This window comes from Megalobrama amblycephala, linkage group LG5 (genome assembly GCF_018812025.1).
Source record: "Megalobrama amblycephala isolate DHTTF-2021 linkage group LG5, ASM1881202v1, whole genome shotgun sequence".
NCBI classification, from domain to species: domain Eukaryota; kingdom Metazoa; phylum Chordata; class Actinopteri; order Cypriniformes; family Xenocyprididae; genus Megalobrama; species Megalobrama amblycephala.
This window is the reverse complement of record NC_063048.1, coordinates 36,556,412-36,844,769: the sequence shown is the minus strand read 5'-3', so window position 1 is coordinate 36,844,769 and position 288,358 is coordinate 36,556,412. Positions and strand designations below refer to the sequence as shown.

The 288,358-nt window shown below is 36.9% G+C and overlaps 12 protein-coding genes and 1 long non-coding RNA gene across 17 annotated transcripts in view; 2 read left to right on the top strand and 11 right to left on the bottom strand.

The window, feature by feature from the left end:
• dnajc17 (DnaJ (Hsp40) homolog, subfamily C, member 17) overlaps nucleotides 1-30,916 on the top strand; it is an 80,161-nt gene extending 49,245 nt beyond the window's left edge. Inside the window, exon 11 of the mRNA XM_048192127.1 lies at nucleotides 30,470-30,916. Within this exon, the coding sequence (XP_048048084.1) occupies nucleotides 30,470-30,589 (120 nt within the window). The 3' untranslated portion in view covers nucleotides 30,590-30,916. The remainder of the gene's footprint in view (nucleotides 1-30,469) is intronic.
• LOC125269253 (cdc42 effector protein 3) lies at nucleotides 5,330-11,547 on the bottom strand. Its single transcript, XM_048192128.1, has 3 exons — nucleotides 11,021-11,547; nucleotides 10,746-10,805; nucleotides 5,330-6,577 (listed from the first exon to the last, which is right to left on the bottom strand). Exon 3 carries the CDS (start codon nucleotides 6,512-6,514, stop codon nucleotides 5,939-5,941), a length of 576 nt encoding a protein of 191 aa, XP_048048085.1. The 5' UTR covers nucleotides 6,515-6,577; nucleotides 10,746-10,805; nucleotides 11,021-11,547; the 3' UTR covers nucleotides 5,330-5,938.
• A 1,100-nt stretch (nucleotides 30,917-32,016) lies between the features above and the next one.
• gchfr (GTP cyclohydrolase I feedback regulator) lies at nucleotides 32,017-34,871 on the bottom strand. Of its 2 annotated transcripts, none has more exons than XM_048192129.1 (3): nucleotides 34,688-34,871; nucleotides 32,881-32,975; nucleotides 32,017-32,663 (listed from the first exon to the last, which is right to left on the bottom strand). In XM_048192129.1, the coding sequence occupies exons 1-3, from the start codon at nucleotides 34,721-34,723 to the stop codon at nucleotides 32,525-32,527; spliced, it is 270 nt and encodes an 89-aa protein (XP_048048086.1). In that variant the 5' UTR covers nucleotides 34,724-34,871; the 3' UTR covers nucleotides 32,017-32,524. The 2 variants fall into 2 exon arrangements, with proteins under 2 accessions (XP_048048086.1, XP_048048087.1); XM_048192130.1 differs by having other exon boundaries at nucleotides 32,881-32,972; nucleotides 34,688-34,851.
• Nucleotides 34,872-73,945: 39,074 nt separating this feature from the next.
• On the bottom strand, nucleotides 73,946-76,186 carry LOC125269250 (cytochrome P450 1B1). Its single transcript, XM_048192126.1, has one exon. The coding sequence runs from the start codon at nucleotides 75,974-75,976 to the stop codon at nucleotides 74,402-74,404; it is 1,575 nt and encodes a 524-aa protein (XP_048048083.1). The 5' UTR covers nucleotides 75,977-76,186; the 3' UTR covers nucleotides 73,946-74,401.
• A 1,277-nt stretch (nucleotides 76,187-77,463) lies between these two features.
• Nucleotides 77,464-80,265, bottom strand: LOC125269249 (cytochrome P450 1B1-like). Its single transcript, XM_048192125.1, has one exon. The coding sequence runs from the start codon at nucleotides 79,902-79,904 to the stop codon at nucleotides 78,267-78,269; it is 1,638 nt and encodes a 545-aa protein (XP_048048082.1). The 5' UTR covers nucleotides 79,905-80,265; the 3' UTR covers nucleotides 77,464-78,266.
• A 2,918-nt stretch (nucleotides 80,266-83,183) lies between these two features.
• On the top strand, nucleotides 83,184-94,250 carry LOC125269251. Its single transcript, XR_007185063.1, has 4 exons — nucleotides 83,184-83,617; nucleotides 87,010-87,282; nucleotides 88,917-88,965; nucleotides 93,244-94,250. It is a non-coding gene; the product is annotated as an uncharacterized LOC125269251 (long non-coding RNA).
• Nucleotides 94,251-112,122: 17,872 nt separating this feature from the next.
• Nucleotides 112,123-141,548, bottom strand: LOC125269236 (adhesion G-protein coupled receptor G4-like). 2 transcript variants are annotated; one of them, XM_048192111.1, is made up of 20 exons: nucleotides 140,480-141,548; nucleotides 140,322-140,401; nucleotides 139,030-139,116; nucleotides 138,843-138,914; nucleotides 138,605-138,745; nucleotides 138,194-138,235; nucleotides 132,209-132,259; nucleotides 128,372-128,422; nucleotides 127,929-127,997; nucleotides 125,882-126,032; nucleotides 125,649-125,811; nucleotides 125,434-125,574; nucleotides 125,008-125,121; nucleotides 124,852-124,888; nucleotides 121,456-121,556; nucleotides 121,238-121,356; nucleotides 116,414-116,679; nucleotides 116,206-116,296; nucleotides 113,388-113,671; nucleotides 112,124-113,221 (listed from the first exon to the last, which is right to left on the bottom strand). In XM_048192111.1, coding segments are annotated over exons 1-20 (2,208 nt in total). In that variant the 5' UTR covers nucleotides 140,482-141,548; the 3' UTR covers nucleotides 112,124-113,075. The 2 variants fall into 2 exon arrangements, with proteins under 2 accessions (XP_048048069.1, XP_048048068.1); XM_048192112.1 differs by lacking the exon at nucleotides 140,480-141,548 and having other exon boundaries at nucleotides 112,123-113,221; nucleotides 140,322-140,417.
• A 2,310-nt stretch (nucleotides 141,549-143,858) lies between these two features.
• On the bottom strand, nucleotides 143,859-156,405 carry LOC125269239 (adhesion G-protein coupled receptor G2-like). The gene is made up of 18 exons (XM_048192116.1): nucleotides 156,333-156,405; nucleotides 156,178-156,257; nucleotides 155,666-155,734; nucleotides 155,496-155,582; nucleotides 155,238-155,393; nucleotides 154,842-154,943; nucleotides 154,300-154,371; nucleotides 150,557-150,662; nucleotides 150,323-150,485; nucleotides 150,118-150,255; nucleotides 148,770-148,883; nucleotides 148,648-148,684; nucleotides 148,452-148,552; nucleotides 148,156-148,289; nucleotides 146,217-146,482; nucleotides 146,014-146,104; nucleotides 144,948-145,231; nucleotides 143,859-144,780 (listed from the first exon to the last, which is right to left on the bottom strand). Exons 2-18 carry the CDS (start codon nucleotides 156,239-156,241, stop codon nucleotides 144,635-144,637), a joined length of 2,130 nt encoding a protein of 709 aa, XP_048048073.1. The 5' UTR covers nucleotides 156,242-156,257; nucleotides 156,333-156,405; the 3' UTR covers nucleotides 143,859-144,634.
• A 3,232-nt stretch (nucleotides 156,406-159,637) lies between these two features.
• Nucleotides 159,638-227,681, bottom strand: LOC125269237 (adhesion G-protein coupled receptor G1-like). Its single transcript, XM_048192113.1, has 17 exons — nucleotides 227,339-227,681; nucleotides 227,082-227,150; nucleotides 226,876-226,962; nucleotides 226,625-226,777; nucleotides 226,263-226,331; nucleotides 224,580-224,654; nucleotides 218,422-218,611; nucleotides 218,170-218,332; nucleotides 217,955-218,095; nucleotides 217,390-217,503; nucleotides 217,267-217,303; nucleotides 217,080-217,177; nucleotides 216,765-216,886; nucleotides 216,364-216,629; nucleotides 197,017-197,107; nucleotides 165,828-166,111; nucleotides 159,638-161,422 (listed from the first exon to the last, which is right to left on the bottom strand). Exons 1-17 carry the CDS (start codon nucleotides 227,400-227,402, stop codon nucleotides 161,277-161,279), a joined length of 2,169 nt encoding a protein of 722 aa, XP_048048070.1. The 5' UTR covers nucleotides 227,403-227,681; the 3' UTR covers nucleotides 159,638-161,276.
• Nucleotides 175,029-178,456, bottom strand: LOC125269241 (zinc finger BED domain-containing protein 4-like). Its single transcript, XM_048192117.1, has 2 exons — nucleotides 176,564-178,456; nucleotides 175,029-176,031 (listed from the first exon to the last, which is right to left on the bottom strand). The coding sequence occupies exons 1-2, from the start codon at nucleotides 178,276-178,278 to the stop codon at nucleotides 175,878-175,880; spliced, it is 1,869 nt and encodes a 622-aa protein (XP_048048074.1). The 5' UTR covers nucleotides 178,279-178,456; the 3' UTR covers nucleotides 175,029-175,877.
• A 2,073-nt stretch (nucleotides 227,682-229,754) lies between the features above and the next one.
• LOC125269238 (adhesion G-protein coupled receptor G2-like) lies at nucleotides 229,755-246,256 on the bottom strand. 2 transcript variants are annotated; one of them, XM_048192114.1, is made up of 18 exons: nucleotides 246,161-246,256; nucleotides 246,003-246,082; nucleotides 245,001-245,081; nucleotides 243,742-243,825; nucleotides 243,501-243,641; nucleotides 243,092-243,133; nucleotides 238,982-239,056; nucleotides 238,511-238,700; nucleotides 238,276-238,438; nucleotides 238,067-238,201; nucleotides 236,860-236,955; nucleotides 236,732-236,768; nucleotides 236,548-236,648; nucleotides 235,259-235,386; nucleotides 234,446-234,711; nucleotides 233,007-233,097; nucleotides 231,751-232,034; nucleotides 229,755-231,483 (listed from the first exon to the last, which is right to left on the bottom strand). In XM_048192114.1, coding segments are annotated over exons 1-18 (2,142 nt in total). In that variant the 5' UTR covers nucleotides 246,163-246,256; the 3' UTR covers nucleotides 229,755-231,337. The 2 variants fall into 2 exon arrangements, with proteins under 2 accessions (XP_048048071.1, XP_048048072.1); XM_048192115.1 differs by having other exon boundaries at nucleotides 238,511-238,697.
• Nucleotides 246,257-246,443: 187 nt separating this feature from the next.
• Nucleotides 246,444-262,659, bottom strand: LOC125269235 (adhesion G-protein coupled receptor G2-like). Of its 2 annotated transcripts, XM_048192109.1 has the most exons (18): nucleotides 262,484-262,659; nucleotides 262,323-262,402; nucleotides 261,226-261,294; nucleotides 261,017-261,103; nucleotides 260,746-260,892; nucleotides 259,109-259,171; nucleotides 258,439-258,513; nucleotides 255,011-255,344; nucleotides 254,780-254,933; nucleotides 254,572-254,709; nucleotides 254,094-254,207; nucleotides 253,972-254,008; nucleotides 253,776-253,876; nucleotides 252,999-253,120; nucleotides 252,590-252,855; nucleotides 250,196-250,286; nucleotides 249,829-250,112; nucleotides 246,444-247,439 (listed from the first exon to the last, which is right to left on the bottom strand). In XM_048192109.1, coding segments are annotated over exons 1-18 (2,310 nt in total). In that variant the 5' UTR covers nucleotides 262,486-262,659; the 3' UTR covers nucleotides 246,444-247,293. The 2 variants fall into 2 exon arrangements, with proteins under 2 accessions (XP_048048066.1, XP_048048067.1); XM_048192110.1 differs by having other exon boundaries at nucleotides 262,323-262,659.
• An 8,024-nt stretch (nucleotides 262,660-270,683) lies between these two features.
• LOC125269246 (adhesion G protein-coupled receptor E5-like) lies at nucleotides 270,684-272,309 on the bottom strand. Its single transcript, XM_048192123.1, has 4 exons — nucleotides 271,368-272,309; nucleotides 271,246-271,282; nucleotides 271,050-271,150; nucleotides 270,684-270,887 (listed from the first exon to the last, which is right to left on the bottom strand). Exons 1-4 carry the CDS (start codon nucleotides 271,428-271,430, stop codon nucleotides 270,855-270,857), a joined length of 234 nt encoding a protein of 77 aa, XP_048048080.1. The 5' UTR covers nucleotides 271,431-272,309; the 3' UTR covers nucleotides 270,684-270,854.
• Between the last annotated feature and the right edge of the window lie 16,049 nt (nucleotides 272,310-288,358).

Sequence of the window (288,358 nt, the reverse complement as noted above, 5' to 3'; positions counted from 1 at the left end):
TATATATATATAATATACGCTGCCCTCCAAAAGTTTGGAAACGCCCTAGAAAAGTGGGGTTTTGGACAATATTAGCATGAATCCTTTTTAATTTGTGATAATTTTGCACTGATAAGGGACAACACAAACTACGAAAACATATTTTATTACATAAACAGTTTATACATAGAAAAAAATTAAATATCCAGCATTAGCAGCTATCTGACCTAAACTGGGTTCTGATTGGTTCATTGTATTCTAAACTTAATTGGCAATCAATTGTTGAAGCTATTAAGGTGTGCTGACCCAAAGATCTTTTACAAACCTGGGCCAAGATTAATCCAGTAACCAGCATCACAGCTGGCAAAGGGGCATGTCTGATTTTGACATGCATATATTGCCATTATTATGTAATTAAAATTAAAATTATTATTGCTGGTGTTCAATGATAATGTCAAGTTACTTTAATGTATTTGCACTAAAAAATGATAATGATTTATGCTGATATCATCCAAAACCACACTTTGTTTTGGAGGGCAGTGTGTGTGTGTGTGTGTGTATGTATATATATATAATATATATCAGAGGTCGCGTTAACCGAAAATTTTCCGTCATTGACTGAATTTTTTTAACATTGACGGAAAAATCTGAAGGCCGTCCGTCACGTTAACAGATTACACTGAGGGTGATCTATTGTAAATTGTAACTGTAATTCACACCCCTGTCCAGTTGGTGGCGAGTTCGCTCCAATGTAGCAGCAGAGCACTGGATCCAGAACAAAAATTAAACTGGCACGAATCTTTTGCTATGCGTTTGATAACGCACAGGCGAGTGCCACATTAAAGAGCGCCAAAACGGTATTTATTGCTTGAATTTCTTAATGAAATGGACAGAATTTGAAATCTGAGACTTTGTTCCATATCAAAAGCAACACAAAGCTTTAAGCCTATTGCGATTTATTGGATGGGAGGCGCACTATGTACTGTTTATTCATCAACTGAAAACTGCATATAGCCTACCCAAAGAGCGACTGGGATTTACGAATCGATATTGGTCTTATGAATGTGACCAAAACAGCAAGGAGACATTTTAATTGTTTATTAATAAAGTAATGTTTTCTGAATCAGTGTCGGCTACAAAGATGAAGCTGCTCATCATCTGCTCATAGTGGACGCGCCTAGAGACAGAATTCACATTTCATTCGGTTTCTTCTACATAATCAGAGTAGCCTCTTTCTTTTTGTTTTGAATTATTTCGTTTTTGTTAAAGTAGATATTTCATGCTTTCTATAGAGATATTTCTCATGTCTGTGAGTCAAGCAGCCTATACGTTGAGTTTCGGTTCATTTAGCCTATAAGACGCGCTCCAGTTCACGCGCAAGTGATCGCGCCGGCGCCTCCGTGTCATGATTATATTGTCTGCTATATTTGCTTCTTATTTATTAAATCCAGGCGTTTGGTTGATGAAACATTGATTAAAATTAAGATACAATTTTTACAAAATGAAATTCACTTTAAAGAAAGGCTTTCTACAAAACAAAACTTAATGAAGTGGTCAAAATCATGCCTGACACACTCAATGTCTCCCGATATATTGCGCATCTTATGATGCATCTTACTCATGCTGTTCACTTTTCATAATCAAATAGATGAATTTAAAACATAACATAGGACTATTTAAACATAAATATGAAACCACGTTTTCTTTAATGGCTACCAACACGTATCCTACAGTACAGAGAAATTTCACGTGTGAATTATCCGTCATTTTAATTTTCATATTTTAATTATAATAACACATTTAATTGCTTTTATTTTTGTTCAAATGTTATAATAACACATGTAATTGCTTTTATTTTTGTTCAAATGTGAACAAAAATAAAAGCAATTAAATGTGTTGTTATAATTAAAATATGAAAATTAAAATGACGGGTAATAATAGATTATGATATATATATATATTATGTCTTTATTGTGGATTTCAGTGTCAACGTTCTAATAGGTTGCAGTTCATATTGTCGGTCTGAACTTGAACTTCAGCGAATGAGGCAGAATCTGTGAGTATTTTAGACTGATAATTCATTCTGACAGAAGCCAGTGTTTCATCAGCGCTGTCAGATTGATCTGAAATTATGGTGTGTGTGTGTTCAGTAGCGTTTGGAGAGACTGTCAGCAGTAATTATGATGGAATTGTCAAAACAATATATATATATATATTAAAAAAACAGCTTTGTTTATATTTCTCATGATACTCTTCTGATATTCAGGTAGGATTCTGTTGTAAGTGCTTCCAGATGTGATGGAGATGCTCTATGGGTCAGTCGTACACTAGCGAGATGATTTCTCTCATCTTTTCTAGCGCTTGTTTTTGTGTAGGTTTGCCATCATTGGACGTGACAAAGTATCTTTCATGTTTGCAGTCCGTTGTGTTTCTGCTGGAAACGGACTGGTTTTGATGATGAACGGCACATAGCGTGCGTTACGCTTCTGAGAAGCGGGGTGAAGCTCAGTAATAGGAGTTTCTGCTTATGACTTATTGGACGTTGTCCATCGTTTTAATGTCAATAATAAAATAACGAGGATCTCCCCCGTCTAATGTCTGCAGTGCGTTTTCATCATTCCTCCCGATTTCTCCATGCTTTTAAAATCCTTCCAAGGTTTATTTTTCTTTCATTCTCCTTTCGCAGTGATTGATTGAGCATTTTATGGTCTAAATGCTTTCTTCACTAACTTAAGACAAAGTATAACTCATGTTTTGAAAGTACATCCAGTTCCCGTGCGATATTAATGCATGTTATTCTTGAACTCTGTACACTTTAACTTTTATTTCTGTTAGGAGACATTTAGTTTGTGCCTCTTCAGTGCAGTGAAGAAACTGGGTTATTATCGTTCACTAAAACTAAAACCATAAAAACATTTTAGTTACTTGAAATAAAATAAAGAGGAATTGAAGAACTCCTTTAATTGATCACTATCTTTAAGAGTAATTGTTGGTAAAACTAAGTTATATAAAGCGTATCTAATCCTAGATGCTAATACAAAAGTTATCGCACATGCTTTAGACATTCCTCGTTATATATCTTGTCATTTTCCACCGTATATCAGGCATGAATCCCAGCAGACGAGCGGGTGTGTGTTTCGATGGCCTCCTGTGGCGTGAGGCGTGTTTGTTCAGCAGCTAGTGTTTAAAGCCTCGTGTTAATGGATGGAAGTATCACGTTCCCTCACTTCTCCAGCTGTCAGGAGAACACTGCACTTGTTCTGATACAGAAATAGCACCAGTTTGGACGTGTAACCGGGCTCCAGCTATGTGTGTCTGTACGTATCAGGGCGCTCAAACACGCAGCATTCAGTTCAGCTGCTGAAAATGCAGCCGTTAGTGTTAATTAATTGTTTTAAAGCTAATTTGTGCTTAAAACGGAGTCAACAGGAGTGAGTCGTCTCATTAGACCTGTAGTTAGGCTGTGAACTTATGTATCACCTCAGGCTGGTTGATTAATTGAGATTATCAGCATTGACTGTGCTCACACACACACACACACACTTACTTTTATATGTGTTTTACGGAGACTCTTCATAGACATAATGGTGTTTATACTGTACAAACTGTATATTCTCTCATCCTACATTACCATTACCCCTAAACCTGCATCACAGAAAACTGTCTGCATTTTTGAAATTCAAAAAAACACTGTTTAGTATGTTTTTCAAGCCATTTGGTTTACGAGGACACAGGAAATGTCCCCATAAACCATGTTTGCGTTGTAATACACATGTTATTATACACATTTGTGACCATGTATACAAGAACACACACATGCTCACTCTCATGCAAACACAAACTCACACACAAACATAAATATGCTAATCATAGTTTTTGTTTTATTTTTAATATTTTAATTATATTTGGTATATTTTGGAATTTAGAATATATATTTTTTCTTATTTAATATAGTAAATATTTACTAATTTTTATATTTTGTTTTCTTAATTGTTGTACGCCTTATTAATTTTAATAATATTAAACATTTGAAAATTAATATTAAATATTGAATATTATTTTCTTTTCGTAATTGCTATATGCCTTATTGATTTATTAGATAGCTAATGATTTTTATTAATAGTAATATTTTTGTAATATTTTTACATTTCAAATAAATATTTTTTTTTTTAAAGGTGCCATAGAATGGAAAATTGAATTTAACGTGGCATAGTTGAATAACAAGAGTTCAGTACATGGAAATGACATACAGTGAGTCTCAAACTCCATTGCTTCCTCCTTCTTATATAAATCTCATTTGTTTAAAAGACCTCCGAAGAACAGGAGAATCTCAACATAACACCGACTGTTACGGTAACAGTCGGGATCATTAATATGTACGCCCCCAATATTTGCATATGCCAGCTCATGTTCAAGGCATTACACAAGGGCAGCCAGTATTAACATCTGGATCTGTGCACAGCTGAATCATCAGACTAGGTAAGCAAGCAAGAACAATAGCGAAAAATGACAGATGGAGCAATAATAACTGACATGATCCACGATATCATGATATTTTTAGTGATATTTGTAAATTGTCTTTCTAAATGTTTCATTAGCATGTTGCTAATGTACTGTTAAATGTGGTTAAAGTTACCATCGTTTATTACTGTATTCACGGAGACAAGAGCCGCCGCTATTTTCATTTTTAAACACTTGCACTCTGTATAATGCATAAACACAACTTCATTCTTTATAAATCTCTCCAACAGTGTAGCATTAGCCGCTAGTCACGGAGCATAGCCTCAAACTCATTCGGAATCAAATGTAAACATCCAAATAAATACCATACTCACATGATCCAATGCATGCATGCAGTATGCATGACGAACACTTTGTAAAGATCCATTTTGAGGGTTATATTAGCTGTGTGAACTTTGTTTATGCAATGTATATAGAGTCGAGAGCTCAGGGGGCGGGGAGTGCAAGCATTTAAAGGGGAAGCACGCTGAATCGGCGCATTTATAATGATGCCCCAAAATAGGCAATTAAAAGAAATCTATGGGGTATTTTGAGCTGAAACTTCACAGACACATTCAGGGGACACCTTAGACTTATATTACATCTTGTGAAAGAACGTTCTAGGGCACCTTTAATGGCTAATTGTAAATATTGAAACATCTTTTTTCTTAATTGCTATAAACCTTAATGATCTATTAGCCTGTACATCATAAATTGAATTAGCAGGCTTGATAGTGTTTTGTTGCACTTTATTTAAGCAATTAAGCGTTTATATGATTACTGCATTTAAAAAATTTAATATATATATATATATCTTTAATATGCACAATTATTAAAATATTTACACAAGTACATACATGCATTTTTATTAAAAATAAACATTATTTTATTAAGGAATTACTGTTGTTCCCTTCCACTTGTGAACTAGTTGGCATATTGTTATTTAATCTGGCTAGTTGTCACTGAATTGACTTTATAGGTTGTCCTTATAGAAAGAATATAGCTTGATATAATTAATCATACAGTGTTTTTAACCATTCCAGTGCAGACAGAAGGAAATCTTCTCACAAGGTTAATTTCATCTGTGAATGCAGTGTACTAAAGCAAAGGAGTGGGGCTCAGAGAGCAAACGAGGAAATCACAGTTTAAGTGGTGAAATAAAAGCCGCTTAATCATTAACTAGACTTCGGCACACATTGACTAACGCTGCCTTAAAATATCTGATTGTGGACGGTCAGCAACCGTTACACAACGTTACATAATAAGAGCACATCCAGACTTCACTGGAAGGGGGATATTTCTTAATAAAGGGTGTGGAGTTTGGACACAAAAACAGTTTGAGACGTTTCCTAATCGTACAGTTCCAAGAAGAAATATTTTGTTGAGCAATATGAAGCAGTTTTGTTATTGTCCAGAGTTCAGATGTTGATCAAAAACAGTTCACGGCTCCCGTTGCGACCTATTGCTGGACTTTATCCATCACCTGCAGGACGGCGTCCAGTATGGAGGGTCCCAGATCCAGACTGAACGTGAAGGCGGTGTCGGTTTGGTCTGGCTGTGTTTCTTCTGGGTTTGTTTGTGTTGAATCTCGTCCAGAACTCAGGCTGCCACGAGCCGGACTCCTGCTGATGCTTCTGGGCTCCACGTGCGAACACTCTTCCTCCTCTTCCTCGGCTTCCAGGAGGGGAAGCGAGCTGCATTTCTGCCTCTGATTGGCCGGCGCGCGTTCCCAGATCGGGCTGCATCGGCCCGGTTCGTCCAGGTTGACGCGGGGCGGCTTCGGCGGTGGCGCGCACGCGAGGAACAGGTTCTGCTCGCTCTTGGAGCTCTGAAGCAGGAGACTCTGGCCCTCCTTCAAGAACGAGAGGTCGCCGAAACTCTCCGAGTGTCCGTCTATTCCGATGTGAGAGACGTGCCGGAAGTCACCGAGAGGAAGGCTGATCATGTTGACTGACACAACCTCCTTTCGGTTTGTTAATCTCCTCTGCCATCTTCCAGATGTTGGTTTGCGGTAAAGCGACGTCCTTAGAGGCATCGTAATCCTTGAGCTGTTTCTTCAGCACTGTGACAACATGTGATGAGCGGAGAAATCTAGATTCTGAAACAGATTACAGGAAAATAGTCATCAAACCTGACAGATACATATTTACTACCATTCAATAGTTTTATTCAGCAAGGATGCATTAAAGTGATAAAATGTACCTTATAGTAAACTTATAATCAGGGCCTAAAACTACTGCCACATCTACCAACGGCCAGTGACTTACGAACATTTACTGGTTATAAAACTATTGGTTATGACACCAAAATTATAGATACCAGTGAAAATTCTTATAAATACTTATTTAAAACATTATTAAAGACAAATAAACAGTCAGTAATAGCACAAACTAATACAGCAGAACAAAGCTTTTCAGGTGCATTTTTCAGGTAGGTCTAACAATAGGTTTTAATAAAGCAATCAACTGTAAAATAATCACTGCATAGTCTTTACTGTGTAAATTAAACATATATTCAAAAATGCTGGGATAAAAACAACCCAATTTTGGTTGAAAATGGACAAAACCAGCGATCGGGTTGTTTTAACCCAGCGAATGCTTCACTTTAACCCAATGGATGCGTTGTTTTAACCCAGCGGTTGGGTTAAATGTTTGCACAACCTGCTGGGTAGTTTATTTAACTCAACTATTGTTTAAAAATTACTGTATTTCTAGCATAAAATGAACCTAAAGTATGTTGGAAATTAACATTTATTAATATGTTTAATAAACAAACATTATTAGATTTCTTATTAATAAATGTTTCCTCTAGTAATTATGTGTCTGATTTTTAATTTCCAGCCTATTATATCATTTTAAGCCAGACATGTAGTCATTTTTAAACAATAGTTGGGTTAAATAAAATTGCAAAAATTTAACCCAACCGCTGGGTTAAAACAACCCAATTATTTCTTGATTAACATTAATGACATGGACAGCAGCAGAAATATTAGGCTGCTGTCACTTTAAGAGGTGCACGGATCTAATATACTGATGCTGTTACACGTGAGAATTTTCTTTCTCAGCTGTTTACGTTCACTTAAGACTTAACCGACTATGTTTACTAGGATACTTTGGTTTTTTTAAGTACAAGAAGACCTAAAAGAGCTCATTTCAGTATTCACGCACTATCTGAGACGCGGCTTTCTGTGTGCACGCTTTGGATGTTTGCACACAGAAAACTTCTCACAGTACGCGAGAAACTAATTGAGTTCCCTTTCGCGTCTTCTTGTGCATGAATATTTACATTGGTGTGGCTTAAACTTTCATATATGATTTTATATATATATATATATATATATATATATATATATATATATATATATATATATATATATATACACACAAAACCTTATTGGTCCAAAATCATGTTCCACATTAAGTATGTTCTGATTGGCTGTGATTGTCTTGTGTTGCATGACATTTTAACATTCAGTGTTGACTTTCACTTTGTTGGCTTAACTTCACATGGAGACACAGTATTACTTTAAACAAAGGTGCACATGGAATTGGTGTTGAATTTCTGCTTGTAATTCCCTTACATGGATGTTTAATTGTTTCTCTTTTTAATAATGGCGTTTTTGAAGAGTTTAAAATGAATGCTTTTCTACTACCAAAACAAATAACAAATTTTACTATATTTATATTCATTTTCCCTGACAATCAGCTCAAAGAATGTGGAAAAAGTGCTTTGGGACTTTATAACTAGAAAAAAACTCAGTTTTTATTCATTTTTTTTTATTTGTTCCCTTGATAAATGTATAATTATGTCTAATATTTGAAATATATACTGTATATCCGGTATGAAATGTGTTATAAAGCGTCTGATCCAGCACATGTACCATAACAATCACTGATATAGCTGTTCATTTTAATCAGTATTTGATTAAGATTAGTTCTTGTTACAGATTAACAGTTGATATTGCAACATCTTTACAGCCGCTGGCATGTTTCGTCCTCGCTCACTATGAATGACTTGTGATTCTTTCATGGGAACTTTAATGAAATCACATTTACACATATTTTAATTGTGCAAGATTCTTGTGTAACTGCTGACCTGCATTCTCAGAGCATGTTTTCACAGCGCTCTATGATTCAGTACAGGTTAAATTAGTTTGTAATAAAGAGTAATAAGTCTCATTTGTTGTGATAATGTACATAGGAAGCGTTTTACTCTAGTTGGCATTCACAGCCCTGTTTTGCGGTTTACAGTTCACTCACACATTAGATCAGTGTTCGTGACTCGCAACACTCACTCTTTAAATTTGTATGGCACTACAGAAAACATGTTTTGTTGGCCAATAAAGGTTTTATCGGCACTTTAGTAGCAGCGGGAGATGGCGAGCGTGGACATAACGGCATTCCTTTTCAAACATGCAACGAGAGGGAGGGAGGATCAATTGTCAGAAAGTCAATTGTTCTGAAAGGAAATGCACGAATTTGAAGGTTTAAACCAATAAATCCCCAAAACAACCTACATTTTGAACAAATATTAATACACGCTTTCTTTTCAGAGCACCTTACTGGGGGAAAAAAAACGTTCTGCTCCAAAAATATATATATATATAACTCCAAGATTTGTAATAATACACTGGGTTAAAATGCGGGGTTAAAAACAACCCAAATTCAGTTTAAAATGGACAAACCCAGTGAATGGGATGTTTTAACCCTGCGAATGGGTTGATTTAACCTAGAGATTGGGTTGTTTTAACCCAGTGGTTGGGTTAAATGTTTGTCCAGCGTGCTGGGCAGTTTTATTTAACCCAACTATTGTTTAAAAATGACTATATGGCTGGCTTAAAATTAACCCAAAATAGGTTGGAAATTAAAAATCAATAAAAAACAACCCAGTCGCTGGGTTAAAACAATCCAATTTCTGGTTTAAAACAATCCAATTGCTGGGTTAAAACAGTCCAATCCCTGGGTTAAAACAGTCCAATCGCTGGGTTAAAACATCCCAGTTGGTAAATTAAAACAATCCAGTCGCAGGGTTAAAACAACCCAGTCCCGAGTTAAAACAATCCAATTTCTGAGTTAAAACAGCCCAATCGGTGGGTTAAAACAACCCAGTCGCTGGGTTAAAACAATCCAATTTCTGAGTTAAAACAGCCCAATCGGTGGGTTAAAACAACCCAGTCGCTGGGTTAAAACAATCCAATTTCTGAGTTAAAACAGCCCAATCGGTGGGTTAAAACAGCCCAATCGGTGGGTTAAAACAATCCAGTTGCTGGGTTAAAACAACCCAATCGGTGGGTTAAAAACAACCCAATCGCTGGGTTAAAACGGTCCAATTTCTGGGTTAAAACAACCCAGTCGCTGGGTTAAAACGGTCCAATTTCTGGGTTAAAACAACCCAGTCGCTGGGTTAAAACAGTCCAATTGCTGGGTTAAAATGGTCCAATCACTGGGTTACAACAACCCAATCACTGAGTTTGTCCATTTTCAACCCAACTTGGGTTGTTTTTAACCCACTATTTTTTAGAGTGTACTAGTGTAGTGTTAATTAATTTAGGAAATATGAATGCTGCCATATGATGGTTGTCTAATGAAAAAATGCAATTTTTATAGATAGTGGCATCAATTATATTCTTGCGTCTATTCATTTATACGGAAGCGCTAACTGTGATACAATTGCATTTATGCATAAATATCACTATTATTATTATTATCTGTGTTTCTTCTTTTCAGACAAAATTGAACATTTTATGCTTCTTTTTTGTTACGCTTTTAGGAACAACATTGAAGATCCCATGACAGTGATTGACTGAGGCTTTAGTCTGTACGCTGTAAAAAAGAATTGTTGGTTTAACTTAAACTAAGTTACCTGGTTGCCTTAATTTTGAGTTCATTGAAATTAAAATTTGAGTTAATACAATGAAGGTGATTGATTTAATCAAAAGCAACTCAAAATATGATGTTATCTGAACCATATTACACCATAAGTTGATTTGACAAAAGAAAAATGTTGTGATAAATCATATAATCAAATAATTTTTTACAGTGTAGAAGTTCCAAGTCAATTCATTGAATAAATTTTGATTTAATTCAATCATTTATAAGAAAGTGTTGATATTTTTGGGGGCCATTTCTCATTGTGGTACAGTTACCAAACGCAGCATTTTCCTTTCTTCTTTAAACATCCAACAATTACGAATCAGTAAAAATCCAAACAATCATTCTGGTCAGTGTTTAAAACCTTTAAAAGTAGGTTTATTGTCCGAGACATACCTGGAAAGGTGCGCAGGTATTCACACCCACGTCTGAAGCCAACAAACGTTAGAGGTGTTTCTGTGAACATGACAAGACTTGTTAGGCTATAGAACAGGTTGCACAGACACAGGCATTTCCTCAAAAATCCTAATTAATCATCACATTTTATTAGTATTAATGTCAAATTGATGTAAATCTTTCAATGGTTGTATAAACTTGTTTAATGTAAAAGCAATGCCATATAATGATGGTGGAAGTGAAATAGTGGAAGTGACATGAGTAACTCCTCTTACCGTAACCTCTTTACCGCCAAGATATTTGTAGTTAGCCTTGATTTTAAGATCTTCTTCTACAGTTCAGAGTCCTTCATAGATCCCAAGTGTTAAAGTCCAGAGATTGAGGAACAGGTGAGGCTGACGTCGTTCAGGTGCAGATAGAGCCGCGTCTCCACCCTCCTCTCGGCTAAACCTCGCCGTTTGTTTGGTCTGCGCTGATGTCACGCCTGGCAACGTAACTCTTGTGAAGCACAATCTCAGTTACAGAGGAAGTTCACCTGAGCGATGTTTGTCGTGTTCCCGGGAACGCTGGGAAGGGCACGGCTCAGTTCTGTGGTGCTGCAGGGGCTTTGATGATTACTAATCTCCATGTCATTGTGCTGGTTTCCTGTAGGCTTTACTGAAGCGCCGGTGCTTTGTAATGACAGCGGTCTCTCGCTCTGGGACGTGTGTGTACAGGCGGACCCGCGTTACACAAGTTCTGTTGACATGTAGTAATTCCTGCTTGCACTCCCATGACTGAACACACATGGATGCAACCTGTTTCTTTTGTCTGCTGACTTTGAGTCAAGTCGAGGCAAGACTGGTTGTTGTTGTTTTTATAGTAATATTGTAATTTATTCAGTGACTTCAGTGAGATGAAGCACTTTCTGTACTAGTTTCGAAAGTTTGGCGCTCTAAATGAAGCACATTACTGACTAAGAATTGCCCAGTTAGATTGTATCTGACCAGCCTGTAAAATCACCAGCCGTTGTTTGGTTTTGCTTGAATGCTTTTATTGGCAGGTAAATCTGAAATTGGTTATAATAGCCCTTGTTTTATAGCAAAATATGCAGGTGTGCTCTAGGATATTTTGTTAGTGTGCCAATGCATTTCTCAGAACCTTTAACCCTGTATTATTTGCTTTCACTTTCTCAGCTTTCAGAAAAAAAAATTGCTACATGCATAATTGGAAATAAAAGGCTGTTTCCTGCATCTCTGATGTCATTAAGACATGCATTACATAGTTTTATAGAAAATTTTGAAAATATTAATTTTGCAGTATGACAGCGATGCACCACAGTGGAATTGCACTAATGCATTTTATTATGAAAAATCGCATCTTTATATATTTTGGCATCAAATATATTATAGCATTTATTCATTTATTTGGAAGTGTTTACTGTGTATGATTGCATTTATGCATAAATAACACTATTATTATCTACATTTCTTCTTTTCAGACTAATTTTATCACTGTATGTTTTATGCAGAGAATATTTTGTAATGCTTTTAGGAAGGAAACTGAAGATCCCATAATAATGATTTAATCAGTTTTTATTTTATTTTTTAAAAAATCTAGTTATTTTTTTTTTTTTTTTAATTAATTATTTTATTTATTTTTTGTTTATTTTATATATATATATATATATATATATATATATATATATATATATATATTTATTTATTTTTTTATGTATTATGTATCTATTTTAATATATATTTAAAATTTATTATATATTTATTTATATTTATATACATTTTATTTAATTTATTTTAAATTTTATTTTGATGTTTTTTATTATATATTTATTTATTTTTATTTATTCAAAATATTTATTTACATTTTAATTTATTATATATATAATAAATTAAAATGTAAATAAATATTTTGAATAAATAAAAAAATATAAAAAATATAAAAATAAAATGTAAAATAAATTAAACAAAAAATATATAAATATAAATAAATATAAATAATTAAAGATAAAAATTAAATAAGTAAAATTAATAAATATATAATACATTTAAAATATATATATATATATATATATATATATATATATATATATATATATATATATATATATATATATATATATATATATATATTTATTTATTTATTTTTATTTTTTTTATAAATTATATATATATAATACATATATATTTGTTGTTGTTGTTTATCCAAAGGATACATTTCTCCATTATAACATGACAGCTTTGAAATATTCAATATTAAGATCCTCACAGTCTTTGGTAAATCTAGTAAGAAGTTGTTCCTCATTATCAGCCGGTTTCCCAGCAGACAGATAAAAACCTGTTCACCCTGTCTGCTTGTGTAAAGACAGTCATATCTACAGCAGGTTATTTCCAAACACTACAACATCCATTCACAGATTCTGACCCGTAGACAACAGCATAATACAGTTACTGGGAAAGACCGGCTTTGATGTACCGTACAACATTATACTTCAGGACGGATGAATTATGGAAACACTCCAGCCTGCTACATTAAGTTATTGAATATCTTGTTTCTTCCTTTGAAAACGCCTTGAACAGAGTGTTTTTTTTCTTCCAAACAACATAAAAAGTTCATCAAGTGTTCCTTCTGCCTGCTGGGATCCCGGATGGACGCCAGATTCGGAGGGGAATCTTGCGGAGCTCAAGAACTGGGTTTTCTCCATGATTGCTTTCCGTCAGACTCCTTTCAAACACGTCCAATAAACAAAGGGCCGCCCTTCCTTCATCTGCTTCAAAGAAGCAGGTCTTCCTCCACACATGCAATCATTCACACAACCCAAACATCAGCTCTTCATCAGAAGGTTTATCCAGCGCTGGAACTGTGAACTTCAGCAGCTCTCATTCCTCTCTGACGAGAGACGCTTTCATGCAAACAGATAATCAAGACGGCTTTCTCTGTCTGAGGCCAAACGGCCACACCAACGGACTTTCACCATATTCCTGATGTGCGTTTTGAAGTTTGAAGCTTGATTGCTTTGGCCTTATTTGTAGAGTTGGATCCAGACTCTGTTTTTGGGAAATTCTTCTGTTAGAGCTCTTTCAGCTGATATATTGGTGTTCATCTTTTGTTTTCACTCTTAATCGCTCAACTAAACAATCATATAAGCGATTCTGATGAAATATAACCTGCTCGACACTCACTTAAACTTCATAGGCAGCACATGTGACTGATTTGCAGCAAGTTTAACTGTGCATTTAATTAGACTATTGTAGTGCTATGTTGCAGTGCATTCTGGGATTGCCTTCTCTATTAAGTGATGCCTTAACATGCTGTCTAGGTAGGCAGCACACTAGGTTTAGCAACAAAGGCGTCTCTTCTGCTCACCAAGATCAAAAATACAGTAAAAACAGTGAAATATTTTTACAATTTAAAATATCTGTTTTCTATGTGAATATATAGTAAAGTGTAATTTATATCCTGTGTTCAAAGCTGAATTTTCAGCATCATTACTCCAGTCTTCAGTGTCACATGATCCTTCAGAAATCATTCTAATATGATGGTTTGCTGCTCTAGAAACATTTATGATTATTATCAATGTTGAAAACAGTTTCATATTTTGGTGGAAACTGATACATTTATTTTTCAAAAGTTCTAAAAGAACAGCATTTATTTGGAATAGAATCTTTTGTAACATTATAAATGTCTTTACTGTCATTTTTGATCAATTTAATGCGTCCTTGCTGAATACATTTATTTAAAAAAAAAAATCATACTGACACCAAACTTTTCAACGGTAGTGTTTTAAAATAAAATATAAAACAAAAATAAAGATAAAATATAGTATAAATGAATAAATAAATGAATAAATAAATATTGCAGCAATTAATTAGTGGTGAAATGGTAAGAAATAGTGGTAAAATACTAAAAAAACAAAATGATGTGCCAAAACATAACTTCCAAGTATTGTAAAATAAAATGGAAAATATATAAATAAATAAAATTTAGTATAAATAAATCAAATATATCAAATAAAAATAAGTAAATAAATTAATATTGCAGGACTATTTAAGTGATTTTTTTTTTAAATCAAAGGTGATTAAAAGAGAAATAGTAAATAAAATACTAAAAGAACTTCCAAGTATTGTAAAATAAAATAGAAAATGAATAAAACATAGTATAAGTGAATTTAAAAAAAAAAAAAGTTAAAAGATGATACAAAATCATGGAAAAAGAAATGGTAAATAAAAAAATGTGGCACAAAAGATTTTCCAAGTATTGTAAAATAAAATATAAAGTAAATAAATAAAACATAGTATAAATAAATAAATGAATGAATACATAAATACAGTTTTTAGTATGAAAAATATAAAAATAAGTAAAATCAATATTGCCGGATTATTTAAGTGAATTTAAAGAAAAAAAAAAGTGATTAAAAATTGTGGGGAAAGAAATGGTAAATAAAATACAAAAAAAATGTGTCACTAAAGATCTTCCAAGTATTGTAAAATAAAATATAAAATAAATAAATAAAACATAGTATAAATAAATAAATTAAATACAAATTGTGGGAAAAGAAATAGTGAATAAAATACTAAAAAAAAAAAAATAAAGCACAAAAGAACTTTCAAGTATTGTAAAATAAAATATTAAATTAAATATTAAATAAATAAATAAAACATAGTATAAACAAATGAATAAAAACATTTAAAGTATTTGAAGAATAAATTTGAAGAAACATCTAGTATAAAAATATAAAAAGTGAAATCAGTAGGACAATTTCAGGATTATTTAAGCGAATTTCAAACAAAAAATTAAAAGGTGGGAAAAAATTGTGGAAAAAGAAATAAAATACTAAAAAAACAATAAAGCACAAAAGAACTTCTGTATGTGATGGTATATATATATATATATATATATATATATATATATATATATATATATATATATATATATATATATATATATATATATATATATATATATTAGTGCATTATTCTAGAACTCCATATAAGAACAATAATTCATACCATTCTAACATACTTTTTTTGTATTTTTATTGTCAGTATGTATGTGTGTGTGTGTGTGTGTGTGTGTGTGTGTGTGTGTGTGTGTGTGTGTGTGTGTGTGTGTGTGTGTGTGTGTTCACCTCCTCATGTCTCCTGCCACCACATCATGTGTGATGATTAAATCAGGGAAGTTCTGTTTGGATTTTCTTGGAGAGTTTTAAAGCAGTATTTGGTCTCCTCACTCCTCATTTTGCTCATTAATGAGATCAGATGGGATCGCTCACACCAGTGGCAGCTTTACTGTAAATACAGCACGCTTTTTAATGGATAATAATGGGTGTGTGTTGCCATTCTGATGTTATATTGAAGATCAGCTGCTCCGTTAATGAGGTTTCACTCCGATAATCACTCGAAAACATCTGTGTTCTGGAGCTGTTGGCTGGTGTCTGGCATGATCTGGAGTTATCACAGCCTGATTAAAGTTAAACGCACCGAAACGCTCTTAACTCTTTCAGCCAAGTGTAAGTTAGTTTAAACGTTTATTTTAACATTTGAGTTCTGAGAGTGACACTAATGCATCTGCTGTTTGTAAAAGCCGGTTTTAAACGCTGTCGTCTTTTCCCACACGAGCAGAAAAGCTCCATGTGATCAAAAGCATCCTTGATGTGTTCAGACTGCTTTATCTGCTCTAGACGTCTGTCTGATTGTGTAACCAGGTGTTCTGGGAGACAGGAAGTTGCCGGACGGTCACACAATATTTGGAGGATCTTTTGTGTTATTTATTACCTATTTTTCCACTATTTTTAATGCCCTTTTAACCTTTTTTTATTTTTTTTATTTGCTTAAATAGTCCTGCAATATTGATTTTAATATTTTTATAGTATATTTTATTTATTTATACACTGTATTTATTTATTTTACATTTTATTTTATAATACATGAAAGGACTTTTGTGCCACATTATTTTTTAGTATTTTATTTACCATTTATTTTTCCACGATTTTTCATCATCTTATAACTTTTTTTTAAATAGTCCTGAAATATTTATTTACTTATTTTTATTTTTTAATCCTATATTTTATTAATTTATACTATATTTTATTTATTTTATATTTTATTTTACAATACTTGTAAGTTCTTTTGTGCCACATTATTTTTAGTATTTTATTTATTATTTCTTTTTCCACAATTTTTAATAACCTTTTAAAATAATCCTGCAATATTGATTTGACTTATTTTATATTTTTATACTAAATTTTATTTTTTTATTTTTTCATTTATTTATACTATGATTTTATATTTTGTTACAATACAATAATTTAAGTTCTTTTGTGCCATATTATTTTTTTGTATTTTATTTACCATTTATTTTTCCACGATTTTTCATCATCTTATAACTTTTTTTGAAATACACTTAAATAGTCCTGAAATATTTATTTACTTATTTTTATTTTTTTATACGATATTTTATTCATTTATACTATGTTTTATTTATTTTATATTTTATTTTACAATACTTGGAAGTTCTTTTTTGCCACATTATTTTTTTGTATTTTATTTTTTATTTCTTTTTCCACAGTTTTTAATGCCCTTTTAACTTTTTAAATAGTCCTGCAATATTGATTTTACTTATTTTTATATTTTTATACTTTTTTTCATTTATTTATACTATGATTTATTTATCTATTTTATATTTTATGTTACAAAACAATAATTTAAGTTCTTTTGTGCCATATTATTTTGTAGTATTTTGTTTACTATTTTTTTTATCACAATTATTTCTCTGTCTCTCTCTGTAGATCTTGATTTGGTGGTGTTATAGTTGCACTTTTGAGTCTCTTACTATCTCAAAATGATCTCTAATCACGTGTCTGACACACATTTATCAAGCTGACCGCTCCTGATGACAGATATGGACCAGGATAAATGACGTTCCCCCTCTAAAGCTCTGGGTTTTCAGCACTCGTACCTGAACGCGCTTGAGAATAGCCATGCGTCCAGAGATCAGAGCGAGTGTGAAGAGGAGAGATGTTCTGCTTGTCATCTTCTCAACATCCTCCCGTTATCTACAGTCGTCATTCTGAAGTGTGTGTGTTTATCTGGCCGTGGGGAGGAAAGCGAGATGACGTCTGCCAGACGCAGAACTAATGTGAGCGCCGTGTCTGTCTGAAGATGTTCAGTTCATCTCATATGTTTGTGTGGTACAGAAGTCGAAGCTGTGGCTGAGTTTAATAGTGGTTTACAGATCAAGATTTTACTCTGTTAGATTGGAGGTGATCTAATGTTAACTAAAACTGTTTTGTTAACTGGTGGGCATGCCGAAGTAGAAAGAAAATGGAAAATATTCAGCGTAGCTGCTGTTAATAATTTAATGGAATGGAACTTAATAGGGAACCATGTGTAGAGATAATAAAATTGATGTTATAAAATCATTTGTTCTTGACCTAAGAACTGCATTTTGGACTAATGCATGAACTTTTCTGCGTCAGATTCAGATAACATGTTCTGCAGCTTCGCGATGTTTCTGAGGTGGAAGAAGTAACTGTTTTTGTAACATATGACGTATGATATGAACTGAGTATCATCGGCATAACAGTGGAAACTAATTCTAATAATATAACCAAGAGTAGCATGTGTATTGAAAATGGCAGAGGGCCTAAAACAGAGCCTTGAGGCACTCCATAATTTACTGACATTAACTTGGATAATCCCCTGTAAACAAAATGGCAACGTCTGATAGGTACGATCTTAAAGGTGTGGTTGATTTTTAACTTTAGTTAGTGTGTAATGTTGCTGTTTGATCATAAACAACATCTGCAAAGTTACGACACTCAAAGTTCAATGAAAAGGAGATATTTTCTTTTACAGAAATCACTTTTTAAATGGCTGGTAGAGACTACAACGAGCTTCTTCCTGGGTTAGTGACATCACAAACCCTAAAATTTGCATAAACCCCGCCCCCGAGAACACACAACAAAGGGGGCGGGGCCATGTTGGGCTGCTTTAGAGAAGAGGAAGAGTTGTTGTAGTCGAGTGTTGTTGTCATGCCGTCATTTTACGCCGGACTGCTTCACAAATGAGGGTCAATTCAACACAAAAGATGAACATGACGGCACATGCTAGTGGATGAGTTGAATCAACTCTACAGCAACTACATCAATTTATCCACTAACCATTCAGAAACGTCTAAAAGTTGTAACTTCTTCCTGAGTCTCTCCATCAGTGTCGACTCCGGTTTGAACAATGTAAGGCTGAACACTTTCGTCATTTTGGCTGCGTGAGATTCTCCAGCTTTGTTGTTGTTGAGCTGTTAAAGCTCCGCCCTCTTCTGGAAAGGGGGCGGGAGCAGCAGCTCATTTGCATTTAAAGGGACACACACAAAAATGGCATGTTTTTGCTCACACCCAAATAGGGGCAAATTTGACAAGCTATAATAAATGATCTGTGGGGGATTTTGAGCTGAAACTTCACAAACACATTCTGGAGACACCAGAGACTGATATTACATCTTGTGAAAGAGGCATTATAGGCAATGAATACCAGTGTAATTTTGTGGGTCTAAGAGTATGTCATGATTTATACGTCAAACATGTCGAACGCAGCACTGAGATTAAGTAACACTAGTATTGAGATACAGCCTTGGACAGAAGTGGCTAGAAGTTAGTCATTTGTAATTTTAATGAGTGCAGTTTCTGTGCTATGATGAGGCCTGAATACAGACTAAAATGTTTCATATTTTTTCCAGGAAGGAGCACAATTGAGCAGACACATCAAAATGACAAAATAACCTAATGAAATGAAATGAAAACTGAAAATATAGAGACAGAAACTATAAAAATTCAAAATATTAATATATACTATAATAGTATATATAACACTGGATTTATATTGTAGTGTACAGCTGTGAATATGCTTCTGAAATATACAATTTTAGTTTGAACTACAATGAAAAATATGTAATGTAAGATTTAGTTTGAAACAATTTTCACTCAGAAATCACTAGTAAAATTAACAAAAAAAGAAATGGCAAGAAACACATTTAATTAAATGTGAAATTTTGAAGTAGAAAGTCTGAAATAGTATTTTTTTTTTGTAAACGGGGTTAAAACTGAAACTAAAAAAACATTTTTGTTACTTGAATAACTGAAATAAATATTTTTTATTTAGTTTAACTTGAGGTACTAAAATAACCAAAACTAAAATGAAAATAAAAAATATATAGACATATTTACAAAAACTATTAAACATGACAAAAATCAAAAAACTTTTTTTTACAGTAATGTTATTTAAAAAAAATATATATATAATTTTTAATAGACAAAACATCAGTATACCGTGTTGTCAAATTCCATACACGTTATTTAACAGATGCATCTGTCTTGTGGTCTCATGGTGACGTCCAGATGAGCCACATTCACACTCACTCAGAACCGCCTGAGAGTTTCGCTGAAGACATCACAGGCAGACGAGCGATGACATCATTAGCCGCTGATGTCACCTGCGCGGCTCCTGCTGTAGCATGTGTTGTTTATGCGCTGTGGTTTGGTCCCGTCGTGTCTTACGGGTCTGTGCATGTCGACACGCCACGGTATCCTTCTCTGATGCATGAACCGCAAACAAACACTGCATGCTGGGAAGCCTCCGATTATGAGTTTGGAAGGTGTAATTATGTGATGTTGTCGAGTGATTTTGGTGAGACAAACATGAGCACTTTGGGATCTTTTCACTTACTGGTAAACAAGAACCAAATGAAGAGCAAATGAGGAGAATTAGTGAATTAACTCAAGCTTTTATTATATAAAAAAATAGAAATAAATACTATAATAGTATATAAATTATATTATCCTAAAGTAACTGTTCTTGTGTTACCTTGTAAAATAAAAATACTATAATATTATTCCAATGTAAAACAGCTGTTTTCAATATGAATATGTAGTAAAGTGTAATTTATTCCTGTGATCAAAGCTGAATTTTCAGCATCATTACTCCAGTCTTCAGTGTCACATGATCCTTCAGAAATCATTCTAATTGCTGCTCAAAAAACAATTCTGATTATTATTTGGAAACCGTTTCATATTTATGTGGAAACCGTGATACATTGTTTCAGGATTCTTTGATGAAAAGAACGGCGTTCATTTGAAATAGAATCTTTTGTAACATTACAAATGTCAGTTGAATGCGTCATTGCTGAAGTAACGTTTGAACGCTAGTGTACAGTCAGACCTGTGACCCATTTTTGTGTCACGACCCGCTGGAAATCTGGGACACTTGGTCTCCTCCAGGGCCTGGATGCAACAGCGTTCCCGTCCAGAGAGCGCTTCGGAAAGTTTGTATGTGTAAAGTGATGCCTCTGTCTTTTTTTCTGCGCTTTTGTTTAGTTTATTGAAGATGCAGCAGTTGTTTATTTACTTAATTGAGCTTGCGTGATATTTGGTGGTTAGGTGGGAGACGGAGGCCTGAGCTCATGGAGCTGGAATGCTAATGGCAGCCGTCCTTCCGGAATGCCGTGCTTCCCCTCCGTCTCTCTCTCTCTCTCTCCTGTGGTTGATGCGAGAGACCCCAGTCATCTCTTCCAGATGCTTCTAACCCTGCAGAATCACTTTCTCCTCATCCGTACTGCTTGTCTTAGTTTTCACAGACACGCACACGCTCTCAAACTCCGTGAGGATTCATCTCTGCCTGTTCCTGTTTCTGTTCACTCGTTATATTTAGACATTTTTTTTTTATATATTTATTTAGCGGAATATTTTTGTATTTAGAGATTTTATTTTTTCTGAAATTTATTTAGAGAAATTAATTTTACAAATTTATTTACAAATGTACCCTAACCCTGGCAGAGGTTTATTAGGCTGCTGTCACTTTAAGGGCTGCACGGATCCAATATACTGTTACACCAGTGCTTCCCACAGCACAATATACTTGTGGTGGTAAAAATCCTCCTGTATCCACGGCACAAAAATGGTCTGTAGTGACAAACAACAAATAATTTGTGATTTTTAACAGTATTTTTATTTATTGAAATTAATTTGAATTACATAGCATACTATTACATTTACAGGGAGTGCAGAATTATTAGGCAAGTTGATTTTCTGATCATATTTTTTTCCCAAGCACATTTTACCAATTCCAATCCACATCAATCTTAATAACTACTATTAATATTGTTTTTAATCATTTATAAGTGATATATAATTGTTCATGAAGGCTGGAAATGAAAAATGCCTTATATTCAGGTGTGCAGAATTATTAGGCAAGTTTTCTTTTACAGGCAAAATGAGCCAAAAAAGAGATTTAACTCAGACTGAAAAGTCAAAAATGATTAAATACTCATGAGAAGGACGCAATACTAATGCAATACTAGAAATTGCAAAGTTAAAGCATGACCAAGGGACAGCAAAATGCTCATTGGGTCAGCGGGGTCAGACAAAAACAGGTGGAAAAGAAAAGACACATGTTAACTGCAAAATAATTAAGAATTAAGGTGAAGAATTAAGTGTGAAACCATCAGGAACCCTTTAGTCTCCAGCGCCACCATTTTCCAGAGCTGCAACCTACCTGGAGTCTCCAGAAGTGCAAGGTCTCAGGATCTCAGAGACTTAGGTTAGCTAAAGAATCCTAAAAAATGACCCGCACTTGATAAGAATCACAAGCTGAAGTGTTATAAAATACATGAAGACTGGGTTTTAATAGGGCTTATAGACAGACAGCTTGAGAATGACTCCTGATGGACCAGCACCACATCCTCTTGTACCACTGTTTGAAGAATTTATCCAGAATCTGGCAGTAAGGTGTTTGAGTTCACTTTTAGTCCATCTCTTATCCTGAAATGTCTGTCTTGCAGAGATGGACTAAAAATGATCTTCCAAAACTTACTGCCAGATTCTGGAAGATAAATTCTTCAAACAGTGGTACAAGAGGATGTGGTGCTGGTCCTTCAGGAGTCATTCTCAATCTGTCTGTCTATAAAGCCTATAAAAACCCAGTCTTCATGTATTTCACAACATTTCAGCTTGTGATTCTTATTAAGAGCGGGTAATTTTTTAGGATTCTTTAGCTAACCTAAGTCTCTGAGATCCTGAGACCTTGCACTTCTGGAGACTCCAGGTAGGTTGCAGTTCTGGAAAATGGTGGCGCTGGAGACTAAAGGGTTCCTGATGGTTTCACACATAATTCTTAATTATTTTGCAGTTAACATGTGTCTTTTCTTTTCCACCTGTTTTTGTCTGACCCCGCTGACCCAATGAGCATTTTGCTGTCCCTTGGTCATGCTTTAACTTTGCAATTTCTAGTATTGCATTAGTATTGCGTCCTTCTCATGAGTATTTAATCATTTTTGACTTTTCAGTCTGAGTTAAATCTCTTTTTTGGCTCATTTTGCCTGTAAAAGAAAACTTGCCTAATAATTCTGCACACCTGAATATAAGGCATTTTTCATTTCCAGCCTTCATGAACAATTATATATCACTTATAAATGATTAAAAACAATATTAATAGTAGTTATTAAGATTGATGTGGATTGGAATTGGTAAAATGTGCTTGGGAAAAAAATATGATCAGAAAATCAACTTGCCTAATAATTCTGCACTCCCTGTATAATCATTATTATGCATTATTATGCATTGTAAATTATGCAAAATTACAGCATTTAAATGGTTATCCTTTTCCTATGTTCTTCTTGCTGTCATATAGTGTCTCTCTCAGTGAACTAGTACTACTACTACTAGAAACTAGAATAATTTACTTTGAATTAAATTATCAAATTAAAAGAGATCAAATTAAATACAATTTATTTTGCAACCAAAATACCAGTAATGCCCAGAAGAAGAAAAAAAAATTAGCATGTGACTTTTAATTATAAACAAGTCTGAAATACACCTGGACTCTTATTTTGAAATGTTGGCTGATCCTTCAGATTCTTATGACCGTCTAAAAAAACAGCGCCACCTTGTGACTTTGCATCATGCAGCGCTCTCTGCAGCGCACGTGGAAGTGTTAGCGGGAGTAAACAGTTGTCTCGCACGTAACAAGCAGGTACGAAACGCGTAGGGCCAGGGGAGATTTTCCACTAGTTAATCGATCACGGATGGTTTCATTATCTTTGGCGGATACAGAAGTATAAGAGCCCAAGTAAAGTCTATGTGTGGGAAGCACTGGTTACACGCACGCTTTCTTTCTCAACTGTTTACTCCACTTAAGACTGTATTTGGCCATATAATCTGCAGAAGAGAACTGAAATCAGGATTACACGCTGCCTGAGAGTTGGCTTTCTGTGCGCTCGAGTACTTCACTTATTGCATCGAATAACATTAAGCATTTCACACATATGTCTACTCTCTTCTGCCTGCAACAACCTAAAACTTGGACTTTCTGTAATCTTTTGGAGTATTAAAATCATGCAGTTATCACAAGCCGTTGTGATATGCATATTGATATATAGATAATTTCAATATATCGTGCAGCTCTGACATGTATTGACATATCAAATGACATATATTGTCCACTCTTAAACAGTTTAACAAAGAGTTAATCGAGAGTCGTGCCATAATATCTATACCTGAGATCTTCACTCCTACAGCTGTTGAATTCTTGATTCTGATTGACCGACATTCCAGTGTGACGATTAATCATCTTTAATTGCTGTGAAGTCATTCCAGGTTTGTTGAGCACATCATAGTTGCTTATCACTCCTTTCTGAACCAGTAATGAGTTAATCTGAGTCACAAACGAGCGTTTAGAGATGGAAACCTGTTATGTGTTACATGCTGAGGTTTCATGCTTGGGGTTTAGGGGTTTTAACATTGAAGCACATAATTATACACTGACAAATATTTGTGTTGAACAATTTTCACTCAGAAATTGCTTGTAAATTTCATAAGTAATTACAAAGAAATGGCAAGTGAAGTAAATGTAGAAAAACTGAAACAGTGTTTACCACATTACGTTTTCATTCTCTCTATGATCTAATGCTGAATCAGACAGCAGTGACCCAAAACACAACAGGAACTCAACAAATGACTGAATCAAACACAACAAGTTCCACATTCTAGAAGGTCTGAGTCAGATTTCTGAGCTCAGCTGCTCTGAATGTTCTGATCTAAAACAGGCCATTCATGAGGACAAAAGGTGTGTATGTAGTACAATCTACTTTACCTGCGTACAAACAGTACAGTCATGTAAAACAGTATATACTCTTAAAAATAAAGATTGCAAAAGGAACTTTGCATGGCACAGCGATGCAATAGAAGAACCAGTTTTGGTTTTCCAAAGAACCCCTTCAGGGAACAGTTCTTAAAAGAACCATTTTTTCTAAGTGTGAAGAATCTTTTAAAACATTTTTAAAAAATGTTTTTATTATCGCAAGCATGTAAACTACACTCTAAAAAATGCTGGGTTAACAACAACCTAAGTTGGGTTGAAAGTGGACAAACCCAGTGATTGGGTTGTTTTAACCCAGCGAATGGGTTGTTTTAACCCAGCGAATGGGCTGTTTTAACCCAGCGAATGGGCTGTTTTAACCCAGCAGTTGGGTTGTTTTAACCCACCGAATGGGTTGTTTTAACTCAGCAACTGGGTTGTTTTAACTCAGAGAATGGGTTGTTTTAACCCAGCGATTGGGCTGTTTTAACCAAGAGAATGGGCTGTTTTAACCCAGAGAATGGGCTGTTTTAACCCAGCGATTGGGTTGTTTTAACTTAGCAATTGGGCTGTTTTAACCCAGAGAATGGGCTGTTTTAACCCAGAGAATAGGCTGTTTTAACCCAGCGATTGGGCTGTTTTAACCCAGCGAATGGGTTGTTTTAACCCAGTGATTGGGTTGCTTTAACTCAGCGATTGGGCTGTTTTAACCCAGCGATTGGGTTGTTTTAACTTAGCGATTGGGCTGTTTTAACCCAGAGATTGTGCTGTTTTAACCCAGAGAATAGGCTGTTTTAACCCAGCGATTGGGCTGTTTTAACCCAGCGAATGGGTTGTTTTAACCCAGAGAATGGGCTGTTTTAACCCAGAGAATAGGCTGTTTTAACCCAGTGATTGGGTTGCTTTAACTCAGCGATTGGGTTGTTTTAACCCAGAGAATGGGCTGTTTTAACCCAGCGATTGGGCTGTTTTAACCCAGAGAATGGGCTGTTTTAACCCAGCGAATGGGTTGTTTTAACCCAGCGAATGGGCTGTTTTAACCCAGCGATTGGGCTGTTTTAACCCAGCGAATGGGTTGTTTTAACCCAGTGATTGGGTTGCTTTAACTCAGCGATTGGGCTGTTTTAACCCAGAGAAGGGGCTGTTTTAACCCAGCGATTGGGTTGTTTTAACTTAGCGATTGGGCTGTTTTAACCCAGAGATTGGGCTGTTTTAACCCAGAGAATAGGCTGTTTTAACCCAGCGATTGGGCTGTTTTAACCCAGAGAATGGGCTGTTTTAACCCAGCGATTGGGCTGTTTTAACCCAGAGAATGAGCTGTTTTAACCCAGCAATTGGGCTGTTTTAACCCAGAGAATGGGCTGTTTTAACCCAGCGATTGGGCTGTTTTAACCCAGAGAATGGGCTGTTTTAACCCAGCGATTGGGTTGTTTTAACTTAGCGATTGGGCTGTTTTAACCCAGAGATTGGGCTGTTTTAACCCAGAGAATAGGCTGTTTTAACCCAGCGATTGGGCTGTTTTAACCCGGCAAATGGGTTGTTTTAACCCAGCGAATGGGTTGTTTTAACCCAGTGATTGGGTTGCTTTAACTCAGCGATTGGGCTGTTTTAACCCAGAGAAGGGGCTGTTTTAACCCAGAGATTGGGCTGTTTTAACCCAGAGAATAGGCTGTTTTAACCCAGCGATTGGGCTGTTTTAACCCAGAGAAGGGGCTGTTTTAACCCAGAGATTGGGCTGTTTTAACCCAGAGAATAGGCTGTTTTAACCCAGCGATTGGGCTGTTTTAACCCAGCGAATGGGTTGTTTTAACCCAGCGAATGGGCTGTTTTAACCCAGCGATTGGGCTGTTTTAACCCAGCGAATGGGTTGTTTTAACCCAGTGATTGGGTTGCTTTAACTCAGCGATTGGGCTGTTTTAACCCAGAGAAGGGGCTGTTTTAACCCAGCGATTGGGTTGTTTTAACTTAGCGATTGGGCTGTTTTAACCCAGAGATTGGGCTGTTTTAACCCAGAGAATAGGCTGTTTTAACCCAGCGATTGGGCTGTTTTAACCCAGAGAATGGGCTGTTTTAACCCAGCGATTGGGTTGTTTTAACTTAGCGATTGGGCTGTTTTAACCCAGAGATTGGGCTGTTTTAACCCAGAGAATGAGCTGTTTTAACCCAGCAATTGGGCTGTTTTAACCCAGAGAATGGGCTGTTTTAACCCAGCGATTGGGCTGTTTTAACCCAGAGAATGGGCTGTTTTAACCCAGCGATTGGGTTGTTTTAACTTAGCGATTGGGCTGTTTTAACCCAGAGATTGGGCTGTTTTAACCCAGAGAATAGGCTGTTTTAACCCAGCGATTGGGCTGTTTTAACCCAGCGAATGGGTTGTTTTAACCCAGCGAATGGGTTGTTTTAACCCAGTGATTGGGTTGCTTTAACTCAGCGATTGGGCTGTTTTAACCCAGAGAAGGGGCTGTTTTAACCCAGAGATTGGGCTGTTTTAACCCAGAGAATAGGCTGTTTTAACCCAGCGATTGGGCTGTTTTAACCCAGAGAAGAGGCTGTTTTAACCCAGAGATTGGGCTGTTTTAACCCAGAGAATAGGCTGTTTTAACCCAGCGATTGGGCTGTTTTAACCCAGCGAATGGGTTGTTTTAACCAGAGAATGGGCTGTTTTAACCCAGAGAATAGGCTGTTTTAACCCAGTGATTGGGTTGCTTTAACTCAGCGATTGGGTTGTTTTAACCCAGAGAATGGGCTGTTTTAACCCAGCGATTGGGCTGTTTTAACCCAGCGATTGGGCTGTTTTAACCCAGCGAATGGGTTGTTTTAACCCAGTGATTGGGTTGCTTTAACTCAGCGATTGGGCTGTTTTAACCCAGAGAAGGGGCTGTTTTAACCCAGCGATTGGGTTGTTTTAACTTAGCGATTGGGCTGTTTTAACCCAGAGATTGTGCTGTTTTAACCCAGAGAATAGGCTGTTTTAACCCAGCGATTGGGCTGTTTTAACCCAGCGAATGGGTTGTTTTAACCCAGTGATTGGGTTGCTTTAACTCAGCGATTGGGCTGTTTTAACCCAGAGAATGGGCTGTTTTAACCCAGCGATTGGGTTGTTTTAACTTAGCGATTGGGCTGTTTTAACCCAGAGATTATGCTGTTTTAACCCAGAGAATAGGCTGTTTTAACCCAGCGATTGGGCTGTTTTAACCCAGCGAATGGGTTGTTTTAACCCAGAGAATGGGCTGTTTTAACCCAGAGAATAGGCTGTTTTAACCCAGTGATTGGGTTGCTTTAACTCAGCGATTGGGTTGTTTTAACCCAGAGAATGGGCTGTTTTAACCCAGCGATTGGGCTGTTTTAACCCAGAGAATGGGCAGTTTTAACCCAGCGATTGGGCTGTTTTAACCCAGAGAATGGGCTGTTTTAACCCAGCGATTGGGTTGTTTTAACCCAGAGAATGGGCTGTTTTAACCCAGCGATTGGGTTGTTTTAACTCAGCGAATGGGCTGTTTTAACCCAGCGAATGGGTTGTTTTAACCCAGCGAATGGGCTGTTTTAACCCAGCGATTGGGCTGTTTTAACCCAGCGAATGGGTTGTTTTAACCCAGTGATTGGGTTGCTTTAACTCAGCGATTGGGCTGTTTTAACCCAGAGAAGGGGCTGTTTTAACCCAGCGATTGGGTTGTTTTAACTTAGCGATTGGGCTGTTTTAACCCAGAGATTGGGCTGTTTTAACCCAGAGAATAGGCTGTTTTAACCCAGCGATTGGGCTATTTTAACCCAGAGAATGGGCTGTTTTAACCCAGCGATTGGGTTGTTTTAACTTAGCGATTGGGCTGTTTTAACCCAGAGATTGGGCTGTTTTAACCCAGAGAATGAGCTGTTTTAACCCAGCAATTGGGCTGTTTTAACCCAGAGAATGGGCTGTTTTAACCCAGCGATTGGGCTGTTTTAACCCAGAGAATGGGCTGTTTTAACCCAGCGATTGGGTTGTTTTAACTTAGCGATTGGGCTGTTTTAACCCAGAGATTGGGCTGTTTTAACCCAGAGAATAGGCTGTTTTAACACAGCGATTGGGCTGTTTTAACCCAGCGAATGGGTTGTTTTAACCCAGTGATTGGGTTGCTTTAACTCAGCGATTGGGCTGTTTTAACCCAGAGAAGGGGCTGTTTTAACCCAGAGATTGGGCTGTTTTAACCCAGAGAATAGGCTGTTTTAACCCAGCGATTGGGCTGTTTTAACCCAGAGAAGGGGCTGTTTTAACCCAGAGATTGGGCTGTTTTAACCCAGAGAATAGGCTGTTTTAACCCAGCGATTGGGCTGTTTTAACCCAGCGAATGGGTTGTTTTAACCCAGAGAATGGGCTGTTTTAACCCAGAGAATAGGCTGTTTTAACCCAGTGATTGGGTTGCTTTAACTCAGCGATTGGGTTGTTTTAACCCAGAGAATGGGCTGTTTTAACCCAGCGATGGGCTGTTTTAACCCAGAGAATGGGCTGTTTTAACCCAGCGATTGGGCTGTTTTAACCCAGAGAATGGGCTGTTTTAACCCAGCGATTGGGCTGTTTTAACCCAGAGATTGGGCTGTTTTAACCCAGCGATTGGGTTGTTTTAACTCAGCGATTGGGCTGTTTTAACCCAGAGAATGGGCTGTTTTAACCCAGCGATTGGGCTGTTTTAACCCAGAGAATAGGCTGTTTTAACCCAGCGATTGGGTTGTAGTGATTGGGTTAAATGTTTGCCCAACCTGCTGGGTAGTTTAATTTAACTCAACTATTGTTTAAAAATTACTGTATTTCTTGTTTACAATGAACCCAAAGTATGTTGGAAAATTAACATTTATTAATGTTTAATAAATTAACATTTATTAATAAGTTTAATGAATAATAATTAAACAATTAACATTTATTAAATTGCTTATTAATAAATGTTCATATTTTGATTATTACTGTTGCCTCTAGTAATTATGTGTCTGATTTTGGGTTCTGATTAGTGATGTTCGGTGCTTTAAGCCGATAACCAGTCGAGTCGGTTCACAGAATTGAATTGAACTAAATTGAACTTTAGTTCCAGGTTGATAATGCAAGATGCACTGAAGCAGCACCGAATGAGCCAATGAGCCTGTCCAACTGGGTCACTGAACCAGTTCACAATTAATAAATCAAAAAGAACCGACTCAAAGAGAACTCTGGAAAACTTTGACCGTTAGAACCTGAGTCTGATGTGACCAAAAAGCTGACTTTCAACTCTGTCTTTAGGATTTATTTATTAATGTTCGGTTCAGTTCGATTCTGTGAACCGGCTCAACTGGTTATCGACTTAAAAGATTAATTCAAGAATTGAACATCACTAACACACACTTTTCACTCACATACAGCAAATCTCAACTGCTTGAGTGTTTATATCATCTCAAAATCTAACTTAATTATCGCCCAGTTCTAATCTGATGAATGCAACTACAAGGAATGAAGATATTAAGATAAACACTAACTTCATGATTTTCTGTTAAGCTGTTTTGAATCAAATACCAGGTTTCCTGACTGCATGTGTGTGAATGAAGCACTCAACCAGCAGCTCAAGCAAATGTCAAAAACACTGTTTTGTGTGTGTTTCTCAGAGTTGTCTACGTAGTGAGCGTGACTACGAGAGCGTGGTGCTGATGAGACTGAGACAAGCTGAAGAGAGGAAGAGGCTGATCGAGGAGATGAAGAGGGAGGAAGAGCAGGAGACGCCGTGACCTCACAGGAATTACACACCCGAACATCAATAAAGCCTTTTTGGAATAAACTTTTTTGCCTTGAATATTTATATGGTGCTTTTCTATGGCAGGAGTATCATGACTAAAACACAATACAGATTGACAGAAATGAACAATGTTTATGTTGCAAAATTCTATTTTAGATTCAATTCTGCTGCAAAGCAGCTCCACAGAAGATGATAGTGTCATTATTATATTAATTCTACTATTATTATCTATTATAAGTATTCTGATACAACAAGAACATGATGAAATATGGAAATGAAAATGGTTTCGTCAAATAAAGACTCTGGCCTGAAGCATCAATGCAGACTGAATGTCTTTCTTTAAAATATTATATTTCATCTATTGCAGTGACATTGTCAATTTAATGTGCTTTAACTGACTCAAATCTCTCTGTAGTAGCTGGTATTTAATGTATTTTAAGACTTCCAGAACCTTTATTTTGAGGCCTTCAAATGCAGATACGCGCAGACTTCAATAATCGACATGTGTGCTTATTTACATCCATCAGAAAAGTAGTTGTGAAGAAACATCAATGGAGCTGTAATGTGACACACAAGTTGCTTTTTCCGGATTAGGATGCTTGAAGATTTCATGCATTACATTTTTTGGTTTATCAGAGCATATTTCTCAATGCATGTGACAGAATGGACTTAAACACTTCCTCTCTGCTGACTTTAGTGAAGGTTTGAGACGGCGTGTTTTTTGGTATCATCAGCCAATCCTGCGGCTGGAGAATCCTAAGTCACATGGCATTTACAGCGCAGGTGATTGGCTCAGAAAGTTCAGTGATGGCAGTAAGACTTCCAAATCTGCATGCAAGCGACTGCCTTTGAGATGAATGTGAGCAGATATAACTCCAGGTAATGTAGACATCCTTGGTGACGGCCAAAATGAAATTAAGCAGTGCATTTTCATAAATGTGCCAAAAAAAAAATTCACATGCACCAATTAATCATTTACAAATGCATTCTGTGTTTCTGCTTCTGGTTGTGTTTTGCATGCATGTCCGGTCCACATTCGGTCTCATGTCATCTACACACCATCAGACCGCAGCGATCGGATTCATCTCCAGATTTCCAGTTAGTCACTTTTCTTAGAACACTTTTCTTTTGCTCCTTCCATCCATCATCCTCGCGGCCGTCACATGTTTCTGTTTACTTCTGTGGGCTTTTCTTTTATATTCCTGGAAAGAAGAGGAACACACAGAGTCTCGTTCACATTACAACACAGGAAACACAATTACAGCCGTCCTCAGGAGAACCGAGCAGGAACCGCAGTCCGCTCCGTCTTCAGCCGACCTGCCACGCCGGATCACAAGAGGTGGAAACAACATGCAAATGTGGCATAACTGCATTTCTAATTTATCTTTTTGTTTGCCACAAAAAAATCAAAGTGACACATTTCAGAGAAAAAATGCAGCAATTTAAACCAGAAACTTTATTCTACTTCATTTTTAATTACAGAGTCTCACACAATCATACAGAAACAATATTAACACACACAAAATACATATTCTGCAAACAATTTTAAGACTGTTTAAAACTATATATAACAAATAAAGCTAAAACAAATTTTAAAAACTGTTTCATTGCAAAGCATTTCTTTAAGATAAAACCAAGCTGATAAAGAATATCGAGATGCTATAGATGCAACGTCGTCCCTTTTGCACATAAACATTTATGTTATTACAGTCACAAAAAGAACTTTCCTTCCATATAAAAGTGTCCAAATGAATCAAAGCACATTCTGATGGTATAATTGATAATATTGCTAATTCAGACAGATTTCAAATACATTTTTTGAGATAATTTCATCTCACATGTAGCTTCATTTCTTATATAAATGTCGATACCGTGATCTAAATCACCTCGTTTACCATGTTTACCTGGAATACAAGACACACTGGAGTCACAGCGTGTTACTGGTCTCTTTATGAAGACACCAAACCAGCGTCTGTCCGACCCCCGTCATGCTAACAACTCTGTATCCGATCTTGTCGAGTTTGTCCAAGACGAGTCTCGGCGGTTCATCCACGTGATACTCTGAGCTGTTAGACACACGGATATCATATAAGTATGATTTAATTTGTGGTTTAGTTAAAGATATCATGCTGTCTACGCCTGTGATGTTCATCTGTGTGTCGAGAACTTAAACGCGTCGACTCTGATCTATATGCTCGTGCATTTAAAGATATTTCTACGAACACTTACAAACTGACTGATTGATTGGCTGATTTAGTGCTTGATAGATCGACAGACACTTACAAGTTGTTTCCCAGCATTGTGGTTTTCCGGGCTCCGAGGTAGTTCATGATAGACGGATCTGAATATTCATCTCCGACCATGGTGGGCCCCGTCTCCTGAAACAAACACAAACATGGTTTCTCCACTTAAAGGATTCGTTCACTTTCAAATGAAAATGAGCTCAAGCTTTACAGAACGAACGCGGAGCTAGTTCCAATTTTTCCGTAAGTTGAATAGGGAAGGCGTAGGACATACAGCGTCAGCTTTTTGAAGAATACGAAAGTGCGGTTTTGGTGGAAGCACTTGGAAGGGGATAATTTGTGTTTATAAAGCATATATACATTTAAAAAAAATTCTGAAAATCGATGGTTTCGCTAGATAAGACTCTTATTCTTCGTCTGGTATCATTTAAAGTTGCACTGAAACTGTAATTTTGACCTTCAACCGTTTGGAGGACACTGAAGTCCACTATAAGAAGAATAATCCTACACTTATGAAGTTGCACTTTCCGTCTAAGTTGAATGTGGAAGGCGGAAGCTAGATATTTTACTTCATAACTTGTTAAATATGTATATTTTAACTCACACAAACGCATCGCTTCTCTTCAGAAGGCCTTTATTAACCCCTGGAGCCGTGTGGAGTACGTTTATGATGGATGGATGTGGATGGAGACAGCTCATATTCGTTGGTCCCGCTCACTGCCATTATAAAGCTCAGATGCGTCAGGATATTTATTAATATTTTTCTGATTGTGTTCATCAGAAAGAAGAAAGTCATATACACCTAAGATGGCTTGAGGGTGAGTAAAGCTAGGGCTCAATTTCATTTGAAAGTGAACTAATCCTTTAAAGGCGACACAAAATGGAAGTTGCACTCGTCTTTTCTTCTCTATTGTGTCGTATATCTGAGTGAAACGCTTTGCAAACAAGAACAAATGTAGGGCGGGGCTTGATTTTGTCTGTGGGGAATTGATTGGATGGTTGTGGTTTGCTATTGGTGGATCTCATGTGAGTGACAGGTTGCCCCGCCCTCGTCATCAGAAAAGAGATGTCGCTGCGAGAGAGAGGGGAAGTTATTCTGATTAAAGATTACGAGGAATTTAAAAATAATGATGTGCACAATTAAATCATGTATAATAAATACTGCAAAAAAAAAAAAAAAAAGAATTGTCCATTTTGATTTCATGGTGGAGGTATGTGTATCTGTACCAATTTTTTTCTCCAATTTTTTTTTTAAATTTTATTACTTATTATTCTTTATTTATTGATTTTATATGTGTGTTTTTCATTGTACAGCACTTTGGGCAGTTTGCGCTGTGTGTAAATGTGCTTTATAAATTAAAATTACTTACTTACTTACTTACTGTACACTATTTTATCAATGCAAATGTCTTTTGTCGTTTTTTTTTTTTTTTCTTGTAAAATGTGTTTCCATCTTTGATTTATGCATGATCTAATGCAATACACATGCAATCACACATTTTAATAATAAATCACGTGCATTGAAATATTTGTCAACAACACCAAATGATTCACTTTCATTTTATGTTTCAGAGGTCAGGTGCACGAGCTGCACATGCAATGCAACATTAAACGTTTTAATTTGAATATAATGATTCAGAACGCATCATGCAATAAAACATCGCGCAAGACTCACAGCTTCTCTTGTGCACATGCAGGTTACTTATATAACAACAACTCCAGTGCAACGCACCTGTAATCCTCTAATATCATAATCGCTGCTGTCATTAATGCTCATGTACGCCTTGTCGCGCGCTGCTCAGTAGTGCTCGCGTATGTGTCGCGCGCTGCTCGTGTTTTATACGCACCAGTCTTATCTGTGTGCTGATGAGGATGTACGGCATCCCGGCGTCAGGTCGGGCAACTTTCCAGCGGAATATCGAGGAGGGTCTCGGATGCGTCGCGTCTGTCTCCGCGCTGAGCTCGACTCGTGTGCGCGCTCGCAGCGGAATGCGGAAACACCCACCGCGCTCCACCAATCAGCGCCTTCGGGCTGTTAGTGGAATGCGGAAACACCCATCGCGCTCCTCCAATCAGCGTCCTCCGAATCAGAAGGCGCTTTGGATACAAACACTCCATGATTTGGGATATTATTCATTAATGTTGTAGATAATTTAAGATGATCTGGTTTATTAATCATCTGCCTGGACAAAATCCTGACTAGACCATCCCAAATGAATGCTATTTCATTCATGCATAGAGAAAAGTTGATATTAGGTGTCATTCTGTGATGTTATTGGAGTTTTGTAAAGATCTGAACACACACACACACACACACACACACACACACACACACACAGCCTGAGCTTGTTAATTGCAAGGTTCTTTTTCATATTACAGCATTTCAAGCTTATTTCTTTGATTTCTTTTCAACCTTGGTGGTTGGACTTTTCATTTCCTTTTGGCAGAATTGCTAATTTCCTTCTAAAAGCAGTTGTAATCACTGTAATATGAGGTTCTAGTCTCTTAGAGCACTGAGGAAATGAAGCGATCCCATCTGAACAACAGCACGAGCTCGATAACATCAGTAATAAGGCACACAGTTCAACACAGATCACAAAGCCTTCATCTGTGCTGCATTTACATCTGCTCTGATCAGTGTGAGCAACACGACACTGTAACACGTTAATACTGAAACACCGTTAACACTCGCAGGCGTGTCTGCATTAGTGAATTAGGAGATAGTGGAATGGAACAGTAGTTACTGAGAACTGTACTGTACTCACTGTATAATATTGTTGAAGAATAATTCTGTCATGACAACTCTCAGAGTGTTTGGCATGGTAATGGATATGATAATGTTTATATGTTTGGACTTGGTGGAATAGATCTGCTATGTTGCTGCTGCTGCTGCTGTTGGTTATTGCTACTGCTGTTATTGCTGATACTGCAGTTATTGCTGCTGCTGATACTGCTGATAGCAATAATCGACAGCAGCGGCAGCAATAACTGCCGATTGATTATTGTTGATTACTGCTGCTGCAGTTATTGCTGCCACTGCTGTCGATTATTGCTGCTGCTGCTGTTGGTTATTGCTGCTGTCATTGCTGCTGTTGGTTATTGCTGCTGCTGCTGTTGGTTATTGCTGCTGTTATTGATGCTGCTGCTGATGGTTATTGCTGCTGCTGTTGGTTATTGCTGCTGTTATTGAAGCTGCTGCTGCTGTTGATTATTGCTGCTGTTAGTTATTGCTGCTGCTGCTGTTATTGCTGCTGTTATTGATGCTGCTGCTGTTGGTTATTGCTGCTGCTGATGCTGTTATTGCTGCTGCTGCTGCTGTTGGTTATTGCTGCTGTTGGTTATTGCTTCTGCTGCTGTTGGTTATTGCTGCTGTTATTGATGCTGCTGTTGGTTATTGCTGCTGCTGCTGTTGATTATTGCTGCTGTTATTGCTGCTGCTGTTGGTTTTTTCTGCTGTTATTGCTGCTGCTGCTGCTGCTGTTATTGATGCTGCTGCTGCTGTTGGTTATTGCTGCTGTTGGTTATTGCTGCTTCTGCTGCTGCTGTTATTGCTGCTGCTGTTGTTGGTTATTGCTGCTGCTGCTGCTGCTGTTGGTTATTGCTTCTGCTGCTGCTGTTGGTTATTGCTGCTGCTGCTGCTGTTGGTTATTGCTTCTGCTGCTGCTGTTGGTTATTGCTGCTGCTGCTGCTGCTGCTGTTATTGCTGCTGTTGCTGTTATTGCTGCTGCTGCTGTTGGTTATTGCTGCTGCTGTTGGTTATTGCTGCTGCTGTTATTGCTGCTGCTGCTGCTGTTGTTGGTTATTGCTGCTGCTGCTGTTAGTGCTGCTGCTGCTGCTGTCGTTGGTTATTGCTGCTGCTGCTGCTGCTGCTGTTATTGCTGCTGCTGCTGCTGTTGGTTATTGCTTCTGCTGCTGCTGTTGGTTATTGCTGCTGCTGCTGCTGCTGTTGGTTATTGCTGCTGCTGTTATTGCTGCTGCTGCTGCTGTTGTTGGTTATTGCTGCTGCTGCTGTTATTGCTGCTGCTGCTGCTGTCGTTGGTTATTGCTGCTGCTGCTGCTGCTGCTGTTGGTTATTGCTGCTGTTGGTTATTGCTGCTGTTATTGATGCTGCTGCTGCTGTTGGTTATTGCTGCTGTTATTGCTGCTGCTGCTGTTGGTTATTGCTGCTGCTGCTGCTGCTGCTGTTATTGCTGCTGCTGCTGCTGCTGCTGCTGTTATTGCTGCTGCTGCTGTTGGTTATTGCTGCTGTTATTGCTGCTGCTGCTGTTGGTTATTGCTGCTGCTGCTGCTGTTATTGCTGCTGCAGCTGTTGGTTATTGCTGCTGCTGCTGCTGCTGTTATTGCTGCTGCTGCTGCTGCTGCTGCTGTTATTGCTGCTGCTGCTGTTGGTTATTGCTGCTGTTATTGCTGCTGCTGCTGTTGGTTATTGCTGCTGCTGCTGCTGCTGCTGTTGGTTATTGCTGCTGCTGCTGCTGTTATTGCTGCTGCTGCTGTTGGTTATTTCTTCTGCTGCTGCTGTTGGTTATTGCTGCTGCTGCTGCTGCTGTTATTGCTGCTGTTGCTGTTATTGCTGCTGCTGTTGTTGGTTATTGCTGCTGCTGCTGCTGTTGGTTATTGCTGCTGCTGTTGGTTGTTGTTGCTGTTGGTTTTTTCTGCTGTTATTGCTGCTGCTGATGCTGTTATTGATGCTGTTGCTGCTGTTGGTTATTGCTGCTGTTGGTTATTGCTGCTGCTGCTGCTGTTATTGCTGCTGTTGCTGTTATTGATGCTGCTGCTGTTGGTTATTGCTGCTGCTGCTGCTGCTGCTGCTGCTGTTGGTTATTGCTGCTGCTGCTGTTATTGCTGCTGCTGCTGCTGTTGTTGGTTATTGCTGCTGCTTCTGTTAGTGCTGCTACTGCTGTTGTTGGTTATTGCTGCTGCTGCTGCTGCTGTTGGTTATTGCTGCTGTTGGTTATTGCTTCTGCTGCTGCTGTTGGTTATTGCTGCTGTTATTGATGCTGCTGTTGGTTATTGCTGCTGCTGCTGCTGCTGCTGTTGATTATTGCTGCTGCTGCTGCTGCTGTTGATTATTGCTGCTGTTATTGCTGCTGCTGCTGCTGTTATTGATGCTGCTGCTGCTGTTGGTTATTGCTGCTGTTGGTTATTGCTGCTGCTGCTGCTGCTGCTGCTGTTGGTTATTGCTGCTGTTGGTTATTGCTTCTGCTGCTGCTGCTGTTGGTTATTGCTGCTGTTATTGATGCTGCTGCTGTTGGTTATTGCTGCTGCTGCTGCTGTTATTGCTGCTGCTGCTGTTAGTGCTGCTGCTGCTGCTGCTGCTGTTGGTTATTGCTGCTGCTGATGCTGCTGTTATTGATGCTGCTGCTGTTATTGCTGCTGCTGCTGCTGCTGCTGCTGCTGTTGGTTATTGCTGCTGCTGCTGCTGCTGTTATTGCTGCTGTTGCTGTTATTGCTGCTGTTGAACAATTCCATGGATGATAAAGGTTCTTTAGAACCATCAATCACAGTAAAGAACCTTGATTTTTAAGAGTGTAAAAACATTCTAGACATTCTAGACAAACTGTATGTTTTGTAACAAACATATGCTAGATATGGAGCAGTTTTATCTTTACAATTGATAGACATTCATCAACATTTGAGACTCAGTATACAAAATATGAGCTAGATGAACACAAGATCCTGGACATACTTTTTGCAGCTGCACATCAAAACATTTCTTGTGTTTAGTGGATTATTCTCTAAATATGTTTCAGAAATATTTAAGCTGTGTATTGGTACTGCGGACCAGAAGAGCTTTGTTTCTTTTAAGCAAAGAAAACAGGAAACCACAGATCGTGAATCTTAAGAGTCCAAAACTCTTTTTTTGTTATTACCGACAGTAATGCCAAAACATGTTCCTGGAGTTCTACCAACTTCCTGTGTCTCCTGCAGTGACTTCCTGCCCGTATCTCTGGGTTATTTTATTAAGTGAGGGTCACTATTGCCATAGTTCAGGTGATAGATTGGTTTCCTCGGCCTGGGGGAAACAGTTTAGAGCCAGAGCAAAGGTCGTTTCCGGACTTTCACACCACCGTTTCTTTTTTCAAGCCTTTTTTTTGTGATTTATTTTTAACATGCATTTATTTTTATTCCAAGAACCTGTCCAGGCTATTGTGATTACTAAAACTAGAACTGTTTGTATACTTTCAATGAATGTTCAAGCTCATTGTTTCTCATTTTTTTCCATTTACAAAATTAAAGCCAAACCTATATATTGTGCATGTCAGTTTTTGTATTCTCTGATGTGTATCGAGATTATGTGTATTGGCTCAGAATCAGTTGGCAAGATGAGGAATGTCAGCTTTCTATTTTAAAGGTTCTCTCCTGAATTGAGAGGAAAACCTGTTTCACACATTCTGAAGAAGGAAAGAAGCCTCGTTTTCCCGTGTTGACTGATTTATGTACTGCATGTACAGTTATAAAACACACACCCTTAAAAAACTGTTACTTATTTTTGCTATTTTGAGAAGTTTTTGTGAGCAAAAGGTTAATTGTTGCACACCTTTTATGTGCACAGTATTGTAAAGTTGTAAACAAAACGTCTTACAAGAAAATCTATTTCAGTCTTTCTACTTCAAAATGTCATGCTTCATTCATTGCCATTTCATTGTATGTATTTGTGAAATTTACTGGCCATTTCCAATTGAAAATGGTTTCAAAGCCATTTTTTGGTGCAGATTTAGATAATTAGATTGCTCTAATCTAGGGGCCGTTTACATGACGCCGATTTCAACTAAAAACTTTTAATGTGTTTTGACAGTTCATTTATACAACAGTGTTTTGGAGGCATGAAAATGCAAATTTTTTAAAATGGGATTCAAAGTGTAAGTTTTAAAGCTAAAAAATGCTCATTTGTGGAAACGGTGACGTCATGTGTCTATAGTCACGTAGTGTTTCTTTACAGAGTCACATTGCCATTTACTGGCCTGGCAGCAGAATACAGCATTTTAAGATGTTTTTGCAGATCCGTGTGAACATCACTTAAGTTGAGCTTTTGTTTGTTACACTGATGACAAGTCGTTATTTTACTCTAATTAACACTCAGCAGTCTGTTTGCTGTAAGACTGTGGAGGAGGAGGAACGTGTCGTATCTCATGCATCTGAAACTCTTCTCAGGCCAGAATGCCGTGACAACTTCATTACTTTTATATGTTCCTCAAGAGAGAACGAAGATAGAGCTGCTATTCAGTGCCAAATATCACGTCAGACATGACATGTATATTATAAAAAGTCTGAAGCTCTTTTCAAAAGAGCAGATATGTGTGCTGCATAATGCATGTCATGAATATCCATTTATTCCTTTATAATAGCGTGTTATGGAAAAACACACATCGCTGGTCTATATTACTCAAGACTTCATTCTGTTTGGAGAAGGAATCAGTTATCATGCTTCTTAAATGAACATTCTGAACATTATATATGTTGATGGTTTTTGGGAATCTTAAAACATGAACATCACTCTCCAGTGTGTTTAATTTACAATGAGGAAAGAAACTACGGTGAAAGACTTTATGTGTGTTGAACAACCATCAGCTTAAGAGTTTCTAATACAGGACAGTAACAGACAGAATACTTTGTTTTTTAACAAAAACTACTTTTATATGCACCATCATAATACAATTAGAGGCAATATTGTGATTAAACTTTACCTCAAAATGATGCAATTAAGCTCATAATCATAGCAACCATATGCCGATTTTAATTGCAATAAACAGGCACAATGTAAAAAAAATATTTTCATGATTTGTTATCACAACATTTTGTCTTTTGTCAAATCAACTTAGATAATTAATGTGGTTCAGATAGCATAATATTTTGAGTTTCTGTTGATTAAATCAGTTGCCTTCATTGTATTAACTCAAATTTTTATTAAATAACTCAATTTCAATGAAGTCAAAATTTTTAGGCAACCAGGTAACTTACTTTTTTAAGTTAAACCGACAATTCTTTATTACAGTGCATGTAAACACTTTAATCGTATCTCTGATCAAAGTGCGCATGTGCATTTTAGAAACTGACTTCTTGTTGTCAAAATGAATATATTGTATATTGACGGTTGAAACATCGAAATGCAGACATTTAGGCGCGTCACTGAAAATTGACTGAAGCCGGATACCAAAGAACTGTCAAACTGGAAGTAGTAACACACCAAATGTTTGTGAGTTTTGTGCTTTGTGCATGTTTAAAATGGCGGATAATTTATAATTAGCGAATAATCAGAATACTGAAAATTGCATGTAAGAGGTTTGTTCTTGTCATGCTTAATTAATTGCATGCTGCAATTAATGCCGCCTTCGCATTGGAAATTGGACATGAACGCCTTCTCAAGTCGTATTTACTACTGGGAAACTCTTAGTTCCCGAGTTGGGCAGGCCATACACTTTAAACATAGCGGAGATGTGAACAACTGCTGCTGTGACTGACTGGTGTTAGTCTTTATTAGTTTTTCTAGGGATGCACCGATACCGATAACCGATAATTCTTTATTTTTGAAAGCCGATAACCGATATATAGGCAGATAAATCTAAATCCAAATTTTTATATAATTTTTGAGAGCCTGATTACAAAAACAAAAGTCTCTCCATTAAAAGCCATGTTCCAAACACACAATTATAATGTTCTCATTATAATATTATGTAACCTATATGACAGACTTGTGCTGTACTTAACTGTATTTCTGTATTTCAAGAAATGCAAAACCATCACGGTGAGCAGTGTGCATCTGAAGTGTCTCAGCTAAAGGAAATAATCCATCATTTATCGGCTTTAATATATCGGCCAATAACGATAGCATTAAAAATTAACATATATCGGCCGATACCGATATGGTGGCCGATATATCCCTAGTTTTTTTCCACAACAGCTATATTTACATATAACCATTTGATGCATATTGTATGTTTTATTCACAGCAAAAATAGCGTGTTTGACCGAAATTCCAGAATTGTCACCAAGCTACCTAGATAGCGTGGTAAAACTATGGTCGCCGTGATTTTGCCAAGTAAAACATGTTCCTGGATCAACGTATTTTGTTGATCCTGGAACAACATTCCTGTCCGAAAATTTAGTCTTAACCCTATTCCTACCCCTAAACCTAATCCTACCCTTAACTTATCCCTAAAATCAGAGGGGAAAGATATGCGAATAACACTGATGTAGAAGCACCTAACCCTGGTTGCAAGCCTAAACTTGACATAAATGGTAAAGTTGTCCCTCAAATCTGATTGGTTGATTTGGAATGTTGTTCCAGGAACATGTCGTACTTTGTGAAATCACATTCACCGTAAAACTATACAGCAGGATGTATGATTGACAACTATTGGGTTATGGTGCTGAAATAACATTTCTCCAAGAAACATGCAAGTATGAACCTGGCGTTCTTCTTGATTCCTTCCAACAACAAATCACTTGAATGTGACAAACTCGTAATTACGATGTGGGAAGTAGGATACCATGTGAAGGCAGCATAAGTCCTTACTCTGATCACATTATTGGTGCACATGTAAACATATTCACTAGCTATGATTTCATCCAAAGTTGTGAATTTAAATTGTGCAAAACTGGAATATTGCATAAAATATTTGCGAATAAAGCAGCATGATCAAGTGAACAAAATAGTCACTTCCTGGGAAATTGGTGCAAAATATCAGTAATCAAAGTGTAAGTTTCTTCAATCAGGCTCTTTTCTCCTCCATCATAAATGAGTTGGTCTCAGAGCGTCAGACGAAACACAATAAACGCTGTCATGTGATCTTGCGTTCGGATGCACGATGCAACACAATCGTGTGAGACGCTTCTGGAGGAATTAAACCAAATCATTCTGATGACAGACTTTGGCGTTTCAGAACCACCGAACCAACATTTGAGATGCTGCGATGCCATTGGTCCACTGGTTAGTCCAGTTATCCAATCACAGCCTCTGCTGAGGCAAAGTCACATGAGGTTTTGAGGGATTTATTCGATAAATGTGTTTTCATCGTAGCATGGAAACGTGGCATATTGCTATACTAACACAGCACGCACAAATATTGGGTAAAACAGCCCATTTTTGTTAAAACAAAACATGCATGTTGCATTATGGTGGCGATTTTGCATAGGAAGAAACTAATTTTCTTTGTAAAATGTTAAATTGTTTGACACACTGAGAATCTGTGAGGTGATTTTCCCAGTAAACTCTGTTTATATTTGATTTAAATCTGTCAAAACGTCTTCTGCCTAATATGATGAAATGCACTTAAAGTGGGTCATTTATCTTGTTTTTAAACAACTGTTCTCTTGATCTCATGGCTTTTTTGGATGTAGAAACAGGAAGCCTCCCGTCTCTGAACACGGGTCACGGTTCCTGACGCGTATCTCTCACGTGCAGCTCGTGAAGTAAAGCAGACAGATAAGATGGCGTTGGCTTAAGTGACAATGATGTAATTGTACTACTGCTTTGAGAAGAACCATATGTCTGTAGGGTCCTGTGAATTTCTTGCTCTCTCATGCTCGTAAATCAAAACCAGAGGAGGGAGTCGGAGAACGTGACTGTAGGGACCCGCGAGCGATCCGCCGTCCCCAGACTCGCGGCGTGATGCGTATCTTTACAGGATTAGCGACTGTGGGAGGTCACGGTTGGCGGGAGACCAGATGTGGATTCGTTGTTGCAGTTCTTTTTAAAGCAAGTGTCAAATAAGTGAGTGAGCGAGTAAATCTTTGTCTTTAATGGTGCTTGATGACAAATGTATGAACACTTCGCTCACTTCACATTGTTTGGCACGTGCAAAAATATTAACATTTTGCATTTTCTGTGAAGTTATGCAAATAAACTTGTATACCGTATGGTCAGCTTGCATGTTTTGGAAGGCACTATGAATGCTGAAAGGTATATAAAGGATTTAGAGCAACATATGCTCCCCTCCAGACGACGCCTATTTTTGTGTATTTCAGCAGGACAATGCAAAACCACATACTACAGCTTTTACAACAGCATGGCTTCGTCGTAGAAGAGTCCAGTGCTGAATTGGCCTGACTGCAGTCCAGATCTTTCACCTATAGAGAACATTTGGTGCATCATTAAACAAAAAAATTCAGCAGCTGGAAACCTATATCAGGCAAGAATGGGACCAAATTCCAGCACCAAAGCTCCAGAAACTCATAACCTCGATGCCCAGATGTCTTCAAACTGTTTTGAAAAGAAGAGGAGATGCAACACCATGCCCCCGTCCCAACTATTCTGAGATCTGTAGCAGGCATCAAGTTTTAAATGAGCTCATTTTGTGCATAATTTCTCAATTTAAACATGTATTATGTTATCTATGTTCTATTGTGAATAAAATATTGGCTCATGTGATTTGAAAGTCTTTCAGTTTTCATTTTATTAAAATTTCAAAAAATGTCCCAACTTTTCCAGAATTCGGGTTGTACTTGTCTTGAAAATATCGTTTTTTGTCTAGGGAATCAGGGTGATGCTGACTACAGCGCTCCATACACTGTAAAAAAAATCCCAGTAAAATTTACGGTAAAAAAACAGCAGCTGTGGTTGCCAGAACTTTACCGTAAAAAATACAGTAGCAACGTAAAAAAAAAATCTGTTAAATTTACGGTAAAATAACGTATTTCATTAACTGATATAATGTTAATTTACCAACCTAATGAAGTACTAATATCTGTTTTGTACCTTTATAATACACTGACAGTCACCAAACACAGTGGTGATGAGAGTCACATGATGAATCAAAGTTCATCACAAGCAGATTTTCCACAAACTGAGAAGCACAATACCAATATATGGAAGGTGCACACAGTGTCATTCACACACACACTAAACACCATCATGGTAACATGCATGAAATTTTAAAAATGCAATAAACATTAATTTAACAACATTAGATGTAACATAAAACCCTAATGTACATAACTGATTAGGAAAAAAATGAGAAAAACAGAGTTATTTCAACGAAAATATATCAAATGTGAAGTGTCACGCAGGGAATTGTGGGAATGTCAACTTACGGTTTTTCACTGTAAATTTTACAATGAATTGTTATTTTTCACTTCCAAAAACTGTGAATTTAACGGTATTTTACCGTAAAATTACATTAAATGTACCGTTAGATCTATTACAGTTATTCACCGTATATAGTACGGAAACTTTCTGTAAACCAATTGACAGTTTTTCACCGCAGCATTTTTACAGTCTTTTACTGTTAAAATCACGGTCATTTTTTACAGTGTAGTTCTTGTCTTTTTAGTTTAGAAAAACCCTAAAACCATGTTAGACTTTAGTGTGGTCTCTCTTCAACACAGATCTGGAACAAAATTCCTGTTTATCCCACCCCACAACAGCCTTTCTCTGCAAATAAACAAGAGAAAGTATTTTACCATCCAAAAAACTGCATGCATCAACCAGAATTTTAGTCCAAAATATGTCCATCTGAATTGCATCTGTATTTTTATTGGAATTGAATATCTCCTGTTTCTGTGTCAGACCACACACAGTATGCTAAAAGATGCAGTTTCAGAGCTAATGTTTTGTCTCCTGTAGCCTGTTTGAGTCTTTTGAGTCCCAGAGGTCTCATCTGATCTCGCTTTATATTTATTCTGTGTTTCTCTCTGTACAAAATGTCACCGGTGCAAGAGTCCCTCCTAAACGCAGTGTATGAACATGAACAGAAACTCTTGAGCTACACAAGCTCTTATTTCCTGTTCTGAAATGTGTCAGAACGATATTGATAAAACAATAAGTATGTTTACGTGCACCGAAAGCATCACTCTTCAGGAATCAAACTTACGCACAGAAAGTTGGACTGATACCAGGCGGAAAAACATCCTAAATAATGTTAATGGCCAATAAATCATGTTAATCTGTGGTAAATGAGTGGAAGATGATGACTTCACTTCCAGGAAGATGTGTAGTTCACCCGAGAGGAGGATCTGTATTTGACAGAAAGAGATGATGTTGAGGTCAGCTCTGAAGGAGGTTTCACCCATCGCTCATATTTATTAGTATGTTCTCCGTCCTGATGAAGTGCACTAGGAAGAGGAATGTGTTTAAATCACACAAAGCAAACACACATGAGGATTTATGGCTCACAGATCCACGATCACCTTTATTTTTAAGTCTGTGTTCACCAATGACATCCACTATATTCCTGCTTCAGTCAGTTCTTGAATTTGAGGAAGCAGATTTGTTTAATGTTTAGTGTAGTTTTCAATAATACTTTTAATTTCTTTGTGTGAATTTGTGTCCATAAACATCAGTATATCTCTCTTTTTTTCACTTTTGAAGGGTGCAAATCATTTTGGAGCTGACATTTATCATCTCAGTTACAATATAGCAAATCTCAGCTGTGTGATTGTTTATATCATCGCAAAGTGTATAACTGTATTATATCCAACTTTATCTGCATGCATGCAGTAAAAGCAATATATACACTCTAAAAAATGGTGCTATATATAGTACTAAAAGTGGTTCTTTTAATCGATAAATAATCGATATTACAAAAAAACAACGCAAATGTTACAAAATTGGACATTAAAAAGTGTAAAAGTCACTCGTTTTTCTAAAGAAACACTGTCAAACAGCGACACCCGCAGGTGAAGTCTCTGCGCCTCCCTTCAGCTCATAGAAACAAAGCAGAGCCCCCAAGCGTGCGGTGGGTTTAGTGGGGGGTAATTGAGAATGAATGGGGCGAAAGTCACGTGAGAGGAGGCAGTGCCTCCGTCGCGCTATGATTGGATACGATCGGTTACGATTGGATACGATTGGTTCGTGCAATAAATCCCGCCTCTTGTTTTCATGCATGTTCTAGTTGAATCGGCCTGAATGAAGACATTGATGGCGTTAATGGGAAGACTAATTAAAAAGTAAGTTACTGTCACTTAGATATCACCGCTTTATGTCACGTCAAAATCGAACTCGAAATGGCCTGAAAACATGATGACTGCAAGGGTTTTTAGAGAGCGATCGCCGATCAATGTATTGAAATTAAAGATTCATCTTCGTGTTAAAAAGAAAAGCTGAATATATAATATATATTGTTTAAATCGTTACTGCCTTTAGTTATTATAAATGTAAAAATGTTTAAATACACTAACTTGATGAAATTTATCAAAGACTATCCACAAGTTTCCTACGCCCCATGAGGCTTTGCGTCAAACGTGGGAGTGTCTTCCGGTTCGAAGTAAACAAGCTGGATGTGACACTCATTCATTCAACAGTTGACAGTCATTCAAGATTTAACGATCCAAACTTGCGAACGTTTGTTTTTTACTTATAGTTTTAAGATTTCAGCATCAATATTTGAACAATGTTTTACAATAAAAAAAGTTAAAGTAATAGTAATTTATTAATTTATGTCGGGGTGCACATCAATCATGCTAAATCTAACTCATATTTATATTGACATGAAAAGAAAACACATGCCTATTCAATTGCTCCTGCTTCAATTTATTTACGATCACAAGAATGCACAAAACAACTCCACTAAGGCTTTTAAATTCAAAGGCTTAAACATTTAGAAATATATTGATAACATACCCTATGTTTACGTCACTTTTCTGAGCCTTTCTATTGATTTTCCTCTAAATTATGCGATGACTGCAATCCGAGGATGTTAGCGCGATCTCTCCGTCGATCTATCCTGATCCTTTCAGCCAGAGCAACAGAGGGAGCTCATGAGAAGACAACAGGAGTTATGAGTTGAGTTAACCGGAGTGTGTGAATCTGTGAAAGATACGCATTTGTCAGGAATCAACAGGCACAGAGAAGAGACAGATAAAACATTAAACCAAATAAATACACGATTATAATCATATAAGAATTGTCTTCGTTCCTAAAGCAGTCTCTGATATTTTCCATAAACGTGTGTATTTATTGCAATAGTTAACATAGGTAGCCTTTAGCATCGCATACAGTGGAAACGCGACTGGCTCTTGCACGCAACAACACATTAGGAGTAAAATATAACATCATATGGCTTTGTTGCATCAGTGACAGGTGAAGAAAAGACAGCGGGTTGATCATGTATTGCAGGGTCAGGATGCTCTAGTCATGCAGCAGCACTTTTGTGGAAGGTCAGTAAAGTAAAGGGCAATTAAGGGCAGGAAAACTGTTTATTGTATTGTGATACTATTTACTAATAATGTAGTAAACTGAGATGTTGTCCCTGAGCGCCGTAACGACATCTCTCATAAAGATTTGCAACTTTGCAAAGTAAACAATGATCCAAAAAACACTTAGCCTCTTCGCTAATTAGCACACTAAATACCATTGTTATGCTACTTCCGCCGCCTCACCGGAAGTTGTACCCACGTTCTCTTTTACAGTAGCGCCCCGCGGAAACAGGTGGATAGAATAACACAAGACGTGTCACTCGTATTGTTTTGAATGGGAGAAAGTGTAACGCGCAATATGGAGGAATAAGTCCCGCCTTGAGCCAATCGCTGACTGGTAAAGTCATCGCGTCACTGCAGCAGCCGTTAGAAGCACCGGTTTCTATAGAAACAGTCAGACGCGCGCCTCTGAAACATGGCAGAAGAGACGCGCATTTAGGTCTGCGCATGCGCATTAGATTGATCCAGCCTAAAAAATAAAAATTTTTGTCATGATTCGAGCGTTTGGATAAAACATTTATAAGACAGCTGTTGTCAGATTTCATTGGTGATTTCAAATATGAAATGTAATCGTAAGGTTGGCGAACAGTTTTGGAGAATTTGATGTTTCCCCATTCAAAGAGATAGGACATGATGCCCATGAGGATGCCCGAGAGGCGTTTCAAAGATGGCCGCCGAGTGAAAGGTTCTTTGAATTTATTCATTACATAGTGTAAAAATACAAAATAGATTTGTATTTGGTCTCTCTTTTTATGTAACGTTAACTTAACCAGGGAAATTGTGTAACGGGCATAAATGAGGATGTTTCCTCCTCATTTTAAAACACCACCGCACACCACTGGTGTGTGTGTGTGTGTGTGTGTGTGTGTGTATGAGAGAGTGTGTGTTCGTGTGCACAGGTTTATCTATACTTGTGAGAACCAAATGTCCTTCCTCACTTACATAGTGAAATATTATGACAACAGAATAGTAATGGCATGTTTAACTGGTCCTCGCTATAAAAAGGTTTATAAATCAGCCAAAACATGTTTATTTTAATCTAGTGCGTCGCATGTTTCTGTGATGGCCAGGTTTAGAGGTAGAGGTTGGATTCGGCCATAGGAAATACCATTAACCTGATGAAAAATCAATGCACTGTCCTCACTAATATAATGAAACAAACGAGTGTGTGTGTGTGTGTGTTGTCTGCTGAAGTGCTGTTCTGTTGCTCAATCTCAGTTTGCAGTAACTCTCGGTCTCCTCGACACTAGTGTTCTCACTAACGCCCATCGCCGCGGCTCCATGCGCTCAGTCACGTATCCCTCCAGCCCTCGAGGGAAACCTCCGGACCTCCATGTTGCTAAAACTGTATATATCTTGGCAGTAAACCCAAACAGCAAAGCACTACGGGCGACTGACTGCATGTGTGTGTTTTGGAGAAGCAGATCTCACAGGTGTCAGTATGAGGACGTACTGTAACTCAAACTCTTTTCCCTCTCAGTATTCCCAACTCCAGCTCGTTATCCCGCGGTGATGAAGCGTACGGGGAGTCCCAGTGGCCGAGGCTTTGACCTTTGAACTGGGACTGTTTGATTTGGCTCTGATTTGTGACGGGTTGCCTTGAGCAACAGCCTGTTTTCCTGATGCTTGTGTAGGATGTGTAAGAAAATTAGACATTCAAGAGACGAGAACAGAAATAGAAACAGTGCATACAGTTAAAAATAAAGCTTCCAAAAGAAGGTTTTCACAGCGATGCCATAGAACAGCATATCAGAATGATTTCTGAAGGATCATGTGTAATTATGCTGAAAATTCAGATTTGATCACAGGAATAAATGACACTTTACTATATATTCACAGTTATTTTAATTTGTAATAATATTTTAATATACTTTTTCCTTATTTTTCATCAAATAAAAGCCTTGGTGAGCAGAAGAGACCTCTTTTAAAAATATTAAATATTACCGGCATCAAACTTTTGAACGGTTGTGCACCTACAGTCCAGTTTTGTTGTGGTTCAGTGGGAAAATTGTCTTGAAAATTGGCTCGTTAGATGATTGTTGATCTACTCACTTGTGTAAATAACCAGACAGAAACTCTTAACTCTGTTTTTGCTGACATACAACAAATTGTGCCCTAAACTTTTGTACACCAGTTGAAGAATACAATGCAATACAATTTTATTTATATAGCACATTTAAAAACAACTGGTGTTACAATAATCTATAAAAGCATGCATAATAGTCTCAAAGTTCTTAGCAGACAAAAAGGGCTTAACCTTGGCTAAAAGATGTTAAAAACGACAGCACTTGTCTGCTTATCATATTTAAGGATGTTATCAAGCAAAACCCCCAGATTCTGAACACAGTATGGTTACAATGTATGTAGATCAAAATCATGAGTACTGCGATCATTTGAACCAAACAAGATCATTTTGATCTTGCTCTCATTAAGACTCAAGAAATTACTAGCACACCAGGGTTTTAGTTCGTCCAAACAGTCCAATATCGGCTTTAAAGCAAGCTTATCATTACGCTTTAAAGGTGTGGTTGATTATGACTTTTTAAACTTTAGTTAGTGTGTAATGTTGCTGTTTGATCATAAACAACATCTGCAAAGTTACGACACTCAAAGTTCAATGCAAAGGGAGATATTTTCTGTTTAAGGACTACAACAAACGGCTGGTAGGGACCCCAGGTGAAAAAAAGTACATTTCAATAATGTTCACTGAACTCATGTGGTACTTCAATTTAACAGCAGAACTGCTGAAATTACAGTCCAAATCAGATATTCTTGTTCTACTTAAGGTTTAAATGTCCGTATGAGAGCACAGAGATGTTTTAAGATGAATTAATGTGCCAAAATCTTTCCCAAATACATCGGAATCAGTCTTTTACTGCCCTACTTCACCCTTTATGTTCAAATAAAATGAGATTAAGTAAAGGCTTTTCAAAATGCATCATTAGCTATTTTTCCATCCACCTATTTTTATGTGCATTTTGGAATATCGCATTTTTAAAAAACACTGGATCGAAACACCAAGATGTGCATAAATTCTAAAAATGTGCATAAAAATCATTTGAGGTGGATCATTTTTTAATCTGATTATAAAACATGGGTACAAACTATGATGGAAACACATTTACCAAACAAATCCCTCAAAACCTCATGTGACTTTGGCTCAGCAGAGGCTGTGATTGGATAACTGCACTAACCAGTGGACCAATGGCATCGCAGCATCTCAAATGTTGGTTTGGTGGTTCTCAAACGTCTGAGTCAAAGTCTGTCATCAGAATGATTTGGTTTAATTCCTCCAGAAGCGTCTCACATGATTGTGTTCCCAAACACCAGCATCCCAACGCAAGATCACATGACAGCGTTGATTGTGTTTCGTCAGACGCTCTGAGACCAACTCATTTATGATGGAGGAGAAAAGAGCCTGATTGAAGAAACTTACCGTTTTATTACTGATATTTTGCTCCAGAAAGTGAGGATTTTATTCTCACTTTCACATGGGATGGAAACGCTGCTTTATTTACAAATGTTTTATTTAAGTTAAATTCACAACTTTAGGGTGGAAACATAATTATTGCTAAAGTGTTTGAATAATTCATTCATTAATTTCCAATGGTACTTTCTAAGGAGAAGACCAACAGTCTCATATGAGTCACATTTAAATAAAACCCAAAATTGTCATAAAATGTTTTATTGTGACATTAGCTATTAAGCATATGCACTAAACCTGAGCAATATTCCCAGTTATTATGTGGATGTATGATCATATCCAGAATAGTTCATTGTAATTTCTCCAGGGGAACGAGGTCACACTGGAAAGCAAAGACACACTGTGGCGGCTTAAAGAGCGGCTGCTGTTGAGTAATCGGTGCATGAGCTGATCTCCACTGACGCAGGCCGTCAGATCAGTACGTTTCTCCTGTGGTTTGACTCACTCGGATTGTTTTAACAGCTGCTCAATGAGAGCGAGTCTGTGATCCAGAGAGGTTCTGCGTAAGTACCAGTGACCCTTTCTACACAAACATACAGAGACTGAGCCGGTACGGACACATGTCAACCACAGCCATCAGGCACTAAATCTAATCATTATTCTGTACTGGTAAATCTACTACAAGGAGAAAGACAAATGTTAATAAAAAAAAATCTACTATCACAGCTAATAAAAATCTGTCCCATTAAGTTATAAAAAGGTTATTTTAGAATGTTCTTTGAAAACGTTCTTGCTTGTGGGAACATTCCATTTTATCATTCTTCAAACATTCTGGAAATGTTACTTTTGAATGTTCATTGAACATTCTGAAACTAGTAACATTTAAAAAATGTTAGACAAAACATTCCATGAATGATGTATAAATGTTTTTGTGCTAATGTTTTGAGAACATTATTAAAGGGGTGTAATGTTTCTGTTTGATCATAAACAACATCTGCAAAGTTACAATGCTCAAAGTTCAATGCAAAGAGAGATATTTTCTTTTTACAGAAATCGCTTTTTAAGGACTACAAATAGCTGGTAGGGACTACAACGAGCTTCTTCTCAGGTTGGTGACATCACTAACCCTAAAATTTACATAAATCCCGCCCCCGAGAACACGCAACAAAGGGGGCGGGGCCATGTTGGGCTGCTTTAGAGAAGAGGAAGAGTTGTTTACGCCTTACTGCTTCACAAACGAGGGTCAATTCAACACAAAAGATGAACATGACGGCACATGCTAGTGGATGAGTTGAATCAACTCCACAGCAACTACATCAATTTCTCCACTAACCATTCAGAAACGTCTAAAAGTTGTAACTTCCTCCTGAGTCTCTCCATCAGTGTCGACTCCGGTTTGAACAATGTAAGGCTGAACACTTTCGTCATTTTGGCTGCGTGAGATTCTCCAGCTTTGTTGTTGTTGAGCTGTTAAAGCTCCGCCCTCTTCTGGAAAGGGGGTGGGGAGCAGCAGCTCATTTGCATTTAAAGGGACACACACAAAAACGGCATGTTTTTGCTCACACCCAAATTTGACATGCTATAATAAATGATCTGTGGGGTATTTTGAGCTGAAACTTCACAGACACATTCTGGAGACAGCAGAGACTTATATTACATCTTGTGAAAGGGGCATTATAGGTCCACTTTAAAGACCAGATAACTTTGAACAGACTTCATATTAATGTTACTGAAAGAACGTTTGTTCATGACTTTGAGAGAACCTTGCCACAATGTTAACAAGAGTTATAATTCCCTGTTGACCAAAAATAACATGATTTAATATGAGTCTCCTTCAAACAGTACACGATATACATTACACGTATGCATATGCGTCATATAAATCTCTAAATCATTTGTGCTTAAAATGTAACTGTATGTATAATGTATGTATAATATTCATACTCAAAATGTCAGAGATGTACCAATGTATCGGCGACCGATTTTTGATTAATTTAAAACCATTGCATTTCAGCTATATCATGACACTGGGTAAAATAATAAATGTTGTTTATAAGAAATATTATATGATAGCAAAACATCATCTGAAGGTTGTCATGTTGTCTTATTTGTATATTTTGTTTCGTGCCTCTCTTATAATGTTGTCCTGTTGAATGTTAAACAGATCCAATCCATATTCGATGAAAATGATTTGATAAACTAGTTATATATCTTAATGTATGCGTTTTTGAACATTGCTAATTTAAAACATTATCAAAACAGAAATCTATTTTAATGGCAAAACTTCAAATATCTGAGCAAGTGACAAATATCGGTATCAGAATCGGCCAGTATTTGTTGATACCAATATATCGGCCAAAAAATTCCTAGTTCAGGCCTTTCCTGAGCACATAACTTACAACTTATGATTATATCCTTACCTGTAAATGTTCGAAAGTCAACATGCTTTTATATACATTCAGAAAGAGTTTTTTTTTTTGTGGACAATTGCTGCATCAAAACAGCTGATTTAAGAACAAATTTACTCTAAATGAATGCAGTTAATTGTCCAGTTCTGTGATGTTGCCTGCACTCCATCAACCGTGTACATTTCCCAGTAAATGTGCCATGCACACAGCACGTTTTCATCTGGCACTATAGAACAAGAACAACGTTCACCGCAACAAAACACAGTGTAGCTATTGCCAGCGTTCCCGGGAGCTTTCAGAGAGCGAGCCGACACTGTTTATTTATACTGGCAGCTTGACCGCGCACTACCTAGGGGGTGGAGTACCGCTGTGGCCCGTAGACCTCACCCCCCAGAAACCCATTTGGATGGAGCCTTGATGGGGCCTTGACTGTTGGGGAGTCAGCCAGAGTGCAGGCCTCTTTTAATGGTCTCACCACGGAGGCACATTCCCAGCTCGGAGAATTGGAGCAGACACGCCGGCTCCTGTCTTAGCAGCTTTCACTCCGTGTGGCGGGTTTGATATGAAGGAGAGCGTCTCATTAGCTCGTCTCAGCCACCTGCCCTCATCACGAGCTTCACATCCAAACCACAACTCAATGAAATCAGATCAAATGTGATTAATACAAAACAACCCCTCGTCATCAAGGGAATGACCTAATACTGGAATTGATTGGTGAAGTTCCAGGGTAAAATTGCATGGTTTAATGGAATTCTGACTAAAAATAGACACAAATAAGTTTGTATTGTAGATATGTATGAGTACTGAGCTATAAAATTAATGCAGACATTAATAGCTCAAATCATTTAATGAGATCTCTGATCTCTTCAGTATTTTGGCAAACAGTTCAATAACAGCTAGTCTTCTGTAGAGATTTATAGCGGAATTGAACTTGTTTCATAACTGATGAACTTAACACATTAACAACTGAATTGATGTGAATAATGAAACTATTGTCTTTTTAGAGCTGCTTTACAGCAGAATTTGAATTTATCTAATATATGATGACATTTGCACCATTGATTCTGTTATTTTCCTGTTTATTTCTGTGAGGCTGCTTTAAAACAATCTGTATAAAGTGCATTAGTGCCGCCCATTTTTTCAGCGGCGTTGGTTCCGGAAGTATTTTTTCCATTAATTTCTCCCATAGGGATTTCAAAAAAGTCTTTGTTAAAGCATTATAAGTCATGAACCAAACCAAGCAGCTACAAGGAGAATCATACACTCTAAAAATACTGGGTTAAAAATAGCCCAGGTTGGGTTGAAAATGGACAAACCCAGCGAATGGGTTGTTTTAACCCAAACCTGCTGAGTAGTTTTATTTAACTCAACTATTGTTGAAAAATCATTGTATTGCTTGCTTAAAATGAACCCAAAGTATGTTGGAAATTAACATTTATTAATATGATTAATAAAGTAACATTTATTGATAAGTTTAATTAATAAAAATTAAACAATAAACATGTACTAAATTGCTTATTAATAAATGTTCACCTTTGATTATTGTTGTCTCTAGTAATTATGTGTCTGATTTTTAATTTCCAATCACAACCCAGTCGCTGGGTTAAAACAAACAACCCAATCAATCACTGGGTTAAAACAAACAACCCAACCACTGGATTAAAACAAACAACCCAATCAATCGCTGGGTTAAAACAAGCAACCCAACCACTGTGTTAAAACAACCCAATCGCTGGGTTAAAACAAACAACCCAACCACTGGGTTAAAACAACCCAACTGCTGGGTTAAAATGAACAACCCAACTGCTGGCTTAAAAAAAAAAAAAAAAAAAAAATTGCTGGGTTAAAACAAACAACCCAATCGCTGGGTTAAAACAACCCAATCGCTAGGTTAAAACAAGCAACCCAACCACTGTGTTAAAACAACCCAATCGCTGGGTTAAAACAAACAACCCAACCACTGGGTTAAAACAACCCAACTGCTGGGTTAAAATGAACAACCCAACTGCTGGCTTAAAAAAAAAAAAAAAAAAACAATTGCTGGGTTAAAACAAACAACCCAATCGCTGGGTTAAAACAACCCAATCGCTAGGTTAAAACAAGCAACCCAACCACTGTGTTAAAACAACCCAATCGCTGGGTTAAAACAAACAACCCAACCACTGGGTTAAAACAACCCAACTGCTGGGTTAAAACGAACAACCCAACTGCTGGCTTAAAAAAAAAAAAAAAAACAATTGCTGGGTTAAAACAAACAACCCAATCGCTGGGTTAAAACAACCCAATCGCTAGGTTAAAACAAGCAACCCAACCACTGTGTTAAAACAACCCAATCGCTGGGTTAAAACAAACAACCCAACCACTGGGTTAAAACAACCCAACTGCTGGGTTAAAATGAACAACCCAGCTGCTGGCTTAAAAAAAACAAAAACAATTGCTGGGTTAAAACAAACAACCCAATTGCTGGGTTAAAACAAACAACTCAACTGCTGGCTTAAAAAAAAAAAAAAAAAAAAAAAAACAATTGCTGGGTTAAAACAAACAACCCAACCACTGTGTTAAAACAACCCAATCGCTGGGTTAAAACAAACAACCCAACCACTGGGTTAAAACAACCCAACTGCTGGGTTAAAATGAACAACCCAGCTGCTGGCTTAAAAAAAACAAAAACAATTGCTGGGTTAAAACAAACAACCCAATCGCTGGGTTAAAACAAACAACTCAACTGCTGGCTTAAAAAAAAAAAAAAAAAAAAAAAACAATTGCTGGGTTAAAACAAACAACCCAATCGCTGTGTTAAAACAATCCAATCGCTGCGCTAAAACAACCCAAATGCTGGGGTAAAAACAACCGAAATTTGGTTGAAAATTGACAAACCCAGCATTTGGGTTGTTTTAACGCAGCGATTGGGTTGTTTGTTTTATCCCAGCAATTGTTTTGTTTTTTAAGCCAGCTGTTAGGTTGTTCGTTTTAACCCAGCGATTGGGTTGTTTTAAGCCAGCAGTTGGGTTGTTTGTTTTAACCCAGTGATTGATTGGGTTATTTGTTTTAACCCAGCGACTGGGTTGTTTGTTTTAACCCAGCAATTGGGTTGTTTTAACCCAGTGATTGGGTAGTTCTAACGCAGCGGTTGGGTTGTTTTTTAGAGTGTAACATTTTGAACTTTGATTTAAAATAAAAGAGTATTTGAAAAATGTAATTAGTGAGGGAACGAACTACAATCCCATGAAGCATTGCGAACAGCATAATCGAATTAAAAATGATGGGGAAATATAAAACTACGCATTTAAAATGTTGATATAAAAATAACATATTTTAGGTTTATTGCAAAAAAAAAATATATATATATATATATATGCATAATGTAAGCAATAAGGTACGAGAGGCTGTGCTATATCATGAATAAGTCACGGCTGAGGGGTGTTGTTAGGCACAACGTGAAGTGGAGTAACCCCTACAGCCGTGATTTATTCACGATACAGCACTAGCCTCAAGTACCTTGTTGCTTTTATAAAATGGTTACAACACAATACAAATATTAAAGCCAAAAAATATGTATCAATGCAACTTTCATGAAGTAAACTTTCACTAAAGCCTTCCTTCCGCCGGAAAAAATAGTCCCTGACCGTGAACAGCAACAGAAGTTACATTATTACGCCATTAGATGGCGGCAAAGAGTGTGTGTCTTTATGAGTGTGTCAGTCAGTAGTGAAGACTTTTACATCGAAAAGACTGAATTGTTGTGAACACGGACCAAGACGCAACTGACAAATGCTTTGATTAGCGCTGTCAGTCACGGGAAAACCCCTTAACTGTTAAAAGGACAAGATATCGCAGTATACATTTAAACTTATTTTTTATTATGACTATAGGACTGACCTGAAGGAAAATACTAAATCTGAATGCAGGTAATAAACTCACTCACTCGATCTCTTTCTCACAATACTCTTCTACATGATACAGTAAGATTCAATGAACAATATAATTTAGAACTAACAGTTTACGTTGCTAAGAGTGGTTGCTAAGGGTGTTGTGTAGTGATACACAGAACCATTGGGTGAAGCAATCATAGTCGTGTTTTATTGTGAATAAAACAGATATTGACCAATCAGAATCAAGGACAGGAACTAACCGTTTTATAAATTGAAATATTTTGACAGTGTAGGGATTCACAGTGCATGCTCCATGGGACTTGGCGGTGCTAAAGAAATTTTTTGGCGTGTTTTGCTTGTTTCAGCTTTCTGATTGGTGGAATTTTCTGACAGCATCATGGGTAATGGTGCTTTTTCACCACGAATTCAGCTGTTAAACACAATTATTTTAAAACTAAGTTGAAATAATGCAGGCTGACAGCTTCAGCAGAAGCAAATACTTGTAGCTCACAGTAAGGCTGTCTTTAGAGGTTGGTTAGTTATTATTAAAAATAATTTTACAGAAAATACAGTTTTTACTTCTGGAACCCAACTGTTGCAGAACACTATAGAAATAAGAATAAGCGCTATAGAAATAAGAAAAGAAAAAAAAACACAGTTTGAGACTTTTCTGAAAGAAGACCCTTTTTTTACTTTTTTTCCTCAGGAGAATCATCTTAGAATTTGATCTCCATTTGACATTGGGATATCAATGATTTCATTTATAACTTCTGTCCTCTGGGATGTTAGTGTTTCTGTGCGAGGGGTAATAATTCACAGCCCTACATCAGAACTGAAACCTCACAAATCCTTCTCAAACAATCTGCTCTTTGGCAGGTAGCAGATCCCAGTCTCTGCCAGATATCGCATTTCCCTCAACTGGCAGCTTCTTTGAGTGAAATATCGCTCTCCATTTCTAAAACCTAAACATTACCATTTACGCCGCTCGTCCGTTAGAGTAATGATGGTAGCTTTGTAATTAACTTCAAATCACATTCCAAAACGAGTAGGTTGAGCTATTTGGGGTTCATCTGAACTTTCTCAGTTCACGAGGAACATTTGAAACCATTTGACAGCTTCTAATTATGCAACACTTTCCGTCCGTATGAAGAGAACTACAAATTTGCATTTCATTTTCATTTACGCTGAATTTCCAAATGAGACTAGATTTTAAGGATGATCATTTTCTTTGCTGGACTCTGCTTAATGTATTTTACCTGCTCAGAAACTAACTTAATTTAGTATCACATGATAAACCGTAACAACAGGAGAGCCTTGCACTGCCGGTCGGTGTCGGACTGGTGTAGGAAGCACCAGCAAAGGCCTATGATGCTTTCAGGCTGTGTAAACATGTCTCCGGAACATTGTGTTTGTTAGGTCATTCCCTTAAGCACCCTTCATCCTCACTCTGTTATTCTTTACTATCCCCTCCTCCGTTTGGGATCTACGGATCTTCTGCAACCTTTCACAAATTTCCTGGGCCTCTTTGTAACGGGTCGAGTCCTGCCACTGCGTGTGATGAGGACTGTTTGTTAAAATTGCAGATTGAGTCCAATTTATGCATTTGTTTATTTTCAAATAAATCGTTTAATTGTTAGCCTCATAATGCGTGAGCAATGTGGTCATAAATGTCACTCTTAAATACAGTGTCAGAAAGATCAAAGCATCATAATTGGTCACTAAACATTAATCTGTTAGTTTGAGCAGCCTGACATGTCAACTTCTGACACAACCAATGAAAAGGGTGGGAAAAATAAGGTCTTTTATCTTTTCAGAGTTTGTGTGTAACTCTGCTGTCAGTACATGCTAAATAAAATATTAGGCCAATACGATTGGTAAGATGCAAACTATGCATAACTTACGCATAAAATTAAATTTACAATTAAGTGAATAATTTAATTATTTTCAACTTATGTTGCTTTATAAATTGCTTTATTCAATTAATTTTTTTCTTGAGACACACGTGACAAGCAATTCAAGTTGCTGTGCAGGTGCAGACGCCAATGGTGTCTCTACAATAAGAGCTTTGAAACGCCATCTTAAGGTGTTATGAGTTATGAAATTTAAGGAAAAACATTAGGGTGAATTCAGGTTGATTGGGACACTTTTTCCAATTCATATCAATGGCAAAAATTGTTCCAATTACCCTGATTTCACCATAATTCAATAAAGTAAAACCAACTACAGTTAAAGGAAAATAATCACATTTAAATGATATTTAAAGACACATAATTGAATGCTCAAATTTACATTAAAATGACCATTAATGTCTTTTAAATTACATGGTTCATATACTAGTATATAACTAAAGCTTTAGGTTGTAAAATAAAACATTTCTTGTTCTTACTGTTTTTTAGTTAGCTTATTGTCACGGAAGGGGGGAATCAAAGATTCGGCAGGCAGAGGTGAAGATCCAAATGCAGGAAGATTTTAATGAAAATAAACAATCATAGCATGAATCAGGAACAAAATAATACTAAGAAAAACAAAGATAACACGGGGAACAGCAGACACCTGCATGACATCAAACAACGACCGACAGAGAACCAGAGAATACAAGGGCTATTTATACATAGGGGTTAACGAGCTAAACAAGGGAAACTGACACAGCAGGAGCAAACTAATGAAAACGGAAAAAAAATACAAAACTACAACCTGGACACAGGAAAGAACACAGAAACTAGGCACAGAGAAACTTCAACATAAAAGTCCCACAGAGCGCAAGACACAAAAGCAGATCTGACATTACCAAAGGAGCAGCTTCCAGATGCTCCACAAATGGTCCTGTAGGGAGGTGAAGTGGCAGCGGAACAGGGGGACTGATGGAGGGTTAGGAACGCATGTTGGCGGCTACGACATGAAGAGGCTTAGGCTTGGCGGCCATGATGGCTGGAGACTCTGGCATGGCGGCCATGATGGCTGGAGACTCTGGCGTGGCGGCCATGATGGCTGGAGACTCTGGAGTGGCGGCCATGATGGCTGGAGACTCTGGAGTGGCGGCCATGACAGCTGGAGACTCTGGCGTGGCGACCATGATGGCTGGAGACTCTGGCGTGGCGGCCATGATGGCTGGAGACTCTGGCGTGGCGGCCATGATGGCTGGAGACTCTGGAGTGGCGGCCATGATGGCTGGAGACTCTGGCGTGGCGACCATGACGGCTGGAGACTCTGGCGTGGCGGCCATGATGGCTGGAGACTCTGGAGTGGCGGCCATGATGGCTGGAGACTCTGGAGTGGCGGCCATGACGGCTGGAGACTCTAGTGTGGCGGCCTGGATGGCTGGAGACTCTGGCGTGGCGACCATGACGGCTGGAGACTCTGGCGTGGCGGCCATGATGGCTGGAGACTCTGGCATGGTGGCCATGATGGCTGGAGACTCTGGCATGGTGGCCATGATGGCTGGAGACTCTGGAGTGGCGGCCATGACAGCTAGAGACTCTAGTGTGGCGGCCTGGATGGCTGGAGACTCTGGCATGGTGGCTATGTTGGCTGGAGACTCTGGAGTGGCGGCCATGACAGCTAGAGACTCTAGTGTGGCGGCCTGGATGGCTGGAGACTCTGGCATGGCGGCCATGATGGCTGGAGACTCTGGAGTGGCGGCCATGATGGCTGGAGACTCTGGAGTGGCGGCCATGACAGCTGGAGACTCTAGTGTGGCGGCCTGGATGGCTGGAGACTCTGGCGTGGCGACCATGACGGCTGGAGACTCTGGCATGGTGGCCATGATGGCTGGAGACTCTGGCATGGTGGCCATGATGGCTGGAGACTCTGGAGTGGCGGCCATGACAGCTAGAGACTCTAGTGTGGCGGCCTGGATGGCTGGAGACTCTGGCATGGTGGCTATGTTGGCTGGAGACTCTGGCATGGCGGCCATGATGGCGGAAGACTCTGGCATGGTGGCTATGTTGGCTGGAGACTCTGGCATGGCGGCCATGACAGCTGGAGACTCAGGCCTGGCAGCCAACTTGGCTTAAGACTCAGGCCTAGCGGCCATGACGGGACGAGACTCTGGAATGGCGGCCATGACAGCTGGAGACTCTGGTGTTGCGGCCATCCTGGCTGAAGACTCAGGTGTGGCGACCATTTTGGCGCAAGACACAGAAGCAGATCTGACACTTATGTACCAGCATAGCATACATTTACCTGATTAGCCTGCTAGCTTAGCTTATACTATATTAAACAGTAGGTAGCCAACCAGAATAATACTTTACCAAAACTGGGGATGCGTGTTTGCTGCCTTTTATCACTAAGTGGCACTATAATCGCAGACTTTTAAAAAATTTGAAAGTAAATGTGTCAGTTCATTCTCTCAAGCATTAATCTGCCGTGGCTCTGTTGAGAGCTGTGGTAGCAGATGAACTACAATTCAACATTGTAGTTAAACAAATTCATAATCACAGTGATGAAATTACAGAACAAATGTAGAACTGAAAATAAACGTAGCTGTTTATTATTTGCATTGAATTTAAGCAAAGTGAATGTTAACACTGAGAGCTCAGTTTTTTGTTTTTTGCTTCCAATATCTGTTTCCAGTTTGTTTTACTATGCAATACATACACATTCATTTGATATTTCAAGCATGTTGTTTGTGTACTTAATGTAATAAACAGGGGTTATATTTAGGTAACTAGTATATATTTAGTCAAGACATCATGATAACCACTTTTGATTACTGCCTGGATCCTAAAGGAGACCCGATTCCTTTCATGAGACGCACGTTACAAGCAGATGAAGTAGGCCTAAGCATAACTGTGCAAGTACAGACGCTAATGGTGATGTTAATATTAATATTAATAAATGTCATTGTGATAAGAGCTTTGAAACGGCATCTGAAGGCGTTACGAGTTATGAAACGCCGTCTGAAATGTTTATTAATACACTAAGGCATTAATTACATAAAGTAATTTAAAAAAACAACTTTCTACGGTGAAAGGGAAAGTGAAGTTAAACTGTCACTTTTGATGGTTTTTGGCTATAGTTCGGTCTGGTATATAGCTTCAGGCCATGCAAATATACCTCTTTTTTTATTGCAATAAAAAATAAGAAACAACGCTGCATTGCAATATAAAGAACCTAAAATGAAACGGAGAAAAAATACAGGGAGGTAAACAAAGGACACCTCAATCAGTAAAAAAGATAATATCATATTCTTATTATTATTCATAAGTTTAAGAGACATTACAGTTTGGGAAATCTTATCAGGAAAGACTTCAAATATAGGCAAAATTTGTTCTTGTGACAAATTGTTGCAATGCAAAACAAAGCAACTACCCATGCAATTATTTACAAGAAATCAGATCATGCAGTGACATTATGTTCTGGCAGACCTACTTTCTAAAACTGTCTATATTGGTTTCAGTTGTGATGATGCAGGTACCTGCATGTTACCATGGGACTTTTTAGGTTCATTTGAGGGTCACACATCACAAATGCAGGCAGTTGCAGTCAGGTATAAAAAATCTGTTAAATTAGTTAATTCCTATTTACACGTACTCTAGGTGACCAACCTACGCAAAGGTGAAGATTACATTCATATTCTTTGTTGTTGATGAATGTAATGCAAGATGAAAATGTTGACCGTTTCCAACTCATCATTTCTTAGATCACATAACATACAGACATCAAATACAATCATATTAAAGTAAACAGACAAACATTTTAGAATTGGGAACACAATTTTGGTTGTTCAAAGCAAGTCATCTTAATCTTTCCCAGCTTAATCTTTAGTTTGCACAGTCAGTAACTGGCTTTCAAAGTGCTTTACTGTTGCGAGAGTATTATCTTCCACAGCTGTGTGCAGGAATTGCGAGCGATGACAGATACTGGTGGTTTGTGTGTGTTAAATCACCTATAAAAGTATCAGGTAGGAACTGAATTTTCTAGTTCTCCACTGGCTCCGTCCCTCACAAGGCCCCGTCAAATGGTGCGTGTGGTCTTCATGTTTGCCAGATCAACAGAAAAGCCACATCAAACGCAGCTTAAGTTCTTATTTGGAAGATAGAGGCACATTTTCAAAGATGCTATAAAGACAAATGGGTCATGGAAAAGAAAAGAAGCCATAATTGCTGACATAAAAGAGGTAAAAGATAAATCACAATGAACGTGACATTTATGACAACAGTAAATAGTTTCTTTGTATATATGGCTTGAAGACTACAACATCATCTTTTCTTTTTATTTTAGGGGTCATTTACAGGCAAAATCTGCACCTGCAGAACTCCCTTCTGCGTGACCCACACCCGTTGCGTGTTTAATAAATATTTTGGCTGATTTTGATACAAATGCAAGAAAAATATCTGCATATTCCGTCTGGGTTGAAATGAATCCACGTTACTGAACACACCCATTATAACTGTAATAAAATACATTCTCATTTTTGTTTTACGAGGTGGGATTGATTGTTGGATATTGATGTCAGTCCTGAGACAAATCCGGTTATTTCCCATTTCCATGTTTCCTATTCCCAGACACATTTTCTTGTATTTAATTGGCATGTTTTCTTGTTTGTCACTTGCTGATGTAATACTGTGGAGAGGAATTATATTTATGTTCCATGTGAATCAAGCTATCATTCGCCTATTACTTTTCCAGATGAGCTTAACCACAATTCCAGGACTGGCCCCAGTCGGAGGAACATCCCCGTGCTTGGATAGTTGTGTTGTGTTCTTGTTTACTGTGTGTGTATGTGTGTTTCTCTCATGAATGAAAGGCTTTGAATTTCTGTGGTAATGGAATCCCATTGCCTGGTTGTTCCAGCGTGTAGCGTGTGAGTTTGAGCAGGACTGCGTAGTTGGCTACAACAAATTTTGTCTCACTTTCTCCTCCATACTTTCCCTAGTTCAGTGGTTCTTGACTAGTTTAGCAGATACTTCGGACAGCAACTGTTTATTGTACAAAAATAGTGTCTTTAGAATCAAACAATGAAGTTTATTAATATTACCATAAACTGCATTGGCCCTGCAATATGCCAAATTATTAGGCTAACATGTTTGGTCTTGAAGTTTTCATTTAAGATGCTTTTCCACTGCAGAAACATTCCCCAGGAACTAGTTCCAGGTAAAAAATTCCCCTCTCAGAAAGTCCCTGCTCACGAGGTAGTACTTTTTCAAAGTTCAGGAACTTTCGGGGGTGGGACTTGATTGGTTGACTCCACGTAGTATTTTATTTCAACCACCATTTTTAAAAGTATGTAGCGGTGTGTGCAGTAAGAGTTATGCTATTGCTATTTGAATCAACAATGGAGAATAAAAAATATGATCGATGAGGCTTTATTTAGCTTATATGTGGAGGACGAATTCCAGCGGGAACTGAAAAGTTGCACGTAGTCCTACATCACTTGCCTTATCTTCACGGGACTTTAGACCGCGATGGAAACACAGACAGCAACAGGTCTGGGGGGAAAAATTTATTGGGACCAATTGTTCTGGGTAATTTAGATGGAAAAGCAGCTTTAGACACCATTTTCAACTAAAAATGGAAAACTATTTATGCGTTTTGGCCATCATTTACACGACAATGGCGTTTTGGTGGCCTTCAAAGTGGAAGTTTTTGAAAACAATACCGTTACCATCTCCATGTAAACTGCAAAAATATGTGAATCTGTGAAAACAGTGACGTCATGCACATGCGTATTACGTGTTTAGTCTATTCACCTTATTTTTCAACCCGAAGGCAAGTTGTTTTCTGTGAATGTGTGAGACTTCAGATTTATTAGCAACTATAGGGAAATGAGAAGAATATCAAACTTTAAAAATAAGGTGGATAGTCATGCACGAGGTGAGTGCTTTGTAAAAGAATGCGTATGCGCAGACGCGTAGTCTTTATTTACAAAGTGACATCGCGCATGCATTTTAAGTCTTTTTTGTGTATCCGTGTGAATGGGGATAGTTTCGATAATGTTGTCATCTGTACAAAGAAAAAAACACTTCTGTTTTTAGTACATCCCTGTCGTGTAAACGCACCCTCACCATGTCTTTTAAAGACCTTTTCAGCAACTTTTTTTTGCAACTAACAATCATTGCTGTTGTCAGGCAAAACATCAAGCATGACCAGATTAAAAAGAAAGAGCAAATAATTTAAATGATTTTGCTGCCAAATAAGTTAAACCTACCTGTTTGAGTTATGATTCCAAAACATGGCATTTTAAATAATGGTAATTTATGATAACATGATTGTTTAATGACAACATTAGAGTTTACAGTGACTTTTTGGACAGCTGATGTCTTTATCTTATGCGAATAGTGATTTAGTCAGATGTTGTTGTAGCAATAAATCTGAATTGTAGTGAATCCTGCTTAACCTGTGTTAAGGTTTAACCACTATTTCATACTTGTTTTTTGGCTGACAAAAGAGACGCAAAATTATGTAAAGCTTTTCTGATTTATCGGGAATTCGGTGGTAGAATCAAACCGATGTATGTGTCACGGTGCACACAAGAACAAGATGGTAAGATCCAAGTGCAGCGATGTTTATTACAGGAAACTCCAAGCACGTAATCCAGAACACAGGCAAAGGTTAAAGTCCACAAAACAGTCCAATAACCGAAAGCCAGAGAAACAAAAGTGCACGTAACAAACATAACAAACCACAAACAAAGGTAGAAACTACTGAGACTAAATAGACAGAACTAATGAGCAAACACAAAACAGCTGGGTGCAATGACATGGGATAACGAGTCCAGGAGGTGAGTATGGGAAATGAAGTCCAAAACAGTGAAACAAGCGTCCATGTTGGAGTGCCCTCTGGTGGCTAAATGGGGCACTCCAACTCATGATCATGACAGTACCCCCTCCTTACGGAGCGGCTACCAGACGCTCCATGAAAAAAAACAAAAAAACAAAAACACAACTCAGGAGGGAGGTGGACTGGAGGAGGACCAGGGGGAGGGACGGCGGGCCAGGACCAGAGCCCCCAACCGAAGGCCAGGGGGGAGCCAGAGGAACAGACCACGGGGGCTCTAAGAAGGTCGGGGTCCTGGCTGAATGCCAGGGCGGCACTGAAGGAACTGACCAGGCGGGTTCCCTAGGGTCTGGAGTCCTGGCTGATTGCCAGGGCGGCGCTGGAGGAACTGACCAGGCGGGTTCCAGCGGTTCAGACGGCCGGGACAGTAGCAGCAGGGCAGGCGGCCTGGGCGGCGGCGGCAGGGCTGGCCAAGGACGCTCCGTGGTCGTATCAGGGAGAGCGGGCAGCTCGGTGATGGTAGCGGGCTCAGGCTGGGGCTGCTCTGGGACGACAGCGGGCTCAGGCTGCTCGGGCTGCTCTGGGACGACAGCGGGCTCAGGCTGCTCGGGCTGCTCTGGGACGGCAGCGGGCTCAGGCTGCTCTGGGACGGCAGCGGGCTCAGGCTGCTCTGGGACGGCAGCGGGCTCAGGCTGCTCTGGGACGGCAGCGGGCTCAGGCTGCTCTGGGACGGCAGCGGGCTCAGGCTGCTCTGGGACGGCAGCGGGCTCAGGCTGCTCTGGGACGGCAGCGGGCTCGGGCTGGCAGACTGCTCCAAAGTCCATAGAGCTCAAGTTCATCCTCAGCGCACGCAGGACAGCCAAAACATAAAAAGTGAGCACAGCCCTCTGGGCCAAGACAGGACTGACCAGGAGAGCAGGCTGCTCTGGAGCGGACTCACTGGCTGGAGCAGGCGCTGGAGCGGACTCGCTGGCTGGGGCGGACTCGCTGGCTGGGGCGGACTCGCTGGCTGGGGCGGACTCGCTGGCTGGGGCGGACTCCAGGTCTTGAGGGATGGAAGCCTTCCTCCTCCTCTTCCTCTTCTTACGTGTGGGAAGCGGAGACTCAGTACCCACCTCCTCTGTGGCCTCTGGTGCGGATTCACGGGCTGGAGCGGGCTCTGGAATGGACTCACTGGCTGGAGCGGACTCACTGGCAGGAGCAGGCTCTGGAGCGGACTCACTGGCAGGAGCAGGCTCTGGAGCGGATTCACTGACTGGAGCGGACTCACTGGCTGGAGCAGGCTCTGAAGTGGACTCACTGGCTGGAGCGGACTCACTGGCAGGAGCAGGCTCTGGAGCAGATTCACTGACTGGAGCGGACTCACTGGCTGGAGCAGGCTCTGAAGTGGACTCACTGGCTGGAGAGGATCCACAGACTTGAGCGGACTGATGGACTGGAGCGGGCTCTGCAGTGGAATGATGGGCTGGAGCGGTTGCTGGAGGTAATCGAATCTGCCCATTCTTACGCAGATACAGGTAATTGATGAAATTCCAAAAGATTTAACCTCCCCACCAGCTCCATCTCCCACTTCGGCAGAGGGTCATCCTAAACTATTATTGAACATATCCTTAAGGACCACATCAGGGAGATTTAGCCTCTCTGCCCGCAACCAAAATCTTTGGGTGAAGGCCCTCACCTCTATACCCCTCTGGCGAAGTGTAGTCAGACCCTGGGGACCACTCTGACTTCCCCGGGTGTTGGCTGGCCGGACTCTCCTGCTGCTGGATCTGATCATGGTGGTTTGTTCTGTCACGGTGCACACAAGAACAAGATGGTAAGATCCAAGTGCAGCAATGTTTATTACAGGAAACTCCAAGCACGTAATCCAGAACACAGGCAAAGGTTAAAGTCCACAAAACAGTCCAATAACAGAAAACCAGAGAAACAAAAGTGCACGTAACATAAACATAACAAACCACAAACAAAGGCAGAAACAACTGAGTATAAATAGACAGAACTAATGAGCAAACACAAAACAGCTGGGTGCAATGACATGGGATAACGAGTCCAGGAGGTGAGTATGGGTAATGAAGTCCAAAACAGTGAAACAAGAGTCCATGTTGGAGTGCCCTCTGGTGGCTAAATGGGGCACTCCAACTCATGATCATGACAATATGGCTGACACTAGGAAGAATGCAAATATGTTGCAATAATGTTATGAATATGATAATTAGAACATGATGCCATTTAGCGACATTTACAGACTTTTCATTGAGAGTATTTGGCAAATGTAGTCAACGCAAACCAAATTTATTTAATGTTTTTTGAGACACATGACCTTTGACATCAACAACAAAAAATATGAGAATATCACATTAACCCATCCCAGTTGCATCTTATTTGCATTTAACATTGTTTTTTCCTGTTGTCTATGATCATCAGAATTGAACTGAGATGTTTTTTGGGTTGTGACCAACCACATATCTAACAAATCCAACTGTCTGAGAGTTGTTGCTGTTTTTTTGTTAGAGCTGAGCGTTCTGGAGAGGGTTTCATAAGAGATGTACAAAAGTACATAATAATTGTGTTGTTTTAGGGTCAGGTCCAACTAAACTAAATCTAGATAAGTGCACAAATCGACTAGTTAGTTGATGGACAATCATCTTGAGCCATTCCTATACTGACACTGCTTGTGTTTGTATAAGCAGAAATGGCTTTCGCTGTAGACGTCCATCAAATGTGTTTGGAGTTTCTGGATATCTCTGACAGATCAGACTGGTCTGCTTATAAAATTGATGGGAAACAAACAAGCATTACTGAAGCAATGTGCAGTTGATTTGTTTGTAGTCTGTGATTTTTATTTGTCTAGCTGTCTCTCTCCCCCACATAAACCCTGTTTGCTCGAGGGTCTACAGGTAAAGGATGCGTGTGAACGGACACTTTTCATGCCTGTATGTTTGTTTATGAGTGTGTGTTTGTGCATTTATGGGCTGCTGCTCTCTTATGTCAAGGAAAACATTTAAACTGAAATCTTGCCAACATTTAGATTAGAGACTCAGTGTTTAGTGACAGTCTGCTATCAACTGGATGTAGATTTGAAAACGTCATTAAGTGAACCTCAAGGAACATAATAAAATAATTAAGAAAAATGACGTTTTAGCTAAAAACAAGAAAAAATATCTCCCAATAGAGAATAAACTTCTGGCAGATATTGATATATTTAGCAGAAAACAAGGACTTAAATATCTTACGTATCTTGATTTTTTTTCACTCTACACACGTTTAATCCTTAATGTTTGAGGTTCTGATCACATCCGAGCGCTAGTACTAGCGATGATTGACTTAACAAGCAAATGTTCACACATTTTCCAGAAGTCACCCAGGTCTTGCGCCATCTCTGCTCTGGTTTGCATGTTTATAAGTGTGTATTTTGGCTTTCTAAATCAGGAAAACTCTAAAATGTAGATGTGTTCACTTCCCAGAAAGCTGGTTTATCTGCCTCCTGCAGCTGCAAAATAATTGTATACTCACAATAGCACATCTATCTATTAAGTTGTCAGACTCATTGGCTAAAATCTCTTGGACTTCACTTCAAGTCCAAAAGCCACTTCCCATGGGAATTGCCTCACCATCTGTAAGCACAGTGAGTGATTTAGGGCAACATGGATGTGTGATAATTCTCAGAACAGAAGTGTTGAGTCACTGCATTTTGGCACTGCTTTCCTGCTGTTTTTGGCAACTGTTTGCGTGACTGGCTTTGGTTCACAATACCAAAGATGACTTTCAGGCTTGTCATATGACGCCTTAAAGTTCTCTTTGGATGTCCAGAAATTTTAATTAAGATGCGATGTTTACAAGATTTTGGACGGATTATACTGGATGTGGTGGGACATTTCATGTTTCTAGTGTAACAAAATTAAGATCAAAGTTTGTCAGAATTCTGACTTTTTATCATGCAATTCTGACTTTATATCTCGCAATTCTGACTTTATATCTCGCAATTCTGACTTTATATCTCGCAATTCTGACTTTATAACTCGCAATTCTGACTTTATATCTCGCAATTCTGACTTTATATCTCACAATTCTGACTTTATAACTCGCAATTCTGACTTTATATCTCGCAATTCTGACTTTATAACTCGCAATTCTGACTTTATATCTCGCAATTCTGACTTTATATCTCGCAGTTCTGACTTTATATCTCGCAATTCTGACTTTATAACTCGCAATTCTGACTTTATATCTCGCAATTCTGACTTTATATCTCGCAATTCTGACTTTATAACTCGCAATTCTGACTTTATAACTCGCAATTCTGACTTTATAACTCGCAATTTTGACTTTATATCTCGCAATTCTGACTTTATATCTCACAATTCTGATTTTATAACTCGCAATTCTGACTTTATATCTCGCAATTCTGACTTTATAACTCGCAATTCTGACTTTATAACTCGCAATTCTGACTTTATATCTCACAATTCTGACTTTATCTCACAATTCCGACTTTATAACTCACAATTCTGACTTTATATCTCGCAACTCTGACTTTATATCTCACAATTCTGACTTTATAACTCACAATTCTGACTTTATATCTCACAATTCTGACTTTATATCTCACAATTCTGATTTTATAACTCGCAATTCTGACTTTATAACTCGCAATTCTGACTTTATAACTCGCAATTCTGACTTTATAACTCGCAATTCTGACTTTATATCTCACAATTCTGATTTTATAACTCGCAATTCTGACTTTATAACTCGCAATTCTGACTTTATAACTCGCAATTCTGACTTTATAACTCGCAATTCTGACTTTATATCTCGCAATTCTGACTTTATATCTCGCAATTCTGATTTTATAACTCGCAATTCTGACTTTTTATCATGCAATTCTGACTTTATATCTCGCAATTCTGACTTTATATCTCGCAATTCTGACTTTATAACTCGCAATTCTGACTTTATAGTTCGCAATTCTGACTTTATATCTCGCAATTCTGACTTTATATCTCGCAATTCTGACTTTATAACTCGCAATTCTGACTTTATATCTCGCAATTCTGACTTTATATCTCGCAATTCTGACTTTATAACTCGCAATTCTGACTTTATATCTCGCAATTCTGATTTTATAACTCGCAATTCTGACTTTATATCTCGCAATTCTGACTTTATATCTCGCAATTCTGACTTTATAGTTCGCAATTCTGACTTTATATCTCGCAATTCTGACTTTATATCTCGCAATTCTGACTTTATAACTCGCAATTCTGACTTTATATCTCGCAATTCTGACTTTATATCTCGCAATTCTGACTTTATAACTCGCAATTCTGACTTTATATCTCGCAATTCTGATTTTATAACTCGCAATTCTGACTTTATATCTCGCAATTCTGACTTTATAACTCGCAATTCTGACTTTATATCTCGCAATTCTGACTTTATATCTCGCAATTCTGACTTTATATCTCGCAATTCTGACTTTATATCTCACAATTCCGACTTTATAACTCACAATTCTGACTTTTTATCATGCAATTCCGACTTTATATCTCACAATTCCGACTTTATATCACGCAATTCTGACTTTATAACTCGCAATTCTGACTTTATAACTCACAATTCTGACTTTATATCTCGCAATTCCGACTTTATAACTCACAATTCTGACTTTTTATCATGCAATTCCGACTTTATATCACGCAATTCTGACTTTATAACTCGCAATTCTGACTTTATAACTCACAATTCTGACTTTATATCTCACAATTCCGACTTTATAACTCACAATTCTGACTTTATATCATGCAATTCTGACTTTATATCTCACAATTCCGACTTTATATCACGCAATTCTGACTTTATAACTCGCAATTCTGACTTTATAACTCGCAATTCTGACTTTATATCTCGCAATTCTGACTTTATAACTCGCAATTCTGACTTTATAACTCACAATTCTGATTTTATAACTCGCAATTCTGACTTTATAACTCACAATTCTGACTTTATATCTCACAATTCTGACTTTATAACTCGCAATTCTGACTTTATAACTCACAAATTCTTGTTCATCCATCGACCAGTAAAATGTTCTGTGAGGTTTGGAAATTCAACTCATTGTATTCCTACTTGCTGTTCAACTGATTTGGCTCTTTTTTCACATCATCAAAACACATTTCAATCTATCAAACTCTCCATTGGCTTTCTCTAGTGTACAATATAAGCACTGTAAGGTTTTATTTGAGCTTTAATAATGATTCTTGGCTCTGCAAGTGCAATAAATAATCCATGTATACATTACAGATTACTTGAATTTGCAATTATAATTTAAATACGATAGATTTATATAGTCTATTTTTGTTACTGGTTCTTATTAGTTGTGATTTCCACTTGCAAACAAGTAAGTGTGTACGGGAAGGGAAGACATGCTCTGATTGATGGTTTAAGATGCAGTCATCAGTACTTATGTCCAAAACACAAAACAAATGTAAGCTTAATATCACTGCAAGTTTCACTCATGAAATGTCACATTTAACCCCAAAACGTTATCTACATCATAGTAATTGTTGTACTTCCTTTGATATCCACTGGTTTAAATACAAAGTACTTTAATGCAATGTTTTTCTTCTGTATTGCACATGCACAATGGACAATCATATGGAAGCTTGTTTCCGCCATGGAATAAAAAAGGTAATTACGACTTTTCATCTCACAATTCTTACTTTTTTTCTCGCAATTGCGAGTTTATATCTGAGCAAAAAAGTCATATATTGTTCTCAGATACTCGCAATTGCTTGAAAAAGTCACAAATTAGCGTTTTTTAATTCCGCGGTGGAAACAAGCTTCTATGCAATCACCAACAATAATGACAAACATAAACTGTCCAGCTATAAATGTCATGAATTTCTTTATTTTGAGGTGAAATATGACGTTTTTCACGTGTGTGAGGTCAGCGGTGGTAAAAACAGAGGTGAAAACATCTGATGGCATAGACTGAACCCTCGGCAAATCCAGAGGCCACTGAAGGAGGCACCCTGGAGAAAGGCCGTTTTTCAGTTGGGAGGTTTATCAAAAAGACATGTCCCGTGTGAGTGCGATTGCGTGTGTGGTTCGCAGTAAATCAGGGGCATGTACTGTGGCTACCCTGCATGGCCCATAACACCCCTGGCCCCCCTCCAGAGCGCTGCGGTGTCATGACAGGAAGCGAGAGAGGAAAGCAGCGTGTGTCTGCTATGAATTAACCAGTGTAAATGTAAGACTCCCTCTGAGACTCCCCTCGCGCATGTGGGCCGCAAAGCAGCTTTGCACGTTCACGCATGTGGTTACGTTGTGAGGAGAAAAGATGCTTTTAGACGCCATCACCTCTGCTACGGAAAAGTCAATTAGCAAATACATTTAGACGCCTAATTTACATGCTCTACAAACTGTGTTTTATTAATATATGGGTGTTTTTGTAAAACTGGAAAACTACCATATCTGGCAAAGGATGACTGTTTTGGAGCAACCTAGTAAGCATGAATGGAAATATTTACTGTAATGAAATACACAATGTTATAGTCAACAGTGCATTTTATTTACAAGCATTTTTAGCCACACTTTTGAATCATTTTTCAGCATTTTGATAAAAGTTACAAGTTTATGTAGAACTTCTACACACATATTGAGTTTTTTGCAGCTAGAAAAAATACTCGAATATATTTGTCGTTTTCAATGTTCAAAAGTGTTTTCAAAGGAAGCACATAGTATAGCTAATAATTTTTTGTGCACTTCTGTACAAACATTGTCTTAAAGAAGTATAAAACCCTGATGATACCATTTTTTTTTTCCTTTTGCTTTTCAAAACATTCATTCATACTATTATCTACACTTGTTCTTTAAGTATATAGGGAACTATTTATAATCTAAAGTTCCATATTGCTCTTAGAACATGTTAAATATAAAGCACATACCTGATTCTGCAAAGTGTATTATATAAGAGACAGTGGGTTTGAAAGCACACACACTAATTTATGCTCCATTAAATACACTTCCTCTGGGTTTGGCAGAGATTTTATAGTCAAATGGCTTCAGCGTTAAACCATAAGAGCAGTTTAAACTCAAGTCCTGTGATGGGTCTTTCTCAAAAGTCAGTTGGTGGAGCAACATGGCAGCGATGAGGAAAACTTCGACTTTTGCAATCTGATCTCCAATGCATCTTCTCTTCCCAATGGAGAAGATCATCACGCTGTTGGTCAGGTCTTTATCCAGAGCGCCGGTGTCGTCCAGGAATCTCGACGGGTTGAAGACGTGAGGATCGTGCCACTTTTGAGGGTCGTGGTTGACGGACCACTGGTTGATGAACACCACGGTGTCTTTGGGGATGTGGAGACCTTCGATGGTGACGTCTGCGGTGGTGGAGTGCGGTATGGTGACGGGGACGAAGCTGGTGAAGCGCATGGTTTCGTAGATGAAGGCGTCCAGGTATGCAAGGTTGCTCCTGTCTTCTATTGATGGGAGTCTGTCACGACCCACAACTTTATCAATCTGCTCTTGAAGTTTGGTTTGAATCGATGGGTGTTTGACCAGTAGAAGCAGCATCCAGTTCAAGGCAGTAGAAACCGTGTCCAGACCTGCTCCGAGGAGATCAGACACCGTACCTTCAGCATGAGCCTCAGTCAATCCCGTTTCCGTGTCGGCGTGATCAATAACGCCAATAAAGGCGTCGCTCATGTCTCTGGTGACCTCAGGATCGTAGCTTTGCCTGTGCTCCACCACTTTACCTTTCACAAACACAAAGAAGTCATTATTGAGAGCTTTGAAGCTCTGAAAAACACTCCTGACTGGGTTGGGGAAAGACTGCAACCAAGGCATGACGTCCACCAAACTTCCAGCCCCTACGGTTTCTCCAAACTTGCTGACATTGCCCAAGAGAGTCCTGAACTCTAGGTCGTCGTGTCCGTAGCGTTTCCCAAAGCAAAGAGCGCAGATGATATTAGCAGCCGCGACCGTCAGCTCGTGAGATGGATTGAAGTATTGGTCGTTTGAACTCAATCTCAAAAACGTTTCAATCATTTCCTCTGCCTCTGCCACGATGTGCTTCTCGAAGGATTTCTTCGTTTGGCTGTTCGCAGAAGAGAAGGCACGAATGGTGGATTGAGCGATCTTCCGGTGCACTTTCCATTGCTTGCTGTAGCTGGTGAACGCCATGCCTGTCCCGCCGGAAACTGACTGGAAAGACACAAAGTTTGGCCTGCCTGCAAACTCGATGCTGTGTTGAAGCAATGCCTTGCGTATGGCCGCGTCTCCATTCAGAACCACTATGTCGCTGCTGCCCAGTCTGATTTGGTAGACGTTTCCGTACCTCTTTGCCAACTTGGCGAAGGTGATGTGGGGCATTTGGCCGAGCTGCATGGCGTTGCCCACAAGCGGCCAAGCAAAGGGCCCTGGAAGCCTCTTTTTCAGAGCGAGGTTCCTGACCCAAAAACAAGCCTCCAGACAGCAGAGGAAGACGAAGGATGCAATGAGGGCCGGTTGTATTTGTCCGCTCCATTCCTTGAGGATTCCACTGCCCTTCATTCCGAACTCTGTGTCTGACAGCGCCATGATATTCTCAAGCTCTAAAGGTTGTTTTTTGTATAAACTCTGACTATATTAGTAACTCTCCATCTTGAATGGCGAGTAAAGAATTTGAGAACCTCAACGCCCTGCTGTTTTCTGCCCTCCTCGGCTTATGGGGTTACAGGAAGACAGGTCAGGGTTTGCGGAGCTGCAACGTCTGTCCAGAGATGACCAAATTAGAAGAATGCAGATTTCAGGCTTGACACTGTGTTATATATATATCTCTAGAGTAGGAGGAGTTTGGGCCACAGGTTCATTTTCTTTCCCCCGACTCTCTCGGACTCTCCACCCATTACGGCCGGAGTGCAAACGCCTGGACACACACATGGGATTCCCAACATCTACAGATGTATAACACTTCTGACAGTGTTCATAACATATACTGGACATTAGATAACGAAATATCATTTTTGCAGTACATGTGAAGTTTGAACTGAGATTGTTTCAGAACAGGAAAATCAATTCTGAGACAAATTCAAGCTCTGCTGAAGATAATGGTGTCATTATTCGGCTCAGTTCAGTGTTGCAAAGTTCATCAGTTCAGCTATGAGACATTATTCAGTCAGTATTGCATTTGTTTGTCATTAATGGATGGTGTTGATAGTTACCTTTGTGAACTTGAGGAGAACTGACTTTATACATCCACTAAAGATCAGCAAAACACCAATTCAAACACACTGAGACTTTAAACATGATGAGGAAAAGTGAAAAGATCCTGCAGTGTTTGAGATACGCAGATACAGACGTTTGCTTTGTTATCTAAAAGCATTTTGGGGCATTATATCTGTTTTTGTTTGTTGACAGAGTAAAAGAATAGCATATAGTTATGCCAACTGGATGTCAAACTTCGTTTAATGATGGCTCTTGCTTTCTATATATTTTTTATTTGTCTTGCTGTAAAGTGCTGAAATGTCTGATTAGGATGAATAAAAGCATAAGCCAGAGAAATGCTGTCATTATCTTTTTTTTTTTTTACAGAATGCATTGTCTGACATAGTAAATGAGCTCTGTAAATGTGCTCTAATTGGTGGGATTTCGTTTTGTTTGGAATCCACAATGCGATGCCAACTGAATACAAGTGAAATCGAGTCACTAGAGGAATTCAGTCTGTAACTCATGAAAGATTTGAGGGTTTTTTAATGCTTCAGACAAAGAACAGATACAAACAATGGAGTTAAATATGGACCGTAGCAGAGTGTATTTATCATGAGCTGTAGTTAGAATAATGACTGTTATATAAATTTAATAAGATAATTTGACTTTAAAGATGTGGTTTTACAGAAATATCTGAATGCAAACAGAAATATTGGCCAATAAGGATATGCACTGAAGTGAAGACAGATGCAGACTGTTAATATAATAAGACCGTCAGAGATTTGGTTTGACGTGTATGATTTATTTATTTTTTTTTCTTGCATGTGTTAAAATGTGAATCATTTTGAGCATCATAAAAGAAAGAGGCCGAATGCATCTTCACAGGTTGTAAAACAGCACTTTATTTATTCCACTTGTAGCTTATTTTCCAATAGTAAAAAGAAAACAATACCTGGACATTACAAGCATAGGCTTTCTACTTTTTCTTCAAAAAGCTGCATTCCTGAATACATGCACTTCAGTTACAGAGCTTTCAAAACATTCAGTGTAAACATTTATCACAATGTAATATGCAATTTGATATAGGAATATCTGATTGTGTTTTGTACATGATTGTGAGGATCTGTGCATGTGAGAGAACCTTCAAAATGACATAATGAGGAAGTTCATCCAGCGTGAGACTGAAGTCTTTGAGACTCAACAATGAATAAATTGCTATGCATTTTATAGAGAATATAATTTATAGAACCAGTATAATGTGTATAAATAAATGCCTAATACTTAAAATACCTGAAGTACATCATCACATCGTTATACAGTTTTATGCAAGCATAATTAAATGCACTGCTATGCCAAATCTGAGTCACGTTCTTACAGCCCTCCAACAGCTGCTGTTAATGACTCAATACTAACAATTGCATAATATTACATAATAATTGATGCGTCTACAGTGACAGTGGCTTAGCGTTTGACCACGCCATATTGCAATCTGCAAAACATTATTTTGATGCATAGATGATCTCTTCGATTACCTGACAACGTTTTCTATGGATGTGATTGAATCAATTCATGAAATCATATCAAACATATATTCATTAAATATTAAATATACAATTATTAGACAGCATTCAGTGCAGCTTTACTAATACTCATTGTTATGTGGAATACATTTGCATTACGTTCAGTCTTTGCTGGCCTTTAGTCGCAAGAACAAGCCGGTTGTTTTTGTTTTTTTACTCATGCCGGCGATACCAAGCCCAAAAAGTTTTCCTCTGAGCTTCGCCGAGACTGTGTAATGGAGCGGCTTCAGTGTTAAACCGTAAGAGCAGTCCATGGAGAGATCCTGAGAAGGGTTGCTCTCAAATGAGCACTGGTGCAACAAGATGGCAGAGAACAGAAAAACCTCCACCTTGGCGATCTGCGCACCAATGCATCTCCTCTTACCTGTCGAGAAGATCATCACGCTGTTGGTCAGGTCTTTATCCAGAGCGCCGGTGTCGTCCAGGAATCTCGACGGGTTGAAGACGTGAGGATCGTGCCACTTTTGAGGGTCGTGGTTGACGGACCACTGGTTGATGAACACCACGGTGTCTTTGGGGATGTGGAGACCTTCGATGGTGACGTCTGCGGTGGTGGAGTGCGGTATGGTGACGGGGACGAAGCTGGTGAAGCGCATGGTTTCGTAGATGAAGGCGTCCAGGTATGCAAGGTTGCTCCTGTCTTCTATTGATGGGAGTCTGTCACGACCCACAACTTTATCAATCTGCTCTTGAAGTTTGGTTTGAATCGATGGGTGTTTGACTAAAAGCAGAAGCATCCATTGCATCACTGTTGACACTGTGTCCTGTCCCGCACCAATTAGATCAGTGACCGTAGCCTCAACGAAGTCTTTAGTCAGCATGCTCTCCTTCCCATGCTCGATGGCACCAATGATGGCGTCGCTCATGTCACGGGTGACGTCGGGGTCGTACGTGTCTCTATGCTGGACCACTTTGTCCTTCACGTAAGCAAAGAACTCCTCATTAATGGTCTTGAAGTTTTGGTAGACGCTCCTCACAGGATTCGGAAACGACTGCAGCCAAGGCATGACGTCCACCAGGCTCCCGGCGCCGACGGTTTCTCCGAACTTATCCACTCTTTTTAGGAGAGTCCTGAACTCGGGGTCATCGTGGCCGTAGCGTTTCCCAAAGCAGAGCGCGCAGATGACGTTTGCAGCGGCGACGGTGAAGTCGTGCGAAGGATTGAAGTGGCGTCCATCAGCGCTGAGCCTCAGAAACTTCTGGACTAGATCCATCGCTTCGCCGATTACATGTTGTTCAAATGTTCGTTTGGTTTGACTGTTCGCCATTGAGAAAGCTCTTAGAGTCGACTGGGCGATTTTTCGATGCATCCTCCACTGTTTGCTGTAATTGGTGAACGTCAGGCTCCGACCGCCGGAAATCATCTGAAAAGACACAAAATTTGGCCTGCCGGCAAACTCAGTGCTGTGTTGAATGAGCGCCTTACGTATGGCCGCGTCTCCGTTCAGGACCACGATGTCGTTGCGGCCGAGTCGGATCTGGTAGACGTTTCCGTACTTCTTTGCCAGCTTTGAGAAGGTGATGTGCGGCATTTGGCCGAGCTGCATGGCGTTGCCCACCAAAGGCCAGGCGAACGGGCCTGGAAGCCTTTTCTTGAACGTGAGATTTCTGACCCACAGACAGGCCTCGAGGAAGAAGAGGATGATGAAGGATGTGATCAGAGCTGGCTGAACCTGTCCGCTCCATTCCTTCATGATGCTGCTGCCCTTGAGTCCAAACTCGGCTTCGGTCAGAGCCATTCTTCTTCTTTTTTTTCCTGCTCAAATGATGTTCATGTTCAATGTTGCATTCAGAGAAATTTCTGCAGGCAAAATGTTGTCAATTAAATCTAGTTTTACACGCTTGCTTTACTTTTCCAGGTGAAGCTCTCTGTGTTTTCTGTGCTGGTTGGTGGGATCCATGTCTTTTATATATGTTTGCAGCACAGGGGGCCGGACCCGAGGATAGTCTCACTCCTCCCATTGTGGAAGCCGCGGAGACTCCGTCAGAAGATCTGAACGTCTGGCTGCAGCCGCGCGCGGAGATCCAAGTGTGTTCATCGGGAAACATCTGAGCGTGCTTTGAAAATCACCTTTGTTTGGTTTGCACACGCTCTCTCTGGGGTATTTCTGACAATCATTGCGGAGATGCAGAGAACTTCACTGTGCAAAACTCTTTACGGTTTGTTCAGATCGCCTTATTGTAGTTATAAATTCCACTTGCATCTCCTTATTTGACGCGCGCGCGCGCTCGTGTTTCTAGTCGTCGTGCACTGAAGTGTTCAAATAGCTGTAATCGTTATTTCTGCTCTGGTTTGCACAGGATTACGAAAATGTTATTTTAAGCTTGATGCAGTCACCGACGGCATCCCAGACTTCAAACTTCTGTCTTGGGGAATGTTTCATAATAAATTGGTGCTCTGTTTTGCAGAGCCACTTTACATAAACCCTTAAAATGGAAAAGTGTGCATGCATGAGTTATGCAACACGACTAGACATTGAAATTCCAGGTTATCCCTGTGCTGTTTGTGGGTATGTGTCCCTTTATATTATATATGTCTTTAGGTCCGTTATAGCATAAATGAGTATGAATTTCAGTAATGGAGTTGTGCATAATAAACAATATATGGACAAATTAATGTATAGATTGTAAATAAATGGGTAACAGTTTACTTAAATCCTTCTTATATATATATATTCAATTCACATTTATTTGTATAGTGCTTTTCACAATACATATTGTTTCAAAGCAGCTTTACAGAGAATGCATGTCAACATTGCAATTTAGAGAATGCAGTATAATAAAAGTACTTTTAATGCACCCAATAATGCATTGTATGATCTCACGAATAATTGTAGAAATAATTGTAGAAATTATACCTTTAGAAAGTATAATGTATTAAAACACATGACAAACCAATTTCAGATGTAACAAGGAATCTGCAAATATTATGTAATGCATTTTAACTTTGGTTACAGTTATTTCTTATAACGTGCATTATTAATACCTTTTATATGCATTACAAATACAGGCTTTAAGCAAAAAAAAAAAAAAAAAAATGCATTGCACATATTGATTTCATGATGCACAATCACACACAAATAATTCATTATGCCATAAGTACAAACAATTGATTTTTAGTGCAAATGTCAACATTGTACAACAGAAGGATAGAAATGAAGATTATAAATGTTCTTTAAGAGCATAATTTGACGTTGTGTTCACATGTCGGCGGTGCATCGTGTTCTGGGGTCTCTCTCTGATCTCATCGAAAAGCACGCCAGGGTCTCTTTTGGCTATTTTCCTCTCACAATTTCTGGATAAATTTTCACATGTGTTTTGGGGTATGCAGTCATTGAGAGATTGCTTAATTGCAAGCATGCCTTTAAAACGTGCAGTAAAGCAGATCCACCTACAGAATACATCATTACAGATACTTTATTCAGTGAGAAAGGACATAAAATTGAATATCCTGATATGTCATGATAGGCAAGTGCATTTGTTTTTCATTTGCTGCGTTTTCTCTTTGTGCATCATAGCAGGGTTAAATAGAAGTTTAATGGAAAATTGAATTTTATATTCTCTCATGGTTGTGCACTTGTATTTGCAGTTCCAGTGAGCGATATTTCATTAAAGAGTATGGCTTTCTCAGCAATCGAGAACTGAATGTTCTTGATGTAAAACGTTTCTCTTCCGAGAGCCAAGCAGGAGATAAATGTTCCTTGTTTCCTCACCGTGAGGAGTTTATTTTTGCAGGGATCTAATGAGTCTAATTGCAGCGCTGCAGAGTTTCTAGTGTCAGAGAGACAGTAGCATTGATTTCTTGCTGATAGTACACTTTCCTGGATGCAAACCACCTCTAAAATGAGATGTGCCTTCCCAGAGAAGAGAGGAAGGAGAAGCTGCCAAATACAATCAGTTCCAATCCGCTTGGATTTAAGGAGCCCACTGTTTCTGCTCCCTAGGAGAGAATAAACATCTTCACAGAAACAAGATTAGATTTCATTCTGCGCTGTCCAGGGAAAAGACGAGAAACTAGTGAGAGTTATTTGCACATTTATATATCGTGTATTGCGTGATATTAGTTCATATTCTGTGTCTCTAAGCAGTTAGAAAGAATAATGCATTAATACACAACAAAAAACTAATTCAGACGTAACAAATATTATAATGCATTATAACTTTGGTTACAATTACTTATGAAAATATATAATGTACCTTGACTTCAAGTAAAGTCTTCCACATTATATTCTTAAATCTAATAAAGTAAGTCAAAATTGTTCTCATAAATCTTACAAATTATATTTTAATATATGGTTTTTAAAAGATTTTGATTGATTTTTAATACTGTATTTGCAACATAAATCACTGCAACAAAAGCTTAAGTAATATTTTAATTAAATATAGTATAATCTTTTATATTATGACTTGAAAAATGTAACAATATTGTGATTATTAGTGTGATATTTGTTAATATGTAAGCAGTACATATATAATCTTTTGTAATATCTCTTTTTAAATGAAAAATGTTCTCATATATCATACAAATGACATTTTAATATATGGTTTTTAAAAGCTCAAGATTTTGATTGACTGTAATATTTGCAACAAATAAATAATATTTTTATTTAACATACCATAATCCTCTAAAATCAAAAATCAGGGATTGGTGTAACAATATTGTGATATTCATATTAATATTGTGTTATGTAAGCATTATATAATAAAACTATTTTATATCATTATCTTTTTAAATCTCTCATTTCTCAGTTCTCATTTTAATATATTGACAAGATTTAGATTTTGACATAATATTTGCAATGTAAACCACAGCAGCCAAAGCTTTTAAAGTATTTTTTAAAAGTATTTATACTCTAAACTTTTATATCATAACATCAAAAATCAAAGATTGCTGTAACAGTATTGAATTACTGAGTAATTGTTATTTTCATGACTCAGATATCGGTTTTCCATTGTTTCTAGCACTGCCAAAATCACATCCCGCCTCTCCTTACAGGAGAATCCCGTGATTCACATATGGTCTCTCACATCAGCGTCCGCACTAATAAGAGCCAGCTTTGCGGTGGAGCGTGTGTGTGTTGCGTGAGGCTGTCGTGTTTGCCTGCGATTACTCTCCTTAACCTGGCTGTGAAAGGCTGGCCGTGACCCCGTGGGGTCGGGAAGGTCAAGGACTTGGCAGCCGCGAGCGTGTGGATGTGGGTCTCACGGTGGACGGGGGCCGATCCTGGTCTGGAGCTAATCACTGTTTACTAGAATCACTTCCATTTTTCAGCGAGCTACTGTCACGCACGGCCTCGGGAGGGAGGAGGGAAGCTCGGGGGTCTGACGGCCCGTGTGGGATTCAGGGAAAAGGGATGGGCTGAAATGAACTGCAGGAACGTGAATGCGGATTAAACACCAGCGGTGATCCAGAACTGAGAATGACTGCAGTGCCAGAAACGACTGACACACAGTGAGAGGAAATGAACTGCTCTGTAACACACTCGCGCTCGCTGCAGGACGCTAACTAATGCTTTATGAGCGTGACTCACCTGTGCCATCTTGACCTTGTTAGCGGTCGGTGGAGTCTATTAACGCCTGTGACATGATTCAGTTTAGTTGACTATTTTTGTGCACAAAAAAATTTGAATGATTTAAACTATAGATTTTTCAAGGGTTTTTTTTTTGCAGAAAAAAATGTGAGAAATGCCATTCCAGGAACATGATTGGGAACCACTGCTCTAAACTATATTGTAAAGGGAGAAATGCCAATCATGAGTCTAGGGTGTTGCTATGCAGTTGCTAAGGTGTTCAGAGTGTTTTTAACATGTTGCTTTGCTGTTGCTAGGGAGTTACCACAGTAGGTTGTAGCTGTAAGCTAAATTTTAAAAGGAGAAATACCAATCATGAGTCTAGGGTGTTGCTATGCAGTTGCTAAGGTGTTCTGAGTGTTTTTAGCACGTTGCTATGCCGTTGCTAGGGAGTTACCACAGTAGGTTGTTGCTGTAAGCTAAATTTTAAAAGGAGAAATACCAATCATGAGTCTAGGGTGTTGCTATGCAGTTGCTAAGGTGTTCTGAGTGTTTTTAGCACGTTGCTATGCCGTTGCTAGGGAGTTACCACAGTAGGTTGTTGCTGTAAGCTAAATTTTAAAAGGAGAAATACCAATCATGAGTCTAGGGTGTTGCTATGCAGTTGCTAAGGTGTTCTGAGTGTTTTTAGCACGTTACTATGCCGTTGCTAGGTAGTTACCACAGTAGGTTGTTGCTGTAAGCTAAATTTTAAAAGGAGAACTACCAGTCATGATTCTAGGGTGTTGCTATGCAGTTGCTAAGGTGTTCTGAGTGTTTTTAGCACGTTACTATGCCGTTGCTAGGTAGTTACCACAGTAGGTTGTTGCTGTAAGCTAAATTTTAAAAGGAGAAATACCAGTCACGATTCTAGGGTGTTGCTATGCAGTTGCTAAGGTGTTCTGAGTGTTTTTAGCACGTTACTATGCCGTTGCTAGGTAGTTACCACAGTAGGTTGTTGCTGTAAGCTAAATTTTAAAAGGAGAAATACCAATCATGAGTCTAGGGTGTTGCTATGCAGTTGCTAAGGTGTTCTGAGTGTTTTTAGCACGTTGCTATGCCGTTGCTAGGGAGTTACCACAATAGGTTGTTGCTGTAAGCTAAATTTTAAAATGAGAAATACCAATCATGAGTCTAGGGTGTTGCTATGCAGTTGCTAAGGTGTTCTGAGTGTTTTTAGCACGTTACTATGCCGTTGCTAGGTAGTTACCACAGTAGGTTGTTGCTGTAAGCTAAATTTTAAAAGGAGAAATACCAGTCACGATTCTAGGGTGTTGCTATGCAGTTGCTAAGGTGTTCTGAGTGTTTTTAGCACGTTACTATGCCGTTGCTAGGTAGTTACCACAGTAGGTTGTTGCTGTAAGCTAAATTTTAAAAGGAGAAATACCAATCATGAGTCTAGGGTGTTGCTATGCAGTTGCTAAGGTGTTCTGAGTGTTTTTAGCACGTTACTATGCCGTTGCTAGGTAGTTACCACAGTAGGTTGTTGCTGTAAGCTAAATTTTAAAAGGAGAAATACCAATCATGAGTCTAGGGTGTTGCTATGCAGTTTGCTAAGGTGTTCTGAGTGTTTTTATCATATTGCTATGCTGTTGCTGGAGAATGCTGTTATTGGAGAAATGTCAGTCAAGATTCTAGGGTGTTGCTATGCAGTTGCTAAGGTGCTCTGTGTGTTTTTAGCACATTGCTATGCTGTTGCTAGGGAGTTACGAAAGTAGGTTGTTGCTATAAACAATATTTTAAATGGAGAAATACTAATCATGATTCTAGGGTGTTGCTATGCAGTTGCTAAGGTGCTCTGTGTCTCTGTTTAGCACGTTGCTATGCTGTTGCTAGGGAGTTACCAAAGTAGGTTGTTGCTAAGGTAAACTGGGTGGTTGTATTTAATTATAGTATGGAGATTTAAAAAACGTTATTAGAAATTTTACGATAGATTTTCACGTTTTTTTGAAGAAAATGTAAATGTAGAAATTGCGTGGTTGCCAGTGCATTGCTATGCAGTTGCTAAGGTGTTCTTTAGTATGTTGCTAAGGAGTAAATCATTGCTAAGGTAATCTGGGTGGTTGCTAGGCAACTCACTAAGGTGATGAACATCTGTGCTCCATTTGTTAATTTGACATTGTTAGTGACAATTTATTCTCTCTGAATATGCATAAAACGCAGAAAACTGCTGTCAAGTACAATATTTTTATGATGTACATTTAGTTTTTATTAAATAGCATCAGAAAAAATATCCAAGATTCCAAAACTCAGGCTATCTTTAACTAAGTCCATTAATTTTATTGAATTATTGCAGTTGCCCGAGGAAACGCGAGTGCACAAACGTCTCACTGACCAAATGCAGCAGCCTGTTTGTGCTTTCGCCAGGTACATCAAACCACAAACCTCCTCATACTCTGACCTCGGCTTGACTTTGGGTCCAAGACCCCATCAGCCAATCGGACTTGAGAAGCGTGTGTTTGCTCCAATCAGAACTGACCGTGTGGGCGTTAGTGATTTGATGTGGCTTGACATCTAAGTGATATCAGTTACTATAATATGATATTGTCAATGATGAGCGGTTTGAGCATTTCCCATGTGCTAATAATGTGAGTTGGCAGAGGAGCGCTGATGGAAACTGTCGAGTCGAGTTATCAGACACACCCGGACAGATGATTTCATCTCAACATATGCAGCGTTGCACATTGCGTATTTTAATGTCTTTTTGATCAAATAAACGCAGCCTTTGTGAGCAGAAGAGACTTCTTTTAAAAACTGTGTGTGTGTGTGTGTGTGTGTGTGTGTGTGTGTGTGTGTGTGTGTATGTAGCATTGCAGTAATATAATCTTAAAGACCAAAACCATCAGAGTATGTGTATGAGAGAACGAGTATGTTCATTTATAGTGTGTATATAAACACAAACTAAATGCTAAGATTGGCCACTATTTTTCTTGTTCTGTCTTAAAATAATTTAAAGACAAAATTTAGCCAGAACTGAGTTCTCTGAAATATTTGCCCTGCACATTAGAAAACATTCCCTCCCTTTCTGTCTTGGCATGAAGAGCAGTTTGTTCTTCTGCAGAAGTTTTGAGGCATGTTGTTATTTTTAAGTTTGTAGGGCCTGTATAAACTTAGGAAGGCCAAAAAAAAAGCTGGAATCTTCTGCATCTATATTTCTGTTTCAGACCGTTAGACGGTGCATTTCATACTAGATTTTAGTCTTTCAGCACATTTTGCTTTATTGTCACAATGAAATCTATTAAATCACTACTGTAGAGTGATAATTGCCTTTGCATTCTCCTCCATCTCTCTGTAGGTGTGTTCTGATGTCTTCTGCAGAGTTTTTTCGCGTGCGAGGATGAGTTTGCGTGCCACACCGGCCTAGCGTGCGCAGATCCCGGTCACCGGCCCCGACCTCCCCTGGGAGGAGGAGGAGATTAAAATGAGATGGAGAAGGAAAAAAATACGGCGAGAAATGGCTTCCAGATGACCCCGATTTGAGTTGCTTAGCTCATTTGTAGCTGGCAGACAGACTTTGACAGGAACGATTACAGCAGCCTGAAGCTCTGCAGCAGAAGCACTTCTCCAGGTTAATGAAGGATTACTCACACATACACGCTCTTTATTTAAATATCTGGCATTTTAAAAATTAAGTAAACTTCATTTTGACCTGTATTGTGGGCTTAAGTAATACAACTTTTTAACGTTTTTGTAAGGTTTAAATGAATTGATAAATGGCTTTATATTACAAAATCTCAACTGTTTAAAACTCAAAATGGGTGGTTTATTACTTTTCACTATAAAAACAAGTTTATATAAGAATTATTCAGTAAACTTCATTTTGACTTGTTTTGAATTTTCTTTTACATTTTTTAAGGTTTACATTAATTGATAAATGTTTTATACTCAAAAAACAGTGTATAAATTAAAAAAAATGTGTGGTTTATTTCATATTCTGACTATGACTGTTATAAAAAAAAACATTAGTTGCCGTAAGAATTAAGTAAGCTTCAGTTTGACCTGTATTGTGGGATTTTGTAGTAACATTCTTTTTAAACATTTTAAGGTGTTTAAATTAATTTTTATATCGAAGCCCATTTCTGCCACATAAGAAAAAAAATCATGCCCTGGTAAGTCATAATAATGAAGAAAAAAAGTCAAATTAATGACATAAAAAGTTAAAATTATGACAAAAACTCAAAATTATGACAAAAACTCAAAACAATGACTTGAGTTGAAATTATGACTTAAAAAGTCAAAATTGACAAAAAGTCAAAATTATGACTTAAAAAGTCGAAACTAACAAAAAATCTAAATTGTGACAGGCATACTAAGTAAAACTTATGATATACCGAGTTGAAATTATGACAAAAAGCAAAACTATGATTTAAAAAGTCAAATTTGTGAAAAAAGTCCAAATTGACATAAGTCAAAATTATGACTTCAAAAGTTAAAATTGACAAAAAGTCGAAATTATGACATACTAAGTGAAAATTTACAAATTGTCAAAATTAACAAGTCAAAATTATGACAAGTCGAAATTATGACTTTAAAATTGATTCAAAAAGTCAAAAATATGACATACTAAGTCAAAATAATGAATTAAAAAGTCGAAATTAGTTAAAAAAGTAAAGATTATGACAAAAAGTAAAAATTATGACAAAAAGTAAAAACTGAACAAAAAATGTAAAAAAAAGTCAATGTTATGAAATAAAAAGTTAAAATCATGACAAGTCAAAAAATTTCTTTTTATGTCATAATTTTGACATTTTAAGTTATAATTTCGACATAGCATCTCATAATTATGACTTAGTAATTCATAATTTTTACTTTTTGTGTCATAGTTATGACTTACAGAGCATGATTGTCATTTTTTCTTATGTGTCAGAAATAGGCTTCCATATTTATAAATGGTTTTATACTACAAAACAGTGTTTAAAACTCAGAATAGGCGGTTTTATTACTTTTACGACTATGATTATTATTATAAAAATAAGTTACCGTAAGAAAGTAAACTTCAATTTGACCTGTAGTGTGAGCTTATGTAATAAAATTTGAAAGGTTATGAATTGATGAATGGTTTTAGACTACAAAAACAGTGTTTAAAACTCATAATGGGCAGTTTATTACTTTTACGACTGTTATTATAATAAAGATCATTGCCATCAAGTTACTCTTCACATGTTTCTCTGTGTTTTATTTGAGCTTTTATCTGCTCTTCAGGATGCTGAAAATGAAAGCCGTCAGCTGCTGGTCATGATGGGCTTGGCTGGTTAGTATTTTTTTCTGTCAGTTTATTCTGTAGCAGGTTTTTCTCTCTCTTTGTCAGGTTATTTTAGAGCACTGATAGCAGTCGTACATGTTGTCGCAGCAGGACTGGTGTGTGGCGCAGCTGGGACAGTAAATGCGGGTGGTCTTTGTGGTGTTGTAGTCGTGTTTGTTCTTAATGCAGAATATCACGCTGACAAACCACAGTCATTTACATGCAATCGTGTAAATGGAGAGGTGCAATTAGAGTCAAAGCCTGCTCCAAAAGTGGCCCCGTTTCATTCTACCCTACTCCACTGTCTTTCTCAAGGGATCATGGGAAGAGATCTGATCTCTGTTCTCACTCTAGTCTGGGAGAAGATTGTGTGGTAAGTGGCTGCTCAACCTTCAAGCAGCACGTTTCGCCTGTTCTGAATCTTGTTTACAGTCTATAAATCTGGTGCTTATGTACGACATCCAGTGACATGATGTGGCGGGACAGTAACAGCTCATAAGGATGCTCGTTATCAGTTACACATTTTCTCAGCTGCGCATTCCAGACGCTCTGGAGGGAAAATCGCAGTGGAAAGCCAGAGTTGGTCTTTCTATCCCAAAAAGAGAAAAAACTTAACCTTTCAGCACTCTGTACACTCAAAAAAATAACTTGTTGGTCTAACTTAATTCAATTATGACACCTATTTCCACACAGTTGAACTGATTTATTTGAACTTAAGATAGGTTAATTGTACTGATGAGTAAAATTCATGCTAATTGAATGAGATCACACCAGTTTCATTTGACATATTCTGTGAATGTTTCCTGAACATAATTCATTCTTGTTGATCCAACCAGTGCTATTGCAATTCAGACTGGTGCCCTTGTGCAGTGTTGCTCAAGTTTTCTGCACTTTTAAGGAAATGGAAAGACCTGTTAGTGTTTAAGTGTTTAATGTTTAGTTATTTTGAACATTTAAAAGAGTTTGTAGCATATATATATAAAAAAAATTTTGTTACCATCATGGTGAAGATGTGCGCTTGTGCTTAGGTTGTGAATAGCTGTTGTACACAGACATACATGTTTCATGACCATTGAGAGGGATAAAGCTGATGACCATATGTAGACTGTGTAAATTATGTGCTGGCCCTCAAACTAATTTATTTATATTTCTATAAAAACTAAACTAAAATATCACTTTTTCATATGCTAAGTAACATTTATAGCATGCAAGTAATGATCAGGTAAAGAACTTCTCATCACTGGCTTTAGCACAGTTAAAGCTTGTTGAGAACAACATAGATTTATTTCATGCAGCCACCCATAGCCTAACCACAAGGTCTACACTTCAGCATAATGGTAACCTCAAAAAAATCGACATAACAAACTCTTTTAAATGTCAAATATAACTGAACATCAAACTTTAAAAGGTATTTCCCTTTACTAAAAACACATTAAACAGCACTTAAGTTCAACATTTACTGTCCTGATCTTTCCCTACGCAAAGCATGCTGGGAACTAGAAATCCACTGCCCAGTTTCAATCAATGCAACATAAATGATTCATGTCATCCCAACACAAATGGTTTAGGTTAACCTAACATTTTGCAAATTTAATTTCATTTAACATAATACAATTGAGTGCAAATGCCAATTAAGTAAAAAACTAAAGATTTGTGTTGGTTCATCTTATTTTATTTAAATAAACTGAACAAGCAGCTAGAATCATTTTTTTGAGTGTAAGACAAGACCAACGGAAACTCATTTCAGCCACATGAGGGGAAAAAAATCATTCTTTGGTAAATCATAATAATTATGATATACTAAGTCATATTTATGAGATAAATAGTTGACATTGTCAAAAAGTTATTATAGAAAGTCATAATTTTGACTTTTATCTCATAATTTAGACTTTTTAATTTCATAATTATGATTTAGGACATTTCATAAATCCAACTTTTTATCATAATTATGACATAAAAAGTCATTTTTTAGTATGTCCTAATTTTGACTTTTTACATGTATGTCATAATTGGCTTTTTAAGTCATAATTTCGACTTTTCATTTCATATGACAGCATGTTATAATTTTGATTTTTTTTATCTCATAATTATGACATACTAATTTAAACTTTTTGTCATAATTTCAACTATTTAATGTCATAATTGCTACTTAAGTCAAAATTATCTCATAAATATCTTAGTATATCATAATTTAGACTTTTCATCTCATAAATGATTTAGTATGTCATAAATTCGACTTCTCATCTCAATTATAACTTACAATTTCGACTTTATCTCATATGACTTAATGTCATAATTTTGACTTCATTTCATAAATATCTTAGTAATTTCGACTTTTTATCTCATAAATATGACATCATAATTTCGAATTTATCTCATAAATATCTTATGTCATAATTTCGACTTTTCATCTCATAAATGTCTTAATATATCATAATTTTGACTTTTTATGTCATAATTGTCTTGCTATGTCATAATATTGACTTTTCATCTCATAAATATTTTAGTATTTTGTAATTTTGACTTGTCATTTCAGAAATATCTTAGTGTGTCATAATTTTGACTTTTTATCTCACAATTATGTCTTAGTATATCATAATTTCGATTTTCATCTCATAAATGTCTTAATATATCATAATTTCAACTTTTCACCTCATAAATACCTTACTATGTCATAATTTCGACTTTTCGACTAATGTCTTGCCTTGAAATCAGTGGTAATAAAATAAAGAGATGCAATGTAGTTTTTTTTTAAAAAACTAGAATGATTGTTTAACAAAGAAGTTCTTTAAAATCATCCTAGAAGAAGAAAGAAAGTTCCTCCAGTTATAGGATGATGCCGTGAAGCTGCTCTCAGTCTGAACTCAGACCCGTCAGAATCAACTTTCTCCACACACGTCTCCCGAGCGTCTCCGGCTCCAGCTCTGATTTCCACAAACACTGTGTTGGTTTTGATTCCTGTCTAGTTAGTGGGGTTCCCTTCCTTTGTCTCGTTGAGCTGCTAGTCATTCCTAAGGCAGTGCCTGATCCAGCCATTATTACTCTGCATGACTTAAATGACTCTCTGGGACACTTCACATAATGAACCATTTCCTCGAGCTGAAATGATTCTCCAGCATTGCCCGACATGTGGTTGCCCAGCATGTCACCATCGGCACGCTGCTTCTCCTGTTTATAAGCTCACTGGAGTCAGTTCAGATTCAATTTACATTCATTTTCAGATGTCATTGCTTTCTTTTCATTCATTATTTGCTGAATCTACTGTTTCAGTTCTGGAGATCTATGAGACGTCCTTGATTGGAAATGTTTTGGTCTGGTGAAGAGATTCAGCTCTTATGACTCTTGCAGAGACTCACTGAACGAGATGAACAGCAGCACTCGATTCACTTGTTTTCTTTCCAAGAAAGTGGCAGTGAAGAATATGTGTTTTCTTTGTAAATAAATTCGACGTCCGTCATTTTGGGGGAAACTTTGTGATGTTCCTCATTTGTGAGTCACTTTTGATAAAAGCATCTGTTAAATGGAAAAATATTAATGTAAATATCTATAACAGATCATTGTTTTCTAGACACCTGACTGGTTTGAAGAGCAAACCAACATTATTGCTTCTAGGCTATTGTTTCCATCCACCTATTTTTATGCGCGTTTTTGCACATGTGCCCAATTTTTTATCCAATAAGAAGACATACGCATAAACTACGATGGAAACACCTTTACCGAATAAATCCCTCATGTGACTTTGCCTCAGCAGAAGCTGTGATTGGATAACTGGACTAACCAGTGGACCAATCACATCGCAGCATCTCAAATGTTGGTTTGGTGGTTCTGAAACATCTGAGTCAAAGTCTGTCATCAGAATGATTTGGTTTAATTCCTCCAGAAGCGTCTCACACGATTGTGTTTCCAAACACCAGCATCCGAACGCAAGATCACATGACAGCGTTTATTGTGTTTCGTCTGACGCTCTGAGACCAACTCATTTATGATGGAGGAGAAAAGAGCCTGATTGCAGCAACTTACATTTTTATTACTGATACTTTGCTCCAATTTCACAGGAAATGATGATTTTGATCACATGGGATGGAAACGCTGCTTTATTCGCAAATGTTTTATGCCACAGTCCAAGTTAAATTCACAACTTTGGAAGAAACAAAGCTACTGTCATATGCTGTGAACCAACATAATCTCATGGCAGTTCATCACTATTTTATGTTTTGGCGAATTATAATGAATTTATGAAATCTAATCTAATCTAATTCTGCTGTGATTTTTCCTTCTCCTCATCAGGGTCACTGAGAACCCCGTCCTGAACTGACAGTGAAAGTCTCTGCTTCAGCACAAATATAAATAGAGATCTGTCACTCCATCACATCCATCAGATCAGAGGAACTCATACGGCACGCTTAATAGTGGACGGTCAATGTTTGCTGTGCTGCTCACACTAGTTTAAATATCACCATTCAAACTGAATTACATCTACATTGTGTGGTCTTAACATCCCTTACTTCTTGAAAGAAAAAGACGTGTTCTTTATTATATTTCAGTCAATATTTAAGTGCATCTAAAACCATAAATATGTAGACACGTTTCATGTCACCACTCAGGATAGTCACTAGTTTAGTATGATGACAATTGTTGGCTCTATAACAACTTGCTTGTGACATTTCTCAATTTTAATTTGCTTTGGATAAAAGCCTGATGAATGAATGTATTTCGATTTGATTTTCATTTTGATATAACACCATTGTATCAGGTTTCACGTTCATGTTAAATTGACTTAAAAACTGTTACTCTTTGGCTTAACTCAAAGTTTTCATTTTGAAACAATGTCAGAAATTGCATACTTCCCAACTATATAGTATGCAAAAAATCAACGCTATCTCATGACCAATTCGTACGTATTTTTTACAAGGTGGCTAATTCATACAAATTCGTACGACCTCACTTGTGCGAATTCAAACGTTTTGTCTAAATCCCAGTGATGGGTAGGTTTAGGGGCGGGGTTAGGGGTAGGTCATTCCTACGAATTCACTCGTAAAATACATACAATTTAGCAAAAAACGTACAGATTTGTATGAGTGAGGTCGTACAAATTTGTACAAATTAGCCACCTTGTAAAATACGTACAAATTGCAGTGAGATCGGGTTGGATTTGATTTTCATTTTGATTTAACACAATTGAATTGGGTTTCTCGTTCGTGTTAAATTGACTTAAAAACTGTTACTCTTTGGCTTAACTCAAAGTTTTAATTTTGAAATAATGGCTGTGTCCGAAATCGCATACTTTTCTACTATATACACTCTAAAAAATGCTGGGTTAAAAACAACCCAAGTTGGGTTGAAAATGGACAAACCTAGCGATTGGGTTGTTTTAACCCAGCGGTTGGGTTAAATGTTTGCCCAACCTGCTGGGTAGTTTTATTTAAACCAACTATTATTTAAAAATTGCTATATGGCTAGCTTAAAATGAACCCAAAATAGTTGGGAAATTAAAAACCAGATGCAATTAGAGACAACAATAATAGACAAAAGGTGAATGTTTATTAATAAGCTTTAATATTTTATTAATATAAATTTAATAGTTTAATAGTTTATTAATATAAATTTATTAATAAGCAATTTAATAAATGTTTATTGTTTAATAATTATTCATTGAACATTAATAAATGTTCATTTCCAACATACTTTGGGTTAATTTTAATTAAGCAATACAGTCATTTTTAAACAATAGTTGAGTTAAATAAAACTACCCAGCAGGTTGGGCAAACATTTAACCCAACCACTGGGTTAAAACAACCCAATTGCTGGGTTTGTCCATTTTCAAACCAACTTGGGTTGTTTTTAACCCAGCATTTTTTAGAGTGTAGTTGGTTAAAAACAGTATGTGACAAAAAGAAGTATGTCCGAAAACACAGTACTCATAAAAAAGTAGGTGAAAATGAGATTCTGAAGTGTGCACACGATGGACAGGGGAGAGGATTTGTGAATGGCAGTGAAGCAACACAACTGACGCTGGTAGGTCACATGATAATGACATCATGGCGAATGTAGTCAGTCTGGATTACATTCATACTATATAGAACATACTTTTTATTAGCACTCGCTAAATTACTCATTCAAAATGCCTACTCAAGAGAGTATGTGATTTCGGACATGTTTGATGAAATATGTATGTATATATTGGTTTGTTCGTTTTCTCACATGAACATGCATTGTCTATTTTGCTATGTGTTAAGTATTCAATATGCATCAAAAACAAATAGAATTTGTTAAAAAATAAAATAATACAAATATACTCATAAATGTGAATATATGTTCATACACACTGTAAAATGTGGCAACCTGCAATTGTTACCTTACAGAGCATTTTTTTATTATTATTATTGCATAAAAAATTTTGTTGGTATAAATTAATATATTTAGGTTGATTCAGTGATGTTAAATAATATTTAATTTAATTTAATAAATATTTAAATGTATAAATAAATATTTATAAATAACACAATGTTAGTTAATTTAGCTCTTGGAACAAACACTTTCCGCCCAGATAGTCTCACACAGTCACGTGGGTTTTATTATTAGATGTGTTCCGGATCGTCCTGTGCTCTCCATCTGTGCTCAGCGCAGCCTGCGTGACAAGAGCGGCTCCTGTTTTCTGTGCGTGACCGTGTTGTTCTCGTCTGACACCCCCGGTTCGCTGCCGAACCCCCTCCGGGCCGCTTTCACACCTTCGTTAGGCGGCACACTGCTTGTTTTGGCGAGCCGCCCATGTGAATGGCACATTGAGCGCGGGCAATGGCTGGAAGTGAACCCGAGGCTGCGGAGGGTGAGCTGGAGGACAGCGGCGTGTGGGAGTTTTTGTGCGTGCTCCCGCGCATTTGAACCCGCTGCCAGGTCACGGGGAAATGCACAGGACATGCAGAGTTCATCAGATGATAGATTCTGTCTTTCTGATGCATGTTGACCGGGGCTAGTTGTCACACTTGTTTTTGTTTATATTTTTTCAGGAAAAGTTATTTGTTTGTCTATTTGTTTCATTAATACTTTATTTGTTTTAGAACTTTGCAAATTAAATGTGTCTTTCTCATGCATGTTGTAGAGGAGACTGGGGCAAGTTCTCACTTTTTTGTATATAATTTCAGGATCATTTATTTATTTATTTGTCACTTTTTTGTACTTGACCTTTTCACGATAAGTTTATGTTTGTTTAATAAATTTATTTATTTATGTATTTTAGTACTTATTTTAGGGAAAAAAATAATTTGAAAAATTTTAACTAATTTGTTTGTTTAATCAATTATTTCTTTCTTTATTTAAGAACTTTGCAAAAAAAAAAGTTGTCACGTTTTTTTTATATTTTCAAGATAAATTTTATTCATTTATTAAAATAAAATATCTGCAAAACATCCAACTAATGATATCAAGTAGAAATTCAATGCCTGAAAGTTTATTTTTTAAAGTCATTTTCTTTATAAACACAAAATTAAAATCTTGATGACAAATACAAAACATTCAATCATTGTTGCAGAGGAAAGAAGTTCTTTTAACACTTTGAGCTCTACAGCGGGGCATGTTGTCACAATAGAAACCTGCTGTATTGACAGTGATTTAAGAAGAATATCTTATGACATTTTGAATAAATAAATAAAGCTGAAAACCTATTTAATTGACAAAAAAATATACATAATTGTATTAATTTACAACATATAAAACACATGTGACAACTTTCCCCACCTTGCCTTTTAAAATAAATAAAATTCATTAAAACCTAATAATTTTTTCCATGTCTAATTTGAACTAGCCATTTCTGACCAACATGTAAAGCTAGAGTTTTGACTGAAAAAATCTCAAGGTTACTCGAAGGAACAGAAACTTGACTTTAAAGAATACCATGGTATCATCAGCATGCTGTATTTCACTACAATCTGTGATGTTTGTTGTGTTCAAATGGCGACTCATTCAAGGATTCAGAGTGTTTTTACGACCCAAACTCAACTGATTGTTCAGGTCGTTTGCCAAACTCTAAAACAGATGATTTTTTGTGTAGCATAATGTCAAGAATCAAGAAAATAACAGGGTAGATTGTTCTGAATTGCTCAGTGATTGTCTAAAAGCCTCATTATCAGCAGGAAGATGTTAGAAGCTTAATTTCAGTTTTCCGACTTTATTTGGACCCGGTTTTCAGCCTTTTGCCATGTTTAAACAGCATCCTTACGCTTTGTCTTCGGCCAGATCCAGTGAAATACGAACTGAATCTGATCCAGTGGAAAATGAGCCAGTCAGTGATGTTTCTTGGCACGATGGAGCAATAAATATTGATTACAGGAAGGTCAGTTTGGTCACTAACTCTTGGACTCACTTTAGCAAAAGTGCATTAGATTCACTGAAATTGGTAGGTCCAGTTTGAAACATAATTTAATCTTTAGAAATCCTCATAATGAAGAGATATCCTCCTCCTGAAGCACATGCAGGGGATTTTATGATTTTATGATTGTTGGTTTAACTTAAAAAAGTACCTGTTACCTGGTTGCCCTACAATTTTGAGTTCATTAAAGTTAATACAATGAAGGTGATTGGTTTAATCAACAGAAACTCCAAAAATTTTGTTATCTGAACCACATTACTACTGAAGTTGATTTGACATTTGTTAACAAATCATAAAAATAATTTTTTTACAGTGCAGAAAACTTTTCACTTTTGTCTATGACAAAAACGTATGCAATGCTTTTCCAGGCCTTGAATCCACATAAGGACATTATTGCAAGCACTTCCAGCCATGCAATATCAATTTTTATATATGCAGTTCATTATAACGACACACATGTACGTCTTGCATTCTCACTGTTGCCAGAAGAGGCGCTATAACTGAAGACAATCACAGAGCAAGTTAGTTAAAGTTCATTAAACTGTAGTAATGTTTATAGCAGCTACCTAAATAACATTACAGCAACACAAAACAGCGTGTAATTTTAATGGGACCACACACACATATAGTGCACTCGCCAAGCATTCGCATCTGTGTTTGTGTAATTGCGCAAAGTGTTTCTGGCAATAATGCTCTTGATATTTAAGTTCTACAAACGGCAGCTGTCTGCATATAATTGCCTATCTAAACATCTATTTTATTCATGTTCATATAGGCCTATGTTATCAAATATTCATGCTTATATCTTGAGGATGAACATCTAAGTTTTCTTGCATATAATGTCTATGCATGTCATATTGTATGTTATGTTCATTCCTGTAGCTGAAACTAGTAAATGCATGAACTGATGTAATGCATACCTTGAATGCACTTTGGATAAAAGTGTCAGCCAAATGCATACATTTTCAGTTTGAAAACAATAGCATTTGTTATTGTTAATAGTTGCCACACGTTAAGAGAGATGAAGCAGATGTGTGTGTGTGTGTGCTGTAATCCAATCCTTTAAATTGGACAGGATGACACTGGAAACCAGGAGCTGAGTGTAATAAATCACAGGATTTGTGACAGATGAAACGTCTGGCACTTTGAGCAGTGTGCTGTATGTTGACCTTTGACCCCACCTCTTTTCACTCATTTCTTCCTCTTTATGCCACGGCTTTACGAAGCGCACGCCAACAGGAACCGTATCCTAATAATGGACGATGCACATTATTCCTTCAATTATGCAAGTTATGATTGCATGCATATGTTGTCTACTAGGAGAATAACACTTTATTTTGATTCTCCCAACAGACATTCTACTGACTATAAGTAACTGTGTAAGTACATGTCAACTTATTCTACTAACCTATACTCTAATGAGAGTTAGTTAAGATGTAGTTGTAAAGTTACTTATTATAGTTAGTAGAATGTCTAAAGTGGGCCATCGAATGTTGAAGTAGGTGATTGTCTGAATGCAGGGCACAGGCTGACCCATCGGCGAACACAGATGCGGTTTGTCTAACAATAGTTTCAATGGAAACACATTTTGTTTTGCCATGATGCCCCACGGCCCACTTCAACCACATCCGAAAGACAAATAAGAATTGTTCTTAAAAACTCCTGATTCGTCTTTGCTCCCAGGAGAAAGCGGGTGGTCTTATAATGACGACTGAATAGAAGCGCTAATGTAAAAAGATGTTTATTAGAACCTGAATGCACGCACTCTATGAGACAGACGTGGTATTATGTTTCTAAGATGTTTATGTATTGCATTGTGTGAGAATTCTGCGTGGATGAGAGACAGAAATATGACCGCATATGTACAGACATACAACACTGTTAAACTAGGAACAGATTTGTCCTGTTGGGAGATACTGACCTCAAGATAAAACCTTATTCTATCTGACACAAACATACACAAAATACAAAATAAATAAATAAATAATGATTATATGAATAATAATAAATACAAGAAAAAAAAAATAAATTATCATACTGTAATAAATTTATATTAAATATACATATATATAAATGTAATAATATATGTATAGATATAATAACATATTAATATATAATTATTATTATATAATAATAATAATATAATAATAAAATATTTAAAAAAATATAAAACAATAAAAAATAAAATATAAAACCATTTAAAATGAAAATAAAATAGATAATATAAAATATAAAAATGATGTTTAAAATAAAAAGTAGTATATAAAATATGAAAAAAACCAAATATAATAAAAAATTAAATATACATTAAAATAATAAAATAAATAAATTATATATATATATATATATATATATGTATATATAAATTATAATATAAATTATACTGTAATAAATATATATATATATATATATATGTAATAATATATGTATAGATATACTATGGGAACATATTAATATAGAATTATTGTTATTATTATTATTATTATTATTATATAATGTAATAAAATATTTTTTAAAAAATATTTAAAATAAAAAAACAAAATATAAAACCATTTAAAATAAAATAAAATAGATAAAAATATAAAAATAACTGTTTAAAATAAAAATAGATCATATAAAATATAAAAAAGTTGCAATATATAAATTATGAAAAAAAAATATAATAAAAAATTAAATATAAATGAAAATAATTAAATAAATAATTATATATATATATATATATATATATATATATATATATATATAATTTATTTATTTTATTATTTATATTTTATAAATATATAATTAATATAATAATATAATTAATTTTATTATATATATTTTATTATATATATATATATATATATATATATATATATAATTTAAAATGTACAATATTTATTATTATTACGTATAAATAATATAAAGTTCAAATGAAGAGAAATATGGGTTCTGTGGTACACGGGTCGTGTCGTGTTGAGGGTGACAGTCGGGCGTCTCGAGCTGTCGTGAGAAGAGCAGCAGCAGAAGATCACAGGCATGAAACTGGCGTCACGCTCACCGTCTGAACGCTTTCACAGCTTCCTGCCGAACACAGACGTGACATCAGGAGACGACGGCAAGGAGCATCAGATCTCTGGCTTATATTAGCTCACTTTGACCTTTCACCCTGAAGCACCTCTGACCCCGCTGGTGTTCAATGAGCCGTTCGCACGGGACGCTCAATAACCAGGAAAAGGTTACTTTAAAAAGTAATTTTTCACGACTAGCGTGACTCTGAACATTAAACTTGATTCAAATGTTCAATAGGGATTTTAAAGGCACTAAAGAATGACTTTCTGTTAGCTTTGTGTAAAACTGCTTTGAAAAAGTTACATTTAAAGGCACTTTAAATGTTTGAGATTGAAACAAATTGGATTTATTGATGATATTTAAACCTGGTTATTGTGTATTTATTAGTGCAATTACATAAATCTGATTTTTTCAATTATATATGACTGACAAATATGCATCACATTAAGTTTATTAGTTTATGTTAAAACTGTGTAATCCAAACAAATGGATTTTATGTGCAATTAAAATTAATGTAGGCCTAAAAACTGTCCGTCTGCCACACATGCACACAGAACAACAATGAAAGAAAAGCACAGAACGTGTCCTGAACTCTTAATCTCTGCTCTGCGTTCAGTCACGAGCAGTAAAGCGCCTCTCGAATCAGTCTTTCATTTAACTCACCCCTGTTACGAGCTCCACGTCATTAGGGTAATATAAAAATGAATGATGGCTTCCCAGATGCCCCTGTGTGGTGGATTTCCACTCGCACACACACACACGTCAGGATCTGCAGTCACGCAAGCGCTGCCCTGAGCGCAGACCTCGGCACAACTACAGGAAAACCAGACACTAGAAAGAGTTTCACAAGTTACAGGGGAATAAATCATTTCAAGGACGCATGAGGAGGAGTGCGTTTGTGAGGGGACAGAACGGCCGAACATGTGTTTAAGAAAGATTACATACATTTGAGATACCAAATTTCATGTGTAATTAAATGATTAGTTCAGTTCGGAATTAAAATTTAATTAATTTAATTTATTTTAATTTAATTTAATTTACTCACCCCCATGTCATCCAAGATGTTCATGTCTTTCTTTCTTCAGTGGAAAAGAAATGAAGGTTTTTGAGGAAAACATTCCAGGATTTTTCTCCATATAGTGGACTTCACTGGGGTTCAACGGGTTGAAGGTCCAAATGTCAGTTTCAGTGCAGCTTCAAAGAGCTCTACATGATCCCAGACGAGGAATAAGAGTCTTATCTAGAGAAACCTTCTGTTATTTTCTAAAAAAAAAAAAAAAATTATATATTTTTTAACCACAAATGCTTGTCTTGCACTGCTCTGTGATGCTCTGCTCTGTAACATTTCTGCTTGTTTGCAATGCAATTGTAAATAAAGATCTGGTGTTTGAATAAGTACAGCGTTTTCTGTGACGCTCCACGCATGACGTAATAACGTTGGAAAGGTCACGCGTGACGTAGGCAGAAGTACTGATCCAGTGTTTACAAAGTGAGCGATCAAAGATTAAGTCAAACTGCCTTTACAAAAAAAGGTAAAACAACGATGTCGAACGATTTTGAAGTTGGAGGAGAAAATGAAATGGAGTTTTTCACCCTACCGTGGTACGTGTGACTGTGACCTTTCCAACATGATTACGTAATGCGTGGAGCATCACAGAGCAGAGCAAGACGAGCATTTGTGGTTAAAAAGTATATAATGATTATTTTTTTTAGAAAATGGCCAATGGTTTCTCTAGATAAGACTCTTATTCCTCGTCTGGGATCATGTAGAGCTCTTTGAAGCTGCACTGAAACTGACATTTGGACCTTCAACCCGTTGAACCCCAGTGAAGTCCACTATATGGAGAAAAATCCTGGAATGTTTTCCTTAAAAACCTTCTAATCTTTTAAGCTAAACTTGTAGTTAACTAATTAGTGATGATTCAGTACTACTGCATGTGTTTTAGTTTTAAAGTTGAGTGTAAAGAAAACTCACAAGCAAATACCGACAACATTTGTGCATAGTAGCTTTGAGTTTAACAACTTTTTCATCAGAAGTCTAGTTATGAAAAAATCCTATAGTAATTTATAGTAAATACTATAGTGTTTTTGAACCATACTATAGTAAAGTACTTTAATTTGTTGTGGTAATTCTATAGTGGTAATACAACAACTATAGTAATATAAACAAATTACTTTACCCAATACTCTACTAAGTTTTCTACAACTATATTATACTACAATACACTACAATTTACTGTAGTAAAAACTAAAATATACTACAGTTTATCAGTTCACTATAGTTAATACTACAGTATGCTGCTGTAGCATTCATGAACGAAGTGTTGTAAATACTATAATGTATACTACAATTTACTAAAGTATATTATTGAAAAAACTATAGTATTTTTTTCATGTGAGAATATTTTGCAAATATTTGTTGTTTTAAATCTATGTCACGCACTGTATAGGCCTACTACTAAAATTAGTAGTATACAGTGCGCGACATAGATTTGCAACAACAATTTAACAATTTTACGCCCAGGGGGACGAATTGAGGGAATGAGGGAATTAATTTTTAATTCGTGGCCACGATAAATATAAATATTTTTGTCATGTGCAGTAATTTCTTGTGTACATTATTTTTTGCACCCCGCGGCTGCCGTAGAAGTACGCCGTTATTTTTTAAATGCTGTATTGCCGCGCAAAATTAAAAAAAGAAAACACTGTGAGAGGTTAGGCTAACGTTAGCTAAGTGAACAGGACGGACAGATCCAAACATAAAAGTAGGGCTTTAAAGAGGAAAGAGAGGTTGGAGAAATTAGTCGTGACACAAAAACGACGCTCATTTTCAAAACTGAAGCTATAAAGAAATTATTTGTCGAGCACCATGTCGCAGAACAGACTATCGGATTCGGGACTGGCAGTTCTTCCCATTGAGAAGCACGAAGCCGTGAATTAAACATCAAGGACAATCGTGGATGAATTTGCCGAAAGAAAGGCCCGGAGAATGCAACCAAAATGAGTGAGTAGTTTGGTGTTTTTTACATTTTGGGCCGCCGTGCCAAGATCGTTTGTGTTTGCATGCTGTAGTGTAGACTTTTTTGAGTTCCGTTTTGGTTTTGAAATGTTGTTGGGTAGAGTGTGGTAATTTTATGGTATTGTTTGTTATGGTATTTTCTTGATAAGCTACAGTTAATGTTTATATAAACGTCAACGAAATTTTCACAAATTAACAGTGCATAGCATCACAAACATTGCATATGGTTTCTGTTGTTTTTGGAAGTTTTTATCATTTAAGCTGACATTAGTTAAAATGTTCGTTATTTAAAAAAAGTTTGTTTTGGTTAGTTATTTTATGCTATAAAAACGCGGGGTTTGACGTCATGATTGACAGCTTCAGTAGTCACTGAAGCACCAACGGTTTTTTTCTGGATCTTCGGGAGGAGATTGGAGCTTAAACTTTAATTTCTACATTTCCAGAACTGTTTATTTCACACCAACATAATACATTGTTATGCAGTATTAACAAAGACTTTATATGTAGAAAGACGCACTTTGTTTTATTATGAATGGGAGAAAGTGCAACCGTGATATGGCGGAATAAGTCCCGCCTTCTAAATAACTGCCAATCGCCGACTGGTAAAGTCATCGCGTCACTGCAGTGGCCGTTAGAAACTCCGGTTACTATAGAAACAGACTGGGCATGAGATCACTAGCTTGAGTCAGCCTTAAAGGTCCCGTTCTTCGTGAACCCATGTTTCAAACTTTAGTTAGTGTGTAATGTTGTTGTTAGAGTATAAATAAAATCTGTAAAATTTTAAAGCTCAAAGTTCAATGCCAAGCGAGATATTTTATTTAACAGAAGTCGCCTACATCGAACGGCCAGTTTGGACTACATCCCTCTACTTCCTTCTTTAATGACGTCACTAAAACAGTTTTTTGACTAACCTCCGCCCACAGGAATACACAAGAGTTGCGTTTGTAGAGTGTGTTTGTCGCCATGTCGTTGAAACGCTGTTATTTTCATCCCGCAGTCCAATCACCGGGTCTGATTCCGGCTCAAATTGATAGGGTAAAATTAAAGACATGTTTACAATAACACTGAGCGCGTGCATCTCCACGTTATGGTAAGAGGCGTGACCTTTCCGGGCAAGATGCGCTAAACTGCTGTCAAATCACAACACAGGAACCGCTGGCACAATCAGAACTCGTTACGTATTTCTGAAGGAGGGACTTCATAGAACAAGGAAGTCATCAGCCCGTTTTTATGACAGTGGAAACAGCGGTATACAGATGAGTAAATTATGTGAAAAATACTGTGTTTTTTTACACGCGAAACATGAACGCATGTTATATTGCACACTATAAACACTAGGGCTGCACGATTAATCGCATGCTATTCTCACGCGCATTTCGTCAGTAAAGCCGGTTCCCTGATTACCGCTAAATCACCATCACCTGCTTTCAAATGAAGCGGCATTTAATAGACGGAGCCGTAGGTCACTGAAAAGCCACGCAATATCGCGTTCATATCGCAGATGAATCGCCTGCGATAATGAACGCGATATTGCGTGGCTTGTCCGTGAACTACGGCTCCGTCTATTAAAAGGCGCTCCGTTTAAAAACAGGTGATGGCGATTTAGCGGTAATCAGGGAACCGGCTTTACTGACGAAATGCGCGTGAGAATAGCATGCGATTAATCGTGCAGCCCTAGCTGCATCACAAACCGCTTTGTCTATAAATGACAGTTTTTCCACATATATATATATATATTTTTTTTTTACTAACATGATCAGTGAACCGCAAGGAACATATTAAAATAATTTAGAAATGTCTTTAAATTTTATATTTCAGTTTATTTCAATATTATAATATTTGTTTTTACAGTATTTTTGATCAAATAAATGTAGTATTTTAGTAGTAAATGTAGTAAAAAGAGACTTCTTTCAAAAACAAAAAAATCTTACTAATCTAATTAATCGTGCAGCCCTAATAAACACAATCAAAGCTTCAAAAAACCACGAAAAACTGGACCTTTAATGCCGTTTTTTTGTCATGATTCGAGCGTTTCCAAACAAAATTTATGAGACAGTTGTCAGATTTCATTGGTGATTTCAAATATAAAATTTAATAGAAAGCTTGGTGAACAGCTTTGGAGAATTTGATGTTTCCCCATTCAAAGAGATAGGAGCTGCACTTTGCATGTCCGAGAGGCGTTTCCAACATGGCCGCTGAGTACAATGACTTGTCTTAAAGGGATAGTTCACCCAAAAATGAAAATTTGATGTTTATCTGCTTACCCCCAGCGTATCCAAGATGTAGGTGACTTTGTTTCTTCAGTAGAACACAAATGATGATTTTTAACTCAAACCGTTGCCGTCTGTCAGTCAAATAATGTGCGTCAATGGGAACTCTATAAATAAGAGTCAAAAAAACACAACAGACAAATCCAAATTAAACCCTGCGGCTCGTGACGACACATTGATGTCCCAAGACACGAAACGATCGGTTTGTGCGAGAAACCGAACAGTATTTATATCATTTTTTAACCTCTAATACACCACTATGTCCAACTGCGTTCAGCATTCGCCTAGTGAGGTCTGATCGCGCTCTGACAACGGCAGTGATGTCTCGCTCTTATACTTCAATGAGTGCTAGGCATTACTTCCGTTGTCAGAGCGCAATCAGACCTCACTAAGTGAATGCTGAACGCAGTTGGACTAAAAACCTCTTGGGTGCGTGCAAATTTTCATTTTTGGGTGAACTATCCCTTTAAAGAGACTTTGCTAATACAGACATAAATGGTCATTATGATGTAGTTCGAAAAGAACAGCATTTATTTGAAATAGAATCTTTTGTAACATTATGAGTGTCTATTCTGTCACTTTGCATACTTTGAAAAGTATTAATATCTTATAAAAGCCACATTTACTTACACACAAAACAGTCTGTAATATGATCGGAGGTCGGATCACATGATATTTTATTGTTTAAATTTGTTAATCACATCATTAACGCATGAAAACTGGAAAGACAAACAAATAGACTCATGATTCTGTAAGTTCAAAGTCTGTTCAAATTGAAATTTGAAGGCAAATTAGGGCTATCAAAGGCAGCCTTTTAAAAATGAGATACATTTTCCAGTGTTTGGGAGGAACTAAGTACAAGTAGCAACACTCAGGCCTATAAATGAACTCTTCTAATGAGCATTTGAAGAAATGTGGAAGTGTCTGCCAGCACTGAGATACTGTTTGGACGTCCTCCAGACCACAGATGCACATTTGCGGTTGTGCAGCGTAACAGGCCCATCGGGGAACCCGGTCAATCAGTCCTGGCAACTAACATTTAATCACAAACTTCTCTGCTATTTAGATTTTGGAGCAAATCACAGTTTCATGTAGCTCTCTGCCAAAACTGGGAAACCTAAAATCGGATGCACAGTTTTAGGCTTTGTGATCAAAGTACAACAAGAGTGAATGAGTTTGAAACCAAAGTGCATCTAATGGAAACACAGATATCTGATGCTTTCATTCTCATCTGGAAGAAACTTTACGATCACATAACCAGCATCCTCAACTCAAAACTAGTTCTATTGAACGTATCCGTGACATACTGTTGAATGAAAATAATTTCATTGATTTTTTTTTTTTATAAAATGAGCAATTATGTTTACACTAAAGCACTTACACAATACACATTCTGGATGGTTTGAATGCTTAAATTTAAAGCTCATATTGTTGTTAATGTGCTTATTTTAATTATTTCGGGCAAAAAAAACAAATGTTATTTGAGCTATAAATTGTCTATATTGGCCTAGTGGTCACATTTGCATCCAAATGATAATGGATCAAAGTGCATTTTTAAACATAAATTTTATTGCATTTTAACATTTACTTGAAGCAACACTATGGAACCCTCTAGTGGTTGAACCATAAAACTACACAAATCTTGCGGAGGAACATTGTTTTGGTCATTACGTGAGTTGTGCTTCGGCTCCGCTGTTCTGGGCGTACGAATCTGAAGCGCTGCACAGATTATTGCCTCACCAGAGCAAATGTCACTAACGACTGACCCAATAGCAAAATAAAGATGGATATCTGAAATATGAGCAGGTAAGTGACTTAAGTTATTATATGCTGCGGTTGTTTTGACTTGTAAGAACAAATGTTTTGAATTGAATATGAATTGTATTGAATTACGGTTTGGCAATGCTGACAGACAATGATTGTTGTTCATGTCGGATAACGGTTGGAACTATAACTTGGCTAGGCTATTCATAAGCAAATGACCAAAGCAGTAGCTGGTTTACAGTTTGGCATTGTTACCAACATTTTGCTCTGTGAAGATGTCAAATGTCACTAACGACATGATAAATGCCCCAGTAACGAAAGAAAGACGGATATCCGAGCAGGTAAGTGGTTTAAGTTATTATATGCTGCTGTTGTTTTGACTTGTAAAAACAATTATTTTGAATTGAATATGGCATTACACACGTTTTGCAATACTGACATTGTTGTTCATGTCGGATAACGGTTGGAACTATAAATGGCAAGGCTATTCATAGGCAAATGTTCAAAGCAGTAGCTGGTTTACAGTTTGGCATTGTTACCAACATTTTGCTCTGTGAAAAAGTTTCTATGTGAAGATGTTAAATGTCCCAATGACGAAAGAAAGATGTATATCGTAAATACGAGCAGGTAAGTGGCTTAAGTTATATGCTGCTGTTGTTTTGACTTGTGAAAACAATTGTTTTGAATGTAATATGGCATTACAAAAGTTTGGCAACACTGACAGACATATCGATTGTTGTTCATATTGGATAAAGGTGGGAGCTAGAACTTGGCAAGACCAAGCAGTAACTGCAGGTTTATAGTTTGGCATTGTTACCAGCATTGCTCTGTGAACCTTTTCGATGCTAATGTGATGCTATGCAATGTTGATTCGTGTTTTATTATGGACACTTTAGGTTTTGCTTGCAAACTGCTTTTGGTTTGAGGTTCTTTTGTTTTTGTTTCAAGCTGCTAGATCTTCAACTGACTGCAGTTCTTTCCTACATTTCCACAACAATTATACTCTAACAGAGTCCACTGACTACATCATAACTTCAGGTTAAACGATTCTGATTGGCTAAGAAAAATAGAGAAAATTCGTAATCTTCCACACATGGACAGACAGTCCAGCTCAAAATACCTCACAGATCATTTATTATAGCTTGTCAAATTTGCCCCTATTTGGGTGTGAGCAAAAACACACCGTTTTTGTGTGTGTCCCTTTAAATGCAAATGAGCTGCTGCTCCCGCCCCCTTTCCAGAAGAGGGCGGAGCTTTAACAGCTCAACAACAACGAAGCTGGAGAATCTCATGCAGCCAAAATGATGACGGTGTTCATCCTTACATTGTTCAGACCGGAGTCGACACTGATGGAGAGACTCAGGAAGAAGTTACAACTTTTAGAATGAAACTGGACGTTTCTGAATGGTTAGTGGATAAATTGATGTAGTTGCTGTGGAGTTGATTCAACTCATCCACTAACGTGCCGTCATGTTCATCTTTGGTGCAAATCCAGCATTGAATTGACCCTTTGATGTGTGTTCTCGGGGGCGGGTTTATATAAATTTTGGGGTGAGGTCACCAACCCAGGAAGAAGCTCATTGTCGTCCCTACCAGCCGTTTGTTGTAGTCCTTAAAAAGCGATTTCTGTAAAAGAAAATATCTCCCTTTGCATTGAACTTTTAGCATCGTAACTGTGCAGATGTTGTTTATGCTCAAACAGCAACACTAACTAAAGTTAAAAAAGCTAAATCATAATCAAGGACCCCTTTAATTTCGAACAAAAAAGTTACATACCTTTATAAACATAAAAAGTCAGAAACAGGGTACATTTCGTTAAGCACTGATTTGCTACTACTATTTTATCAAACACACTGTGCTCTTGACAAAATAATAAAACCATGAGACATTTATGTATGGCAGTAATTACCCACTTGCGGTTTGGCACCAGGAATAATTCAGACTATTAATCATCTGCAGATAAACAAACAGAGCTCATTCTGTGTGTATCACTCCGCCAGACTCCTGTTTAATCCTCGACACTGAGGCCTTCAGCAGCTTTCAGACCGAATCATGTCTCATATTAAAAAAATTCACTGCATGTTGCTCAATAGACACGCCACGGACAATGTCTTTCACCAACTATTTCCTGATACTATTACACTCCTGCCACATCAGACTGAAAATCTGATCCATGTAAACATTTTTGAGAGTCTCACCGACCGCAGTCCTTTTCCTGGTCTTTCCCTGTCTCCAGTGAGATGATTTGGAGAAGAACTCAAGCCACACAGGCAGAATCCTGCCATATCTTGACCAGGCAGATGAGCGTTTAGAATCTGAGGAAACAAACATCTCTGACCGGACAATGTGGTCTCTAACTCATCAGTATAAGGTTTTGTTGAATGCACGAAACTTCTGTTCTTGATGCTTTATACTAAGAATCAACAGTTGTTTTTTTGCCAGTAAACATATTATCTAGGCTGACTGTGTATGTCAATGTAGTATAAATTATTAAGAGTCCTCTGTGATCTTCAGGTCTCTAGACTCAGGGTTGGTAAGATTTTTTTGTTTTTGAAAGAAGTCTCTTTTTACTACGTTTACTACTATAATACTACATTTATTTGATCAAAAATACTGTAAAAACAAATATTATAATATTGAAATAAACTGAAATATAAAATTTAAAGACATTTCTAAATGATTTTAATATGTTCCTTGCGGTTCACTGATCATGTTAGTAAAAAAAAAAAATATATATATATGTGGAAAAACTGTCATTTATAGACAAAGCGGTTTGTGATGCAGCTGCTGTCAGATCGAAAACAGTTGCTGCTTCATCTTTCAACACAAGTTTCTTTCTGTTACACTGTGTAGGGCCCTATAAAATCCGTTTTATTTTTTCCCAAATTCCGTTTTTTCCGTTTTAATTTTTCTGGATTCCTTTTTTTCCCCATTTTATTTATTTTTTGACTCCATTTTAATTGTTAAATTAAATTTTAGTAATCAAAAAGCATGTCTAATTTATTGAAATAATGAATCTTGTCCAATTTACCAACAATTTAATAAAAGTTTTATTCTTTCCCCTCAAATTTTATTTTTTACCAAATTCTGTTTTCTGGATTCCATTTTATTGGTTTAATTCCATTTTAATAATCATAAAGCATGTCTAATTAATTGAATTCTTAAAAACAACAATATTAATTAATTAAAAAAAATATTTTTATGATTTTTTTTTTATTCAGAAGTTCTGTTGTGTATTTAAATTTTTCTGGCAATCAAATGAACGCACATCATTTAATTTATCTTTTAATCATGAAATTAAACTTTTGTAAAACAATGTGCTGCACAAAAGAGCTTTACTGTTAAAATTAAAACATGGAAGAAACACTGAGATTATTGTTTAAAATATATTTTAATTTATTATTAAATTAATAAATTAATTAGAATTCTAATTAATTTATCTAATTTCTAAATCGAACTTTTATTTTGACGGTTTGCCTAGAGCTTTAAGTTTCTCTGTGTTTATGACGGTAGTTTTCTCAAATGAAGCGGTTAAATGCTGATGAAGTGACTTTCAGAGCAGCTCTGGAGATGAATTTCGTGCGTTCATATAGTGAGGCGACAGAGGACGAAAACACCGCGAGCGTCACACGTGCTTCAGCGTGCGTGCGCCCGCGCGATTGTGTGTGAGGCGGTGTAAGTGAAAATGTGCTTCCACATCATTCATTTCAGAGGCACACAGGCATGCAGGATTCATGTTTAAATAGTCTTTTTGCTGTTTAATATTCAGTCACTAGTCTATATCGCGATTTAATTTACGTGTACTGACCTGCTTTTAATTCATTCATCAAAAATTTGACAAATTCCGTGACATTCCGCGTTATATAGTAAATTCCGTTATTATGACTGGATTCTGCGATTCTGTCCGCGATTCCGTGATCGCGGAAATTATAGGGCCCTAACTGTGGCTCACTGACAAAACAAAATTCTCAGAACAAGCATATAATCATCCGATGTGATCTGGGACGCCATTAAAATGAACCATCCACTTGTTTCTGATGCTGGTAATTTTCTGAAGTCTCTACAGAGACGCAAACCAGGTGTTTAAACTGGACGATCAAAGCGAATGTTCTTTCACTTTTCCATTTGTCCTGTTGTCGACAGACTCAATCGCGTGGGGTTTGTCGGAAACTGAGCACTCATTTGTATACTGTATCCAGTGTAGACAGTATCAGTGATTGTAATGAATTCTGTTTGCTTTTGATGTGAAGCGACTGAACGCCAGTGGGCGGGGCCTATAGTGTGAGGATTTATAACTATTCCTTGATGTCTTGCTCTGGAGGCAGTCATATGCAAAAGTATGTGCAATGTCACAAATCCCTCAATATCAAAACGCGCCATTTTTGGAGCTTGATTAAATAAATGCATTGTTTATACTGAGGACATTTTAAACTATAGCAGAATGTTTTAATGTACAAATACCTCTTGTATGTCAAGGCAAATTTTATTTTTCATGCCATGACCCCTTTAAAATGTTTTCAATGTGAATATATATTGTAAAATGTAGTTTATTCCTGTGATCATTTTCAGCATCATTACTCCAGTCTTTAGTGTCACATGATCCTTCAGAAATCATTCTAATATGATGATTTGCTGCTCAAGAACATTTCTGATTATTATTATCAATGTAGAAAACAGTTGTACTGCATCATATTTTTGTAGAAAGTTCAAAAGAACAGCATTTATTAGCAGCGTGAGTTTTTTGCAAGTTATTTGTGTTCCTCAGTGAACATAAAAAACAAAACAAAACATGCACAACATTAAAGCCAGTAAATCTGAATTCAACAGGTGAAATGCACAACTGGATAGAGGAAGTTTATTAGTCACTGTGATTCACAAGTATTGAGACAATGGGTGGTTTTAACTACAACTACTTGTGTTGCACTGAGTCTGTGTTCAATTATCTCATTCACATCTCCAACTCCAGCCTCAGACTCAATTATGAGTTACACTGAACAATCTCACAGCGCCCTCTAGTGTTACACAAGCATATATTACTCTATCGTAAATGCATATCAAAAACATTACTGTAAACAAACCTGCAATAAGAAACATAACTATTAATATATTTATATGTAGAAAGACTAAATCAAGATATTGAATATAATGCACAAATTCATGCTGTTATGATAATTTTTACTATAGCTCTCATTAATGCACTGTATATAAGAAACAATGTAATTTTTGTTTAGTATAAAGTATAAAAGTCTAGCGGAAAAAATAATGCATAATTATTTGAAACAAAACCCTTTTTACTTGACATCTTTTCAACTAATAGCTACATTTAAGAAATGTTCACTGCACAATTTAAACATTCAAAAGTCAGTCAATATATTTCATAACTAGGGTTACAGTTACTCTAAACGTACAATATGAGAAATTTTAAAGTATCTTCCAGTGATGATGTTCATGTATGTGTTAAATTAACTTTTTGTTTAGTGAATGATTCCACTTATAATCCCATTATGAGTTATATCACCTCACCATACAGCATATTAGACAGATTATTACTGAACACATAAACTGTACAGCGTATTTAAACACGACTAGTATATTCAGACACTGAACTGTTGACTTATCAGCTGTCTAAGAGAGAACATGGGTTTCTGTCTTAATTAGGCTCATTATTAACATTTTCCACAGCATTATTTCTGGATTGAATGATGGTTGTGGTGGAGTCGGACACTTCTGGATCATCAGAGAAATGACCTTCGATGTCATTGTGAATGTGGTAGTAATACAGGAAGAGGAAAAACCCTGGGGAAAAAATCAGACAATTATTTCTTCTAATTCTAACTCCCATTATAATTAATTCAATATTTAAAAAACAAAAAAACAAGAACAATTAAAAATCTTTAATGAATGAATTCAAATAATTTGCTGAAATCTGTTGGAAAAGTAGAAATTTGTGTTTGTTTCTCACCCTGAAACGAGTTCAGCACGGTGAAGATGTAATATGAGGGAATGAGCATCTCTCCATAACTGAAGAACGCCACAGCCCACGTCAGGCCGAAGAGCAGGAACAAACTCAACACCATCATGAGCTGCTTTCTGAACGTCTTTCTCTTGCCATCAGGCGCTCTTATGTGTCGGGCTTGGACAATCCTAGTGACGATCATGATAAGGATTCCTGCCGTGAAGATGAAGACAAAGGTGTAGTAGCCAATGTTCACTATGTAGTGAATTAAAGGATCTGTAATCCAGCACCTATAATTAGAAGAGAATGAAATATAATTAAGAAGGCACTTAAAATGGCACTATTATGCTTTTTTTTGGCATATTACTTTTCATGTAGTTTGTAATAAAGCTGTTTGTGAATGTAAAAGATCTGCAAAGTTTCAAAGATTAAAGATACATTTTTTTTTGTCTTCTAAAATAAGTGATTCTGAACTGCCTGAAACGAGTCGTCAGTAATTCCAGTCTCACTTCCTGCTGAACCTATATAGGTTTGTAAATAATTTGCATAATTCCAGCCCATTTCTGGCCAACAGCGTCTACTTTGCCCCACTCTCAAACACTGTATTTATATCTGAGACTGGAAGAGTTTGGTTTGTGTTGTTCATGTCAAGAAGATGCTGTTTTGTGCTGCCAAAGCAAATCCATTTTGAGATCGATACAAACAGTAACAGTTTACTAGGGCTGCAACAACGAATCGATAAAATCGATAAAATTCGATTATTAAAAGAGTTGGCAACGAATTTCATTATCGATTCGTTGTGTCGCGCGACTATTACGCCTCTCAATAAGACGCGGAGATGTTTGAGTATAAAAAAGCGCGGTTGAGCACGAAGCAGAGCGGAGCAAAAATAAATAAACAGCAGAGCGGAGGTAGAGGAAAGACCATCGGAGAGTAAGCAAGTTTGTGAATATTTTAAATAAACAAGGAAAAACAAAATAATAGCGATCCATCTGTCATACAGTGTTATTGTGGCTGCGTTCAGCGCTCGTGACACGCAAGACGCGTCGCTATGGAAACATTAAAGGCAAACGTTCTAAAATAACGTCGCCTTAAACTCACTCTGGGGGGACAGTTAGAATATTTTAAACTCACGCTCGAAAGGGTTAGAGAAAATCACTCACTGCTCTTTAGCTTTAATAAGGATTTATTATATAGGCTATTAATTATATTTAATCCATAAGGAATGTTGTATGCAAGTTGTTATAAAGAATGCATATATAATTTGTTATCACTAGTTTTGTGTTAAAAACACATGAGACGGTTATACATTCATTGAAAAGAAGACATTGTGTTCTTCTTTGGGAGGAGTGGTTTTATTTAATTATAAGATAATTTTTTTTTTTATGTCACAGCAGTTAAATCTGTGTCTGTATTGCATGTTCAAATTTTAATATTATTCATATTAATAGGTTAATACAGTAGATGTTTTCTCCAGGAGTATATAATGGGTTTGGAAAATTTAGAGAAATTCTTAATGCATTACAATTTAACTAAACCCGTTAGATTTAGTCAACTAAAATCTTGTGATATTTAGTCAACTAAAACAATTCAAATGACTAAAACATGATTAAAACTGAATGGCATTTTAGTCAAAAGACTGTGACTAAAACTAAATAAAAATTTGCTGTCAGAATTAACACTGATCTGTTGTTATTTATTCTGTTCTTTGTCCCATATCGGTTATTGTTGACAAATATATTTGGGAGGGAGGGAGTGTAGTGTAGAGAAGAAGTTCTACCATATAAACAAATCCTGTTAAGTTTTCTGATTTGTATTTTTCTTTATTTAAAAAAAAAAAAAAAAGATGTATTGTTCTGACAGCTCAGGTCCCTTTCAACAAAAATATACATCTTTTTGTGCACTTTATTTAAAAAAAAACTATATATTTGGCAGATGTAAAGCATTAGTTCATTTGTTTTTTGTTTTTTATTACTTTATCAGCTCAGGGATGTTAAAAGAGCAACCTGTTTTTGCATGTTCTGAGGATTTTTTGCACTGTGAATTTGCACTGTCAGTTCTGTTTTTGAATAAAAGGTTGGAAATGAATGCCCCCCCCCCCCGATTCATCGATTAATCGTAAAAATAATCGACAGATTAATCGATTATTGAAATAATCGTTAGTTGCAGCCCTACAGTTTACCGTATCACTGTATATCAAGTGATGAAATTCAGATATGATAATGAGGGTTGGGTTTCTGACCAATCACAACAGACTGGGCCATCTGACCAATCACAGCAGAGCACAGCACTCAGAAAGGCGGGGTTTAGAGTAGAGATCGACCGATATATCAATTTACCATTATTTTCCCCCATATTTAAGCATTTTACCATAATTGGATATCGGTTTTGTAATATCAGATTTACCGATAAACGCCACCATCTTGTGGGGGTTTTGAGAATTGTGCGCAAGATTGTCATTACAGCGCATCTGAGGGGAGACGAGACAACGGCGTGCACAGGTCAAGTATTCTTACCTGCTTTGCTGTAATTAGTAAACTTTATTTAACATAACAGCCATTAATGCACAAATTAGATGTTACATAAATGCCTGAAATGTTGCTAGTTTATGCAGCTTGTCTCTAAGAAATAGAGACAAGCTCACAGAGTCACGTAAGATAATCCGTCATGTCCTGTCCAAATAAAGATGTAACTTTGCATAAATGAAATAATACAGCCATGAATGAGCACGTTGCAAATAAAAGCGCTGAATTTAATTCTTTCTCTGTTGTCTATGCTCATCATCTTCATTAATTCATGCATTTGTGACATCAGAGCAACTTACATTTGTGCTGTATTTCCAGACGTTGTGTTTATAATCAATACTTTATATCCTCCTACAGAAACAACAGCTACGACTATAGGAGATGGAAGTGCTGAAAACATGGAGATCAGGGTTATTGTGGTTCACTGAAACCAAAAACATTAAAAGAAGCATTTTCATTACTTGAAATAAAATAAACTATAACAGGTGGTTTCTCCATATAACTCACTCCAGCCGAACACGGTGATCTTCCTCATGTAGTTTGTGATGGTGACGTTCTTTCTGATGAGCCATAAGTACATATGAAGAGCTTGAATGAAGAACCAGGTGAATGTAGTCAGCATGGAGTAATGCATGAGCAGCGCTATGAAGACACACGCAGCCTTGACTTCTGTGTTGGCGATGCTCTCGTTTGACAAAAAGGATAAATCCAGGAGAAATAAAGCCACAAACATGTTGATCAAGATCTTCGTGGCCTGATTTGATTTGGCTTTCCTGTTCAAATATAAAAACAACCTGTATTTGTAACATGTATTTACGCATTTAGCAGACGCTTTTATCCAAAAGATGAACAAACGCAATTGACCCTTCGCAAAGAGTTACCCTTAGTCACTGTAGCTACGTCTGACAAAACCATGGCGCGCTCATGCCACACATCATGTTCTCACGCAGTGAAAAATACATCGCGGAGCAAAGAGGACACTGACAATGCGTCGACAGACAAGACAGAGCAGGTTACTTTTGATATAGACAAAGTCTCAGCTTTCAAGTTTTGTAATTTTTATAAAAAGAAATTTAAATAATAAATACTGTACTCTTTGTGTCGTGACAGATCGCTGTAGCGCCTCAGTTCAAGCTGCACATGAACTGATCATCTCTTCCTACTAGTTATAGCATCAAATAAACATGAATGAACATCAGAATTAATGTTGTCTCAACTACGGAAAGACGTCAGTACACACCATACACAAGTTCAAGTCCAACCGACATTAATCTACTAAGTCTCCTGTCTGCTTTGTTTGTCGGACAAAATGGTGGATTCTGTGTTATGATTGGTCAGATTGCCTGTTAATCAAACTCCCGGCGAAGGGTGAATTGGTCAAAGAACTTAAAGAGATGGTTCACCCAAAAATGATTTACTCACCATCAAGCCATCCCAGGTATATATCTTCTTTCAGTCAAACACAATCGGAGTTATGTTTAAAAAAAATATCCTGGCTCTTCCAAGCTTTATAATGCCAATGATTTTTTTTGAGGCCCAAAAAAGAGCACCCATCCATCATAAAAGTAATCCGGCTCCAGAGGGTTAATAAAGGCCTTCTGAAGCGAAGCGATGGATTTTTGTAAGATAAATATCCATATTCACAACCTTATGAACTATAATAACTGGCTTCCAGTAATGGCCGTATACGAGTTCTGGTCGAATAGTGACCTCTGACTCAACGCAAGATGTATTGATGAATGCAGAAGTGCAGAGGATAAAGCAAAACAAAACACCGGTCTTAGAATGAGAATTTTTAAAGAGAATTGTTGGAGGAGCTTGAGTTTGTTGCACAGCCCTATTTGTTTGAACTGCGAGAGGTGTCTACTCTCACCTAAGCTTACGCTACTTCTATGTCATACGCCAGAATTCGAATCTCTCATGAACGCATACATGAAAATCCCTCACCTTTCGGCGAAATTCGCCGTTTTAAACCAAAATGGCGAATTTCGGCGGGGGGCATTCATATTCAGTAAACTGCGAACAGGTGCACGTGCCAGAAGGGAGCGCGAGTGCATGGAAATATTAACGCGAAGGGCCTTGCATCACCAGTGCAGACCACCATCAGAAGCTGAAAGCATGCCTGGCCTCGGCGATTTACCTGACTGAATTTCGTGAGTGATAATAGACTTAGCTAACGTTAGCTTGGTGAATTGAGTCATTGAACACAGCAGGAGAGAATGCAACGTTAGCCAGCTAGCTAAAGCTCTGGTGGAAAATTATTAGCTAACGCTACCATTTTTGAGGGTGTAGATTTTGTTCTATCAATAAGCAGACCTGCCAACTTGTACGCAATTTGCATAGCGGATACGCATTTTGACTTCAAAGTACACTGGTACGATTTGTCACTCTAAACTACGCAAAAACCTGGTGACGCCTCTGTGCATGAGCAGTCCTCAAATCAAGAAACAGCAAAAGAAGAAGAGTTCGACCAATCATAGCGCTAGGTTCTTCCCCCAAATAGCAAGTGGGGATGATTGACAGATGCGTAAAGCCTATCATTAAAAAGGGACTGAAAATCGACACCAATAAAGATTCCCGCTCGATCCCCCTTCTACTCCCGCCGTTTGACTGATGAACAGTAGGCTACTAGTCTGGCTATCACCAGACCAAGCTCAATTTAAAATTGAACATTGGTCTGGGGAGTTTGCTATGTATTTCCTACTGCACAAGAGGCGTGATCAACGAGCATTAGTCACGCAATTGGATAGTCCTTCAACCAATCAGATCAACGATCCGGGTGACGTACTTTGCAGAGCGATGCGAAAACTCCAGACAGGTCTACCGTGTCTCAATCAGCAGCTCCCTAGTTCAGTAGTCAGGGCACTGATCAGGGAATCAGCCACATTCACTTTCATGATATACTGATTCACGACCTAGGGAACTAGGGAGCTGATTGAGACGCAGGTTTAGTTTGTATTGGTTTGTAGCATTGATCCGCGGTTTGCAGAAGCAGCAATGGCATTGAGCGATTTTTGCAGGTTGTGCAAAAAAACATGAAAGTGATCAGTATTTACACCCACTCGAGCAATTTGTTTGCTAACTAAAGAAGTCATTCAGCATCGTCGAGAGGTTAAAAGGCGACTCTGATACTGTTCTGGTTCAGTGTAAATGAACGCGGAATATAGCCGCCCTAAACTACATCATTGTCATGACAACCAAAAAGAATTCCAGTCAGCTCAGGCGGCGCGAGATTCAAGAAGCAGGGAGATGAAACATATAGAGCAAATAATACAAATATTGTCTACCAACAAGGGGCATTGAAGTAAAAGAGTCCTGTACTCACATCATGAAGCAAACCACCAAAATAACAGCAGAGAATCATTGTGTGTCATTAATCGCTGTTTGTAATCTTCCTATGAAGAGACTGTCGGATCAACGCTCTGCTACATTTCTCTCAGATAAGGTAAATGCTTAACACAATCGGCGTCACTGTGATTGTGCATTGTTATTTTGGAGAGACGGGTAGATCAGATAGAGTTTGAAAGCTGCTTGCCGTCGCTTCTCTATCGTCATCGTGTTATACCCGCCAATAGCGAGCAAGGTGGATAAGCCAGTCTGTGATTGGTTCCCGCAAAAGTGTAACAGCGCAGCAGAAATGAATGCACGGGTTTCCAGACTGAGTTGCCGAGCGAAATCAAATCGCCGGCAGATCAGGCTGGTTTTACCCAGACTAGTAGGCTACAGTAATCGCGGTACTTCTGACTCCTGAAGGTAAATGGCCTGGGCTTAATGTGGAAAGGTGAAATATTGTATTGAGTTAACTTAATCCTCTGGATTCGATGATCACACGGATCGTGTGGGTTATCTTAAAATACTCTGTCATTTATGTTCCCTCAGATTAGAGGAAGACATCATTCAGCCATGCAAATTATAAAATGCTCAAGTAATGCTGAACAATAAATCTTAATAAATTTGAAAACGCTATGGCTTAGTGATTATGAAAGTGCTGTGATTTGTGGATGACTGATCAGCTTATCGATAAGCGCGAGTCTGGAGAAACAGGGGTACATTTATTAATTCTCAGTATTGAGCAACGTAGCCTGCATGTGTTACGTTATTGTGTTAATAATAACTAAAGTACCTAATTATGTTACATATTTATTTTGTATGAAAACTAGCGCATTAGTTACTTGTGGATTAAAAAGTACCGTTAACAGAATGCTGAAGAAGAGAAAAGGGTGAGGCTGAGACATGTGGCAAAACAGCGAAAGCAGGCCATGGAGACACTGGTGGTTCAGGCAAAGAAGAAAAAACGAGATCTGGTTCTGAGAGTATTACGAACTGTAATGTAAATTGTTATCTTTGCCAATAAAATGTATTAAAATCTGAATTACATAACATTGTATTGGCTGTCAATCATGATGGAAGAGTAGGCAAGTTAAGTTACAGCATGTCCACCATCTCTTGTGGGGGTTATGCATTAAGCCATTTGTGGTGCCCTTACCACATTATGCCTCATATACTGTAAATGTTAGACCCAGTGACAGGCTGGCATGAAATGGCTTGCATAATACTTAGTAAGGAGGCCATAATAAGTTTTGACTCATGGCTGAAGTTAAGTTTCTCCAGCTCTCCCCAGGTTGGCAAAAAAGCATCTCAAAATGCATCAGATTGATGCTTTAAAATATGGAATATTTAAATTTTTCTTACAGGGGAGCATGCCCCCGGACACCCCTAGAGGGGTAATATCCTTCTCCACCTTTTTCACCTTTTTCATGTTTATGATTGATGGATGTGGATGGAGGCACTTTCTTCAGCTCATACTCGTTGGCACTTTTTTGGGCTTAAAAAATGGCACCATTCATTCCCATTAGAAAGCTTGGAAGAGGATATTTTTTAACACATCTCAGTGTGCCGAGTAGGGCGGGGCGAGAGCTGTGAGGAAACTGTGCATTGCACCGGTCTCGTATCTCTCATGGAAGAGCTCCAGAAGCATAAAAGAAGGAGCGATGTCAGTGAAGGATGAGAGAGGACCAGGCCTGGATTTTACTTTGTTTTGTTATGTTTGTGTGGCCGGCAGTTGTCCGTGAGGAACTTGCGGCATTTTACTCTCGTTTTGTTGTTTGTTTATTTGATAATTATATTAAAGTTGTGTTTAACGTTCACTGGTTCCCGCCTCCTTCTTCCCATATCAGCTAACCTTTATTACACTCCAATTGTGTTTGGCTGAAAGAAAAAAGTCATATACACCTAGAACGGCTTGAGGGTGAGTAAATTATGGGATAATTTTCATTGTTGGGTGAACTATCCCTTTAAAGTGTCAAGATATTAAACTTTAAGATACTCTACCTTAACAGGAAATGCATGAACAGAGCGACGGACAGAAAAAACATGGAGATGCCGCAGCCGATAGAAGTGATGAAGCTCAATGATTTCACATATGGTGCTGTGATGTTTTCTGGGGGAGACTGAGAAATCAGAGATATGTGAACTAATAGACTGATTGATCCGATTGATATAGTTTGATTTCATGGGGTCTTTTAAGGAAACTCTGAGAAGCTTCTCACCATCAGCACTGCAAAGAACGTCAGATGTGAACATGAGCACTTTATGAATATATTGTCGTTTTTTACTGTCGCACAGCCAGATGTCGACCATGTAAGATTTCCTTCAAAGAAAGACAGTGAGGAATTAAATGAATTATATAAAATACATTAGCAATGTTTCCCACTGGATTTTGTGAGACTGTGGTGGGTGGACATTGGTCCCTCTCGGGGGGGGTCCATGGGCATGGCCCCCCGGAGAAAAATTTAAATTTAAATGCATAAATCTGGTGCATTCTGAAAAAATTTTAAAGAAATTTGTTGTTACCTTTGTTGAATTAATTTATTTCTAGAATAATGAGTGGGGGCCTGTATCTATACATCTGTATTTGTGGAACTAATGGTCACTCTTTGATTTGTTAAACACAATCCAGAATGCACTAAACACACTACTTCATTATAGAGAAAAAAAAAAAAACAAATGAATAAAAATATATAAACATAAGCTGACCAAAAAATAAATATATAAATAAATAAAAACTAGTAGGGATGTAAGAAAATATCGATGCACGTAGGCCATGTTAAAATCCAAATACTCGGGAAACGCATTGAATCTGAGAGTTTGGTTAACTTCCCGATGTCATCCACGCTGCTTAGAAGCGTTTCGATAGAATATGTAATATGTTCTGCATGTCTCACATTTTAACAAGAGTATAAACAATCATTTTAAGGCATCTTTTATGTTTTGTGGATTGAAAAACAAATCGCGATACTCCCTAATGTGATTATTATTAATTTCATTAAATAAATTTGAGCGCTGGATGTTTTTATAGTCAAAAGATGGCGCTGTTGCACGTTGTTCAGATCAGCTCGCATTAGCGCAGATTTGTCAACCGATTGCTTATGAACTAATGCTGATCAATTATCACAAAGTTTACTTTATATTATTTATATTATATTGTGTTGTAAACGGTTGTAGCAACATAATTTTTTAATCCTTTTCTGAACTTGAATGAGCAGCAAAATAAAGTCAGGCATTTCAAAATAAGAGTTCCGCTGTATTTCAAAGTAATCAAAATCAAGCAGTATGTATATCAATTGCCCCGGTTGTTATTTGGTTACACAAACCAAATTTAATATATTTCATATATTTTCATATATTTATATTTATTTTTATTTGATTTAAAGTAAACTGTTGTAGCTTCAGGAAGGAAGGACTAAGAACATTATTTTACACATTATTCAATATAAAGATTTTACTAGCAACAGTTATTATAGTTTACTAAAACCGTTAAAAACATTTTTTATTGCATGAAATAAATGTTAATACTAAAATAAAAATCTATACAAACTGATGTTTAAAAACAACAACAACAAAAAAATAAATAAAACTTTACAAAAAATGAAAGCAGAAAATATAAAAATCTAATCGGATTCAAAATATTAACAAAAATTATAATAGTATTAAGTGAAAATAGTAACATTAATTTCCCAGAAAAGTCGCAAGATGAAAAAGCTGAAACTTTGCGATCAAAATGACTGATTTTGTGGTGGTAATTTCCAGAAATTTGCGATGTTTTTACATTTTACATTTACCATGTGTTATGTTAGATGCACAATAGTCATACATGACAATAGAACAAACAAAATGCACAAATCTTGTTTATTGTGGTGTTTTGCCCAAAACGGCTAGTCCAGTGGTGTACTAGGCTATCTAGCTTTAATAACATGATCACTTACGGTGGGAAATGTGACCAAATCAGCAATAAAATAAGAATAAACAAATTACAATAGGACAAATAAATACAACATAATGCAGATACAAACAGTGCTTTAAGTTTAAGTACTGTTTGTTTTTCCCCTGTTGTTGTTTGATTAATATTAACGACAGACAGGAGCGGGTATATATTAGGCTGCTTCCATTCTAAGCCCTATTGTAATGAGCAGATCCAACACTGAGACACGTCCCAAAATTGTTCACTCAAGACATAACCGCCAAGATGGACATTAAGGCATAATTATGTGTGTATTTGACCGTTCAAGGGCAATAAGCTAAGAAATATAATAACACATTTCGGTATGCACGCGCGAGTGCTGACAGGCGGCAAACGCATGCACAGAATCCGCAGCCAGTCGATCAGTGTGTCAGAGCCGAATTGAGTTTGTGTAGCCTATACAGCGTTTTTTTTTTCAACTCTTTTTTTAGTGCTATCAGGCATATCATACTTTTTATTTGTCATTCATCCATGTCGCGTAACCGCTTCGCCGCTCCTTGGCACGGATGTGAGACGACCGGTGAGAAACATTCACTTTTGCTTATGCACAGACCACATAGCCTACTGTGGATGCACATTGCAAAACGGTCTCGTGAAAATAATGCATTACAGCTTTTAGAGATTAGGAATTAGGGATAATTCAATTAAATAATATTATTTATTTTTATGATTAAAATAATTTTTTGCGATTATTTTGCAGTGAAATTACGAATTATGCAGGATCGCAAAAAAATCTGACATTTTGTTGATTTTGCGTTGTATTAAGCAATCGTGGAATCGCGAAAAACTGGAGGGACTGAAATATTGTTGCCATCCATGAATTTTCAGTTCTATTGTTTCAGTTCTAAGAAAAGCAGAAAAAAAGTAAAGCACTTTATAGTTGTTTTTTTTTTTTTTTCAGATGCCCAATTACTGTCAATAAAAACAAAGACTGTTATTAATGACTATTCTGTTTTTTCAGTTTGTTATTTGCCTAATAAATGGCAATAACATTTTAAACACGTTTTTGATAGATTCCTAAAATATTTGTGTTCTCTCTTTATTATGACAGGTAGTACTGTATGTTTTCATAGCATTCAATTGGCACATTTGTTTGAAGTATATTGGGCAGGGTGTGAAATAGTATGTTTTTTGTCAAAAAAAAAAAAAAAAAAAATCAAAATAATAGTTAGTTGCAGCCCTAATATCAAGTATTAGAATAGGAATATATCATATTGGAGAGTTTTACTATGCTGACTGTCGTTACCAAACACGACGCGCTGTTTGAGTGCTGAACAGAGAAATTGTTGACAGCTGCAGCGGAGGGAAGACGAGTTTCCTTGAACTTAAATTTAATGAAGTACATAGTTTTCTGTCCCTCATGTGAAGCTATGGAATGCCTTTAGATGACTTTGAATATAGTGCACGAATACTTAATTGAAGCTAGTCTATTTTTTGCTCTATGAATCCCATTTTTGCCGTATAAAAGAGTGCAATTATCAATTGGATATTTAAATATCATGACAGGCCTAATTTACCTTTAATTTTGAGACTGTGGTGGGACAAATTAGAATGTGGCGAGCCGCCACAGTCTAGTTAATGTATGGGAAACACTGCTTTAGGTTTGTTGACTGGAACTGATCAAAACAGACATAAATGAATTTACCTTTTCCCTCCCAAGAACCGCAGGATGGCTCGCCGACCTGTAAGAAAATGTTTAATTTTTATTTAGGTTTCACAGTGTCTGGTCATTATAATAATAATAATAATAATAATAATAATAATAATAATAATGATAATAATAAAAAAAAACCTTCATTACCAGATCTTTTTGTGAAAAGAACATTTCTATATTGTTGGTAAGGTTGGAGATATTGGCTCTCATCGTTACTCCATAAACCTCATTGTTCAAAACACTCTGATTTTTAGTTTGATTCTAAATCAGAAAACATACATGAAGCAAATCAAACAGAAAAGTGTGAATACAATAGATTGCTTTGGTTAAAAGAATAGTTAACTGAAAAAAATGTCTCATATGCTGTTATATATTTTCATTGGACATCACATTATACATTATACTCATTACACACATATTTGTCACGATGGAAAAGAGCTGTGTAAATACATTACAAAAATTCTACTTATAATAAATATAACAGAGTATAATTAAGACAGAATTGTAATTTTTGGGTGAATTATCCCTTAAACATTCCTTAAAATGCTCAAAGAAAGAATTTTTACATTTTACCTTGTTTCCCATATTATTGAACCGTAGAACTCCAAGAAATGCATTTCCTTTGTTTTCTAAACGTGATTTACTAAAGGCCTCCTTGGAAATCTTTACAGACCAAAAAAAGTTTCTATTCGGGACACTTTGACAATCAACAACCTGTGAAAAGAAGAATTAACATTGATTAATGAAGAATCCTAGCCCAGGTGACACTAAACTTTTTCAGGCCTTACGTTGATAATCTTTGTATCTGAAGCGTAGCATATGTCTTTGGTTTCTGTGGTGTTGTCTTGTATTTGGAGAATACCAATAGCGTTCCCTATGACAAGCCCTGCATCCCTTGTGTTGTTGTTTTTCATCTGCTCCATCAGATTATCCAAATCCTCCAAGGCATCCCTGCAAAACCAGTTTAATCACTTGGCATTCTGTAATAGTTTCTTGAAGTCACTGGCAACCGCATACTTACGATGCTTTAGAGGGATCAACAACTCCATCCTCGTCTTCTAAACCAGCTTTATTGTACGTTATCTCATGTGGTTCCAGAGCAGCACTGTTTTTGCAGGTCACACACATCCAATTATTGTCTTTTAAACTCAGAATGTATGTGCTTCTTTCTTCTTCAACACAGAAATAAATAATGGATTTTAATTTAATTGTGCAATAATTAAATCTCAAAGATAATTTCACATATCAGGTGTTATTTAGATATCTATAAACATCGTAGTTTCAGCATTATACAATTTAGATGCTTATTCATCATAGTTCACATTTATCAATAACATATAAATTGCTTTTTCACTAAAGAAATATGCTGTCAGTTTATATGTTCAGTGTTTCCCACAGGATTTTGTGAGACTGTGGTGGCTGGACATCGGTCCCTGTAGGGGGGTCCGGGGGAATGCCCCCCCCCACCCCCCCACCCCCGGAGGAAAATTATTGTACATTTTAATTTTAATTGCATGAATCTGGTGTATTCTGAGACCAAAATTTAAGTTATTAGATCAATGAAGAAACTTGTTCTCTTGTAAACAACAGTTTTGTGCTTTAAAAGTAATTTATTTATTGGTGATGGTAGGGCACATTAGTCACGTACACAACATATAGTAGGCTAAATGATAGATCATAAGTGGTCAAACATGTAGAGTATACATTTAAACCATTAAAAATATGTAGCAAAAGAGGTTACCTTTGTTGAATTAATTTATTAGTGGGGGCCTTTATCTATACATCTGTGTTTGTGCAACTAATGGTAACTCTTTGACAATCCAGAATGCACTAAACACAATACTTTATTATAGAGAAAAACAACAAATGATTAAAAATATATAATCATAAGCTGACCAATAAATAAATAAAAACTAGGTGACTATATAATTCAGCAGCAAAAATTATGCTGGCCTAATTCTTGAAAAAAACTCTGCACAGTAATTTTATAAAATCCAAATGTTAATAAAAAGTTTAAAATTACTATTTGTATTACGAAATGAAAAAAATATATATTTATATTAGATTTATATTTATGTGTAAAAATTATACGTATTTATATTAATGTAAGATTAAAAGACATTTATTTTAAATGTATTGTGCAGATTTTTAATGGGGCAACAAGCTATAGATACGACAGAACAAAATAGGCTATTAATAATCTTTCAGTGTGCAAAACCATGATAATGTGAAACGCTTCAAAACAGCAGCACAAACCGCTTATGCGCATCCCGGGTGCAGAATGATGTGCTTGAAGCAATATCGTGTCAGAGCGCGCAGTTGCGCTGCGCATTGAAAAGTTCATGGCACAAAGAGATTCGCCTGTGTATATCTACGTCTAAGTTAACAGTTTATTAATCATATGTTTCTTCTCACTTTTATATTCCAGTTATCGTGCGTGTGACGCGAATTCATAGTCCTTGTGTTGTGTGATCTAACAGACACCCTGTAGCCAGTATGATGACATCATTCAGAAACGGCAATAAACTCCAGCAAGAAGTAATTTTATGCAAATCCACAGTCCTTCATCTACATATCAAGTATTATAATGGGAATATATCATATTGGACAGTTTTACCGTGCGTGCTGCTGACTGCCGTTACCGAACACGACGCGCTGTGAGAATGATTGACAGCTGCAGCGGAGGGAAGACGAGTTTCCGTGAACTTAAATTTAACGATGCACATATTCTTCAGACCCTCACATGAAGCTATGAAATGGCTTCAGGTGAGTTTGAATATAGTGCACGAAAACTTAATTGGTGCTGGTCTATTTCTTTTGCTCTATGACTCCCACTTTTGCCATAAGAAAGAGCACAATTATCAGACGGCTATTTAAATATCGCGACAAGCCTAATTTCCGTTTCATTTTGAGACTGTGGCGGGACAAATTAGAATGTGGCGTGCCGCCACAGTCTCGTCAATGTATGGGAAACACTGCATGTTGTACTAAATTTATTTAGATATTGAAATCAAACTTTAATGGGTGTGAAACTGAAAGGTAGTTTATAAATCTTGAGTCACACTTACCTCTGCATGTATGATTGTCATATATAGCATTTCTACATCTCTCTTCAGGATCAACAGGAGGGAAACAATCTCAAGAGACCAGGATACATAATTGAACATAATTATCGAATCCAGGGCCGTGCACACTGCACAGCCATTTTGTGGGGCAGTGGCCCAAACCAAAACAAATTACCCAGTTACAAATATCCAGTTAAATGAGAAGACAGCACATGCTAGACCTTCACTTTGACTCTTTTGAGTTGACTCTGTATTTGTATTATCTTAATATAGAAAATGAATAACAAACCTTTTACAATAATATTGTGAATACAATTGTTAAGCTTAGTGCTAATTCAATTAATGTTGTTGTAATTACTCTTTCATTTAAATTTAATGTCTATCTATCTTCTTATCACACTCTAGCATACGTACTCCTTTACTGTCAGACAGTTTAACAGTCTTACCTGACTCATGCTCAGTGGGCTCCCCATCACTCTCTGAGTCTTCCTCTGGCTCTGAATGGAAATATTCGACATTTAATTTAATATACAGCATAAATCTATATTATAAACTAAGATACAACTCATTTAGAACTTTTATAAATATGACCTTTTTTTAAATTATGCATATTATTATTATGGTCTTAATAAAATATTTTAAATATGATATATGTTGTACATTACTAGTATCAACTTAGACCGGTGGTCTCAAACTGCCAGCCCGCGGGCCATTTACGGCCCGCCCTCCCCCTCCACCCGGCCCACAACTGATCTCTAAAATAAAACATGATCCGTCCCACTAAATAATAATAATAATTATTATTATTATTATTCTCTAGTTGTCTCATACCATATTCCATATTCAAAAGAATGACATAATTCTATTAAAAAAAGCAAAAAAAAAAAAAAGCGCGCAGGCAGATTTGATGAGAGCTGGTTCGGGGCTTTCGTAATTTATTTGTTGTTTGGCTGTGCGAATTAAATATTTTTTTTTCCAAACCAAAAAGGAAAGTGGATGAGGAACATAGACAGTTTCAAGAAAGTTGGATATTGCAGTATTTTTTCGTGAAGTTTAATGGAAACGCTACCTGTCTGATATGCAAAGAAAAGTCGCCGTTCTAAGGGGCCATTTACATATCGTAGGGCTGCACGATTTGGAGAAAAAATCTAATTGTGATTTTTCTGGTTAAAATTGTGATTTGTGATTTAAAATGCGATTTTATAAAACAAATGAAAAAAAAAAATTATAAACTTGTTTTGCTTGTTTGTAGGGATGGACAATTTGGCCCGAAATTTTGTGCTAATATATTATTTTGACTAATTATTTTTATTATTATTATTATCATTATTGCTAAATAAAAATATTAAACCAAATAAGAAATATTACTGTTGTAATAACTTTCATTATTAAAGTATTTGACATTTAGTATTTAATTATAAATATAACTATAATAACTAGAAAATAATATTTAAAACTTGTATGACAAAATGTGGGGTAACCTGTTAACATGCAAGCAGTATGTCTATAAATCATTAGAAAGGTCTAAGGATTTATTATCAAATATTATATTATTATGATAAAAATCTTAATTATTTCTTTATTTTTGTCAGGAGGTATGCAAAATCAAAAATGGAGTCCATGTATTTAATATGAACTACATGCCTCTTATGCATCCACTGTGGAAAAAAACCCTGTACACTTATGTACGCTGGAGAAAAACATATTGATTATATGTTTCCCACAAAGTTCTTTAGAGAGAGGAATTATTTTTCCTATTTTTACCCTGAATAGGATTGAGTGAGCTTTACTTGGTGCTAAACATGTCTGTTTCATACTGGACACCAGAGGGTGCCCTTAAGCAGATACTCCAAATATAAAATATAAATATAATAAACGCTATTCCAGGAATCCTCAATGGGCATCATGCTATTGCTGTGACTGAATAAAAAGAAGGTAGAAATGCTTTGATTGATTAAACATGATAAAATAAACAGACGACTACAACAATACATGGTTTATATTTTTCTTCAAGCCTTCCTGGGTATTTCCATAATAATATAGTATATTTATAATCCAATGCTAATCAAAATGCTATTTCAAACACTCAACTGACGTTATGAAGTGAGTTTGGAGTAAAAGCACATTAAATGTTGTCTTTTGTTAGAAAAGAAGTTCATAAAGTTTGTATATTTGACGTGTGTTGCTTTTATCTAATGCAGTGCTCTCAGATGGAGCGTCATTTACTACTGATCACAGAGCAGCTCTTGACTAACACGCTGTGTACATATTTATATAATTAAAAATTGCAGCCTTTGCAATGTCATAATCGCACTAAGCCAAATCGCGATTTCGATTACGTTTAATCATGCAGCCCTAATATATCGCGTCCAAAGCGCTTGCGCTTCCGTGGCGTCTGTCGTTGCTATGCAATAATGAACTGCCTTCTCCACAATGAGGAAGTTTCAGCAAAAGAATAATTGATTTCTAGTCCTTGCATTAGCTCTACTACTAGTTATATTTATGGAGATGAGAAATAAAAACCCGCCCTGTACAGCTTGGATCAGCTGAGCTTTCGATGTCGGTAAGGAAAGGCCGAAGCTCATCGGTTGGTTCTTGTCACATGACCTGCGGTGCGCTTGCGGCATTCTGAAAAGTTGAGATGTTTTCATCTCGCCGCAGCATAAAACGAGCGCGCCGCACCGCATGCTAATGTTGTTCCGCATGCATCGCTTCTGAGCGTGCTTGCCTAAATTTCAGTAAAAGCACTCGTGCAAGTCACGAGCGTCGATTTAAATCACCGAAACGCATCCGATGCTACCAATAAACGTGTGTGTGAGCAGATGCTGCCAGGTGTCTGGCAAGGAATAGAATAGTGTACAAATGTATTCAGGGATTGTATTTGTTCAGTACAGTGTTATTCAGTGCAAGATTTTGATGTTATTTAAGCTAAAATAAAGTAAGGGAAAATATTTGCACAAACTGTTAAAAACTAATACTGTATGTAACAATGATAGAGACACTGCTGTTTATATTTTTTAAGTATGGCAAAATATTTTAGTAATGAAATTTGAAGTAAATGAGAAATAATGGGACATTCTAAAACGCTTAACGTGAAAAAGGCTTAACGTGGCTTAATGTACTAAGACAGTGATTTTAACAGACCAAACTTACTAAATATCATTATAATAAAGTATACTATGTGCAAAAAAATCATATGAGCCCAAAATATGATCTTAACACGTTTTTGCACATAGTATACTTTATTAGCATGATATTTAGTAAGTTTGGTCTGTTAAAATCACTGTCTTAGTACATTAAGCCACGTTAAGCCTTTTCTTATAACGGTTTTCTATGGGAGAAAAAAGCTTAACGTGTTACACAACGCGTTAAGATCATATTTTGGGCTCATATGATTTTTTGCACATAGTATACTTTATTATAATGATATTTAGTGAGTTTGGTCTGTTAAAATCACTGTCTTAGTACATTAACGTTAAGCCTTTTCTTAACGGTTTTCTAGGAAAAAAAGCTTAACATGTTATAAAACGCGTTAAGATCATATTTTGGGCTCATCTGATTTTTTGCACATAGTATACTTTATTAGCATGATATTTAGTAAGTTTGGTCTGTTAAAATCACTGTCTTAGTACATTAAGCCACGTTAAGCCTTTTCTTATAACGGTTTTCTATGGGAGAAAAAAGCTTAACGTGTTATAAAACGTGTTAAGATCATATTTTGGGCTCATCTGATTTTTTGCACATAATAATCTTTATTAGCATGATATTTAGTGAGTTTGGTCTGTTAAAATCACTGTCTTAGTACATTAAGCCACGTTAAGCCTTTTCTTATAACGGTTTTCTATGGGAGAAAAAAGCTTAACGTGTTATAAAACGCGTTAAGATTATATTTTGGGCTCATATGATTTTTTGCACATAGTATACTTTATTATAATGATATTTAGTAAGTTTGGTCTGTTAAAATCACTGTCTTAGTACATTAAGCCACGTTAAGCCTTTTTCACATTAAGCGTTTTAGAATGTCCCGAAATAATGCAAAGGAAAGGAAATTTTCAGAAATGTTGCACTTTCTTGTGCTTGAATGTTAAAATGGCCCTCCTATGAGGTGTCAATCACAGCAACGGCCCCCAGCCAATTTGAGTTTGAGACCCCTGACTTAGACAATTGATTATAATGGGAAATATATAATAATTACTCTTTCATTTAAATTTAATGTCTATCTATCTTCTTATCACACTCTAGCATACGTACTCCTTTACTGTCAGACAGTTTAACAGTCTTACCTGACTCATGCTCAGTGGGCTCCCCATCACTCTCTGAGTCTTCCTCTGGCTCTGAATGGAAATATTCGACATTTAATTTAATATACAGCATAAATCTATATTATAAACTAAGATACAACTCATTTAGAACTTTTATAAATATGACCTTTTTTTAAATTATGCATATTATTATTATGGTCTTAATAAAATATTTTAAATATGATATATGTTGTACATTACTAGTATCAACTTAGACCGATGGTCTCAAACTGCCAGCCCGCGGGCCATTTACGGCCCGCCCTCCCCCTCCACCCGGCCCGCAACTGATCTCTAAAATAAAACATGATCCGTCCCACTAAATAATAATAATAATTATTATTATTATTATTCTCTAGTTGTCTCATACCATATTCAAAAGAATGACATAATTCTATTAAAAAAAGCAAAAAAAAAAAAAAAAAGCGCGCAGGCAGATTTGATGAGAGCTGGTTCGGGGCTTTCGTAATTTATTTGTTGTTTGGCTGTGCGAATTAAATTTTTTTTTTTCCAAACCAAAAAGGAAAGTGGATGAGGAACATAGACAGTTTCAAGAAAGTTGGATATTGCAGTATTTTTTCGTGAAGTTTAATGGAAACGCTACCTGTCTGATATGCAAAGAAAAGTCGCCGTTCTAAGGGGCCATTTACATATCGTAGGGCTGCACAATTTGGAGAAAAAATCTAATTGTGATTTTTCTGGTTAAAATTGTGATTTGTGATTTAAAATGCGATTTTATAAAACAAATGAAAAAAAAAAATTATAAACTTGTTTTGCTTGTTTGTAGGGATGGACAATTTGGCCCGAAATTTTGTGCTAATATATTATTTTGACTAATTATTTTTATTATTATTATTATTATCATTATTGCTAAATAAAAATATTAAACCAAATAAGAAATATTACTGTTGTAATAACTTTCATTATTAAAGTATTTGACATTAGTATTTAATTATAAATATAACTATAATAACTAGAAAATAATATTTAAAACTTGTATGACAAAATGTGGGGTAACCTGTTAACATGCAAGCAGTATGTCTATAAATCATTAGAAAGGTCTAAGGATTTATTATCAAATATTATATTATTATGATAAAAATCTCAATTATTTCTTTATTTTTGTCAGGAGGTATGCAAAATCAAAAATGGAGTCCATGTATTTAATATGAACTACATGCCTCTTATGCATCCACTGTGGAAAAAAACCCTGTACACTTATGTACGCTGGAGAAAAACATATTGATTATATGTTTCCCACAAAGTTCTTTAGAGAGAGGAATTATTTTTCCTATTTTTACCCTGAATAGGATTGAGTGAGCTTTACTTGGTGCTAAACATGTCTGTTTCATACTGGACACCAGAGGGTGCCCTTAAGCAGATACTCCAAATATAAAATATAAATATAATAAACGCTGTTCCAGGAATCCTCAATGGGCATCATGCTATTGCTGTGACTGAATAAAAAGAAGGTAGAAATGCTTTGATTGATTAAACATGATAAAATAAACAGACGACTACAACAATACATGGTTTATATTTTTCTTCAAGCCTTCTCGGGTATTTCCGTAATAATATAGTATATTTATAATCCAATGCTAATCAAAATGCTATTTCAAACACTCAACTGACGTTATGAAGTGAGTTTGGAGTAAAAGCACATTAAATGTTGTCTTTTGTTAGAAAAGAAGTTCATAAAGTTTGTATATTTGACGTGTGTTGCTTTTATCTAATGCAGTGCTCTCAGATGGAGCGTCATTTACTACTGATCACAGAGCAGCTCTTGACTAACACGCTGTGTACATATTTATATAATTAAAAATTGCAGCCTTTGCAATGTCATAATCGCACTAAGCCAAATCGCGATTTCGATTACGTTTAATCATGCAGCCCTAATATATCGCGTCCAAAGCGCTTGCGCTTCCGTGGCGTCTGTCGTTGCTATGCAATAATGAACTGCCTTCTCTACAATGAGGAAGTTTCAGCAAAAGAATAATTGATTTCTAGTCCTTGCATTAGCTCTACTACTAGTTATATTTATGGAGATGAGAAATAAAAACCCGCCCTGTACAGCTTGGATCAGCTGAGCTTTCGATGTCGGTAAGGAAAGGCCGAAGCTCATCGGTTGGTTCTTGTCACATGACCTGCGGTGCGCTTGCGGCATTCTGAAAAGTTGAGATGTTTTCATCTCGCCGCAGCATAAAACGAGCGCGCCGCACCGCATGCTAATGTTGTTCCGCATGCATCGCTTCTGAGCGTGCTTGCCTAAATTTCAGTAAAAGCACTCGTGCAAGTCACGAGCGTCGATTTAAATCACCGAAACGCATCCGATGCTACCAATAAACGTGTGTGTGAGCAGATGCTGCCAGGTGTCTGGCAAGGAATAGAATAGTGTACAAATGTATTCAGGGATTGTATTTGTTCAGTACAGTGTTATTCAGTGCAAGATTTTGATGTTATTTAAGCTAAAATAAAGTAAGGGAAAATATTTGCACAAACTGTTAAAAACTAATACTGTATGTAACAATGATAGAGACACTGCTGTTTATATTTTTTAAGTATGGCAAAAATATTTTAGTAATGAAATTTGAAGTAAATGAGAAATAATGCAAAGGAAAGGAAATTTTCAGAAATGTTGCACTTTCTTGTGCTTGAATGTTAAAATGGCCCTCCTATGAGGTGTCAATCGCAGCAACGGCCCCCAGCCAATTTGAGTTTGAGACCCCTGACTTAGACAATTGATTATAATGGGAAATATATAATAAAAATCTACATTTGACACCAAAAACGGTGCATTTGAATTTTAGGTGTGTGTCAGGCAGCCTTATCAGTGATGCACGAGATGCAATGATGTAAGAGGCGCTTTAATGTTTTTCTTAGCCTATCCAGTTGAATCCATTAGATGCGGCGCTTCTGCATTGCAGAAATAGAGAAGCTCAATGCAGAGAAGATCTAGGTTGCGTCAGAATGCATTTTCTGCACTGCTTTTCCATTGTAAACAAGCACTAGACGGACATCTTTGACCATTGCACTCTTGTCTCAAGAGAGCTGCATGTTTAGAAAGCCATGTAAAGTTAAAGTTTAACTTTTTAAAAGTTTTTTCTATTCTACTGCATCTCATGTTTTTAAACTCATAGTACTCTGTGTAATCGGCACTTTGGCTCTTTGTATTAAGCTATGGATTAATTCATGATGCTGTTTTGTTCATCAACTGTTTAGGCAATTTACGAAATTATATATGATTTATAAACTTGTTTAAACGATATGCGCATTTTTTGTACAGACAGTCATGTTATTTCATTGCTTTGAATAAACCATTTAATGCATTGTGGGAGGGGCTCTAGCCAGGTGCACTTAGGGCACTCCAAATCCTCTTTTGCTTGTTTAATGAAGAAAAAAATGGTCTGCGTGCCAGTGTGAGGCGGTTATATGTGTGCGCGCTTTGAGTGTGCCTGAGTGTCTTAGAGAGCGAGCAAGTGCTGAATGTTTTAAAAACACTTGAATGTTTAAACTGGCAAGACTTAAAAAGATGTGCAAATTATAATCTTTAATGACAATGCGATTCTGCCCCGCAAGTGTGACCATTTTGACAAGCCGTCTGTGAATTCACTTCTCACAGAAAGTTCTCAAATGACTGATTTGTAAAAAGTTATTTGATATTTAAAGATGTATGAAGTAGGGGTGTCCTCGACTATGGATTTACATAGTCGAATCCGATTCGAATCAGATTGCCTATATTCGACTGATAGTCGAATCATATATGTTTGGGGGGGTGGGGGTGATTTGAGCTTGAAAAACAGCAGTCCACTAGAGAGTGCGCACGGACTTTGAAAGGGCCGCGCGCTGAACTGTGCACGAGATGGAGCGGGACACGGAAAATGAAGTAGGCCTAAGGCCTATAGCCTACCCGCGGGCGTGGCTTAAGACAACTTTTATTTTCTTTCACACACAGCACAGAAAAACGTCTTTCTAATAAACCGACCAAACTGCCTGTCAAGTGATAGACGAAACTGACAATGATTTTATTTTTTTTAAACAAATGAAAGGCAATGTGGATAAACATTCACAGCCACGATGTATAGAACACTCTCAAAGATATAGAAGAAAACAAATAAAAACATTTTGGATCAATAAACCTTAAAATATATATAAAAATAACTGCAGATATACATTTCATATGTCGGCAAATCAAATTACATCGGCTAAACTGTCTGTGCAAGCAAGCTTTAACTCTACAGCGCAACATTGATGCACCAAAAAATTAAATTCATTTAATAAAAAAAAGTTATCTTTTTTTTTTATCAAACATTAATTTACAGAATTGAATTAGAACAGAAATATGATCGAGTCAAACTGCAAAATGCCTGAAGTGCAGGGGAACATATATTCAAAACACAAGCCACAAATAATTAAATTAGATAACCCGGAGTGATCAATAAATAAATTAAAATTAAAGAAATTATTAAAATAATGAAAGTATAGTCAGAATTGTCAACTTTGTCTTTTTAACTGCAGAGACAATAAACGCTGAACTGGAGTGGCAGTCTTTTTAGCTAAACATTCAAAAATCAAATTACATCCGTCTAAAATAGTTTGAAATCATTTGTAGCTAACCTACCTGCTTGAGAGAGAAAAATCCAGTCTTTCACGCGACCTGCCTGTGTCCGTCTTTTCAAATAGCGCGCTATAGTCAGCTCGTTGGCCGGCAGAAGTGCGCCGCAGTGTTTGTCGTTGAGTTGTATAGGACATGAGCTGTTGGCACAACTTGCATCATACGTTTTTTGGATCATCTTTTACCATTTCAAAGTGCATCCAATTGTACACTTTATCCAAGACATTGTTAAAGATTTAATCCCTGCCGCAAAGATGCTCCTCTGTCGGTCACGGATCATGGAAGTGAAACTTAAATCGGTCACAGGTTGGATTTATTCACGCACATTAAAAATATTTATTAAAAGCTTCTTTCTTTTCACGTTTTTATTTATAGTATTAACATAATAGGCTGTATATTAACCTATTGGGAAAGAACCAGTATGTCTATGTAAAATCAATATTGAGCGCGCCCATATCTCTTCTCATAACACCTTTGCGAAGATTCGACTGTGAGATTGGTAGTCGAATCAGGCTCCTCCTATCGAAGATTCGAATCGTCGACTATTCAGGGTCACCCCTAGTATGAAGTGTATCTTGCCTTCAGCATTATAATTATTTTACCCGCGCCAACAGAGATTGAGATGGCTCCGTTGCAAGCATGTCATACCAAACCTTTCTCGACAGGTGCGCAACTTTTTGCTTCAGCAGCATGAGATCAATTTCTGAGATCTGCAAATTGAGAGAACGCCGATTATTGGCCAATAGCGATCGGTAGCTGATCAATCGGAGCACCCCAAAGAAAACTACATTAAGTGATTATCATGTTACTTGCTTTTAATTTGACAAAGAACAAGTGTGGGATGAGGTCAGAAAAACTTCTGATGACAACACGGCTTACTGCGCACTGTGTTTTTACAATATTCAAACAACTGCAGTTTTTCATTCAGTGCAGTCAGATTTTCTAAAATTCTAATCATATTGTTGTTGAAAAAGGAAATTGATTCGAAAAATGAATTGAATAATATTAACATAAAATAGCCTAGTCTTATGCTTTCTTTTTGCCTCCACACACTGTTTTCTCTGCTTGTGTTCATCTGGCCGGTTTGCTCTTGCATGACAAGCTGCACATTCATCAGCGCAAACTCTGGGACGATAAACTTCTGGTCACTTCTTTTCTTTCGTATTTATTGCCAGGAGAATATAACACAGGAAAATTATATAAATAAATGTAATCACATCAAAAAAGGAAAAAAAGGAAGCACAGGCTCATTCCTATAGTGGCCTGTTACACCTGTCCTGTTAAATAACAAACTGTTCTGCCCTATTTGAAGAGATAAACAGAAATAGAAAACACTGTGAAAAAGGACAAAATCTTACCTTGATCGCTGCTGCTGCTGCCAATCTGACGGCAAATCATACCTAATGCCAATCCCACAGAAGTGAAGTGATTTGAATTATTACAACCCTCAGTAAATATAATTGACATTTGTCTAAAATAGTCTGTTATTGTTCAATGATCTGCTCTTCCAAACTCAGAGACTCGATGCTCACTCGAACAGCATTACCCCGAACAACTGAACATGCAAACTTCATCCAAACTTTGTGTTGTGTGTGTGTGTGTGTGAGTGTGTTAGGGTCATGAAAAACATGAATTTGTGAAAAGTGCATTTGTACTTATGTGGTGTGTGTGACGGTTATTGTAGATTTGGACCTTGGAAAGAAAAAAAAAAAGCAACAAAACTAAAATCTTCAACACTAACACTGTGTCTGTTTTAGGATGACACACACCTGATGGATTCGACTCAAACGTTGTTAGACAATTATCCTTTGGGAATATCCACAGCTTTATGCCTGCAAACGTCTCATTCATTCTGACTTCACATTGATCCCCATTGTTTGTTATGTTGAAACTGTATGTTTCGCACTGTCCTGAAATCATACATTTTTACATTTGTTGAAAAAAATACTCTTTAAAGAGCTTTGAACTCAAGAATGGTTTATAAATAAAAAAAATCACAGGTTTTACCCTGAGATGAGATGTTTAGTGTGACGTTCATGTGAGAATTCTTTTCAAGTGTACAATAAGATGATAGATATTCTGGATTTATATCGGGAAGAAAAACAGAAATTAAGTTTGTCACTCGTCACAAGTGCTTTCAGACAGTAAATATGTCGTATTCACACCTAGTCATAGTTAACAGTTTTACATCTACCTTGATCTTCTGGGGTACTTGTGTTCCAGAAGCATTTATCTGTCAAATTGACTTCAATTTTCAGCATTTGAGGTTCGTCTGAGCAGGCTGCACAAAAACAACATTTAAAGCCATTATGCAATAATGTATAACATGGCATAACACTCTATTTTAGATTTCAAAATTGATATGCCCACAGTCATGTTTTTTTTTTTAATCATGTTATTTTCTAATGTGCACCAAACAACATATTCACTGGCATTTATACCATGGTCTGTCTGAATACTTGATTTGAAGTAATGAACCTGACAGCTTAACCCTAAAAGGGGTGACGTGACATGGGTTATACAAACATTTGAGGGGCTGTGGGGCGAGGCAGGGAAAGTTTACGTCTCATTTCTTGGTTTCATGTTGAAAGGGTGTTTGTTGTCAGTTTAGATATATTATTGACTTTGTTCATAAATTTTTTGTTTCACTTACGGGCAGCATTTAAAACCAACATGACTACCTGTAGTGGGAAATCTACTAACCTTCTGATAAAAATTGATATATTTCACATATTTGCAATATTTGGAGGGGACTTGCATGTTTAAAAAGTTGTTGTTCAGTGTTAGCTTATTACGTTTATGTTGAAATTTTATGAATTAAATTTTTACATTTTTCATAATTCGTCTGTAAATGTTTGTATCACCCATGTCATGTAGCCCGTTTGGGGGTTTAAGTCAACTGAAAACAGAATGCTTGTTTGGCAATGCATATTACAACATTATAGCCAGATTTTTTAAACATTTATTCTCTCATAACTTAAACTAAACATTCTTTGTAAAATTCTGTTGAACAATAAGTATAATGCCTATTTATGAATATATTGTATAATGCTGTATAATATTTAATACGCAAATTTCTAGGCCCTATAAATTATTATTACGACCAAAACTTTGCTGAAAAACCTTTTTTTACATAATCTACTTCATGCCTTCTGCCCTCTGTTTGATAATTCATACTTTTTTTTTAATCAAGTAAAGTCTTTTTTGCTCAGAAATCTTTAATGATTTTTATAAAGTAAATGTAAGAAACATTTTATTGTATGGTGCTGCCCATTGTCCAAAATATTTATAAAACGATGTGGATTTTTTAAATAACGTATATCTTTCATGGGTTTTCTACTACATATTTCAGTAAGAGACATCATTTACGTTATGTTAAGCCACACAAGTCTTAATACCAGGGGTTCCCTTTAAAATTGTGAACTGCGTGGATTATTCCTTACATTTCTCTTTAGTTTGATAAATTTATTTTTTAAAGCAACATACTTATCTGGTGTGAAGCACAACAGACGATCATCAGCCACAGCAAATTCTGCTTTTGTCGAGACATAATTCCCAAAAACACCCTGATAGAGACACAAGAGTTTGATTTTGTTTTCTTCAGGCACTGACAATAAATCTAAAATCTTGAACCATTTTCTTACATTCTTGAGATGAAAAGTCCACAGTCCAAGAGAAGAGAGAGAGAGTTTCATCCGTTCACATGAAGCTGTACAATTATGATCTACAGTTCAGAGACACTGGAAAACTGACATACTGTTGATTTGCATACATGAAAATCATGTTTATTTGGGTTTTAATGGTCATTTACATTCAGGTCCAATTTATCAAGTCATATTTGTTCAGAGAACAATGTAAGTGTACAATTATATTTAATATTGTCAACAAGATTCCAATGAAAGTATAACCTTTATTAGTGGTTATTCAATATTTAGATTATTTTGCAACTGTTAGATTACAGAAGATGTCAAGTTTAACCACTATTCATAGAACAAAACTTAATCTGTATGAAGTTTGTCTTTCCTTTCAATAAAGGGCACTTGCTGTGATATTTTGTCACTTAATGAATGATATTCACATTTTTACACGTTTGACTAATTTCAAATGTTTTTGCAGCCACTGAAAGTCTGTCATGATTAAGACATTTTATAAGCTTCATTACAATCACATGACATGAGAGGCTCTCAGAGATAAAACACATTAAAGTCATGTAAAATAACGCAGAAGTTGTTAGCTGATTTTGACTGTTTTTGTGTTTTGCATTTTCAGTAAGTAAATATGTTTTACATCCGTGTGCTACGCAGTTATATGAAATGATCATGCAAATATCTGAATCCACAGGTGTGTGGACATTTGTTTCATCCTGAAGATGTAAATTTGTTTTCTAAAAGAGGTTCAGTATAGTTTGTGTCACTGACACACATATGCTCAAAGATGGATTTTAATGCTCAATAAATCTAACATCACTAATATCCAGCACAATTCAGTCCTCCCACAATAACAGGCGGTTTTCATAATTTTATGTACATACACAGAGCCGTTGCCAGAGGGGAGAAAAATTATGATTTTCGGGGATCTTGAGATTTTAATCCCTCCAACTAGGGCTGTGTGATTAATCATAATTTTGATTTTGTCTTCCATCGTTTAGGAAAACAAGATAATGGAGGTAAAACGATTATTGTGCCTCTGCCCCATTCTTAAAGTGACAGCAGCCTAATAAATCTGCTGCGGTCTGTCATTAATGATAAATAACCAGTGACAAAGGAAAATCACTCACTGATATTGACTGAATAACTTTAGTTTCTTTAATAAGAATTAATATTTAATGTGTACAGTAAGAATATGCTGTTATTTTACATTTGATTATTCGTTTTTTGTTTTGTTTTATCTGCTGCATCCCAATTCGCTTACTTATACTATGCCCTAAAAGTATGTACTGTTTTTGTAAAGAAAAAGTAGATACTTTTGAGTGTGTATTAGAAGTGCAAGCTTTGAGACATACTGTACTACTTTGTCATAATTGTGTCTTTAACAGACGCTCTGTCGCTTACATTCAACCTGTAAATGTTTAAACTGCCCTGTCAATCATCTTGTCACAGTTAAAATCCTCAACATACAATTAAATTTAATTTCCTACCGTCTCGGAGAGAAATGTAGTTGCACGTTGATCTGCCAGTCATGGGTCTTTCATGCAGAGAACTCTCCTCATGTTTGCATAATGATGCATTTAAAAGTTAATGATCAAACACATAGTTATAAAAGTTCACCATGCTGTTGCAGATGAAATATAATGTGGATAACATTTTAATAATTTTTTTTTTTCATCAGGTTAGATACTGATTATTATCACTCAAACCCCTTTATCTTAACCACTCTGCTTAACCGTCAGTCTCGCAAATCTGTCATGTTTGAAGTTTAACATTTTTTATTTAGTGTTTGTAGTTCTAATCGAATCCTCGTCCACAGCGCAATGGGTTGTGGGCAATATTAGCCGTTGGAGTGTGCACGGATCCGCACTTCGGATTCTAACCGGAAAAAGTAGACAATCCGGGTATCTTTGGAATACTCATTTCAACAGACTACGATTTGGGACACTAATTCTATTTTCAAATACTATTTAGGACGGATAGTATGCGAATTGGGACGCAGCACTAGACTATTATTTATCTGAATACCACTGAATAGATCTTTCTGAAAACACTATTTATCTTAAATTAAAAATATCTTAACTCTCTTTATTTAATTTGTATTTTGGTTCTATTGTTTTTTTTTTTTTGGTCAGTTTTTTTTGTAATTAGTTTCTTTGTTCTTACTGCATTACTATTATTAAAGGTCCCGTTCTTCGTGATCCCATGTTTCAAACTTTAGTTAGTGTGTAATGTTGTTGTTAGAGTATAAATAAAATCTGTAAAATTTTAAAGCTCAAAGTTCAATGCCAAGCGAGATATTTTATTTAACAGAAGTCGCCTACATCGAACGGCCAGTTTGGACTACATCCCTCTACTTCCTTCTTTAATGACGTCACTAAAACAGTTTTTTGACTAACCTCCGCCCACAGGAATACACAAGAGTTGCGTTTGTAGAGTGTGTTTGTCGCCATGTCGTCGAAACGCTGTTATGTTCATCCCGCAGTCCAATCACCGGGTCTGATTCCGGCTCAAATTGATAGGGTAAAATTAAAGACATGTTTACAATAACACTGAGCGCGTGCATCTCCACGTTATGGTAAGAGGCGTGACCTTTCCGGGCAAGGAGCGCTAAACTGCTGTCGAATCACAACACAGGAACCGCTGGCACAATCAGAACTCGTTACGTATTTCTGAAGGAGGGACTTCATAGAACAAGGAAGTCATCAGCCTGTTTTTATGACAGTGGAAACAGCGGTATACAGATGAGTAAATTATGTGAAAAATACTGTGTTTTTTTACACGCGAAACATGAACGCATGTTATATTGCACACTATAAACACAATCAAAGCTTCAAAAAAACACGTAAAACGGGACCTTTAACTAGTTTTTGCTGAAGTGTTGATAATTGTGAAATTTCACTGATATTGAATCATCATGAAATAAGATCATATCGCCCAATAATCGTGTTAAATAATCATGATTTTATTATTGACCAAAAATAATCGTGATTATGATTTTTCCCAAAATCAAGTAGCCTTCCCTCCAAAACCAGAAAGTGATTTAAATTGAAGAAATGTATTCCTGCAATCAAAGCTGAATTTTCAGCATCATTACTCCAATCTTCAGTGTCACATGATCCTTCAGAAATATTCCAAGGTGATGATTTGCTGCTCATGAACATTTCTGATTGTTATTATCAATGTTGAAAAACAGTTGTGCTGCATCATATTTTTGTGGAAACTATGATGCATTTTTTTTTCAGGATTCTTTGATGAATAGAAAGCTCAAAAGAACAGCATTTATTAGCAGTGTGAGTTTGACTGGAAGTTATTACTCTTTTGCTTTCCACAGTGAACATAATCATCCACAACATTAAAGCTAATAAATCTGAAATCAACTGGATAGAGGAAGTTTATTAGTCACTGATTCACAAGTATTGAGTCAATAGGTGGTTTTAACTACAACTACATGTGTTGCACTGAGTCTGTGTTCAATTATCTCATTCACATCTCCAACTCCAGCCTCAGACTCAATTATGAGTTACACTGAACAATCTCACAGCGCCCTCTAGTGTTACACAAGCATATATCCCTCTATCATAAATGCATATCAAATACATTACTGTAAACAAACCTGCAATAAGAAACATAACCATTAATATATTTATATGTAGAAAGACTAAATCAAAATATTGAATCTAATGCACAAATTCATGCTGTTATGAGAGCAATAGTAAAAATTATCATTAATGCACTGTATATAAGAAACAATATAATTTTTGTTTAGCTATCAGAAATATGACTTAAAGTATAAGAGTTTCATAAAACTGCATAATTATTTGAAATAAAACCCTTTTACTTGACATCTTTTCAACTAATAGCTAAATTTAAGAAATGTTCAATGCACAATTTAAATGTTCAAAAAGCAATCAAACAATATATTTCATAACTAGGGTTACAGTTACCCTAAACTTACAATATGAGAAAATTGTTTAGTGAATGATTCCACTTATAATCCCATTATGAGTTATATCCCCTCACCATACAGCATATTAGACACAGATTATTACTGAACACATAAACTGTACAGCGTATTTAAACACGACTAGTATATTCAGACACTGAACTGTTGACTTATCAGCTGTCTAAGAGAGAACATGGGTTTCTGTCTTAATTAGGCTCGTTATAAACATTTTCCACAGCATTATTTCTGGATTGAATGATGGTTGTGGAGGAGTCGGACACTTCTGGATCATCAGAGAAATGACCTTCGATGTCATTGTGAATGTGGTAGTAATACAGGAAGAGGAAAAACCCTGGGGAAAAAATCAGAGACAATTATTTCTTCTAATTCTAACTCCCATTATAATTAATTCAATATTTAAAAAACAAAAAAACAAGAACAATTAAAAATCTTTAATGAATGAATTCAAATAATTTGCTGAAATCTGTTGGAAAAGTAGAGTTTGTGTTTGTTTCTCACCCTGAAACGAGTTCAGCACGGTGAAGATGTAATATGAGGGAATGAGCATCTCTCCATAACTGAAGAACGCCACAGCCCACGTCAGGCCGAAGAGCAGGAACAAACTCAACACCATCATGAGCTGCTTTCTGAACGTCTTTCTCTTGCCATCAGGCGCTCTTATGTGTCGGGCTTGGACAATCTTAGTGACGATCATGATGAATATTCCTGTCGTGAAGATGAAGACAAAGGTGTAGTAGCCAATGTTCACTATGTAGTGAATTAAAGGATCTGTAATCCAGCACCTGTAATTAGAAGAGGGTGAAATATAATTAAGAAGACACTTAAAGTGGCACTATTATGCTTTTTTTGGGATATTGCTTTTCATGTAGTGTGTAATAAAGCTGTTTGTGAATGTAAAAGATCTGCAAAGTTACAAATATCAAAGATAAATGTTTTTTGTCTTCTAAAATAAAGTGATTCTGAACTGCCTGAAACGAGTCGTCAGTAATTCCAATCTCACTTCCTGCTGAACCTACATAGGTTTGTTAATAATTTGCATAATTCCAGCCCATTTCTGGCCAACAGCGTCTACTTTGCCCCACTCTCAAACACTGTATTTATATCTGAGACTGGAAGAGTTTGGTTTGTGTTGTTCATGTCAAGAAGATGCTGTTTTGTGCTGCCAAAGCAAATCCACTTTGATGAGATTGATACAAACAGTAACAGTTTACCGTATCACTGTATATCAAGTGATGAAATTCAGATATGATAATGAGGGTTGGGTTTCTGACCAGTCACAATAGACTGGGCCATCTGACCAATCACTGCAGAGCACAGCACTCAGAAAGGCGGGGTTTAGAGAGGCCGAATCCTTGATTTAACCGTTTCAGACACTGTGAGAAAAGAGCTGAAAGAGCTGATGCTGCAGTGGATATTATGGGAAAATTAAGTGTTTTTTGACCTTGGATGCATGTGAACCTGTTGTAGGAGACTCCAAAATAACATTAGGAACTTTTAAAACAATGAAATAGGGGATCTTTAAATCTTCATTAATTCATGCATTTGTGACATCAGAGCAACTTACATTTGTGCTGTATTTCCAGACGTTGTGTTTATAATCAATACTTTATATCCTCCTACAGAAACAACAGCTACGACTATAGGAGATGAAAGTGCTGAAAACATGGAGATCAGGGTTATTGTGGTTCACTGAAACCAAAAACATTAAAAGAAGCATTTTCATTACTTGAAATAAAATAAACTATAACAGGTGGTCATATAACTCACTCCAGCCGAACACGGTGATCTTCCTCATGTAGTTTGTGATGGTGACGTTCTGTCTGATGAGCCATAAGTACATATGAAGAGCTTGAATGAAGAACCAGGTGAATGTAGTCAGCATGGAGTAATGCATGAGCAGTGCTATGAAGACACACGCAGCCTTGACTTCTGTGTTGGCGACGCTCTCGTTTGACAAAAAGGATAAATTCAGGAGAAACAAAGCCACACACATGTTGATCAAGATCTTTGTGGCCTGATTTGATTTGGCTTTCCTGTTCAAATATAAAAACAACCTGTATTTGTAACATTTAGCAGACGCTTTAATCCAAAAGATGAACAAAAGCAACTGTTTAAGGAACTTTGGGCTGTCGCGATAACCGCAATATCGTAAGAACGCGCTATTTACGAGGCAACCGCAGAGGACTGCATATACCGCAGCAACCGCGATATTTGCATGTTTTTTTATTTTTTGAAAGGTATGTCCTTCTCATTTTACACTGCATGCATGTGTACTAAATATTAAAGGTCCCGTTCTTCGTGATCCCATGTTTCAAACTTTAGTTAGTGTGTAATGTTGTTGTTAGAGTATAAATAAAATCTGTAAAATTTTAAAGCTCAAAGTTCAATGCCAAGCGAGATATTTTATTTAACAGAAGTCGCCTACATCGAACGGCCAGTTTGGACTACATCCCTCTACTTCCTTCTTTAATGACGTCACTAAAACAGTTTTTTGACTAACCTCCGCCCACAGGAATACACAAGAGTTGCGTTTGTAGAGTGTGTTTGTCGCCATGTCGTCGGAACGCTGTTATTTTCATCCCGCAGTCCAATCACCGGGTCTGATTCCGGCTCAAATTGATAGGGTAAAATTAAAGACATGTTTACAATAACACTGAGCGCGTGCATCTCCCCGTTATGGTAAGAGGCGTGACCTTTCCGGGCAAGATGCGCTAAACTGCTGTCGAATCACAACACAGGAACCGCTGGCACAATCAGAACTCGTTACGTATTTCTGAAGGAGGGACTTCATAGAACAAGGAAGTCATCAGCCCGTTTTTATGACAGTGGAAACAGCGGTATACAGATGAGTAAATTATGTGAAAAATACTGTGTTTTTTTACACGCGAAACATGAACACATGTTATATTGCACACTATAAACACAATCAAAGCTTCAAAAAAAACACGAAAAACGGGACCTTTAAATAAGTTATTAAATGTGTACCATGGTAATTTGTACAGAGGCTCCGTAGATTTGCACTAAACAAGCCTAAACAGACACTGAATGTGAGCAAGATTGACTGAGTGTGTGCGATTACCTGCGTCTGTCCTTCAAGCTGAGACATATATTCCTGAAAAAAGGTTGTCATGTCCAAGGATAGAAATCTCTCCCTTAGCATCAACACATTACTGGTCAGCTGAGCCTTATAAAGTGGCGCTCAAAGTTAAAATGATTTCAACATCTTGTTTCATTACATCTCTCTTTAAATGAATCAGCGTTTTTGAACATGCAGTTGAATGAATGGTTTAAAGACTCAAAGACCCTTGTGGCGCAACAATGTAACTGCACTGACTGACAGCCTGTCTGGAACACGCAGAGATGAGTAGTTCTGCTTATACTCGTGAAATATCAGCAGAAAGTCTCTCGTTTAGTCAGATTTGAGGATCGGAACTAACTATTATACATATAACAATAGCCCTACGATCTTACTGTCTTATTTATGTTCTGTTATGTAGACCCTTATTTATTTTGACATTCTCTTCTGTTACTTGCTTCCTGTTTCAATACTCTGTTTTCGTTATTGAATATGACATGTTACACAGATTTTATATATATATATATATATATATATATTAGCCACTCAAAAATACCGCAAGGGAAAATCCTTAACCGCGACAGCCCTACTACTTACAGTAACTATATGCTATAGTTTAACATACTTTACCGTAACAGGAAATGCATGAACAGAGCGACGGACAGAAAAAACATGGAGATGCCACAGCCGATAGAAGTGATGAAGCTCAATGAATCCACATACGCCTCTGTGATTGAATATTGAATATATATATCTGGAGGAGACTGAGAGATCAGAGAAACACAACAGAAACAATCCTTTTGAAACCTTTTGTTGTTTGTTAGCAGTAATCAGATCTTTACATTTTAAATGCATATTATTAGTTTTGACTTCTTTAGTCATCTTTTACAAGTTCACTAGCTAAAAGACTCTGAGAAGCTTCTCACCATCAGCACTGCAAAGAACGTCAGATGTGAACACGAGCACTTTATGGTGTTGTTGTTGATTTTTTCTGTCTTGCAGCCAGACGTTGTCCAACCAAGATTTCCTTTGAAGAAAAGAGTGCGAGGAATGACATTAATTATAAAAAATACATTGGGTTTGTTGATGGGAACTGATCAATTCAGTCATAAATTAAATTACCTTTTCCATCCCAAGATGTGCAGGACGCCTCACCATCCTGTAAGAACATGTTTGATTTTTATTTTGTTTTCACAGTGTCTGATTATTATAACAAAAATATTTCGGAAGAAAACCTTCATTACCAGGTTATTATTTGTAAAGTTCATTTCTATATTGTTGGTAAGGTTGGAGATTTTGGCCCACATTGTTATTCCATAAACCTCATTGTTCAAAACTGTGTTAATTTTAGTTTCATCCTAAATAAGAAATTCAGTAAGAATACAAGAATAAACCAACCATTAGTCAAATATACTGTATACTTATGTGAATACAATAGATCAAGAAAGATTTGTTAAAAGAACAGTTCACCCAAAAATGTCTCATACAGTTATATTTCACTAGAACACAAAAGTTGAAGTCGCAAAGTGGATTAAAAATACACCTAAACTATTAACCGACGAGATTTGTTTTCCAGGGCTTTAGTTTTACAGGCATGAACAACATAACATGAGGATTCACACATCGTCACATTACTGCAGCGCTTCTGTGAATGGAGAGAAACATATCAATAACAAAATCATATATTGGCCTATATGTGAAATATATTTCATTTTATAAATATGAAAATAATTAACAGATTAACAAAACAAAGGAAAACTGTGCGACAAGTAGTATTTGCTGAGTTTTGGTTTATTTTTTTGACGCGCTCCATAAAGTTCACGGAATCCGAGATGGCAGAAATAAGTGGCATCCCATTTGTTTTCTTTATTTTACGCAAATTACATGAACGTTTTTTTACACGCAAGTTTTTCTGCTATTATAAAGAAAAAATTAAAGTGATTATACAGGCGCCTCACGCACACACACAAAACATATCAGTTATAGCATTGCTAACTGCCCAACGGCAGTTCCTGTTTCAGTCAATTCGTTTTGGCTTTGCGTTTATACAGTATAGCTTGTCTACTTATATTTTTTATTCTTGTTTCGTTCTGAATACCGTTAAATTTAAAGGATTTGTTGTGGAGAGGGGAACTAAATTATAATTGTTTCACTTTATTTAACGGTATTTTACATTAGGCTATTTCTGAATGTAATATTAAACTGCAACTTATATGGAACTTGTGTGTTTTATTTTTTTATTCTTTCAAAAAATGCAATTTTATGTGTAGAATATTTATTATTTATTTAAAAAAATATCTCTTGAAAAATTACTTTAAAAATGACTTAAACTAGTTTTTAAAACATTTAACTGAAAGCATTAATCTTCAAAATTCTTCCTGTTGGTTAATGGTTAACTATTTAATTATGAGCATCCCTAGTTATGACAGTGTACTGAAGTCCAGCTCTTCTGAAGTCACCATGGAAAAGAGATGTTATAAAAATTTTGCTTTGTGTTCCACAATATAATAATGACAAGTATAATTGTTTTGGGTGAACTATCTTATAAACATTCCTTAAAATGTTCAAAGATGGAATTTTTAAATTGAGTACCTTTCCAAAGTTTTTGTACCGTACAGCTACAAAAAATGCACTTCCATTGTTTTCCAAACGTGATTTATTAAAGGCCTCACTGGGAATCTTTATAGACCAGGGAATGTCTGTCATCAGGTCACTTTGACAGTCAACAACCTGTGAAAAAAGAATTAGCATTTTAAATGAGGAACATTAGAACATGGTATAATTCCTCAAGTCTTACTTTTATTTTGTCTTGATCTGAAGAGTAGCATGATTCTTTGGTTTCTGTGTTTTTGGGTTGTATGTGAAGAAGACCAATAACATCCCCAATGACAATCCGTGCACTGCTTATATTGTTTTTTTCCATTTCTAACATCTTAGTCTTCAGTGTGTCTGAGGTGTCTCTGCAAAATGTTCTTAATCACTTTGTATTCTGTAATAGTTATTTGTAATGCACTGGTAAATGCACACTTACAGTATTGAGGGATCAACTGTTAGATTGTAGGTTGGTGTCTTATCACAGTTCACACACTTCCAGTTACTCCCATTCAAACTCAGAATGTATGTGCTTTTTTCATTCCCTTTAGCACACAGAAATAAGTAAAGGATGGAATATATTTATATATCTGCATATTTATGTATTATAATCTCAAAGATTAAAGTGTTCCAAAACACTGTGTTGTTTATTTATAAATGTAGCCTAGTGTACATCTATTTGTTCTGTTTATGGTCAAGGAACAGAAATAATAGAATAGAATCTATTATTCCACTATCAGGCCAGTGTGAGCCAGGGTTAACCGTGAGCCGGGCGGAGCCAATAGCCTCTGATCTCGAGCCACGATGCCAAAATCAAGATGTGTTTTCACTGACGGGCCAGCACTAATTCTAAAACTTGCCATTAAAGGGTTAGTTCACCCAAAAATGAAAATTCTGTCCTTAATTTCTCACCCTCATGCCGTTGTAATGACTGAGGCAAATCAGACACAATTATTGGTTAGTTAACCAATAGTTTTAAGCTCACTCTGGAGTCTGTCCCCATCCCCCGGGAAGTTTTCAGTTACAAGTTTATTGCGCTGAGGAATGTGGTTGCCGCATGGAGAACAGAGTAGAGACACAGAAAATCTGCATCTTCCCTGCATTTTCCACACAGAACACAGACTCTATGGCATTAATGTATAGACAGACTGTGCTATAAATGATTCCTTCTCAGGAAATGGTATCCATTATTACTGATGTTGTATTGTACTCATTGTATTTACATGTTTGATGATTGTTAAATGTTATGACCTGCACGGTAACTTCAATCATGCCATGTTTAGTGTCTATACGTTCGTAGCGGGAAGATTTAAATGTTTGTGTATGCGGTACATCCATACCTGTGCAACACATCGGTATTAAAAGAATATTTAATAGTTCTGATTCAAGAACTCAGCTTGTTAATCTTTCTGGGTTGTAAAAGCCCTGACAGGAGGGGTGTTGCCACCCAGAATTACAACATCTTCATTGGTCCGGTCAACAACTGAGAGGTGTGACTTTGACCAGAGGTTAAAAACCAGCGAACAGTGCCACTCCCTTTTCTTTTTTTTCCTTGCTCCTGAACGACCGAATCGATCTCCTTGCGGCCGGCCTAGGCCAGGCCTGCAAGGCCTGTAGGCCTCGGCCTACAAACGAGCCATGTGCTCCTCATCCCACATGGAAAAGACTGGCAACAACTTCGGACTGAATCACCCAAGATCTCTCCTCAGATGGCAGAGCCGATGCTCCTCAGCCTAAGGGCATCTTGCAAGTATCGTACATTTTAACACTAAACAGCAAGTTAGTATTAATTTGTAAGACTTACCTTGCTATTGCTGAAGAAACTGATGATTCCTTTCCAGATTGCCTTTTACATTTCATGTAGCTCTAGTAACAGCATCTCTTCCGGTTCAACACTATCATTACTCATTCTGACTTGCGTGTGTGTGTGTGTGTGTGTGACCCTTTATGTGTGTTATGTTATGTGTTTGTTAGTTTAGTTATGTGTTTGTGAGTTAGTTAATAAAGATTGTGCACAATACACGTTTGGTTCTGACTCCGTCTGCTAATGAATTGCCTCTTAAGTGATAGATCCGGACTACGTGAGTAGTACAGTACAATAAGAAATATTATTTTTCCATAACTTGAAATTGACATTTCTTAGAATTAATAAACAATCAACACTGAGCGTTCACTGGACGAACAGGTTAACTGATTGTAATGTTAATTTTAATGTAGCTACGTCCAGTTAATCTGATTAACGGATTTTCATATTCATAATTAATCATAATTAATAATCATAATGAGTTAATAATAATTATTAATATTTCCCCTTTGAGTTAATTTTCGCTACACCGTCAAGACTTTCGTTAATCTTCAGACCACAAATTAAGATATTTTTGTTGAAATCCGATGGCTCAGTGAGGCCTGCATAGGGAGCAATGACATTTTCTCTCTCAAGATCCATTAATGTACTAAAAACATATTTAAATTAGTTCATGTGAGTACAGTGGTTCAATATTAATATTATAAAGCCACGAGAATATTTTTGGTGCACCAAAAAAAACAAAATAACGACTTATATAGTGATGGCCGATTTCAAAACACTGCTTCAGGAAGCTTCGGAGCATAATGAATCAGCGTATCGAATCATGATTCGGATTGCGTGTCAAACAGCCAAACTACTGAAATCACGTGACTTTGGCGCTCCGAACAGCTGATTCGACACACTGATTGTTATTTTGGCTTTTTTTGGCGCACCAAAAATATTCTTGTCACTTTATAATATTAATATTGAACCACTGTACTCACATGAACTGATTTAAATGTGTTGTTAGTACATTAATGGATCTTGAGAGAGGAAATGCCATTGCTCCCCATGGAGGCCTCAAGGAGCCATATGATTTCAACTAAAATATCTTAATTTGTGTTCCGAAGATTAACGAAGGTCTTATGGGTGTGGAACGACATGAGGGTGATTAATAAATGACAGAATTTTCATTTTTGGGTGAACTAACCCGTCTGATTAGCAAAGAATTTAACAATATTCCATTAGTTATTCCACAGAACATGGGATCTCTGTTTTTTATATTGCAAATCTTCACTCAAGCACAAATTATAAATGTTTCTTTCTTTCGTTCGCATTGAGGCCTATTATAGGCTATTCGCATTCTTTACTGTAGTAAAGTAGAAGAAACACCGTAGGACAGAAACCTTTTTGCTTGCACGTTAATTTCTATTTAACACAGTTTGTGCTTGTTATTAGACTATATAAGGTGCGTCAAGTTGCGCTTTTCACACACGCTGGTGATTTTTACTTTAGCTTTGCCTGGCAGCGCAAAATCAAACATAGCCTGAATGTCTTGCCCTTGTGGAGGATACAACTCTCTCTTCAGGCCTTTTACAACAAGTGTCAGTTGCTCGTAACATCAGGAGATAACATGAAGATATTATTAAAGAGAAATGGTCTCTTTCCTGCTTGTGTCCTTCATCCCTCTCAAAGTGCAGAGCGGTAGGCTATATCAAAGACTATAATAACGGGACTTTGGCTATATGATGCATCTTTGTGTGGAAATTAAAAAACTAATGTTTTTTTAAAATAATATTTAACTTTCTTATTATTTAGGTTACCATTATTTACCGATATATATTTCATAGTTTTACAGGCTGTTGTGTGTTGTTTCACTGACGGAATAGCTAAAATAAACACGCACATCTGTTACCCCTGTTAAAGAAACCAGCATATGCTGTTAAGGTAGTTTTGAAGCTGGTATGCTGGTTTGAGCTGGTTTATGCTGGTCCTGTGCTGGTCCATGCTGGTAAAATAGTTCCAACAGATTTTGGTGTGGTACCGATAATCGTAAAATTTTAATGGTATTGGTACCGAATACTGGAATTTTGGTACCGTGACAACACTAGTCCGAAACGTCTTTCAAGCTGAAATGCTCAGCTGCATCCACCATCCACCAAGTAGCTGCTTTTACTTTTGTTTTTTGTGTTTATTTTATATTAAAGTGTGTTAAACGTTTGCTGGTTCCCACCTCTTCCTTCCCTGATCAACTAATCTCGTTTGTCCAGCTGGAATACATGGATCAGCACTTTTAATGTTTTAATTACTTAGCCCAGTTTATTAAACACGTTTTAAAACCACATGAGTGCCTTGGAATTTTCTTATTTCATCTAATGAAAAATTTGTTTACTTACTGTTGCATGTATCATCGTCATATTCAGCTTTTTCACATGTCTTATCATCAACAGGAGGGATTTTCAGACAATCTCAAGAGAACATAACACATAATTCAACATAATTATCAAATCATAATGTAGCTGTTAAAATCAATAAAACTTCTGCATTGATTAATTCCCATCAGAGATGGTCAGGAAGGTAATAAAAGAACAACAGAGGAATAAAACCCAAAAGAGTGATTGCGTTGTGTAGCCTAATATCATTTACATGTCTGACTACAGATATCAGATTAATGTTTAGAGTCAGTTACAGGTAGTTTGACTTCCTGAACAGTGAAACACTGATCAATATTTTAAAAATGTTTTAAAAAGATCAGTTTATTTGAGCAGCTCGACCCATTTGTCCGACAAATGACAGACAAAGGGAAAATTATAAAAATATAAATTAAATAATGCACATAAAAATTAGATGAAGTATATCAGCACAGGCCTGTTACACCTGTGCTGTTAAATAACTAACTGCCCTAATCAAAGAGAGAAACTGACATGAAAAAACTTACCTGGGTGAGATTGACCAGGTGGTTTGCAGTTGGGAGTGGTGGTGGTGGTGATGCTACTGTTGCTTTCCTTTATCTGGCAAGTAACAATATTTTTTGATGATCCTGCAGAAGGGAAAAGAATGACTACAAAACTCGCTTAATATAACTAGTTTAAAATAGTCTGTGGTTTTGCCATGATCTGCTTTTCCAAACCCAGAAACACACTACAGTGCTTAGGAAAAAAATAACATACAGACTCAATTCAATTTGTCTTAGGTGTGTTAGGATCTATTTTTGATTTGCATTGATTGACAAACAGTCATCGTCATCACTGACAGCCATGATCAATCATGAAAAAATAAAAAAAAGCTTTGTACTTATGTGTTAAAATTTCATTTAATTTAGGACCACACGCACCTGATTGATTGACAGTTGACTGTTGACATTTTGATTCATTTGGCAAAAACCACAGCTGTATGTCTTTATCCGTCTCATTCATTCTTACTTCATATTTCCCCTTATCATTTGTTATGTTGAAACAGTGTTTTCTGTTTGTAGTGTCTTTGCAGGGTCCTGGAAACATCAGAGAGAACTTTTTTTTTTTAATTGTTGGGAAAAAAAACATTCTAAATAGTTTTGAACTTGAGTTTATAAATTAAATATACATATTTTTACCTAGAGAAGATGTGTTTATTCTGACATTCATTGTGCAAACATCCTTTATTTCTGTATCACAAGCTGATAGACATGTCAGTTTAATATCTGGAATAAAAAGAACTCAATGAATTTGTAACTTGATCTGTCAGTCATCACAGTCATGTTATCAGTGTATATTTCACATCTACCTGTTTTACTCGAGTCCCTGAAACATGTATCTGTCAAATTGTCACCAACTATTATTTTTTTTGAGCAGCCTGCACAAAGATAACATTAAGAAGCTATTATGTAATGACATAATGATATAAAACTCTATTTTAGATGCCTAAATTTAGACTCACACATTTATAGTCATTATGATGTTTTATTTTTATTATTTTTTAAAATTGTTATTATGCAAACAGACAAAGTAGTTACAGGTGACAGATCAAATACAAAATAACCAAGAATAACAAAACATACATAACAGCCAATATGATGTGTGTGTGTGTGTGTGTTTGTGTGTGTGTGTGTGTGTGTGTGTAACTGGGTGTGGGAGTGGAAAAATATAAAGGAACATGTAGAGAAGTTTACAGACATAACAATAGTAAAAAAAATTAAAAACTAAAAATGTATGACAATAAAAATGATGGTAATAATAGTATTAACAAAATACTATCAAATCTATCAAATACTATCAAAATACTTGAAATCAGCATACTTATCTGGTGTGACGCACAACAGACGATCGTCAGCCACAGAAAATTCTGCTTTTGCAGAGACATAATTCCCAAAAACAGCCTGATAGAAACACAAGAGTTTGATTTTGATTTCTACAGATATTAGAAATTAATCTTAAAGCATTTTTCTTATTACGTTCTTGTAAGTCCACAGTCCAAGAGGAGAGAGAGAGTTTCATCCGTTCACATATGAAGCCGTACGATTATGATTCACAGTTCAGAGACACTGGAACAATGACATACTGTTCATTTGCATACATGAAAATCATGATTATTTTGTGCTTTACCTGTGAATTTCAGTGTTCATTTACATTCAGGTCCAGTATATCAAATTCACACTTGTTCAGAGAGCAATGTGAGAATAGCAAATAAATAATTATATTTAATAATGGTAGCAACACAATGCCAATGAGAGCATAACATTTATTAGTGGTTATTAGACAATGAAAGTCCATCATGATTAAAGAATTTTATTAGCTTCATTAATCACACGAGATATAACGCATTAAATAACCACATTAAATAATTCAAAAGTTATTAGCTGATTTTGGCACCGTGTTTTTGTGTTTTGCATTTTTAGTAACCAAATATGTTCTACATCTGTGTGTGTGATCAAGGAAATATTTGTTTCATCCTGAAGATGCAAATTTGTTTTCTAAAAGAGGTTCAGTATAGTTTTTTTTTTTCTCTCTGATATGCACATTCAAATATGGATTATTACGCTCAATAAATCTAACATCACTAATATTCAGCTCAGTTCAATCCTCTGACAATAACAGATGGTTTCAGTAATGATCATCACAGATATTTGTCATTTGTTTTGAATGATTTCAGTAAAAATAGCGTTTTTTACAGTCATAATTTTATGTACATACACAGGGACGTTGCCAGAAGGGAGAAAGATGGTGACAATTCATGGGGACTCTGGGATTTCAATTCCTCCAAGTAACCCTGGAAAGTGATTTCAATCAAGGGTCCAAACAAAACAAGATTTTATTCTCGGCGGAAGAACGGTATTTCAACTGAGGAGGGCCCACAGGACCAGGGCCTTGGATACCCTAGCCACGGCCCTCCTGGGTTCTACTTTTTTTTTGTAGGTGTAGGCGAATGTCGGTTAAGCGACTGAGCGTCAGTGGGCAGGGCTTATAGTGTGATGTAAAACTATTCGTCAGTGTCTTGCTCTGGGCATCACAAATCCCATATCAAAACTGGCCATTTTTGGAGCTTGATGAAATATAATGAGGAGGACATTTCAAGCTATATAAAACTGGCAGGATGTTTTAATGGTTCAAAGAGCTCTTATATGTCAAAAGACAAAAGGCAAGATATATGGATATATGGCTTAACCCTCTGGAGTCTGAGGCTGATTTGGGGCCTGGAGAAGTTTTGACATGCCCTGACATTTGTGCTTTTTTCAGTTGTTCATAAACATATAAATGACAAAAGTGTCATTACACTGTATTCAGCACAAACTAGGCTACAATAATATGTGAGGAACATGTATGTACATGTTTGTGTTTTTGAAGGAATAACATTTATGCGTGGTTATTGCAAAAACAAAAAACTTAAGTCACTGAAATAAGGCCAAAAAAAGTATAGTAAATCTGTGTTTACAATACTTTAGGGTATTGGAGGTTGTAGACTAGAGTTTTTGCTTCAAAATTATGTAAAAATTATGCTGCCTACTCCTTCATATAAAACAATATATTGATTTAGTTTTTGTAAGACACTTTTTGCCAAGAAACACAGTATGCATGGAGGCGTGAATCACCACTGAAAAATGGGCCATTCTCACCTGAGAAGACAAAAGAATTGGATAGTAATGAGCTGAAATGACTTGCATATTAATGAGGCATTTCAGTCAGGTAGGCTTTTAAAAAAGCCTTCTGTGATGTCTCAAGCTCATCATGATATATGAAACATACAGAAAAATATTATTACAATATAAAGTAATGGTTTTATATTATACTTTAAAATATTATGTATTTCTGTGATGCAAAGAGTCTGAATATAGGCTTTTAGTTTAAAAGCATGCACATTTGGAGAAATATTGGATTCTCATATGCTTATGTCAATTTTCTATACAGAGGAGTTATATTTATTTAATATTCATTGTCATTACTATGAGCGCTGGTGTTTTCAATTCATCCTTGAAGTCGGAGGGCGCTCTCTGTGCATTTTTAGTCCACAAATTCATCTAAAAGAAGAAGAGGCTATTCCATGAATGGAGTTTCCAATTCATACTGCAGCCGGAGGGCGCTAAAGAAACAAAAACTCATCTAAAATTCATCTATAGAAGAAAAGAAAACAGGAACTAACTGCATGTCTTCTAGAGCTCCCTAACCATGACTTTTACATCCAGATAAACACTTTTCAAGACAATAAATACACGATTGAGACGATGAATGCATGTATTGCCTCTGAATTTGCGTCTGAATAGCGCTGGCTCCATGGGCGTGGCCGCATTAGCGGATAATGAGCTGAATCACGGACTTCTGACATGGCTCTCTTTTCATACAGATTACATAAACACAGAAGGTTTGTTTTCGATTTGACTTGCATGATTTAAAACCTGACATCTTAATGTTTTTTTAGACATAAGTTTAATTTTTCTGTGATTAGTATTCACTAAGTTACAGTTCATTTTCTGAGAACTATCAGATTGGACTTCGTTCAGAGGGAGAGGAGAAATCACGCATCATGTTAGTTTTCTTTATTTTACAAAAAGCACAACATTGTGTTTTTACTCTGAGTGTATACAAATAAAAGAAGATATTCTATAGTTTCAATTGATATATTACTTATGTCTCTATGACAAAAAATGACGGAGTATTTTAAGTCTGTTTTGCTGCAATGTGAAAAAAAACCTGCAAAACGCGCCGGCGCGTTTTCAGACCTCAGAGTGTTAAAACAAAAGTCTAGAGCAGCAGTTCCCAAACTTTTTTTCCTGCGCACCCCCTTCTATGTCCCAACCGGGTTGGTGCACCCCAATCCCCACTAAAAAAAAAAAAAAAAAAAAACGCAACAAAGCTTTGTTTTATTGCCATATAAAGACTCATGTTTAAAGGTGCTAAAGAGGATGTTTTGTTTTATACATTTTTGCAATATTACTTGAAACTGTCTTTACTAACTGATAAAAGACTATTTATTAGGTGCACTGAAAGGAATAATATTAATATACATCATCTGTGCACGAGGTAGGACCTTAAAAACATCAGCCAATCGTTTACGCGATCATCGCGTAATACGATTAAGACAATACTCTGATTAAGAAAGGACCATGTAAACAGCGATGTTTTATTACCTTAATCCAACTAAAGTCATACTCGAAGTAAACACAAATCGAATTAAGACAGGTGGAGTATTCCTATTTTAGTCGCATTATTGGAGTGCATTGTAGACATGTACACACCTTAATCGCACTATTAATGTCATGTGGGAGTTTTCGCCACATTTTGCCACAGGACACATAATACACACACGGCAGTGGTCAACCGTTTTGACGGCAAACAAGAGAGCAAGCGTCAAGCAAGAAGCCACAAATCAAATTCCTCTCACCTCATCTCTCATCCAGTACCTGTCTTCTTCTATGTTTCTATCAAAAACTAATAAATTATAGTTTTTTATTTAAAATAAAAGCGATTACAAAGGAAATGTTACTGTTCATGATTTTTTTATTGTATGGAAAAATCCCACTTAAAAAAACAGGCCACCATTACATTTTTCCTCTCACGCACCCCCTGGTGGCAGCTCGCGTACCCCTGGGGGTGCGCGCACCACACTTTGGGAATCCCTTGTCTAGAGGAAAACTGCATTATAATTATTAAAAAAAACCTTTTTACTTGACATCTTTACAAGTAATATCCCACATTTAAGAAATTATGTGCACAATTCAAACATTTAAAAGTCAAACAACAGGCTATATATTTCATAACTAGGGCTACAGTTACCCTCAACTTACAATGTGAGAAACTTTTACGACTTGTAAAGTATCTTGATGATGTTCATGTTCATGTTAAACTAAGTTGTTTAAATTAGGGCTGAACGATTTTTGAAAATAATCTAATTGCGATTTATTTTTACCAATATTGTGATTGTGATTTAATATATGATTATTTTTTAAGCTCTTTATCTTCTGTGTTATTCAACAAAGGCATGCAATAAATCATTGTAGGGGTGGGAATCTTTAGGCACCTCATGATTCGATTCCAATTCTAGGAGTCTCAGTCCAATTCCAAAATGATTCTTGATCTTTTTTTCTTATTGATTAGACTTATTAAGAAAACTTTCTTATTTAATTACATATGTAATTATGAGTACTTTTAAAAATAATTACACATTAAAAACGTAATTAAAACAATTGTGTGTTAATAATTTTAAATAAACTAATATAAGACAGAGCTTAGATTGAGCCAGGATTAGGCCTTTGTTTAATAAGGACATCCAAGAGATGACACACTGCAAGCATAAGCAAAGCACGCGTTTCTCACAGCACATCCTGTGCAATATAGCACACAAATATCCTTGAAATTCACTTCCGAACTTTATTAAAGATTATTTTGTGGATGGTTCGAGTGCTGTGTGTGTGTGTGTGAGAGAGAGAGAGCGAATAAGCACACGCAGCGCCATCGCGCATCTGTGGTTAAAATCTAAGCTCAGAATCGTTAGAGAATCTTTTCTCCCATCTCTATTGTATAGTATGAACAATGAAAAATATTAGATAGATTAAACATAAACTGTGTGTTTCTGTAGGCCAGGCATATGCGTAGTGTGCCAAGTTGATGCTTCCTCCTGCAGACTGCTTACTCTCGAGTGTCACGTGACGAGCGTGTAATTGCAGCCTTTGCGTTTAAAAAAAATCAAGTTTTGTCATACTGCGATATTATTGCATATGCGATTAATCATTCAGCCCTAGTTTAAATTTATCTTGAAAGCCAATGATCCCATTATGAGTTATATCCCCTCAGTACAGCATATTAGACACAGATTATTGAATACACATATTAAACTGCACAGCATAGCATTCAGACACTCTACTGTTGACTGTTAAGCTGTCTAAGAGAGAACATGGGTTTCTGTCTTAATTAGGCTCGTCATAAACGTTTTTCACAGTATTATTTCTGGATTGAACGATGGTTGTGGTGGAGTTGGACCTTTCTGGATCATCAGAGAAACGACCTTCTATGTCTTTGTGAATGTGGTAGTAATACAGGAAGAGGAAAAACCCTGAAAAAAATCAGAGAAAATTACTGCTACTTTTATATTTTAAAAAATTATGTACAAAATAATAAAAAATAGATCAATTAAAAATGAATTTAATTTGAAAAATAAAAGCATTCTGTTAAACCAATGGGTCATTCTCACGAAACCATTAAAACACCACGGCACTAATGATTTTAAATATTAAACATGCATTTTACTAATATATAAAAACATCATAATAAAGACAATATTGTTCTCTACACTGAACAAAGAGTAATTTCAACATATAAAGGAATTTTTTTTTGTATTTTACTATAGTTTCAGCTGAAATTCTCATTACCGCAATGCATCCAGGTATGTCTGAATGTATATTTTGTTCTAATTTAAACAGAAAAAAATGAAAATATTCTAAAATAAATTATATACTAATGTTCTAATAGATGTTTTCAAATGACAGAAAAAAATATGAATGTATAATATACAATAATAATGAAATAATAGTTGAAAAATGAAGTGTCCATGACTGATTTTCTCATTCTCCACAACATTTTTTAAGGACTCTTTACACACATACACAAAAGTTTAAAAAAAAAAATCTTGATTTTTGAATTAAGCAACACATGTGCTAGAACCTCAAAGATGGCTACCAAGTAGGAAGATCTCTTTATATTTATCCAGTTAAAAGTTAAAAAGACTCTTATCAGACCATGTACACAACATTTTGATTATCATTACCGTAACAGGAAATTTTCCTCATTTGGAAAAACTTTAAATTAATAATTTTCTGTGAAATAATTAATGTCTAATTATGTACATTAAATAAAAATTGTCTAAAATCATCATGGCTTCTCTGAATTTAATAAAATATGCTAAGGTACCTCATCCTCCGCAACACCATTGTCACTTACCGCAACAATTTAAGGCCAGTTGCAGTAGAGAGAACTTCTGTTTTGGTAATGATAATTTGATCATACAGGCTATTTTTAAATATATATTATGAGGTATTAAGTTAAATAATATTTACTAACTGTTGGAAAACTTTTGCAAGGCTAGGGTGAGAAATTTCAGAGAAAAGGTTTAGAAAAAAAACCCCCAAGTCAGACAGCAAGTCAAAACACATCTTACAGACTTCCAGTGTTTTTATATCAGGTTAGTGATATTTTGTCCTAAGCTGACACCTAACCCTCACAGAAAGCTGTGCAAATCATTAGATTTAAATATAAACATGATTTGGCCAATTTATGAGCATTTTAAAGTAGCGAGCAGGTGTGGACTTTAACCAATAAGTGACGTAAGCGGCTGCTTAGAGCCCCGGAGAATCAGGGGGGCCTTATGATGGCAAAACATTTTTAGCAAATGCTCCAGTGGGTATTTATGTTTGAGCATTGGAGAGTATGGCCCTTTCAAGGCCTTTTCACACAGGATGCGACAACGGCACCACTGCGCTATGAAACCCATTTATTTCATTGGCTTGCGCCGCGGTCAAAGTTCCGCTGCGCTATGTGATGATTACCCACGCGGCCAATAGAAACAGGGCATCAAATAACTAGAAGGACTGAATTACATGCTGCAAAGTGTTGGTAATGACATCCCCATATTAATGCAGAATGTTTGAGCTCTTTAAATTTGGTCAAATCTGATTGGTTATCAATGTTTGTTGTTCATCAGCTGGAAGAAAATTGTTTCGAAAGTGATTCCAGCAATATTGTTTTTCTTTGCCATTATTGTTGTGGTGTGGACTCTACCATTCTCTTAAAATGTGAGTATTTTTTAAAACTAATCTGGTAAATGGGTGGTGTATGTGGTATTGTTAAATGCACATTTTTAGCCTATGTAAGCCTATATTTTGAAGCACTGCAAAATCAAACTGATTGAACTTAAATCCATGATTGTGCCAATATTATCTAATTTACTTTCTACATTAAAGTTTATTTTTAAACTATTTAAACTATATTTAAACCTCATTCTTAGCATAATTATTATCATTACCGAAATCAGCAACCTCATTTCCGTAAGCTATATCATTACCGCAACAAGTGTTTCTATAATATTTATTTAATAGATGGAAAAATAGTAGTTCGCTTTTAAATGCATGTGCAGAATATATACAATATGTTCTTTCAGGTTTGCCACGTCATTTTGAAAATACGTCAGGCTTCATTGAAATATATATAAAAAAAATAGGTTGTAAATTGTGGAAGGTGTTGCGGTAATGAGTAGGGCTGTAACGATATGCGATATGAAACCGAAATCGCGATACGCAGGTCCACGAACCTGTATCGCGATGTGAGAAGGCAGAATCGCGACACACCCCTTCCAACTCTTAGGGTGCTTCTCAATTCTTATTTGTGCATCCTCGTTTCCTTTCCTTGCTTCCTTTCCTCACGTCTTAGCTCCACCCCTTCAGGATGCCAGGGAAGGACGCAAGGAAAAGACGAGAGGATGGAGGAATTGAATCAAGTGAAATGATAAATCCTCGCTCCCTTTAGCGTCACTTCAAAGCGTCATCAGCTGCGCTCGAGGGATCTATCCACATGTTGTTAAAGTTTGGTTATTTAAAAAATATAATAAATATTAATAAAGCAAGATGCCTAGTTGAAATATATGAGATATAAAGTTTATTTAATCTGTAAAAGTAAAGCATACATTTATATTATTGTGACAGATATGAAGGGGGAGGAGAATTTATACGTGCGTCACGTTTCTCGACGAGAAAGACTTCCGCAAAGGATGCACCTGTGTATCCTCGCTCATAACTCCTCAGGAAGCCTCCTCACTCCTCGATCCTCGCCTCCTCGCGGTGCAATTAGAGAATTGAGATATCCTTAAAGATGGCTGAGCTCTATTGTTTTCCGGGTCATAGGATGGAGGACGGAGGAGCGAGGAGACGAGGAGGGATATTGAGAAGCACCCCAGAGTTATCCTTCCTGTCCAGGGGTGCGTTTCCCAAAGCGAACTATGGTCGCAAGTTCCGTCGTTACCAATAGAGTTCAATGGGACTTACGACCATAGTTGGCTAACGATGCTTTCGGGAAACTCACCCCAGATCCAATGCTACCACATTTTTAAATTACTATAAGTATTAGGGGTGTAACGATTTATCGTAGATGGTGTGTCTCAATCAGCTCTCTAGTTCAGTAAGTGTTTCGGGCACACATTGAATCTTGCAAGCAGGTTTAAACGTTTCTCATGTCAGTCTCTTGCATGGTCGCGTGAGAAAAGTCGTGGCTTTCTTTCACCGCAGTGCACAGCAACAGCTGTGCTCACAGAAAAGCAAAAGACGCTTGCGATGCTTTGCTTTAAGTTAGGGGCCGTTCACATATTGCGTCTTTTCCGCGTGCAAGTCAGTTATTATTTTCAAATGTAGCCGGGCGGCAGGCGCGCTCATAATGGGATCAACGCGGTCGCGACGCGCATGCAATTCTCAACTTCTCAGAATGCCGCAAGCGCACCGTGTGACAAGAATCAACCGATCAACTATGGCCTTTCCGTAACAAAACATCAAAAGCTCAGCCGAACAGCTGATCATAGCTGTTCATGGTGGTTTTTATATCTTATCTCCATCAATATATCTCGTAGTAAAACTAATGCAAGGGCTAGAAATCATTTATCCTTTGCAGAAACATCCTGATCCTCTTGGAGAGCTCAGTTCATGGTTGCATAGCAACGACCGACGCCACAGTAGCGCAAGCGCTTTGGAAAGAAGGAGAAGCGGTGCAGCCGCGCCTTCCACGCGTTTTTAGACGCGATATGTGAACGGCCCCTATTCATAATTCTAAGTTCATGTTAAATTTAACATTTTTTTTCAGTGACAGACAGCCCTATTCAACTGTTAATTTGAATACAGAAGGTTTTTATTAAAATTGTATATTCATTTATTTTATTGAAATGTGATCTTGTATGTACAACAAGGAAAATTATTGAAATTTGTTCATGTTTTTTTAATAAATCTTGTTTGAATTTCAGTTTCATTTTGTTCAAAATATCGTGATACGTATCGTATCGTGAACTCTGTATCGAGATACGTACCGTATCGTGACCTGAGCGTATCGTTACACCCCTAGTAATGAGAGAAATCAATCAAAATAAAAAAAATAAACTGTTAATTTAAAAATAAATATTATTTCAGAATTTCAAGTAACTCTCCATGACAATAATCCATGTTTAAAAATGTGAAAATATATTTGCTTTTCTAACAGTGTTGATGTTTTCAGACTGTTGCGGTAATGAGATTTTTTTAGGACTTGTTTTGGAAATTGTGTTCAAAAAGGTCTTAAATTGTAAGTATTGTAAGTTTTTAAATTTATTTTCACAAATACTCCAGAATATGTTTCTGTCTAAAAAAAAATTAAAGCATTTTTTAATTTTCATGTTTGAAATTTTTAAAACCAAGTTTTCGTGAGAATCACCATATATAATTGTTTCTCACCCTGAAATGAGTTCAGCACAGTGAAGATGTAATATGAGGGAATGAGCATCTCTCCATAACTGAAGAACGCCACAGCCCACGTCAGGCCGAAGAGCAGGAACAAACTCAACACCATCATGAGCTGCTTTCTGAACGTTTTTTTCTTGCCATCAGCTGCTCTTCTGCGTCGGGTTTGGACAATCCTAGTGCAGATGGTGATGAAAATTCCTGTCGTGAAGATGAAGACTAAGGTGTAGTAGCCAATGTTCACTATGTAGTGAATGACAAGATCTGTAATCCAGCACCTATAATCAGAAGAGGGTATAATATATTTAAGACAATCAGAAGACACTTAAAGTGCCACTATTATGCTTTTTGGAATATTACTTTTATTGTAGTGTGTAATAGAGCTGTTTGTGAATTGGGGCCGCACAATTAATAAAATTTTTAATCATGATTACGCATGCCACGATTTTGTAATTGTTCAAAGGTGCGATTACAAAAAAAAATTGCTAGACAATCCTTTAATAATACATCACAATATCTAACTATGGAAACAAAATGCCTGTGAAAAGGTTAAGTGCAGGTTTTGTCTTCATTTAAGCCCAAACTGTTAGAAAACAGCACAAAAAGTTCCTTAAATGCTGATGATAGCGGACCCACTTTATATTAAGTGGCCTTAACTACTATGTACTTACATTTAAATTAATCATTTGATACAATGCACTTATTGTGTACATACATGTTTTTACATTGTACTTATATTTTTAAAACACCTGCATGTAATTACATCTTTAATTAATTTCTGTAATTACATTAATAATTACACTGTTGACCCATCCCTTAACCCTTACCCCTACCCTTAACCCTACCCATACCACCAAAGCTTCCCCTAATCTTACCCGTACCCCACCTCAATAGCTGCAAATGTGTTTAGCAATTCAATATGAACCCAATAAGTACATTGTACTTATTTTTTGATGTAAGTACATAGTAGTTAAGGCCACTTAATATAAAGTGGGACCATGATAGCTGTTCAGTGCGGGTGTTTTAGTGCTCATCTTCATAAATTGCAGCGCTGTTTTCCGCACGTTTTTAGACACTGGGCAAAGGGAAATCTATTTAGAGCGCTTCATTTTATTAGTTAAAATATCTATATTTGGCACCAGCGTATCGATTCTCATTCTCATTTTTTTTCTGCTGCCAAAGCAAATCCACTTTGATAAGATTGATACGATAAAACTGATGCCATCGTTACGGTTCATATCACTGTGAATCAAATGCTGAGGAAGAGCTGAAATTCAGATATGATAATGAGATTTTGGTTTCTGACACGTTCTGTAAGCGGTCAGACCAACAGACTGAGCCATCTGACCAATCAGAGCAGAGCATGCTCTCAGAAAGGCGGGGTTTAGAGAGAGCGAATCCTTGAATGAACCGTTTCAGACACTGAGAGAAAAGAGCTGATGCTGCAGTAGATATTATGAGAAAATTAAAATGTTTTTGTCTTTGGATGAATGTGAACCTATTGTAGGAGATCTTTATAAACAAAATTAGGAACTTTTAAAATAGTACAATAGGGACACTTTAAAGCGGCATTATTTCATGCATTTGTGACATCAGAACAACTTACATTTGTGTGGTTTTTTCAGACGTTGTTTTTATAATCACTGCTTTATATCCTCCTACAGAAACAACAGCTATGACTATAGGAGCCGAAAACGCTGAAAACACATGGAGATCAGGGTTATTATAGTCCACTTAAACGAAAACTATAAAATAAACATTAAAAAACACAAATAAACATATTTCATTACTTGAAATGAAATAAACTTCAGGTGAGAATAAAAAAAAAAAAAACTTATTAGTAAGTAACAAATAATCAAATTATGAGTAATGGTACAAATAAATACAACAGAACAAACATAAATGAAATAAACGGTGCTTTTCAAGTTTTTCATGTAGGTTTAAACAGGAGATTTTCAGGTACAGAAATTGTAATTTAATGTATAACTATAGATTAAACTTTAGTAAAGTTAATCAGTCAAGAGCAGTTACAGATGTATAAATGTTCTTAATGTTGAAAATATAAAATGTTAAATACTGTTAATTGAAATTATTTTAAAAATGAACAGACACTTTAAATGTGAAATTAAACCTGCCGGTAGGTGGCAGCGAATCACTGTTAATGAGCGAATCATTGAGATTCAACCGATTCATTCAGGAAGTGTTGCTCAGAGACGCAAAACAACTCTGCTGACTTTGGAAATATTTTCGTTAGCGAAATGCACCGAAACAGAAGATTTGGTGTCTTAAATGTAAGTCACTTGATATTAAGTTCTTGTTCATTAAACTGTACGCTAAATAAAATCAATATCACATTTGTAATCATGCTAATATTTGGAGAAAATAATATCAGATCATTAAACCAACAATTACGATATCATAGATGATATATAACGCACACCCTACAGCACCCTGGCCCGATCGGGCAAATAACCGTTCCGTCTGCTGTCCTGAGCGTCGTTCACACTGGCCCTGGGCCATCGGGCAGTCCTTATTGTCGAGCCCTGACATTAAAAGTCGAAAAAACAACTTGTGTGCAATTTTCTTTTTCGAGTGAACTCGAGTTTACAATCTGCTGGTTTTGTTTTAAACAATGTTATTTTCTTAAGTGAACACTATAACAGGTGGTTTCTCCATATAACTCACTCCAGCCGAACACGGTGATCTTCCTCATGTAGTTTGTGATGGTGACGTTCTGTCTGATGAGCCATAAGTACATATGAAGAGCTTGAATGAAGAACCAGGTGAATGTAGTCAGCATGGAGTAATGCATGAGCAGCGCTATGAAGACACACGCAGCCTTGACTTCTGTGTTGGCGATGCTCTCGTTTGACAAAAAGGATAAATTCAGGAGAAACAAAGCCACACACATGTTGATCAAGATTTTTGTGGCCTGATTTGATTTGGCTTTCCTGTTCAAATATAAAAACAACCTGTATTTGTAACACACACTTAGCAGATGCTTTCATCAAGAGGAACAAAAGCAACTGGTCAAAGAACTTTTAATGTTAATAATTACAGTAACTATAAGTTGTACTTTAAGATACTCTACCGTAACAGGAAATGCATGAACAGAGCGACGGACAGAAAAAACATGGACATGCCGCAGCCGATAGAAGTGATGAAGCTCAATGAATCCACATACGGTGCTGTGATGTTTGCATTTACATCTGGAGGAGACTGAGAGATCAGAGAAACACAACAGAAACAACCCTTTAAAAATCCTTAGTTGTTTGTTAGCAAGAATCAGATCTTTACATTTTAAATGTATACATGTAAGTTTCTTTTAGGGCTGCAACTAACGATTATTTTGATAATTGGTTAGTTGGCTGATTATTTTATCGATTAATCGATTTATAGGATAAAAATCCCAATTTTCTTTTCTATTGCACATCCTGCCCAATGTCCTTCAAAAAATGCTTAATTTATTAGACTACCTGTCACACATATTTTAGGAATCTATGAAAAACTTGTTTAAAACTTAAAATGTTACAAACTGAATAGTTTGTAAAAATGAAAACAACTAAATAGTCATTATTCACACATAATGTCCAAAAAAAATATTTTTTTATGGCCTCCTTTGGCTTTGATAACAGCTTGCATTCTTGCCGGCATTGTTTTCATGTACTTTTCCACAATTTGTGTGGGTGCAGTCAGTTTTGACAACGAAAGATGAGGTCATTTGATTGAATGCCGTGTATTTATGACATTTACCTGCTAGAAATACATGCTCAGTTTTAACGTTATTTTAAGGTGGAGTAGAATTAAATGAACGGCAAAACATTTTGTTTACATATTTCAGTTTAAGAGCCACTGCTGGATATCAGCCTACACTTTGGTCACAGATTTAGTCAGCAAACAAGCAGAGCAATATAGACCGACTGAATGACACTTCAATTTAAGGAGAAAATCTCAAATCAAGATCGCTGAAGTCCAGCTTACTTGTCTGTTTGCAGATCATCCACACTTTTTCCTCAGTTTAGAGAGAGCTCATGTGGACCAGCATAGGACCAGCATAAACCAGCTCAAACCAGCATACCAGCTTCAAAACCTACCTTACCAGCATATGCTGATTTTTTTCAACATTCCGTCAGTGAAACAACACACTACAGCCTGTAAAACTATGAAATAAATATCGGTAAATAATGGTAACCTTAATTATAAGAAAGTTAAATATTATTTTTAAAAAAAACATTCGTTTTTTATTTCCACACAAATTCCAAAGTCCCGTTATAATAGTCTATCAAATAGACTGCTCTGCGCTTTGAGAGGGATGTGGGACACAAGCAGGAAAGAGACCATTTCTCTTTAATAATATCTTCATGTTATCTCTTGATGTTACAAGCAACTGATTTAGCACTGTCGAGAAAGCGAAAGTAAAAATCACCAGCGCCTTATAAAAACTTGATGCGCCTTATAAAGTCTAATAACAAGCACAAACTGTGATAACTCTCTGGAGTCAGGTAACGCGCCAGCGCATTTTGCAGGATTTTTTTTGACATTGCAGCAAAACAGACTTAAAATACTCCATCATTTCTTGTCATAGAGACATAAGTAATGTATCAATTGAAACTATAGAATGTCTTCTTTTATTTGTGTACACTCAGAGTAAAAACACAATGTTGTGCTTTTTGTAAAATAAAGAAAACTAACATGATGCGTGATCTCTCCTCTCCCTCTGAACGAAGTCCAATCTGATAGTTCTCAGAAAATGAACTGTAACTTATGAATACTAATGACAAAAAAAATGACACTTATGTCTAAAGAAATGTTGAAATGTCAGGTTTTAAATCATGCAAGTCAAATCGAAAACAAACATTCTGTGTTTGTAATCTGTATGAAAAGAGAGCCATGTCAGAAGTCCGAGATTCAGCTCATTATCCGCTAATGCGGCCACGCCCACGGAGCCAGCGCTATTCAGATGCAAATTCAGAGGCAATACTTGTATGCATTGTCTCAATCGTGTATTTATTGTCTAAAAGTGTTTATCTGGATGTTAAAGCCATGGTTAGCGATCTCTAGAAGACATGCTGTTAGTTCCTGGTTCCTTTTCTTCTTTATATGAATTTGTGGCCTAAAGGTGTACAGAGCGCCCTCCGGCTGCAAGTATGAATTGAAAACCGTATCCAGCACTCATAGTGATGACAATAAATATTGAATAAATATTACTCCTCAGTATAGAAAATGGACATAAACATATAAGAATCCATCAATATTTCTCCAAATGTGCATGCTTTTAACCCTCAGGGGTCTGAGGATTTTTGGGACCCTGGAGAAGTTTTGACATGCCCTGGCATTTGTGCTTTTTTCAGTTGTTCGTAAACATATTAATGGAAAAAGTGTCATTACACTGTATTCAGCACAAACTAGGCTACAATAATATGTGAGGAACATGTATGTACATGTTTGTGTTTTTGAAGGAATAACGTTTATGCGTGGTTATTGAAAAAACAAAAAAACTTAAGTCACTGAAATAAAGCCAAAAAATATATATTAAATCTTTGTTCACAAGACTTCTGGGTATTTGAGGTTGTAGACTAGAGTTTTTGCTTCAGAATTATGTAAAAATTATGCTGCCTGCTTGTTCATATAAAACAATAGAGAGATTTAAATGTTCTAAAACATCTTTGGTCAAGAAACACAGTATGCATGGAGGCGTGACTCCTCATGTATAATGGGTGATTCTCACCTGAGAAGACAAAAGAATCACATAATAATGACCTGAAATGACTTGCATATTAATGAGGCCTTTCAGTCAGGTAGACTGTGAAAAAACCCTCTGTGATCATGATTCAAATCTCATCATGGTGTAAATCAAACATACAGAAAAAACAGCAATACTGTGAAATATTATTACAATTTAAAATAATGGTATTCTATTATATTCTTTAAAATATAATGTATTTCTGTGATGCAAAGTGTCTGAACAATGTTACCTCTATGGCATTTCATATAGGCTTTTAGCTTAAAAGCATGCACATTTGGAGAAATATTGATGGATTCTCATGTTTGTCAATTTTCTATACAGAGGAGTAATATTTATTCATTAGTTATTGTCGTCACTGTGAACGCTGGATACTGTGTTTACAATTCATACTTGCAGCCGGAGGGCGCTCTGTGCACTTTTAGTCCACAAATGCCAATGCTAAAGAAGAATAGGCAATCCAGGAAATAACTGAAATAACAGAGGCCAGAGATCGCTAACTATGGCTATTCAAAACACTTTTCAAGACAATAAATACACGATTGAGACGATGTATGCATGTATTGACTCAGAATTTGCGTCTGAATAGCGCTGACTCCGTGGGCGTGGCCGCATTAGCGGATAATGAGCTGAATCACGGATTTCTGACATGGCTCTCTTTTCATACAGATTACATAAACACAGAAGGATTGTTTTCGATTTGACTTAAACGATTTAAAACCTGACATTTCAACGTTTTTCCAGACATAAGTATAATTTTTTTGTGATTAGTATTCACTAAGTTACAGTTCATTTTCTGAGAACTATCAGATTGGACTTCCTGCAGAGGGAGACGAGAGATCATGCATCATGTTAGTTTTCTTTATTTTACAAAAAGCACAACATTTTGTTTTTACTCTGAGTGTACACAAATAAAAGAAGATATTCCACAGATTAAAATGGTGTATAACTTAATTGTATGTGCAACATTAACGGAGTATTTTGAGTCTCTTTCACACTGGTAAGAAAAAAAACGCGGTGGTATCGCCGGCGATACCCTCAGACCTCAGAGTGTTAAGCTAAAAGCCTATATGAAATGCCATAGAGGTAACATAATTGTTCAGACACTTTGCATCACAGAAATACATTATATTTTAAAGAATATAATAGAATACCATTATTTTAAATTGTAATAATATTTCACAGTATTGCTGTTTATGATGAGCTGAGACATGACTACAGAGGGTTTTTTCACAGCCTACCTGACTGAAAGGCCTCATTAATATGCAAGTCATTTCAGGTCATTATTATGTGATTATTTTGTCTTCTCAGGTGAGAATCACCCATTATTCATGATGATTCATTATTCATGATGATTCACACCTCCACGCATACTGCGTTTCTTGACAAAAAGTGTCTTACAAAAACTAAATCAATATATTGTTTTATATGAAGTTGTAGGCAGGATACTTTTTACATAATTCTGAAGCAAAAACTCTAGTCTACAATCTCCAATACCCAGAAGTCTTGTGAACACAGATTTAATATACTTTTTTTGGCCTTATTTCAGTGACTTAAGTTTTTTTGTTTTTTCAACCATAAACGTTATTCCTTCAAAAACACAAACATGTACATACATGTTCCTCACATATTACGGTAGACTAGTTTGTGCTGAATACAGTGTAATGACACTTGTGTCATTAATATGTTTATGAACAACTGAAAAAAGCACAAATGTCAGGGCATGTCAAAACTTCTCCAGGCCCCAAATCAGCCTCAGACTCCAGAGGGTTAAATAGAAATTGACATGCAAGCAAAAAGGTTTCTATCCTACCTGTTTTTTCTACTTTACCACAGTAAAGAATGCAAATAGCCTAATAGGCCTAAATGTGAACAAAAGTAATGTTTATAATCCCCTGCGTGGGTGAAGATTTGGGAAAAGAAACAGATTTCGCAAAACAGAATTTAAGCTTAAATGTATTGATTTAAACTCACGTACCTCTCAATGTTTCCATGGCTGCGATGTCACATTTAATTGCTAACCTATTATTTATTTTGTAAACAAAGCTTTGTGCTTCACTCGTGTCATATTCAAGCAGGGCCGGCGCTACCTATAGGCAGAGCAGGCAGTTGCCTAGGGCCTCGGGCACGGAGGAGGGGCCTCCTGCCTCCACTACCGTGACATCCCCCTAGCAAAATACTAGGCTCTTTTTCCATTGGATATAAATGAATTCACTGTGACTCTCACCTGTATTGAAACCAACTATTGTAACTGTATCAAAGTGGGTCCCACCTTCTAAATAGATGAAAAAAAAAAAGTTATGAAAATGCAACTTTTCTGCAGCTGACTGGCTTTAATTCATTGAATTATGATTGCGCCGAAACGAACATCCTTCATGTGGTGCAAAGCGAAAGGCTAAACAGGCACTCAAAGAAGTGCAGGTGTGCGAGTTGTCATCATCTTTTTTGGACTGATTGTAATGTATTCTAAAAATAAACGTGTTCTGTCGATCGGCGTTATTTCTGGATATATAATTTGCCAAGTTTAAAAGAACGCGAGCGCCGTCGACGCGTCCAGACACTTTAAATTTGTACGTAATGAATGACATCGAGTCAGGAGCGGAATATATAGCCTACTGAAGTAAAAGCAAAGTTCATTCAAAGTAAAAAAAAAAGCTAGAGTATGCTTTTAGAGAGTAGGCTACTTTTTTAATGTTCGAAAACAGTATCTCAACTGTCTGTACCTTTTAAATTCTGCTGTTTACATTATACCGCAATACATACTTTCAGTTTTCAAAGCATAAATATTGTTGTTATATTTATTGAAAAATCAACGTACAATTTTATAAAGTAGGCCTAATTAAGTCCTATTTATGCTTAAGTTTGTCACTTTCAGTTTTACGATATAGTTGATTTGTGTAGATTTGTGTAGGTTGTGTAGGTTTGTGAAAAAGTTCCATTACATTGTTTTAGAATGTTCTTCACACTAAAAAAAAAAAAATGGTTCCACACTCTAAAAAAAAAAAAAATGCTGGGTTGAAAATGGACAAACCTAGTGGTTGGGTTAAATGTTTGCCCAAGGTGCTGGGCAGTTTTTTTTTTTGTTTGTTTGTTTTTTTTTTTTACCCAGCTGTTTAAAAATGACTATATGGCTGTCTTAAAATGAACCAAAAATAGGTCTGAAATTAAAATAATTACTAGAGGCAACAATAACAATCAAAAGGTGAACATTTATTAATAAGCAACTTAAATGTTTATTGTTTAATTATTATTCATTAAACTTGTTAATAAATGTTCATTTATTAAACATATATTTTAATAAATGTTCATTTATTAAACATATAACTGTTAATTTCCAGGATACTTTGGGTTCATTTTAAGCAAGCAATACAGTCATTTTCAAACAATAGTTGAGTTAAAAACACCCCAATTGCTGGGTTTGTCCCTTTTCAACCCAACTTTTTTTTTTTTTTAACCCAGCATTTTTAGAGTGCACTACCATTAACTGAAAGGTTCTTTGGGGAACCAAAAGTGGTTCTTTTATGGCATCACTGTAGAGCTTTGATCGGGCCCAACAAATCAAGCCCGACCCTACCCGAGCCCGAGCACGTTGTGTCCGAGCCCGGCCCGGCCCGACACGTTCACTGTAATTATGAGCCCGAGCCCGATTTAAACCCGACCATTTTTAATATGTGGGCCGTTATAACCAGGGGCGGCGCCAGATTTTTTTTTTTTAACGCAGGTGCTGGTGTGCTAGATCATTTAGGCTACAGGGGGGGAGCTGCGCAGTTATATATATTATATATAGGGATGCACCGAAATGAAATTCTTGGCCGAAGCCGAAGCCGAATAATAATGAAATGCTTGGCCGAAGGCCGAAGGCCGAATACCGAACGCGGTGTTTCGCATTTTTTCCATTTATTTTGCCAATTTTTTCACCATTACAATAATTAAATAGTAAAAATTTGCTTTTTACTATTTTGTGTTGCTTTTCAGATAAATAAATCAAATAACAAAAATACAATTTCAAAATATTTATTTAACACTGAACATTTTTGAACATTCCAGCAAATATTATACAAACAAAGCACAATATAACTTAAAATAAATAAATTAGTAAAAAAAAAAAAAAAAAAAAAAAAAAAAAAAATTGGCTATCTTTGAAGCCCCCCTTCTTGAATAGCCTATGTTAGGCCTATAACTGACTGCTGAAAGAATGTAACTCTGTATGTCTACAACAACAAATGTGCATTGAATAGTGCAAAAAATGTGGATGAACCCACAACAAATGAATAACTGTCCTAGACATAAGCCTACTTAGCCTACTTCTTCAGGAAAAGTGGCAGGTTCTTCTTTATGAAAAGTAGCTTCTCTGCTTTCTCACATGAAAGTCGGTTCCTCTTCTCATCGATGACATGAGATGCAGCACTAAACAGTCTCTCACTGTCGGTGCTTGTGCATGGAGCAGACAAGTACCTGCAGAATAGTTGAAAATTTTATTGCAGTTTTCTGACAGTTGCTCATTTCAAAATGAACAATGTCTTCAAGATAATGAAATGGTTGAAACCCAGTGTAGGCCTACTATTTTACTACACTGAAAATAGTTAAATTTTCACAAAATACTTAATATGAAATATAGGTAGTAACACTTTACAATGTTTGTTAACATTATTGCATTAACTAACAATGAGCAATACATTTGTTATGGTATTTATTAATCTTCGTTAATGTAAGATAATAAAAAATATTTAGTTCATGTTAGTATAAGTGCATTAACAATTTTAACAAATAGGCCTACCACTTTTGATACTTTTTAATTCAAAAATTACAAATGTGATACTTAATTTTAATACTGTATTAGTAAATGTTAACATTAAGATTAATAAATGCTTTTAATAAGGGTTTTTCATTGTTAGTTAATGTTAAAAATAGAAACTACTTATAAAGTGTTACCATAATCCAAAATATAAATAAAATCTTAAATTAATTTAGCATACAAGTAGCCTACCTGCGTGCCATCTGCGCCAGGTCGGGAAAGCGGCCTTGATTGGTCCTCCAAAATTCGAGAGGGTTATTGCTCCTGGGGATGGGGACTTCTGAGAGATACCCATCTAACTGTTGAGCGGTCGAGCTTGTCCTCTGTCTTGCAAATGGGTTATTCTCTTGGAGGATCTCATCGAACATGTCAGACAGCGAGACTGTGCGCGGCTCATCTGTAGTACGAGCCCGTTTACTCTCTGCGCTGTTTTCATCTCCTGCGCTGTGCATCACCTGACCGTCTCCATCACCTAGCGGCTTTCCCAAATCCAACTCGGCCTGGATCATTTCTCGTGTGCGCATCTTTTTCCCCACATCCAAGTAATGATCTTTATATCTTGGATCAAGCACAGTCGCGATGCAGTACAGGGGTTCTGAGTCCGCCTGACTAAATCGTGTGCTGACAGCTTCTAAGAGCGCACTTTTAGCTGTTTTCACTCCGTGGTCTGTTTCAGCCTCTTTGTTTAAAAGACGCTTTAGTGCTGCAAGTAAGGGTATGACGTCTGCCACAGATGCATCAGATGAGCTTATCTCTTTTGTTATCTGCTCAAAGGGGGCGAGAAGAGAGAGAACGTTCTCGATTAACACCCACTGGTATGCGGTGAATGTCGCGGGCAGGTCATGATCTGCTATGTATGTAGCCAAGACTCGCTTTTGCGCAAAAAGGCTTTCCAGCATATAATATGTACTGTTCCACCTTGTGCTCACATCTTGTTGGAAACGTTTTTGCGGCATTCCGAACTGTTCTTGGATAGATTGTAGGCGCGCATAGGCAAGCGGTGAATGTTTAAAATGGCCAACAATTTTCCTGCCTATCGCTATCACATCTGCTATACTGCGCTGACTCAACAATCCCTCGTTGACCGCCAGTTGAATTGTGTGTGCCATACACCGTATGCCTTTCAGATTGCTATCTTCCATGGCTTTAGCCATATTTCTTGCGTTGTCACTGACTACCGCATGCACTTTAGATCGGTCGATACGCCAAGTGTCAAACATGTTGGCGAACGCCTCAGATATGGCTACAGCTGTATGGGACCCTCTAAACTCTTGTGAGTGAAGCACAATCTTTTGTAGCTTGAAATCTTTGTCGATCCACTGCGCCGTTAAACTCAGCATACTAGTGGGGCTCACATCCGAGCTCCAAATATCAGTCGTGAAGCTGAGGGCTGGAATATCTGTAGCCAAAAGCTCATGGACGTTAGTTGAAACGACGTTATACATCTCAGGTAAGCACACGTCTGAGAAATGCCGTCTACTAGGGATGGTGTAACGGGGCTCAATATGGTCTATAAGCCTGCGAAATCCAACATCCTCTACAACAGAGAATGGTTGATCATCCAATGCGATGAATTCCATTATCCTTTTAGTAATACCTTTAGCTTTGGCACTGTCATTGGCAAACTTTTTTGCCTTTTCTAAGAAGTCAGCCACAGATGGAGTGGGTGTCCTAGGACTGGGAGCTACTTTTCTTTTCGCTGCTGCTGTTGCCGTTGCCGCCGCCGTGTCTTTCTCGTACTCTGCATGATGTTCAGGGTGTCTTGATTTTAAGTGATAAATTAAACTTGAAGTGCTGTACGTTTTTGCAGATGCACCCCCTCTGGATAATTCAGCAGAACAATGTCTGCAAACGGCCGTTTTTGCCTCTTTCTCTGACACTTTAAAGTGCTTCCACACTGCTGACATGTTTGCTGCATAAAGCGCGCGCCTCTCACTCTACGCGGGTTATTTGATTGCGTCATTAACGTCATTGTTCGGCAAAATTTATTCGGCCTTTTTACTTATTCGGCCGAACACCGAAAGTGCTTTTTTTGGCTATTTTCGGCCGAATAATTTCGGTTGCCGAACATTCGGTGCATCCCTAATTATATATAAATATTATTAATAAATGAGCAAAAATTGGCCATGCACTCAATATTAAATATTCAATTATTTTAATTATCATAATTAAAGTTTTAATTTTATTAAATTGAACAAGCACAACATTCAGCATTCAATCAAATATTCTTAAAGATTAATTATTATTAATAATGTTACTTCAACATATTGTTATTTCAACATAATATGTGTGTGAGCAACAAGCAAGATGTGCATTTGTAAATTCGGTGACAGCGTGTGTTACGAGTTTCAAATGGTGTAAGTGTGACCGCGGTGCGCCGGCGCCTCCTGTCATTATTATATTGTCTGCTATATTGCTTTTTATGTATTAAATCCAGGCAACTGGTTGATGAAAAATGTATTAAAATTAAGATACAATTTATACTAAACGAAATTCACTTTAAAGAAAATCTTTCTTCAAAAAAACCCTTAACAAACTTGAAACTAAATGTGCTTAGGCCTATTTAATGGCTAAAACACGTAGGCTACTACAGACTCTCTTTTTGTACAAATTGCAGCACATTCATTTAATTCTGAATTTTGCACATGTAAGTTGAAAGGCATTTGTTTGTGCATAGTAAAACATATCTGTAACATTTATCAAGTTCATAATTGTGCGTGCATTTATTAATTATTATCTTAATGAATAATACGACAAGGAAGAAGCATGTAAATTGCGTTGTTTGTTTATTCAGAAGTCCCCGTTTTTTTGCTGTCATAGGCGAGCAGCGTGCTGCATTTAATGCACGAGACAAAGCCAACACATATGTTGTCACTCCCCACGACTAGTTTAAAATGTTTCCATACCTCCGATTTTCCTCCAAACTTGCTCAAAGTTAATTCTCCTGTTTTAATTTTTTCTTTGCTTCAAGCTCCATTTTGCATTTAAGCTACTGAATAGTATGCTACAGCACGCACAGCAGGTCACGCGTGCGAGACTGCAAGTGCAAGTGGACAAGACGCTGCGCATGACACGTGACGTGTTTTATCAAGGGCCCGACCCGGCCCGAGGACGGTGGCGTGAAATATCGGCTCGACCCGGCCCGCGGGTCGGGTCGGGTCGAGTCCGGGCTCGGGCTCGGGCAGAGAATAAGCTCTACATCACTGTGTAAAAACTCCCTTTTGGAACCTTTATTTTTAAGAGTGTATAGTGCATATTTGAAGTATTGCATTGCAATACATATGACAATATATTTTAAATTGGTTCAAAAGGAGGGAAAAATCCTGTCCAAAAATGATTAAGGCACGTTAGTGTTAGTAATTAACAAATTTAACAAATTTAGTAACAAATTACTACCCCAAAAAAAAAAAAAAAAAGAGATTACCTAAAAAATAAAACTATATTATATAGTAAATAATAATATATATATATATATATATATATATATATATATATATATATATATATATATTAAAAAATATAAAAATGTTAATAACAGATGTCAAATAAAAAGGTAAGGAGTAATAATATTTGTTTTATTAGGAGGGGTGTGGAGCAGGGGGCCTCCAACATAAAGTTTGCCTAGGGCCTCCAAATGTCTAGAACCGGCCCTGTATTCAAGTAAATATCAGTGGGTACCGAATATATCCGGATTCTCGTTACTACCGGTACTACAGAAATGCGGGTATCGTCACATTTTCAAAATTTCAGTACCGACTTGATACCGAAGTACTGATACTTTTGACAACACTATTTTGTCGACAAAAACAAAAAGTGATTTCAAAAGAGTGATTTTGGTAAAGTTTAGTCTTTTAGCCACTTTTCTGTCTCGTCAATGGTATTGCACATGCTGATTTAGTCACAAATATCGTTAAGTGACATTGGTGTCATCTCTCATCGTCTAGTCTTTAGTTGTCAGCGAACATTTTTGTCATAGTTTTTGTTAATGAAATTAACATTGCATCTCACCATCAGCACTGCAAAGAACGTCAGATGTGAACATGAGCACTTTATGGTGTTATTGTCGACTTTTACTGTCTCACAGCCGGACGTCGTCCATGTAAGATTTCCTTTGAAGAAAAAACAGTGACAGTTTAAATATATATAATAAATTGGGGTTGTGTATGGGTAGGGTTGGAAATCTTAATACATTTTCCAATTCCATTTTGCCTAATGATTCCGGTTCCAATTCCATGAACTAGGGCTGCATGATAATGGTTAAACTGATAATCATGATTATTTTTGCTCAAAATTATAATCACGATTATTCTATCAAAAAGGGTAATGTAGTAATGGCTATTTTGCAAGTTATTTACCAACCTACACTTCACCCAAAAGGCCAGTAGGTGGCACACACCGACTTCATTTAACCAACTATGATAACTTTGTGATAAATACAAAACACATGGTTTTGGTGGGCGCTTTGTAATCTACATTCACATTAGAGTTTTAAAGCAACACAAATCGTTTGAAAATTAGACAAAACAGATTCAGATTGCCCTGCAAATTCGTAAAGCAAAGAACAATGCTCTTTGATATGAAAAAAATATCTCTGGCTATATATCATTTTCAACCGATTAACATTATGAAAACTGGTAACCTTTAGGAACTTCAAAAGATAAAACAGCGAAACTCCTAATATTATTTCCAATAATTCCACATTATATTCATTTTCCTGATTGAATTGTCACATAGGTTGCAAAAGTGCATTATGCAAACAGTAAGGTGGAGATCAGTGGTACATTTGTTGAAATTCATCGCTGAAGGTTTGATCATGGCAGATTTAGTCACACAAATAGTACAAGTGGCTTGTGAAGAAACAGTGACTGGCTGTATGACTGAAGCAGAATTTTGCTGTGGAGATCGCTAAATTCCAGCACACGTTTTTTTTTTTTTTAGATAATCAGCACTTCTTCCGCATTTAAAGGGAGCGTGTGCACAGAGTTGCCAGATTTAAGCTCTTTGCATCTGGCAACTACAAGCATATCCCAAAGAAAAAACACATTTTCAGGATAAATAATGAGCGGGCCAGTATCGTGAAGATTATTTGTAATCAATCGAGAGAAGCAGATATCGTTATCACAATTAAAATACGATTAATCGTGCAGCCCTACCATAACCTATTTTTTTTTAATGTTATATTCATGGGCTTTTTGTGCCTTTATTCGGAGAGGACAGTAGAGAGCAGAGAGGAAAGCATTGGGTGGAGAGAGGGGGGCGCGATCAGCAAAGGACCTCGAGACGGGAATCACATTTGCGTCATATGTTGGCACACTAACTACTAAGCTATCAGCTCCGACCATTAACTATTTTTTTAATCAAAAATGGTAAGGAAAAACAATGCACAATACTCTGTTATGATTCATGTCTTGTGTTCTGCTGTCTTGTGTTTAAGGACTTTTAAGTTCAAGTGTTTTCTGTTCCTGTTGTTTCTGTGTTCACTTACTGTGTTCCTGTTTGCTTTGTACCTTGTTTGTTTCCCTCATTTGTTTCCATGACAATTAATTACCCTCACCTGTCCTGTCCTTGTTAACCTGCAAGTATTTAAACCCCAGTGTTGCTCATGTTCCTTGTCTGTGTTGTCCAAGTGTAACGTGTGTGGTTTCCAGTTCTGTTAAGTCTGCCTTTATCTTGATTTACTCAGTTTGGATTTTTTTTGGATTAATTTTGTTAGCTATTTTATGAATAAACTACCAATACTGCATTTGGAACCTACTCTTTATTATCTCTGGAGCACTCAGCGTTACATACATAGCCTTTTTTATTTGTATTACTTGCTTTCAAACAGAACCATAACATCAACAATTCAGCACATAGCATTTTATAATTTTTACAAAAGTAATATAGGCAATTTTTCTCTAGAAAAATAAACACCTAACCTTTATAACCTTTGCATGAATTTCTACCTGGTGATGGCGATGTGCAAGATACAGTAGTTTTTTAATTGTTATGGATTCTGTGATTTTTATGATTTTATAAAAATGTATAGTCAAAAATATTGATAATCAAATTAGTTCAAAAACCTTTAACAATTTAATTTATATTTTCAAAATATTTTTTATTTATTTTTATTTTTTTACAACAAATTATTATTATTTTTTGTATATTTTTTTAAATAAAACAAAGGGCTGCACGAGAGGTTAACTGGATAAAAAAAATCTAAATATTTTAAACATTTTAAATTATATTATTATTATGTATTAATAATATTATTATTACTCTGAGAAGTACATTTTAGTATACAATAGTAATATATTTCTGATATAACTTTTTCAATTAAACCGAACTTATATTTTGGCAGGTTGTTGTTAAGGCCTTTGAGTTTTTGTGTGTATCTGATGATAGTTTTATCAAATGAAATGGTGAAGTGACTCTCAGAGCAGCTCTGGAGATGAAGTTCATGTGTTCATATCGTCATAAAGTGACGAAAACAGTGGTGAAGTGGTGAAAGTGGTGAAAACACCATGAGCGTCACACCTGCTTCAGTATGTGTGTACTGTGGAGCTCATTCACACAGACACATGCAGAACATACAGACTTCATATTGAAATAGCAGATTTTTACGGTTTAATATTCACAGACACTCATTCATATAAGGGTTTTATTCATTGTGGAAGCCCAATTTTGATTTATTCATCCGAAATTTGCCAAATTCTGTAACATTCCGCTTTATACAGTCAATCCCTTTTTTATGATTGTATTCTGTATAATTTTCTATATCGTGGAAATCACAGTATCCTACTATTAAAGCGCTCCACTACCATTTTCAGAAATTAAACTAACCAATACAGCCATAAATAAATTTACCTTTTCCGTCCCAAGAACTGCAGGACGCCTCACCGACCTGTAAGAACATGTTTGATTTTTATTTTGCTTTCACAGTGTCAAATTATTACAACAAAATAAGAATCACAACAAAACCTTCTTTACCAGATTTTTCTGTGTAAAGAATATTTCTATATTGTCCGTAAGGTTGGAGATTTTGGCTCCCATCATTATTCCATAAACCTCATTGTTCAAAACAGTGTAATTTTTAGTTTCATTCTAAATAAGAAAACGTATAGGAATAAAAGAGCAATCATTAATCAAATATGAAAATGTATAAATAAGATCGCTAACACTTTACAATAATGTTCATCTGTTAACATTAATGTATTAACAAACATGAACTAACAATGAGCGATACATCTGTTACTGTATCTTTGTTTACGCCAGTTAATAAAAAATACAGCAGTTCATTGTTTGTTCATGTTAGTTCAGAGCATTAACTAATGTTAACAAATACAACTCTTGATTATAATAATGTATTAATAAATGTTGACAAAGATTAATAAATGCTGTAGAAATTCAGTTCTTTATTAGCTCATGTTAAGTAATGTAGTTAACTGTTAACCAATGACACTTATTTCAAATTGTTACCAATAGATCAAGAAACATTTGTTAAATGAATAGTTTACTCAAAAACATGTTTTTTTTTTAAACAACATTACCAATTTTCCCATATTTTTGAACCGTAAAACTCCAGCAAATGCACTTCCCCTGTTTTCCAGTCGTGATTTATCAACGGCCTCACTGGAAATTGTTAGAGACCAGGGAAAGTCTGTGTTTAGGTCACTTTGACAGTCAAGAATCTGTGAAAAAAATAATTATCATTGATAAATAAAAATTCCTACCCAGATGGGCATGTTTTAATGCTTCTCAGGTCTTACGTTGATCATGTTCTGATCTATAGAGTAGCATAAGTTTTCAGTTTCTGTGTTCGCAGCTTGTATTTGAAGAATACCAATAACATCACCCATCACAATCTGTGCACTGCTTTTATTGTCTTTTTTCATCCGCTCCACCAGGGGCTCCAGACTGTCTAAGGCAACACTGCAAAACAGGCTTAATCACTCTGTATTCTGTAATAAAGAGTTTTAATTTTAAAAGTCACTGGTAACCACACACTTACGATGCATTTGAGGGATTTATAAATCCATACTTGTCTTTTAGACCATCTGAGGTTAGATTGTACATTTTCTCAGGTGGTTTTAGACAGGCAGTTTTGTTTGTTGGATTACAAGCAGTTGGTGTCTCATCGCAGATCACACACTTCCATGCACTCTCGATTAAATGTAGAAGGTATTTACTTCCTTTATTCTCTTCAGCACACAGATATAAAAATGGTATTTTATTAATATATTTGTGCAACAATGTCAAATATTGAAGTGATCTAATATATTGTGCTTCTTATTTAGAAATTGTATTCCTGATATTTTGGACTTTTTATTGAATATGCTGTATTCATGTAATTCTATGAAATTACTTTTGTATCTTTTTTATTGAATTAAACTAGTTCTGCACGAGTTATCACAATTTTATCGCACACGATTTGGCAAAAAACATTTTATTAAATGTCGTCTTTTGTTGGACAAGATATTAATAAATGCTTCTTATGTCTGGAAAGATGTTTCACGCGTGTTGCTGTTTTAAGTGCACATTATAAGCGACGCAAACTCGCAGTGCTTTCAGATGGATTAGCATTTGGAGTCACACTTCATTGACAAGCCGCACATAATAAAACAATCGCAGCATTGCGATTTCATAATCGCACTAAGCCAAATCGTTTGAGCGCGATTTCAATGTTTGTTTTTTTTTTTTTTCTAATCATCCGATTAACCATGAGCCCTAAATTAAAAACATACTTTGTTTGACAGCAAAAAAATTGGATTTAAACAAGAAGAGATTGCAAATAAAGACTTCTTAAAGCTGTTTTAGTTACAAAAATAAAAGTAATTGATAACAAAACTCTTTGCAGTGCAAGTAAATGTTTTTTTCTTTGTATTTGCCCTCTGTTCTGATGTCATTGCGATTAAATTTTTGTTTTTATTATTTCATTTTGTGGGTGTGCAGCTTCACAGAGGTAAGATAAACCCATGAATGGCAAACTAATAGTAGCCAATGAACAACAAACTGGCTTAAGAGAATATATTTTTACATAAAAAAAAAGAAATCGTACATATTACTTGAGTGCAAAATGAAAATGGATGAACTTTCTTATATTTGAACGTCTTACATTTTTACAAATATGCTGTCAGTTTACATATTGTACTATTATCTTGATTTTAGTGGGAATTTTAATTATGTAAAATTATTTTAAATATATTTTGATATATTCATGTTTGGCCCTGGTTGAGAAAATAAATCCTAAGGCTTGTTTTACGTAAGCAATCACATGTATAGGATGGATACTAGGTTTATAGTATAATAATTTCACTTAATATTCACTTAATAGTTTGAGGTATGACATACAGCAACTGAAACAACTAATGAAAAAGTATCTTATAAATCTTAAGACAGACTTACCTCTGCAGGTATCATTGTCATATTTAGCTTTTTTACACGTCTCCTTTAGATCAACAGAAGGGATTTTTGGACAATCTAAAGAGAACATGACAACACATAATTCAACACACTCTGCCCGGTCTGGGCCATTAGGGTGTACATTGAGTGCTCTAGCCAGTGCCAGCAGTCAGAGAAGCTATTTGTGTGCTTCAGGGGCCATTGTGGATGCGCACATCGCGATCATTCTTAAAGAATCATTGTTAAAGTGATATATCATGCAGCTCTAGTAGGCGTCAAGTGATGCAACAAAGTTGAGATGTTTAACTTTGTGCATGCGATCCTTCACTACATCATGGAGTGTTGGCAGCAAGATGGAGAAGTTATTTTAATAGCAGTCAGCAATTTTCCAATAATTTATAATGTCTCTGTGTATATACGCTGGTGCTCACTGTGCATCTCCAATCCTGAATGGTTTCTTGAATCCAGATAGATAGGCGCTTGCGGTTTCACCGTAGATAAATAGCCACAATGGCAAAAAGCTCTCGCTGTTTCTCATTTATCTTGAATCTCTTTAAATCTTGAAACATTTTATGTACTAATTCCCCTTATATATGTGGTCTTTTCCCTCCTAAATGGAATTTGTTTTGAGTAACAAGAAAACTGATTGGGTGTCTGATTGGGTGTCTGCAACAAAACGTTACTAGGAAACCAGTGGTGGGAACGCCCACTAGTGATTGACATGCAAAGTCGCCGGCAGAATGCAGTTTCCAGCTGGTGTACACACAGTGTTATCCCTTGTGTATTAAACTAAGCTCTGGTGTTTCCCATGTTCAGTGGCAGATCGTACCGTTGTGGATGGTGCGTGTTGATGTACTCAGCTCAGTTTTCTGATTTATATTTAAGTTGTTTAGTGTTTTTGTTGTTATTATTGTTACTTTATTAAATTGTCTGCAATTAATTAGATCCCACTCTCCCTAGTTTCTGGCTTTGCCTCACATTACAGTAACATGGGACAGGTTAACCTGCTCACTTCTGTTCTTTCATATTTATTGCCAGGAGAATACAGTATAGGAAAATTATATAAATATAAATGAAATAATTCACATAAAAGCATTATATCATGTATATATCATCACAGGCTCATTCCCCCTGTCTTGTTAAATAACCACTGTTCCTCCCAAACTGAAAACATAAACTGAGATTAAAAAACATTTTAAAAGTCGACAAAATCTTACCTGTGTGTGGGTTTCTGTTTAGGGTGCAGATAGAGGTGCAGACTGGGTTGCTAAAGATGCAAGTCACAAGGCCTATTAATAATCCAGCAGAAGGAAATTTAAAATAAATTAAAATAGTCTGTGGTTTTACTATAACCTGCTCTTCCAAACTCAAACACACACAGTGTTTGGACACGCTACAGTGCTTGTCTTAGGTGTGTTAGGATCTGCTTTTGCTTTGCATCAATTGACCAACAGTGGTAACATCATCATCATCATCATCACTGACAGCAATGATCAATCATGACAACACTGAATTGTGAAAAATACATTTTGTAGTTTATGATTTGTTTGTGTTCAAACTTCATTTAATTTAGGACAACACGCACCTGGATGTGTGTCTTGCTGACATGTCATTCCATCTGGCAAAAAACACAGCTCTATTTCTGTACACGTCTCATTCATTCTTACTTCATATTTCCCCCCATCATTTGTTATGCTGAAATTGCGTGTTTTGCCAGATAATGTTTTGCACCGTCCTGGAAACCATTTGATAATTATTGAAAAAATACTTTCTAAAGAGTTTTGAACTCAAGAACAGTTAATAGATAAAATATACATGTTTTACCTTCAGAAGATGTGTTTATTTTGACATTCATTGTGCAAACATCTTTTATTTGTGGTTCACAACCTGATGGACATGTCAGTTTAATATCTGGAATAAAAGAACTCAGTGAGTTTGGATCTTGATCTGTCAGTCGTCACAAGAACATTCAGATAATAAATATACAGTATTCACACAGTCATGTTATCAGTGTATGTTTCACATCTACCTGTTTTACAGGAGGCCCCGAAATATGAATCTTGTAAATTATTGCCAACTATTACTCTTTTTGAGAAGCCTGCACAAAGACAGAATTAAAAAGCTATTATGTAATGTATGACATAATGATATAAATGATATATTTTAGATGCCAAAATTTATATTCACACATTACAGTCATAATGTTTTTTTAAAATCATATAATGTGATTTGGTTTTTATTTACATTTAGATTTTTTTTTTCTAATGTTGATAAATCCATTTTTTTAAAATCAACATACTTATCTGGTGTGAAGCACAACAGACGATCATCAGCCACAGAAAATTCTGCTTTTGTCGAGACATAATTCCCCAAAGCAGCCTGATAAAAGATGCAAGTGTTGAATATTCTTTTCTACATGTATTGTTAATAAATCTTGAATTTTAAATTATTTTCTTATTACATTGTTGAGATGAAAGTCCACAGTCCAAGAGGAGAGAGTTTCATCCATTCACATATGAAGCTGTACGATTATGATCTGCAGCTCAGAGACACTGTAACAATGACATGCAGTTCATTTGAATACATGAAAATCATGTTTATTTGGGCTTTAACTGTGAATTTCAATGTTCAGGTCCAGTTTATCAAATCACTTTTGTTCACAGAGAACAATGTAAGTGTACAATTATATTTAATAATAGTAGCGATAAGATTGCAATGAAAGCATAACCTTTATTAGTGGTTATTAGACAATATTTACAGATTAAATTCTCATACAGAAAATGTCAGGTTTTAAAACTATTCATAGAAAAAAAACTAAATCTGATATGTTGTTTATAAAGTTTGTGTCTTTCTTTCCTTTCAATAAATGGCTTTCTGTGATATTTTGTCACCTAATCACCTAATTTACAAGTTTGACAAATTTGAATGTTTTTGGAGCCACTGAAAGTCTGTCTGTCAAGTTTTATCAGCTTCATTACAATCACATGAGCAGCTCTCAGAGATAAAACACATTAAAGTCATGTTAAATAATGCAGAAGTCATTATCTGATTTTGACTCCATGTTTTTGTGTCTTGCATTTTCTGTAACCAAATATGTTCCACTTCCGTGTGCGTGATCAAGCAAATGTCTGAATCCACAGGCGGGGGACTTTAGTTTCATCCTAAAGATGCAAATTTGTTTTCTAAAAGAGGTTCAGTATAGTTTGACTCTGACACGCATATGCCCAAACATAGACTATAACGCTCAATAAATTCACAATTACTAATATTTTACACAATTTAATCGTACCACAATTACAGACAGTTTATAGTTATGATTGTCACATATATTTGACATTTGTTTTGAGTGATTTCAGTAAAGTTGTCCCTTTTTAGGATCATAATTTTATGTACATACACAGTGCCGTTGCAAAAGGGGAGAAAGATGTTGACTATTCTCTGGGATTTCAATTCCTCCAAGTTACCCTGGAAAGCGATTTAAATGTTTTGCTCTGGAGACAGTCATATGCAAATGTATTGTATTGAATTTTACTCTGTTTCCAGGTACGAAACAATGGGACACAAACACACACACACACACACACACACACACACACACACACACACACACACACACACACACACACACACACACACACACACAAAAAACTGCACTTGCAAAAACAAATCCAAAACAATCTTCAGTAACTCATTCAAATGAACTGTTTCAAATAACTAAAATGTATGTTTCCATCATTTGCACATAGACAAACATTTACATGCCTGTCACCATGTACTTGATTAGTACATTAGAGTTTATTCACAGTGTTAGCAAAGCTAGCACCACATGGCACACATTTCTCAATGGGAAAATATCATATCTTAACAAATAATACATCTTTTAAACATTTAAGCATGACTATATGCACTGAAAGATTGCATTAAAACACAAAGCATCATCACATATTTACATTACTCATCATTTTCAAATTCCTTTTTCACATTACTCTTCCAATAATAACATCCAACATTCAAATGAACTAAATACATTTCTTGTCAATAATTTTGTACTCACCAAGGAGAAATGTATAAAAGAGAAAAAGAAATAAGTCTTCCTCCAAAGAAGTATTGATTATGCTCTATTTCATCAGCTTTCCATCACGTCTCATTCAGCACGGTTTTTTTATTTGTCGTTCTCAAACCAGTGAATTTATGAGAGTAAATATATCTGTTAACAATCCATCACTGAATCAAGTTTGTTTTTTTTCTAGATAAATCCGATCAGGTGCACTTTCTCTTGATCGTGTTTTTCTCTCTTCTTCCTGCTTACACGCTCGTCTCTTCTTGAGCATTTTTCAGTAGGGGGTGGGACTAAGCTTTCACATATCACATAGCACTTTAGGACCCCCGTTTATAGTTGAAAAGCTTTCCAGCGCTGGAGAGAGCTAAGTGGGAAGGCCTGAAAACAGACGTGGAGGCTGCTTTGAACCTGTTTTTCATGTGAGTGTCGTGATTGTCTGGAGCTTCTGTGCTGTTGGCGACTAACAGCAAACTCTTGTTTGTAATTACTCTTGTGTACTGTGTGTTCATTTCTTGTGCTTGTCATTCGTTCATCAACTGCACTTTATTTTTCGTGAAGCATTTTGTTGCATGTCAGTTGTGATACACAGACACCCACTCTCATATTGCATGTGTAACAGTGGCCAGATTAAACGACTGCACACTGTCGACCACCAGAGAATGAGGTGTTTAGTGTCATTGGTAGTGCACTCGCCTTGCCTGCCAGCAGCGATTCGGCTGGGGTTTGAGACCGACTCAGAGCAGGGTGGTTAGGATTGGAGAATGAGTTTTGGAGGCGGAGCAATGAAGAGAGGTTCAAATATCAACAGTGTCTAACAGCATTGTTGAAAAAAGAGATACCCCACCTTTAATTATTTATAATAATATAAATAAATTTTGCTTTGTTCCTTTCAGTCTATTAGTTTTACAGCTATATGAATAAAATAATACTACCTATAGATATTAGTGTCCTGGGTTACAATATTTTGTAAAATGTAAATGTTTATTGCTGTGATCAAAGCTGAATTTTCAGCATCATTACTCCAGTCCTCAGTGTCACATGATCCTTCAGAAATCATTCTAATATGATGATTTGCTGATAAACAAATATTTCTGATTATTATCAATATTGAAAGTTGTGCTGCTTCAAATTTTTGTGGCAATCAGAATTTCTTGGTGAATAGAAAGGGTTAGGGAGTTATTTGCATTCTTCAGTGAACATAAAAGCCATCCACAACTTTAAAGATAATAAATCTGAAATCAACAGGTGCAATGCACAACCTATGCAACTGGATAGAGGAAGTTTATTAGTCATTGTGAATGTTGTGGAGAAAAATCATCTCATCTTTGCAGAAGAGTTCCAGAAGAGTTCCAACAATGTAAAATGTAACATTTCATCTCATTTAATTTCATATTATACACTTTAATCCAGTATGCCATAGTGTAGAGCTTTACAGCTATACAGCTAGAGACAAGTACACAGGATGGATCAAGGTTAAAACATAACCACCTACGTATGTGTCACAGTCACAGTCTGTCTCACCGCCCCTGGACTCCATTTCCCATAATCCCCTCTGACCCACACCTGCACCCAGTCAGCTCATCATCATGGATTCCCCACACCTGCACTTCCTCATCAGCACTTCATTTAAAGACTCTCTCCTCCTGCACTTCCTTGTCTGTTCTCGTGTTTGTATATTTAGTTGTTCTGCTCCTGTTCCAGTGTTTAAAGTATCGTTAAATAAACCTTTGCTGCTTAACTTGTTCCTGCATCCTCACCTTGATTGCAACTAACCCTGACAGTATGACAATGACATGACTTGAATAAAGCAAATACTACAAAACCCGAACCTATCCTCTTAATAGCACTGCTGGCTAGCATGGTGTCTCACTATGAAAATAACTCCTCAGCAATAGCTACAACAAAACACAAAAAAAGACTGAAATTCCCTGGAATTTGGGCTGCTGTCATTGACAAGATCATAAAATAGTCAATCACAAGGTTTCCAAAAACATGTTGTGTGGCATTGTTTAGATTCACTGATTTACGTCAGTCGGTTCACCTGACTGGGGAAAACATGCAATTTTAAACTGCTTTATGATAAACATTAATATTTGTCAATGTATTTTAGCAAGCAGTTCTGTAAGAAGGAAAATCATGGTCTCCAAATTGATTCTTGAACACGCTTTGTCAACATAGGAAATAGGTCTAATCCATAACCTTTTGCAAAACAGAGTATAAAGTTGTATAAAGTTTAGTAAAATGTTGATAAATTGTGCAGTCTTACCATACTGGTATCAATATTATACAAGATTTCAATATTTGGTGGTTTAAATGCCTGCTTGAGGTCTCTGTGAAAGTTTTAAAGCAGTCTTCTGTGCCACTTTCCTTATTTATGCAAACAAGAAAAATGAAATAAAATTATTATTTTATGCTCTGTGGAGAGCCAACCCTTCTTCATTCGGTGGGCAGTATTACTTTTGGTTTGCGCAGTGTAATTCACAGAATTCTTAAAAAATATGCTGTCACCCAAAACTTAGTGACTTTTTTTGTCACGTCCGTAGCGCATGTATATTTCCCTCATCTAAAATATAAAACGATTGTATAGACTGACATTTTTCTAATGTCTGGACTCCTTTAGTAAGGGATTATGAATATATAAATAGACGGTTCAATATGTTGCATTCTTTGAGCATTTATATTTCAAGTTTTGACTTCAAATGTCACGTCCATAACGTTGGAATTGGCCAAATATAAACTAAATAATCACGTAAAAAAAAGGTTAAAAAGACAGCACAGGCTCATTCCTATAGTGGCCTGTTGTACTGTAGTAGTGGGGGTTACTTTTAAAGAAGTGCTGAACTCAAGAACAGTTAATGAATAAAATATACAGGTTTTACCCAAGAAGAGATGTTTATTTTAACATTCAATACATGAAAATGATCAAAGTTATCATCATCTGATTGACGTCAGATTTATAGCTGGAAAAAAAAACAACAGAAATTACAATTATTGATTTAAAAAATATGCAGCATGATTCCAATGAAAGCATAACCTTTATAAGTGGTTATTAGACAATATTTAGATTATTTTGCAATTAGATTCTCATACAGAAAACGTCAAGTTTTAACATTATTCATAGAAAATAAAAACAAAATGTGATATGTTGTTTATAAAGTCTTTCTTTCCTTTCAGTAAATGGTACTTGCTGTGATATTTTATCACTTAATGAATAATATTCACATATTTACATGTTTGACTTATTTGAATAAATGTTTGAGCCACTGAAAGTCCATCATAATTAAGTGATTTTTATCAGCGTCATTACAATCACATGAGAGGCTCTCAGAGATATAACACATTAATGCCACATTAAATACTGCAAAAGCTGATTTTGATACTGTGTTTTCGTGTCTTACATTTCCAGTAACCAAATATGTTCCACATTCGTGTGTGTGAATGTTGCTAAACTGTTATATTGAATGATCATGCAAATATCTGAATCCACAGGTGTGTGGACATTCATTTCATCCTGAAGATGCAAATTTGTTTTCTAAATGAGGTTCAGTATAGTTTTTGTCACTGATACGCATATGCTCAAACATGGATTATGACGCTCAATAATTCTAACATCAGTAATATTCAGGACAAATCAATCCTCTCACAATAACAGACGGTTTCAGTAATGATCATCACAGATATTTGACATTTGTTTTGAGTGATTTCAGTAATGTTGGCCCTTTTTACGGTCATAATTTCATGTACATACATCATTTTAAACAGTTCTCACTCATTCAGTAGTGACATTTGTCTTTGTGTTAATCCGATTTCCCCTTAAACAGCAACTGTACAAATCAGTTTAAGAAATCAGTCAAAGAAGAAAAAGTCAAAAGTCATTCTGTCTTAATTATGCTAATTAGAAAAATTTTCCACAGGATTAATTCTGAATTGAATGATGGTTGTGGTGGAGCCGGAGCTTTCTGGATCATCAGAGAAACGACCTTCAACGACTTTTGTAGTAGAAATACAGGAAGAGGAAAAACCCTGGTGAAATAAAGAGAAACTTATTTCATCTTATTCAAATACATTTCAGATATCATTAAACTTGTTTGCATAATTTTTTAAACTTTGGGCCAAAAGCTTTTGGTCAAATGAAATGTAATAACTACCATTATAACCCCTAATCTATAAAAAAAGTAAAACAAAAATAAAATTTAAAAATAATTATTAAAAATATATATTTTATTTAAAAAATATAATGAACAATTTTGAATTACAAATCACTCATGAATTCAAACAATTTGCTAAAATCTGTAGGAAAAACAAAACCAAATATTTGTATCACACACAGTCATCCATGTAGGACCCGTGTGATTTGTTTCTAGAGATGAACCAATATCATTTTTTCAAAACCGATCCGATTTGATGCTTTCCACTGAGGTGAATGAAGTTTAACATTAGTGTCCCGTGAAATGCCGCAGGGTGCACAGTCTGCTCCGGCCCAGAGGCATGATAACACGAAGTGGATCATATATGTGTGACCAGACCAGACAACACATCAGACACACTTGAATTATGCACAGAATGCTATATTTTAAAGCGATACGGAGAAGATTAGGAGGAAAAATGGTTAGAGATTTGAAGGAAACGGTGGTTTCACTGAGCTCAGCTGTGATAAACTAAACACTGTTGTCATTTAAAAATGGGAGGAGCTGTTTGATATGTCCCATCCTGTCTTCCTGTTTCAGTGTAAATTATGTCAACACATTGAATAATGCTGTGCGTTTCAAGGCACTTCAGTGGGCCTTTAAGTACACGGATGGAAGCAGGGTTATTAGGCTGCTGTCACTTTAAGAGCTGCATGGATCCAATATATAGTGACACACGTGCTTTATTTTTCAACTGTTTACTCCACTTAAGAAAGAACTACTTATAAAGTTCTGTCCAAGAGTCGGCTTTGTGCATGTGAATACTTTGCTTTGCATTTAATAACATTAAGCATGTCACATGTATGTAATAGTTATGTGTTCAGTCTACTCTCTGTTGTCTGCGTTCCACCTAAATCTTGAACCTTTTGCCCTAATGTTAGTGTTTGGTTTCTGTTCGGTTAGTTTTAGATTTTTATTTTTATAACCATGTCAACTAACCTTCCAATTAAAACGTTGCAGATGTTTTTGTGTAATGTCCTATACAGAGCTCTGAAATTAATTTAATGTAGAAATTAGATCAATCAAAATGTGTAATAATGATCAGATAGGCTAAATCCAATTTTAGAGCTAAAATATTAAGCCAGGGTTAAGCATAGTGTGAAAAGTACAGAAATCATAAATTTGTGGGTTTGTTTGTTTCTTTGTTTACTGTGCACCTCTTTCTCTTGTCTTCCACAGAAACCCATGTACCCACGTAATAAAAAAATTAACGGGCATTTCGTTATATTTGCTGACTGACTAACATTGGTTTTATCGATCTCTTTATTGATTTCGGAGAGATTTGACACGTCTAATTGAAGAGAACATGATGTTAATCAAGAGTTTTTATTTACGGACCAAGAGAAGCTTGTCCCGCTAAAGTGGTAAGAAAATGTTCTGATACCCTACTTTAAGTCAAATAATTGTTTATTCATTTTTTAATGTCTGTACATAAATTTCAGTTTTTAAAAAATATTGAAGTCATTGTTATTTGGTGCTGAAAAAATGTAAAATCTGGTTACCCCAGAGAAATCTTGTAAATCTTACATATTAATGGACAAATTTAATCTCTCTTTGATGGTTAATGTTCTTGAATTATTTTTATTAAAGTAATACAAGATATGGTTTGTATAATACTACGGAGCTCCTAAATGGACATGATGGTGGAAAAAAAATGAGATGGGAGGAAAAATATTAAGTTAAATTATATTTTTGCATTCCCCTGAGAAACTTTACGTTCGCTATACAAAGAGCTCAAAATGTTTTGCAAGTGAACGCAAAAGCATTGACTTCTTATTTTTCCTCCCGTCTCATTTTTTTCCCCCACCACCATGTCCCTTTAGGGGCTCCATATAATACTTAATAGGCATCCATCCTTTACCATACAGCATATGGGTTGTGGGTGTGCTGGATGATTACTGGTGTACAGCGGCCTGAGCAGGGTAATGATATTGGAGTAAAGAGGTTAGGAGAACGTTCTGGGAACATTTAGAATAATGTTCTACAAACCAAAACTTGACGTTCTATTTCCGTTAAGAAAAATTTACTGGCTAACCAAAAACAAGCCTTAAAAAAAGAATGTAATGGGAACCAAAAACTAACATTCTGGGAACCAAAAATTGTTAGCTGGGTTGCAGTCTTTTTGGAGTATTAAATTCATGCAGTTATCACAAGCCATTGCAATATGTATTGTGATATGTGTACTCTAATAAAACTATTTGTGATCTAACAGACATGCTGGGTAGGGAATATCACATCATTTAAAAACATCAATAAACTCTTTTTTTTTTAATGAAAATCCACAGGCCTTTGTGTACAGATCAAGTATAACATTGGGAACATTGAATCATCTTTGAGAGAGTTTTACCGTGCTAACTACCATAACCAAATGCGACGCGCTGTTTGAATGCTGAATGGAGAATGACTCACAGCTGCAGCAGAGGAAGAGTTTTTGTGAACTTTATTTAATGTAACGATGTAAATATTCATCTGTCCCTTACATTAAGCTATAAAATGGCTTCTGAAGACTTGGTATATAGTACATGAAAACTTTGATGGTACTTTATAATGAGTTTTTGTCTTTTGTGGAGCTTAGCAGTAACAACCGTGAGTATGCACAGTATCGCGTTTAGATCGGTCCTGTCTGTCAGTGCGTCCCTAATTGTTTCTCACCCTGAAATGAGTTCAACGCGGTGAAGATGTAATATGAGGGAATGAGCATCGCTCCATAACTGAAGAATGCCACAGCCCACGTCAGGCCGAAGAGCAGGAACAAACTCAACACCATCATGATCTGCTTTATGAACATCTTCATCTTGCCGTCAGGCGCTCTTAAGCGTAGATCTTGGACAATCCTAGTGATGATCATAATGAAGATTCCTGTCATGAAGCTGAAGACTAAAGCATAGTAGCCAATGATCACTATGTAGTAAATTAAATGATCTGTAATCCAGCACCTATAATTAGAAGAGAAAAGACAATGTTGACATGTTAAAAGGTTCATTAATTCATGCATTTGCGACATCAGAGCAACTTACATTTGTGTGGTTTTTCCAGGCGTTGTGTTTATAATCACTGCTTTATATCCTCCGACAGAATCAACAGCTATGACTATCAGAGCCGGAATCGCTGAAAACACATGGAGACCAGGGTTATTGTAGTTCCCTGTCAAATAGGATCTTTGATGCTGCATCATGGCGTTGACAATATAGAAATGCTTCTGAGTGAACCGGTGTCTGAAGCATGTGTGTACATGCCAATTCAATTGACTGGCCCTAAATAGATGCCTGAAATGCACTGAGTTTGAAATAAGAATAGCATTTAGTCTATAAAATGTCAGGAACTAAATTTAAGAGATGTCTGATGGCGTGCCTCCACTTCATAATGGGGGATGACTCAAATGATACATGTGTGCATAGGTGAGGAACACCCATTGTGAGAAATTCAGCATGCGCTAGCTCTGATCCCGCTTGACTCTCTTGCTCAAGGGATGAGAGTCCAGCTGCTGCACCCGGTGGTTCGGATTCCGCGTCTGTGGTCATGAGGATTGCAGGCTGTTTTGTTGGAAGCAGACCTTGCAATGGGTGATGAAGCCCTATGTCTTGCTCTTTCTGTCAACTAAGAGATCGATCTCTTTTTAGGGGTTGTTGAGCTCTCTTAAGGGCTTGTTTTGTTGTTCTCTTCTAATCCTCTGATTCAGTGACCCACACAGGTCGATTCCATCAGAAAAATTATGCCTCTGTTGTATGCCTCTGATGTAACTATTTGAAAGTTTCATAACATAGGTAGGTTAAGAACTATGCATAAACAGCTTTACTAACTTAAAACCATTTTTTATACTATGCTAGAATAAAGTTAATGGTCTGTAGGGTCTGTCTTGGGGGGTCTAGGAGAATGCTCCCCTGGAAGAAATTTTGTACATTTTAAAGTTAAATTCATAAATCTGGTGCACTTTGAGAGTTAAAAATTAGAAGCTTGTATACACAGTTTGTGTACCAATATTTCATTGAACCGTTTTAAATGTTTCAGTATAGATATGTATTGAAAAAAATGTATATATTTTGACAATTAAGGAAACAAAGATTTGGGTCTTTTTTTTTTTTTTTTTTTTTTTAAAAAGCCCCCCTCTCCAGCCCTGCATGAAAACTTCTGCGTAATGTCTCTTTGTGGGTCCTGAATACTGTGAATACTACCTCGTTTCAATGGGGTATTAGAAACAGTGGTGAGCCATGATCAACTAATATTTCTAAAACAAGAACTGCAGTCTCTCTTCAGTTTCACCCCTTCGCTTGTACCTCATCCTCTGAACAATTAAAACAGACTGGTCAGAAGACCTTAAAGTCCTAAGAGGCTTGCTGCACTGCAGGATCTGAATCTGAAAAGGTAGAAGGAAGCTAACTCATTCAAGGATTTGTATAAAAACACCAGGAGCTTAAGATCAATTTATACTGGAATGGGAACCAGCCCAGAGAAGACAGAATAAGAGAGAATATGATCCCACTTGTGAGTCCCCATCAAAAGCCTAGCAGCAGCATTCTGGACTAATTGCAATCAGTTTAATGCAGTTTGGCAGACACCTAAATACAAAAGATTGAGCCTCACAAACACAAAAGTGTGGATCACCTTCTCCAATCATTAAAAGAAAGAGGTTTAAAAAAAAAAAAAAAACACTTAATTTATTTATTTATTTATTTTTATTTTTTTAACCAAACAAGCTCCGTTTTACTCCCGTTAAACTTTAAAAAAAAAATCACCAACATCCAGGCTTTAACCTCCTTTAAACAATACACAAGAGAATCCAGAGCATTTTGATTATTTTTCCTCAAGGGCAGATCAATTTGTGTGTCATCTGCATAAAAATGAAAGGAAATTCCATACTTGGGAAAAATTTTCCCAAAAGGTAAAATATATAAGGAAAATAAAATGGGGGCAAGAATGGATCCTTGAAGGACACAGCAAATCAATGGGGCAGAAGATTGCCTGACCTAAATTGACAGAGAAACTTCTATTTGGTAAGAATGATCTAAACCACCTAAGAGCAGTACCCTGAATACCCGACACTTCCTCAAGGCATGAAACAGGGAACCCATGATCAATCGCATCGAAAACTGCAGTAAGATCTAAAAGTATAAGAACCACAGAATGACCAGAATCACTTAATAATAAAATATCATTAAAGGAACACTCCACTTTTTTTGGAGTCTGGTGGAACCACTTTTAGCATAGCTTAACATAGTTCATTGAATCTGATTAGACCGTTAAATTTTCGCTCAAAAATGACCAAAGAGCTTCAATATTTTTCCTATTTAAAACTTAAACCTATTAAAACCTATTAAAAACTCTTCTGTAGTTACATCATGTACTAAGACAGACGGTAAATGAAAAGTTGCGATTTTCTAGGCCGATATGGCTAAGAACTATACTCTCATTCCGGCGTAATAATCAAAGAACTTTGCTGCCGTACCATGGGGGCATCAGGCGCAAAATTATAACTATACAACCGTCTAATATAGTATCACATCAGACAGTGCATTGTAGTGTCCCTGAGGAAAAACTCAAGTTACAAATGATTTACTCTTATCATCAAAAGCATGGCATTAGTTTTCACTGTTATGCTGATGATACTCATAATGATGCTCTATATTTCTTTGTGCCCCAATGAATCTTACCAATTAAGAAAATTAACATGCATAGTTGATATAAAAAAATCATGTAACTAGCAATTTCCTACTAATTAGGAATTAATTTGCTTAATTCTTAAAAAAAAAAAAAAAACAACAGTACCAAAAGCCTTCGCACGTAAAATAACCTAGAATACTGTCTAACACTTGATGGATGTTCTGTCAAGTCTTTGTCGTCAGTTAGGAACCTGGGTGTGCTCTTTGATACCAATGTTTCATTTGAAAGCCTCATTTCTAGCATCTGTAAAGCCGCGTTCTTCCATCTTAAAAATATATCTAAATTATGACGTATGCTCACAATGACAAATGCAAAAAATTAGTTCATGTGTTCATGACCCCAAGGCTAGATTATTGTATTGCTCTACTTGGTGTTTGCCCTGCATGCCTAATGAACAAACACCCACAGCAGCTGGTCCAAAACACAGCAGCTAGAGTTCTTACTAGAACCAGGAAGTATGACCATATTAGCCCGGTTCTCTCAACACTGCATTGGCTTCATATTAAACATATATATTTTAAAATCTTGCTAATTACTTACAAAGCACTAAATGGTTTAACTCCCCAGTACTTCAGTGAGCTCCTAACATATTATAGTCCTTCATGTCTATTGCGATCTCAAAATTCTGGCCAGTTGATAATACCAAGAATATCAAAATCAACCACAGGCGGTTGGTCCTTTTCCTCTTTAGCACCTAAACTTTGGAACAGTCTTCCTAGCACTGTTCAGGAAGCAGACACACTATGTCAGTTTAAATCTAAACTAAAAAAACATCTCTTTAACCTGGCATACACATAACACATTATCTACATGTAAATTGTTAGGCTGCATAAATTAGGTCAGCCAGAACCGGGAACACTTCCCATACCACCTGATGTACTCGCTACATCATAAGAATAATGGGGTCTGTGCTAATATTAGTCTCTCTCTGTTTATCCCGAGGTTTCCATAGTCTGCCAGATCCAGGCCGTATCCAGATGAGACTCGACGACAACACAGCCCTGAAGTGTCAACTAAACTATCCACTGCAAAGGCCTTTCTCTATGTATAGATAAAACATTATCAATATGATTCCATTTTGCATGGATCCACGGAAACAACTAATAATTCTGTATTATGCAGGCTAGACAAGTAATTTGGCGATGTCACTTTGTAAAAAAAGATTAAGTGTCTGCACACATACACATTCAAGCATGCATATCTATAGACCAAACACATAAATAAACAGCAAAAATGCATTAAAAGTCTTCTGTTTTCAGTTAAAAAGGTGTAATTTAAGTGGCCCCTAAGTTAATAATTAATGATTCAAGCAAAAACGTCTCGGTTACGTATGTAACCCTCGTTCCCTGAAGGTGGGAACAGAGATGTACGTCAGTAGTCACCAACGAATTGGGATATCGCCACAGAGCCCTATCAGCTTCGAGTGAACTAAAACAAGCCAATGGAATTGGCGTGTGATATTTGCATATTGCGCACCGCCTCTGTCAGGTGTATATAAATAGGAAGCAGATGCAATCGCACTCTGTTTTTCGCTGAGGAGACAACTGGTGTCTGCACTACAGCGAGGGTACAGAAACTGTGGCGACAGGACGTACGTCTCTGTTCCCTCCTTCATAGAGCCCTGCACAGGCCTCAAATCTAGGCCCGAGCCCGGCCCTGGCCCGAGACGCTCATCAGGCCCTAGCCCGACCCGTGTCCGACAGCTCATCAGAATTATCAGCCCGAGTCCGACACGAGCCCGTTTTTTTTTTTCCTTCATTACACAGCGGCTGCCTGCCCTTTTTGCAGCCATTAAAATAGGTCAGTTTTGTTAGTTATGTTTCTTTTCATTTCTTTAAGTTAATTTAGACAAATGTTTGGAGCATTTTCTTTTAAATGACGATTAAGCAGCTGAACTGAAAGCGATTAAAACATGTTTGATCAATTTAGCCTCTCAAATCAACGCTAATACTTTACTTGGCTACAATAAAATCCATAGATATAAAACACTTCAAGCATATCACACAGACAGTTAGTTTAATAAATGTTTATTTATTAAACCACAGTGAGTAAAACAACATTTTTTGAAATACTGAGGCAGGCTCAGGCTGCTCGCAACAGCGCTCGCAAATGAAATGAGCAATAGCCTACAATCTAAACAAATTAAATTAAATAAATTAAAAACAAACTTGCAGGTTATCTTACCTCAAAAATGCACCACAGAACATGGCCATTCTTTTTTCCATTAGTTTCCAACAGTTAAACGAAAATAAAGTCCAATCAAATGAAAAGTTAGAACAGTCTCTTACAGAGCATCGTGGAGAAAAAGAATAGCATCCACAGTGGAAGGTTTTAAACCAGTCCTCCTCTCTTCTATCACTCTTCCCGCTGCTCTGAAGACACGTTCAGTCTTGACAGTTGCGGTAGCAGGGTCTCGTGCTGTTTCCACCAGAGCAGCACATCTCGTCCATCACCTTCCATGTTGTGATTGAGGCGCATGTATTGCTGTACTTCATCGTCGTCATCCTTGTCCTGCACCACAATGTTTTCCCACTCTTCCTCAAACTTGGCCAGTGCTCTCTTCTTTGCTGCGTGGCCCGCAACAACAGGTGCAGACACAGAAATGCTCACCGCTGCATGAATCATCATTATTTTATAATTATTAGTTGGCCAAGTAGGCTATGATTAATACATTAACCCTCAGGGGTCTGACGATTTTTGGGGCCCTGGAGAAGTTTTGACATGCCCTGACATTTGTGCTTTTTTCAGTTGTTCATAAACATAAACATGTCATTACACTGTATTCAGCACAAACTAGGCTACAATAATATGTGAGGAACATGTATGTACATGTTTGTGTTTTTGAAGGAATAACGTTTATGCGTGGTTATTGAAAAAAACAAAAAACTTAAGTCACTGTGAAATAAAGCCAAAAAAATATAAATTAAATCTGTGTTCACAAGACTTCTGGGTACTTCTGGACGTACGTCGGACAGACCGACGAATAGGAATCTCACCAGAGAGGCCAATCTACTTCGAGTGTAACTAAAACGAGCCAATGCACATTGGCATGCAATCATCTGCATCAGCTGCTTGCCTCGCAGCGCGGGTATATAATGAGCAGCAGGTGCGTTGCATCTTCAGCTTTTCGCTTCGGAGCCGAACTACTGCAAACACGGTAGTATCTACGAGCGAGTGTTTTGAAGACGGACTTCAACGAGCCAGCTCTCTCTCTGACTGCTCTTCTCGTCCGGTGCAGGAGGAACAGCACAGCAGCGGGGCCGATTTCATTTTCTCTTCTTTGCTTTTCATTTTTGCCTTTTTATTTGAGCAAAAGCTGTGTTTCAGCTGTGAAAGCCGTTTTGACGGCTGGTAACAGTGCGCTTTAGAGCGCTAAAAGGCTGTTCTGACAGCTGGTAAGAGCAGCGCCTGCAAAGAGAGTGCACACGACAGGCTGCACATTCCCTGTCTGTGTTGCAGCGGCTTTCCCCTGCGTGCTTCGGCACTGAGAGAGTTAGTCCCTGAAAGAGCTTACACGAGTAGTTCGCGTCTTTTTAAAGATGTCGTTCTACTTGTGTGCTGCTGGATGCGGTCGTTGCCTGGCGCCTCGGGATGGTCACCAACGCTGTATTGCGTGCTTGGGCTTAAGGCACGCTGAGGCGGCGTTTGTGGACGAGTCATGTACCCATTGTGGGAAGATGACCGTCGCAGAGTTGCGGTCTAGACTCCAGTTCCTGCAAAGGGGCGGAGTCCCGGTGCCGCTGCCTCGTTCCAATCCTCCCCAGAGGGTTGCGTCGGGCGGCGGCACTGGTGACCTGAGGATTACGGTGAGCGCGTTTCCTTTGGGGAACCAACCCCCTAGGAACCCTCACCCCTCCTGCACTCCGCAGCCAGTAGAGCTGCCGGGGGAGCGCGGTGGACCGCCCCAGAGGTGTGTGCCATCCGTATCCTTTGGAGCTCCCCAAGACGACCGGATGTCGATCGCTGCATCGGAGGGTGAGCCTGACGCTTCTGGGGATGACGATTCGGCGCAGCTGCCTCCTTGCGGAGTGACAACTGTGCCCGATTCAGACCCGGAAATGATGGCTATGCTTTCCCGGGCCGCCAACAGGGTCGGGCTCGTGTGGAATCCTCCACCGTGTCCCGAACCCTTGAGGTTGGACGATTGGTATCTCGGGGTGGCAAGGGCTGGTTCTCAGCCCCCCACCCCAGTGCCTTTCTTCCCGGAAGTGCATGAAGAGCTCACTGGCACGTGGACGGCACCTTTTACTGCCCGAAACCATGTCGGTGGGTCCTCCTCCCTCACCACCCTTGACAGCGGGGCAGCGAAGGGTTATACGCGCATACCCCCTGTGGAGCGGGCCGTTGCTATGCAACTGTGCCCTAACTCCACCTGGCGGGGGGAGCCGTCTCTCCCTTCCCGGGCCTGTAAGTACTCGTCGGATCTTACCGGCAAGGCTTACCAGGCCTGTGGGGAAGCTGCCTCTGCCCTACACGCTATGGCGTTGTTGCAGGTCCATCAGGCCAAGGCACTGAAGGATCTGCACGAGGGTGGCCATGACCCACAGGTTCTTCAGGAACTTCGTGCCGCGACGGACCTCGCGCTTCGTGTGACGAAGGTCACGGCGCGGTCAGTGGGTCGTGCGATGTCCACACTTGTGGTCCAGGAGCGCCATCTCTGGCTGTGTCTTGCGGACATGAGGGATACCGACAAAGTCAGGTTCCTTAATTCCCCCGTGTCCCAGACCGGCCTCTTCGGCGACGCGGTCGAGAACTTTGCCCAACAGTTCTCGGCTGTACAGAAGCAGTCTGAGGCCATCAGTCACATCCTGCCGAGGCGGTCAGCTGCTGCTCCACCACCGCCCGCAGCACCTCAGACTGCCCGTCGCCGAGGGCGCCCCCCTGCGGCCGCCCCCGCTCCCGCGCCCCAGCAGCAGCAGCCTCCAGCTAAGCGGCGCCGTGGAGCCGGTCGCGGTCGGGGCGCCCAGCCCGTCCCGCCACCCCCCAAGAAGAAGGGTGGCAAGGCCAAGTCCAAGCGGCCCTAGGACGGGCGACCCGGAGATGGATGGGACTGCTCTACAGGAGGTGGTGACCGCACCGCTCCTTCCCCCGGAGGAGGGCCGGGTGGAGAATCTTTTATTTCCTTCTGTTTTTGTTTTTGTACCCAAATTCTCAATAAAAGAGCAGTTTCCTCTATTTCCGGGTCCGAAGAGGGCTCGGAGAGCAGTGGGAGGGCAAGAACCTCACCACTCTCATCGCCCTCTTCAGTCGCCAGCGGACAGCAGCGAGCAGCAGGCAGTCAAAGCCTCGACTGCTAACCTCTGTCCACCCGTGGAAGCAGGTAAGTGTTGCACAGCGATCCTTCCGCGACACAGGCCATTCCTGCGGTTCCCGTTTGAAGGTCAAGCATATCAGTACAGAGTCCTACCCTTCGGGCTGGCCCTGTCTCCCCGCGTCTTTACGAAGGTCGTGGAGGGAGCCCTTGTTCCCATGAGAGAACAGGGTGTTCGTATTCTCAGGACTCAGGGCGTGCCCTGCCCACTCAGGTTGTATGCTCACTCCACGAGAGGTGTAGCATCCTCCTGGGCGCTGGCTCGTGGCGCCTCGCTAACAGACATTTGTAGAGCTGCGGGCTGGGCGACACCTAACACGTTCGCTAGATACTATAGCCTTCGTGTCGAGCCGGTCTCCTCCCGTGTTCTCGCCTCAGGTCAGAGGCACGGAGAGGCCCCGGCTTAGTGTCGGCTTGCTGCGCTGCATGCGCTTCCTTGCTCCAGAGAGTCCCTACGGGCAGACCCTGTTGAGTCCTCCGGTTACCCTTCGGCAGCCGAGGTGGCGGAACGTCCGTCTCCAGGCCTATACTCCGTTGCATCCCTGAGAACCGGATTTAGGCTGGGTTCCATATGTGTGACCCTACGGGGATCCCATATGGCTTTCTCTACGGCTGCTCCTAAACGAAGCCGTGTCTTTCCCTCTGGGAGAACCCATCTCTAACCGAGTTGGAGTCACCCCAGTTCTTCCATATGTTGCACAGCCCTACAGGGTTACTCCATATGTACTTCTCCACATAACTACTTCGGGGAAGGATGTGGCTTCCGCAGCGTTCCTTTCAAACGAAAGGTTACGCTTTCCCAGCGTTATCCAATAGTCTCACTGAATGGGTTTGGGAACAACAGTGATCGACCCTCTCTGTGTGTCAGCCCTGTCCCACCGTCTGCAGGCAAGGGGGTTCAGGTGGCTTACAACAGAGCGCTGGAGGAGGGCAGCTCCTGTGGCGCTTTGGTAGGGATTCCTATTCGTCGGTCTGTCCGACGTACGTCGAACATGACCGACTGAATGGGAACGTCTTGGTTACAAAGGTAACCCCCGTTCCCTGAAGGAGGGAACGGAGACGTACGTCCCGTCACCACAGTCGTTGTCCTGCTGTGCTGCCGCCTGCTTAGTTCAGCTCCTCAGCGAAAACCTGAAGATGCAACGCACCTGCTGCTCATTATATACCCGCGCTGCGAGGCGAGCAGGTGATGCAGATGATTGCATGCCAATGTGCATTGGCTCGTTTTAGTTACACTCGAAGTAGATTGGCCTCTCTGGCGAGATTCCTATTCGTCGGTCTGTCCGACGTACGTCTCCGTTCCCTCCTTCAGGGAACGAGGGTTATCTTTGTAACCGAGACGTTTTTGCTTCAGAATGATGTAAAAATTATGCTGCCTACTCGTTCATGTAAAACAATATAGAGATTTAAATTTTGTAAGACAGTTTTTGTCAAGAAACACAGTATGCGTGAGGTGTCATTTACACCTGAGAAGACAAAAGAATCGCATAAAGAGCTTGAATGACCTGCATAAATAATGAGCTTCTTTCAGTCAGGTAGGCTGTGAAAAAACCCTCTGTGATCATGTCTCAAGCTCATCATGGTATAAATTAAACATACAGAAAAAACAGCAATACTGTAAAATATTATTACAATTTAAAATAATGGTGTTCTATTATATACTAAATATATTCTATTATATTATAAAATATAATGTATTTCTGTGATGCAAAGTGTCTGAAAAATTATGTTACCTCTATGGCATTTCATATAGGCTTTTAGCTTAAAAGCATGCACATTTGGAGAAATATTGATGGATTCTCATATGTTTATGTCAATTTTCTATACAGGGGAGTAATATTTATTCAGTATTTATTGTCATCACTGTGAGCGCTGGATACTGTGTTTTCAATTCATACTTGCAGCCGGAGGGCGCTCTGTACACCTTTAGTCCACAAATTCATCTAAAGAAGAACAGGAACCAGGAACTAACTGCATGTCTTCTAGAGGTCACTAACCATGGCTTTAATATCCAGATAAACACTTTTCAAGACAATAAATACACGATTGAGACAATGTATGCATGTATTTCCTCAGAATTTGCCTCTGAATAGCGTTGGCTCCTAGGCGCATTAGTGGATAATGAGCTGAATCACGGACTTCTGACATGGCTCTCTTTTCATACAGATTACATAAACGGAGAATTTTTGTTTTCGATTTGACTTACACGATTTAAAACCTGACATTTCAACGTTTTTTTTAGACATAAGTATAATTTTTTTTTGTGATTAGTATTCACTAGGTTACAGTTCATTTTCTGAGAACTATCAGATTGGACTTCTTTCAGAGGGAGACGAGAGATCACGCATCATGTTAGTTTTATTTTGCAAAAAGCACAACATTTTGTTTTTACTCTGAGTGTACACAAATAAAAGAAGATATTCAACAGATTAAAATGGTTTATAGCTCTTAATTGTATGTGCAACACAGGCGGAGTATTTTGAGTCTCTTTCACACTGGTAAGAAAAAAAACGAGGTGGTATCGCCGGCGTGACCGCCGACCCGAGGGAGTTAATTTAGAGGCCTATAGCTACTACTATAATAAGTGACTTGGTATGGTTGCAGGTGCAAATGAAGTGAAATAATAATAATAATAATAACAATAGGCCTGATAATAATAATAATAATAATAGTAATACACACACTTAAAAGAAAATCTCACCGTCTGCTTGATCCGCACCTTGTACTGCTGTCCCCTCCTCTCTGAAGCGGGCTATCTGACGTTTGGCCAGCTGTAAGATGTCATCCCTCTTGGCTTTGGTAAACATGCTTAACTGACTGAACTTTGGCCATAAGAATATGGCCAGTTTGTGAAGTGGCTGGATGTGGACTTTTTTTATTGTCCACTCAAGGTGTCTTTGGCGGATAATAGCTTGGTAAGGAGTGTCCGACACCACTGGCTGGCAATGGAGTTTCAGCTTGTGAAGCCAGGGCACGACGAGGTTAAGTGTAGGGTATTTATCCCCCTCCAACTCCCTTTGTGCGTCGTAGAACGGGTGCAGAAATTGCACCAGGAAAGCCAGCACATCAGGGGACACATCGTGTAGTGGCTGGCTCTCACTACGGCTCTGAAGTATCTCCTGTAACTCTGCGTAGACTGACTCAATTGTCTCCAGGGTGAGAAATACGGTGCTAAATCTGGTTTCTGTCATCTGTTTGACAGTTTTTGACAACCGGCTTGTCAGACCTGACTGCTCTAAATTTCGGACTAAAGCCTTGGCGGCCTGCAGGGTCTCTGCTACTTCTGGGACTGTTTCTGAAAGCTCATCTGGGTTCAAGGCATGCCGGAGGACAGTGTTGTACAGGTGGTCTTGACAGTCCAGGCGCCGGTATGGGCGAAGAGCGGCAACGTAATTAGCTCCCTGATCGGTTACCCAGACAACACAATTCATCACTGAGGCATCAAGTCCAAGGACTGAGACTATTTGCTGATGCAACTCTTTTCGAATATTGTCTGGTGTTTTGGCCTCATTTGGGAAGCTTGTTGTGGTGAGTATCCTGCTCTTCATGTCATATTGTGGTGTGACATAGTGACATGTGATTGACATGTAGCTTATTTTACGGTGATCATCCGTCCACATGTCAGTTGTCATGCCCACATTTATCAACGACATGACCCCCTTGATTTCTTCAACCACGTCCCCTCTCTTAGCAGTCGCCAGTTCTTTGCACTTTCGAGAGATTGTGGTGGAGTCGGGGAGTAAACTTGTTGCTGACAGACATCCATGGGCTGCGCCTACATTTATTAGCTCTTGCGCTAACTGGATGAATCCGTTCCCTGCTACCGTTTCAAATGACCGAATGTCCATACAACAGAAATTCACGCATTTATCTGTGATCAGTCATTTCACCCTAGAAGGAGTTGCTTTGGCAAGGAAATCACTCACACTCATTTGTTAGCTGCTGCTGGTTGGTCCGCTACCGATACATCCACCATGCTCAAAATGTGTTTGTAAATGAGATGATCCCGTCTTCTTACTATCATAGCTTAGCACAGCCTTGCAAATTGTACATTGTGCATAACCAGTTGGCTCATCATTTAACACTCTGAGGTCTGAGGGTATCGCCGGCGATACCACCGTGGTTTTTTTCTTATCAGTGTGAAAGAGACTCAAAATACTCCGTCAATGTTGCACCTACAATTAAGAGTTATACACCATTTTAATCTGTGGAATATCTTCTTTCATTTGAGTACACTCAGAGTAAAAACAAAATGTTGTGCTTTTTGTAAAATAAAGAAAACTAACATGATGCGTGATCTCTCGTCTCCCTCTGAACGAAGTCCAATCTGATAGTTCTTAGAAAATGAACTGTAACTTAGTGAATACTAATGACAAAAAAATTACACTTATGTCTAAAAAAACGTTAAGATGTCAGGTTTTAAAACATATAAGTCAAATCGAAAACAAACATTCTGTGTTTATGTAATCTGTATGAAAAGAGAGCCATGTCAGAAGTCTGTGATTCAGCTCATTATCCGCTAATGTGGCCACGCCCACGGAGCCAGCGCTATTCAGACACAAATTCAGTCAATACATGCATTTGTCATCTCAATCGTGTATTTATTGTCTTCAAAAGTGTTTTGAATAGCCATATTTAGCTGAGGCATTTGTGGACAAAAGGGGCAGAGCGCCCTCCGGCTCAAGTATGAATTAAAAACACAGCATCCAGCGCTCATAATGATGACAATAAATATAGAATAATAAATATTACTCCTCTGTATAGAAAATTGATATAACATATGAGAATCCATCAATATTTCTCCAAATGTGTATGCTTTTAAGCATATTAAGAAATTATGGTCAATATAAGATTTTAAGAGTCAAAATGTGAAGCTTGAGTCTTAGATCTTTTTAATGATGTATAGTTTGTCAACTGCACATCAACATTTAGGCTCTATAATATAACAAATATAGTAGCCTATATGAAATGCCCTAGAGGTAGGAATGTTCAGACGCTTTGCATCACAGAAATACATTATATTTTAAAGTATATTAAAATAGAAAACCATTATTTGGTTAGAGACTTGAGACTTCTTTTAAAAACATTATAATGGCAATGTGTTCAATCTTTTGACTGGTACTGTAATTTAACATAGGCCTATACAAAATTTTCTTCATATCATGTGCAATAATACGTGCATGCATGAGATCACAAAAATCATGTTTTTTTTTTTTGTCCTGAGTGGACTTTAATCCTGTTATCAGCATGATCACAGAGGGTTTTTTCACAGCCTACCTGACTGAAAGGCCTCATTAATATGCAAGTCATTTCAGGTCATTATTATTCAATTCTTTTGTCTTCTCAGGTGAGAATCACCCATTATACATGAGGATTCACGCCTCCATGCATACAGTGTTTCTTGACCAAAAGTGTCTTAGAAAATTTAAATCTCTCTATTGTTTTATATAAAGGAGTAGGAAGGATAATTTTTACTTCATTCTGAAGCAAAAACTCTAGTCTACAACCTCCAATACCCAGAATCCTTGTGAACACAGTTTTAATATATTTTTTTGGCCTTATTTCAGTGACTTAAGTTTTTTGTTTTTTCAATAACCATGCATAAACGTTATTCCTTCAAAAACACAAACATGTACATACATGTTCCTCACATATTATTGTAGCCTAGTTTGTGCTGAATACAGTGTAATGACACTTTTGTCATTAATATGTTTATGAACAACTGAAAAAAGCACAAATGTCTGGGCATGTCAAAACTTCTCCAGGGCCCCAAAAATCCTCAGACCCCTGAGGGTTAAGGTTGTCACAATTTGAAAAACAGCCCAGAAGTTTGCCTTTCCTCTGGTGTTTTTTTACCATTTTAAGTTGTCCATCTGCGATTTTCTCTTAATATTCTCCATTATTTGCACATGAGGTGAATCGTGGGTCGCGCTGACGGAAAACCTTCTGTGTGCGTGCATGCGAGTCATGTCAGTCATATGTCAGTGTAATTATCAGATTATGAAAGTTATGAGGTTATGAAATGTCTTTCTGTTTGTTTTTCTATTGTTGACGTCAACTACTAATTTTTTTTTATTAATGTCTAAAAATATAAAAAGAAGGATAACCCAGAAAAGGCCCGAGGCCCGGCCTCCATGTGAACTATGACATGAAAATTGGCCCGAAGCCCAGTCCTAGGGGCATAAATAAGTCGGGGCCCGTCGGGCTCGGGCTGAAATGCAGGGCTTTACTCCTTCAGGGAACGAGGGTTACATACTAAACCGAGACGTTCCCTTTCAGTCGGTCACGTTCGACGTACATCAGTAGTGACCGACGAATTGGGATCCCAAATAAAGCCACAGTTACGAAACCCCTTCCAGTGCCTAACCACCTGGCGCACCAGTGGGACGGGGAAGGGCTTATGCCGAGAGAGTCTATTGCTGTTCCGAAATACCCACTAAGTAAACTAGACTACACTGGGGAAGCGAACCTGTAGGGGACGCTGCGGAGGCCACTACCCTGTGGGGGAGGAGTTTACGTGGAGAATACACATATGGACTGGCCGTGGGCAGTACGCATATGGAGTCCCTGGGATGGCTCCACCTGGGTAGGGGGAGACTCATCTGACAGGTGACAGCAGAGCTGGCTCTGCTAAGGGAAAGACACGGGCTCACCGTAGGGAGTTGACCGTGGACAAATACACATATGGGACCGGACCGCTCATGTAGAGGGGTCGTGACATATGTTACCCAGCCAACATCAATGTCGGTGATGGACGTTGGCCTGGCATCAGACACTCCGCAATGTCCAAGCCGAAGGGGGAGGAGGAGGAACTCGACAGGGATCGCCAAGCGGGGAACTCGACTGGAGTAAAGGATGCACGTATCCGGCCCAGGGGGCGGGAGTGGCATTGCAAGCTGAAACAGGTTGAGCAGGTTCAATGCGTCTACCGGCTGATGGAAGCGAGTACACGGGAAGAAACCGGCTCTACACAAAGGCTATAGAATCTAGCGAACGTGTTAGGTGTCGCCCAGACCGCAGCTCTACAGATATCTGTCAGCAAGGTGCCGTGCGCCAGCGCCCAGGAAGAGGCCGCTCCTCTGGTGGAGTGGGCTCTCAACCTGAGCGGGCAAGGCACGCCCTGGGATTCGTACGCCAGGGTGATGGCGTCCACTATCCAGTGGGCCATCCTCTGCTTGGAGACAGCCTTTCCCTTCTGCTGGCCTCCGTAACAGACAAAGAGCTGATCTGAGGTCCTGAAGCTTCGCATTCTGTCCACGTACACACACAGAGCATGGACGGGACAGAGCAAAGCTAGGGCTGGGTCTGCCTCCTCCGAAGGCAGCGCTTGCAGGTTCACTACCTGATCTCTGAAGGGAGTGGTAGGAACCTTGGGCACATATCCGGGCCGGGGTCTCAAGAGGGTATGGAGGAAGGGTGAGGTGGATTAGTCTCCTCGCCCCCCTCAGGAACCTGACGATCAGATCGTGCTTCCCCAAGGACTTGCCATCAACTGCATGGTGATGTGCGGCGATAGCGGCAACATACACCTTGAGGGTGGAGGGAGACAGCCTTCGCTCCAAGCCCTCTAGCAGGAAGGAAAGCACAGATCTGACCGAGCATGATTGGGGGTCCTCTTGGTGAGAGGAGCACCATTCAACGAACAGGTTCCACTTCAACGCATAGAGGCTTCTCGTGGAAGGAGCTCTAGTGGAAGTGATGGTGTCTACGACCGCTTGCGGGAGATTACTCAGGACCTCTGCATCCCGTCCAGGGACCACACGTGGAGGTTCCACAGGTTGGGACGCGGGTGCCACAGGGTGCCCCGTCTCTGAGTCAGGAGGTCCTTCCTCAGAGGAATGGGCCAGGGAGGGGCTGTCATGAGGAGCATCAGGTCCGAAAACCAGGTTCACTCGACGCTGATAGGGCTCTCTGGCGATATCCCAATTCGTCAGTCACTACTGACGTATGTAGAACGTGACCAACTGAAAGGGAACTTACTTTACCTCGATAATAACTTTTTCCCAGAGCTGCTGTAAAGCCAAAACAATCTGTCCATTAAGCCTGTTATCACTGTGAAGCTTCTTTGAAACTATCTGGATTGTAAAAAGCATTATATGAATGAAGATGACTTGAGTTGACTTAAAAGACTTGTCAATAAAAACTTTCTCATCTGGATTGATCACGGAATTTATAGTACTGAATAGAACTCTAGGTTTATGATAGTTACTAGCAATTAAATCTGAAAGATATTTCTTCTTTGCCTCTTTAACAGAACTTTGATAAGTGAAAAGTGACTCCTTAAAAATGTCATAAGACACCTGGAGTATATACCTCTTCCATTTGTGCTCAGCTTTTCTGCAAGCCTGTCTGAGAGCCAGAGTAACCTCATTAAGCCAGGGCTCTGTTTTAGGTTTATCAGATCTAACTCTTAAAGAGTTTGGAATCAAAGGGCAAGAGGAATTAAACTCATTCAGCAATATCTCCACATCCAGGTGGGAAGGGAGATTCTCCAAATTTTTGATAAAAGGAGCACAGACAAACAAATTTTCAAAATGTTCAACAGCTGTAGAGTAATTTCTGAACATGGCGAGTAGAAACACAAGACTTGCTTATCTCATTAAAAGAAATCTCAAAAGTGACTGATCGGAAAGGCAACATCATCTTATAAAATATTGAAAATTGACAGACCATATGATAGTACAAGATCTAAAGTATCAAAGTGTCATTGTGTCAATGCCATGATGCGGCGTCTTGTTCCCTTCTCAGGGAACAGGGTTACATACGTAACCTGAGACATTCACCAACGCTATAAAAAATTGTTACTGAAAATAAAAAAATTTAACTTGATGTACTAAAACTAAAATAAAAATTAATGGACTATATAGACATTAAAAACAAAAAAAAAAAAAAAAAAATGACTAAACCTTTATGTAAAAATACTAAAACTTAGTGTTCAGATGCCCTTAACTAAAGGAACAATATAAAAAAACAAGTAAAACACCATAAAAGTATCATTATAGTAGTTCATATGACGTGTGTGCAATATATTTTCTTAAAGGGTTAGTTCACCCAATAATGAAAATGGTCATGTTGTTCCAAGGCCATAAGATATTTGTTCATTTTCGGAACACAAACACAAATCTTTTTGACTAAATCTGGGAGCTTTCTGTCCCTCCATTGACAGTCTATGAAACTTCCACTTTCAAGCCCCAGAAATGTAGCAAATACATCATTAACACTCTGCGGTCATGAAACGCGCGGGCACATTTTGCTGGATTTTCTTCACATAGCAGCAAAATTGACTTACAATTCTAAGTAATTCTTTTGTCATACAGACAAAAGTAATACATCAATTCAGACTACAGAATGTCTACTATTATTTGTTTGCACTCACAGTAAAAACAAAATGTTTTGCTTTCTGCAAAATAAAGAAAACTAACATGATGCGCGATTTGCCATCTCTGTCTGAATGAAGTTCATTCTGATAGACGTTAGAAAATGAACTGTAACTTAGTGAATACTTATCACACAAACATGAGACATATATCCAAAGAAACTTTGAAATATCAGATTTTAAATAATGTAAGTCAAAAGTCAAAAACAAATAGTCTCTGTTTGTGTAACCCTTTTGAAAAGAAAGAGATGCCAGTCATTCGCGAGTCAGCTCATTATCCACTAATGTGGCCACGGCACGCCCCCGGACAGCGCACACTATTCAAAGGCAAATTCTGAGGTGATCCCTGTAAACAGTCAACGCCACCCACTGTCATCAACTCGAAAACAAACCCGCATTAAGTTTAGTCTAATTTATGTACTTTTCATTGCTTTGAGAATAATGGGAACAATGCTGGAAGAATTTACCTCAGAGGAAGAGTAGGACTGGTTTCAGTTCCATTTTGAGGATCAGTTCAAAGATTTTGAATGGTAAGTTCTGTATTCTTAAATCTTCATTCCAATCACAATATAGACTAGTGTCTGTGCATATTAAACTGAAAAAAGACCATTTAAATATGAATCCTGCATGTTCTCTGTGCCTCTGAATGGCGCACATGCGTGGTTTCATTTACTACACATAACTTACATCAGTAAACATGCCAAATTTTCTTTTTCCAAACTATATTGCTATACTGAGATGAGTGAAATCAACTGAAATATGTAATAAATACTGAAATAAAGCGTGTTTGCAATGTATTAAATTGCAAATTAATTAGCCACTATGTGAAGTGCCACATCAATGAAGCTTTTGTTCACAAAGAATAATGAAAATTCAGCTTTGCATCACAGAAATAAATTGCATTTTAAAGTATATTCAAGTAGAAAACCATTATTTTAAATTGTAATAATATCTCACAATATTTTCTTTTTTTTTTCTTCTTTTTTTCCCCCTCCAGTGCAGAAACAGCAAATGCCAGGTATATGTTCATATATATCATTGAACAGGATTTATTTCCAGATATAACTGTGTACTCAAACTGTGTCTTTGACTCTCATTTATACAGTTAACTATATTCTAAATAAACTACAAACAAAAAATTATATATTTCTTTTGTCATTGCATTCTTTCTCAGGTCACTCATTCACATAGCTACCTTACTGAATGGCTCATTATGTGGCTCATTAGGGACAGGGTCTTAATCTCCTCAGGTGTGAATCACAGCATTATTCATGAAGATTCACACGTCGTCGCATATGGCCTTTCTAAACAAAAATGTCTTAGAAATTTAGAATCAATACATTGTTTTATGTATGTGATCGAGTAGGCAGGATGATTTTTACATAATTTTGAAGCAAAAACTCGAGGCTGAAATATACAGTTCCCAAAAGTCTTGTGAAAATTGTTTTTGTGTTTTGAGGCCTTATTTCAGTGACTTATTATTATCATTATTCTTTTTTCTAAAAACATGAACTAATAATAAACTGCACTTATACAGCATTTATTAGTCTTGGTTAATATCTCATCATTTACTAATACATTATTAAAATCTTGTTAACATTAGTTAATGGACTGTGAACTAACATGAACAAACAATGAACACTTGTATTTTCATTAACTAATGTTAACGTAGATTAGCAAATACAGTAACAAATGTACTGCTCATTGTTAATTCATGTTAGTTAATGCATTAACTAATGTTTAACTAATGAATCTTATTGTAAAGTGTTACCAAACATGAGTCACATGGATCAAAAACATGGATGGTCTTTACTACCTTTCTAGGGCTTGAAAGTGTTAGCTGCATAGACTGTTAATGGAAGGACAGAAAGCTTTCAGATTTCATCAAAAAGATCCTCATCTGTGTTCTGAAGATGAACGAATGTCTTACGGGTTTGGAACGACATGAAGTAATTCATTTTTGGGTGATCTAACCCTTTAAATGAACAGTATAACAGGTGGTTTCTCCATATAACTCACTCCAGCCGAACACGGTGATCTTCATCATGTAGTTTGTGATGGTGATATTCTGTCTGATGAGACATAAGTACATATGAAGAACTTGAATGGAGAACCAGGTGAATGTAGCCAGCATAGAGTAATGCATGAGCAGTGCTATGAAGACACACGCAGCCTTGACTTCTGTGTTGGCGATGCTCTCGTTTGACAAAAAGGATAAATCCAGGAGAAACAAAGCCACAAACATGTTGATCAAAATCTTTGTGGCGTTTTTTGATTTGGCTTTCCTGTTCAAATATAAAAACAACCTGTATTTGTAACTTGCATTTATGCATTTAGCAGACACTTTCATCCAAAAGAGGAACAAAAGCAACTGGTCAAAGAACTTACACTAACTATATGTTATAGTTCAGATACTCTACCGTAGGAAATACATGAACAGAGCGACGGACAGAAAAAACATGGAGATGCTGCAGCCGATTGAAGTGATGAAGCTCAATGAATCCACATAATCTGTGATGTTTGCATTTACATCTGGAGGAGACTGAGAGATCAGAGAAACACAACAGATACAACCCTTTTAAAATCCTTTATTGTTTGTTAGCAAGAATCAGATCTTTACATTTTAAATGCATATTATTTGTATGACTTTAGTCATCTTTTACAAGTTCACTAGCTAAAAGACTCTGATATTGATTTCATGGGGTCTTTAAATGAAGCTCTGAGAAGCTTCTCACCATCAGCACTGCAAAGAACGTCAGATGTGAACACGAGCACTTTATGGTGTTGTTGATTTTTACTGTCTCACAGCCGGACGTTGTCCATGTAAGATTTCCTTTGATGAAAAGAGTGTGAAGAATAAAATTATGTAAAATAATTTGTTTGTTGATGGGAACTGATAAATACAGCCATAAATGAATTTACCTTTTCCGTCCCAAGAACTGCAGGACGCCTCACCCACCTGTAAGAACATGTTTGATTTTTATTTTGCTTTCACAGTGTCTGATTATTATAACAAAATAAGATTCACAACAAAACCTTCATTACCAGATCTTTCTGTGTAAAGAATATTTCTATATTGTCCGTAAGGTTGGAGATTTTGGCCCACATCGTTATTCCATAAACCTCATTGTTTAAAACAGTGTAATTTTTAGTTTCATTCTAAATAAGAAAAAATACAAGAATAAAAGAGCAATCATTAATCAAATATAAATGTGTGGAAAAGATCGCTAACACTTTACAATAATGTTCATCTGTTAACATTAATGTATTAACAAACATGAACTAACAATGACCAATACATCTGTTACTGTATTTGTTAATCTTTGTTTATCGTTAGTTAATAAAAATACAGCTGTTCATTGATTGTTCATGTTAGTTCATAGAGCATTAACTAATGTTAACAAATACAACTCTTGATTTTAATAATGTAATAACAAATGTTGACTTTAACATTATCAAAGATTAATACATGCTGTAGAAATGCAGTTTATTATTAGTTCATTGTAACTAATGTTGAGTAATGAACCTAATTGTAAAGTGTTACCATTAGATCAAGAAACATTTGTTAAAGGAATAGTTCATTCAAAAACATTTTTTTAAACAACATTACCAATTTCCCCATATTTTTGAACCGTAAAATTCCAGCAAATGCACTTCCATTGTTTTCCAGTCGTGATTTATCAACGGCCTCACTGGAAATTGTTAGAGACCAGGGAAAGTCTGTGTTTAGGTCACTTTGACAGTCAAGAATCTGTGAAAAGAAGAATTATCATTGATAAAGAGTCCTACCCAGATGGGCATGTTTTAATGCTTCTCAGGTCTTACGTTGATCATGTTCTGATCTATAGAGTAGCATAAGTTTTCAGTTTCTGTGTTCCCAGCTTGCATTTGGAGAATACCAATAACATCACCCATCACAACTCCTGCACTGCTTTTATTGTCTTTTTTCATCCGCTCCACCAGGGGCTCCAGACTGTCTAAGGCAACACTGCAAAACAGGCTCACTCTGTAATAGAGTTCTGTAATATTCTGTAATAGAGTTATAATTTTAAAAGTCACTGGTAACCACACACTTACGATGCATTTGAGGGATTAATAAATCCATCCTCATCTTTTAGACCATTTGAGGTTAGATTGTAAGTTGTCTCGGGTGGTTTTAGACAGGCAGTTTTGTTTGTTGGATTACAAGCAGTAGGTGTCTTATCGCAGATCACACACTTCCATTCATTCCCGATTGAACGTAGAAGGTATTTGCTTGCTTCATTCTCTTCAGCACACAGAAACAAAGAGGGGATTTTATTAATATATTTGTGCAACTAAATGTCAAACATTAAAGTGATCTAATATATTGTGCTTCTTATTTATAAACATAGAAATAGTAATAGAAATAGTATTCCTAATATGTTGGACCTTTCATTGAATATTCTGTATTTGTGTAATTCTGTGGAATTACTTTTGTGTGTTTTTTATTGAATTATACATGTTTGACAGCAAAAAAATAATTTTCTAATGTACAAAATAAAAGATTGCAATTAAAGACTTCTTCAAGCTGTTTTAATCATAAAAATAAATGTTCTTTTTTTCTTTGTACAGTTTTCATTACGCACGCACAAATTTGCCCTCGGTTCTAATGTAATTGCGATGTCATTGTGACTCTAAAACCTTGCAAATTGAAAAGTTTTGAATTCAAGTGAAGCTGCACTTTAGTGGGCGGTATCTCAGTGCCACCATGAAAGACCTGTTTCTATTGGTCAGTCTTGCTTGGTGCAATAATTTGGCCATGCCCACTATGCAGACCCACCAGTCTGACTCTTGACAGAGAACAGTGTTGTGGCAGGCAGCTGTCTGTCATCGCAGGGTGCATTACATAACATGGACATAACATGGGGGCTTAAAGGGTTAGTTCACCGAAAAATGAAAATTATGTCATTAATGACTCACCCTCATGTCGTTCCAAACCCGTAAGACCTCCGTTCATCTTCGGAACACAGTTTAAGATATTTTAGATTTAGTCCGAGAGCTTTCTGTCCCTCCATTGAAAGTGTAGGTACGGTGCACTGTCCATGTCCAGAAAGGTAATAAAAACATCATCAAAGTAGTCCATGTGACATCAGCGGGTTAGTTAGAAGTTTTTGAAGCATCTAAAATACATTTTGGTCCAAAAATAACAAAAACTACGACTTTATTCAGCATTGTCTTCTCTTCCGGGTCTGTGTATATCCACAGTGACGCTGCTTCTTCTTCTTCTACGGCGGTTGGCATCCAGCTTATTGGTGCATCACCGCCCCCTTCTGCTCCGGACAGTGACGCTGATGACGTTCGTTTACAGTCTGAGGGAGATGCACGCTGTATTCAAGCTATTCTGCATTGTTTGTATTTTGGTATTGCTATATTTTTTAAAATCGTGCATAGGTGTGCATGTCGCGGATGTCCTAATCGCGTCACAGTCCGGAGCAGAAGGGGGCGGTAATGCACCAATAAGCTGGATGCCAACCGCCGTAGAAGAAGAAGAAGCAGCGTCACTGTGGATTTACACAGACCCGGAAGAGAAGACAATGCTGAATAAAGTCGTATTTTTTGTTATTTTTGGACCAAAATGTATTTTAGATGCTTCAAAAACTTCTAACTAACCCACTGATGTCACATGGACTACTGTGATGATGTTTTTATTACCTTTCTGGACATGGACAGTGCACTGTACCTACACTTTCAATGGAGGGACAGAAAGCTGTCGGACTAAATCTAAAATATCTTAAACTGTGTACCGAAGATGAATGGAGGTCTTACGGGTTTGGAACGACATGAGGGTGAGTCATTAATGACATCATTTTCATTTTTGGGTGAACTAACCCTTTAACAAAGACTATATAATAACACAACATGCGTCACTCCTATTGTTTTGAATGGGAGAAAGTGCAACGCGCAATATGGCGGAATAAGTCCCACCTTCTAAATAAGAGCCAATCGCCGATTGGTAAAGTCATCGCGTCACTGCAGCGGCCGTTAGAAGCTCCGGTTTCTATAGAAAGAGTCAGAAGCGCGTCTCCGAAATAAGGCGCAAGAGACGCACGTTTAGAACTGTGCATGCGCATTAGCTTGATCCAGCCTGAAAAAAAAACTTTTTTTTTTTTTTTGTCATGATTTGAGCGTTTAGAAACAAAATCTATGAGACAGTTGTTGTCAGATTTAATTGGTGATTTCAAATATGAAATTTAATCGAAAGCTTGGCAAACAGCTTTGGAGAATTTGATGTTTCCCCATTCAAAGAGAATGGAGCTACACTTGGAGGCATTTCACAGATGGCCACCGAGTGAAATGACTTGTGTTAAAGGGACTTTGGGGCTTAATGCCCTAATGAAATACACATTTTGATCATTATTAACATTAACAATTTTATGGACCATTTATGGAACTTAACATTGCATAATACAGTTGCATGAGCCATTTCGGAGTGCTCAGTCTTTCTCAGCCATGTTCAAGGGAGTGCTAAATATGACAGTGGCTGATGACACACTATAATTGTTACGTATCCGGCGCCTGCTGGTTCCTGCTACTCCCCACCAGAGGTCGCCGGTTCACCATTTCATTGCACACACAGTCATATATCATTCTGGACTACATTTCCCATAATTCCCCATCTAGGAGACAATCACACACTCGTACCTGTTTTCCATCAGTAGACCCTTTATAAGCTGCACCCAGACACACACACACATGGCTGAGTATTGTTTAATCATATGTTTTCTGTGTTAATCCTTGTTCCTAGTTCCTAGCCTTGCCTTGTTTTTTGACCCTGGACTGTTTATCCCTTGTTTGATGATCGTTTGCTGCCTGTCTTGACCTTTGCCTGTGACTTGGATTACTCTTGTGCCTTGCCCTTATGTTTCTGTTTGCTGGTGGTTGACCCTTGCCTGTATGACTACACTCATTCTAATAAAGCCTGCGTTTGGACCTACCCCTTGTCATCACGACTCCCATTACAATAATGTCCTAACAAAATCCAAAGTGTGTTTATATTTCACAAATATGGTTGTCAGATCACATCAGAACCATGGCGCAACACCCAGCCTTGTTTTTCATTACTGAATGATTCTGTGTTTTGAACAAATCGGTAGAGTCAAAGATTCATTGACCCATTCATAAACAAATGCCTCATTCTTGAATGAATCAGCTATTGGAATTAATCTTTTGAATGAATGACTCAATGATTTACTTATTAAGACAGTCACTTGCTGCCACCCAGTGGTGGTTTAAGTATACCCCCCCAACATTTCTTATTTGTATTTTCAAAAAATATTTTAAAGAATCTCATAACATTATTTAATGCAGTTGTATTTTTTTATCGTATAATTTTTAATTTGATTGGTAAATGCCCTATAGCAGTGGATCTCAAACTGGGGTACCCCTGGGGGTACGTAACGTGACAGAAGGGGGTACGCGAACAAAATGCTGAGTTTGTCGTTCATTTAATTCTTCCCCTCTTTAAAATAACATTAAAACCGAGCATGTATTTCAGAGCACAATGTCGTAAATACATGACATCCAATCAAAATACCACATCTTTTGTTGTCAAACTGACTAAATACATTTCCATATAATACATTTCCAGTTGCTGCCGCGCTATTTGAGGTAGAGCTCCGTCGAGTTGATTCCTAATTGCTTGTGGGGTTTTTTCTCTTAAAATCAAATTTATAACATATCATTCTCTTTTACAGCGGGGAAACACATCCCCGATATTATTTTATATAAAAACACTCGGATTGCCTTGATATTGCTAGTTTATCCGACTTCCTGAACATTTGCTACTAGCTTTAGCCCATTAGCAATAGCGGCGTGGTCACACTAGTGTTTGTAGTCTTCTCACTCACAATATTATTGTTCATCTATTCTAATGGCGAGTGTATCGGATGTGTCTCTACCTTTGAGTGCAGGTGAGGACACGTTCGAGCTGCATGCGGTGCAGTTGGAGCTGGAGGCCGTGGAACGACAGATTCGGACCCTTCTCGAGAAGCAGGCTGAGCTACGGGAGAAACATCCCGTGCTGACGCTCACCAATCCTCTGTAAGTTTGCAGCGCGATATTAACACTCCTGCTTCCTCTACGCCATGTGTTTCTCTGCACAGGGCCCGAGCACCCAGAATGCGTTCATCCCAGCCCTTGTTCACACGGGTGCTGTCACACCAGGGACCTTGGGTTCTTCAGCAGTGGAAGGCACGAGCCAGGCCTCGGGAACCACTTCTCCCCTCTTTGCGAGGTGGAATGCGACGCCGTGGTCATCGGAGATTCCATCGTCCACCACTTCCACGCTACCACAACCAAAGGTAAGGTGCTTCCTGCTGCTCGTGTTCTCGATGTCGCTGCACAGATACCCGCGATCCTGAATGCTGACGAGAGCATCGGCGCTGTTGTTCTGCACAAGGGGGTTAATGACACCAGGCTGCGGCAGATGGAGGTGCTGAAGCAGGACTTCAGGAGCCTGATCGAGACGCTACGAGCCAAATCGGCCACGTCGAAGATCATCATGTCCGGACCACTTCCAATGTACCGATGTGGACATGCCTTAGAGTGTTTTTGTTATTGTTGTTATATTTAAGAAAAGGTCATTACTTACAGGGTTTCTTTTAATGGCACAAATTGAGCACAAACCAACGGCACCATTTTGTAGCAGTTTGGATGGCATGGGTGAGTGAAGTCTCCACACCGATTTATCTTTATTTCTGTAGCCCTAAGTACACATTATGCGTTTTTATGCATACGTGAGGGTCCACATGCACAGAGCCGATCCTCCCTATACACAAGCTACGCAAGTTGCGTAGGGCCCCTAAACCACCAGGGGTCCCCCTTGCTTATCACTATATATAATAAACATAACGGTATGAGATAATGTATGTGCAGGTCGCATATATGCATTGAATTTGTTTTGCACTAATCAGTTGTACCACAAGGTGGCAGCACTGGCCCGGGCCATTGTTTCACAGCAGAAAATGCAACTAAAGAGTTGGAACCACAACAAAATACCAGAGACTTCAACAATAACAGATGCCCGGATTGCCAAGTGCTTGTATGAGTGTGTTATGAGATAGCTGCAACTTTAGTTTAAAAGAATGCAAAGACATTTTTATTGGTCGTAACTTGTGGAGAAAAATCGCGCAGACACTGGGCAAAGATGAAACTTTTTAGAGCGCATGTGTCAACCGCCTGTGCTCATGCACACTATCAAATGGAGTATACTTTGAAAGGCTATGCATTTGACTGTATGCATACACTGGTGTATGCATGAAAAAAATAACTAAATATACTTCGGGCTTAAGGAGGGGAAATATTTATGTGTTAATTTTAATGACACAAATCAAGCACAAATGAACGATTTTGTGTGATTTAGACAAAATGGGGTAGAGAGTGATGTCACAGCTCCTAAATTATATTTGTTTAGTCTGTGGAACAAAAATAGTAAGTGTTTGTTTTAACGGCACAAACTGAGCACAAACGAATGGCACCAGTTTGGAATTATTTGAACGACATGATGTGGAGAGTGATGTCACACAACCAATAAAATAATGCTGAATATCTCAAACAACAAACCAACATAAATGTATGGCATAGTTTTGGGGATTATTTCATTTTGTGGGTGTGAAGCTTCACAAAGGTAAGATAAACCCATGAATGGCAAACTAATAGTAGCCAATGAACAACAAACTGGCTTAAGAGAATATAATAAATAAAAAAGAAATCTTACTTGACCTTTAATGAATGAGTTCTTCAATAAAGATGAGAAGAATAAGTACACCTTTATATTTATTTGGTTTATGGTCAAGGAAAGGAGAAATACAGTAGGTGAGAACATGCAGGAAATAATAATTTGAAGTGTAGAGCTGGAGAACATGGTGTAATATTGAGTGCAGAATGAAAATGGATGAACTTTCTTATATTTGAACGTCTTACATTTTTACTTACAAATATGCTGTTAGTTTAGATGTTGTACTATTATCTTGATTTTAGTGAGCATTTTAATTATGTAAAATTATTTAAAATATATTTTGTTATATTCATATTTGGCCCTGGTTGAGAAAATAAATCCTAATGCTTGTTTCATGTAAGCAATAGCATGTATAGGATGGATAACTAGGCTTATAGTGTAATAATTTCACTTAATATTCTGCTGAGTTTGAGGTATGACATACAGCACCTGAAACAACTAATGAAAAAGTATCTTATAAAGCTTAAGACAGACTTACCTCTGCAGATATCATTGTCATATGTAGCTTTTTGACACATTGTCTTTAGATCAACAGAAGGGATTTCTGTACAATCTAAAGAGAACAAGACAACACATAATTCAACATAATTATCAAGTCATACTGTAGAGGTGAGAGCAATTAAACTTCTGTATTGAATAGTCATCAGAGACAGTCGGGAAAGTAATAAAAGAATAACAGAGGAATAAAACACAATAGAGAGATTGTTTAGTGTAGCCTAATATAATTTACATGTTTGACCAGAGATAGATTAATGTTCAGAGTCAGTTATTGGTTGTTAAAGTTCCTGAAGAGTGAAACAGATGATTTTAAAACATTTTGTTTGAGCAGCTCGACACCTGTTTGTCCGACAAACTGCTTTGATAACACTCTGTATGTGAGTTTGCACAGACCAAACTGACACATCATAATGACACACAGTACACTGTGATCACGGTACCTGTCATATTCTGTCTGTTCTCTGTGCTTTATTTATGTGGTCTTTTAGTTTGCGTTTTGCCCTGTTCTGTTTTTGTTTCCTGTGCCATGTTTGCAGTCCCTTTTGTAGTTTTCTTGTTGATGAGGAATGCTCTCTGCTCTCCCTTCCACTAAGGATGAGCAGGTGCCACACACACTCTGTCTGGTCTTTGAGCGCTCTAGCCGGTTCCAGCAGTCAGAGAAGCTATTTGTGTGCTTCGGGGGCCATCATGGATGTGCACATCGCAATATCATTGTTAAAGTGATATATCTGCTCTAGTGACGCAACAAAGTTGAGATGTTTAACTTTGTGCATGCGATCCTTCACTACATCATGGAGTGTTGGCAGCAAGATGGAGAAGTTATTTTAGCAGTCACCAACTTTCCAATAATTTATAATGTCTCTGTGTACATACGCTGGTGCTCACTGTGCCGTCTCCGATCCTGAATGGTTTCTTGAATCCAGATAGATGGGCGCTTGCGCTTTCGCCGCAGATAAATAGCCACAATGGCAAAAACCTCTTGATGCTTCTCATTCATCTTTGATCTCTTTAAATCGTGAAACATTTTATGTACTGATTCCATTTATATTTAGTCTTTTCTCTCCTAAATGGCATTTGTTTTTAGCAGCAAGAAAACGGATTTGGCATAACATCCATAACTGTCATTCGTAAACGTTACTAGGAAACCAGTGGTGAGAACGCCCACTAGTGAGTGACATGCACGGTCGCTGGCAGAATGCAGTTTCCAGCTGGTGTACACACAGTGTTATCCCTTGTGTGTTAAACTAAGCGCTGGTGTTTCCCATGTTCAGTGGCAGATCGTACCATTATGGATAGTGCATGTTGATGGACTCAGTTCGGTTTTCTGCTTTATATTTAAGTTGTTTTGTGTTTTTGTTGTCATTATTGTTATTTTATTACATTGTCTGCAATTAATTAGATCCCACTCTCCCTAGTTTCTGGCTTTGCCTCGCATTACAGTAACATGGGACAGGTTAACCTCCTCACTTCTGTTCTTTCATATTTATTGCCAGGAGAATACAATACAGGAAAATTGTATAAATATAAATGAAATAATGCACATAAAAGCATTAGATATCATCACAGGCTTATTCCCCCTGTCTTGTTAAATAACCACTGTCCTGCCCAAACTGAAGACATAAACTGAGATTAAAAAACATTTTAAAAGTGGACAAAATCTTACCTGTAAGTGGGCTTCCTAGGGTGCAGATAGAGGTACAGACTGGGTTGTTACAGGTGCAAGTCACAAGGCCTATTAAAAATCCAGCAGAAGGAAATTTAATTATAAAAAAATTAAAATAGTCTGTGTTTTTACTATAACCTGCTCTTCCAAACTCAAACACACACAGTGTTTGGACACGTTACAGTGCTTGTCTTAGGGGTGATAGGATCTGCTTTTGCTTTGCATCAATTGACCAACAGTGGTATCATCATCATTATCACTGACAGCAATGATCAATCATGACAACACTGAATTGTGAAAAATACATTTTGTACTTTAATTTGTTTGTGTTAAAATTTAATTTAATTTAGGACAACACGCACCTGGCTTTCTTCTGACTTGCTGACATGTCATTCCATCTGGCAAAAACCACAGCTCTATTTCTGTACACGTCTCATTCATTCTTACTTCATATTTCCCCCCATCATTTGTTATGCTGAAATCGCGTGTTTTGCCAGATAATGTTTTGCACTGTCCTGGAAACCAGAGAGAATATTTGATAATTATTGAAAAAACACTATCTAAAGAGTTTTGAACTCAAGAACAGTTAATAGATAAAATATACATGTTTTACCTAGAGAAGATGTGTTCATTTTGACATTCATTGTGTAAACATCCTTTATGTCTGTTTCACAACCTGATGGACATGTCAGTTTAAAATCTGGAATAAAATGAACTCAATGAGTTTGTAACTTGATCTGTCAGTCGTCACAAGAACATTCAGATAATAAATATACAGTATTCACACAGTCATGTTATCAGTGTATATTTCACATCTACCTGTGTTGCATGAGTCCCCGAAACATGGATCTTTGAAATCATTGCCAACTATTACTCTTTTTGAGAAGCCTACACAAAGACAGAATTAAAAAGCTATTATGTAATGTATGCCATAATTATATAAATGAATTTATATTCACACATTTACAGTCATAATGTTTTTAAATCATAGAATGTCATTTGGTTTTATTTACATTTAGATTTTTTTTTCTAATGTTGATAAATCCTTTTTTTTTTTTTTTTTTAAATCAACATACTTATCTGGTGTGAAGCACAACAGACGATCATCAGCCACAGAAAATTCAGATTTTGTCGCGACATAATTGCTAAAAACACCCTGATATAGATGCAAGTGTTGAATTTTCTACAGGTATTTATTGATAATAAATCTTGAAATTTAAAGCATTTTCTTATTACATTGTTGAGATGAAAGTCCACAGTCCAAGAGGAGAGAGTTTCATCCGTTTACAAATGAAGCTGTACGATTATGATCCACCGCTCAGAGACACTGTAACAGTGACATGCAGTTCATTTGCATACATGAAAATCATGTTTATTTGGGCTTTAACTGTGAATTTCAGTGTTCAGGTCCAGTTTATCAAGTCACTTTTGTTCACAGAGAAAAATGTAAGTGTACAATTATATTTAATAATAGTAGCGACAAGATTGCAATGAAAGCATAACCTTTATTTGTGGTTATCAGACAATATTTACAGATTAAATTCCCAAACAGAAAATGTCAGGTTTTAACACTATTCATAGAAAAATAAATAATTGTTTATAAAGTTTCTTTCTTTCCTTTCAATAAATGGCACTTTCTGTAATATTTTCTGTAATATTACAGGTGTGGGATTTTAGTTTCATCCTGAAAATGCAAATTTGTTTTCTAAATGAGGTTCAGTATAGTTTGTCACGTGTCGCATATGCTCAAACATGGATTATAAACTCACATTACTAATATTCTAGACAGTTTAATCCTCCCACAAAAACAGACAGTTTATAGTTATGATCATCAGAGATATTTGTTTAGAGGGATTTCAGTAAAGTTGGACCTTTTTAGGATCATAATTTTATGTACATACACATAGCCGTTGCTAGAGGGGAGAAAGATGGTGACAGTTCTCGGGAATTCATGGATTTAAATTCCAAGTTACTGCATCAGGGACCTGGATACCCTAGCCGTGGCCCTCCTGGGTTCTGTTTGCTTTTGATGTCGACTGTTAAGCGACTGAACGCCAGTAGGCGGGGCCTGTAGTGTGATGTAAAGCTATTCGACAGTGTCTTGCTCTGGAGGCAGTCATATGCAAATGTATTTGCATGCACCATGTCACAAATCCCACAATATCAAAATGGGACATTTTTGGAGCATGATTAAATATACTGAGGAGGACATTTTAAACTATGAAACTGGCAGGATGTTTTAATGGTTCAAAGACCTCTTATATGTCAAAAGATCAAGGCAAATTTGATTTCTCATGTCACGACCCCTTTACAATAGCTGTTTTCTATGTGAATATATTGTAAAATGTAAATGTTTATTACTCCAGTCTTCAGTGTCACATGATCCTTCAGAAATCATTCTAATATGATGATTTGATGAAACATTTCTGATTATCAATGTTGAAAACAGTTGTGCTGCTTCATATTTTTGTGGAAACTTATGATGCATTCAGGATTCCTTGATGAATAGAAAGGGTTAGGAAGTTATTTGCTTTCCTCATTGAACATAAAAATCATGCACAACATTAAAGCCAATAAATCTGAATTCAACAGGTGAAATGCACAACTGGATAGAGGAGGTTTATTAGTCACTGTGATTTACAAGTATTGAGTCAATAGGTGGTTTTAACTACAACTACATGTGTTGCACTGAGTCTGTGTTCAATTATCTCATTCACATCTCCAACTCCAGCCTCAGACTCAATTATGAGTTACAATCTCACAGCGCCCTCTAGTGTTACACAAGCATATATTACTCCATCATAAATGCCAAATATCAAATACATTACTGTAAACAAACCTGCAATAAGAAACATAACTATTAATATATTTATATGTAGAAAGACTAAATCAAAATATTGAATATAATGCACATTTATGTTGTTATGAGAGCAATAGTAAAAATTATCATATTAATGCACTGTATAATAGAAACAATATTATTTTCACTTTTGTTTAAGTGTCAGAAATAAGGCTTAAGTCAAGTCAAGTCAAATTTATTTATATAGCGCTTTTTACAATTGGTAATTGTTTCAAAGCAGCTTTACATGTTAGAAGCACAGAAAAAAGAGAAGTGGTTATAAATAAGCTGTACAAGCAAGCGTGGTAATATGTAACATATACAAGATGGTGCTACATTAAGCCAATGTCGGTTGACTCCCAGGGGTGGAAAAAAAACCCTAGGAGAAAAACCCAGCGTGCTAACACTGGGAAAAAAGTCCTAGGAGGGAAAAAACCCCTTGGAAGATATATATAATATATGTAAATGGATATGGAGATCAAAATCTGAATTATACATTTTTATTATAGAGATTAAAAATAGATTATATATAAATATATGTAAGCGGATACGGAGATTAAAAATCTGAATTTTAGATGCAGCCAGAACTGGATCTGTAGGCCCATTGTCTCCTGGGCTACATTGTAGTCAGGTCCAGACACAGGTTCTCCATCTGATCTGGATACGGCCTGGATCCAGCACCCGGCAAACCTCAGGATAAGCAAAGAGACTGATATTAGCGTAGATGCCATTCTTATTCTGATGTACAGGTATATCTAGTGTTATAGGAAATGTTCTCTAGTTCGCCATCTTTATTTCTCTAGCTCAACTCTCATAGAATGGAACGCACAGGATTGTGGGATATCAAATGCATCTATGATGCCTTCAAAAATCGATGAGATGAAGGCATCTCAGGAAACAGCAAGTGAAGCTAACATTGGATTTGGACATGCCTTGATGCCTTCATATCTTGAAATGTGTCCTCTGAAGGCAGCGTTTTCCAGTTTTGCTATGGAAAATTACCAAATGCCCCAAAATAGATAAATGAAATAAAATAAATGCTATACAGTTAAGAATATATCATCACTGTCATGCGGAAAGCCTTTATCTCTATATTTCGTCATTTTTATTTTCTTTTGTTTTTAAAAATCAATGCTGTATGTGGGTTTTACAAAAATGTAACCAATGAAAAGGATTTAAAAGAGCTTGTGACAAAACCTCGTAATTCCATTGGATCCTCAAACTGTCAGTCAAACCTCATAACTCCTCCCCGCCTCTGTCTAGTAGCGGGAAATTCGGATCATTTTCCTGTACAGAACTTATGGAATGTTGCACATTTGCGGTCAACACAAAATTAACGAATCACTCTCTGGGACAACTCGTTGTTCTCGAGTCATATTAAAGATTCGTTCAAAATGAACAAATTGTTCATGAACGACACATCACTACCTCTGTCGTGAATGAATTGCCGCACAAAGTTTGGAGATAGATCTTCTCTGCTTGTTTGCAATGCAAAGGTAAATAAAGAACTTATGTTTGTAAAAAATGTACAGCGTTTTCTTTGCTCAAGAAAAACTGTCTATAAAGGCTAATGTTTTATGCATTTAAAGAGCGGAGAAGAGTCTGAAAAATTCCCGTCTAGTTGTAGCCGATATTCTACAGCTTTAAATATCTGGCTTCATCTATTATATCACAAAAAACTGAGCACCCTTATAGCTACAATAAACTTTATAACCTGTAAGTTGATGAAAACGAATAATGCAATGCATTTACTGTCTCAGATGCAGCTGTTCCACTGACAGACAAAATGTCATTCACTGGTCAAAAATTTTACAACTCCATCTGAGCTTGATTTTCATAAAATGTTGATATAATTATAACACATTCATGTGTTTGAGATATATAAAGCCACAATACCGACTTTGATGACATGTTGATGTTTAATTATTTAAAAAATGAGGTTTCTTCCCAACATTGATGATATGTAGATTTTTTGTTTTATCATCACCATCATCATATAGCTACATAATTATTGTGTTCCTACCTGACTTAAGCTAAAGTTTTACATTAAATGTGAGTACTAATTATAATATAATATCCCATTTTAATATGCCATTTGAAGTAATGCATATTTGTGCAATTTTGTTGTTTTAGTACATAGTGGTGTACCATGGAAAAACTGTTACTTATCAAAACTGTGCCATAGCAAGAAAAAGGTTGGGAAACACTGGTCCAGGAGACAACATGGGTTTCTGTCTTATTTAGGCTGATTATTAACGTTTTCCACTGCATTATTTTTGGATTGAACGATTGTTGTGGTGGAGCTGGACCTTTCTGGATCATCAGAGAAACAACCTTCTATGTCTTTGTGAATGTGGTAGTAATACAGGAAGAGGAAAAACCCTGAAAAAAATCAGAGACAATTAATCCTACTAATTTGCCAACTGAAATACATTTCACAGATTTAAAGTTGTTTGCATGATTTTTTTTTTAACTGTAATTATACCCATTATAAACCCTTATAATTAATTATATATTTGAAAAAGAAATATGTAAAAATAAAAATTGAAAAAAAAAAAAAAAAAAGAATTCAAATAATTTGCTGAAATTGGTTGGAAAAATAGAAGAATTCTACTAAACCAAATGTAATATATGTGATTTGTTTCTCACCCTGAAACGAGTTCAGCACGGTGAAGATGTAATATGAGGGAATGAGCATCGCTCCATAACTGAAGAACGCCACAGCCCACGTCAGGCCGAAGAGCAGGAACAAACTCAACACCATCATGAGCTGCTTTCTGAACGTTTTTTTCTTGCCATCAGCTGCTCTTCTGCGTCGGGTTTGAACAATCCTAGTGCAGATAGTGATGAAGATTCCTGACGTGAAGATAAAAACTAAAGCGTAGTAGCCAATGTTCACTATGTAGTGAATAAAAGGATCTGTAATCCAGCACCTATAATCAGAAGAGAGTTCAATATAATTAAGACAATCAGAAGACACTTAAACGACTGTCAAATTAGTCGAAGTGCACATCCCTAGTTTTGAGACCACAGGACTTAGAAACACAACAGCAATGGTAGGGAAGTTCAATGCTGGACCACTTATAGCCCCCCAATAATAAAAAAAAAATCTCCAGGGGAAACTTGAACAACTATGATGTGAATGCTCAAGCGTGGCGGCCATGATAGCTGGAGGCTCTGGTGTGGCAGCCATGACGTGAAGGGGCTCTTTATAGATCAAACTGCAGTTAAATGGAGTTTTTGTCTTCTAGAAGAAAGTGATTCTGAACTGCCTGACGAGTCATCAGTAATTCCAGTCTCACTTCCTGCTGAACCTACGTAGGTTTGTAACTAATTTGCAAAATGCCAGCTTATGGCCTTCATTGGCTGAACAGCGTCTGCTTTGCACCACCCTCAAACACTTTAGTGGTATCTGAGACTGGAAGAGTTTGGTTTGTGTTGTTCATGTCAAGAAGATGCTGTTTTCTGCTGCCATAGCATATCGACTTGATGAGATTGATACAGTAAAACTGTCACCGTCGTTACTGTTCGTATCACGGTGCATCAAGTGCTAAGGAAGATCTGAGATTCAGGTATGCAAATTAAAGTTTAGCTTCCAACCAATCAAACCAGTCTGGGCCATTTGACCAATCAGAGCAGCGCAGGCTCTCAGAAAGGCGGGGTTTAGAGAGACGAAACCTTGATCGAACCGTTTCAGACACTGAGAGAAAAGAGCTGATGCTGCAGTGGATATTTTGAGAAAATTGAAGTTTTTTTTTTTTTTTAAACCTTGTCAACCTGTTGTGGGATACTCCAAATAAAACTAGGAACCTTTAAATTTATAAAGGTTTATAAATTTATATTACTATAATAGGGACACTTCAAGTTTCATTAATTCATATATCTGTGTCAACAGAAAAACTTACATTTGTGTGGTTTTTCCAGATGTTGTGTTTATAATCACTGATTTAAATCCTCCTATTGAAACAACAGCTACGACTATAGGAGCCGGAAACGCTGAAAACACACAGAGATCAGGGCTATTATAATTCACTAAAAACCATATTAAAAAAAAAAATTTTCTTTAATTTGAAATAACATAAACTTTAACTAGGAGGAAAAAAAATTATGAGTCAAAAACATAAAAGTATCATGACAGTTCATAAGACGTGCGCTATATATATATATATTTTTTTTTTTTTATTTATATACATTTTTTATTTTTTTCGGGAGACTTTTGAAAGCTTGGAGTCTTAACTTTACAATGAATGTAGCAAATTTGATTAACTCCTAAATAGTGCGGAGTCATCTATTGAAAAATAAAATTTTTTTTTCATAATTTATGAATTTTTTTTTTTTGTATAATGTACTGCAATGTGTCAAAAATCATACAGCTCAGATAATCATGTGTCATATGTCATTTGAAAGGTCTTAAGGAGTAGAATACAACAAGGATTGTTTTGGGCTTTGACTAAATTTGAGTGAGTTTTGGTATGTGAAGCCCCGCAGGATCCATATGTAAATAATATACCGACGTGCCATTTATGTCACGTTTTTGCTCATAACTTCATTAAACATGCTCAGATTGTGGAAATTTGCAAATCATTATTTACAGCTGATTAAAATGAGTCCAACATCAACATAATCAAATAAGTGGATCGTGAGATATTCCTCATGGAATTACGACACATAAAACCCCACAGGTGCACAGACGCTAACTAAAATCAGGTGAAGCTTTCATGTGGCATTTTCGCTTATAACTTCATGAAGCATGCATACAGATCGTAGAAAATGGCACATCATTACTTACAGTGGATGCTCCCGATTGAAATGAGTCCAAAATCAACATAATCTCTTGTGTCATGAGATATTCCTCATGAAGGAACGATTTACTGGAGTCAATGGCTAAACAAAAAGGCTACCTTGGTTCCAAATGCTGTAACTTTTGATTACGTTATGCAGTCACCACAACATCTGAATCAGATGAAGCTCACATATAGAGGAACATCACACCAAAAAAAAAAAAAAAAAAAAAAAATGGAATTATCCCCCTACCTTATTTCCTTCATGAGATATTGCATGTCAAATTATAAAGATATGTAAAATTTCCCTTGAACACATTTATTTATTTATTTGCATTTTATTAGCAGTTTCTCTGCATGAGAATGTCCAAATTTAATTTTTTTAAATTTAAAAATTAAAGTTTTCTTTCAAACGATATTAACTTTTTGACTCTCCTTGCTATAGTTTTGGAGTTACGAGTCTTTACTTTTTTGTATGTCACTCAGAATAAAACAACTCTGAAAATGCTTAAGGGGTTAAGTGAACACTATAACAGGACAGGTGTTTTGTTGATGTAACTCACTCCAGCCGAACACGGTGATCTTCCTCATGTAGTTTGTGATGGTGACGTTCTGTCTGATGAGCCATAAGTACATATGAAGAGCTTGCATGAAGAACCAGGTGAATGTAGTCAGCATGGAGTAATGCATGAGCAGCGCTATGAAGACACACGCAGCCTTGACTTCTGTGTTGGCGATGCTCTCGTTTGACAAAAAGGATAAATTCAGGAGAAACAAAGCCACAAACATGTTCATCAAGATCTTTGTGGCCTGATTTGATTTGGCTTTCCTGTTCAAATATAAAAACAACCTGTATTTGTAACATGCATTTACGCATTTAGCAGACGCTTTTATCCAAAAGATGAACAAAAGCAATTGGTCAAAGTTCAAAGAACTTTGAACTTCAATTGGTCCCACTTTATATTAAGTGGCCTTAATTACTATGTACTTACATCAAAAAACAAGTACAATGTACTTATTGGGTTCATATTGAATTGCAAAACACATTTGCAGCTATTGAGGTGGGATATGGGTAAGGTTAGGGAAAGCTTTGGTGGTATGGGTAGGTTTAAGGGTAGGGGTAAGGGTTAAGGGATGGGTCAACAGTGTAATTATAAATGTAATTACAGAAATTAATTACAGATGTAATTACATGCAGGTGTTTTTAAATATAAGTACAATGTAAAAACATGTATGTACACAATAAGTGCATTGTATCAAATGATTAATTTAAATGTAAGTACATAATAGTTAAGGCCACTTAATATAAAGTGGGTCCCTTCAATTCTTTAAGTACTGACAGCACAAACTAGATGTTAAATTTTAAGATACTCTACCGTAACAGGAAATGCATGAACAGAGCGACGGACAGAAAAAACATGGAGATGCCGGAGCCGATAGAAGTGATGAAACTCAATGAATCCACATATGGCGCTGTGATGTTTGCATTTACATCTGTAGGAGACTGAGAGATCAGATATATAATATTAAAGCTGCAAGCAGCGATGAAAGGGCCTTAGGAAAACAGAGCACGGTGGGCAAAATGCATTTAAGTATATGAATATAGGAGGACTGCGTCAGTCATTTGTATTTGCAGCACTTCCTGCTACCAGCTGGTGGCGCTATGAGTATAACTACATTTTGGCATGTAGATGTCTTATGAAACATGAAGTTTGAGGCAGATTGGACTTGAGTTACAACAACTTCCTGTTTTGTGACGATAATAGCATGCTTTAGCACTCAGCTAAGTGTTGCTAGCATGTTTTAAAATGTTTGTAGCATGTTTAGCACTCAATTGCTTATTTTAGTATGTTGCTAGTAGTGCATCACAGTGTTATACACATCACTCCCTGTTGCCTTTTGGTGGCGCAATTACTATAATTGAATATTGTCATGTAGATTTGTTCAAGGCAGGACTCTTCTCAAACGTGGAATTTGGGGCAGACTGGACGTCGTATGCCTGAGTTATAGCAACTTCCTGTTTCATGGCGTTAATCGCATACATTAGCACTTAGCCAAGTGTTGCATGATTTAACATGTTTCTAGCATGTTTGGTACTTTATGGCATATTTAAATGTGTTTCAGGGATTGAATTACAGTGTAAAGCATGCCATTTCCTGTTGTCCACAGGTGGCGCTATGACTAACTGAATATTTGCATGTAGATGTCTTCAGGTCAGGACAGGTCAGACATATTCATAATCATTACTTTATTAGCAAGCTTTATGTGTGTGCTTGAGCGCTGATTAGGCTATGTATTATATTTAGGCAATTGAAGGCTGATTTTGATTTACAGTATATACACGTGCATTTAGTTTAATCACTTAAGTGAATGACTACGAGTCAACTAAAATTTTTACAGCCCTATTAATTTATACAGTGAAGATTATATGCACAGAAAATTACTTGTGTAGTGAAGTGAAATGAAGTCGAAGTAACCCACACTCAGAATTTGTCCTCTGCATTTAACCCATCCAAGTTAGTGCCCACACATTAGGAGTAGTGAGTATTGTGAACACACTACAAGCAGTAGACACACACACCCGGAGCAGTGGGGAGCCATTCGCACCCAGGGAACGATTAGGGATTTAGGTGGTCTTTAAATGAAACTCTGAGAAGATTCTCACCATCAGCACTGCAAAGAACGTCAGATGTGAACACGAGCACTTTATGGTGTTATTGTCGACTTTTTCTGTCTCACAGCCAGACGTTGTCCATGTAAGATTTCCTTTGATGAAAACAAAGAAGTAGATTAAATTAATTATATAAACTAACTTGATGGGAACTGATCAATACCATAAGTGAATTTACCTTTTCCATCCCAAGAACTGCAGGACGCCTCACCGACCTGTATAATGAAACATGTTAATTTGTTTCCAGAGCATCTGGTCATTTATAATTAAATAATAAAAAAAGTTTTGCAACTAAACCTCCATTACCAGGTCTTTCTTTGTAAAGAACATTTCTATATTGTCGGTAAGGTTGGATATATTTGCCTTCATCGTTATTCCATAAACCTCATTGTTCAAAACACTCTGATTTTTAGGAAAGCAAATCAAACAGAAAAGTGTGAATACAATAGATCAAGAATCTTTTGTTGAAATAATAGATTTTCAATTCATACGAACAGTTTATATGATAAGCCATATTATCATTATAACAGAAGTGGATATGACCAGTGTTGGGGGTAACGCATTACTTTTTAATTTACAACAAAATATTCAGCTCACTTTTTCAAATAAGGAACTCAAATTATTTTGATTTCCCATTTATTGGCGACAGCTCTTCTATTCCCATGTTAAGAGAAATCATTAATAAGTGCAGAGGCATTGTAGTTCTAGCTCTAGGCATTTACTCATCTCACTTTCACAAAAACAGATTCAGTATTCCTCAAAATGAATAAAAACAGTGAAATGCAAACTCAGAATATTACGCAAACCTGCACTAATTAAATATGTTAAATATCACAAATATCCTTTGTGTATTTAATCTCACTTTATTAACCAATTTCTTTGCTGCTTACCTTTGATGGTCAGATTCAACCATACTAATTAGCAAAAATTGCTTTAAATAAACATCAAATTTTTTGTTTATTTTTTTGTTTTTATTGTTGAAGAGTGCTGAAATTTCTTGTTTGAGCTGCGCCCTCTACTGTACCAATGTGAATTTGCATTTCCTTGAGCCTGAGGTTTATTCATTTCACTTATGTTGTGAAAGGGCCTTTACAATAGCCAAAAAAAAAAAACAGAAGAAAAAAAAAGAGCCCAGCCCAGCTGAGGAAAAAGTAACGTAACACATTACTTTCTATAAAAAGTAACTAAGTAAGGAAATTTGTTACTTTTTTAGGGAGTAACACAATATTGTAATGCATTACTTTTAAAAACTTAACTTTCCCCAACACTGGATACGACTACTAAAAGATAGAAGATTTGTGTCAGGATGGAAAAGAGCTGTATGTAAATACATTATTTTTATAATGTACAAAAATTATTTAAAAAAATTATTAAAAAATAATTTAAAAAAAAAACAACAAAATTATGCTTATAATAATGAATATAACAGAATATAATAATGACAGAATTGTAATTTATGTTTATCCTTTAAACATTCCTTAAAATGCTCAAACAAAGAATGTTTACATTTTACCTTGTTTCCCATATTATTGAACCGTAGAACTCCAAGAAACGCTTTTCCATTGTTTTCCAAACGTGATTTATTAAAGGCCTCCTTGGAAATCTTTACAGACCAGGAAACATTTGGGACACTTTGACAATCAACAACCTGTGAAAAGAAGAATTAACATTGATTAATGAAGAATCCTAGTCCAGGTGACACTAAACTTTTTGAGGCCTTACATTGACAATGTTTGGATCTGAAGCATAGCATGTGTCTTTAGTTTCTGTGTTCTTGTCTTGTATTTGGAGAACACCAATAGCGTTCCCTATGGCAAGCCCTGCATTCCTTGTGTTGTCTTTTTCCATCTGCTCAAATAGAGTATCCAACTCCTCCAAGGCGTCCCTGCAAAACCAGTTTAATCACTTGGTATTCTGTAATGGAGTTTCTTGAAGCCACTGGCAACCGCACACTTACGATGCTTTTGAGGAATCAACAACTCCATCCTTGTCTTCTAAATCAACTCTAGTTATATTATATATTTTCTCATGTGGTTTAAGATGGTAATTTCCATTCCCTTCAGAAGCTGTACTGGTTTGACTCTTACTGCAGGTCACACACCTCCATTCTTGGTTGTTGAAACTCAGAATGTATGTGCTTCTTTCTTCTTCAGCAAAGAAATAAATAAGGAATGAATTTAATTTAATTGAGTAATAATTGAATCTCAAAGATTAAAGTGATTTCATATATCAGGTATTGCTTATTTATTAATCTATAAACATCATAGTATTTAGTAACATAATATTTAGATGCTTATTCTCAACAGTTCAAATTTATCAATGACATAAATTGACTAATATCTTAGTGATTTTTCTCTAAAGAAATATGCTGTCAACTTTGATGGGTGTGAAACTAAATAGTAGTTTATAAATCTTGAGTCACACTTACCTCTGCATGTATTATTGTCATATAAAGCATTTCTACATCTCTCTTCAGGATCGACTGAAGGGGTACGCCAACAACCTTAAGAGACCATAACACATAATTGAACATAATTATCAAGACTTCTACAGCTTTGAACTGAATACTTGCAAACTTAGAACAGAATAGCAAGGAAGGTAATAAAGACTCAACTGCAGAGTGTTGATACTGATTATCTGGGGCCATATGTATAAAGCTGCTCAGAGTAAAATTTTAGTCTTAAAGGGTTAGTTCACCCAAAAATCTAAATTATCCCATAATTTACTCTCCCTCAAGCCATCCTAGGTGTATATGACTATCTTCATTCATATGAATACATTTGGAGATATATTTAAAAATATCCTGGCTCTACTAAGCTTTATAATGGGAGTAAATGGGGGGCAGATTTTACAGCCCAAAATAATGCATCCATCCATTATAAAAAAAAATATATATATAATCTATACAGCTCCAGTGGGTTAATAAAGGCCTTTTGAAGTGAGGCGATGCATTTTTGTAAGAAAAATATCCATATTTAATACTTTATAAATTCAAATAACTAGATTTTTTAACTGATTTTTAACTGATTTTTTACTTGCATTTGGCGCTTTGAACCTTGGCGATCGCGCTAATAGTGTCCTGCAAATGACGCTGTGAGCTCGTGCAGCTCTGTCAGAAGCAATACGTGCATGAAATAAAGGTATTAGTTAACGTAACATTTTGCAGTTTATTAATTGTTAAGGCCATTTTGCAATTTCAATCATCAGACATCTTTTACCATCTTTTTCGATAGGGGAAAAAGTTCCAGGGGTTCACCTCCTTCTGCCATCCTACACACACACACACACACACACAAGTGACTGACTGCTCGCACCAATGGAGGTGGAGGGGTCGTGTTACTCACTACGCTGCACACAGCCTAGAGGATTCCTGCACTTTCTGTCTTTGACTTGACATAAACAGGTCATACCGCATGAACGGTATAGTATACCTAGGATGATTGAGGGTGAGTAAATCATGGAATAATTTTTATTTTTGGGTGAACTAAACCTTTAAGAGTGCTGGAGAGGTATCATAACCTAGTTAGGATTAACAAGATGGCAGCAGAGAGGAAGAGACCACACACTTTCCAGCAAAGATATAATGTATATGTATATTATGTTAAATTATAATATGATGATGGGAGTTGATAAAATGATACAAGTTTGGTCATAATGACCTTTTTATTTACATTATATGTTTTCTTAAACCATCAGTTAAAATGAGGAAAATATTTTTTTTTATATTTTTTTAGTAATTTTAAATATGAAGGAAGAACAAAGCACTAAACTCAAGTAATTTTATCTGACAAAATTATTTGCCAGAAAACTACAGCTGCAGGTTTAAAAAAAAAAAAAAAACATTGATAACAACTAGGGGTGTAACAACACGCTCAGGTCACGATACGGTACGTATCTTGATACTGAGTTCAGGATACATATCACGATATTTTGAAATAAAAAACTGAAATTCAAATAAGATTTATTTAAAAAACATTAACACATTCTAGCTCTTGTATTACCTTTACTACTAGATATATTTATGGAGATAAGATATAAAAACCACCCTGTACAGCTATGATCAGCATGCGCATCACGACCGCGTTGCTTCCAATATGAGCGCGCCTGCCATGCGGCTACATTTCAAATAACAGTCTTATACACGGAAAAGACGCAATATGTGAACGGCCCCTAAGACATCGCAAGCATCTTTTGCTTTTCTGTGAAGCACAGCTGTTGCTGTGGCACTGCGGTGAAAGAAAGCCATGATTTTTCTCACGCGACCAAGCAAGAGAAAGACACGAGAAACGTTTAAACCTGCTTGCAAGATTCGATGTGTGTGCGAAACACTTACTGATTAACACACACCATTAATATGCGGTGACAACCCGGCTTCTCTCACTGCCACCTCCATGTTGCAGAGTAGGTCACGTCGGCAGCTCAACCTCAATAAGATTAGACTGCCGTCATATCGTAAAAGTATCGCCATCACGCTATGATACCAGGGATGGAAATTAACTTTTTTTTCCACCGGCCAGTGTGGCTGGTGGATTTCAAAATCTACCAGCCACTCAATGTTTTTACCAGCCACTTTCTTGTTTTTAACCGACAATGTGTAACTGCATGTGAAAATTAATACTACAAGATCTACAATACTTAAGCAGTTTATTTAATCTCAAGTCTCAATGAAATACTGACATTTTCTCTTTCTCTCTTATACACACACAAACCATGAACTGATATAGGCCTACATTTCAGTACTGTTCGTTCAAACCGCCACCGGCGGGAGGGTCAAAGTGAATGACAAGTTCCGGCAACCAATCGGAATCCTCTCAAGCGAGGACCTGTACATTCCAATTGGTTGCCGCCGAACCGCGTCATAGCTCATTACCATAAAGTTGACATGATTTCAACTCTCCTCGACGCTCTGCATTCACACGGGGCGCCGGCGTTAACGCTTCTCGTTTACTTTGAATGGGTGACGTCATGCGTTGCCGAACTGAATTGTGGGTTCCGTCGCGTCGCTTCACTCGCGTTGCAAGCGGCAGAAGTTGAAGATTTCTCAACTTTTCAAGCGCCAACGCAGGCGTCATCCAATCAGATCGCCCTATGCAAATACCCTAGAGCAGTCGCAGCCAACTGCGTTCGTGCAACACCGGAAAGTAATGTGATTGGCTGTAATCACTATAACGGTCGCGTCAGCACAAGCTTCAGACACGCCCTCCATCAAGCGTTGACGCTGACGCCCCGTGTGAATGCAGCGTCAACGTCCAGGACGCGCCGTGCCGCTCTCGCCGGAGCTCGCCGGAGCTCGCCGCCGGCTCACATTGAAAATGAATGACTTCCTGTCACTTTGACGCTCTCGCCGCCGGCGGTGTGAACACAACGCGTGCGATGTAACGCCTCATTTTTTTTTTTTGAAGGTGTGCCTCCTCTAAAAGTGTCCGCCGTCCAGGTGAAACAGTATGCTATTTTTATTTACCCGCCATGGTGGCCGGTAGGTGAAGCGAGTTTACCCGCCACAACACAAAATCACCCGCATTTGGCTGGTGGAGGGTGCTAATTTCCATCCCTGTATGATACATATCGTAACATTTTTGCATCGCGAAATATCGTACTGCGATATCGTTACACCCCTAATAACAACATAATCAGTTATTAATATTTCACTGGTTCTCTCTTGTTTTGGCATGTGTTCATAATTTCTTTGCATGATTTGGTATGTTTTATTGTGTTATCACAAATAAAACAATTGAATCCAAGCACAACTACACAATATGCTTGCAAAATCTTTTGGCCACTACTGACTTTGTTGGAGCCGTTAATGGAACTCATGTTCACATCATTGCTCTAGCTATAAATGAAGAGATGTATATCAATAGATGTGTGATTTGTGATAATTTTGCACAATGCAAATTCATTTAAAATATATATATATATATATAAATATCAAAATAATCCCAGATGAACAAAGTGATTTGCTGTGTGTTGATATGCAAGTGATTATTCTCATGCTAATTACTTCTTATTTGATTGACAAACAAGCGTGGGATGAGGTCTGATGACGACACAGCTTAGATGTCATTGGTCAGAATCTCTGCGCTTTTACAATATTCAAACAACTTCAGTTTTTCATGCAGTGCAGTCAGATTTCATACAATTCTAATTATATTGTGTTGTGTTGAAAATGGCAAATGGATTAGAAAAAAAAATTATTAATATTAAGATCAAAGAGCCTAGTCTTATGCTGCACTTTCTTTTTGCCTCCACACACTTGCTCTGTTTTCTCTGGTTGTTCATCTGGCCGGTTTGCTCTTGCATGACAAGCTGCACATTTATCAGTGTAAACTCTGGGACGATAAACTTCTGGTCACTTATTTTCTTTCGTATTTATTGCTAGGAGAATTATATAAATATAAATGAAATAATCACCTAAAAAATGAAGTTAAAAAGAAAGCACAGGCTTATTCACACTGTTCTGTTAAATAACAAACTGTCCTGCCCTATTTGAAGAGATAAACAGAAATAGAAAACACTGTGAAAAAGGACAAAATCTTACCTTGATCGTTGCTGCTGCTGCCAATCTCATGGCAAATCATACCTAATGCCAATCCCACAGAAGTGAAGTGATTAGAATTATTACAACCCTCAGTAAATATAATTGACAATTGTCTAAAATAGTCTATTTTATAATGATCTGCTCTTCCAAACTCAGAGACTCGATGCTCACTCGAACAGCATTACCCCGAACAACTGAACATGCAAACTTCATCCAAACTTTGTGTTGTGTGTGTGTGAGTGTGTGTGTGTGTGTGTTAGGGTCATGAAAAACATGAATTTGTGAAAAGTGCATTTGTACTTATGTGGTGTGTGTGACGGTTGTTGTGGATTTGGACTTTGGAAATAAAAAAGCAACAAAACTAAAATCTTCAACACTAACACTGTGTCTGTTTTAGGATGACACACACCCATTTCATTCCACCCAAACGGTGCCAGACAATTAACATTTGGGAATATCCACAGCTTTATGCCTGCAAACGTCTCATTCATTCGGACTTCACATTGATTCCCATTGTTTGTTATGTTGAAACTGTATGTTTTGCACTGTCCTGAAATCAGAGAGAACATTTTACATTTGTTGAAAAAAATACTCTTTAAAGAGCTTTGAACTCAAGAATGTTTTATAAATTAAAAAATCACAGGTTTTACCCTGAGATGAGATGTTTAGTGTGACGTTCATGTGAGAATTCTCATCAAGTATACCATAATCTGATAGACATTCCCAATTTATAGCTGGAAGAAAAACAGAAATTAACTTGAGTTTGTCACTCGTCACAAGTGCTTTCAGACAATAAATATGTAGTATTCACTAGGGGTGTGACAAGACGAGACTCGAGATTGAGTTCACGAGACGAGACAAGATTTTTACACACTATTTTTAAGAAATCCTCAATGGTGAAATACATGACTAGTAAAAATATTCTGCAGGTGTATTTGAAATGTTTTAACATCATCTTGTAATGAATGTCATTTCAGTTCTACTTTCTGAGTATGAATTATCATATGCAGTAAAAGACAACAATACTCAAGTACTGTAAAAGGTTTTACTACAAACTCAACTGACTGACTTCTCTTCTGCATGATTTCAGTCTCTTCAGACCTTACTGTACATGATTTATGAGCTTCTACAACTTTTGACCTCCTAACTGAACTCCTCTCCACAATCTGATCATAGAAATAAAAACAGTATAAATAAAAATGGTAACACTTTACAATAAGGTCTCATTTATTAACATTAATGTATTAACCAACATCAACTAACAACAAGCAATACATTTGCTACAGTATTTAATAATCTTTATGTTAGTTAATAAAAATAGTCATTCATTGTTAGTTCATGATAGTTCACAGTGCATTAACTAATGTTAACAAATGAAACTTTACTGTTTGTGCTTAATAAGATTAAGAGAAAACTGTTATTCATTTTTATGGTAACACTTTACATTAAGTGCAACCATAATCACACTCTCTCATATTAAAAGTGCAAATAAGAAAAAGATTTTCTTTGATACAGAACTAAGAGATGGTTACAACTACACTGCCCAACCTAAAACAGCTTTCATATTGAGAGATATTTGCATTCATCAGGGAGCCGCTTTCAAAATACGGGGTATTGAAATCACGTTTGAATGCGCGCTCGTGTTTACTTTCACTTTCGCGATCGCGCGTAACTCTGTGAATATGGAGCGGCGGCGACCGTTATCCAACTGAATTAAATGTTTTTTATTTGAATACAAAGCAAACGACAGTAGAGGCGTAATGTAAACGTAGCGATGGCATATTCTTTCCGAATCATCCTAACACTCTGTCATGGAAACATCACGAGACTACTTTTCGCCTCGACGAGAAATCTCGTCACAGTTTAGTCTCGCGAGATCTCGTCACACCCCTAGTATTCACACATCTACCTGGATATGTTGTTGAGATACTTGTTTTCCAGAAGCATGTATCTGTCGAATTGGCTTGGATTTTCAGTTTTTTTGAACAGGCTGCACAAAAACAACATATAAAGCGATTATGTAATGATGTATAACATGGTATAAAACTTTATTTTAGATGTTAAAATTTAGATGCTCACACTCATGTTTTTTAATCATGTTATTTTTTGTTCACATTTAAATTTGTTTTCTATTATGCACCAAACAACACATTCACTGGCATTTATCCAATGGTCTGTCTGAATACTCTGTTCTGTTTGGCTGGAAGTTGTGAAATAAAAACGTTTATTGCACAGATAGTTCCTGTCAGTTTAATCAGCTTTCTATATTAATGCGCTGATTTCACTGAAGTGCACACACACATACGTCTCTCGAAGGTCACGCTGCACACACAGAAACATTTAGGAAAAAGAAACTTTTTTCTGTCCAGTGACTTTTATTAATAAAAATGGCTATGTTACTGAATCGCTGCATTATATTTCTCATTATATTTCTTACATCACTGGTTTTGAAGTAATTAAACTCACAGCTTCATTAGTAATAGACAGAGAAGCTGAATAGACCAAGGTAATTCACACACATCTCTCATCTCTCTTGTGATAATAAATTCAAATTAATGCTTTAATTCTTAACCTTACGCACTACTTTATCTCTGTGTCTGATTCAGAGCAGACAGAATGCTGGATCTAACGAGTCGTAACTGATGAAAATAACAGTAATTTTTTCCCTTCTGTTCAAAAATTGTGCTACAAACATTAACAGCTTTAACTTGTCAGTACTGGAGGACCATAGTGTAAGTGGGAAAATCCACGGCTATCTGTGCAGTAAATCATTTGAATGCCCTCTGCTTCACGTCAAGCAGTTCTTTGTCTCCACATCATGCATTAAATTCATTTAATTTAACAGCTAGATGTGGATTATTCCTTACATATTTCTTTTTAATTTGATAATGTATTTTTTAAAGCAACATACTTATCTGGTGTGAAGCACAACAGACGATCATCAGCCACAGAAAATTCTGCTTTTGTTGAGACATAATTCCCAAAAACAGCCTGATAGAGACACAAGAGTTTGATTTTGTTTTCTTCAGGCACTGACAATAAATCTTAAATCTTGAACCATTTTCTTACATTTTTGAGATGAAAAGTCCACAGTGCAAGAGGAGAGAGAGAGTTTCATCCGTTCACATGAAGCTGTGTGATTATGATATGCAGGTCAGAGACACTGGAAAACTGATATACGGTTCATTTGCATACATGAAAATTATGTTATTTTGTGCTTTAACTGTGAATTTCAGTGTTCAGGTCCAGTTTATCAAGTCATATTTGTTCACAGAAAACAATGTAAGTGTACAATTATATTTATATTAGTAGAAACAAGATTCTAATGAAAGTATAACATTTATTAGTGGTTATTAGACAATATTTAGATTATTTTGCAATAGATTCATATTCCCGTACACAAAATGTTTTAACACTATTCATAGGAATAAACCAAATGTATATGCTGATATGCTGTTCATAAAGTTTTTATGTCTTTATGTCCTTTTAATAAAGGCACTTGCTGTGATATTTGGTCACTTAATGAATGATATTCACATTTTTACAACTTTGACTAATTTGAATAGGCTAAATGTTTTTGGAGCTGCTGAAAGTTAGTCATGATTAAGACATTTTACTTACAGATTTTATTAGTTTCATTACAATCACATGAGAGTCTCTCAGAGATAAAACACATTAAAGTCATGTTAAATAATGTAGAAGTTATTAGCTGATTTTGACATGTTTTCTTGTCTTGAATTTAATAACCAAATATGTTCCACAAAAATGTTCCGCGTGATCATGCAAATATCTGACACCCCAGGCGTGTGACTTTCATCCTGAAGATGTAAATTTGTTTTCTGAAAGAGGTTCAGTATAGTTTGTGTCACTGTCATCCATACGCTCAAACATACAGGAAAGCAGGATGATTATAACACTCAATAAATCTAACATCAATAATATTCAACAAAATTCAATCCTCTCACAATAACAGACAGTTTCAGTAATGATCATCACAGATATTTGTTTTGAGTGATTTCAGTAATGTTGGCCCTTTTTAGATCATAATTTTATGTACATACATCATTTACACAGTTCCCTCTCATTCAGTAGTGACATTTGTCTTTATGTTGTTCTTGGGTCTGATTTTGGTGAAAATACAGTTTCCCCTTAAACAACAACTGTACACATCAATCTTAGAAAGTCAAAGAAAGCATCATGTCTTAATTATGCTTATTATAAATATTTTCCACAGCATTATTTCTGGATTGAACGATGGTTGTGGTGGAGCCGGAGCCTTCTGGATCATCAGAGAAATTTCCCCCAACGTCATTGTGAATGTTGTAGTAATACAGGAAGAGGAAAAACCCTGAAAAAAAGAGAAACGCATCTAATTTAAATACATTTCAGATATCATTAAAGTTGTTTGCATAGTTTATACACTTTAATAACATTTATAAAATGATACATTTTCACTGTAATGCTGCTTTGAAACAATATTGTATAAAGCACTATCAAAATAAAGTCTTCATGAATCTCTATCTCTCATTAGAGAAAAACAATAAAAGAATACAAAATGAAATCATAATCTATGACAAAAAAATTAAAACCATTTTGCAAAAAAAAAAAAAAAAATTGGTGGAAAAATAAAAATGAACATACTTTATTGAAAATACATTATTAGAAAATAATTTGTATGAAAATACTATAGAATTAAAAGAAATTTATTTAAAATGCATTATGCAAGCTTTTTAATAGGATACCAAGATATGATGGATATGACAGAACAAGATTTTATACAAGGTTATTAATAATCTTTTAGTGTGCAAAACTATCACAATATGAAGGGCTTCAATACAGAGTGGCACCAAGTGTCATGAAAAGGGCAGTTGTTCCCTAAGGTTAGAGATTCAGACTTGTAACCCAAAGGTAGTGGGTTTGAGCCTCAGTACCAGCATGTGAATGACCAGCACTCTCCACAACTGAGGTGCCCTTGATCTAGACACCTAACCCCCAATCGCTCCCTGTCCCTTATACCGAACTTTTATTTTGACAGGGTTGTGAAGACATTTGACTTCCTGTGTATATAATATGACAAATTTCCATAGTTTTATCAAATTAAATGGTGAAATGTCTATAAAGTGACTCTAAGAGCAGCTCTGCAGATGAAGTTCATGTACAGTGAGACAGCAGACACTGAAATCATCGCGAGCGTCATGTGTAGTATTAGAAAAAAAATGTGGCATTCTTTCATACAGACTTCAGATTTCAATATTAGTCATTTTTAGCTTTAAAGGTCCCGTTCTTCGTGATCCCATGTTTCAAACTTTAGTTAGTGTGTAATGTTGTTGTTAGAGTATAAATAAAATCTGTAAAATTTTAAAGCTCAAAGTTCAATGCCAAGCGAGATATTTTATTTAACAGAAGTCGCCTACATCGAACGGTCAGTTTGGACTACATCCCTCTACTTCCTTCTTTAATGACGTCACTAAAACAGTTTTTTGACTAACCTCCGCCCACAGGAATACACAAGAGTTGCGTTTGTAGAGTGTGTTTGTCGCCATGTCGTCGAAACGCTGTTATTTTCATCCCGCAGTCCAATCACCGGGTCTGATTCCGGCTCAAATTGATAGGGTAAAATTAAAGACATGTTTACAATAACACTGAGCGCGTGCATCTCCACTTTATGGTAAGAGGCGTGACCTTTCCGGGCAAGATGCGCTAAACTGCTGTCGAATCACAACACAGGAACCGCTGGCACAATCAGAACTCGTTACGTATTTCTGAAGGAGGGACTTCATAGAACAAGGAAGTCATCAGCCCGTTTTTATGACAGTGGAAACAGCGGTATACAGATGAGTAAATTATGTGAAAAATACTGTGTTTTTTTACACGCGAAACATGAACGCATGTTATATTGCACACTATAAACACAATCAAAGCTTCAAAAAAAACACGAAAAACGGGACCTTTAATGTTCTCAGACACTAGTCCGTATCGATATCCGATTCATTGTACAGCCCGATTTTTGATTTATTTTCCCAAAAATTGCTAAATTCTGTGACATTCCGCTTTATACAGTAAGTTCTATTTGTGACTGGATTCCGTGATTTCATCAGTTTTCTGCATTGTGGAAATCATTTGGCTCTGCATGCTATTTGCAGTATTAAAGAGAGTTAGTTTTGTGAGTTATTTATTGTTGTTTTATAAAGTTGTTTCCATAAGTGTAAGAAGGGTATGTAGTTAATAGAAGTCCGCTCTCTGTGCGCTCTACATAGCGCTTCATGGCCATTGAATAGAGACAGCAGCTGTTTCAGCTCCGCACCGGTTTTTGAAAAATTCATATCGTTCTCGAAATTGAAACTGGTATACCATATGAACCGGTATGCCGCCTAGCACTAGTGAAATATAGTGCACAAATTCTAAGAATGGGTCACCATATTGGCTACATGTCACTTCACTAATTTAAAAGTTCATCCAAAGTATTTTGATTGTCCCCTGCTGGCTAGCTGTAGTATAGGTCTTAAACCCCACCCTCTCCATGTAATTAAATAGGACGTGGTCTTAACTAAAAAATCCATTTACACTTCAAATAATTTTCTGTCATTTTAGGAAGTTACACAGACGTACGTTCAAGTGTTCATTATCCCAATAAGTTTGGTTTTAATTAGTTATTTGATGCTATAAAAATGGATTGTAACGTCATGATTGACAGCTGTGTTTGGAGTGTGGGGAATGCATCCCTAATTGTTTCTCACCCTGAAATGAGTTCAGCACAGTGAAGATGTAATATGAGGGAATGAGCATCACTCCATAACTGAAGAACGCCACAGCCCACGTCAGGCCGAAGAGCAGGAACAAACTCAACACCATCATGAGCTGCTTTCTGAACGTCTTTCTCTTGCCATCAGGTGCTCTTATGTGTCGGGCTTGGACAATCCTAGTGACGATCATGATGAAGATTCCAGCCGTGAAGATGAAGACTAAAGCGTAGTAGCCAATGTTCACTATGTAGTGAATTAAAGGATCTGTAGTCCAGCACCTATATTTAGTAGAGAAAATACAATGTTGAAAATTGTTAAAAGCATCATTAATTCATGCATTTGTGACATCAGAACAACTTACATTTGTGTGTTATTTCCAGATGTTGTGTTTATAATCACTGCTTTATATCCTCCAAATGAAACTACAGTTATGACTATTGGAGCTGCAAATGCTGAAAACACACAGAGATCAGGGTTATTATAGTTCACTTTCGAATAGGATCTTTGATGCGTTGACACTAAATGCTTTCGAGTGAAATAGTGTCTGAAGAATGTGTTTATACGCACGCCAATTCAAGTTGGCTGAGCATATGGTGTGATGACCATTGGTGATTCGGGTAGCAGAGATAACGGGTGGTTAATCCGCCCCATCCTCGTACACAGGCGATCTCTCTTTAGGGCTTGTTTTGTTGTTCCCTGCTAGTCCTTTGATTCAATGTCAATTCTATCACACAGGTTGATTCCACTGAAAAAAAATATCCCTTTGTAATGGCAGTAGGGGCAGAGCCAGACATTGTAAACATTCGGGGCTTAGCCGAAATCTAGTTGGTTTAGACAGGTTTACAATCAGATCTCAATACATATGTAGTGAAATGCTGTAATCATCTACCCACAAAATGTTTGAAATTATGCAGAGGTGAAAATAAAGTGTATCTGGTGCCACAATGTTACTAAATACACTCTAAACTCACAGCCCATGCAGAGAAGAAGATTACTGCATTCATTCACTGTGAACTGAGCCATTCTGAGACATGGAAAACACCGGAAGCAGCTGATCGCTTGAACAAAGTGCTCACATTGATTTCAAACACACCACAAACATTTTTACTTTCACAGTCTTGAGCGATTTTAAAAGGGCACAAAGGCCCTTGCATGCTTTCGAATTTAGTTCGTTCGATAGATACTTTGCCAAAGCAATGGTGCAAAACAATGTTAGAGACAATTTTTGTAATTATGATAAGTTTTAAATGATTTTTGGTTCATTATGACACTTTGGCGGCAGTGGTTGACAATATCAACTGATATTTCTATAACAAGAACTACAGTCTCTTTTGGCAAAATGGTTATAGAAAATATACCTCTTTCTGAGAGAGAGGCGGGTTTTTACAGCCACTACTTTATAGTCCAATTTTAGATCTGCATGGCCTGAAATGTTCTCTGTGGACATACAGGTCCAGGATGCTAACACTCAAACTGATTGTATCACAAATTTAATCCGAGGATTGGTTTGTGATTGTGCCATGCCTTGGTCATAACTCTGCATGTCCTTCAAACAATTAGAATCTGAAAACATGCATATCAGGCGTCTATTTATGGTCTCTGTGATGTGCTATGCTTGTCAGGATTACCAGCAGGAATGCCCTTGATATCCACCAGTGATCTCAATTAATGAGAGATTTTAGATTACCCTTAACAAACTACTGTGTTTGGATCCTCAGACTTTGCATCTCTGTGCAGTTCATGACAGTGCCAAGTCATCACATCATATGCTCAGGAAATTCAATTGATGTGTGTATACACCCATGGGAAGCATTGCCATAGTGTCAATACCATGATGCAGCATCTCGTTCCCTTCTCAGGGAACAGAGTTACATGGATAACCTTCACCAAAACCATAAAAAATTGTTATTGAAAATAAATAAACTTTAAATGAAAATAAAGTATATAAAGAAGAAAATTATATTAACTTAATGTTCTAAAATAAATAAAACTAATAAAAATAACAAAATCTTTATGTAAAAATACTAAAACTTACTGAACAAATTACTAAAACTTTACATTTTAAAATTAAACAGAAAAGTAAAATAATAATATATACATATATATACAAAGTTCTGGCATGGGCAGGCTAATAGGTCCTTTAACTCAACCTGCTAATAACACATCATTATCTATAGGTCACAGATGATTGGTTCCTGCTGTTTTAGTAGCCAATGAGCTTGCGTGCTTAATCTTTAAATACATGAGTTAGCATTGCTTAGCAGCGCAGCGTGCTTCAGAAACCCTCCACCTTCCCCAGCTCCACCTGTATAGATCTTCTACAGTTTTTCATGTACGCTATATTGTACAGCAGCAGCATGTCTTACTTGCTCACAGCAGCGTGTCGTGTATGTGTTGGCAGTAGCAAGTCCCGTACTTGCTCTGCAACAGCGGCAGCAATAATCAACAGCAGCAGCAGCAGCAATAAAGCAGCAGCAGCGTAGCAGATCTATTCCGCCAAGACCAAATATATCTACATTGTCGTATCCATTACCATACCAAACACTCCCAGAGTTGTCATGACAGAAATATATATATAATAATAATATTAATAAAAACTAAATAAAATTGAGTGTTCAGATGCCCTTATCTAATGAAACTCCTCAAGAAAAACACTATAAAAAAACAAGTTAACAAGAAAAACACCATAAAAGGTTTGTGCATACATATTTTCTTAAGGCTGCATTATAACAGGTGTTTTGTTCATGTAACTCACTCCAGCCGAACACGGTGATCTTCCTCATGTAGTTTGTGATGGTGACGTTCTGTCTGATGAGCCATAAGTACATATGAAGAGCTTGAATGAAGAACCAGGTGAATGTAGTCAGCATGGAGTAATGCATGAGCAGCGCTATGAAGACACACGCAGCCTTGACTTCTGTGTTGGCGACGCTCTCGTTTGACAAAAAGGATAAATCCAGGAGAAACAAAGCCACAAACATGTTCATCAAGATCTTCGTGGCCTGATTTGATTTGGCTTTCCTGTTCAAATATAAAAACAGCCTGTATTTGTAACATGCATTTAGCAGATGCTTTAATCCAACAGAGGAACAAAAGCAACTGGTCAAAGAACTTTGAATGTTAATAATTACAGTAACTATAAGTTATAGTTTAAAATACTCTACCGTAACAGGAAATGCATGAACAGAGCGACGGACAGAAAAAACATGGAGATGCCGCAGCCGATAGAAGTGATGAAGCTCAATGATTTCACATACGGCGCTGTGATGTTTCTATCTGGCAGAGACTGAGAAACACAACAGAAACAATCCTTTAAAAACAAAACAAAACAGTGAGTTTTTCATTCATTGTCATTGTAATTAACACTATTATTATTGTTTAATTAGCTCATATAAAAAAGTTAGATAATGCTTTAACAACTTATTGACCATAAAAAGTTATCACTTTAGATTAGGTCACGGAATATCAGATAGTTCATTAATTAAACACTTTAAACCAACCTTTATTGGACATTAATTGCATTAATTTTCAGTGTTCCTTGAAATGTTTACAAATGAACCCAAAGTGTGTGTGTGTGTGTGTGTGTGTGTGTGTATTTGTCTGTGTTTGTGTGTGCACACTTAATGCATTTGTAAACATTTAAAGGAACACTGAAAATGAATGCTATTAATGTCCAATAACAGTTGTTTCAAAGCACTCATTTAATTACATTTTCTGATACTCTGTGACCTAAAGTAAAGTGAGAACTATTTATGGTTAGTAAGTAGTTAACAAAGCGTTATCTATCTCTTTAGCTAGATAATGCGTTGTTAACATTATGCATACATTTGTATGACTTCTTTAGTCATCTTGTACAAGTTCACTAGCATAAAGATGTGGACTAAAAGACTCTGATATTGATTTCATGGGGTCTTTAAATGAAACTCTGAGAAGCTTCTCACCATCAGCACTGCAAAGAACGTCAGATGTGAACACGAGCACTTTATGGTGTTATTGTCGACTTTTACTGTCTCACAGCCAGACGTCGTCCATGTAAGATTTCCTTTGAAGAAAAGAGAGTGACGAATGAAATTAATTATATAAAATAAATTGGGTGTGTTGATGGGAACTGATCAATACAGCCATAAAGTAATTTACCTTTTCCATCCCAAGATCTGCAGGATGCCTCACCGACCTGTAAGAACATGTTTGATTTTTTTTTGTTTTCACAGTGTCTGATTATTATAACAAAATAAGATTCACAACAAAACCTTCATTACCAGATCATTCTGTGTAAAGAACATTTCTATATTGTTGGCAAGATTGGAGATATTGGTGCACATCGTTATTCCATAAACCTCATTGTTTAAAACAGTGTAATTTTTAGTTTCATCCTAAATAAGAAATAAAACAAATCAAATATAAACATGTGTATACAATAGATCAAGAAACATTTGTTAAAAGAAAAGTTCACCCAAAAATGTCTCTTATGCTGTTATATTGTATCTGGAACACAAATGTAGAATTTTTAACTCTTTTCAAACACCAAATCATAGTTGCAAAGAGGATTAAAAAAAAAAACACCATAAAAGCATCATAATAGTAGTGAATATGACAGTGTACTAATGCTCAGCTCAAGACATTTGTGTCATGATGGAAAATAAATTTGTGTAATGAGAAAATATTTAGATGAACTAACCGATAAACATTCCTTAAAATCTTCAAACATGGAACTTTTAAATTTATAATTGTAAATACCTTTCCCATGTTTTTGAACCGTAGAACTCCCAGTGATGCCCTGCCTTTGTGTTCCAGTCTTGATTTATTAAAGGCCTCACTGGGAATCTTTACAGACCAGGGAATGTCTGTCTTCCAGTCACTTTGACAGTCAACAAACTGTGAAAAAAGAAGAATTATAATAATAAATGATGAATCATACCATGTATTATTGTTTCTCAAGACTTACATCTATCCTGTTTGGATCTGAAGAGTAACACATGTCTCTGGTTTCTGTGTTCTCGTCTTGTATGTGAAGAAGACCAATAACATCCCCCATGATGATCTGTGCATTGCTTGTATTGTTCTCTTCCATTATAGACTCCAGATTGTTCATGGCATCTCTATAAAATTGATTTCATCATTCTGTTTTCAGTAATAGAGATATCATTTTAAAATTCACTGGGAACCACACACTTACGATGCTTTTGAGGGATTAATAAATCCATCCGTGTCTATTAGATCATCTGTAGTTAGATTGTAAATTATCTCAGATGTTTGGAGAATGGTAGTTGGTAGTTGGATTGTCACCGATGGTTTGGAACTAATAGTTGGATTGTAAGTTATCTTGGGTGCTGTGAAACTGGTAGTTGGATTTTTAGTGGTGGTTTGTGACATTGGTGTGAAACGTGTAGTTGGATTTTTAGTGGTGGTTTGTGACGTCGGTCTGACAGTAGTTGATCTTTCATCATCACAGCTGACACACATCCATTCACTCCCGTTTAAATGCAGAACATATTTGCTTCCTTCTTTCCCTTCAAAACAAATAAGAGATGAATTTTGGTTAATGTATCTGTAGATTTTATCTCAAAGATTAAACTGATTCAATATATTGTGTTATTTATTTATAAATAAATAAATGTTGCAAACATGTATTGTATTATAAAGTCAGCATGTATGTTCATCAGTGCCTTTCCTCCATAACCACCAGGGGCCTCCAGATCCACCAGGGGGCCCCCTTTGCTCTCAAATATGATTTAATGCCTAGGGCTGTGTAATTTACCTTCAATTTTGATTTTGGCTTCTAACAATTATGAAAACACGTTGCATCATTCTGTTCCTTTCCTTTAAAGCAGTGCACTGTCACCCTTCCTACGTAACATCCAAATCAGTCAAATCATGTAATGCGACTGTCATAATATAGAGTTTCTTGCCAGACTTAATACTAAAAAAAGAGTTAAAAGCGTATTGAGCTGTGAAAGCGGCTTTCTGTGTGTAGTCTGAGACATTGAAACTTGGACAAGTATGGGCTACTTTGGGCTTCGGGTGTGTACTTAAACTGACAAATAAACATTTGCATTCACTGATGCATTCAGTTATGTCTTCTTCCCAAACTGTTGGAAAGGTAATCAAATGCTTGTCAACATATTAGACCTGTGCATTCGGTCTTAGGCCCCATTTACACTGCACGGTTCAAGTGACCCAATTCCGATTTTTTCCTCCCATGTGGCACAGATCGGATATGAGTCACGACCGTGTAAGCAGGAAAAAAGTGCATGAATTCCGATTTTCACAGATCGGTTTCAGGCCTCATTCATATGTGGTTATAAATCAGATATGAATCGGATACGTGTGTTTGCGCCTGTAGTGTAAGCGGACAGATCGGATATTCCCCTGTAAATGCGACTCCTGCGTCATTGAAAAGTGAGGGTTTTTTAACATTTCGCGGTACAGACATACCTATAACAAACGCCGCATCTCTAGTTGACTGGTAGATTATTCATTTCATTTGTTTGTGTTAAATAAAAGGTGATCTGACGTTGAAATGTGTTGCTTTTGAAATCGCACTGAGTGCTCGTTGCCGCTGTTGTTATAGTGACGACGGCTCGCGCACAGACGCGCACTTCAGTCCCGTTGTGGAGACTCTATTCGTTCCATTGAAACCACAAAATAAAAAGCACACAAACTTGAAACTGCCCTTGATATACAATCACTGATGAACGCATTGGTTTTAATGACCAAAAAAAACTATTTTTGGTATGTTTCGCCAAGTGCAGTGTAAAAAGGAGATATCCGATACAGGTCACTTTTAAAAGAAATGTAAGCACGTCGTCCAAAAAAATCGGATATGGTCAAAAGATCGGAACTGTGCATTAAGACTTGCAGTGTAAATGCGGCCTTAAAGTGTCAGCAGCCTAATAAACCTGCTGCTGTCTGTCATTTAATGTTAATCAAACAATATAAGATCATGAGAGAATCATTCACTACTCTTCACTGAACAACTTTAATAAATATAATAAGAATCAATGTATATTTAATTCACACAGTGAAGAGTATGCAGTGTTTTAATTTTTACATTTAGTTAATCAAAATTTTGTTGTAGGTCATTATTTTTAGTATGCTAAATTGTTTAGTTGTTTAGTCAGTTTTCTATTCTATTTGTTTGTAATTTTCTTTTTTATTGTACTGTTTCCACTCATTGTTGATTGACAGTGAAACTGCTCTGAAAGAACATATTAAAGGGTTAGTTCACCCAAAAATGAAAATTCTGTCTTTTATTACTCACCCTCATGTCGTTCCAAACCCGTAAGACTTTTGTTAATCTTCAGGACACAAATTAAGATATTTTTGATGATCCAAAAGGTATAATTATCTTAATTATCAAATATTATTTGTGTTCTGAAGATGAACAAAGGTCGTACGGGTGTGGAACGACATGAGGGTGAGTATTAAATGACATTATTTTCATTTTTAGATGAACTAACCCTGTAAGGGCTTGGTTGGTCATTTGGGGGATTTATTAATGCACTGACAGTAGTCCCTTATTAGTTTTGCTTCTAGGACCAGCACTGATGATCATCATAGTTCATAGGGGTGGGTAAAAAAAAAATCGATTCACATATGAATTGTGATTCTATCTTCCGCTGGTTTAAATCGATTCATAAATTTTGAAAATCAATTTTCTAAAAATTAATTTATTGTAACGTATTGGAAAACTAAATTGCAAATCCATCGACTGAAAGATACCATATTATAGATGCGTCGTCAGATTTGGGATGAACCGCGGTACAAGAGCGTGCCGATCCGTGGGTGGAGAACCGTACGTTTCGATATTTTACAGCGAACCGTCCCACCCCTACCGCCTATAAAAGTGAATGAACATAACGTATATTAATACTTTATAATGAAATATTGAGAATCCAGCAGTGCTTATATATATTTCCAACCCCAAACAATCGTCCACTGATCAGATCCAAGTGAGAATAATCACTTACTTTGATTATAAATATCTGTCAATATCTGAAGAGATGAATATGAAAAGCTGAGCAGCAGCGGGATAGAGTAAAATAATGCACCTACAAGAGGTGTATAATTTAAATTACTCTATTAAATAAGTCTGGACTGATTGGCACTAACAGTAGATATTGCTCTTCTGCACTCTTTCTGAAACTCTAACCTTTATTAAAGCGACAGGTGAAGGGTTGCCAGATATCACAAAAAACCTAAACAAGCCCCTTAAAGTGTAATATAGCAAAACTACCAGGGGGACGAATATAAACAATATAACAGTAAAGTTAAAAGGCATGAAATGTTTGTTTTTTTTAATATAACAGCTCAATATAAAATGTTTACATATTATAAACTGATTGAGGATGAGATTAAAAAATTATAATTCAACAAAACTTTAAAGTTTAATTACACCTGTGAGTTGTATTTAATATCAATCGAGGGCACAGGATTTCTTATACATGGGGCGGGGAAGGAATCGATTTTGAATCATATTGTTACCCCAAGAATAGATATGAATTGAATCGTGAGAATCCAAAAGATTCCCACCCCTAATAGTTCACATACACGTATACATTATTGACACAGTCCAATCAAGAATGAATAATGAGTCCTACTTACTGCTGCATAGATCACTGTCATATGAAGCTTTTTCACATGTCTTATTTGGATCAACAGAAGGTAATTTCAGACAACCTCAAGAGAACATGACAACACATAATTCAACATAATTATCAAATCATACTGTAGCTGAATGAGTTAAAAGCAATAACATCATCAGAAACGTAATAAAAGAACAACAGAGGAATAAAATACAATAGATTGTGTAGTGTAGAGTAATATCATTTACATGTCTGACCACAGACAGCAGATTAATGTTGCTGGTAGTTTGACTTCCTGAAGAGTGAAACACTGATCCCTTTAAAACATTTTTAAAATATTGTTCTGTTTGAGCAGCTCGACACCAACAAATGACAGATGGTGGGATTTTCAGGGAAAATGTCTGTATGTGTGAGTTTGACTTATGAGATCTGCACAGACCAAACTGACTCGTCATGATGACACACAGTACACCGTGATCACGGACAGATTAAACGTCTACTCACTACTCCTTTCAAATGATATGAATTAAATAATGCATATTATATACATTAGATACAGATATCGGCACATACATTCCCATACTGACCAGTTACACCTGTCCTGTTAAATAACCATTGGTTCTGTCCTAATTGAAGGGACAAACTGAAATTAAATGAAAACAACACTGCAAAAGTGGACAAAAACATACCTGTGTTTGGGTTTGCATTTAGGGTGCAGGCGGAGGCTGTGGTGTTGCAAATCAAAGTGTCTACTAACAATCCAGCAGAAGGAAAGTTAATTATTACAAAAGCTCACAAAATATGTAACTAGTCTAAAATAGTGTAATTTTACCATAATCTGCTGTTCCAAACTGAAACACATTACAGTGCTTAGAAGACAATTAACACACAGAATCCATTCAAACAGTTTGTCTTAGGTGTGTTAGGATCTGTTTTTGGTTTGAGCAACAGTGATAACAGGGCTCGACAATAAGGACTGCCCGATGGCCCGGGGCCAGTGTGAACGACGCTCGGGACAGCAGACGGAACGGTCACTTGCCCGATCGGGCCAGTGCTGTAGGGTGTGCGATATATATAGTCGATAGTATATAGATATCGTAATTGTTGATTTAACGATCTGATATTATCGAGTATGTCCCTCACTTTTTAAAAAAACAAAAAAAAAAAACACTCATTGAGTGCACGCATGCACTAGTGACGTAGTCTAGTAGGTTAGACTAGTGCACGTGCATATTTAGATTGCACGCTTTCACTGCATGATTTAGTCTATTAAAATGCCTTTAGAATGCCCCAGAATTCAAGATAAGGGGCAAAAATGCCCCTGTATATATTTCATATTTATATAATTTAATATTGTTAACCAATATTATACAAAGAGCGCAGTTTTTCTCCAAATATTAGCATGATTACAAATGTGATATTGATTTTATTCAGCGTACAGTTTAATTGAACAAGAACTTAATATCAAGTGACTTACATTTAAGACACCAAATTGCCCATTTCGCTCTATTTCGCCAAAGAAAATAGTTCCAAAATCCACAGAATTGTTTTGCGTCTCTGAGCAACACTTCCTGAATGAATCAGCTGCTTGAATGAATCGCTTGAATCTGATTCGCTTGAATCTGATTCACTCATTAACAGTGGTTCGCTGCCACCTACTAGCAAAGTCTTCATTTTTTTAAAATTATTTCAAGTAACAGTATTTAACGTTTTATATTTTCAACATTAAAAACATTTTTATGCATCTGTTACTCCTCTTGACTGATTAACTTTAATAAAGTTTAATCTATAGTTATATATTTAGCTATACATTAGATTACAATTTCTGTACCTGAAAATCTAGTTTAAACCTACATGAAATACTTGAAAAGCACCATTTATTTAATTTTTATGTTTTTCTGTTGTATTTATTTGTGCTATTACTCGTAATTTGGTTATTTGTTACTATTTTATTACTTACTGTTTATTTGTCTAACAATATTTAAAATATAAGTGAGTTAATCTAATAGCTTTTGGTGTCATAAACCTATTTATTGAGGTTAAATGTAACAAAGACAACAAAAACAGTAACTATGCAGTAACTAGGCCCATTTTCTTGTCTTTTACTTTTATTCATTTTTTGTTGTGGGGCCAGTGAAAATTCTGGCGGGGCAAGTAAAAATTTGAACCACTGGCCCGGCCGGACCAGTAGGAAAAATCCTTAGCGTTGAGCCCTGGGTAACATCATCATCATCACTAAGCAATGATCAATCACAAACACTAAAAATACCTGTGTACTATTGAGTTGTGTGTGTTAAAAGTTTTTTAAATTTAGGACAAGACCTACCCGGGACCTTTGATAGCTGACATTTTGATTCATTTGGCAAAAAACACAGCTCCATGTCTTCAGTCGTCTCATTCATTCTTACTTCATATTTCCCTCCATAGTTTGCTATGTTGAAACTATGTTTATTGCCACGTGTTTCACAGTGTCCTGGAAACCAGAGAGAACATTTTTTAATTGCTGAAACAAAATACTTACTAAAGAGTTTAGATCTCAAGAACTTAAAATAAAATAAAATATATCAACTAAATAATTACATTATACATTATTTTACCTAGAGAAGATGTGTTTATTTTGACATTCATTGTGCAAACATTCTCTATTTTTGTATGACAACCTGATGGACATGTCAGATTAATATCTGGAATAAATAAGAAATCAATATGAGTTTGGAACTTGATCGGTCATTCGTCACAAGAACATTCAGATAATAAATATAGAGTGTTCCTCCAGTCATAATATCAGTGTATATTTCACATCTACCTTTGTTACATGAGTCCCCGAAACATGTATCTGTCAAATTGTCGCCAACTAGTATTATTTTTGAGCAGCCTGCACAAAGATAACATTAAAAAGTTATTATGTTATTATAATGTTCAGGTCAGGCAAGGAAGATGAGACGAAGCAAGCAGATCTAAATGCAGCTGTATTCTTATAATATATATTTAATAAACAAATCAAAAGTTAAACAGAATAAATGTAACAAACTGAGATAAATACACAGGATAATGAGAACTAAACTAGAGGAAGGTGAAAAGAATCAATGATTCAGAGGCTGCTTCCTGCGAAGGTTGTTTGTGTCACCGTTGCGTGACGACGACTGTCCCAATTCTAAGGCTCCTTCAAATGCGTCCTTTTTTTTACGGGCAATGAAGGATACAACAGATGGATCCTTCGCGTCTTACCCTACCCCAGAATTCATTGTGTGGTGATGATGACGGGATATTTGGAAGAAATTGCCAGATACACTTTTAAATGTATGTATTGTTTTTCAACTAACTCAAACAATCTAATGTACATGTAAAAATAAAAAATATATATATAAAGTTGTTCAAATGTTGACATATCTCACCAAGATGCGATTTTAGATAAATGCACCAAGGTGAACACAGTTAGACAGGCTTTGAACCCTGTTTTGTTTTTAGGCAGTTGATGTCACTGACACTCGTCAACGGCAGCTGTCAGAGTTTAACAACGCTCAGTCTGACCTTCATGGCCTTCGAAGGATGCAGCCTCTGAATTGGCTAATAATTTACAATGACAATGAATAAGAACATACTTAGAAACCAAGGAAATAAAACTAAACCATGAAATCCACTAGTCCATGAAAATTAAACTGAATCTAAAACTGAACGTGACGATGTATGATATAATGTTTAAAACTATTTTAGATGCCAAAATTTGGATGCACACATTTACAGTCATAATGTTCTTTTTTACTAAATCATAGTGTGATTTTTTTTTTTTTTTTTTTTTTTAATTTTTAAAAATTTGATTTCGCTCACCAAACAACATATTCATCTGCATTATAGACTTTCTTATGAAGTTGATAAATGCAATTTATAGTTGAAAGAACATACTTATCTGGTGTGATGCACAACAGACGATCATCAGCCACAGCAAATTCTGCTTTTGTCGAGACATAATTCCTAAAAACAGCCTGATAAAGATGCAAGTGTTGAATTTTCGATTCAACAGATTTTGGTAGTAAATCTTAAATCTTAAATCATTTTCTTATTACATTCTTGAGATGAAAGTCCACAGTCCAAGAGAAGAGAGAGATTCATCCGTTCACATATGAAGCTGTACGATTATGATCCACAGCTCAGAGACACTGTACCAATGACATACGGTTCATTTGCATACATGAAAATCATGTTTATTTGTCCTTTAACTGTGAATTTCAGTATTTTTAGTGTTTGGCATTTTAAGTAACCAAATATATTCCACATCAGTATCTGTGTGTGATCAAGGAAATATCTGAATCCACTGGCGTGTGAATTTAGTTTCATTCTGTAGATGTAATTTTTTTTTTTAAAAAGAGGTTCATTTTGTATCTCTCTGACATCCATACGCTCAAACATACAGGACAGCAGGATGATTATAACACTCAATAAATCTAACATCACTAATATTCAATCCTCTCACAGTAACAGACAGTTCCAGTAATGATCATCACAGATATTTGTGTTTTGTTTTGAGTGATTTCAGTAAAGTTGGCCCTTTCTACGGTCATAATTTAATGTACATACATAATTTTAAACAGTTCTCACTCATTCAGAAGTGACATTTGGTTTTAGTGAAAATTTGATTTACAGTTTCCTTTTAAACAGCAACTGTTCAAATCTGTCTTAGAAAGTCAAAGGAACCAATCTGTCTAATTTATGCTTAGATTATAAATATTTTCCACTGCTTTACAGGTTATAATTGAGGCATTCATTCATGTACTGAATCTTCAGACCAAGTCTGCATAACTTCAAGCATTATTATCTGCTTTACACTCAGTTTGCAAGTGTAAAACAAACTTTTTCCAAAACTATACTCATAGTTCTCTACATTAGACACATCACTCAGAACTAACAGGAACTAAATTTAGGAGATGTGTGACGGCATGCCTCTGCTTCATTGCAGGAAAGACTTGCACGATACATGTTTTATGTGCATAAGTGAGGAACACCTCTTGCAAGAAATTCTGATCCCACTTGGCTCTCTTGCTTAAGGGATGAGAGTCAAGCCGCTGCAACCAGTGTCTCAGGTACCATGTCTGTTGTCATGGGGATCCCAGGTTGTGTTTGTTGGAAGCAGAGCTTGGGAGGGGTGATGAAGACCTATCTCTTTTTTTGTCAACTCAAAGCTCCAAATGCCCTATCCTCGCCCGATCTCTCTTTAGGGCTTGTTTTGTTGTTCCTTGCCAGTCCTCAGAATCAGGGTCCCACACAGGTGGATTCCATTGGAAAAATGATCCCTCTGTTGTGGCAGTAGGGGCGGAGCCAGACATTGTAAACATAAAGCTCATTAACACTATGGGGTCGGGAAACGCGCCAGCGCGCTTTACTAGATTTTCTTCACATAGCAGCAAAATCGACTTAAAATACGTCATTTTTTTTGTTTACAGATAAAAGTAATACATCAATTGAAACTACAGAATGTTTACTTTTATTTGTGTACACTCACAGTAAAAACAAAATGTGCTTTTTGCAAAATAAAGAAAAACTAACATGATGCACCTCATTATCTGCTAATGCGGCCACGCCAACGGAGAATGCACAGCGTTAAATTAAGTTTTAAAAGTCAACAAGTAATTCAAGTAATTTATGAGAGTGGTAACTGTAAAGGGATAAATGCGTGTAATTGAATATAAATGTAAGACGTTTCTTACATTTTAAAGGATAAAGAAATGACAGTAACGGGTTACTGTGTCAAGAGTGAATGTGTGTGTTTCTGCAGAACATTCCACTTATATGTTAAAACTGAGTTTGTGTTTCATTATTATCCTTATTTTTTAATGTAGAGATTTAAACTGTCTTTTGCTTTATAGCTCTTTTGCATATAGCATATATAGATATTTTCGCTATATATGTTTTCAAAGCATTCATTTGGCACGTTTTTGAAGGACAGCATTGGCGGGATGTGGAATAGTGGTTTTGTCATTAAAATAAAGGTCTTTTTATCTGATTAGATTAGATTAGATTAAATAAACTTTATTATCCTGAAGGAAATTTGTCTTGGACACATACAAACCAGTGACTGCTGCTTAAATAAATAACTTAATACATACGTAACATACACACACACACACACAATATCTGCAATTAACCCACAACTGCCATAAACCAACCAATTGCACACTACCCATCTTACAGTACACCTCTAATCATTGTAATAATAAAATTCACAAGAAAAAAGATCATAAAATATGAATATCGGGGCAAAGGGGCACTATAGGGGCAAACCTCTCACTGACTTGTCATTTAAAGCTTTGATGGACAGGGGGACAAAGGAATTCTTAAAGCGGTTAAGCCTGCACTGGGGAACTCTAAAGCGTCTTCCTGAGGGTTTGCCAAACCAGGCTGAGATGCCATACCGCAAAAGGCTCTCAATTACAGCACGATAGAAAAGAAGCAACACTTTCTGATTAACGCCAAAGACCCTCAACCTACATAAAAAATATAGTCGCTGTTGAACCCTACAACAGATGTTTTCTACCTGAGCACTCCATGTCAGTTTGTTATCAATAGGTATGCCCAGTTATCTGTAGGATACGGATAACACCATCTCCACTGTTTTCTTAGTGTTGATGGTGAGAGAATGCTTATCGCACCACTGGACAAAATTCTGGACCTCATGTTTATATGCAACTAAATCTGATGCATCCAACATGAGACCCAGAATAGCTGTATCATCAGAGAACTTAATCATGTAATTGTTAGCAGTACTACATGTACATTCATTAGTGTACAGGGGAACTAACGCACCCCTGGGGAGCACCAGTGCTGATGGTCAGAGGTTCAGACAATGTCCTGTTCACTCTGACTTGCTGGCTAAGATTTGTCAAAAATGAGTGGAACCACCTAATAATAAAGGGGTTGACATTCATCCGCTGCAGTGTTTTCAAGAGAACATGAGGCTGCAGAATGTTGAAGGCTGAAGTAAAATCTACAAACAGCAGTCTGGCATAAGCCTTAGGATTCTCAAGATGTTTAATCACAAGGTGCATTACACTGTTGATTGCATTGTCAGTGCCTCTCTGGTGTTTATAAGCGAACTGGTAGGGATCTAACTGTAGGACTACATCAGGCTGTAATTTGCTCATAATGAGCTTTTCCATGCACTTCATCACTACAGTAGTTAAGGCAATGGGTCTAAAAATGTTGTTCTCCTGTGGGCAGGGTTTCTTGGGAATAGGTGTAATAATTGCCCTTTTCCATTGTGTCGGTACAGTGTCAGAATACAGGGAAATACCTCTGAAAAATGGGGCACCAGGCAGGTGAATTCATCTGCACATGATCTTAATAAAAAGGCAGAGATGCCATCTGGTCCTTTGGCCTTGTTGACATTAATTAGCCTGAGGACCTTGTTGACAGATTTAAAATCAATCTCTAGCCCATCAGCATCATCAATAGCAATACTATCAAGCACCATATTACATTCTGCGGAAAAATCATGATTGTCAAACCTCTTATAAAAATAATTCAACTCATTTGCTTTTTCCAGTTCATCTACAACATGCAAAGATTTCTTACTAGGTTTCATATTGGCGGCTATTTTCATTGAGTCCTATAATTTTTTAGAGTTCATAGTTTGCAGCTTTTCCTCCATGGACTCCCTGTGGTGTTCCTTTGCTTCTTTAAGTTTCTGGTTCAACTCTTTTTGAACAGTTTTAAGTTGTAAATGGTCTTTGGTCTTAAATGCCTGCTTTTTCCTGTTAATACAGTCCTTCACCTTTGTGATATAAGGTTTGTTGTTGGGATAGATTTTTATTTTCCGTTTTGGAATCACAGTATCGACACAGAATTTTATATATTCTGTAGTAGTTTCTGTGGCATTATCCAAGCTTGGCTCCTTAGAGAAAATATCACAGTCCGTGCTTAAAAAAAAACTTTCAGAGTTTCTATACTGTCTTCTGACCATACATTGATAGTCTTAACCAAAGGTTTGCAACTCTTTAGAGCTGTCTTATATGTGGGGATCAGATGAAGAGTTTTATGGTCAATTAGACAAGGAATTTAGCTATGGCTGTATATGCATGTTTTAAATGTCCATTTTCTTCCTGGTATCACATTTAATATACTGTTCAAAACCTGGCAGTGCAGTATTCGAACAACAATGATAAAATCTCCAACGATAAAAACAGGAGCATTTGGGTTGCGCTGTAATTGTTCATGAACACAGTCTGAAACACAGAAAGAAATAATCGGCCAACTAATCAATTATCAAAATAATCATTAGTTGCAGCCCTAGTTACGTAGTTAAGTAACATGACTGGGTTCACGCTACAGTGCATCCGGAAAGTTTTCGAAAAAATCACATGTACATAAGTATTCACAGCCTTTGCTCAATACTTTGTTGAAGCACCTTTGGCACCAAATACAGCCTGAAGTCTTTTTGAATATGATGCTACATGCTTGGCACACATATTTTTGGGCAGTTTCTCCCATTCTTCTTTGCAGGATCTCTCAAGCTTCATCAGGTTGGATGAGGAGCGTCGGTGCACAGCCATTTTCAAATCTCTCCAGAGGTGTTCAGTTGGGTTCAAGTCTGGGCTCCGGCTGGGCCACTCAAGGACATTCACGGAGTTGTCCCATAGCTACTCCTTTGTTATCTTGGCTGTGTGCTTTGGGCCGTTGTCCTGTTGGAAGATGAACCTTCACCCCAGTCTGAGGTCCAGAGCGCTCTGGAGCAGGTTTTCATCAGGATGACTCTGTACATTGTACACTGTTCAATCTTTGTTTCATCGGACCAGAGAATTTTGTTTCTCATGGTCTGAGAGTCCAGGTTTGATTGGTGGAGTGCTGCAGATATGGTTGTTCTTCAGGAAGTTTCTCCTCTCTTCACAGAGAACCTTGTATCTCTATATTTCGTCATTTTTGTTTTATAAAATTAATGCTATTGGTCATCCTTTATGTCAGTATGTGGGTTTTACAAATATTTAACCAATAAAAAGCATTTAAAAGAGGTTGTGACTAAACCTCATAAATCCATTGGGTCCTCAAACTGTCAGTCAAACCTCATAACTCCTCCCCTACCTCCATTTAGAATGTGCTGCTACAGTTCGGAGATCTGCATGTTTGCATGCAAGGTTAAATAAAGAACTGATGTTTGCATAAGTACAGCGTTTTCGTCAGAAATACGATTTCCATTAAGGCTAAAGTTTTTTGTATTTGAAGAGTACAGAATAATCTTTGTCTGCTATTTGTCGTCAAGTTGAAGCAAGTTTTAAATGTGCATACCACTTCATCTTTTGTATCATGACTTATCAAAACTGTGCTGTGGCAAAAAAAGGGGACCTTGGGAAACACTGATGTAGTGTTTATAAGCGCATCTTATAAGCTTTGTTTATGTAACTGCTTTCCAGATCTAAATGTCAAAGCTGAGTGTACACTGAGAATATTGCTTCAGAATAAATTATATTTACAACACAAAAATCCTGTTTTTTTTTCATCTCCTTCAAACAATTAGAATCTGATAAAGTGTATATCAGGCATCTACTTATGGTCTCGGTGACGTGCTGTGTCATGCCATATGCTCAGCGAATTCAGTTGGCTTGTTGGCTTTGTGCTTCATACACCAAAACATTCCTGAAGTGTCAATGCCATAACGCAGCGTTACATGCGTAACCTGAGACATTCACCAAAACCATTAAAATTTTTTGTTGAAAATAAATAAACTGAAAATAAAATATTAAAAGAAAAATATTGAATTTCCTAAAATAACTAAAATTAAATAAATAAAGACTATATAGATATATATTTTTAAAAATAAAACATAAAAATGACAAAACTTTTAGGTAAAATTACTAAAACTTACTAAAACTAATTACTAAAATTTTAAAATTAAAACAGAAAATATAAAAATAAAACTAATTCAAAATATGAATAAAAATGAACATAATATTTTTATGAGTGTTCAGATGCCCTTAAAGGCAGGGTAGGCAAAAAAATGTATAAAAAACTTTTTTTCAAAATTTGTTTAAACTTTATTTATATATCAATACATAATTAAAATGTAAGTACTCTGAAAAAGAAAGTATAAAAATCGAGTGTCTGTAGACCTCTCACGACTGTTTTAAAGACAGCTCATTATTTCCATTCACTCCACCCCCTCCCTTCTGGGCTCCTTCCAAAGCCACGCCCCCAAAACGCATGAACGTGTGACTCCGACCACTGAGCTGGAAGACGCATTATTTACCTGAGACGAGCGGAGAGGAAGGAGCACAGTGCATGTAGTGACATCATGTCAGAATCACATGTAATAAAAATAACTTTAAAATTATGAAGATAAACAAACAAGATGTATTTTAGTACTCACTATCAAGCTAGCATATTGATATTGGTAAAGTTTAAAATATATATTTTTTGATTCGCTAACGAGCTAGTTATCTATAAGGCAAAGCTAAAAACAGGTTGCATGATACACGTTTTTCCATTACCATCATTTACACTGTGATGAAGATGAATTTCGTGTAAGATTCATAACATATACGTTGTTCTACAGATCAACAGAGTAACATACACTCAAATATCAACTCACAACTGCATTGCAGACACAAAATAATAACACACACATACAACAAAGTGTGTACGACACACACAGATACAAGATAAAGACATCAGTAAACATAGGTAGAGAATATAAAAACAAAACAAAGGCGAAAAAAACGTGCAGGTAAACTTACAGGTGAACATGGTAAAAGAGTTAGACAGAGGGTAAAATTATGCACAATTCAACACTATAGCTATCATTATTTATCGTCTCTACTACGGCTCGCTAAGTAATGTTATGTTAGCTATATTACGCAGCTACGTGTGCTAATGACACATGCTTCATGAAAAAATAAACAAAAAAATATGTATGATCAAAATACAAAAAGAAAGATTTACCTGTCCAGCAGAAATAAAGCCATCAAGGAGTCACTTTTCAGCCCCTTGAGTTCCCTCAGTTCTCGCCATCGCTGGAAAGCCACGCCGATATTAACTCGCGTTTTATTTCTTTGTTTATCCAAAGACTTTTTGTTCATTGCCTTTTCTTGTACTGTTACTGTCTTCCTTTTTTTGCCTGGTTTGCCTTCACTAACTGCATAGGCCGATACTGTGAATTTAGCTTGCTGTTTCTCTGCCATTGTTTTGGTATTCCTAGGATCCGTGCCTCTTGGATTCCCCAAATCAAACGTGCGCGCGCAAGTGGGCAGGTCATGTGTGGCAAAAGGGTGGTTGCCATGGTTGCGAGAGAGTGACAGCCGCCTAAGCCAATCCTATGTTTCGTCCCGGATGGAAATAATGAGCTGTGTTTAATACAGATTAAACGGTCTAGAGTCACTCGATTTTTATACTCTTTTTACCAGAGTTCTTACATTTTAATTATGCATGTATATATATAGAAAGTTTAAACAAATTTGGAACAAAATTTCTTACCTACCCTGCCTTTAACTAAGGGAACAGCTCAAGAAAAAGTATTTAAAAAAACAAGTAAAACACCATAAAAATATAATGATAGTAGTTCATGTGACTTATGTGCAATATATTTTCTTAAAGGGTTAGTTCAACCAAAAATAAACATTTAGTCATTAATTACTTAACGTCATGTTGTTCCAAACCTGTAACACATTTGTTCATCTTCCGAACACAGATGAAGATCTTTTTAATGAAATCTAGGAGCTTTCTGTCCCTCCATTGACAGTCTACGCAACTACCACTTTCAAGCCCCAGTAAGATAGTAAAGACATAATTTAAGTAATCCATGTGACTCCTCTGGTTTAATCTCAGTTTTATGAAGTGACGCAAGTGCTTTGTTTGAGCAAAAAAAAAAAGCCACATTGTTTACAAAATATTAATCGCTGCGTGTTCACGTAACAACATCTGCTATCTGCTCTCATGTCAACACAACACGCATATGTTGTGGTTCTTTTGTGGAGATTCATATTTAGTAAATAAAGTGTTAAATTATGCTTTTTTGCACAAAGCACTCGCATCACTTCATAAAACCGAGGTTAAACCACTGGAATCACATGGATCACTTTAAAGATGTCTTTACTACCTTTCTGGGGCTTGAAAGTGGTAGTTGCGTAGGCTGTCAGTGGAGGGACAGAAAGCTCTCAGATTTCATCCAAAAGATCTTCATGTGTGTTCCGAAGATGAACGAATGACTTACGGGTTTGGAACGACATGAGGATGAGTAATTAATGACAGAATTTTCATTTTTTTGGGTGAACTAACCCTTTAAACCAACAGTGTAACTGGTGGCTTCTCCATATAACTCACTCCAGCCGAACACGGTGATCTTCATCATGTAGTTTGTGATGGTGATATTCTGTCTGATGAGCCATAAGTACATATGAAGAGCTTGAATGAAGAACCAGGTGAATGTAGTCAGCATAGAGTAATGCATGAGCAGCGCTATGTGATGTTTGCATTTACATCTGGAGGAGACTGAGAGATCAGAGAAACACAACAGAAACAACCCTTTTAAAACCCTTTATTGTTTGTTAGCAGTAATCAGATCTTTACATTTTAAATACATATTATTAGTTTTGACTTCTTTAGTCATCTTTTACAAGTTCACTAGCTAAAAGACTCTGAGAAGCTTCTCACCATCAGCACTGCAAAGAACGTCAGATGTGAACACGAGCACTTTATGGTGTTATTGTTGACTTTTTCTGTCTCACAGCCGGACGTCGTCCATGTAAGATTTCCTTTGAAGAAAAGAGTGTGAGGAATGACATTAATTATAAAAAATAAATTGGGTTTGTTGATGGGAACTGATCAATACAGCCATAAAGTAATGTACCTTTTCCATCCCAAGAACTGCAGGACGCCACACCAACCTGTAAGAACATGTTTGATTTTTTTTTGTTTTCACAGTGTCTGATTATTATAACAAAATAAGATTCACAACAAAACCTTCATTACCAGATCTTTCTGTTTAAACAACATTTCTATATTGTTGGTAAGGTTGGAGATTTTGGCCCTCATCGTTATTCCATAAACCTCATTGTTCAAAACAATGAACAATGAGTTTCATCCTAAATAAGAAATAGAGCAAATATAAACATGTGTGAATACAATAGATCAAGAAACATTTGTTAAAAGAAAAGTTTTTGAATAGAAATGTCTCTTAAGCTGTTATATTTTCACTTAAATTTTCTTTTACTTTAGAAAAGTAAAATTTCTTACATTTTATTTTTCAAAATTAAAATTTCAATTAAAACTCTTTTCAAACAACAATTCATATTCACAAAGAGGATAAAAAACAGTATTGAAGCATCATAATAGTAGTGAATATGACATGGTGTAGTAATGTCCAGCTCTTCTGATGTCAAGAGATTTCTGTCATGATGAAAAAAGGATTTGTGTAAATGTGAAGATATGTGAAAATGTTTTGGTGAACTATTGTATAAACATTCCTTAAAATATTAAAATGTGTATTTTTTGTTTTTAATTGTAAATACATTTCCCATGTTTTTGAGCTGTAGAACTCCCAGTAATGCCCTGCCATTGTTTTCCAGTCGTGATTTATTAAAGGCCTCTCTGGGAATCTTTACAGACCAGGGAATGTTGTCTTCAGGTCACTTTGACAGTCAGCAAACTGAGGAATCATAACATTGTTTTATTGTATTATATTGTATTTCTCAAGTCTTACGTCTATCCTTTTCGGATCTAAAGAGTAACACATGTCTCTGGTTTCTGTGTTATTGGCTTGTATGTGAAGAAGACCAATAACCATGACCATGATGATCTGTGTGTTGCTTATATTGTTTTTTTTCCATCTGCTCCATTATAGACTCCAGATTTTCCAAGGCATCTCTGCAAAACTGAATAATCACTCTATATTCTGTGATAAGAGTTTTAATTTTAAAAGTCACTGGTAAAAATACACTTACGATGCTTTTGAGGGATTAATAAATCCATCCTTGTCTTTTAGATCATCTGTAGTTGGATTGTTAGTTGTCACAGATGGTTTGAAACTGATATTTGGATCGTTAGTTGTGTCAGATGGTTTGAAACTGGTATTTGGATCGTTAGTTGTGTCAGATGGTTTGAAACTGGTATTTGGATCGTTAGTTGTGTCAGATGGTTTGAAACTGGTAGTTGGATCGTTAGTTGTCTCAGATGGTTTGAAACTGGTAGTTTGATTGTTAGTTGACTCAGATGGTTTGAAACTGGTAGTTGGATCGTTAGTTGTGTCAGATGGTTTGAAACTGGTATTTGGATCGTTAGTTGTGTCAGATGGTTTGAAACTGGTATTTGGATCGTTAGTTGTGTCAGATGGTTTGAAACTGGTATTTGGATCGTTAGTTGTGTCAGATGGTTTGAAACTGGTAGTTGGATTGTTAGTCGTCTCAGATGGTTTGAAGCTGGTATTTGGATCGTTAGTCGTCTCAGATGGTTTGAAACTGGTATTTGGATCGTTAGTTGTCTCAGATGGTTTGAAACTGGTAGTTTGATTGTTAGTTGACTCAGATGGTTTGAAACTGGTAGTTGGATCGTTAGTTGTGTCAGATGGTTTGAAACTGGTATTTGGATCGTTAGTTGTGTCAGATGGTTTGAAACTGGTAGTTTGATCGTTAGTTGTCACAGGTGGTTTGAAACTGGTAGCTGGATCGTTAGTTGTCTCAGATGGTTTGAAACTGGTATTTGGATCGTTAGTTGTCTCAGATGGTTTGAAACTGGTATTTGGATTGTTAGTTGTCTCAGATGGTTTGAAACTGGTATTTGGATTGTTAGTTGTGTCAGATGGTTTGAAACTGGTATTTGGATCGTTAGTTGTCTCAGATGGTTTGAAACTGGTATTTGGATCGTTAGTTGTGTCAGATGGTTTGAAACTGGTAGTTGGATCGTTAGTTGTCACAGGTGGTTTGAAACTGGTAGCTGGATCGTTAGTTGTCTCAGATGGTTTGAAACTGGTATTTGGATCGTTAGTTGTCTCAGATGGTTTGAAACTGGTAGCTGGATCGTTAGTTGTCTCAGATGGTTTGAAACTGGTATTTGGATTGTTAGTTGTGTCAGATGGTTTGAAACTGGTATTTGGATCGTTAGTTGTCTCAGATGGTTTGAAACTGGTATTTGGATCGTTAGTTGTCTCAGATGGTTTGAAACTGGTAGTTTGATTGTTAGTTGACTCAGATGGTTTGAAACTGGTAGTTGGATCGTTAGTTGTGTCAGATGGTTTGAAACTGGTATTTGGATCGTTAGTTGTGTCAGATGGTTTGAAACTGGTAGTTTGATCGTTAGTTGTCACAGGTGGTTTGAAACTGGTAGCTGGATCGTTAGTTGTCTCAGATGGTTTGAAACTGGTATTTGGATCGTTAGTTGTGTCAGATGGTTTGAAACTGGTAGTTGGATCGTTAGTTGTCTCAGATGGTTTGAAACTGGTGTTTGGATCGTTAGTTGTCTCAGATGGTTTGAAACTGGTAGTTTGATTGTTAGTTGACTCAGATGGTTTGAAACTGGTAGTTGGATCGTTAGTTGTGTCAGATGGTTTGAAACTGGTATTTGGATCGTTAGTTGTGTCAGATGGTTTGAAACTGGTATTTGGATCGTTAGTTGTGTCAGATGGTTTGAAACTGGTAGTTGGATTGTTAGTTGTCACAGATGGTTTGAAACTGATATTTGGATCGTTAGTTGTGTCAGATGGTTTGAAACTGGTAGTTGGATCGTTAGTTGTCTCAGATGGTTTGAAACTGGTATTTGGATCGTTAGTTGTCACAGATGGTTTGAAACTGATATTTGGATCGTTAGTTGTGTCAGATGGTTTGAAACTGGTATTTGGATCGTTAGTTGTCTCAGATGGTTTGAAACTGGTATTTGGATCGTTAGTTGTCTCAGATGGTTTGAAACTGGTATTTGGATCGTTAGTTGTCACAGATGGTTTGAAACTGATATTTGGATCGTTAGTTGTGTCAGATGGTTTGAAACTGGTATTTGGATCGTTAGTTGTCTCAGATGGTTTGAAACTGGTATTTGGATCGTTAGTTGTCACAGATGGTTTGAAACTGATATTTGGATCGTTAGTTGTGTCAGATGGTGTGAAACTGGTAGTTGGATCGTTAGTTGTGTCAGATGGTGTGAAACTGATATTTGGATCGTTAGTTGTGTCAGATGGTTTGAAACTGGTAGTTGGATCGTTAGTTGTCTCAGATGGTTTGAAACTGGTATTTGGATCGTTAGTTGTCTCAGATGGTTTGAAACTGGTATTTGGATCGTTAGTTGTCACAGATGGTTTGAAACTGATATTTGGATCGTTAGTTGTGTCAGATGGTGTGAAACTGGTAGTTGGATCGTTAGTTGTCTCAGATGGTTTGAAACTGGTATTTGGATCGTTAGTTGTGTCAGATGGTTTGAAACTGGTATTTGGATCGTTAGTTGTCTCAGATGGTTTGAAACTGGTAGTTGGATTGTTAGTTGTCTCAGATGGTTTGAAACTGGTAGTTGGATCGTTAGTTGTCTCAGATGGTTTGAAACTGGTATTTGGATCGTTAGTTGTGTCAGATGGTTTGAAACTGATATTTGGATCGTTAGTTGTCTCAGATGGTTTGAAACTGGTATTTGGATCGTTAGTTGTGTCAGATGGTGTGAAACTGGTAGTTGGATCGTTAGTTGTCTCAGATGGTTTGAAACTGGTATTTGGATCGTTAGTTGTGTCAGATGGTTTGAAACTGGTATTTGGATCGTTAGTTGTCTCAGATGGTTTGAAACTGGTAGTTGGATTGTTAGTTGTCTCAGATGGTTTGAAACTGGTAGTTGGATCGTTAGTTGTGTCAGATGGTTTGAAACTGGTATTTGGATCGTTAGTTGTGTCAGATGGTTTGAAACTGGTATTTGGATCGTTAGTTGTGTCAGATGGTTTGAAACTGATATTTGGATCGTTATTTGTGTCAGATGGTTTGAAACTGGTATTTGGATCGTTAGTTGTGTCAGATGGTTTGAAACTGGTATTTGGATCGTTAGTTGTGTCAGATGGTTTGAAACTGGTAGTTGGATCGTTAGTTGTCACAGATGGTTTGAAACTGATATTTGGATCGTTAGTTGTGTCAGATGGTTTGAAACTGGTAGTTGGATCGTTAGTTGTCTCAGATGGTTTGAAACTGGTATTTGGATCGTTAGTTGTCACAGATGGTTTGAAACTGATATTTGGATCGTTAGTTGTGTCAGATGGTTTGAAACTGGTATTTGGATCGTTAGTTGTGTCAGATGGTTTGAAACTGATATTTGGATCGTTATTTGTGTCAGATGGTTTGAAACTGGTATTTGGATCGTTAGTTGTGTCAGATGGTTTGAAACTGGTATTTGGATCGTTAGTTGTGTCAGATGGTTTGAAACTGGTAGTTGGATTGTTAGTTGTCACAGATGGTTTGAAACTGATATTTGGATCGTTAGTTGTGTCAGATGGTTTGAAACTGGTAGTTGGATCGTTAGTTGTCTCAGATGGTTTGAAACTGGTATTTGGATCGTTAGTTGTCACAGATGGTTTGAAACTGATATTTGGATCGTTAGTTGTGTCAGATGGTTTGAAACTGGTATTTGGATCGTTAGTTGTCTCAGATGGTTTGAAACTGGTATTTGGATCGTTAGTTGTCTCAGATGGTTTGAAACTGGTATTTGGATCGTTAGTTGTCTCAGATGGTTTGAAACTGGTATTTGGATCGTTAGTTGTCTCAGATGGTTTGAAACTGGTATTTGGATCGTTAGTTGTCACAGATGGTTTGAAACTGATATTTGGATCGTTAGTTGTGTCAGATGGTTTGAAACTGGTATTTGGATCGTTAGTTGTGTCAGATGGTGTGAAACTGGTAGTTGGATCGTTAGTTGTCTCAGATGGTTTGAAACTGGTATTTGGATCGTTAGTTGTGTCAGATGGTTTGAAACTGGTATTTGGATCGTTAGTTGTCTCAGATGGTTTGAAACTGGTAGTTGGATTGTTAGTTGTCTCAGTTGGTTTGAAACTGGTATTTGGATCGTTAGTTGTGTCAGATGGTTTGAAACTGGTATTTGGATCGTTAGTTGTCTCAGATGGTTTGAAACTGGTATTTGGATCGTTAGTTGTGTCAGATGGTTTGAAACTGGTATTTGGATCGTTAGTTGTCTCAGATGGTTTGAAACTGGTATTTGGATCGTTAGTTGTGTCAGATGGTTTGAAACTGGTATTTGGATCGTTAGTTGTCTCAGATGGTTTGAAACTGGTAGTTGGATCGTTAGTTGTCTCAGATGGTTTGAAACTGGTATTTGGATCGTTAGTTGTGTCAGATGGTGTGAAACTGGTAGTTGGATCGTTAGTTGTCTCAGATGGTTTGAAACTGGTATTTGGATCGTTAGTTGTCTCAGATGGTTTGAAACTGGTAGTTGGATCGTTAGTTGTCACAGGTGGTTTGAAACTGGTAGCTGGATCGTTAGTTCTCACAGATGGTTTGAAACTGGTATTTGGATCGTTAGTTGTCTCAGATGGTTTGAAACTGGTATTTGGATCGTTAGTTGTCTCAGATGGTTTGAAACTGGTAGTTGGATCGTTAGTTGTCACAGGTGGTTTGAAACTGGTAGCTGGATCGTTAGTTCTCACAGATGGTTTGAAACTGGTATTTGGATCGTTAGTTGTCTCAGATGGTTTGAAACTGGTAGTTGGATCGTTAGTTGTCTCAGATGGTTTGAAACTGGTAGTTGGATCGTTAGTTGTCACAGGTGGTTTGAAACTGGTAGCTGGATCGTTAGTTGTCTCAGATGGTTTGAAACTGGTAGTTGGATCGTTAGTTGTCTCAGATGGTTTGAAACTGGTAGTTGGATCGTTAGTTGTCACAGGTGGTTTGAAACTGGTAGTTGGATCGTTAGTTGTCACAGGTGGTTTGAAACTGGTAGCTGGATCGTTAGTTGTCACAGATGGTTTGAAACTGGTATTTGGATCGTTAGTTGTCTCAGATGGTTTGAAACTGGTAGCTGGATCGTTAGTGGTGGTGTTTGACAGTGGTTTTACAGTGGTTGATCTTTCAATACAGATGACAAACATCCATTCACTCTCGTTAAAATGCAGAATGTATTTGCTTCCTTCTTTCCCTTTAACACAAAGAAATAAAAAATATTAAAGATTAAAGTGATCCAGTATAAAGTGTTGTTAATTTATAAACTTTTACATGTATTGTTCATCAGTGACGGTCCTCTAAATGCAAAGTACACAATTTACGTAAGGCCCTGATCCACCGGGGGCTCCCTTGCTCTCAAACATGACAACATACAAAGTATGACAATGATAATCTAAGGTGCTGATTATGTGCTCTATTTAATGTAAAAATAATTTAATGTGAGTTCGAATATAATTTTTCATGACCTTTATAGACATTGCCTACTGAAAGCTACAATGGAGTGGTTAATTCACCTCAGATCTTGAACATAAATTAAAGAAACCACAGTGTTCAAAATGTCAAGTTAAGGTGAACAAACAAGTGTATTCTATTATATAAAAATAGATTGTTTCAGTCACTCGGTATGTATTTTTAATCATGTTAAAATGGTGTAAGATTTAAGAATTTGATAATGTACTTATCCATTTTGTTGGGAATGCAGTGTGCTTACAGAGAGCGCCCACCCACAGGCTCTTCTGATTAGCTGTGATTTTTGATCTGATTGATATTGTCTTGTATATATGTATATGTTTTGCAATTGTATGTAGTATTTTGTTAATATGGAAAAATTTAAATAAAGTGGGGTGGAGTGGGGTGGAGTGGGGTGGGTGGGGTGGGGTGGGGTGGGGTGGGGTGGGGTGGGGTGGGGGGGGGGGTGTTGTCCCGTCTCGGGTTGAGTCTAGTTTATCGTATCACATCTGGTTAGGACACAGTGTTAGGTGTTTAAATTTGCTTTTCAAAGCTGCAATTTCTGCCAAAAGCCAACTCAAGCAACAGAACTAATGAGCAGCATCATGAGCTATTTATTTCCCTTGTTTTGTCTAAATGCCTGGGTATGACAACTGCCATACGTAAACGCCACCCCTGATACAAAGGCAGAGTACAGTAACTTCAAAAAATGTATGCATCAAGACAGGTGACTCTTTTTGTAGAGAAGTGTGCTTTAAATGCCTTCCCGCTGGTCTTGTTGAGCTGGATGTTACAGCAGACTGCACACATGAGTTTACGATATGTTAAAGTGGATTGTTTTATCATAATGGGCATCATTTTAGACAGCTTTTAGCTGTTGCGATTTGACACGGAAAAAAGTCACGTCTGGTGTAGTACGGCACCACGAGACGAAGATCTAATTCAGAACCAGCTGCTATCAAAATAATGTGGCTGCGGGCACAGGCCAGATATTATCTCTGGGCCGCCTGCTGCTGACCACTGGTTTAGAGAATTTAGCAGTGGCTGAGACAAGCATCATCGTCTTCCTTTGGGGGGCTTGATGTTGTGGCTGAGCTGGCCACGCTGGAGCTTTTATTTTACCACTGGGGATGGACACCCTTGACAATGAGCAGTCTGAGGGGCAGCTCACAACAGTCTGGTAGCCTATCAGGGCAGGCTTTTGATTGCTTCAGCTTGCTTCTGGACTGCCGAGAACTGCTGGGCACAGTCCTCGACAATGTTGCTGAAAAGGCCACCTTGTGAGATGGGAGCATCAAGAAAATGCACTTTGTCGACATCTCGCACCTCTGCAAGGTTTAGCCAGGTGTGCTTATGGTCCACCAATTTGGATATTGTCTGGCAGAGTGCCTGCACTGTGACTTTCATCACTGTGCACAGTTCCTGCACCTTTCCCGGCTCAGAACTACCCTAGTGCATTGTTAGTGCTTTGGCTTGGTAGACTTGCAGGGTGGCCATGCAGGGTAGAGACGGCCTGTCCAGCAGCACTGTAAACCTTAGCAGCCAGAGTTGCTGTTGTCTTACAGGTGCTGGACGGGAGTTGCGGATGACTCCACCAGGTGGCAGTATTTTGCAGGCATGCACAGCAACTGCACACTCCACCTGGGGAATCCCCACAAACCCCCTGACCGCCCCACCATCAAGAGTAGTGAGAGAGGAAACACTTTTGAAGCAGATTTTGGCATGTTTGGCCTTCCATACTAGTACTAATGCTTCCATACTGCTAAAGTTCTTCATGCACTTCCGGGAAGAAAGGCACGGGAGATTTTCCCAGTGGATTAGTTCCTACTGTAATCCTCAGTCTCCCAAAGTACCTGCAGCTGTGCATCAACAGCAGAGTGGCTTAAGCCCTTATGAGAAAGGTGAGACACGACCAGAGTGCCAATGTGGTCATGTTCTCATGCGAGAACTTGAACCATCCACGAACGCCGTCTCAGCATGCTTATGCTTATGAGACAGCGATCATGGTCGCCAGACGAGGATAGTAAACGACCTCATCCAGAAATGAACAGACGGAGAGGAGTCTTTAAACAGACGTTCACCGACCGCTTGTCTGTGGTTTTACCATAATCTGCTCTTCCAAACTCAAACACTTTACAGTTCTTATCTTACACTAAAAATACCTTTCTACTAATGAGTTGTGTTTGTTAAAACTTCATTAAACTTAGGACAAGACATACCTGGATTTGGGACCTTTGATAGCTGACATTTTGATAAATTTGGCAAAAACTACAGTTCTATGTCTTCATCTGTGTCATTCATTCTTACTTCATATTTCCCCCCCATAATTTGTTATGTTGAAACTGTCTGTTTCACAGTGTCCTGGAAACCAGAGAGAACATTTTAAAATAATAATAAAAAAAATATTTCTAAAAAGTTTAGATCTCAAGAACAGTTAAAATAAAATAAAATAAAATATATAAAATAAATAAAATATACATGTTTTTACCTAGAAAAGACGTGTTCATTTTGACATTCATTGTGTAAACATTCTTTATTTCTGTACCACAAGCTGATGGACATGTCAGATTGATATCTGGAATGAAAGACCTCAATGAGTTTGTAACTTGATCTGTCAGTCGTCACCATAACATTCAGATGATAAATATACAGTGTTCCTAAAGTCATATTATCAGTGTATATTTCACATCTACCTGTTTTACTCGAGTCCCAGAAACATGCATCTGTCAAATTGTCACCAACTAGTATTATTTTTGAGCAGCCTGCATGAGGATAACATTAAAAAGCTATTATAACAGATGGTTTCAGTAAAAGTTATTACATAGGAAATAAAACTAATCCATGAAAATCATTAGTCCATGAAACTGAAAATAAAACTAAAACTGAACGTGACGATATATGACATAATATTGTAAAACTCTATTATAGATGCCAAAAATTAAATGCACACTTTTACAGTCATAATGTTGTTTCTTTAAAATAAATCAGAAAAAAGAATATTTGTTTATTTACTTTTTCAAATGTTTGTTTTCGCTCACCAAACAACATATTCATCTGCATTATAGACTTTCTTTTGAAGCTGATAAATGCAATTTATAGTTGAAATCAACATACTTATCTGGTGTGAAGCACAACAGACGATCATCAGCCACAGAAAATTCTGCTTTTGTCGAGACATAATTCCCAAAAACACCCTGAATTTTCTTTTCAACAGATATTGGTTGGAAGTCTTGAAGCATTTTCTTATTACATTCTTGAGATGAAAGTCCCCAGTCCAAGAGAAGAGAGAGAGTTTCATCCGTTCACATATGAAGCTGTGTGATTATGAACCACAGCTCAGAGACATGGAAACACTGACATACGTTTCATTTGCAGACATGCAAATCATGTTATTTGGGCTTTAACTGTGAATTTCATTTTTTTCAGTGTCTTGCATTTTCAGTAACCAAATATGTTCCACATCCATGTGCATGATTAAGCAAATATCTCAATCCACAGGCGTGTGAATTTATTTTCATCCTGAAGACGCAAATTTGTTTTCTAAAAGAGGTTCATTATTGTTTGTGTCTGTCTATCATCCATACGCTCAAACATACAGGACATCAGGATGATTATAACACTTAATAAATCTAACATCACTAATATTCAATCCTCTCACAGTAACAGACAGTTCCAGTAATGATCATCACTGATATTTGTCTTTTATTTTGAGTGATTTCAGTAAAGTTGGCCCTTTTTAAGGTCATAATTTAATGTACATACATAATTTTAAACAGTTCTCACTCATTCAAAAGTGACATTTGGTTTTGGTGAAAATTTGATTTTCAGTTTCCCTTTAAACAACAACTGTTCAAATCAGTCTTAGAAAGTCAAAGGAACCAATCTGTCTTAATTATGCTTAGATTATAAATATTTTCCACAGCATTACAGTTTTTTTTTTTTTTTTTTTTTAAATTGCTTACTGGCTAAAAGTGGTACTCAGTGAAATCATTCACTGCTTTACAAGTGTAAAACAAACTTTTTCCAAAACTATACTCACAGTTCTCTACATTAGACACATCACTCAGAACTAACAACTCTTGTGATTCATTTGGGATTTGCCATTTAAATGCCATAATCATTTCCTGACTACCTACACCCAACAGTCATGTGTGAAACACTGATACCTTATTTGTTCAATCAAAACGTATGTTTCAAAAAAAGAAATAAATTGGCGTCTTCATGGCTAATCATTAGATGATTTGTGTGTAGAGTTACTATACAAAAACACCATTTTTAGTGTTTGCTTTTACCAGAGATGTGTGATGTTTTGTGCATGTTATGTGTGTGTTTTGTGTGTAGAGTTTAGAGAAAAGAAATAGTTTCAGAAATTGTAAGTCATTTTAACAAGCTGTAAAACTGGTCTGAGTGATGGTTGTGGTGAAGCTGGAGCTTTCTGGATCATCAGAGAAACTTCCCGCAACATCATTGTGAATGTGGTAGTAATACAGAAAGAGGAAAAACCCTGGGAAAAAACAAACAAACAAACAAATGTAAGAGGAACATATTTAATGTAATTCAAATACATTCAAGACATCTATTCATTTGTCTAATTTTTTTAATAAACGTATTTTTTTATTAATTTTTTAACATTATATATTTTTGTATTAATTTTTTAAAATTATATGTGTGTGTGTGTGTATATATATATATATATATATATATATATATATATATATATATATATATATATATATATATATATATATATATATATATATATATATATATATATATATATATATTTACACATATATGTCAAATTTAAAAATTCACTAATGAATTAATTCCAAAATTGACTAAAATCTGTAGGAAAAACATAACCAAAAGTTTGCATCGCACGCAATCATCCATGTAGGACTCGTGTGATTGTTTCTCACCCTGAAATGAGTTCAGCACAGTGAAGATGTAATATGAGGGAATGAGCATCGCTCCATAACTGAAGAACGCCACAGCCCACGTCAGGCCGAAGAGCAGGAACAAACTCAACACCATCATGAGCTGCTTTCTGAACGTCTTTCTCTTGCCATCAGCTGCTTTTATGTGTCGGGCTTGGACAATCCTAGTGACGATCATGATGAAGATTCCTGTCGTGAAGAAGAAAACTAAAGCGTAGTAGCCAATGTTCACCATGTAGTGAATTAAAGGATCTGTAATCCAGCACCTATAATTAGAATAAAACAGACAATGTTGACATGAAACTTTAAGAAATCTCCAGACTACAATGGAGGCGTTTCAGGGAGTTCAGAAACAGTGATACTGATGTACAGAAACATATAAATATAGAGAATAATTCCTACTGGAGGGACTTTGGAACTTTGCAGAGCTTTTTCATGCTCAAACAGCAACATTACGCACTAAAGAAAGATTAACATGGAAAAAAGCAGAACGGGTCCTCTTTAATTCATGCGTTTGTGACATCAGAGCAACTTACATTTGTGTAGTTTTTCCAGACGTTGTGTTTATAATCACTGTTTTATATCCTCCTACAGAAACAACAGCTATGACTATAGGAGCCGGAAATGCTGAAAACACACAGAGACCAGGGTTATTATACAGATGGTACTCAACCAGAATGCTTTTTTTTTTTTTTTTTTTTTTGCCGCAGCTCGTTTTCACGAGTAGCAGTCAACCGTGCCATGTGGAGATTTAAAAATAAATAAAAAATTAATACGGTTTTTCAAAAATCATGTTCACATGACCAAATGTAGTAATCAAATGCCAATGTAAGCATTTGCTGTTAACTAAAATCAATACATTAAAACAAATTGTGACTGTAAATAAATAAACGTTAACTGAACATAACATAAAAAACATACTTCTTTTGTTTCAACTAGTTACCAAGGCAACAAATAACTAAAACTAAAATAAAATATAAAAAAACTAAATTTACACATTTAGAAAAAATCAAAATTTAACAAGTTATGAAGTAAAATATCTAGTTTCCGCCAGACCGCCTTCCATATTCTACTTATGAAGAAAGTGTAAAACTCTCGCAGTTCAAAATGCTTATGCTATGTCCTACACCTTCCCTATTCAACTTGCAAGTGTAACTGACTTCGTAACTTGAATACGGTAGGCGGTCTGGTGGAAGCTAGATATTTAATTCATAACTTGTTAAATATGGATTTTTTTAAAACATATCTTTTGCTTCAGAAGGCCTTTATTAACCATAATTAACCATAAACATGTGGAGTATGTTTATGATGGATGGATGTGGATGGAAGCTCTTTCTTCAGCTCATACTCATTGGTCCCATTCACTGCGATTATAAAGCTCGGATGCTTCAGGATATTTATTAGTATTTATCAGATTGGGTTCATCAGGTCATATACACTTAGAATGGCTTGAGGGTGAGTAAATCATGGGATAATTTTTCTTTTTTAGGTGAACTAATCCTTTAAAGGAACACTATAGCAGGCTGTTTTGTTCATATAACTCACTCCAGCCGAACACGGTGATCTTCCTCATGTAGTTTGTGATGGTGACGTTCTGTCTGATGAGCCATAAGTACATATGAAGAGCTTGAATGAAGAACCAGGTGAATGTAGTCAGCATGGAGTAATGCATGAGCAGCGCTATGAAGACACACGCAGCCTTGTCTCCTGTGTTGGCCACGCTCTCGTTTGACAAAAAGGATAAATCCAGGAGAAAAAAGCTACAAACATGTTCATCAAGATCTTCGTGGCCTGATTTGATTTGGTTTTCCTGTTCAAATATAAAAACAACCTGTATTTGTAACATGTATTTACGCATTTAGCAGACGCTTTAATCCAAAAGATGAACAAATGCAATTGGTCAAAGTAACTGTTATATTTTAAGATACTCTACCGTAACAGGAAATGCATGAACAGAGCGACGGACAGAAAAAACATGGAGATGCCGCAGCCGATAGAAGTGATGAAGCTCAATGATTCCACATAATCTGTGATGTTTTCTTTTACATCTTGGGGAGACTGAGAGATCAGAGAAACAGAAACACAGCTTAGTTGGATTATATTTAAAACCATGTTGTTTCTTAGCAAGAATCTGGGGCCATATTCACAAAACATCTTAAGGCTAAAAGTAGCTCCTAACTTGCAGATTTAGGAGAAAATCTTAAAAATAATGGGTATGTCAGTCCTAAATTTAGGACTCCTAAATTTTTGCTCTAATATAATTTTACAAAGCATTTTATCACTAAAACCAGCTCCTAAAAATGTTATGGGTAGTCAAAAGGACTTCTAAGTCACTAAAACCAAATTACAAACAATCCTAAAATGGATGTTGCCGGCAATCCACCCAAAAACACTGTACGTTACTGAGGCAATAGGTGATAGAGCCGTGGGTGCTAAGTCTTTTCTTCATAAATGCAATAAATATTTTTATTTATAGATTTTAATCAGCGATAACAAAACATAAAGGTTCATTTATGTACAGGCAAAATGTATTGAATGATGAAGAGTAAAACGTTGCGGTCAAGTTGAATATAATGTCCTATCATCGGCCTTGAAAGGGCAGCTTGTGGACCTTTCCCGATCCCGTCCCCCCTTTCTCTCTCCCACTTTTGTTCCTGTGTACTCACTGTCCTATCATAATAAAAAGGCAAAAAATGCCAAAAATAAACCTTTGAAAATAAAAAATAAAAAATAAGAAAATAATGTCCAATTATCTGTGGCAGCTGTCAAGAGTTCACACTTTGAAATGATGGAATAGATTACACAAGTAAAATAAGAGTATTTGGTGTGCAATCCGGGGGGAGGCTCTGAGCTCGGAATTAGCCCAAACCAAAAGCACTCCCCCTTATCCTGAGAATAGGAACCAGCCGAGAGTGAGGAGTCGGAGTGGCTGAGGAATGCGGAAAACTGTGTAACTAGGTGTGTAGGCTGTGTATATTTATGCCTCCTCTTGAGCTGATCAATTTGTCACTTGAATTCTGCAATCTCTTGAGATGCAGACATGTAACCCCTCCACCATCAGCCAATCACTGTGTGCATAGTTAATAAGCGTGCTGACATCATCCATAGCAACAAGGTCAACCCCGACCTTTCTCTTAGCTGAAGACTTCTCTCTATTCCTTAGTAAAAGTTGGTCTCAGTAGCTTTGTGAATAGGTTTTAAGAAAAAAAACCCTTAGCTATAAACTTTTACTGCTATTTAGAAGAACTCTTAGTGGTGAAATAAAATGTTTTGTGAATATGGTCCCTGATCTTTATGGCCTCTGATCAATTTTTAATGCCTATTATTTATTTAATTTATTTAAGGTGTACTTACACTAGGGGCTCTGAACCGTGCCCGAGTGTGTTTGACCCTCAAAGCCCAGTTCGTTTGACAAGCGTGAGTGCTCCGTTCCGTGCCCTGGCATGGTTCGTTTACACTTGGAAGAGGTGGGACAATCACACTTGGGTTCGGTTCAAGGCAACCGTGCCTAGTGTGAGTACACCCTTAGTCATCTTTTACAAGTTTTCTAGCTAAAAGACTCTGATATTGATTTCATGGGGTCTTTAATGAAACTCTGAGAAGCTTCTCACCATCAGCACTGCAAAGAACGTCAGATGTGAACACGAGCACTTTATGGTGTTATTGTCGACTTTTTCTGTCTTACAGCCAGACGTCGTCCATGTAAGATTTCCTTTGATGAAAAGAGAGTGACGAATGAAATTAATTGTGTAAAATAACTTGATGGGAACTAATCAATACAGCCATAAGTGACTTTACCTTTTCCATCCCAAGAACTGCAGGACGCCTCACCGACCTGTAAGAACATGTTTGATTTTTATTTTGCTTTCACAGTGTCTGATTATTATAACAAAATAAGATTCACAACAAAACCTTCATTACCAGATTTTTCTGTTTAAAGACCATTTCTATATTGTTAGTAAGGTTGGAGATGTTAGCGCCCATCGTTATTCCATAAACCTCATTGTTCAAAACCAAGTAATTTTTAGTTTCATCCTAAATAAGAAATAGAGCAAATCAAATAAAAACACATGTGTATAATACAATAGATAAAAGAAACAAAAAAAAAGTTAAAAGAAAATGTCTCTTATGCTGTTATATTTTCACTAGAACACAAAAATAGAATTTTTTAACTCTTTTCAGTTTTATTTTATTTAATTTTTTTAATTTTGAGTACCTTTCCCATGTTTTTGAACCGTAGAACTCCAAGTAATGCCCTGCCATTGTTTTCCAGTCTTGATTTATTAAAGGCCTCACTGGGAATCTTTACAGACCAGGGAATGTCTGTCTTCAGGTCACTTTGACAGTCAGCAAACTGAAAAAAAGAAGAATTATCATAATAAAGGAAGAATCATACCATGTTTTAATGTTCAGACTTACGTCTATCCTTTTTGGATCTGAAGAGTAACACATGTCTTTGGTTTCTGTGTTATTGGCTTGTATGTGAAGAAGACCAATAACATCCCCCATGACAATCCGTGTGTTGCTTTTATTGTTTTTTTCCATTTGCTCCATTACAGACTCAAGATTGTCCAAAGCGTCTCTGCAAAATTGAATAATCACTCTGTATTCAGTAATAGAGATATCATTTTAAAATTCACTGGTAACCACACACTTACGATGCTATTGAGGGATTAATAAATCCACCCTTGTCTTTTAAATCATCTGCAGTTAGATTGTAAATTATCTCAGATGTTCGAAGAATGGTAGTGGATTTGTAAGTTGTCTCATTTTGTGTGAAACTGGTAGCTGGATTGTTAGTTGTCTCACTTTGTCTGAAACTGGTAGCTGGATCGTTACTTCTCTCATGTTGTGTGAAACTGGTAGCTGGATCGTTAGTTGTCTCATTTTGTGTGAAACTGGTGGCTGGATTGTTAGTTGTCTCATTTTGTGTGAAACTGGTGGCTGGATTGTTAGTTGTCTCATTTTGTGTGAAACTGGTGGCTGGAGCCTTAGTTGTCTCATTTTTTGTGAAACTGGTAGTTGGATCGTTAGTTGTCTCATTTTGTGTGAAACTAGTGGCTGGATTGTTAGTTGTCTCATTTTGTGTGAAACCGGTAGTTGGATTGTTAGTTGTCTCATTTTGAGTGAAACTAGTGGCTGGATTGTTAGTTGTCTCATTTTGTGTGAAACTGGTGGCTGGATTGTTAGTTGTCTCATTTTGTGTGAAACTGGTGGCTGGAGCCTTAGTTGTCTCATTTTTTGTGAAACTGGTAGTTGGATCGTTAGTTGTCTCATTTTGTGTGAAACTAGTGGCTGGATTGTTAGTTGTCTCATTTTGTCTGAAACTGGTGGCTGGAGCCTTAGTTGTCTCATTTTGTCTGAAACTAGTGGCTGGATTGTTAGCTGTCTCATTTTGTGTGAAACCGGTATTTTGATTGTTAATTGTCTCATTTTGTGTGAAACTGGTGGCTGGATTGTTAGTTGTCTCATTTTTTGTGAAACTGGTAGCTGGACTGTTAGTTGTCTCATTTTGTGTGAAACCGGTAGTTGGATTCTTAGTTGTTTCATTTTGTCTGAAACTGGTGGCTGGATCCTTAGTTGTCTCATTTTGTGTGAAACTGGTAGTTGGATTGTTAGTTGTCTCATTTTGTGTGAAACTGGTGGCTGGAGCCTTAGTTGTCTCATT

Excerpts from the sequence above, each read along its gene's own strand:
- LOC125269250 (XM_048192126.1), bottom strand. The coding sequence starts at position 75,976 with ATGGCGCTGTCAGACACAGAGTTCGGAATGAAGGGCAGTGGAATCCTC.
- LOC125269238 (XM_048192114.1), bottom strand. Across the intron at positions 245,082-246,002 it reads TTGTGCTTCACACCAGATAA|CCTGTTCAAAAAAACTGAAA; the intron begins GTATGTTGCTTT and ends GTTTTTGTGCAG. Across the intron at positions 243,134-243,500 it reads GTTTGGGTGGAATGAAATGG|GTATGATTTGCCATGAGATT; the intron begins GTGTGTGTCATC and ends GATTGGCATTAG.
- LOC125269249 (XM_048192125.1), bottom strand. The coding sequence starts at position 79,904 with ATGGCTCTGACCGAAGCCGAGTTTGGACTCAAGGGCAGCAGCATCATG.
- LOC125269239 (XM_048192116.1), bottom strand. The coding sequence starts at position 156,241 with ATGTCTCTGCAAAAGCAGAATTTTCTGTGGCTGACGATCGTCTGTTGT. Across the intron at positions 154,944-155,237 it reads GTCAACTGTCAATCAATCAG|GATCATCAAAAAATATTGTT; the intron begins GTGCGTGTGGTC and ends TCCCTTCTGCAG. Across the intron at positions 154,372-154,841 it reads ACCTGGTCAATCTCACCCAG|ATTGTCTGAAAATCCCTCCT; the intron begins GTAAGTTTTTTC and ends TGTTCTCTTGAG.
- LOC125269253 (XM_048192128.1), bottom strand. The coding sequence starts at position 6,514 with ATGCCTCTAAGGACGTCGCTTTACCGCAAACCAACATCTGGAAGATGG.
- LOC125269246 (XM_048192123.1), bottom strand. The coding sequence starts at position 271,430 with ATGAGGGCCAAAATCTCCAACCTTACCAACAATATAGAAATGTTGTTT. Across the intron at positions 271,283-271,367 it reads TGTTTAAACAGAAAGATCTG|GTTGGTGTGGCGTCCTGCAG; the intron begins GTAATGAAGGTT and ends ATGTTCTTACAG. Across the intron at positions 270,888-271,049 it reads CGTTCTTTGCAGTGCTGATG|TCTCCTCCAGATGTAAATGC; the intron begins GTGAGAAGCTTC and ends CTGATCTCTCAG.
- LOC125269241 (XM_048192117.1), bottom strand. The coding sequence starts at position 178,278 with ATGTCAGCAGTGTGGAAGCACTTTAAAGTGTCAGAGAAAGAGGCAAAA. Across the intron at positions 176,032-176,563 it reads CTGGCGCAGATGGCACGCAG|GTACTTGTCTGCTCCATGCA; the intron begins GTAGGCTACTTG and ends ACTATTCTGCAG.
- LOC125269236 (XM_048192111.1), bottom strand. Across the intron at positions 138,236-138,604 it reads GTTTGAGTCGAATCCATCAG|GTATGATTTGCCGTCAGATT; the intron begins GTGTGTGTCATC and ends GATTGGCATTAG. Across the intron at positions 116,297-116,413 it reads GATCACCGTGTTCGGCTGGA|CACTTCCATCTCCTATAGTC; the intron begins GTGAGTTATATG and ends CCATGTTTTCAG.
- LOC125269235 (XM_048192109.1), bottom strand. Across the intron at positions 259,172-260,745 it reads TCAGCTATCAAAGGTCCCGG|TAGACACTTTGATTTGCAAC; the intron begins GTAGGTCTTGTC and ends CTGGATTGTTAG. Across the intron at positions 254,208-254,571 it reads GGTTCAAAAACATGGGAAAG|GATGAAACTAAAAATTACAC; the intron begins GTATTTACAATT and ends TTTCTTATTTAG.
- LOC125269237 (XM_048192113.1), bottom strand. The coding sequence starts at position 227,402 with ATGTCGCGACAAAATCTGAATTTTCTGTGGCTGATGATCGTCTGTTGT. Across the intron at positions 218,333-218,421 it reads ATTAATCCCTCAAATGCATC|TGTTGCCTTAGACAGTCTGG; the intron begins GTAAGTGTGTGG and ends CCTGTTTTGCAG. Across the intron at positions 217,178-217,266 it reads CAGTTCTTGGGACGGAAAAG|GAAATCTTACATGGACAACG; the intron begins GTAAATTCATTT and ends TTTTCATCAAAG.
- gchfr (XM_048192129.1), bottom strand. The coding sequence starts at position 34,723 with ATGCCGTACATCCTCATCAGCACACAGATAAGACTG. Across the intron at positions 32,976-34,687 it reads TCAGCACACAGATAAGACTG|GAGACGGGGCCCACCATGGT; the intron begins GTGCGTATAAAA and ends TGTTTGTTTCAG. Across the intron at positions 32,664-32,880 it reads ACAATGCTGGGAAACAACTT|CTCAGAGTATCACGTGGATG; the intron begins GTAAGTGTCTGT and ends TGTGTCTAACAG.